Raw genomic sequence first — 288,358 nt, 5'->3', positions numbered from 1 at the left:
GGAGCACATGCACGGCGTCACACTGAGAAACATGAAAATAAGGACAGACATAATATAAGTCAATTACTGATGTTAGTGACAGGATCCTTTGGCTGCTGCCATGCTGAAAAAAACATGTCTAAGCAATACGTAACCCAAATCAAGGAAATGGTGAAAACTAGTAATTGCAGTGAGCCATAAATTAACTTCTGCTCAAGTCCAGGAGAAATCCTATTCTCTTATGACTCATGCACTTGTGCAACAAAGGGGGTAAAGCGATCCTTTATGGCGATACAACACATTACCGAGGATGGATGCCATGTAAAGCAGTAAAGTGCCACTCCCCACCAGTTACACTGGTGCAGGCATAATTATACCCATCATTACTGTGCTTTTAAAGATAATGAGATGATTTCAAAGTTAGGATTTTCCCAGTCATTGCAACATAACACACATATGGATGAATAAAAAAAGCCACTCATAGCCCCCTTTGTTATAGAGGGCTATGGACTGAGTGGGAAAGATGAGTTTCTACCTGGCATCAGTAAGATGAGCCACGCTGTGGAAGGAAATGAGGAGCAACAACTGTCAAAGTGATCAGGGGAGGGAAGTGGGGAATCATTTTTAATTTCCTGTTACTTTTATATTAGTGGAAAGTCTCAACATAGCTTTTATATTATCAAGTGTCAAGAAAAAACACCAACAAAAGCTAGCCGTGGGATATACTATGACAGAAACAACTGCTTTATTGTGACAAATAAAACCTCACAAAAACACAAGTAACCTTAAGCCGGTGTAGCATTCCCAATTCAATAATTTATGAGGCAATTTATGACATTGCTAGGACAGATGCAGTAAAAGTGAGAAATGTAAGTTGAAGCAAACTGCGTACGCGCTCACCTCTGGGGAGGAAAATTAATTTAGTGAGAACTGGCAACATTTCAGGCTTTAAATCCAAAAAAGTGTTAGGATAAGATAAAGAGTCTTCATAGTTTCAGGCAACACTCGTGAATTGCAATAAACTGCTGCACAACAGGTGTGAAAGTCTTTGTCCTTCAGTGCACGCGCGTGGAAAAGGCAGACTCGGCAACTGTAAGCTGATGTGAGCTGATGTGTGGTGACGTGAGTTGGCTTTCGATATAAAGTGCTGCTCTGGAAATGACCCAGATTTGTTCTGTCTTCGTCCCATGCTTTTGATTTTATCTTAGCATGGGCAGTCCTCGGACTTTGAAACAACACATGGCGGTCCTTTATGAACATTAAGCTGGGAACAGACCCAAGCTAAGTGTGCGATAGTGTGCTTGTGTTTGAGACAGGGAAAAGGAGAAAGCCAGGAATAATTTCAGATGGGAATGGCCTGATGGGACAACTTAGCATGAGGCCCTGGCAAGGGGAAACACATGCAGTGCCAGTGAGTGAACACATGTCCTCTGTTTTCCAATACAGTGACAAGTTTACTCCATTACAACTCTTCCCACTTTAATACAGCAATTGTCTGAGAGGATTAACTGGACATTCAGGGCACATGAATGTAGAACAGCCTTGAATACAACAATAGAAAGTCCTGTCATGTAACTACAATGGCAAAGACCACTGAAGGTCCTTAAACAAGATTCAGAACATTCAAATCGTTAGTAGCATCAGAATTATTAGGCTTGGAGCTCTGGGTGACATCTATTGAATGTTAAATTCCATTTTGACCCTAACAAGGGGAAAACGCATTGATTATACAGTATTATAGCTGGACAACAGCTTCTCAGACAGTGCTGCTCATAGGGTTTAAATTTCTGCAAGATTGGAGAGATTGCTGAGGCGTGTTTTCCTACAAGTCCTTCAAAATTCAGTCCCCGCACTGAGGAAATGTTGTGAGGCTAGCCAAAATATATACACTACATGTCTCCACAACTCTAAAACAACTAACACTTTTTTCACCCGATGACTTCAATTGCTTTTAAAGCTTACTTTAGTTTATTGTTCAACACACGGCAGGCCAGAAATATTTAGATTCCTATGATGTAGTCTGTGTAATGGAGGGGTGTCAAACAAAAGGCCCAGGGTCCAGAATCGGTCTGCTGAAAACTTAAATCCAGCCCACAGAACAGCTATAGAGAGTGCATAGATTTTTATTCTACGATTAAATGACAAATACTTTTTTTGTAACTATTAATGAGTTGACAGTAAATTAACAAAAGTCTGTTTATATTGAATTTTTATTGTAAATTACCAAAAAAACCTTTATATTTTATAACGACAGAACAGTCTGTGCAGTGGACTACCATACCTTTTTCAGTAATTTTACTCCTTGATCATGTAGATTCACTGTTCTGACCCATTTAAAATCACTTAAGATCAAAGTGGGCTGCATGTGGTCCACTGTTACGGCCCGACGCCTTGGAGGGAGTGAGACTGCCTTTTTGTTTATGCAAATCCAAGTGTGCTAGGACTCGTGGAGGATTGGCTGCTGGGAGTCCTGTGCCAGCCTTCTTTTATGCAGATCACAGTGTGCCAGACCTCACGGACGATTGGCTGCCTGGAGATCACATGGCCACTCCAAGACCAATTGACCGGCTGATTGTCTGCACCTGGGAGTATAAAAGGCTGAAGAGCCGTCACACTATGGGGAACTGCTGCTCTGAAGTGACATGCAGTGTCCTCCTCGTTGCCTCACACTTGAGCGTTGTTTGTTGAAACTGTTTGGTGTGTTGCTCTTTGTTTGCTAAACCAGCTGAACTTAGTTTCATTAGAGTTTTGTGATGCTGGCTTGCCTTAGTTAACCCCTAGCTTTTATTTTGTGTGCTGCCAGCTTGCCTTAGTTAACCTTTAGCTTTTACTCTTGACTGTTTTTTCTTTATGTAATAATTGTTTTCCCAGTGGTCTGTTGAACATCCCTGTCGGTTTTCTGTTCAAAGCTTGAAATTAAAACCTTTTTCTTTACTCAGTTTTGTGTTGGGGGCTTGTGTATGTTACTCCTTCCCTGACGCCTAGCAGAGGGGGTCGTAACATAAGTGGGGGCTTGTCCGGGATCCTCCTTTTCCCAATAAGGAGAATTCCCTTTTGTGAAAGAGAGAACGTGTGTTTTGCTCAATTTTGGTTTTCTTTTTTCTTCTTCTGCCCTCTTCCCTGTTTTGAGCGCCATGTCGGCTCTATTTTGTTTAGAGGATTTTTTAAAAGCTCCATCTGTTGTGCTCCTTGAGAGCTGCCGCAAATGCGAATTGCTGCAAATTGTAGAACACCTTAAGCTACAGCTCTCTAAAACACTCCGTAAGAGTGACCTGAAAAAGTGGGTAGTAGACGAGTTGGTGGAGGCTGGTCTAATGCAAGTCCCTGATCTGCCTGAAGTGCCTGTGGTCTCTGGTGAGCCTAGTCAAACTTCCTCATTTGAGGGGGACCATAAAGATGGTACGGGTCATGACAGTGTGGGAGATGAGCGGGGGAAGACGCCGCGCACGCTCCCTCGCTATGATCCCCTTTCCTCTGGAAGTTCAGAAGCACGGGACGGGGCCCGGCTAAAGGTGCGCTTGGCACGGCTCCAGTTGGAGGCCGAGGAGAAGGCTCAAGCCAGGCGAGCTCAATTAGAGCTTGAGATCAGAAAGCTGGAAATAGAGGCAGATAAAACAGTGAGGCTGCGTGAGCTGGAGCTGGAGTCTCAGCCACGAGCCTCATCTGTCTCCGCTGATGGTCCAGGTTCTGCCCCCGTGTCTACTACTCCTTATGACATTAGTAAGTGCATTTCTTTAGTGCCTGCTTTTAAAGAGGCTGAGGTGGATTCTTATTTTGCAGCATTTGAGCGCATTGCTGGTGCTTTGCGGTGGCCTAGTGAGATCTGGCCCCTTTTATTACAGTGTAAACTGACTGGAAAAGCCCAAGAGGTGGTAGCTGCGCTTCTCTTAAAAGACAGTTTGGAGTATTCTTGTGTTAAATCAGCTGTGTTGCAAGCATATGAATTGGTTCCAGAAGCATACAGGCAGAAATTTCGGCTACAGAGGAAACTTCCCTCCCAAACGTATGTGGAGTTTGCCAGGGAAAAAGGTATCCTCTTTGACAAGTGGTGCTCTGCGTCAAAAGCCAGTGATTATGATTCATTGTGTGAATTGATGTTGCTGGAAGACTTTAAAAAGTGTCTTCCAGAGAGTATAGTGTTATACCTGAATGAGCAGAAAGTAACCACTTTAGCAACTGCAGGAGTTCTCGCAGACGAGTATGTGCTCACCCATAAGTCCTCTTTTCTGGTTAAAGAGAAGTCACAGTTTAGTGCTGCGCAGCAGGCTCGCACTGTTAAACCCTTAGGCTTTAAAGAGAGTCGAGAGTGTTTCTACTGTCATAAACCGGGACATGTCATTGCGGACTGTTTGGCCCTGAAACGCAAAAAAGTGAATTCTCAGCAACCCAAAGTTGTTGCCTTTGTGAAAGCAGCGTTCCATCCTGAGGTGCTTGATTGTGGTGGTAAGGTGCCAGACCCTTGTTTTAATCCATTTATCTTTGATGGTTTTGTATCCCTAACTGATAAATCCACTGATCTAAAATCGGTGCGCATACTGAGAGACACTGGAGGGTCTCAGACCTTAATCCTTTCTAGTGCTCTACCTTTCTCAGCAGACAGTGCATCTGGATTTAATGTTGTGCTGCGTGGAATAGAGATGGGTTATGCTCCCTGACCCGTTTACCAGGTCTATATCAAATCAGAACTTGTTACGGGATTTTTCCCCGTCACAGTCTGTCCGACCTTACCAATAGAGGGGGTGGCCATGTTGCTAGGAAATGATATTGTGGGCGGATTAGTGCGTCCTAGTCTGGAGGTGCTGGATAAGCCCCTCAGTTGTGATGCCCCAGAGATTTCTGTGACCCCAAAGCTGTACCCAGCTTGTGTGGTTACTCGTGCCCAAGCCCGTAAAGATGGTGACGTTACCCTCGCTGATTCTGTGTTGATGTCCTCATTTTCTGAGGAGGGTGCCGTGTTACCTGACAACAACAATGTTTTGTCTTCCCCAGACTTGGTAAACCCTGAGGAGCCTAGTCCATCTGTAAAAGAAATACCACTGCTTTTAACCAGAGAAAATCTGTCGGCGGCCCAGTTGGCTGATGAATCGTTGCAGCGATGTTTTAAGCATGTGGTAAGTGCTGAGCAAGCTAAGAATGAGCAACAAGCCTATTTCATAGAACAAGGTGTGCTAGTGCGTCAATGGTTTCCATTGGGGGCTAGGAGTGTGGACTGGAGTAAGGTTAAGCAGATTGTCATACCCACGCTGTATTGGTCAAAGATCCTGGCGCTTGCTCATGAAAGCCAGTGGTCGGGACATTTAGGCATCACAAAAACGTATCAGTTACTATTAAAACACTTCTTCTGGCCTGGCATGAAATGTGATGTGGCAGCTTTCTGCCGTAGTTGCCATGTGTGTCAACTTGCGGGTAAACCAAATCAGGTTATACCCCCTGCACCATTATGTCCCATCCCAGTAATCGATCAACCATTTGATCACGTCATAGTAGACTGCGTAGGTCCACTACCAAGAACAAAGTCGGGAAACCAATATTTACTCACCATAATGTGTGCTGCTACACATTTCCCTGAGGCTATTCCACTGCACAAAATTACAGCAAGGTCGGTTGTGAGAGCCCTTACTAAGTTTTTTTCTACATTTGGCCTGCCTAAAGTCATTCAAACAGATCAAGGTTCTAACTTTCAGTCTAAATTATTCGAGCAAGTAGCTAAAAGCCTACAAATCAAACAGGTTGTGTCCTCTGCCTATCACCCAGAATCCCAAGGAGCTTTAGAGCGGTGGCATCAAACCTTAAAAGCCATGCTCCGCAAGTATTGCTTAGAGGCCAAAGTGGATTGGGATGAAGGGATTCCCTTTGTGTTGTTTGCTGCTCGCGAAGCCGTCCAAGAGTCACTTGGGTTCAGTCCCTCTGAACTAGTGTTTGGCCACACGCCTCGTGGCCCGCTTAAAGGAATAAAAGAGGAACTCTTGATCCAGGAAGGGAGCCCTAGAGTGGGAGTGGCCAAGTATGTGCAGGATTTCCATGAGCGTTTGAGTCAAGCTAATGCTCTGGCTAGGCAGCACCTCACTGTTTCACAAGGAAAAATGAAACACACTTATGATAAGGCTGCTGTCAAACGACAATTCCAGACAGGAGATGAAGTACTTGTTTTCTTGCCTGTCCCTGGATCATCTCTTTCTGCTAAGTATGAGGGGCCTTATGAGGTACGCGAACGAGTAGGAGAAACTGATTACATAATCAGCACGCCGAATCGAAGTTGCAAAACCCGTGTTTGCCATATAAACATGTTAAAGTTATACCACTCCCAACCCCAACCAAAACCCACTGGGAGCTGTGCTCCTGTGGCCGTCTTCAGTCACTCAGAGGTAGAAAGCACAGACGAGGCTGATGGTTTAAAACTGAACTACTCTAGTTGTTCTAAGCCCCGCTTGCCTAACTCTGAAGTGTTAAAATCATTCCGGAGTCAGCTTGATCACCTGTCTTCCGAGCAACAAGAAGACGTAGCTAATTTGGTCCATGAGTACCCCTGTTTATTTGGTGATGTGCCAACACGGACTAGCATGCTAAAACATGACATTGATGTTCAAAATGCAAAGCCCATCAAACAACACCCTTATTGCATAAATCCCATCAAACGTTTGTTGATGAAGCAAGAATCTGAGTACCTGCTACAACATGGTTTGGCAGAGCCCAGTCAGAGCCCCTGGAGCTCACCATGCTTGCTAGAAGCGAAACCAGATGGTTCACCTCGTTTTATCACTGACTTCCGCAAAGTAAACGCCGTTACTGTCCCTGACTCTTACCCCCTCCCTAGAATTGAGGATTGCGTGGACAGTATTGGAATGGCCCAATATGTGACTAAATTAGACCTTCTCAAAGGCTATTGGCAAGTCCCCTTAACCAAGCGTGCTTCTACTATTTCAGCTTTTGTAACGCCTGACACCTTTTTGCAGTACACTGTCATGGCATTTGGGATGTGTAATGCACCCGCGACCTTCCAGAGATTAGTGAATAAGGTCCTCTATGGCCTTCCCAACTGTAGTGCTTACCTAGATGATCTGGTAATATACACTAAAACATGGTCGGACCATTTGTACACTCTGCGCCAAGTATTCCACCGTTTAGCTCAGGCTTCCTTAACCCTCAATCTAGCTAAATGTGAATTTGCTAAGGCCACAGTGACGTACTTGGGCAGAGAGGTGGGAAGTGGGCAGGTGCGACCTCTTAACGCCAAGGTTGCAGTGATTATGGAGTATCCCTGGAGTTGCGCCGATTCCTGGGAATGGTGGGTTATTACAGGAACTTCTGCAAAAACGTCTCCTCCATAGTCCAGCCGTTGACCAACCTGCTAAGCCCCAAGGTTGATCTTGTGGTCTGACAAGTGTCAGGATGCCTTTGAAAGTGCAAAAGCCCTCCTATGCCACACTCCCGTGCTAACTGCACCTGCCTTGACGCGTCCATTCAAATTAGAGGTTGATGCCAGTGCTGTTGGGGCTGGGGCAGTACTGTTGCAAGAAGACTTGCAGGGATTGGACCACCCCATTTGTTACTTCTCCCGCAAGTTTAACAAGCATCAGGTAAATTACTCCGTCATTGAAAAGGAGACATTGGCCCTGTTGCTAGCTCTTCAGCACTTCCATGTGTACTTGGGGTCTGGCACATTACCCATTGTAGTGTACACTGATCATAATCCACTTGTATTTCTTGCCTGAATGTTTAACCACAATCAAAGACTCATGCGATGGGCCTTGCTGCTACAAGAGTACAATTTGGAGATTCGGCATATCAAAGGATCAGAAAATGTACTAGCTGATGGCCTCTCCCGGTTGTGAGTATGACTTGTTTTGTTGTCTGTCACGAATATGGAAATCTGTATATACAAAACGTGGTCTTGTATTTTAAGGGGAGGGGTGTTACGGCCCGAGGCCTTGGAGGGAGTGAGACTGCCTTTTTGTTTATGCAAATCCAAGTGTGCTAGGACTCGTGGAGGATTGGCTGCTGGGAGTCCTGTGCCAACCTTCTTTTATGCAGATCACAGTGTGCCAGACCTCATGGACGATTGGCTGCCTGGAGATCCCATGGCCACTCCAAGACCAATTGACTGGCTGATTGTCTGCACCTGGGAGTATAAAAGGCTGAAGATCCTTCACACTATGGGGAACTGCTGCTCTGAAGTGACATGCAGTGTCCTCCTCGTTGCCTCACACTTGAACGTTGTTTGTTGAAACTGTTTGGTGTGTTGCTCTTTGTTTGCTAAACCAGCTGAACTTAGTTTCATTAGAGTTTTGTGATGCTGGCTTGCCTTAGTTAACCCCTAGCTTTTATTTTGTGTGCTGCCAGCTTGCCTTAGTTAACCTTTAGCTTTTACTCTTGACTGTTTTTTCTTTATGTAATAATTGTTTTCCCAGTGGTCTGTTGAACATCCCTGTCGGTTTTCTGTTCAAAGCTTGAAATTAAAACCTTTTTCTTTACTCAGTTTTGTGTTGGGGGCTTGTGTATGTTACTCCTTCCCTGACGCCTAGCAGAGGGGGTCGTAACATAAGTGGGGGCTTGTCCGGGATCCTCCTTTTCCCAATAAGGAGAATTCCCTTTTGTGAAAGAGAGAACGTGTGTTTTGCTCAATTTTGGTTTTCTTTTTTCTTCTTCTGCCCTCTTCCCTGTTTTGAGCGCCATGTCGGCTCTATTTTGTTTAGAGGATTTTTTAAAAGCTCCATCTGTTGTGCTCCTTGAGAGCTGCCGCAAATGCGAATTGCTGCAAATTGTAGAACACCTTAAGCTACAGCTCTCTAAAACACTCCGTAAGAGTGACCTGAAAAAGCGGGTAGTAGACGAGTTGGTGGAGGCTGGTCTAATGCAAGTCCCTGATCTGCCTGAAGTGCCTGTGGTCTCTGGTGAGCCTAGTCAAACTTCCTCATTTGAGGGGGACCATAAAGATGGTACGGGTCATGACAGTGTGGGAGATGAGCGGGGGAAGACGCCGCGCACGCTCCCTCGCTATGATCCCCTTTCCTCTGGAAGTTCAGAAGCACGGGACGGGGCCCGGCTAAAGGTGCGCTTGGCACGGCTCCAGTTGGAGGCCGAGGAGAAGGCTCAAGCCAGGCGAGCTCAATTAGAGCTTGAGATCAGAAAGCTGGAAATAGAGGCAGATAAAACAGTGAGGCTGCGTGAGCTGGAGCTGGAGTCTCAGCCACGAGCCTCATCTGTCTCCGCTGATGGTCCAGGTTCTGCCCCCGTGTCTACTACTCCTTATGACATTAGTAAGTGCATTTCTTTAGTGCCTGCTTTTAAAGAGGCTGAGGTGGATTCTTATTTTGCAGCATTTGAGCGCATTGCTGGTGCTTTGCGGTGGCCTAGTGAGATCTGGCCCCTTTTATTACAGTGTAAACTGACTGGAAAAGCCCAAGAGGTGGTAGCTGCGCTTCTCTTAAAAGACAGTTTGGAGTATTCTTGTGTTAAATCAGCTGTGTTGCAAGCATATGAATTGGTTCCAGAAGCATACAGGCAGAAATTTCGGCTACAGAGGAAACTTCCCTCCCAAACGTATGTGGAGTTTGCCAGGGAAAAAGGTATCCTCTTTGACAAGTGGTGCTCTGCGTCAAAAGCCAGTGATTATGATTCATTGTGTGAATTGATGTTGCTGGAAGACTTTAAAAAGTGTCTTCCAGAGAGTATAGTGTTATACCTGAATGAGCAGAAAGTAACCACTTTAGCAACTGCAGGAGTTCTCGCAGACGAGTATGTGCTCACCCATAAGTCCTCTTTTCTGGTTAAAGAGAAGTCACAGTTTAGTGCTGCGCAGCAGGCTCGCACTGTTAAACCCTTAGGCTTTAAAGAGAGTCGAGAGTGTTTCTACTGTCATAAACCGGGACATGTCATTGCGGACTGTTTGGCCCTGAAACGCAAAAAAGTGAATTCTCAGCAACCCAAAGTTGTTGCCTTTGTGAAAGCAGCGTTCCATCCTGAGGTGCTTGATTGTGGTGGTAAGGTGCCAGACCCTTGTTTTAATCCATTTATCTTTGATGGTTTTGTATCCCTAACTGATAAATCCACTGATCTAAAATCGGTGCGCATACTGAGAGACACTGGAGGGTCTCAGACCTTAATCCTTTCTAGTGCTCTACCTTTCTCAGCAGACAGTGCATCTGGATTTAATGTTGTGCTGCGTGGAATAGAGATGGGTTATGCTCCCTGACCCGTTTACCAGGTCTATATCAAATCAGAACTTGTTACGGGATTTTTCCCCGTCACAGTCTGTCCGACCTTACCAATAGAGGGGGTGGCCATGTTGCTAGGAAATGATATTGTGGGCGGATTAGTGCGTCCTAGTCTGGAGGTGCTGGATAAGCCCCTCAGTTGTGATGCCCCAGAGATTTCTGTGACCCCAAAGCTGTACCCAGCTTGTGTGGTTACTCGTGCCCAAGCCCGTAAAGATGGTGACGTTACCCTCGCTGATTCTGTGTTGATGTCCTCATTTTCTGAGGAGGGTGCCGTGTTACCTGACAACAACAATGTTTTGTCTTCCCCAGACTTGGTAAACCCTGAGGAGCCTAGTCCATCTGTAAAGAAATACCACTGCTTTTAACCAGAGAAAATCTGTCGGCGGCCCAGTTGGCTGATGAATCGTTGCAGCGATGTTTTAAGCATGTGGTAAGTGCTGAGCAAGCTAAGAATGAGCAACAAGCCTATTTCATAGAACAAGGTGTGCTAGTGCGTCAATGGTTTCCATTGGGGGCTAGGAGTGTGGACTGGAGTAAGGTTAAGCAGATTGTCATACCCACGCTGTATTGGTCAAAGATCCTGGCGCTTGCTCATGAAAGCCAGTGGTCGGGACATTTAGGCATCACAAAAACGTATCAGTTACTATTAAAACACTTCTTCTGGCCTGGCATGAAATGTGATGTGGCAGCTTTCTGCCGTAGTTGCCATGTGTGTCAACTTGCGGGTAAACCAAATCAGGTTATACCCCCTGCACCATTATGTCCCATCCCAGTAATCGATCAACCATTTGATCACGTCATAGTAGACTGCGTAGGTCCACTACCAAGAACAAAGTCGGGAAACCAATATTTACTCACCATAATGTGTGCTGCTACACATTTCCCTGAGGCTATTCCACTGCACAAAATTACAGCAAGGTCGGTTGTGAGAGCCCTTACTAAGTTTTTTTCTACATTTGGCCTGCCTAAAGTCATTCAAACAGATCAAGGTTCTAACTTTCAGTCTAAATTATTCGAGCAAGTAGCTAAAAGCCTACAAATCAAACAGGTTGTGTCCTCTGCCTATCACCCAGAATCCCAAGGAGCTTTAGAGCGGTGGCATCAAACCTTAAAAGCCATGCTCCGCAAGTATTGCTTAGAGGCCAAAGTGGATTGGGATGAAGGGATTCCCTTTGTGTTGTTTGCTGCTCGCGAAGCCGTCCAAGAGTCACTTGGGTTCAGTCCCTCTGAACTAGTGTTTGGCCACACGCCTCGTGGCCCGCTTAAAGGAATAAAAGAGGAACTCTTGATCCAGGAAGGGAGCCCTAGAGTGGGAGTGGCCAAGTATGTGCAGGATTTCCATGAGCGTTTGAGTCAAGCTAATGCTCTGGCTAGGCAGCACCTCACTGTTTCACAAGGAAAAATGAAACACACTTATGATAAGGCTGCTGTCAAACGACAATTCCAGACAGGAGATGAAGTACTTGTTTTCTTGCCTGTCCCTGGATCATCTCTTTCTGCTAAGTATGAGGGGCCTTATGAGGTACGCGAACGAGTAGGAGAAACTGATTACATAATCAGCACGCCGAATCGAAGTTGCAAAACCCGTGTTTGCCATATAAACATGTTAAAGTTATACCACTCCCAACCCCAACCAAAACCCACTGGGAGCTGTGCTCCTGTGGCCGTCTTCAGTCACTCAGAGGTAGAAAGCACAGACGAGGCTGATGGTTTAAAACTGAACTACTCTAGTTGTTCTAAGCCCCGCTTGCCTAACTCTGAAGTGTTAAAATCATTCCGGAGTCAGCTTGATCACCTGTCTTCCGAGCAACAAGAAGACGTAGCTAATTTGGTCCATGAGTACCCCTGTTTATTTGGTGATGTGCCAACACGGACTAGCATGCTAAAACATGACATTGATGTTCAAAATGCAAAGCCCATCAAACAACACCCTTATTGCATAAATCCCATCAAACGTTTGTTGATGAAGCAAGAATCTGAGTACCTGCTACAACATGGTTTGGCAGAGCCCAGTCAGAGCCCCTGGAGCTCACCATGCTTGCTAGAAGCGAAACCAGATGGTTCACCTCGTTTTATCACTGACTTCCGCAAAGTAAACGCCGTTACTGTCCCTGACTCTTACCCCCTCCCTAGAATTGAGGATTGCGTGGACAGTATTGGAATGGCCCAATATGTGACTAAATTAGACCTTCTCAAAGGCTATTGGCAAGTCCCCTTAACCAAGCGTGCTTCTACTATTTCAGCTTTTGTAACGCCCTGACACCTTTTTGCAGTACACTGTCATGGCATTTGGGATGTGTAATGCACCCGCGACCTTCCAGAGATTAGTGAATAAGGTCCTCTATGGCCTTCCCAACTGTAGTGCTTACCTAGATGATCTGGTAATATACACTAAAACATGGTCGGACCATTTGTACACTCTGCGCCAAGTATTCCACCGTTTAGCTCAGGCTTCCTTAACCCTCAATCTAGCTAAATGTGAATTTGCTAAGGCCACAGTGACGTACTTGGGCAGAGAGGTGGGAAGTGGGCAGGTGCGACCTCTTAACGCCAAGGTTGCAGTGATTATGGAGTATCCCTGGAGTTGCGCCGATTCCTGGGAATGGTGGGTTATTACAGGAACTTCTGCAAAAACGTCTCCTCCATAGTCCAGCCGTTGACCAACCTGCTAAGCCCCAAGGTTGATCTTGTGGTCTGACAAGTGTCAGGATGCCTTTGAAAGTGCAAAAGCCCTCCTATGCCACACTCCCGTGCTAACTGCACCTGCCTTGACGCGTCCATTCAAATTAGAGGTTGATGCCAGTGCTGTTGGGGCTGGGGCAGTACTGTTGCAAGAAGACTTGCAGGGATTGGACCACCCCATTTGTTACTTCTCCCGCAAGTTTAACAAGCATCAGGTAAATTACTCCGTCATTGAAAAGGAGACATTGGCCCTGTTGCTAGCTCTTCAGCACTTCCATGTGTACTTGGGGTCTGGCACATTACCCATTGTAGTGTACACTGATCATAATCCACTTGTATTTCTTGCCTGAATGTTTAACCACAATCAAAGACTCATGCGATGGGCCTTGCTGCTACAAGAGTACAATTTGGAGATTCGGCATATCAAAGGATCAGAAAATGTACTAGCTGATGGCCTCTCCCGGTTGTGAGTATGACTTGTTTTGTTGTCTGTCACGAATATGGAAATCTGTATATACAAAACGTGGTCTTGTATTTTAAGGGGAGGGGTGTTACGGCCCGAGGCCTTGGAGGGAGTGAGACTGCCTTTTTGTTTATGCAAATCCAAGTGTGCTATGACTCGTGGAGGATTGGCTGCTGGGAGTCCTGTGCCAACCTTCTTTTATGCAGATCACAGTGTGCCAGACCTCATGGACGATTGGCTGCCTGGAGATCCCATGGCCACTCCAAGACCAATTGACTGGCTGATTGTCTGCACCTGGGAGTATAAAAGGCTGAAGATCCTTCACACTATGGGGAACTGCTGCTCTGAAGTGACATGCAGTGTCCTCCTCGTTGCCTCACACTTGAACGTTGTTTGTTGAAACTGTTTGGTGTGTTGCTCTTTGTTTGCTAAACCAGCTGAACTTAGTTTCATTAGAGTTTTGTGATGCTGGCTTGCCTTAGTTAACCCCTAGCTTTTATTTTGTGTGCTGCCAGCTTGCCTTAGTTAACCTTTAGCTTTTACTCTTGACTGTTTTTTCTTTATGTAATAATTGTTTTCCCAGTGGTCTGTTGAACATCCCTGTCGGTTTTCTGTTCAAAGCTTGAAATTAAACCTTTTTCTTTACTCAGTTTTGTGTTGGGGCTTGTGTATGTTACTCCTTCCCTGACGCCTAGCAGAGGGGGTCGTAACATAAGTGGGGGCTTGTCCGGGATCCTCCTTTTCCCAATAAGGAGAATTCCCTTTTGTGAAAGAGAGAACGTGTGTTTTGCTCAATTTTGGTTTTCTTTTTTCTTCTTCTGCCCTCTTCCCTGTTTTGAGCGCCATGTCGGCTCTATTTTGTTTAGAGGATTTTTTAAAAGCTCCATCTGTTGTGCTCCTTGAGAGCTGCCGCAAATGCGAATTGCTGCAAATTGTAGAACACCTTAAGCTACAGCTCTCTAAAACACTCCGTAAGAGTGACCTGAAAAAGCGGGTAGTAGACGAGTTGGTGGAGGCTGGTCTAATGCAAGTCCCTGATCTGCCTGAAGTGCCTGTGGTCTCTGGTGAGCCTAGTCAAACTTCCTCATTTGAGGGGGACCATAAAGATGGTACGGGTCATGACAGTGTGGGAGATGAGCGGGGGAAGACGCCGCGCACGCTCCCTCGCTATGATCCCCTTTCCTCTGGAAGTTCAGAAGCACGGGACGGGGCCCGGCTAAAGGTGCGCTTGGCACGGCTCCAGTTGGAGGCCGAGGAGAAGGCTCAAGCCAGGCGAGCTCAATTAGAGCTTGAGATCAGAAAGCTGGAAATTAGAGGCAGATAAAACAGTGAGGCTGCGTGAGCTGGAGCTGGAGTCTCAGCCACGAGCCTCATCTGTCTCCGCTGATGGTCCAGGTTCTGCCCCCGTGTCTACTACTCCTTATGACATTAGTAAGTGCATTTCTTTAGTGCCTGCTTTTAAAGAGGCTGAGGTGGATTCTTATTTTGCAGCATTTGAGCGCATTGCTGGTGCTTTGCGGTGGCCTAGTGAGATCTGGCCCCTTTTATTACAGTGTAAACTGACTGGAAAAGCCCAAGAGGTGGTAGCTGCGCTTCTCTTAAAAGACAGTTTGGAGTATTCTTGTGTTAAATCAGCTGTGTTGCAAGCATATGAATTGGTTCCAGAAGCATACAGGCAGAAATTTCGGCTACAGAGGAAACTTCCCTCCCAAACGTATGTGGAGTTTGCCAGGGAAAAAGGTATCCTCTTTGACAAGTGGTGCTCTGCGTCAAAAGCCAGTGATTATGATTCATTGTGTGAATTGATGTTGCTGGAAGACTTTAAAAAGTGTCTTCCAGAGAGTATAGTGTTATACCTGAATGAGCAGAAAGTAACCACTTTAGCAACTGCAGGAGTTCTCGCAGACGAGTATGTGCTCACCCATAAGTCCTCTTTTCTGGTTAAAGAGAAGTCACAGTTTAGTGCTGCGCAGCAGGCTCGCACTGTTAAACCCTTAGGCTTTAAAGAGAGTCGAGAGTGTTTCTACTGTCATAAACCGGGACATGTCATTGCGGACTGTTTGGCCCTGAAACGCAAAAAAGTGAATTCTCAGCAACCCAAAGTTGTTGCCTTTGTGAAAGCAGCGTTCCATCCTGAGGTGCTTGATTGTGGTGGTAAGGTGCCAGACCCTTGTTTTAATCCATTTATCTTTGATGGTTTTGTATCCCTAACTGATAAATCCACTGATCTAAAATCGGTGCGCATACTGAGAGACACTGGAGGGTCTCAGACCTTAATCCTTTCTAGTGCTCTACCTTTCTCAGCAGACAGTGCATCTGGATTTAATGTTGTGCTGCGTGGAATAGAGATGGGTTATGCTCCCTGACCCGTTTACCAGGTCTATATCAAATCAGAACTTGTTACGGGATTTTTCCCCGTCACAGTCTGTCCGACCTTACCAATAGAGGGGGTGGCCATGTTGCTAGGAAATGATATTGTGGGCGGATTAGTGCGTCCTAGTCTGGAGGTGCTGGATAAGCCCCTCAGTTGTGATGCCCCAGAGATTTCTGTGACCCCAAAGCTGTACCCAGCTTGTGTGGTTACTCGTGCCCAAGCCCGTAAAGATGGTGACGTTACCCTCGCTGATTCTGTGTTGATGTCCTCATTTTCTGAGGAGGGTGCCGTGTTACCTGACAACAACAATGTTTTGTCTTCCCCAGACTTGGTAAACCCTGAGGAGCCTAGTCCATCTGTAAAAGAAATACCACTGCTTTTAACCAGAGAAAATCTGTCGGCGGCCCAGTTGGCTGATGAATCGTTGCAGCGATGTTTTAAGCATGTGGTAAGTGCTGAGCAAGCTAAGAATGAGCAACAAGCCTATTTCATAGAACAAGGTGTGCTAGTGCGTCAATGGTTTCCATTGGGGGCTAGGAGTGTGGACTGGAGTAAGGTTAAGCAGATTGTCATACCCACGCTGTATTGGTCAAAGATCCTGGCGCTTGCTCATGAAAGCCAGTGGTCGGGACATTTAGGCATCACAAAAACGTATCAGTTACTATTAAAACACTTCTTCTGGCCTGGCATGAAATGTGATGTGGCAGCTTTCTGCCGTAGTTGCCATGTGTGTCAACTTGCGGGTAAACCAAATCAGGTTATACCCCCTGCACCATTATGTCCCATCCCAGTAATCGATCAACCATTTGATCACGTCATAGTAGACTGCGTAGGTCCACTACCAAGAACAAAGTCGGGAAACCAATATTTACTCACCATAATGTGTGCTGCTACACATTTCCCTGAGGCTATTCCACTGCACAAAATTACAGCAAGGTCGGTTGTGAGAGCCCTTACTAAGTTTTTTTCTACATTTGGCCTGCCTAAAGTCATTCAAACAGATCAAGGTTCTAACTTTCAGTCTAAATTATTCGAGCAAGTAGCTAAAAGCCTACAAATCAAACAGGTTGTGTCCTCTGCCTATCACCCAGAATCCCAAGGAGCTTTAGAGCGGTGGCATCAAACCTTAAAAGCCATGCTCCGCAAGTATTGCTTAGAGGCCAAAGTGGATTGGGATGAAGGGATTCCCTTTGTGTTGTTTGCTGCTCGCGAAGCCGTCCAAGAGTCACTTGGGTTCAGTCCCTCTGAAACTAGTGTTTGGCCACACGCCTCGTGGCCCGCTTAAAGGAATAAAAGAGGAACTCTTGATCCAGGAAGGGAGCCCTAGAGTGGGAGTGGCCAAGTATGTGCAGGATTTCCATGAGCGTTTGAGTCAAGCTAATGCTCTGGCTAGGCAGCACCTCACTGTTTCACAAGGAAAAATGAAACACACTTATGATAAGGCTGCTGTCAAACGACAATTCCAGACAGGAGATGAAGTACTTGTTTTCTTGCCTGTCCCTGGATCATCTCTTTCTGCTAAGTATGAGGGGCCTTATGAGGTACGCGAACGAGTAGGAGAAACTGATTACATAATCAGCACGCCGAATCGAAGTTGCAAAACCCGTGTTTGCCATATAAACATGTTAAAGTTATACCACTCCCAACCCCAACCAAAACCCACTGGGAGCTGTGCTCCTGTGGCCGTCTTCAGTCACTCAGAGGTAGAAAGCACAGACGAGGCTGATGGTTTAAAACTGAACTACTCTAGTTGTTCTAAGCCCCGCTTGCCTAACTCTGAAGTGTTAAAATCATTCCGGAGTCAGCTTGATCACCTGTCTTCCGAGCAACAAGAAGACGTAGCTAATTTGGTCCATGAGTACCCCTGTTTATTTGGTGATGTGCCAACACGGACTAGCATGCTAAAACATGACATTGATGTTCAAAATGCAAAGCCCATCAAACAACACCCTTATTGCATAAATCCCATCAAACGTTTGTTGATGAAGCAAGAATCTGAGTACCTGCTACAACATGGTTTGGCAGAGCCCAGTCAGAGCCCCTGGAGCTCACCATGCTTGCTAGAAGCGAAACCAGATGGTTCACCTCGTTTTATCACTGACTTCCGCAAAGTAAACGCCGTTACTGTCCCTGACTCTTACCCCCTCCCTAGAATTGAGGATTGCGTGGACAGTATTGGAATGGCCCAATATGTGACTAAATTAGACCTTCTCAAAGGCTATTGGCAAGTCCCCTTAACCAAGCGTGCTTCTACTATTTCAGCTTTTGTAACGCCTGACACCTTTTTGCAGTACACTGTCATGGCATTTGGGATGTGTAATGCACCCGCGACCTTCCAGAGATTAGTGAATAAGGTCCTCTATGGCCTTCCCAACTGTAGTGCTTACCTAGATGATCTGGTAATATACACTAAAACATGGTCGGACCATTTGTACACTCTGCGCCAAGTATTCCACCGTTTAGCTCAGGCTTCCTTAACCCTCAATCTAGCTAAATGTGAATTTGCTAAGGCCACAGTGACGTACTTGGGCAGAGAGGTGGGAAGTGGGCAGGTGCGACCTCTTAACGCCAAGGTTGCAGTGATTATGGAGTATCCCTGGAGTTGCGCCGATTCCTGGGAATGGTGGGTTATTACAGGAACTTCTGCAAAAACGTCTCCTCCATAGTCCAGCCGTTGACCAACCTGCTAAGCCCCAAGGTTGATCTTGTGGTCTGACAAGTGTCAGGATGCCTTTGAAAGTGCAAAAGCCCTCCTATGCCACACTCCCGTGCTAACTGCACCTGCCTTGACGCGTCCATTCAAATTAGAGGTTGATGCCAGTGCTGTTGGGGCTGGGGCAGTACTGTTGCAAGAAGACTTGCAGGGATTGGACCACCCCATTTGTTACTTCTCCCGCAAGTTTAACAAGCATCAGGTAAATTACTCCGTCATTGAAAAGGAGACATTGGCCCTGTTGCTAGCTCTTCAGCACTTCCATGTGTACTTGGGGTCTGGCACATTACCCATTGTAGTGTACACTGATCATAATCCACTTGTATTTCTTGCCTGAATGTTTAACCACAATCAAAGACTCATGCGATGGGCCTTGCTGCTACAAGAGTACAATTTGGAGATTCGGCATATCAAAGGATCAGAAAATGTACTAGCTGATGGCCTCTCCCGGTTGTGAGTATGACTTGTTTTGTTGTCTGTCACGAATATGGAAATCTGTATATACAAAACGTGGTCTTGTATTTTAAGGGGAGGGGTGTTACGGCCCGAGGCCTTGGAGGGAGTGAGACTGCCTTTTTGTTTATGCAAATCCAAGTGTGCTAGGACTCGTGGAGGATTGGCTGCTGGGAGTCCTGTGCCAACCTTCTTTTATGCAGATCACAGTGTGCCAGACCTCATGGACGATTGGCTGCCTGGAGATCCCATGGCCACTCCAAGACCAATTGACTGGCTGATTGTCTGCACCTGGGAGTATAAAAGGCTGAAGATCCTTCACACTATGGGGAACTGCTGCTCTGAAGTGACATGCAGTGTCCTCCTCGTTGCCTCACACTTGAACGTTGTTTGTTGAAACTGTTTGGTGTGTTGCTCTTTGTTTGCTAAACCAGCTGAACTTAGTTTCATTAGAGTTTTGTGATGCTGGCTTGCCTTAGTTAACCCCTAGCTTTTATTTTGTGTGCTGCCAGCTTGCCTTAGTTAACCTTTAGCTTTTACTCTTGACTGTTTTTTCTTTATGTAATAATTGTTTTCCCAGTGGTCTGTTGAACATCCCTGTCGGTTTTCTGTTCAAAGCTTGAAATTAAAACCTTTTTCTTTACTCAGTTTTGTGTTGGGGGCTTGTGTATGTTACTCCTTCCCTGACGCCTAGCAGAGGGGGTCGTAACATAAGTGGGGGCTTGTCCGGGATCCTCCTTTTCCCAATAAGGAGAATTCCCTTTTGTGAAAGAGAGAACGTGTGTTTTGCTCAATTTTGGTTTTCTTTTTTCTTCTTCTGCCCTCTTCCCTGTTTTGAGCGCCATGTCGGCTCTATTTTGTTTAGAGGATTTTTTAAAAGCTCCATCTGTTGTGCTCCTTGAGAGCTGCCGCAAATGCGAATTGCTGCAAATTGTAGAACACCTTAAGCTACAGCTCTCTAAAACACTCCGTAAGAGTGACCTGAAAAAGCGGGTAGTAGACGAGTTGGTGGAGGCTGGTCTAATGCAAGTCCCTGATCTGCCTGAAGTGCCTGTGGTCTCTGGTGAGCCTAGTCAAACTTCCTCATTTGAGGGGGACCATAAAGATGGTACGGGTCATGACAGTGTGGGAGATGAGCGGGGGAAGACGCCGCGCACGCTCCCTCGCTATGATCCCCTTTCCTCTGGAAGTTCAGAAGCACGGGACGGGGCCCGGCTAAAGGTGCGCTTGGCACGGCTCCAGTTGGAGGCCGAGGAGAAGGCTCAAGCCAGGCGAGCTCAATTAGAGCTTGAGATCAGAAAGCTGGAAATTAGAGGCAGATAAAACAGTGAGGCTGCGTGAGCTGGAGCTGGAGTCTCAGCCACGAGCCTCATCTGTCTCCGCTGATGGTCCAGGTTCTGCCCCCGTGTCTACTACTCCTTATGACATTAGTAAGTGCATTTCTTTAGTGCCTGCTTTTAAAGAGGCTGAGGTGGATTCTTATTTTGCAGCATTTGAGCGCATTGCTGGTGCTTTGCGGTGGCCTAGTGAGATCTGGCCCCTTTTATTACAGTGTAAACTGACTGGAAAAGCCCAAGAGGTGGTAGCTGCGCTTCTCTTAAAAGACAGTTTGGAGTATTCTTGTGTTAAATCAGCTGTGTTGCAAGAATATGAATTGGTTCCAGAAGCATACAGGCAGAAATTTCGGCTACAGAGGAAACTTCCCTCCCAAACGTATGTGGAGTTTGCCAGGGAAAAAGGTATCCTCTTTGACAAGTGGTGCTCTGCGTCAAAAGCCAGTGATTATGATTCATTGTGTGAATTGATGTTGCTGGAAGACTTTAAAAAGTGTCTTCCAGAGAGTATAGTGTTATACCTGAATGAGCAGAAAGTAACCACTTTAGCAACTGCAGGAGTTCTCGCAGACGAGTATGTGCTCACCCATAAGTCCTCTTTTCTGGTTAAAGAGAAGTCACAGTTTAGTGCTGCGCAGCAGGCTCGCACTGTTAAACCCTTAGGCTTTAAAGAGAGTCGAGAGTGTTTCTACTGTCATAAACCGGGACATGTCATTGCGGACTGTTTGGCCCTGAAACGCAAAAAAGTGAATTCTCAGCAACCCAAAGTTGTTGCCTTTGTGAAAGCAGCGTTCCATCCTGAGGTGCTTGATTGTGGTGGTAAGGTGCCAGACCCTTGTTTTAATCCATTTATCTTTGATGGTTTTGTATCCCTAACTGATAAATCCACTGATCTAAAATCGGTGCGCATACTGAGAGACACTGGAGGGTCTCAGACCTTAATCCTTTCTAGTGCTCTACCTTTCTCAGCAGACAGTGCATCTGGATTTAATGTTGTGCTGCGTGGAATAGAGATGGGTTATGCTCCCTGACCCGTTTACCAGGTCTATATCAAATCAGAACTTGTTACGGGATTTTTCCCCGTCACAGTCTGTCCGACCTTACCAATAGAGGGGGTGGCCATGTTGCTAGGAAATGATATTGTGGGCGGATTAGTGCGTCCTAGTCTGGAGGTGCTGGATAAGCCCCTCAGTTGTGATGCCCCAGAGATTTCTGTGACCCCAAAGCTGTACCCAGCTTGTGTGGTTACTCGTGCCCAAGCCCGTAAAGATGGTGACGTTACCCTCGCTGATTCTGTGTTGATGTCCTCATTTTCTGAGGAGGGTGCCGTGTTACCTGACAACAACAATGTTTTGTCTTCCCCAGACTTGGTAAACCCTGAGGAGCCTAGTCCATCTGTAAAAGAAATACCACTGCTTTTAACCAGAGAAAATCTGTCGGCGGCCCAGTTGGCTGATGAATCGTTGCAGCGATGTTTTAAGCATGTGGTAAGTGCTGAGCAAGCTAAGAATGAGCAACAAGCCTATTTCATAGAACAAGGTGTGCTAGTGCGTCAATGGTTTCCATTGGGGGCTAGGAGTGTGGACTGGAGTAAGGTTAAGCAGATTGTCATACCCACGCTGTATTGGTCAAAGATCCTGGCGCTTGCTCATGAAAGCCAGTGGTCGGGACATTTAGGCATCACAAAAACGTATCAGTTACTATTAAAACACTTCTTCTGGCCTGGCATGAAATGTGATGTGGCAGCTTTCTGCCGTAGTTGCCATGTGTGTCAACTTGCGGGTAAACCAAATCAGGTTATACCCCCTGCACCATTATGTCCCATCCCAGTAATCGATCAACCATTTGATCACGTCATAGTAGACTGCGTAGGTCCACTACCAAGAACAAAGTCGGGAAACCAATATTTACTCACCATAATGTGTGCTGCTACACATTTCCCTGAGGCTATTCCACTGCACAAAATTACAGCAAGGTCGGTTGTGAGAGCCCTTACTAAGTTTTTTTCTACATTTGGCCTGCCTAAAGTCATTCAAACAGATCAAGGTTCTAACTTTCAGTCTAAATTATTCGAGCAAGTAGCTAAAAGCCTACAAATCAAACAGGTTGTGTCCTCTGCCTATCACCCAGAATCCCAAGGAGCTTTAGAGCGGTGGCATCAAACCTTAAAAGCCATGCTCCGCAAGTATTGCTTAGAGGCCAAAGTGGATTGGGATGAAGGGATTCCCTTTGTGTTGTTTGCTGCTCGCGAAGCCGTCCAAGAGTCACTTGGGTTCAGTCCCTCTGAACTAGTGTTTGGCCACACGCCTCGTGGCCCGCTTAAAGGAATAAAAGAGGAACTCTTGATCCAGGAAGGGAGCCCTAGAGTGGGAGTGGCCAAGTATGTGCAGGATTTCCATGAGCGTTTGAGTCAAGCTAATGCTCTGGCTAGGCAGCACCTCACTGTTTCACAAGGAAAAATGAAACACACTTATGATAAGGCTGCTGTCAAACGACAATTCCAGACAGGAGATGAAGTACTTGTTTTCTTGCCTGTCCCTGGATCATCTCTTTCTGCTAAGTATGAGGGGCCTTATGAGGTACGCGAACGAGTAGGAGAAACTGATTACATAATCAGCACGCCGAATCGAAGTTGCAAAACCCGTGTTTGCCATATAAACATGTTAAAGTTATACCACTCCCAACCCCAACCAAAACCCACTGGGAGCTGTGCTCCTGTGGCCGTCTTCAGTCACTCAGAGGTAGAAAGCACAGACGAGGCTGATGGTTTAAAACTGAACTACTCTAGTTGTTCTAAGCCCCGCTTGCCTAACTCTGAAGTGTTAAAATCATTCCGGAGTCAGCTTGATCACCTGTCTTCCGAGCAACAAGAAGACGTAGCTAATTTGGTCCATGAGTACCCCTGTTTATTTGGTGATGTGCCAACACGGACTAGCATGCTAAAACATGACATTGATGTTCAAAATGCAAAGCCCATCAAACAACACCCTTATTGCATAAATCCCATCAAACGTTTGTTGATGAAGCAAGAATCTGAGTACCTGCTACAACATGGTTTGGCAGAGCCCAGTCAGAGCCCCTGGAGCTCACCATGCTTGCTAGAAGCGAAACCAGATGGTTCACCTCGTTTTATCACTGACTTCCGCAAAGTAAACGCCGTTACTGTCCCTGACTCTTACCCCCTCCCTAGAATTGAGGATTGCGTGGACAGTATTGGAATGGCCCAATATGTGACTAAATTAGACCTTCTCAAAGGCTATTGGCAAGTCCCCTTAACCAAGCGTGCTTCTACTATTTCAGCTTTTGTAACGCCTGACACCTTTTTGCAGTACACTGTCATGGCATTTGGGATGTGTAATGCACCCGCGACCTTCCAGAGATTAGTGAATAAGGTCCTCTATGGCCTTCCCAACTGTAGTGCTTACCTAGATGATCTGGTAATATACACTAAAACATGGTCGGACCATTTGTACACTCTGCGCCAAGTATTCCACCGTTTAGCTCAGGCTTCCTTAACCCTCAATCTAGCTAAATGTGAATTTGCTAAGGCCACAGTGACGTACTTGGGCAGAGAGGTGGGAAGTGGGCAGGTGCGACCTCTTAACGCCAAGGTTGCAGTGATTATGGAGTATCCCTGGAGTTGCGCCGATTCCTGGGAATGGTGGGTTATTACAGGAACTTCTGCAAAAACGTCTCCTCCATAGTCCAGCCGTTGACCAACCTGCTAAGCCCCAAGGTTGATCTTGTGGTCTGACAAGTGTCAGGATGCCTTTGAAAGTGCAAAAGCCCTCCTATGCCACACTCCCGTGCTAACTGCACCTGCCTTGACGCGTCCATTCAAATTAGAGGTTGATGCCAGTGCTGTTGGGGCTGGGGCAGTACTGTTGCAAGAAGACTTGCAGGGATTGGACCACCCCATTTGTTACTTCTCCCGCAAGTTTAACAAGCATCAGGTAAATTACTCCGTCATTGAAAAGGAGACATTGGCCCTGTTGCTAGCTCTTCAGCACTTCCATGTGTACTTGGGGTCTGGCACATTACCCATTGTAGTGTACACTGATCATAATCCACTTGTATTTCTTGCCTGAATGTTTAACCACAATCAAAGACTCATGCGATGGGCCTTGCTGCTACAAGAGTACAATTTGGAGATTCGGCATATCAAAGGATCAGAAAATGTACTAGCTGATGGCCTCTCCCGGTTGTGAGTATGACTTGTTTTGTTGTCTGTCACGAATATGGAAATCTGTATATACAAAACGTGGTCTTGTATTTTAAGGGGAGGGGTGTTACGGCCCGAGGCCTTGGAGGGAGTGAGACTGCCTTTTTGTTTATGCAAATCCAAGTGTGCTAGGACTCGTGGAGGATTGGCTGCTGGGAGTCCTGTGCCAACCTTCTTTTATGCAGATCACAGTGTGCCAGACCTCATGGACGATTGGCTGCCTGGAGATCCCATGGCCACTCCAAGACCAATTGACTGGCTGATTGTCTGCACCTGGGAGTATAAAAGGCTGAAGATCCTTCACACTATGGGGAACTGCTGCTCTGAAGTGACATGCAGTGTCCTCCTCGTTGCCTCACACTTGAACGTTGTTTGTTGAAACTGTTTGGTGTGTTGCTCTTTGTTTGCTAAACCAGCTGAACTTAGTTTCATTAGAGTTTTGTGATGCTGGCTTGCCTTAGTTAACCCCTAGCTTTTATTTTGTGTGCTGCCAGCTTGCCTTAGTTAACCTTTAGCTTTTACTCTTGACTGTTTTTTCTTTATGTAATAATTGTTTTCCCAGTGGTCTGTTGAACATCCCTGTCGGTTTTCTGTTCAAAGCTTGAAATTAAAACCTTTTTCTTTACTCAGTTTTGTGTTGGGGGCTTGTGTATGTTACTCCTTCCCTGACGCCTAGCAGAGGGGGTCGTAACATAAGTGGGGGCTTGTCCGGGATCCTCCTTTTCCCAATAAGGAGAATTCCCTTTTGTGAAAGAGAGAACGTGTGTTTTGCTCAATTTTGGTTTTCTTTTTTCTTCTTCTGCCCTCTTCCCTGTTTTGAGCGCCATGTCGGCTCTATTTTGTTTAGAGGATTTTTTAAAAGCTCCATCTGTTGTGCTCCTTGAGAGCTGCCGCAAATGCGAATTGCTGCAAATTGTAGAACACCTTAAGCTACAGCTCTCTAAAACACTCCGTAAGAGTGACCTGAAAAAGCGGGTAGTAGACGAGTTGGTGGAGGCTGGTCTAATGCAAGTCCCTGATCTGCCTGAAGTGCCTGTGGTCTCTGGTGAGCCTAGTCAAACTTCCTCATTTGAGGGGGACCATAAAGATGGTACGGGTCATGACAGTGTGGGAGATGAGCGGGGGAAGACGCCGCGCACGCTCCCTCGCTATGATCCCCTTTCCTCTGGAAGTTCAGAAGCACGGGACGGGGCCCGGCTAAAGGTGCGCTTGGCACGGCTCCAGTTGGAGGCCGAGGAGAAGGCTCAAGCCAGGCGAGCTCAATTAGAGCTTGAGATCAGAAAGCTGGAAATAGAGGCAGATAAAACAGTGAGGCTGCGTGAGCTGGAGCTGGAGTCTCAGCCACGAGCCTCATCTGTCTCCGCTGATGGTCCAGGTTCTGCCCCCGTGTCTACTACTCCTTATGACATTAGTAAGTGCATTTCTTTAGTGCCTGCTTTTAAAGAGGCTGAGGTGGATTCTTATTTTGCAGCATTTGAGCGCATTGCTGGTGCTTTGCGGTGGCCTAGTGAGATCTGGCCCCTTTTATTACAGTGTAAACTGACTGGAAAAGCCCAAGAGGTGGTAGCTGCGCTTCTCTTAAAAGACAGTTTGGAGTATTCTTGTGTTAAATCAGCTGTGTTGCAAGCATATGAATTGGTTCCAGAAGCATACAGGCAGAAATTTCGGCTACAGAGGAAACTTCCCTCCCAAACGTATGTGGAGTTTGCCAGGGAAAAAGGTATCCTCTTTGACAAGTGGTGCTCTGCGTCAAAAGCCAGTGATTATGATTCATTGTGTGAATTGATGTTGCTGGAAGACTTTAAAAAGTGTCTTCCAGAGAGTATAGTGTTATACCTGAATGAGCAGAAAGTAACCACTTTAGCAACTGCAGGAGTTCTCGCAGACGAGTATGTGCTCACCCATAAGTCCTCTTTTCTGGTTAAAGAGAAGTCACAGTTTAGTGCTGCGCAGCAGGCTCGCACTGTTAAACCCTTAGGCTTTAAAGAGAGTCGAGAGTGTTTCTACTGTCATAAACCGGGACATGTCATTGCGGACTGTTTGGCCCTGAAACGCAAAAAAGTGAATTCTCAGCAACCCAAAGTTGTTGCCTTTGTGAAAGCAGCGTTCCATCCTGAGGTGCTTGATTGTGGTGGTAAGGTGCCAGACCCTTGTTTTAATCCATTTATCTTTGATGGTTTTGTATCCCTAACTGATAAATCCACTGATCTAAAATCGGTGCGCATACTGAGAGACACTGGAGGGTCTCAGACCTTAATCCTTTCTAGTGCTCTACCTTTCTCAGCAGACAGTGCATCTGGATTTAATGTTGTGCTGCGTGGAATAGAGATGGGTTATGCTCCCTGACCCGTTTACCAGGTCTATATCAAATCAGAACTTGTTACGGGATTTTTCCCCGTCACAGTCTGTCCGACCTTACCAATAGAGGGGGTGGCCATGTTGCTAGGAAATGATATTGTGGGCGGATTAGTGCGTCCTAGTCTGGAGGTGCTGGATAAGCCCCTCAGTTGTGATGCCCCAGAGATTTCTGTGACCCCAAAGCTGTACCCTGCTTGTGTGGTTACTCGTGCCCAAGCCCGTAAAGATGGTGACGTTACCCTCGCTGATTCTGTGTTGATGTCCTCATTTTCTGAGGAGGGTGCCGTGTTACCTGACAACAACAATGTTTTGTCTTCCCCAGACTTGGTAAACCCTGAGGAGCCTAGTCCATCTGTAAAAGAAATACCACTGCTTTTAACCAGAGAAAATCTGTCGGCGGCCCAGTTGGCTGATGAATCGTTGCAGCGATGTTTTAAGCATGTGGTAAGTGCTGAGCAAGCTAAGAATGAGCAACAAGCCTATTTCATAGAACAAGGTGTGCTAGTGCGTCAATGGTTTCCATTGGGGGCTAGGAGTGTGGACTGGAGTAAGGTTAAGCAGATTGTCATACCCACGCTGTATTGGTCAAAGATCCTGGCGCTTGCTCATGAAAGCCAGTGGTCGGGACATTTAGGCATCACAAAAACGTATCAGTTACTATTAAAACACTTCTTCTGGCCTGGCATGAAATGTGATGTGGCAGCTTTCTGCCGTAGTTGCCATGTGTGTCAACTTGCGGGTAAACCAAATCAGGTTATACCCCCTGCACCATTATGTCCCATCCCAGTAATCGATCAACCATTTGATCACGTCATAGTAGACTGCGTAGGTCCACTACCAAGAACAAAGTCGGGAAACCAATATTTACTCACCATAATGTGTGCTGCTACACATTTCCCTGAGGCTATTCCACTGCACAAAATTACAGCAAGGTCGGTTGTGAGAGCCCTTACTAAGTTTTTTTCTACATTTGGCCTGCCTAAAGTCATTCAAACAGATCAAGGTTCTAACTTTCAGTCTAAATTATTCGAGCAAGTAGCTAAAAGCCTACAAATCAAACAGGTTGTGTCCTCTGCCTATCACCCAGAATCCCAAGGAGCTTTAGAGCGGTGGCATCAAACCTTAAAAGCCATGCTCCGCAAGTATTGCTTAGAGGCCAAAGTGGATTGGGATGAAGGGATTCCCTTTGTGTTGTTTGCTGCTCGCGAAGCCGTCCAAGAGTCACTTGGGTTCAGTCCCTCTGAACTAGTGTTTGGCCACACGCCTCGTGGCCCGCTTAAAGGAATAAAAGAGGAACTCTTGATCCAGGAAGGGAGCCCTAGAGTGGGAGTGGCCAAGTATGTGCAGGATTTCCATGAGCGTTTGAGTCAAGCTAATGCTCTGGCTAGGCAGCACCTCACTGTTTCACAAGGAAAAATGAAACACACTTATGATAAGGCTGCTGTCAAACGACAATTCCAGACAGGAGATGAAGTACTTGTTTTCTTGCCTGTCCCTGGATCATCTCTTTCTGCTAAGTATGAGGGGCCTTATGAGGTACGCGAACGAGTAGGAGAAACTGATTACATAATCAGCACGCCGAATCGAAGTTGCAAAACCCGTGTTTGCCATATAAACATGTTAAAGTTATACCACTCCCAACCCCAACCAAAACCCACTGGGAGCTGTGCTCCTGTGGCCGTCTTCAGTCACTCAGAGGTAGAAAGCACAGACGAGGCTGATGGTTTAAAACTGAACTACTCTAGTTGTTCTAAGCCCCGCTTGCCTAACTCTGAAGTGTTAAAATCATTCCGGAGTCAGCTTGATCACCTGTCTTCCGAGCAACAAGAAGACGTAGCTAATTTGGTCCATGAGTACCCCTGTTTATTTGGTGATGTGCCAACACGGACTACCATGCTAAAACATGACATTGATGTTCAAAATGCAAAGCCCATCAAACAACACCCTTATTGCATAAATCCCATCAAACGTTTGTTGATGAAGCAAGAATCTGAGTACCTGCTACAACATGGTTTGGCAGAGCCCAGTCAGAGCCCCTGGAGCTCACCATGCTTGCTAGAAGCGAAACCAGATGGTTCACCTCGTTTTATCACTGACTTCCGCAAAGTAAACGCCGTTACTGTCCCTGACTCTTACCCCCTCCCTAGAATTGAGGATTGCGTGGACAGTATTGGAATGGCCCAATATGTGACTAAATTAGACCTTCTCAAAGGCTATTGGCAAGTCCCCTTAACCAAGCGTGCTTCTACTATTTCAGCTTTTGTAACGCCTGACACCTTTTTGCAGTACACTGTCATGGCATTTGGGATGTGTAATGCACCCGCGACCTTCCAGAGATTAGTGAATAAGGTCCTCTATGGCCTTCCCAACTGTAGTGCTTACCTAGATGATCTGGTAATATACACTAAAACATGGTCGGACCATTTGTACACTCTGCGCCAAGTATTCCACCGTTTAGCTCAGGCTTCCTTAACCCTCAATCTAGCTAAATGTGAATTTGCTAAGGCCACAGTGACGTACTTGGGCAGAGAGGTGGGAAGTGGGCAGGTGCGACCTCTTAACGCCAAGGTTGCAGTGATTATGGAGTATCCCTGGAGTTGCGCCGATTCCTGGGAATGGTGGGTTATTACAGGAACTTCTGCAAAAACGTCTCCTCCATAGTCCAGCCGTTGACCAACCTGCTAAGCCCCAAGGTTGATTTCCTGTGGTCTGACAAGTGTCAGGATGCCTTTGAAAGTGCAAAAGCCCTCCTATGCCACACTCCCGTGCTAACTGCACCTGCCTTGACGCGTCCATTCAAATTAGAGGTTGATGCCAGTGCTGTTGGGGCTGGGGCAGTACTGTTGCAAGAAGACTTGCAGGGATTGGACCACCCCATTTGTTACTTCTCCCGCAAGTTTAACAAGCATCAGGTAAATTACTCCGTCATTGAAAAGGAGACATTGGCCCTGTTGCTAGCTCTTCAGCACTTCCATGTGTACTTGGGGTCTGGCACATTACCCATTGTAGTGTACACTGATCATAATCCACTTGTATTTCTTGCCTGAATGTTTAACCACAATCAAAGACTCATGCGATGGGCCTTGCTGCTACAAGAGTACAATTTGGAGATTCGGCATATCAAAGGATCAGAAAATGTACTAGCTGATGGCCTCTCCCGGTTGTGAGTATGACTTGTTTTGTTGTCTGTCACGAATATGGAAATCTGTATATACAAAACGTGGTCTTGTATTTTAAGGGGAGGGGTGTTACGGCCCGAGGCCTTGGAGGGAGTGAGACTGCCTTTTTGTTTATGCAAATCCAAGTGTGCTAGGACTCGTGGAGGATTGGCTGCTGGGAGTCCTGTGCCAACCTTCTTTTATGCAGATCACAGTGTGCCAGACCTCATGGACGATTGGCTGCCTGGAGATCCCATGGCCACTCCAAGACCAATTGACTGGCTGATTGTCTGCACCTGGGAGTATAAAAGGCTGAAGATCCTTCACACTATGGGGAACTGCTGCTCTGAAGTGACATGCAGTGTCCTCCTCGTTGCCTCACACTTGAACGTTGTTTGTTGAAACTGTTTGGTGTGTTGCTCTTTGTTTGCTAAACCAGCTGAACTTAGTTTCATTAGAGTTTTGTGATGCTGGCTTGCCTTAGTTAACCCCTAGCTTTTATTTTGTGTGCTGCCAGCTTGCCTTAGTTAACCTTTAGCTTTTACTCTTGACTGTTTTTTCTTTATGTAATAATTGTTTTCCCAGTGGTCTGTTGAACATCCCTGTCGGTTTTCTGTTCAAAGCTTGAAATTAAAACCTTTTTCTTTACTCAGTTTTGTGTTGGGGGCTTGTGTATGTTACTCCTTCCCTGACGCCTAGCAGAGGGGGTCGTAACATCCACGATGTAAAATACGTTTTGAGCTTCCTGGGCTAATGGTTGATGGTTGAAAAGTTGAAGGGCTTAATGAAATATACACATTTCTTTTTCTTCTGGGAATAAAAAGTATCCAAAATCCACAAATTTAACCTTTTCCCTTTTTATTTATTTATTTTTTTTGTACATGTATCAACAAGTGAAAACTTCTCTCAGACACAATCAAAAGACTTTTTTCCATTAGGTTTTCTTCTATTTGTTTCAAACCTGACGTGTAAATGTCTTTGCTTATATAGGACATTGAATGCTTTATATTTGATCTTCTCTGGTCCTTGAACAGCACATTCTGACTGTGCCAGTTTTCTTACTATTAAAGAGCTGACATAGTCTAAGGGCAAGTGACTCACGCTTACATCAACCTTTTAATATCCTGCTTCAGCATGTTGAACCGTAGTTCACTTTGTTCTCTTGTCTCTGTCTTTTCTGGCCCTAAAATCTTATGCAATGTACAAGGAAAGTATGATCAGACAAAGTATTTGCCAAGGTCAGTGTGGTGACATGAAGCAATAAATCATCCTAATTTCCCTGCATGTGTTTTAAGTGAAATCCTTTAGTTGTTTGATTTTTTTCTTTTTTTTTGCCTTTTTGCTGTAACTTTTATTACAGTAAAATCAAAATAAAAAAGCACTGTGGTTTACCAGATTTACTGTTTTAATTTAATCTAGCAACATATTTTTGTTGTTGTTTTTTTTAATCAAAAGCAGATGGCTGTTTTTGGTGAAATATATACAAACACACTTTGTTAGGTACATGTGTTCAACTGCTCATTAAAGCAAATATCAAACCAGCCAATCACATGGCAACAGCTCATTGCCTTTAGACATTTAAAGATGGTCAAGATGACCTGCTTGAAGTTCAAACTGAGCGTCGGAAAGGGGAGCAGATTTTGAACGTGGCATAGCTCTTTCTGTGAGTGGTCAGAGTATTTAAGAATCTGCTGATCTTCCCACACAACCATCTCTAGAATTGACAGAGAATAGTCCAAAAGTCTGTCCCCTTCTGGCTGCCTCTGCCTCAATTTTATCCCGCAACTTAGACATTCACATTACTCACACTCTCATTACACATACATATAGGATCTTGGGGGTGGGCACGCTACACGGAATCCCAATTACCATCAGGGTGTACACCTCACCCCCGGCGTCGTTGCCCACCTCTTAATTTTAAATACACGTAGACATTGAGGGCTAGCAGGAGGGACTATGCGCTTACCTGCTGCTCTCTGGCAGGTAGCTCCATGCCCTCCTGGGTTTTAAATGCACCTTAGAACACACATACATCAACACTACAATGAGCGGGTGGAGGGAGGTTAGGAGTCTTCTCTCACCCTCGTTCTCTGCTTTCTGCTGGAGCAGGGGGGCTAGGAGGAGGAGTTGGCCGTCCGACTGGGATCCGGAATGTGGGGCCTCCCTGCTGCTGCGGAGTCGGGGCGGTCTGCTTCTCCCCACCGCAGGGAAAAGGGTAACACAACCTGGGTCTGGGTGCAGTTCCCCCCTCCAGGGGCAAGGGTACCTAGACCCGGTTCGTAGAGTACGCTTGGGGAGTGTGATTGTGTGTACAGCGTCTCTTTATGTCTGTCTCCACGTTGGTTGAGTGTGGAGTAAGTGCATATGAGAGCATGAGGGTGGGAATGGATGTTTGTATCTGTGTGTGCCTGTATGTCTGTGTCTATATGTCAGGTTGGGTATCAGATGCCACCTCTCTGAGGACAGCTCCGGCCCTCCAAGGTTTGGAGGCCTATCTCCCCCCACCACTTCCCCTGCCGGGGGCGGACTCCCTCAGACATCGGTGCGTTGGTGGTTCTTTGTGTCCGGGGGTGGGCGTCCGGGTACACACCGGCTCACTCCTTGGCGGCTGCTTATCGGGGCCTGGAGCCTGGGGCTCGCTTGGGCCACTTCGGAGGTGGGGTGCCCCCGGCCTCTCGGCCTGGGGCTCGGTCACTCAGGCACAGCTGGCTGCCGGCGGAGCTCACGGGCACGTCACTGCAGCCCCCCCTGGCTTCTGCTCCGTGGCTGCTGGGTGACCCCTCATCTGGGACTCTCCTCAGCTCTTTCTGGGACGGTGGCACGGCTGCCCCTCTGTTGGTCTTCCTTGGTCTCTTGTGTTCTGGGGGCCTCTGGATGTCTGGAGTTTTGATCTCCTCCATACCTGCTTCATGCCCTGGAGGACGGGGCAGCGGCCCCCCACACCCTCTAGCAGATCATTACATGAGGGAACCTTTTAAGAAAACAAGCGCGTCCATGCTCACAGGTGTACACACGGGTGATCACACACACAAACTACACCCTTTTTGGCTCCTACCTCAATGCACACTGTGCTGTCGATCTTACGTGCTGCACAATAATGTTTAATATTTAGTATTTACTGTCATATTCCCATATATCATTGTGATGTGGTTTATTGTATTACTCTTGTTTTCTTCTGCTTGTTTTCTTTTTTCTTTCTCAACAGGTGATCCAGGTGATCGATATATGTATTTTTTATTTTTTTTAATTTTTTTATTTTTTCCTGCTTATTCTGTTGGTTTTTGTTTTTTGCCCTTCTCCCCCGTCCCTCTTCTCAACTGTTTTTCTTTCCCTCTTTCTTTCTCCCTTTTCTTTCCCCCAGTCAAGTCTGTCCCGTATTCAGCAAGTGAAAATAAAATAAAGAATAAAAGGTGAATCAAATGGACCATTACGGCAAAGCTGGGATGGTCAATTTGGTAAAGAAAATCCGTTGGGCATCTTTCTTCGCCTTTAGACAATAATTCTGATGGCAAAAGAGCCAAACGGGACAGGCAAAAAAAAAAAAAAAAAAAAAAAAAAAAAAAAAAAGAGAATAGTCCAAAAGGCAAAATATTAAATGAAAATGACAGAGATTAGAGGAAAATGGCCAACCTGCTTCTAGCTGATAGGAAGTCAAAGAACCAACCAAGGTATGCAGAAGAGCATCTCTGAATGCACAACATAGCAAACCTTGAAGCAGATGGGGTACCGCAGCAGTGCTGCTCATGTCAGCTAAGAACAGGAAACTGAGGGTACAGTTTGCACAGGGTCACCAAACTTGGACAGACGACTGGAAAAATATTCATGAGTCCCTGCATGGATCCATCTCGCCTTGTATCAGTGTTTCAGGCTGGAGGGAGTGGCTTAAAGGTTTAAAACATAGGTGGCAAACACAAGGTCTGGGGCCAGCCTGGCAAAGACTCCAATCAAGTCTATTGAACAGCTTTGAAAAGGAGCTTTTGGAAAGGAGTGAGGGAGTCCATACATTTGAAACCTTTAGCTGTATTTTCACAGGTTTTACAGCTTTTCCTATAGAATTTAGAGTATAGCGCAAAGTAAAAGAGACAGACTTTTTGATTTAAATTTGTCATTGACACGAATGACTCCCATGAACGTTTCCGAGGTGATGAAGTGTCAGTGTTGTGGAGCTCTGAAAAATCAGATAGAGTCTACACATTGGCTTTTTCTTAAATATTTTACTGAATTAGTAGGACAAAAAAAACAAAAAAAACAACAACTTAATTTTACAAAGGAATGTGGTGATTTTAAAAAGCTGCAAATTCATTTGAAATATGCTGGGATGTTTTGGCTTTCAGACAGCCTTTGTGACCCACACAAAGGATGCAAAAGAGAACTGCAAGTGGAGGTTTTAGTGTTCCTGTTTTTTTGTCTAAAACAAGTGGACCAGAACTTGACTGGAGATTCATACAACTGCCTGAGGCTGTTGGAACCCTTTACCTTTCACCAGACCAACTTTCAGCTCTCTGCTCTGTGAAATCACTGCCGAGCCCTCCTCCTACAAATGTAATTGCTTTCATCCTTCACCCAAATACAGTTGAATGGCTGTTTAGTTACTCTGTGATATAATCAAGATTATAAAGGAGCTTTATAAATGAATTCCACTGACTAATATTACTACCACTACCAGTAGTAATAATGATAACAATAAAGGTTTATTCATATTAAAAAATATTTTGTAAATGAGAATTGTTGTCCAAGTCTACAATTGAGAATAGTTTTAAATTTTAAAGTCTTACATTTCATCCTCCTGTATGCCTTTAGTCATTCTTAAATCTAGACAGAATTAAAACTACCAGCATTCAGTATGTATTTAAAACAGTTTATGCCTGTATCACATTATAAATGCCCGAGGAATGGGTAAAAGTAAGTTGTGGAATCACAATGTCCTGGCCCAGTCTTATTTAACCATAAATCATTGATACTGTCTAATATTATTTCATGGTTTGATATTCTTTTAAGATTTATATCGCTGATAGCCTTGGCTGTATTGTGCAGTTCAATGGATGATTGCGCTGGAGGGATTGTCGGCTGTAAATGTATTTGGCAATAGTTATTGGTTACTTTCCGACTCCTTTAATCGCAATGATGACTACTGCCTAAGAGAAAAGTGCTAAAATGATGGAATGACACCCATGCATGCATGAATGTATCCCCATGGGCTTTCCAAATGCACATATTCCATTTGCATTAAAAAATACTTGTTGCTTATTAGACATTATGGAAATCATTGATTGTCTTTTTGGCTCCAAAATCTCAACTGAAAACATGTGTGCACAGTAATTACTTGGTAAACATTTTCCCCATTTTCTGGCATGACCTAATATGTCAGGTCTGTCTGGATAAGTGCCACTGAGTGGAAAACCTCAATAGGCGGCAAGAATAGAAAATATATAATGTGAAAAATCTATTTCTTATGTAAATGGGTGTTTTGGCAGTGTTTGTTGCATGCATCAGTTGCATTCCTATAGTTTCCACCCAAAGGGGAATGTGTCCTGTTTAGGATTTAGGGGGGAATTATATCACAATTGTTATTATGAATTATTGTTCTTCACACACACACACACACACACACACGCACACACACACACACACACACACACACACACACACACACACACACACACACACACACAAAGTAATGATAATTTGGTAGTAAAATCCATATTGGCATGAATACAGAGACTATACTTTCTTGTGTTTATTGCCTCCAGAGTTCTGGATTATAGGATTGCAGTGAGGTGAAATCAGGACTTTTTGGATTTCTATACTCAGAAACTCATGCTTGTCATCTGTTTTTTGTAGATGGCAAACAAAGGTTACTGCAGAGTGCAATCATTAAGACACCTCATGTAGTGCTCTTGTGGGGTTTAAAAATGAATTATGAGTTGTGATGATGCAAATGATAGAGCCGTATATTGCATTTGAAATAAGATATACAGCGTTGATTTGAAAAGCACAATACTTACCACACACATATGTATGGAAGGGGCGAGTCCTTGGTGTCAGAGATGATAGAAACCCTCAGGTTCCCATCACTCTTTTTCACTTCTTGCACTCCTTCTTTTGAACCCACTGACACCCAATTAGCATTCCAGCTCCTTTTCTCTCTGATTGTTGCCAAACATAAGTCACAGGTTTGCGTTGAGAGGGGAATGGCTCAGTCATGACTGGGAACCTGCTGGTTCAGGGCAATGACATTATACTTATCCCTCTGGTTTAAATTTGCACTTTAACTGACTGGTTAATCTGATGACCCTGGGTTATTTTACACAGAGGGCCTGTGAGACTGTTAGGCGATGATGGCCTCTTGACTAAGGATAAAAGGAAACATTCATTATCAAAAAAACAATAGAAAATGTCAACTAAAAAACCACTAAGAAACAACAAAATGAACATTTCAAGAAAGCAATGAGAGCACTAAATGCACCATTTAAAAAGCAAAGAGATTCTGGGCTATGTACATATGTGGCTCACATTATTCTGTGTTTGGTCGTGCACTCTGCAACACAAATAAGTCAGAACATTTTGTATTGATGACACAGCTCTATTTGCAAAGTAAATAAACCCAGAACTCTCCACATATGCTTTATTTCTGCTGTCCTATAACCACAATGGCCAGAAACTTCATGACCGATGTTACATTACCAGCAACAAAACCTTTCAGACATAGATGGAGTGATTTCTAGCACATGCATGTTTGCTTGTAAAGTTAAGTAAATGTTTGACATTTTAGAGCGTGCACCTTCATGACACCATTTTCACCCATATGGTAACACTTGAGCCAGCAGCTGGTTCTCCTAGTTTAGCATAAAGATGGTAGCTGTGGGAAAACAGCTGTCCTGGCTCTTTCAAACGATGATGTCTATCCAACCATTTTAGAGTGGTTTTTAAAAAATGTACAGCACTGTTCGTAAGTCTTAAGCCACCCCACGTCTCTTTATGTTTTATTAGAAAAATGGAGGTGGTGGTCCAACGTGGCTTGGGCCTCCTCCATGTGTGTGTGGGGCGGTGTCTCTGCCATGTGCTGGGCAGCTTTTGGATGCCTGTGGGCCTGGGGTCATGTTCTTGTTTCGTGCCAAGGTGACAGGCCTCTGGCAGGGTCAGCTTACAGTTCCCTTGGGTTCTCTGGGACTCTTGCCTTTTGGGATCAGCCTTTCCTGGTAGGATAGTTGCAGAGTTGTTGCCGAGATGTGAGGCCTCAGGCCTTTGGTACTCTTGGGGGCTGTGAACGCCCGGATCTCAGGCTATAGTGGGGGGATTATTGTACCTTCCTACCTGCATTATTAATTACATTTTATGACAAAGACATAGATACTCATGCTCACTCACGCGAACACACAATGAGAAGATCGTTGATTTGTGTATTTGTGCACTTTCATATTTTTCTGTTCCAGGTGCTGTATGTCTTTTTCCTTTTTCTTTTTTTCCTTACTTCCTAACAGTTGGTGAAACATTGTGCTTTTTCATTTGTGCTCTATCCTTTTACTATATTTTCCCTATTTTTTCCTCACCTGTCAGCTTACACTTTGGTTTTACTACACATATATTGTAAAAACTGAAATAAGAGTAATGGGAATTAATAAATACACAGATAAACAAAACATACGAACAAGAGACGTCTAGAGAAAATTTATAGAGCTCGAAGCAAAATATGTTTGGCACCACATCACATTCAGAGAGTAATTCTGATTGCAAAAGCTGCAAGACAAGACAGGTTTAAAAAGGAAGAGAAAAAGATAGATGGGAAATAGGAGCAGTGATTTATTAAAACAGGTAAAGACACATGGAAATATCAGTCTGAAATTTAGCCCCAAACCATGGCAGAGTCTCGACTGTGTTTAGATGATGGTGGTAGACGCGCAGTGTTGTACCTTTCAGCCACTGTTCCATTGACAAAAGGCTTTTACTGCATACCCTGAAGGGTATCTGGCCCTTCAGCTGATACATACTGACGGATGGATCAACTGAAGGAGCAGATGCATCTCTCTGATCATGTGTCAGGTCTCTACAGGGTGTTTTCCTATTACTTAAGGCCTGACTTTCAGGTACTGTTTATCTGCTGTTGGCAATTTTTCAGGCCTGCCACATCTCCTTTGTCATCCACTTATCCAAATTCATCTTTTTTTTTATTAGAGGCTCACTGCACACCTTATGCTAATCTCTCTGATTGTTGCCAAACATAAATCACAGGATTTTGGTTGAGAGGGGAATGGCTCAGTCACGATAGTGAACCTGCTGGTTCAGGGCAATGACATTATACTTATCCCTCTGGTTTAAATTTGCACTTTAACTGACTGGTTAGTGTGATGTCCCTGGATTATTTTACGCAGAGGGCCTGTGAGACTGTTAGGCGATGATGGCCTCTTGACTAAGGATAAAAGGAAACATTCATTATCAAAAAAACAATAGAAAATGTCAACTAAAAAAACACTAAGAAACAACAAAATGAACATTTCAAGAAAGCAATGAGAGCACTAAATGCACCATTTAAAAAGCAAAGAGATTCTGGGCTATGTACATATGTGGCTCACATTACTCTGTGTTTGGTCGTGCACTCTGCAACACAAATAAGTCAGAACATTTTTATTGATGACACAGCTCTATTTGCAAAGTAAATAAACCCAGAACTCTCCACATATGCTTTATTCCTGCTGTCCTAAAACCTCAATGGTTATAGGTATAACCTCACCTTATGCCAATATATGCCAAGTCTTCAGACAATAGCTCTTTGGAAATCAGCTGCAAATGTCAAAATACCATTTTATGCCTGACAAACTGTGTTATCTTTGACATTTATTTTAGATTTTGATTTTCTGTTTTTTTTACCCTTATTTTTTATGCATATTAAACAAATGGAACATAATATGTTAGTATGCTTTACAGTTATAGAGCCAGGCATCATGTTTTTCCTGTTTTATGGCAGTTTAAGTCAGGAGAGTGATGTGAGAGTGGTATCAGGCTTTCCTAAAAGGCTAAAGTCATTTTCCCCAAATGATCTCATGTTCTTTAAAAATGCAAATGACCTGAAAAGATAACACTTAGAAGAACATAACAGCAAAGGTTTGAGAAATGTCCTGGTGACTGCTGACCAGAGATGGGCAGTAATGCGTTACTGTAATCTGATTACTTTTTTAAAGTAACGAGTAAAGTAAGGAATTACTATCGCAAAAACTGTAATTAGATTACCGTTACTTTCCTGTAGGAACGCTGCGTTACTGCGTTACTAAAACCGTGATTTTTTTGTGAGAATGTCTCATGGCAATGACGTAAGCGAGTGCGACGTTCGTGACAACAGCTGTGTGCAGATCAGCAATGGATAATATATCGAGTGCGGGAGAGAGTATGAGGGTGCAGCATGTTTTTCCAGGGTCCACATTACAAGTGACCAATCACCTTCTTGTGACGTCATACTTTTGCGACTTCGAAAAATACCCGCCTTAGTATATGTAGAACATATACTAGAAGGAACAGAATTTATTTCATTTGACAGACTAGTTACACAATATGGGATCAACAAGAAAAGATTTTTAGAATATCAACAAATTAAATCCATAATAAAAAAGAAATTTAAACTGGGTCAAGTTGAACTACAAACACCACCAAGTGTGGTTCAATTTTTTACTCTTAAAACCCCCAAATTACTATCCAAAATGTACAGAATGCTTTCTAAAACAGATGAATCAATATCACTTCCTATTGCAAAATGGGAAGCGGATTTATCAGTTAACTTAGACCAAAACTTCTGGTCTCAGATTTGCTTAAAAACCTTTCATCTAATCAGAAATCCCAGTCTTCAATTAATTCAATACAAAATACTACATAGAGTGCACTATACAGGTCATCGGATGTTCAAGATGGGCTTTGCATCTACCAACAACTGCTCACACTGCCAAACCAATTCACCGGACAATTATATCCACGCTCTTTGGTTCTGTCCACCAGTTCAGAAGTTTTGGCGCGAGATATGTGAAGACTTATCAAAGTGTCTGAAATGTAACATTCCAACTTCCCCCTTAGTGTGTTTGTTGGGCAGCTTAGATAATGTCACTTCAGAAAAGAATATAGCCCATATGGTTTTCACTGCCCTATGCATAGCCAAGAAAACAGTCCTCATGAACTGGAAAAATAAAAACAATCTTAATTCTAACCAATATAGAAATTATCTATTAGATTACATTAGTCTTGATACAGCCTCTGCCACCACATCAGATCAATTGCTCTGGACTCCTTTGATCACCTCCATCACCTAGTGGGGGTGGGGGGTCATATTTTGGTCTCGCCTTCACTGTTGTGATTGGTGTGGGGGTAGGGTCGGGCTTAGGGCGTCAGGCGGTTCCCCGGGAGCATCTTCCTTGGGGGGCTCAACCCGGGGTAGCGGTCATGGCCAATTAGGGGCTCTGTTGGCTCTTAGGTGACGGCTTCCTCGTGGCTACGTGCAGCGGGGCTAGGGGAGGGTCTGTGCTGACGGACGGGGGTTACTGACCTGGTAGCCTGGCTGCCCCTGGGTGGGTCCGGGACGGGCGTGAGGTTCTGGGGGCGCTCCGGCTCTGGCCTGGGGCCCTGGCCGGGCCTCGGGGGCCTGGGTCCTGGTTGGTGTGTTGCCGGGGTTGTGGGCCGGTGGGTATATGGGGGCCCGCCACTGGCGCAGGGTGCCGCCGGTGCGCCGAGCCACCTGGGGGGCTCTTCAACTGGTGGGGGGGGGGTTGTCACATCTTGCAGGAGCTTTCCTCTCTCAGGAACTCTCTCTGCAAGAGGGGGAGATACAGGAGAGGTGGAGGAAGATCTCAGCCTGGGCGTCTATTGTCTTATGTAGTCTGGAAGATGAGTGGATGATGGGGTGGGTGTAGTTTTCTCTGTTGTGGGGTTGGGTGGACTGCCCCGGGCTCTGTGGGGCCGGGCGGCGCCGCTGCACTGGTCCCCGGTTCGGATGGGCCTGGGCCCCCCTTCCCTGGCGGGTCGCGGAGTATGGGGGTGCCTACTGGGGTCAGCGGGGGAGCTGGCCCCAGGGAGGGGTCACTTGCCCCTCCCTTCCTTCCCTCCCCATCTCCAGCTGCCTCCCTCTTCCCGCTCCACCACAACCACCCACACATGCAGGGCCTTGGAGTAGGGGTGTGTCACCAGGGTGCAGAGGAGGTAACCCCCCCCCCCCCTCTGTCCCCTTCTGGCTGCCTCTGCCTCAATTTTATCCCGCAACTTAGACATTCACATTACTCACACTCTCATTACACATACATATAGGATCTTGGGGGTGGGCACGCTACACGGAATCCCAATTACCATCAGGGTGTACACCTCACCCCCGGCGTCGTTGCCCACCTCTCAATTTTAAATACACGTAGACATTGAGGGCTAGCAGGAGGGACTATGCGCTTACCTGCTGCTCTCTGGCAGGTAGCTCCATGCCCTCCTGGGTTTTAAATGCACCTTAGAACACACATACATCAACACTACAATGAGCGGGTGGAGGGAGGTTAGGAGTCTTCTCTCACCCTCGTTCTCTGCTTCCTGCTGGAGCAGGGGGGCTAGGAGGAGGAGTTGGCCGTCCGACTGGGATCCGGAATGTGGGGCCTCCCTGCTGCTGCGGAGTCGGGGCGGTCTGCTTCTCCCCACCGCAGGGAAAAGGGTAACACAACCTGGGTCTGGGTGCAGTTCCCCCCTCCAGGGGCAAGGGTACCTAGACCCGGTTCGTAGAGTACGCTTGGGGAGTGTGATTGTGTGTACAGCGTCTCTTTATGTCTGTCTCCACGTTGGTTGAGTGTGGAGTAAGTGCATATGAGAGCATGAGGGTGGGAATGGATGTTTGTATCTGTGTGTGCCTGTATGTCTGTGTCTATATGTCAGGTTGGGTATCAGATGCCACCTCTCTGAGGACAGCTCAGGCCCTCCAAGGTTTGGAGGCCTATCTCCCCCCACCACTTCCCCTGCCGGGGGCGGACTCCCTCAGACATCGGTGCGTTGGTGGTTCTTTGTGTCCGGGGGTGGGCGTCCGGGTACACACCGGCTCACTCCTTGGCGGCTGCTTATCGGGGCCTGGAGCCTGGGGCTCGCTTGGGCCACCTCGGAGGTGGGGTGCCCCCGGCCTCTCGGCCTGGGGCTCGGTCACTCAGGCACAGCTGGCTGCCGGCGGAGCTCACGGGCACGTCACTGCAGCCCCCCCTGGCTTCTGCTCCGTGGCTGCTGGGTGACCCCTCATCTGGGACTCTCCTCAGCTCTTTCTGGGACAGTGGCGCGGCTGCCCCTCTGTTGGTCTTCCTTGGTCTCTTGTGTTCTGGGGGCCTCTGGATGTCTGGAGTTTTGATCTCCTCCATACCTGCTTCATGCCCTGGAGGACGGGGCAGTGGCCCCCCACACCCTCTAGCAGATCATTACATGAGGGAACCTTTTAAGAAAACAAGCGCGTCCATGCTCACAGGTGTACACACGGGTGATCACACACACAAACTACACCCTTTTTGGCTCCTACCTCAATGCACACTGTGCTGTCGATCTTACGTGCTGCACAATAATGTTTAATATTTAGTAGTTACTGTCATATTCCCATATATCATTGTGATGTGGTTTATTGTATTACTCTCGTTTTCTTCTGCTTGTTTTCTTTTTTCTTTCTCAACAGGTGATCCAGGTGATCGATATATGTATTTATTTTTTTATTTATTTATTTTTTTTCTTCTGCTTATTCTGTTGGTTTTTGTTTTTTGCCCTTCTCCCCCGTCCCTCTTCTCAACTGTCTTTCTTTCCCTCTTTCTTTCTCCCTTTTCTTTCCCCCAGTCAAATCTGTCCCGTATTCAGCAAGTGAAAATAAAATAAAGAATAAAAGGTGAATCAAATGGACCATTACGGCAAAGCTGGGATGGTCAATTTGGTAAAGAAAAACCGTTGGGCATCTTTCTTCGCCTTTAGACAATAATTCTGATGGCAAAAGAGCCAAACGGGACAGGCAAAAAAAAAAAAAAAAAAAAGAACTGTGATCACTGGAATTTATTATTATTTAATAATAATAATTGTATTAATAATATAATAACATCCATGAGGAGAAACCACTTGTTCAGTGACCTGTAAACCACAGAGCTCCCTTTTCTGTCAGTTTGTTCAGTGTGTTGTTGTCAGCAGCTCCCCCAGCAGATTCTCCACAACGAACTGATAGAAAAACTTCTCCAGTATCTGCTGCGCATGTTAAAGGATTTCAGTTTCTTTGGGAAAGTTCCAGTTCAGCCTGGCCTCAGAGTGCAGAGGTGGCAAAAGTACCTAAGGAGAAATACACAGACGTGATTCAACTTCTTTACTGAAGATTACTTAAGATTAAAAATGATGACATGTCATCTTTAAATCTGCAGTTTATCAAGTGTCACGAGCAGTCCTCACCTTTAATACAACCTCTCTTGTTCCTCTCATGTCTTTTCTTACATTTTTCTCCATCTATGAATGAAATTTGCTCTCTTTCGTTTCCCTCCCTGGAAATCCAACATCTGGACCGTTAACAACACACTTTGACAAACTGCACATGAACAGTTTGTGTGTTTGCTGATGTTTGTTGAGCTGATAGATAGAAATGTCAAACATAACAAACATTACACCCTCATTCCTCTTCTGTAGCGCTAGCTACAAGCTGCCTCCAACATAGCTGCACTTGTTCCGTCCACTTTAACCACTGAGTATAAACACCAGACGATACCGCTGAGCCTAAAGTAACTAGCCTGTTTTGAAAATGTAAGGAGTAGAAAGTACAAATATTTGTGTTAAAATGCAGGGAGTAACAGTGAAAGGCTGTCAAAAAATAACTAGTAAGTAAGTACCAGTAAGGTACCTGAAAATACCTGAGAAGTATTTGTACTTTGTTACTTCCTGCCTCAGTCAATGTGGATGTCCAGGTACTTTTACTCCTCCACCACATTAATATTATGTCTCAGCACAGACACAGTGTACGTGTCCTCTTCCCTCTGAGGTTCCCTCACAGTTCCTCTGGTTTTATTCACATTCAGATGATTTCTCTCAGGCCACTTCACAAAGAACTCCACTAGTGTTCTGTCGTCCCCCTGGATATCAATTATGATCAGGTGCAGTGTGACGTGGGTGGTAGGATAAGGTGGGAGGCTGGGCATGTGGACCCCCAGTATCGCAGAATAGTTTTTGGGAGCTGGAGCACTACTGACTAGATATAGTTTGTCTCACCTCCACAGGTACCAAGGGAACAAAAGTCTGGCAGATGGGACTCTGGATTTGTCCTTTTCTGGACTATCCAATGGTGTTAGGTGCTGAGGGGCTGCTTCTGTCCTACACACAGGATGACAGACTGCAACATCTGATCTGAGGCTGTATGCTTTGGACACTTGGGTAAAGAGAGCTCCCTGTTGGCAAGACAGGTTTAGATGAAGGTCACCCTGAGATGCTAAAGGCTCTGGACACTGCCTTGGTTGACAAGCCTTTAATGACACGTGGAGGTCTGACACAGCGTCTGTGGACTGGCAAACCAGGATGGTGATTCCCATTTTCAAAAAGGGGGACCAGAGAGTGAGCTCCAGTTGTCACGGTCATACATTGCTCATGCTGTTGGAGAAGGTTTGTTCCAGGAAAGGAGGTCAGTTGTTGAAACTTGGACCCAGGTGCAGCAAAGCAGCTTCTGTCCTGGTTGGTTCGTTTGGCTTCAGCAGAATGTGACCTTCACTGGAGTGGTTTGCAGCTGAGCCTGAGTGTTTCTTCCTGTTAAAAGGGAGTTTTTCCTTCCCACTGTCGCCAAAGTGCCTGATCACAGGGGTCATATGATTGTTGGGGTTTTCTCTTTTCTCTCTGTATTGTTACAGGGTCTTTATCTTACATTATAAAGCCCCTTGAATAAAATTGAATTGATTAAATTATGTCGACTACAGCCTATTTAACAATATAAGCAAAGGTCTTGCACATTAAAAACAACCTAAAACAAACAAACAAACAAACAAACATCACGTTTTTGGCAGATTGTCCCTTCTCTGCACTGCACTTGCAGGAGAGCAGCATGACTCCTAACACTGTGGATGCTTTTTTCTTTTTTTAAACTAAACCTGACGTGAGTGTTTATTGAAGCACAGTCTGACAGTTTGTCTGTTACCACATATAAGGTAAAGTCCACAAACTTGTCAGACTCGCACACCTTTTAATTAATGTGATGGCAGTTAAGTGTGGCACACATACACCACACCACCTCCCTCCACAGGCAGTGTGCTCTGGAAACCATGTGACCAATAAGAAAAGGAAAACAAAAACACACAGCTTACAGGTGTGACATCTGTTAGGTTAACGATGAAGAGCCTGTATTAGCTGTTAAGCTATTCCTCCCTGTGCAGACAGGAATCATAATTTCCCCATAAAAGTTTATTTTGAATGTTTGCATTTGTTCACACCACAAATAATATGGTTCTAATTTTAAGCTATGGAGGCTTTAAAAAGTTTGCGTTTGGCGTTGCACACTGATGATGGAAACATCACTCAACACTTCATCACAGTAACAATGTAGCAAAATGAACGTTCTCAGATACTAATGTTACCTAAAACTACACAGTGTGAATGACTACTGCATTCTATAAGAAAAGAAAAAAAAAAAAGAAAAAAAAAAAAAAAAAAAAGAAGAGAAAAAAAAAAAAAAAAAAGAAAAAGAAAAATACCCGCCTTCAAAAACAAATGTTCTTCGAGAAACCGCCTTTTGCCGATCCAGCAATTTGAATTCCACTCAAGATACTTTTCTTTAATAAACTGTAAGCATTATACATATATTTTCCTAAATGTACACCTAAATGTACAGGTGAATATAGCTGTCATAAAAATGTTGTCAGGCAAAATTGCAGTAGCTTCCTTGATCATTTTACAAACATAAGTGAATGGAATTTGAACTAAAAGGCCTAGACTAATGGCTGTGTGCTGAATCTATGAATCGAAATATCACCTGGAAACATAATTAACTGGTCCATAGCTGTGAAACTGGACATGAGTTCTTGATTCTATGGAGATTAACAGTAATCCAGAAATTTACAAATTTGTCCTGGGCCATCATGTAAATGTTGTCCCTGGAACATCGTATTAATGTTTCCCTGGGACATCGTGTAAATGTTGTCCCTGGAACATCGTGTTAATGTTGTCCCTGGGCCATTGTGTAAATGTTGTCCCTGGAACATCATGTTAATGTTGTCCCTGGGCCATTGTGTAAGGGACAGGGACAACAATTACACAATGTCCCAGGGACAACATTAACCCTTTAAGACCTACCATAGAACCAAGTGTGCCAGAGCTTATATTTTTACATGCTGTAGTGTATTTTTGGGAGCATTTCAAGTTGCTATACATCAATACAACCATTATAGCCCAGATTTTAATAATATGTATGCATTAAGTGCATAGTAATTACATAAATTGCAAAAAAGTGCAATAAACTACAAAAAAAATGAAAATCGTTTTTGCTTTTTTAACATATATTTCTAGTTAGAGAAATTTAAGAGGCTTATCCCTCAAAACTGTAATTACAAAAAACTTTCACAAAATAGTTTCCTACCACAGGAAATTTATTTTGAGTGTCTTCATAGTTTTATTTTTGAAATACACCAATTTTTATATACTGCAGGAAAAACGAAAATAAATATTATACTGCAAATTTGCAAAAAAGCAGCATATGCATAAAAATAAACTATTTCCAGCAGTGCAATATGAGTCCTAAGCATCCCAGAAACGACACTGAAAGTCATAAAGTCAAAGATAACTTTAAAAAAAAAACAGTATAGGCTCATGAGGCCCTGATGGTAAAAAAAAAAGACAACATTTCCGCGAAAATGACATCACTTCCGGTTTCGGGCAGGTAATGGCGGACATGCAAAAGTTCGCGCTGACGTCTATTCCAACGTAGGAAGTGTTATGAACAGCTGATCGGATCGGCAAAGCCTGTTTCTGGAATATTATGTTTTTGTTGAATATTATGTTTTTGTTGCTGCAAGCGCTTTTTATGCAGTTTTTGCAATGCTATATGTGGAAGGAAACTGTGACCTAGGACAAGCTGATGGCATAAGATGTAAGTACAACTCCTCCGGTTTCATATGCAAAAAATATTATTGCGCTAGCTTACTTGGTTGCAGAGCTACCGGGATTTAAAAATAGTTAAGCAAAACAGAGTGTGCCCGCTTCGACCGGCTTTAAAGGGTTAACACGATGTTCCAGGGAAACATTAACATGATGGCCCAGGACAAATTTGTAAATTTCTGGATTACTGTTAATCTCCATAGAATCAAGAATTTATGTCCAGTTTCACAGCTATGGACCAGTTAATTATGTTTCCAGGTGATATTTCAATTCATAGATTCAGCACACAACCATTAGTCTAGGCCTTTTAGTTCAAATTCTATTCACTTATGTTTGTAAAATGATCAGGGAAGCTACTGCAATTTTGCCTGACCCAACCCCCGGGCCATGAAACACCAAAAAAGTTGGGGAACGCTGGTCTAGAGAACACTGGTTAGCTAATGCTGTCGTCAAGTAGCCTATCACTAGCAAACAAACAGCAAGCCAAGTGAGGAACATATGTATAATGCTTACCGTTTAAAAAGTATCCTAAAAGGACTTCAAATTCGGCGGACAGGCGGCGGTTTCTCGCGAGTGAAGCGGAGCGCTGGATTGACAGACAGAGGTGGGCACAAGTGAAGAAAATTTGTTTTAAGGTGGGTATTTCGAAGTCGCAGAAGTATGACGTCACAAGAAGGTCACTTGCGATGTTGAACCTGGAACAACATTTATTATGATGATGTGGGAACAACGCCAACACGAGGATATCAGATCGTCCGCGGCACACCTGCACCAGGGCAAACCTCCGCCTACCACACTCCTGCTTTACAGGTGAAAATAGAGCAAAAGGACCGCTAGTCTTTGACTTTATTTATTTTCTGCTGTGTTTTACTTGCCTCTATTTGAAAGACTGAGTGTAAACACAACAAATATTTTATTTTATATGCTGGAATGTGCAGAAAATAGGTTTAAATGTTAAACTAATTTATTCAAGTCAGAGAATGGCGCATACAATTGAATTTTTACTTGATGCATAAAGTTAAAAGATTAAAACTGATAAAACAAGTTAAAAAAAAGAGACTTTTCCATTTGATTACATTTTGTATGATGGATTATGCAGAAAAAGTAGAATTGGGCTGAAAGATCTATCGCTTTATCACCTATTCAGGTTGTAAATCGTGTTTTTAAAAAGTAACTAAGTAACTAAGTAATTAATTACTTTTGAAAATCAGTAAAGTAACAAAATTACGTTTTTGGGGAAGTAATCAGTAATTAGTTACTGATTACTTTTTTCAAGTAACTTGACCAACACTGCTGCTGACTGCTTGAACAAACTACCAAAAGGCAAACAATCAAACAATCAGCTGCTATTATGTTGGCTAATAAGCCTCCATAACTAATAATCTATGACTGTTTATTTTATTGTTACATTTTTAATGTAATTTATCAACACAGTCATGCAATGTTGACACTGCCTTTAACTAAATCCTCCAAACTATGTAAACATCAAGATTTGATTGATTTAAGAGTTATTCATTTTTTCCACAGAGGCATTTTTTTTATGGATATTTTTATCATTTTGTGTTGTATGAAATGTAGAAATCAGTGATTTACTTAAAACCTAAGTAAATTATTCAGTAAGATGATATCTAAGAACATATCAGACCACTGTACTTGCTTTGGTTGATCTCCTTGGTTCTCCTTTCTACTTCAGTATTCAGTGTGACTAAGTAATAATGCTAAGCAGGCCCAGTAACTGAAGTCTAGTCTGGACTAGTATGTTCTGGCCTTGTGCTATTGCCCCATGTACCTTCAAATAATAAACAGCTGTGGTTACTTAAACATTTTTTTTATTCTGTCTGGATTGGATTCAAGATCTGATTACAATCTGATTACCTTGTGGCTATGTAATCTTTCTTGGCATTTCTTTGATCAGCTCCCTGAATTCTCTGTTATCTGTTTTTTTTTATTTAATGCAGTAATTACCCTTATTTATACGTTGTCCTCAAACAGCAAAGGACCAGTTCAGCTTAGAAGCTGCTATTTTTCCTGAAATAGGAGGAGGATTTCAATGATTAAATTATGATTTGATATTAATTGGATGCCCAGAAAAAGAGAGCAGAGCAGGGCAGAGGGCCTGTGCTGAGAGAGCCAGCAACAAATCTGGTGAAGTCATGTATATGGCACACATTTTCTGGACTCTTTTTGATTATTTTATGAAAACATTTAAACCATCCCTCCTAAACTTGACAGAAATCTATTCATTGTAACAACCCACCTTCCAGGCTTCATGCTCTTTGTTTTCTTTTGGCAGCAGCCTTGATCATTAGAGAAATGAAGGTAAGAGTTGGGAGTGATTAAGGTTACAAAAGTCTGTTCCTCTGGTCTACTCTCTCTCTGGGAAGTTGTACTTATAGTTTCCTTGGTTTGTTGGTTTTCTTTGTTTTGATGACTTTGTCTAATTCTCTTACATACATTCACAATCGCCCACGCATGCCTCGATGCATTACATTCCACAACTTGCTGTAAGTTTTGAGAAACTAATTAAATAAAGTCACTGGAAAAAAATAAACCTTTTGTTTGGACTTTCTTTTGTTTCCAGGCTAAGCCAAGTTTGTAACATCATCCACAACTGTGTCCAATGGGAACCGTCAGGAAAAGGCACGAGGGATGCTGGAAGCAACTGCTTGACAGATTCTCAAGAAAGTGCAACAAAAACCTGGAAATGAGTGCTTGAGCAACTATGATGTTTTATAGTTTAAGAAGGAGTTTTGCAACGATGCCCCAATGGATACATTTTTAGAATTTTTATAAAATTTACATGATGTCATTAGGGTGTTTGATTTTCACTGGAAACATGTTGTGAGTGGGTTCAGAGCTTTGTAATGGATTCCACATTAAATCTTACTTTAAAACATGACCAGTGCTGGATTTTGTAATACTGGAACACATCTGGAAAACAAATGTGGTAAACATGATGGCTGCAACTCGGTGCATTTAGGAGTGTAGATATGGTGAAGATTACCTGCTGAAGTTCAAGCCATGCATCAGAATGGGGAAGAAAGGTGATATAACTGACTTTGACCATGCCATAAAACTCACTAGACACTGCTGGTCTACTGAAATGTTTCCACGACCAGCTCTAGAGTTTACAAAACTATCCAAAAAAGAGCAACTATCCAGGGAGTGGTGGTTTCCTGAGCCCGAATACCTTGTTGGTGTCAGAGGTCAACCAAGGTATACAAAAGAGTATCTCTAAATGTAATGTGTGTTCGTCCTTGTAGGGAAATTACTCCTGTGCATTTAACCCATTCACCTAGTGAAGCAGTGGGCAGCCAATGCAGCGCCCGGGGAGCAGTGTGTAGGATACCTTGCTCAGGAGAACCTCAGGGTAGCCGTTCCGTGGAGTCGAACCCACGACCTTCCGATTGTGGAACAACCACTCTACCTACTGATGTGTGAATATGCAAATGTAAAACTTACAGCAGCAGAAGACTGCATCAGATGCCATACCTCCCAACTAAGAAAAGCAATCCTAGACTACAATTTGCAAAAATATGAATAATTTTTGTTTGTTACAATATTGCTCTGATGACTTTTGATTCATGCTGCAACAGTCAGATGGTGGGGTCAGAATTTAACATAAATAACACGAAAGCATGGCTTAATCCTGCCTTGTATCCACAGTTCAGGATATTTACTTTTTTCACATTTTAGGCCCCCTAGTACCAATGTTCTGATGGCTACTTCCAGCAGGACAAAGTGCAATGTGATAAAGCTCAAATAATCTCAGAGCTATTTAAGCTATTGTGTTTACTGACAAAATGATGCATGCAGGCACACGCAAATTCTACCAGTAACATAACCTCCTTGACAGAGGTGAAAAAGAAAAGCCTGAAAGTAATAAACTAGGTACTTTAAACAACCAAATTCACATATAAAATTAAACAGAGGGATGATACTTAAGACTCTGACGTGCCATGACCTGCACTGCTGGCTTTCAGAAGGTGGAGACTACAGTGAACCTGTTTTGTCTTTTCTACCTAACACAGACTTGTCAGTTTCTCCTTTTCACCTACTGACAATTAATCTGATGTTTTTGTTTACAGTTAAATTATTTTTTTTCTCATAACCACCACTGATGTTTGAAGTTTGATGCACTTTTAATGCATTTTTATAGCCAGCAGTGTACACAAGATTTTATCTGCACTGACAGGAACATGTCACAACATGACACCTGTCAAATCTCCAGGTACATGTGACATGAATCTGTGTGGTATGCCATGAATCTGTCTATTTAAATTGCTGAGAAGAAAAAAAGAATTCACTTTTCTTTTTTTTCTTAGATATGAGGTAACTGCAGCTGAATGCCAGCATCTCCAGACAGAAATCAATCAAAGCAGCTGTACTTTTCAGACAGTTTGTGCTGAGAAGTGTTGGGGTCGTTACTCAAAAAGTAATGTATTACACATTACCCGTTACTTAATTGCTTGCTGTAATTGCTTGCTGTAAAGTAATTTGTTACACTACTCATTACATTATTATTTTTTCTCTGTAAAATGACCTGAAATTGTCTCATAATTACCAGCTGACAATGTCCCACATACTGTACCAGCACAAATCCCTATCCCAATGAGGATGCACAGATGATCTTTCTTTTAAAGAAAGACAACAACACAAGGAAATTTGAAAACCCAGCCTACAGACACTTCAGTGCGATTGCCAGGATTCAAGCCTGACTTATCATCAGTGTGTTATCTGTTGAAGTTCAGGCTCTGGCTGCTGGTCTGATGTTGTATTCAGCTTTATCATCAGTCTGGATTTTTGGCTAGCTTTGTGTTGGCATGCTGTCTGTGCAGATGCTTGCAAAGAGCCTAAGTTCTGTTAGCAGTGGAATGTAATTGTTTCTGTCTGGGATGCTGTTTGCAATTTACTGTTGCAAAAAAAATAAATAAACAAAAGTAATATTCATATCATACACTCATCAAAAGCTGTACTGCCCCACCATTTTCCTTCTTCTGCATAAACTAAAATCAGCTGATTGTCGCCAGGAAGAAAAAACAAACAAATCCTTGTTTATTTGATTTTTTAATTTTTTTTTCTCTCAGCAATCAGATAACTGAAGAACCTTTGCAATACAAGTAACGCCATAATGAAAAATGTAATGTGAGTGCTGTAGTTGTGATATGTGTGTTATGCCCAACACTGGTGCTGAGTTTTTCCTTTAAAAACATTTGTGAATGTGTTACCTGTTTGCTATACTGGTTACTTTCTTAAGTGAACCCCAAACCCATAAACTCAGAAAAGCTTCATATTTAATTCGTTAGGAAAACATCTGTAAACATCTGCCAAACACAAGCTCTGCCACTTGCACTGATAAGGTAAAAATCAACACAAGTATTAAGTAAACTCGAGTTTAATGTGTTCTCATAGATATGCTTGATGATTAACATGTCGTATGCTGTGTTACTGGAGTTGCTTATTATTACAACAGCCTGCAAAGCCATTGTGACCTCAGACTTAGTGCAGCCTACTGCTAGGGTAGATTGACATATTTAAAAGAAGATTAACTCCACTGGTGTTTAATTAGCTAATGTGTGTGTGTGTGTGTGTGTGTGTGTGTGTGTGTGTGTGTGTGTGTGTGTAGGTGAGTGGGAGGTTGTGCAAACAGTCTGAAAACATAATTTAAGAATGAATAGACATGATCAGCCTTTGCTCATTACTAGAGTGTTATAACACACCGAGGATGGAACCAAGAATGGGAAACATATCTTGGCTGTAACATTAAAAGCTGTTTGACAGTTGTTCAGGTAATGATACTTCACAGATGACAGTGGGTGTGGGAGGAACATTTGAATTGAGGAGCTGGGGATGTAGTTAGAACTTAAACTGATCCAGAGTGGGATTTTATTGTGGGTGATCACAGAAGTACATGTGTACATGTGTAGATTATATTTCTCAGACAGACTGAGACTGACTCAGACTGCTCAGCAGGTCATCTGTCCAGCATTTGAAAAAAGGTGTCATGTTTTCAGGAAAGTAAAAAATATTATATCAGCTCACTCATTAAATTATAATTTTTATCTTCTTCAGAACAAGAAAAACAGTTGGACTGGAACACTTGCAGAAACTGATTGGATACTAACATTAATTATGAAGTTTTACCATTGCATGGTTGAATACTTGAATTGTACTAAAACATGTAAGAGGTGCAACCATATTAAACAGTATGATCAGATAATTAACATTTTAATTTAGTCCAGAGCTGTAATTCAATCCGGAGTCAAAGGCTTGATAGTCATAGCTGTCTTAAAGCTGTGTGCCTGTGAGGACTGCCTTTACATCTGTTCATTGACTAGACTGGTCATCTACCACTCCTTAAAGTTGCAGTCAGTTATTTATTCAATTTATTTAATAGATAAAAAAGAATATTGTAATCATAAAAATACATTGATTAGTGTGCAATTATTCCTTTCATCAGAGTAATGCATTCTCATAAAGATGAGGTCTATCTGATAACCCTGTGCTAATGTTGTTCCTCGATTATCATAACAATGTTGTTCCAGGATCAACATTATTACTGTAAAAGACAAAGGGAAAAAAACAAAACATTTTCTTTAATATAAACCTCTCTTCTGGAACAAATTGTCAGATTGTCGAATGTTTTCTTTATTCAGCTTTGAAATATGACAAATATGTTATCACGCTAGGTTTGCTGTTAGCCAAATTTAGGGTACTCATGTTGGTTTGCTTGTGATACTTGTTATTAGCATTAGCTAACTTCTGGCTAATACTTTGGTCAGTTGCAATGTTGATCCTGGACCGAAACTATTATGATGACATAGGAACAACAGCAACACGGCGATATCAGATTGTCCTAAAAATATATAGCAGAAGGTAGAGGTTTGTGGAAGCTGCCATGTTGCCCCATGATCCTGAACACATTGAATAGACAGACGTCACCCTTTACCTCCTCACTGCAAGCCTCATCTCCTGAATGGAAGTCAGGGCTTTAACACGCAACAGCCTACATAAATATGCTTATTTATTCCTGACATTGTCACCATTTCTTATTTCGAGCAGATCTGGACAATGAGACAACTCAACAATAAGAACAACAAGAATACACTTTTCCCCTTTTCAGCAGGAAGATATGAATCACTTAAAAAATAATAAAATTGCACAGGGCAGGTCTGGTGAGTGCATCCACCCTTCTCAGGAAAAATACGCTTGCACATCCTGTGAGAATTTCTTAACATTAGCTCCTGGAAATACGACGGAGTCTGTCAACACAGAAAAGGTGGGATGTGCAGTGGCTGTTGGCCAGCTGGCACCTCACCAAAATGATCCTGACAAAAGAAAAGAAAAAAAGAGAGAGATTAAACTGTTTTAGATAAGAGCATAAGCCTGCATGTAGCCAAAGTGCTCCTACACCAAAAGGGCTAAACCTAAACTTTGGCTAAGTTGTGAAAAAAAATGGTTGTAATAAAATACTTGGCTAATTTGACTGTGAAAAAGCAGCATTACTGTTTTTAAGGCATAATTACTGAATCTAGGCAGTCAGGGATTAGATTCTGCTGGTGACTGTTAAGGTAAATTATCTTTATAAACAAATGTTCTGCAAGCTACCATAAGGGAGATGAGTAGCAGAAGGCACTGAGACATGTGCACTTGTTCCTCATTTTATTTGTGGTCTCCGATGTGTGTGTGTGTGTGTGTGTGTGTCAGAAATAAGCTATCATAGGAGCCCTCTGGAGAAGCTTGAAGAATTATCAGCCAACTGTTTGCATTGCAACACCAATGACAATGAGAAGGATTAATGATAAATTCCTTACCTAAAAACCACTCAACAAAACTGTCAAGTAGTAGGGATGCTGGAAAAACTGAGAAAGGGATACAGAAGACAAACAACAGTGTGTGCCTCTGGATTCTGTCTGCATACAGAATCCAAGTTCAAACTTTAATAAGTTATAATAATAATGGATTGGATTTATATAGCGCTTTTCAAGGCACCCAAAACACTTTACAATGCACACTGGTGGAGGCAAGCTACGGTTGTAGCCACAGCTGCCCTGGGGCAGACTGACAGAAGCGAGGCTGCCATATCGCGCCATCGGCCCCTCTGGCCAACACCAGTAGGCGGTAGGGTAAAGTGTCTTGCCCAAGGACACAATGACCAGGACAGAGAGCCCGGGAATCGAACCGGCCACCTTCCGGTTATAGATACGCTTCCCAACCCCCTGAGCCACGGTCATCCATCAAGTTCATGCACTGATGGAGGCCAGCTCATTATGGAGCATGTTTGCAGATTAAAGATTTTGACTTGGAGGGTTCTGACCTGTTTTAAAGACAAGCGTTGACAACACAAACACATCAGTGCTATGAGGATAGGAAAAAACTGGTCTTTCAGTAATGCTGATGCAAGTTGTTTCAAGTTGAGTCAGAGTGGCTGAGCATTTCGTGGAAAAGATAACAGCGGCACTTCCACAGTCTGGCCCGTTTCAGGAAAAAACAGTCATGTGAGAGAGCAAATCCTCTTTAAAAACTACAATATGCAGTGTGCTGCCATGTAGACTGAGTTGGTATACGCTGAACCTTAAACCTTATAAGTGGTGCTATTAATGTTGAATGACAGTGTATGTATAAGGTATGCACATGTGTGCTTGAACACGTTTTAGCTAACCATATATGAGTTTAAAAAATGGGGTTGAGTAGCTTTCATTCGGTCTTCTGAACTCTATAAGCTTCTAAAAACAAACACTAGATCATGATTCACACACAAGTGTTGATGTGGATATGTGTGTGTGTTTGTGTATGTGTGTGTCTGTATGTGTGTGAATGGCTGGGCCTGGGTCTGGATTTTGCCAGTCTTTGGTCCCTGTGGGAGATGGCTGTGGAGGGTCGCAGGTTGTCCCTCCCTATAATATTAATATAAAGTATTAATTATGTAAAAACTAATTTAAAGTTAAGCAAGGTCGTCTAGGTTCGATCCCCACTGCTACTCCAGTCTGCCTGTTGAAGTGCAATGTACTGAACTCCAAGTTTTCCCTAATCTATGCGAGTGTGTGGGTGAGTGTTACACAAAGTCTTTAAGTATAGGAAAAAGCACTTGTATGAATGTGTGTGTGAATGAGACTTGTCTTTACTGCTCAGTGGTATAGAAGTGTCAGTCTGTTTAATGTTTACATGCGGTAAGCTAGTGTAGTGTAGATTATTGCAATTTCCTTCATACACTGTGGGTATAGCAGCCTGTCACAGCCACCATTCCCCTGTCACTCATTACCTCCACTGGGACAACGGGGTTCAGTGAGCTCCAGTCTATTGTATTCTCAGAGACACGCTTGATGGTTAACGTGTCATATTACATATTACTCAACTTAGGGCACCAGTCTATACTGTCTTGCAGCCTACTGTCAAAGACAAAAACAGACAAAAACATGTGAGTGAAGATTAACTGCAGTGGTGGTGTGTGTTTGTGTGTGTGGGAGGATGTGTGAACTGTCTGAAAAAATACTTTGAGAATGAATACACATGACTGGCTTGTGCCCATCCGATGCAGCATATGGAGTCTGTGTCTACAAGAGTGTTATAGCAATTTGAGGAAGCAGCCGAGACTCATTTAGAGTAGGAGACAGTTATCTTGGCTGTAATATTAAGAGGAGTTTGACATTTGTTCAAGTAATGATACTTCACAGATGACAGTAGTAGTGGAAGAAACATATGAGTTAAAGGCCTGGGGATGTAGTTATATTTTAAACTGGTAAAGTAGTAATAGCAACAAATTACAAGTATTTTGTATTTGTACGTTGTTGCAAATACTAATATTATTTTATTAATATATTAATCTAGGACAAGGTTAGGTTTGCACAAACATAGCTGGCATAAATGTCTTTTTTCAATGTCTTACTTTGAGTACATTCTAGAGCCTGTAGTTTATTAGGAAGTTACATTTGCACTTCAAATTTTAACACAAGATTCTTTTACTTTAGTAAAGATTCTCTGTGGTTTTGCTACTCTGATGGTGTTGATTCTGAAGCGAGGCACAATCAGGAGAGCAACCGGAGCTGAGTACAGGCCACGGGAAAGAGCTGGTCTGAAAGATATGGGGCTGCCAGTCAGTGAGAGCTTTGAATGTGAGAAGCAGGATTTGTATTGGATACATTGGGAAATGGATATCAAATGAACCTGGATGAGAATAGGTTATGATACAACCCAGTGTCATGGCAAACACACCGGTCCACCGTGTCCATTTCATGCTTGGCCTCTCCAAATCGTGAAATGTACAGTGGGGCAAAAAAGTATTTAGTCAGCCACCGATTGTGCAAGTTCCCCCACTTAAAATGATGACAGAGGTCAGTAATTTGCACCAGAGGTACACTTCAACTGTGAGAGACAGAATGTGAAAAAAAAATCCATGAATTCACATGGTAGGATTTGTAAAGAATTTATTCGTAAATCAGGGTGGAAAATAAGTATTTGGTCACCTCAAACAAGGAAAATCCCTGGCTCTCACAGACCTGTAACGTCTTCTGTAAGAAGCTTTTCTGTCCCCCACTCGTTACCTGTATGAATGGCACCTGTTTGACCTCATCATCTGTATAAAAGACACCTGTCCACAGCCTCAACCAGTCAGACTCCAAACTCCGCCATGGCCAAGACCAAAGAGCTTTCGAAGGACACCAGGAAAAGAATTGTAGACCTGCACCAGACTGGGAAGAGTGAATCTACAATAGGCAAGCAGCTTGGTGTGAAAAAATCAACTGTAGGAGCAATCATCAGAAAATGGAAGACATACAAGACCACTGATAATCTCCCTCGATCTGGGGCTCCACGCAAGATCTCATCCCGTGGGGTCAAAATGATCATGAGAACGGTGAGCAAAGATCCCAGAACCACACGGGGGGACCTGGTGAATGACCTGCAGAGAGCTGGGACCAAAGTAACAAAGGTCACCATCAGTAACACACTACAACGGCAGGGAATCAAATCCCGCAGTGCCAGACGTGTTTCGCTGCTGAAGCCAGTGCATGTCCAGGCCTGTCTGAAGTTTGCCAGAGAGCACATGGATGATACAGCAGAGGATTGGTAAACGTTTGACCTCTGTTATTGCCAACAAAGGTTATGTTACAAAGTATTGAGTTGTATTTTTGTTATTGACCAAATACTTATTTTCCACCCTGATTTACGAATAAATTCTTTACAAATCCTACCATGTGAATTCATGGATTTTTTTTTCACATTCTGTCTCTCACAGTTGAAGTGTACCTCTGGTGCAAATTACTGACCTCTGTCATCATTTTAAGTGGGGGAACTTGCACAATCGGTGGCTGACTAAATACTTTTTTGCCCCACTGTACATGCATGCAAAAGTTGCAGAAACAGCAGAGTTTTATTTATTATTTATTTATTTATTGTTTTATTTCAAGCCAATGTGAAAAATAACAACAGGAAAGCGTTGAAAAAGACATTACTAACACATTACACTACCAGTCAAAAATATGGACACACCATCTCATTTAATGGTTTATCTTTATTTGTACTACTTTCTACATTGCAAATAAGACATCAAATATATGAAGCAAGATGTATGGAATTATGTAGCAAACTCTTATATGTCTAATATTTTAGATTCCTTAAAGTACCCGCCCTTTGCTTTGTTGACAGCGCTGAAAACCCTTGGCCTTCTCTCAATGAGCTTCATGATGTAGTCACCTGTAATGGTTTTCACTTCACCGGTGTGCATTGTCAGGGGTCATCTGTGGAATTTCTGGCTTTCTTAATGGGGTTGGGACCATCAGTTGTGTTGTGCAGAAGCCTGGTTGGCACACAGCTGACAGCTGTATTTAACAGCTGCTAGAATTCATGTTTAGTTTTTTTTTTTTCAACAGCACAGTGACCCCAAACACACTTCCAGGCCGTGTAAGGGCTATTTGACCAAGAAGAAGAGTGATGGAGTGCTGCACTGTATGGCCTGGCCTCCACAGTCACCTGACCTAAACCCAGTCGAGATGGTTTGGAATGAGATGGATCGCAGTTTCCTATGATAAAGAACCCTGGGATGTACTTTATACATTTTTTGCTCACTATCCTGCCGGTAATGCATCCATGTTCATTTCAACTTTTGCCTCTCCAATGTGTGAACTGGTGGACCGGCGTGTCTATTACATGCTTTGCCGTGACACTGGGTTGTATAATACGGTGAGACATTACTGATGTGGGTGGTAAAGGAGTGAGTGCAGGATGACTCAACAACTTTTGACACTAAGGAAAGTGTTGACCTGACAACCATTTATAGAGACAACAAAAGCTGTAACTCAGTCCTGACCAAAAGACTTGAGTTACAACTGCTTTAAAATTACATGTGCCTGTGAGGACTGCTTTTATGTCCATTGAATGTCTGGACTGGTCTTCACAGAGCTTGGTGCACAGGCATGAGTTTCTTCTTTTGCTCGCATATTTAACACAAGTTCACACAAGAACCCATTATCTTTTGCCACCCAGCACTTATTCCAATTGTTGGCATTTGTATAGCATAAAAGAGCCGTAACACAAAGTCCCAGAACCAAAAGAATCCAAGAAGTAGCTGCTGGCAAGACAGATAGACAGAGAGATGCTCTGCAAAGCAAGACAAACAAATGTTTTGTCTGTTAATATTACTGTTATTTGCTAAAACAAAACCTGGATTGGAAGGAATACAAGTTTATTTGGCTGCTGTTCACACTCGAATGTCAAATTTTAAACCTTGACACCCACTTTGACTTGTACTTGTATTTGCAGACCTGTATTGAACTTGCACCCTGAGAAAACATCTATTCAGTAGTCGTAGCAAGTGAAACAAAAATCTGAGGAAGGCGATGCACATGGATGCTAAAGTATGCAAAAATAAAGAAAAGGATCTTTTCTCTTCTTCATATTATAAGGTCAGTGATGACTTTTGTCTTAAAATTTTTAAAAGGCCCTGGAGACTCGTGTCTGCGTGCTACATGCACAGTTATAGTCAGATAAGGTCAGTGATGACTTTTGTCTTCAAAACTACTGTCCCAATTTAAAGACCCATGTTTAACCCATTGCATCACTGTGCTTTACTCTACCTCCATCCTTTTTTAAAGCCAGAGCATGTTTCGTAATGTTTTCATAATGAAAAAGATATTTTTGCTTCCTACTGCAATAGTTGTGTTGGCCTTGGGTGGGCATGACTATGAGTTGACTGCTCTACTGCTTACTTCACGGCGTGACCTTGAACTCTTCAGTGTTTGTAAGTATTTATGAAAGAGACTCTCTCCAGTGTAAACAGTTGGATACAGAGATCTTTTAACAAGGTGTGACTGAACTCTTCTGTGTTCTGCACGAGGTTCTCATGGCTAAACACAGTCCTGGTTCATGTAAAGAATTTCTGACTATAACTGTGCATGTAGCACGCAGACACGAGTCTCCAGGGCCTTTTAAAAATTTTTAAATCACATTCAATACAAAATAATTAAAGAAATAAATAAACTGCATGATAATTTTTTTTCAGGAATAAATTGCAAAAAAAGGAAACATGATACAAATGTTAACTCTAATACGCAAATTAATATATATATATATTTTAAAATTTCATCTGAAGGTTCAAAAAAAAAATCTGGCAATTATTTTGTGGTTCAAGCTATCTATCCCAATCTTATATAACAAAGCAAGAAGCAATACATAATAAAACGTTGAAAAAGTTGAAAAGCTAGAGCTCTATTGAGTCTGAATTTTGTCTTCCTCTATACAGATAATCACATTAAATTCAACATAGTGGAATTTTACCAAGGAAATCAAAAGATCAAAGAGCAAACGTTATCTCTATGAGGAATTGGTGCACATAAGACACGTCCCTTCCTTTTTCCGTGTTTATTCTTTGTTTGCCAGAGAGCAGCAGCAACAGAGTTCAACATCCTCTATGAAGATTATGCAGTGAAACAATAACCCGCCCTTGAATGCTTCTTTCAATCGACTTCTGATGGATGTTTGTATGATTAACTTTTAACTTCTTGTTTTCTTACAAAAGACATGTTTTGTTTTCAATGGACGTTTTCTCCTAGAAACATTGTTTTTACAATCTTCACCGTGGCTGACATGAGACTGACAATTTCAGTCAATCAGTCTATTACTTTGGTCCAGACTAACATTTCCCCCAACTGCTGAATATCTTGCCCAGAGGGACAGAACTTTGTGCAGACATTCGTGTTACCAAAAGAATGTTTGCATGCTTATTAGCACTGACAGTCACTGACAGACTTAAAGATCTGCTAGTGCAGCACTGCAGGCTTTTTCTCCACATCCACAAAAGACCCATGTACAAACAATTTTTGGCTGCTGTCACTCAACTGACAAAGTAACTAGAATTGCTTTCAATCTGACTATGAGATACATTTTTCAGATAGATGTACAGCTAAATATATGAATATGAATGAATGAATTTCCTGTCCAGAAAGCTGCCAGTGACATTCTACTTGTTCACAATGAAAGACAAGGTTAGTGCTGGAAAAATAAACAGTACACGTGTGTCACATCTGCTGAGGTTGCTGAGGCACTGCCAAATCAGTGAGGATGGGAAAACAGGACAGAACCATAAAACATGAGTTTTTAAAATTATTTTTTCCAAATCAGCAGCTTAACTTTAGTCAGACCTGCTTCATTTTGGATCTTGATGAGAAGATTTCCTTGAGGAGCTCTGCATCTGAAATAATCTGTAAACCTATCAGTCAAGTACTAACTTGTACATTTAAGATAGTGAGTCGGAAAGCCAAAAGCATCACAGATGTGTCTTTTCAGCAAATTATCAGTATTTGTATCTAAACTGTAAATGAATTGGTTCATGTGTGACTGTGTGAGGTCTCTGTGTAAGCAAGCTAAATGTTCATACTGTTTAAGTTAGTGACTATATGATTAATCCCACCATTAGATGTTGACTGGATAGAGCAAGTTTGCTTTTACACTGCAGTTCAGTTGATGACCAACTGATCTGTTCTTATCTTATCTGATCTTATACTGTAACAAATGTCTATAAAAATTACATTATTTTACAGTAAGGAGGCTGTATTTCAAAAGTACAGTAATATTCTGTAAACATGAAAGCATCCTAACAGCTTGTTGCAGCTTCTTTGACCATTATATCAAATTTCAGACTTACAGATGCATTAAGGGATGCCCATCTGTGGCTGTTTATTAAATTAGCAAAATGAGGATGTTGTATTATGTTCTTATTTTCTCATTCAAAAATCTGATTGAGATAATCCATCCATCCATCCCTGGAGCTTATCCCTGCTACTGTAGGGTGAGAGGTGGTGTACACCCCGGGCAGTTTGCCAGTCTAATGCAGGGTTTGTCTGATTGAAATAATAAAGAAAAAAATAAAGTAAATAAAACAATGATCAACCTTTGAAAATCACGAGAGATTCATGAGAAATATATATAATTAAGAAAGATTTAAATAAAAATCAGTACAAAGAAATCACAGGTAGTTTCTTTGGTTAACTGCTTAACATTTTCCAAATGATGTTACAGTGGGGCAAAAAAGTATTTAGTCAGCCACCGATTGTGCAAGTTCCCCCACTTAAAAGGATGACAGAGGTCAGTAATTTGCACCAGAGGTACACTTCAACTGTGAGAGACAGAATGTGAAAAAAAAATCCATGAATTCACATGGTAGGATTTGTAAAGAATTTATTCGTAAATCAGGGTGGAAAATAAGTATTTGGTCAATAACAAAAATACAACTCAATACTTTGTAACATAACCTTTGTTGGCAATAACAGAGGTCAAACGTTTACTATAGGTCTTTACCAGGTTTGCACACACAGTAGCTGGTATTTTGGCCCATTCCTCCATGCAGATCTTCTCAAGAGCAGTGATGTTTTGGGGCTGTCGCCGAGCAACACGGACTTTCAACTCCCGCCACAGATTTTCTATGGGGTTGAGGTCTGGAGACTGGCTAGGCCACTCCAGGACTTTCAAATGCTTCTTACGGAGCCACTCCTTTGTTGCCCGGGCGGTGTGTTTTGGATCATTGTCATGTTGGAAGACCCAGCCTCGTTTCATCTTCAAAGTTCTCACTGATGGAAGGAGGTTTTGGCTCAAAATCTCACGATACTTGGCCCCATTCATTCTGTCCTTAACACGGATCAGTCGTCCTGTCCCCTTGGCAGAAAAACAGCCCCATAGCATGATGTTTCCACCCCCATGCTTCACAGTAGGTATGGTGTTCTTGGGATGCAACTCAGTATTCTTCTTCCTCCAAACACGACGAGTTGAGTTTATACCAAAAAGTTCTACTTTGGTTTCATCTGACCACATGACATTCTCCCAATCCTCTGCTGTATCATCCATGTGCTCTCTGGCAAACTTCAGACGGGCCTGGACATGCACTGGCTTCAGCAGTGGAACACGTCTGGCACTGCGGGATTTGATTCCCTGCCGTTGTAGTGTGTTACTGATGGTGACCTTTGTTACTTTGGTCCCAGCTCTCTGCAGGTCATTCACCAGGTCCCCCCGTGTGGTTCTGGGATCTTTGCTCACCGTTCTCATGATCATTTTGACCCCACGGGATGAGATCTTGCGTGGAGCCCCAGATCGAGGGAGATTATCAGTGGTCTTGTATATCTTCCATTTTCTGATGATTGCTCCCACAGTTGATTTTTTCACACCAAGCTGCTTGCCTATTGTAGATTCTCTCTTCCCAGTCTGGTGCAGGTCTACAATTCTTTTCCTGGTGTCCTTCGAAAGCTCTTTGGTCTTGGCCATGGCGGAGTTTGGAGTCTGACTGGTTGAGGCTGTGGACAGGTGTCTTTTATACAGATGATGAGGTCAAACAGGTGCCATTCATACAGGTAACGAGTGGGGGACAGAAAAGCTTCTTACAGAAGACGTTACAGGTCTGTGAGAGCCAGGGCTTTTCCTTGTTTGAGGTGACCAAATACTTATTTTCCACCCTGATTTACGAATAAATTCTTTACAAATCCTACCATGTGAATTCATGAATTTTTTTTTCACATTCTGTCTCTCACAGTTGAAGTGTACCTCTGGTGCAAATTACTGACCTCTGTCATCATTTTAAGTGGGGGAACTTGCACAATCGGTGGCTGACTAAATACTTTTTTGCCCCACTGTATAAACTTTATGTCCTCTTATCCTTACCGCAGTAAATCCTGTGACAATGTGTGATAATCATGTTTAAAGAGGCATTAACTATACTTTACGAGAAACTGGTATGTGTTTAGCTATGAGCAAAACTTTTTATTGGTCCCCATTGTTGACCTTATTTACAGCTTCCAGAAAATTTGGTGTAGGATATTCAGGCTTTGATATACAGAAACCACAACAAAAGTAATTTATCCTGATTTTGTCTTTGTTTGTTGTCTTTCCACTGGAACCAGCTAGCTTTCAAATGAAGTGCATCAGCCCCTGCTGGCAAATGCTTTACCATTCATGCATCCGTTTTTTGTTGTTTTTCTGGGATGTGGGAAGGGATGTGCTCAGGGTGGTGTGGCTTACGTCCATACCAAGGGCATAAATAACAAGTCGTCATCCCAAATATGTAGTGCATAGTAGTGAAAAGTATTACTAACACAAATACTGGTTGCAAACATTGGTTTTTATGTTGTGGATGTCTATATTAAATTAATTACAGTGTCAAATGTTTGTTTACATAGTTGGTGGCAGATGTCAGTTTATAGTTGGGGTGAGGTGGGAAATTCCTGCATTATTCCATAATGACACAGGCTCCTCTGGTGTGTTTAGCTTAAGTGCGACTGCGATGTAAAATTAAAAGAAGCGGCTAAAAGAAAACAAAGACAAATCAAAGGCAGCCGGCGGAGCTCGAGCCTGTAATAAGATTTGTATTTTGCCTCTGTGATCTTATCTTTTCTTTAATTTAGCTTGTTTGTTGTTTAGAAAAGGCAGAAAAATTAAAGGACAGCTTGATTTTGTGCATTAGTGTGGATTTATGCATATGACTGATAAACTAAGGCCTTATATGAACAAACAAACCCACCAAGATTGGTCTCACATTTTTTCCCTCCTCAAAAAAAATCCATCCATCACTAAAACATCCTTCTTGTGAGCAGGCTGGCACATGAGAGAGTCTTGCACTTCTGTTTGTTTTAAGATTTTCATCTGTCAGCTGCAGAATCCTGCCATACCCCACTGAGATCATTCTCATTTCCACCCCTAGGGAAACATGAACTTTGACAAAGGCTTACATTCAAATAGAGGCATGAAAAGTGTCACTGTAATGAGAGAGTCATTTGGCATGTCTATACATGCTCTCTAAGTAAAAAGAAAAAATGGAATGTATGCCATTTCTTGTCTATATGTATCCAAGTGGGGTACTTTAAAGGCCCATTAGGTCATTTTCCAGTCGTGCTTCACCTTCACCATGGCTTCTGCTTCATAAAACAGTTCAGCAATGGACAATTTCATAACTATTATTTGTTAGGTATATGCAAATAAATTTGTGCATCTTCAGCTCAAATCAGAATAAGAAGATATTGTTTTTTAAACCTTTCTTCTCATGTTTCTCTTACAGCAGCTACAGTTTCCACATGGTCACGATCCTCTCTGATACTGTGATGCCAACACCTGCTTACTCAGACTCAAGCTGTCATTTAAGATGCATAGCACTTCTGGCAGAGTTTGCCGTACTTTTGTTTAAATTAGCCTCTTAGTCATTCTGAATTTGTTATTTCTTTTGAATCATTTGACAGCTGATGAAGCCAAATCTACAAATAGATTATGTTCTAGTTTAAAGGGTGTGCTTGCTTTCCGTGAATAGCTGAGGAAAGAATCAAGAGGAACCACCTGGAAAAATAAGGAACGCAGACTCTAAAAGCTGATGGGAGCAGTTTCCTGTAATGTCAGCTCATTACTGTAGGGGGTAAGTTAAATACCAGCACTTTTCTTTTCTTTTCTTTTCTTTTCTTTTCTTTTCTTTTCTTTTCTTTTCTTTTCTTTAATAAACACCAAAAACATTTCACTCTGTCATTGTCATGGCTAAAATAAATGTGTCACATGTATAAATTTAAGTTCTTTCTTTTGCAACCCCAATAAAAAAAATGCTATAGGGGAGGTTCTGAATCACTGACCTCCATCAAGAAAGAAGGAATTCATTTTTGGACGGTTTTGTTTGTCATCTTTAACAGATGACTTACAAGCAAGTTCTTCATTTTAGTAAGCTGTGCTGAAACTGATTTTCTATGGGGACTTGAAAAAGCCTCTAAATCTCTAGAATAAAAAGGCATGGGGGAAAGAATGATATCAAATTTCACATGTGTACCAGTTGTCTTTGTAAGTGCCCTATCAAACTTTGCACGCTATGGGTGATGAGCCTTTGGCCTGGTTGCCTTAGTTGTGTTTATGATTGTGTGTTATGCAAGTGGAAAAGTCACATCAGACATATTCCCATTAATGCTTGACAGTTAACTCAAGTGCTGATGTTCAGGCAGATAAAAAAAACAACAACACCTCCCTGCGAGCCAGTGAAAGGAAATATTGTTCATAATAAAAGTGCTTTTGAGTTACTGGACATACCAACCTGCCTTCTGGACATCTATTGCATTTTATTTGAAGATATTTAATATAAAGTTTTCCAACAGTCCGACTTCAACAGACCAAACAGTCATCTAAGGGCTTAATTTTTCCATGTGGATACTGATAAGTTTTAATCAGGGCACAGGGCTGTGCTACAACATACCCTGGCCGCCTTTCCATTATCTGCATTCACTCACTCTAATATTGGATTAGGGTAAATGGTCATGCACAGAGCAGTAAAATAAACATTCTTATCATTTTTAAGGTGACAGCTGCACATTCAAGCTTTGACACTTTAAAGTGGATCCATTAAAACATACTATAACACAGCCTAATAAAGGAGAAGTGGAAAATGTGCTGCCCTTCGACCTGATTTCAGATGGAAGTAGAAGAAAATTGCTGGATTTATGGTTTTATCATTTGAGATTTTTATTGAGACGATTGTCATCAACTGTAGAACAATCTGCCTCATTCATAGCGCACAACACAATGTGACACAGTCAAAGGAGCTTGCAAAGAAAAGCGTCTGGACTTCTTTAAGTTACTTGAAGACGTTTCACCTCTCATCCGAGAGGCTTCTTCAGTTCTAAGGTCAAATGGTGGAGAGTCCCAGATATAACCCTAGTGGGAGTGTCCCCCCACAGAGGGACAAAAGGACCCCCTGATGATCCTCTAATTGCCTGAGCCAAGATGTGGAACTGGGTGTGCGTCCCAATCAGCCAGAGTTTCGGGTGAGTTCATTGAGAAACCTGGCCCCACCTTATCATGCGAATTCCTGAGGTCAGATGGCCCCGGGTGTGAGTGGGCGTTAAGGCGTCTGGGAAGGGATCTCAAAACTGGATTATAGATGGCAGAGAGTTGGTGTCGTAAACCACCGCCTCTGTTCAAAGATGGTCGCTCACAGTGGACATAGATGGCTTCTGGTTGGGGCCAGGTTTCTCAATGAACTCACCCGAAACTCTGGCTGATTGGGACGCACACCCAGTTCCACACCTTGGCTCAGGCAATTAGAGGATCATCAGGGGGTCCTTTTGTCCCTCTGTGGGGGGACACTCCCACTAGGGTTATATCTGGGACTCTCCACCATTTGACCTTAGAACTGAAGAAGCCTCTCGGATGAGAGGTGAAACGTCTTCAAGTAACTTAAAGAAGTCCAGACGCTTTTCTTTGCAAGCTCCTTTGACTACGATGACCTGGATGACTGAGAACCTTCACAGACACAATGTGACACACTTTACAGTCTCAGTTTATTTGTTTCTTACATGTTAATTTGTCATATTATAATAATATGTGAACATCTTTCACACTAACATGTTTCACCTATGATATTTAACACTGATTTATTTGTTGTGGTTTTCTTCTTTCATTATCTGTTTGAAGTACAAAATGCAATGTTTATAATGCACCTGGAAAAGCCAAAATCTTGCTTTGCAGTATAGGCCTCAGGCTGTAAATTTTATTATTAATGCCTTTCCAGTCAAAATACATTGAATAAACATAAACCTTTCAACCTTTGTGATGGAGCTCACTGTGTGCTTGTTGATATTCTAGCTCTTTCCCCTTTACCTCAATATGCATCCTGTATGAAATCCACAAGGCATCACAGAAGGACAGAAGACAGGATCCACCTGTTTATAAAGCATGAAGCTACAGTGCTGCATTTATCACGTTAGTGCTGTGCAGAATCAATTCAACAGCTTCTTGATTCTAAAGATCACGTCGGTGTTCAGTGGGTTATAGAAATATATTCTTTGTAAACCATTTGGTTATGAAGACTGCACAGATTTACTTCACAACAATGAAGCAGTAATGCAGCTGTTAGACAGCCAGTTTCTTAGCACTGCAAACATTTACCATAATGACTCTAGGAATCACTGTTTAAATAAAAATGATCTGTATAAAGCTTTAGAACACACTGATGACTGATGATCATCAAATACAACATCACAGTCATGTGTTATTCGGTCACAGTGAAGGAAAAATGCACAGCTGGATCATATGAACATTTGAGTGAAGATAAGACTGGAAATGGCTGATTTGAGCTATTTTAAAATGAGCTTTGTAAAACAATCTGCAACACTTCATGTTGAAATTTGTTCACAGGTTGAAATTCAGTTATTAAATACTGGCAACATTTTGTAAGGTACAGTGTGTGAAAGAGAATGAATTCACTGGAAAATAACCTAAATCAGTGGATCTGAAGGTGTTATAGGACCCACAATAGCAAACCGTGTCCACTTGAATGGCAAGACAGACCAAAAATAAATAAGGATCACAGATTTATCCCCTCCTTTTTTTTTTTTTTTTTTTTTTTTTTTTTTTTTCGCCTGTCCCATTTGGTTCTTTAGCCGTCAGAATTGTTGTCTGAAGACCAACAAGGATACCCAATGGATTTATTTTGCCAAATGGATCATCATGGCATTGCCGTATTGGTCCATTTGATCGACCTTTGTTTTTATTATTTATTTTATTTTCAGTTGTTACAGACGGGACAGACATGAGTGAGGGATAGGAAAGGGAGAAAGAAAGAGGAAGGAAAAGAAAAACAGAAGGGGAGAGGGACAGTGAGAAAGGGGGGAAGAAAAAATATCTCCGGGATCACCTGTTGAGAGAAAAAGAATAGAAAACAAGCAAAAAAAAAACAAAACAAAACAATGCAACATACTATACACAACACCATCGCATTAATCTAGCTAAGTGTAAACAGCAGTAAATACTAAATATTGAATGTTGTTGTGCAGCACGCAGGACAGACAGCGCACAATGTGCTTTGAAGTAGCAGCCAAGAAAGGTGTGATTTAAGTCTACGAATAGTGAACACCCATGTGCACACCTGTGTGGATCGGCGCGCTTGTATTCAAATGGTTTCCCCATGTAATGGTCTGCTAGAGGATGTAGAGAGCCATAGCCCCGTCCCCCAGGGCATGAAGCAGGCATGGAGGAGATCCAGGCCCCAGACATCCAGAGGCCCCAGAGTGCAAGAGCCCAAGGAGGACCACCGGAGGGGCATCCGTGCCACCTTCATGGGAAGGGCTGAGGATCCCCAGATGAGGGGTCACCCAGTAGCCACCGGGCAGAAGCTAGAGGGGGCTGCACCGGCGTGCCCGCCGGCTCTGCCGGCAGCCAGCTGTGCCAGAGTGAACCGAGCCGCAGGCACAGAGGCCGGAGGCCCGAGGGCCCCCCGCGCCCCGGAAGAGGCCTGACCGAGCAGCAGGCGCCAGGCCCCGCCAAGTAGTCACCGGGAGTGAGCTGGTACATACCTGAGCGCCCAGCCCCGGACACCAAGAACCACCAACGCACCGACCCCTGAGGGCATCAGTCACCGGCAGGGAGTGTGGTGAGGGGAGATAGGCCTCCACACTTTGGAGGGCCTTGGAGTTCCCAGAGAGGTGAAGTCTAAGACCCGACCTGACATATAGACACAGACAAACAGGCACACACAGACACAGACATGCATTCCCACCCTCATGCACACATATACAAACACTCAGCACTCACCCAACGCAGGAATAAACGTAAATGGACATGTACACACAATCACACTCCCCAAACATACTCTATATCCCGGGTCCAGGTATCCTCACCCCCAGAGATGGAAACGGCACCCAGACCCAAGAGATGTTACCCTTCCCTCCGGGGTGGAGGCAAGCAGACCGCCCCAGGCTCCGCAGCAGCAGGGAGGCCAATCGGACAGCCAGCATCTCTTCCCAGCCCCCCCGCCCCGATGGCTAGCAGAGAACAGGGGTGTGTTAAGACCCCATACCTCCCTCCTCCCGCTCAAGTGTAGTGTTGCTGCGTGTTGCTCTAAAGTGTATTTAAAACAAGGGAGAGCATGGTGCTGCTGCCAGAGAGCAGCAGGTGTTAGCACGGCCCCTCCCGAGAACCCTCAATGTCTACATGGATTTAAAATTGAGAGGTGGGCACCGGCGCCAGAGGCAGGTTTGAATACACAGACCGTCTACTGGACGCCGTTAACGTGCCCACCCTCAAGGCCCTATATATATATATATGTGTGTGTTATGAGAGTGTAAGTAATGTGGATGTCTAAGTTGTGAGATAAAATTGAGGCACAGGTGGCCAGAAGAGGACAGAGGGGGGGGGGAATGTCTCCCCTGCACCCTGGTGACACACCCGCACCCCAAAGCCCTACCTGTGTGGGTGGGTGTGGTGGAGCGTGAAGAGGGAGGCAGCCGGGGATGGGGAGGAAAAGAAGGGAGGGGAGGGTGTCCCTCCCTAGGGCCAGCTCCCCCGCTGACCCCAATATGCACCCCCGTCCTCTGGTATCCACCAAGGCAAGGGAGCCCAAGCCCATCCAGACCGGGGCCTACGGCAGCAACACCGCCAAGCCCCACAGGACCCGGGGCAGCCCACTCCACCCCACCGCAGAGGAAACTGTACCCACCCCAACATTCAATCATCTCCCAGACTACACAAGACACAGACACCCAGGTTAAGTTTATTCTCCACCTCTCCTATGTCTCTCCCCCACCTGCAGAGTGGACTCCTGCAAAGATGGAACAACCTCCCTGCCAGTTCAAGAGCCCCCCGGTTAGGCCGATGCACAAGAGGCCCCCTGCGCCAGGGCTGAGCCCCCGTGCACCCACCCGCCCACAACCTCGGCGACACACCGACGAGGACCGAAGCCCCCAAGGCCCAGCCAGAGCCCCAGCACGGAGGCGAAGCACCCCCGAACCCCAAACCCCCACGCCCGCCCCGGATCCACTCAGGGGCAGCCAGGCCACCAGGCCAGTAACCTACGTCCGCCAGCACAGACCATCCTCCAGCCCCGCTGCACGCGGCCACGAGGAGAACAACCTCTGAGAGCGACCAGAGCCACTAACCAGGTTATGAACACAACCCCCGGGTTAAGCCCTCCAGGGATAACGTCTCTAGGGGTCCTCCAGGTGCCCTAAGCCCATCCCAACCTCCACATCAACCACAATAGCCAAGGCGGGACCAAACCACGACCCCCCACCCCCGCTAGGTGATGGAGCCGATCAAAGGAGCCCAGAGGGATTGATCTAATGTGGTGGCAGAGGCTATATCGAGACTAATGTGATCTATTAGATAGTTTCTGTATTGGCTAGAATTAAGATTATTTTTATTTTTCCAGTTCATGAGGACCGTTTTCTTGGCGATGCATAGGGCAATAAAAACCATGTGGACTGTATTAATTTCTGTAGTGACATCATCCAAATTTCCCAACAAGCATACTAAAGGGGAGGTTGGAATTTTACATTTCAGACACTTTGATAAGTCCTCACATATCTCGTGCCAAAACTTCTGCACTGGTGGACAGAACCAAAGAGCGTGGATGTAACTGTCTGGTGTATTGCCTTGACAGTGTGAGCAGTTGTTGGCGGATGTAAAGCCCATCTTAAACATTCGATGACCTGTATAGTGCACTCTATGCAGTATTTTGTATTGTATTAATTGCAGATTGGGATTTTTAATCAATTTAAAGGTTTTTAAGCAAATCTGAGACCAGACGTTTTGGTCTAAGCTGACTGATAAATCTGCTTCCCACTTTGCAATAGGAAGGGATATTGATTCATCTATTTTAGAAAGTGTTCTGTATATTTTAGATAATAGTTTGGGGGATTTAAGAGTAAGAAATTGAACCACACTTGGTGGTGTTTGTAATTCAACTTGACTGAGGTTAAATTTCTTTTTTACTATGGATTTAATTTGTTGATATTCTAAAAATCTTTTCTTGTTGATCCCATATTGTGTAACTAGTCTGTCAAATGGAATAAATTCTGTTCCCTCTAATATATGTTCTAAGTATTTAATTCCTTTACAACTCCATTCTGGGAAATTAATCATATTTTTGTTTTGTAATATGTCAGGGTTATTCCAGATAGGTGTACGTTTGCATGGGATTAATGAAGACTCCGTTATTTTTAGAAACTCCCACCATGCTGACAGAGAAAAGCTGATGTTGATGCTTTTAAAGCATTCATGTCTTTTGATGTTTGAGCTAATAAATGGTAGGTCTGAAATCTCTAGATCATTGCATAGTGCCTGTTCAACATCTAGCCAGGGCTCATCTAAGAGGGTACATTTTAACCATTCTGAGATGAACTGAAGCCTGTTGGCTAAGAAGTATTGGTGAAAATTAGGCAGATCTAGTCCTCCTCTATCCTTGGTTCTTTGTAGCGTTTTTAAGCTGATGCGCGGGGGTTTATCTTTCCAAAGGAATTTAGAAATATGTGAATCCAGAGATCTGAACCAATCTTGTGATGGTTTGTTAGGGATCATTAAAAATAAGTAATTTATTTTTGGCAAGATCATCATTTTTATAGTGGCGACCCTTCCCATGAGTGATATGGGTAGAGATTTCCATCTAGTCAGATCGCCTTCTACTTTCTTTAGAAGTGGGATGTGGTTTAATTTAATTAAGTCTGAAAGCTTAGGAGAAACAATAATACCTAAATATTTAATATTTCCAGATTGTAGTGGGGCAGAAGATGAATTGTGGAAGGAGCAGTTAATGGGAAGAACTGTAGATTTTGGCCAGTTAATTGAATAGTCTGAAACTCTTGAAAACCAGTTTATTAGAGTAATTACCTCAGAGAGGTTGATTTGTGAGTTTTGCAGAAAAAGCAACACATCATCTGCATAGAGACTGATTTTATGTTCTACGTTATTACATTTTATGCCCTTAATTGTTGTAGCCTGTCTAAGTGCTGCTGCTAGAGGTTCGATAAAAATTGCAAAAAGTGAAGGGGAGAGTGGGCATCCCTGTCTGGTGCCCCTCAGGAGACAAAAGCTGGAGGATGTCTGGTCATTTGTTCTGATACGAGCTGTTGGGGAATTGTATAATATTCTTATCCAATTTATGAAAGAGTTTCCAAAACCAAATTTGTGTAAAGTTGCAAATAAAAATTTCCAGTTAACTCTGTCAAATGCTTTTTCTGCATCTAGAGATAATATTATGGTTTCAATGTTTTTATTGTATGAGTAGTCTATTAAATTAAGAAATCTACGAGTATTTGTTGAGGAGTGCCGACCTTTTATGAAACCAGTTTGGTCAGGATGAATTAAGAGGGGGGTTATTTTCTCTAATCTCTTTGAGAGAGCTTTGCAGATTATTTTAAGGTCTACATTTATAAGGGATATTGGACGATAACTTGAGGGAAATAAAGGGTCTTTTCCTGGTTTTAGCAGGAGACTAATGTTAGCAGAATTCATATTTGGTGGTAGTCTGCCATTTTTCTTGATTTCCTGCAACATTCCATGGAATACTGGTGCCAAAATTGTCCAGAATTCTTTGTAGAATTCTGCAGGAAAGCCGTCTGGACCTGGAGCTTTATTAATGGGCATACTTATCAGGGCTTCCTGGAGTTCACCTGGCGTCAGTGGCGAATCCAGTGCCTTTGCTTGACTGTCTAGTAATTTTGGAAGAGTTACGTTGTCAAGAAACAAATCAATTTCATTTTTAGACGGGTTTATTTGTGGTGAATATAAAGTTTCATAGAAATCCCTAAAAATCTTGTTTATTCTTCCAGGGTCATATATTGTGTTCCCTGATAAATCTTTAGTGGCACATATAGTTGTTTTTTCTTTATTTATTTTTAACTGGTTTGCTAGAAATCGACCTGGTTTGTTACTGTGTTCAAAATTCTGCAAGCGAAGTCTTTGTACAAGGAATTGTGTTTTTCTATTAATAATTTCATTTAATTCTAGTTTTGTTTTGCATATTTTGTTCATTATTTCTTGATCTTGGTGGAACGCGTAGGCTTCTTGTAAGGATTTGATGGTTTTTTCTAATTCCTGAATATTTTTGTTTTCTTCTTTCTTTTTGTGTGATGAGAAAGAAATTATTTTACCTCTCATCACAGCTTTTCCTGCTTCCCATAGAACAGAAGCAGATGTTCCGGGAGTGTCATTAAAGTCTAAATATGAAGTCCATTCCTTTTTAAAATATTTAATAAAGTCTTCATCTTTAAGTAGTGATGTGTTAAATCTCCAGTTTTTACTTGGCGTAGTATTATTCTTGTGTATTAGTGTTAAAGATACAGGAGCATGATCGCTGACAGCTATAGGGTGAATCTCAGTGTCTGAAATGTCACTCAGCAGTGAGCTGCTGACCAAAAAATAATCCAGACGAGAGTAGGAGTGATGAACATGTGAGAAGAAAGTATATTCCTTACTGTTGGGGTGAAGGGAGCGCCATGCATCGCAAAGGCCATAGTCGCTCATATACTGTTTGATTATATTTGTGGATTGCCAATTGCGCTGAGTTCCTGTTGTGTTGAGCCTATCCATTTCTTCATTTAGTCCAAGGTTGAGGTCGCCTCCAAGAATGAGTGTGCAATCAAGGTGTTCAGAGAGTGCACTAAAAAATCCGTGGAAGAATGAGGGTTCATCAACATTTGGACCATATATACTTACAATACATAGTTTTTTGTTCAATATTGATAGTTTAATAATTAGAAATCTACCCTCTGGATCCATAACTGTATCAAGTACTGTAAAATTAACATTTTTATGTATTAAAATTGCTACTCCTCTTTGTCTAGAATTATAACAAGCTGCAAACACATTAGGAAACTCAGGTGTTTTAAGTTCGTTTAAACCTGTAACAGGTCTGTGAGTTTCTTGTAATAAAACAACATCTGCCTGTAGTTTTTTAAGCTGGTTAAATATCTTTAACCTCTTTCCTCTGGTGCCAGCCCCATTTACATTCCATGTGACAAACCTCAGCATGCCCATAATTGTGTGTGTATGTCTAATGATGTAAGCTGGGTGTTCCGTTTAGACGGGTGGAGAAAATGTGGAAACATCACTTGTTTGTAAATAGAAAGAGAAAAAAGTGTGGTGATAGGCTCCATAAGTCTGACTATGTGTGTGACTATTCACTAATATGAACAAGCGTGGCTTGCGTATGTGTCCTGTAAGTCTGTGCTTGCTGTGAGGCTGTTGTAAATGTGCTGCCGTTGAGCGTGTGTGTTTGCGTGATCGTGGTGCGAATATATGGAGAAATAGAGGGTGTTGTTTGTAGGTGAGTGGGGAAGTAGGTGATCACAGCAGTGAAAGACAAGAGAAAGAAAGAAACCACATAAACTGTGAGCGACAACAAAAAAAAGAAAAGAAACGGAAACATTCCAATTAAAGTAATGACGGAGGGTGACGGTGTTATATCTGCTATGACATCATACTGATATTACTAGGTTCAACCCATGTTAAAGGAGAAAGTGTGAATGAATAAGAAAAGAGTGTAGCGGGTTCTTATCTGGAGTGCAGTCAATATAACCACGGTGTGGTGCCGGGGTCGCGGTAGAGCTGTCCGTCCACGTAGAGCCGGTCCACGGCGATGACAGCGCGGGAGCCTTTCTGCATGAAGCTACGTCGGACTGGGAACAGGACCTTGCGTCGTTCCAGGATCTCTTTGGGGAACTGGTCGTTCACGCTGAAGTCCGTTCCTTTCAGTTCCCTGCCGTGACTCTTCACCTGTTCCTTCTGTTTAAATTGACCAAATTTGGCCACAATAGGACGTGGTCTCCCGGTCCGCGACCTCACGCCCCCCAAGCGATGCACTCTGTCGAAGGCGATGTTCTTTACGGTGTCCTCCGGCAGCTTCAGGTGGATTTTAATGAAGCTTTTCACCGTTGCCTCCGCGTCCTCTCCGGTAGATTCTGGAATACCAGAAAAAACAAGATTGTCTCTCATGCTACGGGCTTGTAGATCGATAACGGACTCTTTTATTTTTTTATTTTCAGTGTTTAGCTGGGTCACGTTATCGGCGAGAGATTTGACCGACTCCCGTAGCGTGGCATTTTCAGCGGCAAGCGTTTCCACCTGCTGCTGGCTGAATTCCAGGGATTCTCTCAGAGATTTAAATTCCCGGTGTAGAATCTCCACCAGGGACAGCCTCGCATCGAAACTGGACAATCGCTTGTCGATTGACTCCAGGATATCTGCGATGTCTTTGCCGGCAGGCGATGTTGTGCCGGGGGAGTCTGCCGGACGACATCTCTTCGATGACGGCGTCTCGGTTTTGGCCGGGGAAGATGCACTCTGGGCCTTCTTCATTACTAAATCTTGGAAGCAGCGTTCGATGTATTCTTGGAGAGCGTCTAAACTCTCCCCGTTGTCCTCCAGGGTGTTAGAGATGATAAGACAGATGTTGTTAGTTATATGACAGTTGGTTAGTTTATTTGGCAGTACTGAAGCTTAAGGAAACTTTGTTAAACTCTACGCTACCATTCGCTTTGTTTTTTCCGCCAAATCTCCGGCGTCTGACGTCACCTACAACATGGGTCGCTTACCTTACCCGTCGCTTACCTTACCCGTCACTTCCGTCCCCCTTTCAAAGGGGGGACGGAAGTGACGTCCCCGGAAGTGACGTCCCCGGAAGTGACGTCATTATGAAAGGAGGAAATCCCCTCCTTTCATAATGGCTAATTTAAATTACTTTTACGTCTCTTTCTACCTTTTAACGTCACCATAACCACTGCACCGACATGCATTCATATTCCTCAGTCCTCTGGATTAAGATGGAGGGTCTGCTGTTTATTGACCAGTTGTTGTGGTGAATTTTAGATCAGACTTTAACATATCACCATTCTTTATCTACTCATGTATGCGTTTAACTCAGAGTGAACATAATCAGACTTAACCGAACTTGCTCTGATCAGACGTACTGAGAGTTGCCAGTCTCATAGTTAATCAACTAAGAGTTTATTTTTCATCTCAGAGTTTGTTGACTCTGCTTTCTGGAAAAGGGCTGTGAGTAGTGCTTATGAATGCAACATAACTCCTCCTCTTGCTCTCCAGGTAGAGCTTGATTGCAGCAACGGTTGCCAATTTTTTTGGTTTTATTTTGGCTTCATTTTGGTAGCAAGTTTGTTGGAAAAGGATTAATTCAGTTCTGACCAACTGTTAGACAGCACCTTAATTTCAGAGGTCAATCAGTGGTGACATAGCAATAAATCTGATTTTGTTTTTAGGGGAAGCAGAAATTCTGCATAGAATCTAGGGCTAAAAAGACAAAGATGTTAAAGATACTACTACTTTTCACTTCACTGGGAAGGGAAAATTAAGGGCAAAAGTCTTCGTGGGATTGGATCCTGCCATCCTTCACTGCCACATGCATTCCGAAGTCTGGTATCACCATTTGAGCCGAATAGGTGGCAGTGATACACTTTTATATTTGATGTCAGTAGAAGGAGGAGAAGGAGCAGCATCTTTTCAGTGACTTCTGTTGGATTCTGACCTTGGTGATTGTGGAGCAGATTTATTTCTGTTGGTCTATACAGCTGGACCCCAAATAGGTCTCCTCTCTTGCCATCTGTTTATTGTATTGTAGCTTGATTGTGTATTTTAATGTGTTAACCACACAAATATGCTGTATTCTGTCTGTTCACTTGGTCTCTGTAGAGTTCAGTGTGTTTTTAGTTTGTTTTTTTCTTTAGTAAAGTGGATTCTTTAGTAATGTCATCTTGTTGGAAGGTTAGGCACCTTTGGCGAGATCCTCTTCTCACACTTATGTGTGTGAGTGAAAGCACTGGGACGATATAACGGACATCACGTTAGTTTGTAGTGAGATGCACAATGAGTGCAGTGGTGAAACACATTTGGTGAGGAGCTCGTAGCAACCCCATGAACTTTTATGAGGTTTGGTTGGGGTGGTACTGTAACAATTTTAGCGTTATGATTTTTTTTTTTTTTTAGAAATACATAAAGAACTTCATTAACTTGTTTTTTTGATTTACTTATTTAATAAATTATTCAATTCTCTACCTTGCCAGTAATTACTGTGTGTGTAGTTGGTAATAAAGGTTCATTACAGTACTATTTCCTGGGGTGCAATTCCCCAGGTGGTGCCATTTGTCTCCTTTCTTATACTATATACAGTGGGGCAAAAAAGTATTTAGTCAGCCACCGATTGTGCAAGTTCCCCCACTTAAAATGATGACAGAGGTCAGTAATTTGCACCAGAGGTACACTTCAACTGTGAGAGACAGAATGTGAAAAAAAAATCCATGAATTCACATGGTAGGATTTGTAAAGAATTTATTCGTAAATCAGGGTGGAAAATAAGTATTTGGTCACCTCAAACAAGGAAAATCCCTGGCTCTCACAGACCTGTAACGTCTTCTGTAAGAAGCTTTTCTGTCCCCCACTCGTTACCTGTATGAATGGCACCTGTTTGACCTCATCATCTGTATAAAAGACACCTGTCCACAGCCTCAACCAGTCAGACTCCAAACTCCGCCATGGCCAAGACCAAAGAGCTTTCGAAGGACACCAGGAAAAGAATTGTAGACCTGCACCAGACTGGGAAGAGTGAATCTACAATAGGCAAGCAGCTTGGTGTGAAAAAATCAACTGTGGGAGCAATCATCAGAAAATGGAAGATATACAAGACCACTGATAATCTCCCCCGATCTGGGGCTCCACGCAAGATCTCGTCCCGTGGGGTCAAAATGATCATGAGAACGGTGAGCAAAGATCCCAGAACCACACGGGGGGACCTGGTGAATGACCTGCAGAGAGCTGGGACCAAAGTAACAAAGGTCACCATCAGTAACACACTACAACGGCAGGGAATCAAATCCCGCAGTGCCAGACGTGTTCCGCTGCTGAAGCCAGTGCATGTCCAGGCCCGTCTGAAGTTTGCTAGAGAGCACATGGATGATACAGCAGAGGATTGGGAGAATGTCATGTGGTCAGATGAAACCAAAGTAGAACTTTTTGGTATAAACTCAACTCGTCGTGTTTGGAGGAAGAAGAATACTGAGTTGCATCCCAAGAACACCATACCTACTGTGAAGCATGGGGGTGGAAACATCATGCTATGGGGCTGTTTTTCTGCCAAGGGGACAGGACGACTGATCCGTGTTAAGGACAGAATGAATGGGGCCAAGTATCGTGAGATTTTTGAGCCAAAACCTCCTTCCATCAGTGAGAACTTTGAAGATGAAACGAGGCTGGGTCTTCCAACATGACAATGATCCAAAACACACCGCCCGGGCAACAAAGGAGTGGCTCCGTAAGAAGCATTTGAAAGTCCTGGAGTGGCCTAGCCAGTCTCCAGACCTCAACCCCATAGAAAATCTGTGGCGGGAGTTGAAAGTCCGTGTTGCTCGGCGACAGCCCCAAAACATCACTGCTCTTGAGAAGATCTGCATGGAGGAATGGGCCAAAATACCAGCTACTGTGTGTGCAAACCTGGTAAAGACCTATAGTAAACGTTTGACCTCTGTTATTGCCAACAAAGGTTATGTTACAAAGTATTGAGTTGTATTTTTGTTATTGACCAAATACTTATTTTCCACCCTGATTTACGAATAAATTCTTTACAAATCCTACCATGTGAATTCATGGATTTTTTTTTCACATTCTGTCTCTCACAGTTGAAGTGTACCTCTGGTGCAAATTACTGACCTCTGTCATCATTTTAAGTGGGGGAACTTGCACAATCGGTGGCTGACTAAATACTTTTTTGCCCCACTGTATATATATATATTCCCCATGTTGAGTTTACTTTTGTAACAGAGATCTGCTGCGGCTGCTACCCTCCCCTGTGTGTTTCCAAAAAGTTTGGGATTCTGTTTGCTATTCTGCTGGACTTTATGCTGTTGAATTTTACCTTCCAAAAATAACAGCCCAATTTGAGATTACTTACCTGGTCTCCACGTGTCTCTATAAGGGTCATAAGTCAAACTCTGCTATTAAAGACATTCAACTTCATTTACGTGCTAAACATGTTCAGAAGCCTTAATTGGCTAATCTTCACAGGTGGGGGAGTAGCCATAGCCAACTTCAAAGGTTACTCTCTAGAAAAATCCTGCTTGGCTTAAATTTGCTAAACAGATAATACCAAACACATGGAGATAATTTAGAAGATGATGCGTTGTAAATGATTAATTGCACTGCGGTTTAGCAGACTAACCAGTTCATAGATAACAGGCATGCAAAAAACAAGGACTAAACTAAAATCAACACTTCAGATTCATTATGTCTTGACAGGGAAAGATATCAGACATAAACTTCCTTTTTGGACTGCACCCGCCCTCTCACATCATCTATAATTGACTGAGACAGGACTCTCTTCCAAACACTCTAAACCCAGGCACAATGTACATTCCAAATTCCTTTAATTTTTAATACGTTTATATTGTCTATTCTGTAAAATAGCGTGTCAGGCTACATTTCACTGTGTGTTATACTTGTATAACTATGCATGTGACAAATAAAGAACCTTGAACCTTGAACCTTGAAATGCCAACCAAAGGCAGTGATGGACAGTGCATTGGGGCAAATGCATACCTGCCTAGTCCCTTTTGCTCTATGAACTGCAAAGAAAACCACACTAAACAAGGCCTAGGCACCATCAGGTGCAACACTAGGTAAGCCAGAAAACTTTTAGAACCTGCACTTAGTCCCATTACTAGTGAGTAGAAGCATATTAATAGCATCTTAATGTATAGTCATATACAAGTGGGGGCTTCAGACAGCAGTAGTACAGAGATGTAATATTTCACTCGTGATGGCTTGATGAAATCTGATGAAACCTTGCAGCTTTCCACCCAACTGGCTCAAAAAAAGGTTCATTTATCGAGGCTTCATGTACACACAAATCGTTCTGCTGGTCAAAACAGTCTTAGCGGCAACGATGACAGTCACACGCGGTCATTTTCAGCAGTACTCAAAGTACAAAGTTGCCTAATATTCCAAATCCAACAACAGATACAGTGCCTGTCCAGCAAAAAAAACCCTTTCAGTTACTAAATCAATGCAGTAATTAATTTTAAATTCAAATTTAAACTCTCTCCGATTGCACAATAATATGAATGCGTGTGCATCCTGCCAGAAATATTTGGCACTTTGTTCTAAATATTTCTGAGGATTAATAATGTCATTAAATCCTGCTAGGTGTTAAGGTGCCTGGGTTGTCAACCCAGTGTTTTGTGTTTTTGGTTCTTTGATTTTGTTATTTCATTTTATTCTAGCTTTGCTTTATGGGTTATAGGATTATTCTTAGTTTAGGTTCTCTGGGTGGGTTTTGTTAGAGTTTTAGTGTTTACTGTCTGTAATCCATAGTTGCTGTCTCCCCTGTCTGCTATATCACCGTGTCCGGTCAGTGTCTGCCCTGGTCCCACGTCTCTGTTCCCTCTGTTGTAGTACCTGCCTGTGAGTCTGTGTCTGTAAGTTCAGTCTGTGTTATGTTTCCTGTTTTACTTTGAAGGTCCATGTCTTATGTTAATGTATCTGGTTTTGCTTCCCCTGTGTCGTTATGCCTGATTTGCCCCAGCTGTGTTTCCCTCCTGTTACTCATTCCCTGATTGCTCCCTCTGTGTATATAAGCCCTGTGTTTTCATCTGTCCATGTCGCGATCAGAGATGGGCAGACTTGTAACGCGTTACTGTAATCCGATTACTTTTTTCAAGTAACGAGTAAAGTAAGGGATTATTATTGCAAAAACGGTAATTAGATTACCATTACTTTCCCGTAGGAACTCTGCATTACTACGTTACTAAAACCGTGATTTTTTGCGAGAATGTCTCATGACAGTGACGTAAGCGAGTGCGACGTTCGTGACAACAGCTGTGTGCAGATCAACAATGGATAACATATCGAGTGCGGGAGAGAGTATGAGCGTGCAGTGTTTAAAGCGTGGAAGTACTGACCTTACTTTAATTTTGATTCCATAAAAAGTGACAAAAACATTAGTGTCCATTGTGCATGGGAAGAAAACTTCTTTTTACAGCGAAAAAAACCCCTAAACTTCCAAGTAAGCACCGATGTAATGGGAAACTCACAGAGAAACTCGCAGATTCTTCCACTGACCGCTGCGGCACCAGCCTGTTCTCACTTCCGAGGCGTAACATGCCGACGTTTTGTCACGTCCCGGGGCGTTCCTGAGGAACGCAAAAGGAGACCTTCGGCGTTCTTAAGGTACGCGGCGGGTTATGGCCGAAATCCAGAGCAATGACGCTCCCGCGGTAATAGACGTTCCAGCCCTGTATTCCAGCCCTAAACCTAAACTCATCCCTAGCCCTAACCATAACCTTTTTCCTGATCTTAACCAGGACTTTAATGATGTTAAATAGCGTGTTTCTAAGTGATTTGAAGAAAAAGAGCGAACATGTGTAGATTGAGTCCATACGGTTCTCATATTTCCTCATTTTTCGTCATTTAGGAACGTGGTGGGTAGCCGAAAACGTAATATGTTGACGATTTGTCACCTAGCGTAAAATGTTACAGTTTGGGAGTGAGAACGTGTTGGCAGCACACCTGCACCACGGTAAACCTCCGCCTACCCTACTCCTGCTTTACAGGTGAAAATAGAGCAAAAGGACCGCTAGTCTTTGACTTTATTTATTTTCTGCTGTGTTTTACTTGCATCTATTTGAAAGAGTGAGTGTTAACACACACACACACACACACAAAAAAAATATTTTATGTGCTGGAATGTGCAGAAAATAAGTTTAAATGTTAAACTAATTTATTCAAGTCAGAGAATGGCGCATATAATTAAATTTTTGCTTGATGCATAAAGTTAAAAGATTAAAACTAATAAAACAAGTTTTAAAAAGGGACTTTTCCATTTGATTACATTTTGTATGATGGATTATGTAGAAAAAGTAGAATTGGGCTGAAAGATCTATCGCTTTATCACCTATTCAGGTTGTTAATCGTGTTTTTAAAAAGTAACTAAGTAATTAATTACTTTTGAAAATAACTAATCAGTAAAGTAACGGGATTACTTTTTTGGGGAGGTAATCAGTAATTAGTTACTGATTACTTTTTTCAAGTAAGTTGACCAACACTGGTCGCGATCTACCCTTATCTTGCTGTGTGTTCTGTCTGTGTAAGTTTACCTTGGCGTCTCAGTTTTGTTACTTTTTTGGAGTTCAGCATTAAAGCTGTATTTAAGTTCACCTTATGTCTTCGAGTGTCTGCACTTTGGGTCCTTTTCCTGCCTGCACACAGCTGTTTCATAACAGAAGATCGTGACCAGAACATGGACCCCGCAAGCCTTTTCACTTCGGAGTCAGACGCTGAGATGGAAAGGCTGGTTAAATTGCTGGACCGCATATCCCAGTCCGACAGCCTACGGGCTATGTTTGTGGGACTGAGCACAGTGTTCGTTCGCCTGCCTTTTTCCTGGCGGCTATGTGGTCGGAGGATCAGGAGGAGGTCTCCATTTCTCCACCGGTTCCTCTTCCCTCATCCTGAAAGAAACAGCGCCCTCGTCACCACCACTCCTCTCCTCAGTCATCAGTCATCTGTTCTGCCACCGAGGGCCCAGATGGTCCAGCCGTCTGTTCCCGCTGGGGGTTCTGGAGAACCGCACCAGCCTTTGTTTGTCTCTGCTGGAGGGACCCAGGGGCCTGTCCAGCCATCTGTTCCTACTGGGGGTTCTGGGGTTCTGTTCCAGCTGTCTTCCGTCTCCGCTGGAGGGCCCGAGGGGCCTGTCCAGCCACCTGGTCCTGCTGGAAAGTCCGAGGGGCCCACCCGCCCGCACGGCGTCGCCTGCAGCGCCACCCTCGGCGGCTCCCACGCCGTCGCCTGCAGCGCCACCATCTGCGGCTCCCACGCCGTCGCCTGCAGCGCCACCACCGGCTCCTCCATCTTCGGCTCCCACGCCATTGCCTGCAGTGCCACCTCCTGTTTCGTCGCCTGCGGTTGCCATGCTGCCATCTGGTCCTGCTTCGTCTCTGCCTGAGGCCTTTGCACGGGCTGGTTCCGCTTTGTCTACACCGGAGGCCTCTGCACCATCTGGCCCTGCCTCCCCTCCTCCTGTCCGGCCTGCGCGTCCTCGTCCTGTCCGGCCACCTTCCAGGCCGTTGGCTGGACATACTCTGGTTCAAATATTTAGTGCTGTAAAAGGGACACTCCAAATCCAGCAACTGGTACATGTCCCGCAAATAAGTCTCCAACCTGCAGTATTTATTTAGTTATAGGTGGAAAAACTCCATGTGCTGACAGGTACAAGAGAATTAACAATTATCAGTGTTGAACCTTGTCTTAATGAGCGACTATGCAAACAGCGCTCTCTGTCCCCACAGAATACGATTTTGCAATCGGGAGTTTATTAGCAGCTGATACCTATTTTATACATTTTCTATATCGTTTTTGGGATTGTGCAATGAAAGTTTCATCATAATCACATGACCCCTCAACCCAAATGTAGAGTATAAACTATGTAACATTTATGGGAAAGAATCCTGATGATGAATACAAACTCTTTAATGAAACACAATTTGTTAAATATATTATGTCAACAGTAGTTGTACTGATAATGTTTGGATTGTATCATTTTAAAATGCAGTAAATTACCCGCTGTGAACCACCTGTATCTTTTTTACTCTTCCACACGCTGTACAGCTCTGATAAATTGCTGCAGTAAGAGATAGTTAAGAGAGCACAGACGGTCATTATTAGGATCACAGCAGATTCCCTTGTCACTAGTGATGGGTCGGTCATGAACTAGACTGCCCTTAGAGCCGGCTCTTTGAAGTGAACGATGGGAGCCGGCTCCTTATTGGGAGGCTATCCGCTCTCTATTTTTGGTAATTCCACGCAGGTGGAAACCCAAACAAAGCACACATTAAGAGGCTCTAATGCCTGGGTCTCAATTTTGTGGCCCATGTCACCCCTACTTGCGGCTCCCATAATGACGTGAAGAAATATTTAAAAAAATTATTATTCAAAAAATTATTTAATATAAAGATAATATGAGCAGAGTGTTACAGGCATAGCCCTAAAGAATGTAGCCTAATGGGCGGTGTAGTCGGTGGTGCAGGGACAATGGACTGCCATACCCGTTATGTGTCTGTGAGGGAGGGAGGAAGAAAAAGGAGAGTCGAAAAGTATGAGTTGTCACCAACCAGAAACGGGAGCTGGAAGCATGTAAATATAATAATAACCACTGCAGCCAAAAAGAGTGCCTGGTGAGCCCAGTCGTAAGCTATTAAGACTCGACTGTACATTGTGTTTGTGTTTTCCTCCAAAACAATAACTCAAGTCAAGGCAAGTCAAGTCATCTTTATTTATATAGCACATTAAAAACACATCAAGTGTCGGCCAAAGTGCTGAACAGAGGGATAATATAATAAAAAGAATTAAAATAGATAAAATGAAAACATTATAGAAACATTGTAAGACATCCATTTATGTTTGTAAAAAGTATATGTGTACATGCAAATATGCACATACATATACAAAAATGTACACATTCACACACAAGCACTCATACGTGAACATAAAATACATATATACATGTATACACATGCAAACATCATCCAATGAGATAAAAGACCAGAATAGTTAAAACAGAATAAAAGAGGTGTCAAAGAGATCCGAAAGCCTTGGAAAATAGGTAGGTCTTCAGATTTGATTTGAAGACTTCCAAGGATGAAGAGGATTTTATGAAAGGGCGAAGACTGTTCCAGAGTTTCGTGGCGGCAATGGAGAAAACCCTGTCACCTCCAGATTTGAACTGGGAGCGTGGAACTAATAACAGCATCTGACTGGAGGAGCGCAGAAATCTGAAATGTAACCTGGAGCCAAACCATGGAGAGCTTTAAAAACAAATAATAAAACCTTAAAATCAATTTAACTGGCAGCCAATGTAGAGATGCGAGTATCGGAGTAATACTCTCTCTCTTTCTGGTACCCGTCAGGACCCTTGCGGCTGCATTTTGAACAAGTTGCAGGCGGGACAGGCTTGACTGACAGATGCCTAAGTAGAGAGAGTTACAAGAGTCAAGACGTGATAATATGAAAGCATGGATAACAGTTCCAGGTCTTTAGATGACAGGATAGTTAAGAAATGTTCCTGCGCGAACAACTGAATTTATTTGCTTGTCCAGCTTGAGGGTAGAATCAAAAATGAAACCAAGATTTTTTACATGGTGATGTACATTAGCTGATAATGGGCCTAAATTGTTTCTTATAAGACTAATAGAGATTGACAGACCACGTGACTTTTGCGCATTGCATGCCGGGAACTCGTGGCAAAACAATCCAAGTACCGCATCAAATGCAAGCATTTGCAGCACCGCAAAACGTTCATTCTCCGGTTCCAATAAATTCTTGGTTTTTCTTTGCCCCCCAAAAAAGTTATGTACAAAACGAAGGAGAACAATGCCCGTCCGTACAAAGACAGACTTGATGAAAAGTCAAAGAAAAGATACGAGGAAAAAAATCAAAGGAGTGAAAGAGTTAGACCCTCACGAGCACACAGAGTGGACAAAATACGTGCTGCCCAACTTTCACCACGCTCATATTTATAATTATACGGTTCTTGGAGTGAGTGCATACACTCATGAAGTTTAGTAACTTCAGGTCACTGCAACAAGCCCAGGTACTGTTTACCGACGGACCTTGAAATGCACCGCGTAGAACGAAAGACCATCGTACGTATAATAAGTTTACCAGTTTCACAAATCGTCTTCATAAATACACATTCGTTAACTGTTTATTAATAGGACCTTTGAGCTCAACGGTAATTAATTAGTAGTGGAAATAATTTCTGGTTCATCACAGAAATGTAGCAGTGACAATAATATTGTATGCTGTAATCGTACTGGGCAATTAGTGATACAAAAAAACAGTTTTACCCTGTGAATAAAATTATATGTTTTTGTCAATGTACCATGGTAATAACAGAAGCGAAACACAATATTGTGTCAGGACAATTCACTATTTATGCACAATAAACAAAGGAGCATAGCGCAACAATTTCTGTTCAGCGCCAGACTTGCCTGTAACCTATATCACCAATTATGTTATGAAAAATGACGTATTAACTACTACAAAACACTGACCTTTGTGGAAATGCTTGGAGCAGACTAACGTGAGCTGGAGTGTTCTGGGGCGTTATATTTGGTCTGAATGGCTGCAATCCAGGCCACCCGTCGCCTCTTTGTTTCTTCGGAAACATGGCTCGAACAATTTCTCTTCAACGACGTAATCCAATAACAACCGATCTCTTTACCCGTCGGCTTCCCGTGGCTGTCATGCAGCTATTGCAGTTAATAATACAACAGCTTCTTGACATTTTTTGTGTTTCTTTTTATCACTGTATAACTGATTTCAATTGAAAGCCTGCGTGCGCTAGTACCTCTTGCCACGAGTTCCCAGAATTCTTTGCGGTTTTACCCCTGAATGACGTCACATTTTCAATCTCTATAGAGTGTTGCGGGAGTATGGGGTGTCTGGCCCATTGCTACGGGCCATTCGATCCCTATACAACCGTTGCAAGAGCTTGGTTCGCATTGCCGGCAATAAGTCGGACTCGTTCCCGGTGGGTGATGGGCTCCGCCAGGGCTGCCCTTTGTCACCGGTTCTGTTCATAATTTTTATGGACAGGATTTCTAGGCGCAGCCAAGTGGCGGAGGGCTTTCGCTTTGGTGGCCTCAGGATCTCATCTCTGATTTTTGCGGATGATGTGGTTCTGTTGGCTTCATCGGGTGAGGGCCTCCAGCTCGCACTGGAGCAGTTCGCAGCCGAGTGTGAAGCAGCGGGAATGAGGATCAGCACCTCCAAATCTGAGGCCATGGTTCTCAGCCGGAAAAGGGTGGAGTGCCCACTCCGGGTCGGGGATGAGGTCCTGCCCCAAGTGGAGGAGTTCAAGTATCTCGGGGTCTTGTTCGCGAGTGATGGGAGAAGGGAGCCGGAGGTCGACAGACGGATTGGGGCTGCAGCTGCAGTAATGCAGATGCTGCACCGGTCCGTCGTGGTGAAGAGGGAGCTGAGTGTAAAAGCGAAGCTCTCAATTTACCGGTCGATCTACGCCCCTACCCTCACCTATGGCCACGAGCTGTGGGTAGTGACCGAAAGGACGAGATCGCGGATACAAGCGGCGGAAATGAGCTTCCTCCGAAGGGTGGCTGGCATCTCCCTTAGAGATAGGGTGAGAAGTTCGGCCATCCGGGAGGGGCTCAGAGTAGAGCCGCTGCTTCTCCACATCGAAAGGAGCCAGCTGAGGTGGTTTGGGCATCTGGTAAGGATGCCCCCTGGGCGCCTCCTGGGTGAGGTGTTCCAGGCATGTCCCACCGGGAGGAGGCCCCGGGGCAGACCCAGGACACGCTGGAGAGATTATATCTCTCGGCTGGCCTGGGAACGCCTTGGTGTTCCCCCGGATGAGCTGGAGGAGGTGGCTGGGGAGAGGGAGGTCTGGGCCTCTTTGCTTAGGCTGCTGCCCCCGCGACCCGGCCCCGGATAAAGCGGATGAAGATGGATGGATGGATGGATGGAATATAGAGTCCTGCTTGCTGAAAAATATAATGTCGGTTTTGTCGTGATTTAGTTTGAGAAAGTTCAGAGACATCCAGCAATGTATGTCGCTAAGACTCTCTGAGACTTTCTGCAGTGTACTATTGGCAACTGTGTATCATCTGCATAAGAGTGATAGGAGATCTGGTGTTTCTGAAAAATGGAGCCTAATGGGAGCATGTATAAGAGAATAAGACAGGGTCCAGAATAAAGCCCTGAGGTATTCCACAAGTGAGTGTAGCTGGGGAAGAGTATTTGTTACCCAGCATCACAGAATATGCTCTGCTCTCCAGTTGAGAGGCAAAACATTTTAGAGCAGAGCCTTGAATGCCGACACGTCTTTAGATGGTTTAATAGGATTGTGTGGTCGACAGTGTCAAATGCTACACTCAGGTCTAAAAGAATTAAAACTGTACTTTTTCCATAGTCAGCAGCTAAAAGCACATCATTGAACACCTTCAGTAGAGCAGACTCTGTGCTGTGGCAGGCTCTGAAACCAGAAGGATATTTATCCAGAATATTATGTATATCTAAGAATGAGGATAATTGGTGGAGGACAACTTTCTCGAGAACGTTAGACAAAAATGGCAGCTTAGAGATTGGTCTAAAATTGACAAGAACTGACGGATCCAAACCTGTTTTTTTTTTAGAAGCAGCTGGACAACAGCTTGTTTAAACAAACGAGGAACAGTTCTATTTGAGATACTGCCATTTACAATAGCGAGGATGTTAGGGCCGACTGTCTTCAGCACATCTGAGAAATGGTGTAGGTAACACATCCAAGGGGCATGTAGTTGGTTTCATGTGCATTATTGTATCAGTAAGATGGGATAATGAAACTGGTTTAAATTTGGAGAAAAAGAATCAACATGTAGGTGGTTCAGAAGGGTCTTGGGATGGGAGCAGCTGCTCTGTGTCGCGAAATCGATCAATGTAGAGCAGTGAGACAAACCACGGAGGCCCCAGAAAAGTGCAATCAAACGATGAGTTTATTAACAGCCCGGAGAAAACATCAGCATATGTCTTCTGACAAAAATACATGTTGTGGATACTTATAAAGCAGTGGGGTACACGCCCCCCCATGGCGTCAATTACAGATTAAAATAGGTTCCAGACATTAGTCACAGTTAATCGTACATCTTGTACATCTTTAATAGCTATAAGCAGACATAGAACTTCTCTTTTCTATAACATCTTCCATACAAGGTAATAAACTTCAAGCCCTCAGGACCTCTGGGGCTAATTATAGACTCTGGTCATCTGTTGCCAAGTAGAGTAAAATATAGTAAGACACCAAATGAGTTAAAGCCTCAGGCCTGACACATTCCTAGATTATATGTGTTATATGTATTGTAAGCATGCATTGCAGTTATCCTTCTATGTTCTAGTTTCCCTCAGCATGTATCACCTGGACAGTCACGCCAGTGAAGCTTAAGACCCTTAATGAACCGAACATCAACTCGAAATAAGCACAAATATGCAATGTGTATGAAATACTTCTAACCGTACTTGTAATAAAAGTTAACATAATGGAAGGATCCTCAAATGGACATCTTCAATAAACAACTTTAATGCAATATCAATACTGTGAGAAATATTATTAGATGGAATAATGCTGTAAAGAATGTTATCGATGCAGTTATAATGATGCAGATTATATGGCAGAAATAAAAGAATTTCTATATCGCCACATCTGATATTATCAATTTTTTTTCAGTAAAGAACTTTTGAAACTCTTCAGATGTGTGTGAGGCAGCCTCAGATATGGCTGAAGTGGTGGGATGCAGGACGGAGTTGACTGTGTTGAATAGAACTTTAGGATTACCAGAATTCTTAGTAATGATCTTCGATAAATAGTTTGCTCTTTCTAGCTTGATGGTGTGCTCATAGTTATTTAAACAATCTCTAAACACTTGGTAAGAAACGTGGAGCTGATCTTTCTTCGATTTTTGTTCTGCTTTCCTGCATTCCTGCCTGACGACACGAGTGACCTTATTTAGCCAAGGCTGAGTTTTAAATTTTTGCCATCTACATTTTAGAGGAGCAACTGAGTCCATTATGTTGGTACAAGCACAATTAAAATATGCAAGAAGCTCATCAGGATTATTGCAATGAGGAGAACGTTCATCAAAGGTGGCTAAAGGAGATGCAGCGAAGGCAGCTGAGAATTGGGGAGCAGTTTTAGGTGTTATGAGACGTATAAGAGAGGGGGCCTGGGTTTGTTTGGAGGATGAGTGAGCAGTGGGAATATTAAACAAAATGAAATTATGATCAGATGGACACACATCAATCACCTCAACGCAGATCACTGAGAGCCCAGATGACAAGATGAGCTCAAGAGTGTGGCCCTGCTTATGTGTAGGGCCGTTGACAGACTGGGTCAGGATAAATGAGTCCAAGAGTTGTGAAAATTCCCTAACCAAAGGTTTGGAGGGGCAACACATATGGATATTTAAGTCACCAAGGATTAGAAGCCTTTCAGTGGTTGGCAGTGTCACAGATAGAAAATCAGAAAATTCCTGAATGAAGTCTTTGTTAAGGCGAGGAGGCTTATAAACTAGAGCACAGAGTACAGGAGAGGACAGATCCAGCATAAACAGTTGCAGTTCAAAACTAGTGTAGTCACTTCTGCATTTAAAGTGATCTCTGAAAACTGTTGCCAAGCCGCCTCCACGATGTGTTAAGGAAGTTACAGTTTTCAGGACTCAATTCCACAAAAGCAGCTAGATCATCAGTGGGTAGCCAAGGTTCTGTAATAAAAAGAAAGTCTAAGCCATGAGAGACAAACAGGTTATGAAAGTTTGTTCACCACGGACCTTGCATTGATTAATGCCAATTTAAGTGGTGAGGAATTCGAGACTGAATGTGTGACAGCACCAGATGGTACAAATTCCAGATGCTGAAAATTGGTGGTGTTGGCACCTCTGTTTTTCCCGTCCAGTCTAGTTGAGAGACGACGGGAAGCTGTCCAGATAGATGGTATTTGGTGAGAAAGTCAGTTTCCCACAGGAAGATTATATACATGCAGATTATGACGGCAGCCCCGGTGAATGTAGCATGGATGGCGAGCTATCCCCAAAGCAACACAGCGCGCATAAGTTTGGGGAGGTAGCCGAGTCCTTGTGTTAAGATGTAGCAGTTCCAATTTTGAGTAGTGCATTCCGTCATTTGCATAAAGGTACGAGCCTTTGATACGGCTATAAAAACACTGCATAGTCCAATAATAAAGCTGAGCAATGGTAGGCATATCAGGCGTATAGTTAAAAGAGGAATCATAGTTTCTCCATTTGTTCACACAGCCATGTTAAAACCACGTTAGCCAGCATGCCACAGCCACGAATTACAGCCCAGTGCCAGAAAAGTAGCTGTGATTACCTACCTGGCACTGTGCACACCATCGGCAGCTTGAGAAGGCAGATATTTGATGTGGTGACAGGCCAAACAGTAGTACATGCAGGGGGCAGCGAGGGCTACATTAGGCTGGTGAGTCAGGTCCCCAGGAGAGTCTATCACAGAAAAACAATAAAATCCAGGCTTTCCAGGGTCAAATAAAAAGCCGTGCTCAAAGGCTAAAACGCTCACCCGGAAACAACGGGGTCATTGGTGGTAGAAGACTGCCAAATCAATAAAGTTCTGTTGGAGCAGCCTTTCAACGCCTCTCTCTGTCTCTTGCTAGCAAAGTTGACCCAGACAGTGAAGCTAGTTTTCAGCTACGAGCCCGACACAAAACTCTACGTATTCGCCAGAGATCCCTTTACTATGATTTGGCGCCGTGGACCTCTCTGAGGTATCAAGAGAGTAAAAACAATTTTTTTTTTTTTTTTACTAGCAGTCATAAACTACCCATATGGAAAAGAAATAGTAAAAACTTATAAAAGACTTGCATAAAATGTGGCCTGCTTCATATAGTGAATCATATAAGGCTTATATGATTTACTCATGGAAGCGGCCACTTTCTCATTATTTTCATATATTGTTTTAATAAGTATCCAAAACAATCAAGTTTCATTTATATAATTTTTCAAGGGATCTTATATCTGTTTTCAGTCTTGTATCCTTTTCATATGAGTTTCACACAAGACAGATACAAACTTTATAAGATTTATATATCTTTTCCATATGGGTAATGTGTACACTTACAGCTGCATTTTTATTTTGTTAAATACAAACAAAATTATAGCAGAAGTGCTGTCACATGTCTGGCCAAAAGAGAGTAACAATTTGTTTATTTGGTACTTCAATGAAAAGCTTAATTTAAGAGTTTGCAGTTTTGTCTAGTTATACATTATTTGAAATTAAAAACACAAACAAACAAATAAAACAATACATTTTGGTGGGTGTTTTCTTGTTTGTTTGGTCTTTTCTTTTATACTACTTGAACACTACAGTGGCCCTACAGTGAGATGACAGTGCCAGCAGTGGCCCACAGCTCAATTAAATTTGAGACCGCTGCTCTAATGTAAGCGTCTTGTTAATGTTGGTGAAGTCAGTTACACAGTGGACCCTGGGCCAGCAGTGCACGGGCAGGAATGCATTTCTTACTTGGAAATTTGGAGACTACTTTACATTTAAAGAACAAATGGATGGGCAAACTCTGCCAGTAAACAAGCTGCTCTCAGCTGGAAGTAAGTTCTTTTTAAAAAACTAATGTTAGCCTCCTGCAGCTACCTTGTTTTAGTTGTGGTAGCTACCTGGGTTATGTGCCACTTCAGTATCTTCGATCTACTTTTGCTGTGGGATTTATTACTATTACTGAAGGCTGCATTACAACCTGCTAGCTGCAAATAATCATGTGCAGTTCTGAACACAGACAAAAAGAAAACATATCACTGATACAGAAATAGTTTCCTATACGAGATCTCTGCAAAAAGTGCAGCATTACCTAATGTCCACCCTACTGTTACTCATTTTATATTAAGATTTTAAAAATCTAGTTGGTATTGGTATGGCGAGTAGCCTTCAGTAATAGTAATATATCACACAGCAATAGTACATTCATGTAGTTGTAAAAAACATAGTAATATATTAAGCAATACAAAGTATTCAGAATACGTTACTCTCATTGAGTAACGTAACGGAATATGTTACCAAAATACATTTTGGGGCATGTATTCTGTAATCTGTAATGGAACACGTTTTAAAAGTAACCTTCCCAACACTGGGCATGTTTATAGTGGAAAGTAGATATACACCTGAAGGGTGGACTCTCACTGGCTGACTGTAAGCTGACAGTTGGCTGACCTCTGGCTGAAAGTGGCAATTTTGAGTGGCTGTATCTGTACACACATTGATAACCTATCATGGGTGATGTCCATCTTCTATACTGACACTACACTGTTATACTGTCTTTATACTAGAGTATGAAATTGGAATTCAGTGAATGAATCCAAGCATCATCTTAAATCAAATGAATCTCTTCTACACTTGATGTAACCTAACTCTGTCCATGGGCACCACAGACACTGTGCAACAGTCCAACACAGAGATTTACTGTGAATTCAACACATGAATGCAAACTAACCTGTTTATCCTGCACAAAACTACCCAATATTTGCAACATTTGAATAACACAAAGTTAGTAAAATAGTAAGTTAGTAAAATGATAGTACATAGTTTATCTAGACATATCATTTGCAAATACAATATGTGATTAAACATTTGTGATGACACTACACGCAAGCTTTTAATTTGAAGTTTATCACTGAGCAGTCCTTACCTTTAAATCTAACCTCTCCTCTTCCTCTCCTGTCCTGTCTGTCTACATCTTTCAGCATCTCCGAGTGAAGTTAATCTTGCACTCTTTTGTCAAAGGAGCTTGCAAAGAAAAGCGTCTGGACTTCTTTAAGTTGCTTGAAGACGTTTCACCTCTCATCCGAGAAGCTTCTTCAGTTCTAAGGTCAAATGGTGGAGAGTCCCAGATGGGACTGTCTGGGACTGGAGGTGGCAGTCTGGGACTCCCTACCATTTGACCTTCGAACTGAAGAAGCTTCTGGGATGAGAGGTGAAACATCTTCAAGTAACTTAAGGAAGTCCAGACGCTTTTCTTTGCAAGCTCCTTTGACTACGATGACCTGGATGACTGAGAACCTTCACAGACACTTGCACTCTTTTCTCTCCCTGTGAAATACAGCAGCTGGATGTTTAGCTATCACCACCAGTGCTGGTCAAGTTACTTGAAAATAGTTAATGATGACTTCCCGAAGAAAGTAATCCCATTACTTTACTGATTACACATTTTCAAAAATAATTAGTTACTTTATTACTTAGTTACTTTTGAAAAACATGATACATAACCTGAATACATAATAAAGTAATAGACCATTCAGCCCAATTATATTTTTTTGCATAATCCATCATATAAAATGGAATCAAATGAAAAAGTCTCTTTTTAAAAATTGTTTTCTTTTTTAATCCTTTAACTTTATACACATTGCGTCAAGCAAAAATTAAATTATATGCAACAGTCTTTGACTTGAAGAAATTTGTTTAACATTTAAACCTATTTTCTGTATATTCCAGCATACAAAAAAATATAAGTTTGTATGTTTACACTCGCTCTTTCAGATAGATGCAAGTAAAACACAGAATTTTTTTTTTTTTTTTTAAATCCCACGATTCAGCAGCACTTAGTCCTGTAGCTCTTAAATCTGTTTTCACCTTTAAAGCAGGAGTGGGGCAGGTGGAGGTTTGCCTGGTTTCGCAGCGGTCATGTCAGTGGGGGGGGGGGGGGGGGGGGGGGGGGGTCCAGGAGTTTCTCTGTGAATTTCACATTCCCGTGGCAGCGTGCTAGGTGCTTGCTCAGATTTGAAGTTTAATTTTCCGCTGTAGAAATAAGTTTTATTCCCACACAGAGTGTACAGCGGATGCTAATGTTTTTGTCACTTTTTACGGAATCAAACTCAAAGTAATGTAAGTACTTCCAAGCTTTAAATGCTGCATGGTCGTACTCTCTTCCTCATTTCATATTATCCATTGTTGATCTGCACACGTCTGTTGCTGCCAAGGATGTCCTACGCTTGTACGTCATTGTCATGAAACACTCTCACAAACAAAATCAGGGTTTAGTAACGCAGTAACGCAGTGTGCTTACGGGAAAGTAACAGTAATCTATTTACTTTTTTGCAATAGCAATCCCTTACTTTACTCGTTACTTAAAAAAAAAAAAATTAGATTACCCCTCTCTGGTCACCAAAATGTACGACAAGCTGCCAAAACTGTGTGTTTGCTGATGTTTATTGAACTGAAAGAAATGCTGAATTTGAAATTAGCTTCCACTTAAAAAACGCCACTCCCTTCCTGCCACCTCCTCTTCAGTAGCGCAAGCTAGATCCTAGTGATGGGTCGTTCGCGAACGAAATGGCTCTTAGAGCCGACTCTTTAAAGTGAACGACGCGAGCCGGCTCCTTATTGGGAGCCGTGAGGTTTTTTGTTTTTTTTTTCTTTCTCTCACCCTCTCTCTCGCCCTTTTTTCCGCTAAACTCCGCATGCGCGGCCTGTACTTTGCGCTGGGCAGAGGGGGGAGGGGCGTTAGTTACAACAGAGCCAGAGAGAACGAGAGCGAGGGACAACAACGTCACATTAGAAAGGTATAGTAATCATCCGCTATTTTCAGTTGCAGATGATAAAGGATTCAGAAATCATGCAGGCCCATATGACAGAGAATGTGCATCTTCTTTTTGTTTTAATATTTTAATTTATATTTAATTGTGTTGTGGTTTGCAGTGTTTTGTGTTGTTTCACGTTAAATTTGTTTAAAAGGAAAAAGCTGAAAATTTAAATAGTTAAAAGTTTAAAATGTAAATAGTTGTTTTTTGTATTATATGATTTATTTATTACATTTTATGTGGAGTGAATAAATAAAGTATATTTATGGTGGACCTTAGAGACAAAGCACGTACAAACTCCAAAACACGTACAAACTCCTAAGCATGTACAAACTCCAAAACGCGTAAAAACTCCAAAACACGTAAAAACTCAGAAGCGCGTACAAACTCCAAAACACGTAAAAACTCAGAAGCACGTACAAAGTCCAAAATGCGTAAAAACTCAGAAGCATGTACAAAGTCCAAAACACGTCCAAATGAAAACAGAAGTGCTCCAGGTTTCTAGGGCGCAGTGTTGAGCTTTTGTTACCTAGTGGCTACACAAGCCAGGAAGTATCAACAACCGGATTTGGTGTGTGGTAGTAACAGGTAAATGAACTTTTTTTTTTTTTAATTATTTGAATAAATATGAGTGCTTGTCTATAAATACACAAACAATACACACATGTTTTCAATTGTGTAATTTAAGTGATCTGGGTAGCTCTGTTTTGGAAGTTCAGTAAACGCTAGAAATGTGTTTTGGAGTTTGTACGTGCTTTTTGCAGTTTGTATATGCTTTAGAGTTTGTACGTGCTTTGTCTCTACGAGCCATATATAAACATATATAAATAAAACCACTTTTTTTACATTAGTAATTCCTTTTCTGCATAATTTTATGTTATTGTTAATGATTAAATAATTAAAGCAACAAAACAACCTGAAGAGCCGGTTCAGAGCCGAAAGAGCCGGCTCTTTTTAGTGAGCCGAGCCGAAAGAGCCGGATCTCTAAAAAGAGCCAGAAATCCCATCACTACTAGATCCTGCACCTAGTAAACTCAGGCAGATAACAGGGGAAAAGAGAAAGAAAGAAAATGAGAACAATAACTAGAATAAGGAAAACACAAGAAATACAACTTAAAAAGGAATTTTGCAACACTTGTAGATAATAAATAACCTGGAAGTTATTTATTCAAACCCCATATTTATTGATAAGACCACATATTAAAACTGAGAAATATAATGGGGATTTTCTTTAAAAATATCAGAACAGGAAAATGTTTACTGTTACTACACAGTGCAACTAGTGTGGCTAACATTATCATTAGCTTTTTATTATGTGACCTCCGGTCAGAGCTATGTTGACACTATAATGATGAAAGAGATCAGAAATATCTAAAAACTTATAACTCATTTATATAAATGAAACAGAAAACAAGTATGAAATGGTTGACCAGATACTGCCTTTAACATGCTAAATTAAAGATAACACTTGTGCTGAAATTGAGAAAAAACAACCAAATGCCTTATTTTTTCTATCATGCACTCATTAATGTGCAAGTCAGTGAATCTGCGGTCCTGTCTTCTACTCTCTGAACTCTTCTAAAAAGGGGAAAGTGGGCAGGAGGTCAATAATATTTACAGCTACCAACACTGAAGCCGCCTGTTTACACATGAACCAAAATCAAGGGTTATAAAACATGTATGTTACATTGAGCTGAAAGATACACTTTATTATTAACTTAACTGATCTCTGTAAAATAACTATAATAACTAATTGGATGATTGAACAAAAAAAAAAGATGATTACAAAATAAAATAGGAAAAGATTGAATTTAATTAGGAACCAAATAAAAACGTGACAAATAACATGAAGTCATAAAATTATGAAAAAATTAGAAAAATTTAATGAACATCCATAGCACCTCTATTATGTTATGTAAAATTATTCGTGATGCATGTAACTCATTGACAAGTGAAAGAACCTCTGAATCTGGAGTTTGAACTTCAGATTCAGAGAGTTAGGCAAACTAGACTAGATTTCAAGAACAGTCTTTCTGTGGGCAGGCTAGACAGCAGTTGGATCTCTCAACCCAAGGTAAGGAATTTCCTAAAACACTGTCCTTTAATGTTGGTGTCTATTTGGTTAAAAGGATCATGTAAATATTCCAGTGCTTGCAAGTGATGTATAGCTCTACATATTTGGCTGAAGAGCAAATATTTTTTCTTTACATTGTGGATACTTGATATAATTTATGAGATCACTGAGGTGATTATTTCTCTCTGATATTATAGGAGCCATGACATCCCATCATGTCTGTGGGATGCTTGCTTTCCTCAGTTTATTCCTCATTTCATTTACACCACATTGCGATGGAGGAAACATCCTGGTGTTTCCTATAGATGGCAGCCACTGGATCAATATGAAAATCTTGCTTGAAGAACTTCATGCTAGGGGACACAACCTCACTGTGATCAGGCAGTCTATCAGCTGGTACATCCCTGAAAAGTCTGATCTATACACATCCATTACAGTTGAAATGACTGTAAATGTTCAGCATTTTTTTTGGTGGGTGTCTACAGGAGCAGGTGGAGGTATGTGATTAGTGTATGTGATGAGTCCGAATATAAATACTCTGTTATTTATGAATTTTTTTTTATTTTTTCACTTTTCTCATCCATTTTTTAGGTGGAAAGAGAGGGGGCATCATTGATGACTGCCTTCATACTTACCAAGAAATTTTTTTCTTTAATTTCTTTTGCACATTCACTGTGGTATGATGCTTTGAAAAATATTTTTGATGATCAAAATATGGTCAAAAGATTAAGAGATTCCCAGTATGATCTGGTTCTAACTGATCCAGCTTTAGCCCCAGGGCTTATTCTAGCCAAATATCTCAAGCTTCCCTTAGTGCTCAACGTACGCTGGATCACCAGTGGAGAAGGCCACTTTGTGTTAGCTCCCTCACCACTCTCCTATATCCCAGTGGCAGGATCCGGCTTAACAGACAAAATGAATTTCATCCAGAGGATCAAGAACATTCTTTTCTATAGCATTATACTGTTCCAGCAGAAATTTTTGGTGGATCCAGTCTATGATGACCTGTGTGATAAGTATATTGAGGGTGGATGTGACGTCATCTCACTACTACAGGGAGCAGACATTTGGTTGTTCAGGTCAGATTTTGTGTTTGAGTTCCCTCGCCCCACTATGCCAAATGGTGTCTATATAGGAGGATTTCAGTGCAAACCAGCTCAGCCTCTGCCAGCAGAGCTGGAGGAGTTTGTTCAGAGTGCCGGGCAACATGGAGTGATCATCATGAGTATGGGAACTTATATCAATGCTTTGCCCAAAGAGGTTACAGAGGAAATCGCCGGTGTCTTTGCCAAGATGCCCCAGAAGGTAACAAAAAGTTAAAGATTCATACTTCCACTACTGCGTTTTGGATTGTTAACATATAGTATTTTAATTTGTCCATATCAGCCAATAGATACACTGTGAAAGATGCCATTGTTTGTGTATTGCCATTCAGAAACCACAGTTTCGCATTGCAGAGCATTTTGGAGCCAGAAGTGTATGTAAATTTATGAGAGGATGGAGTGGTATGTTATTAGTCAGGAAGGCTAAATTTATAGTCTGTAAGAGTCTACACAAAAAAAGATAGTATATTTAATGCTGGTACAGGCTACCAATATAATAAAATTAGAGTTACACTTAAAAAAAAAAATAACACAAGCAAAATTTAGGACAGATACCTTGGTTAGACTGTTAGTACAAATAAAGAAATAGAGAGTCACACTTAGCATAAAAATGCTCCAAAAGACAAAAATAGAATAAACACTAACAAGAGGTTCTTTTCTGTAACTTGAATTAGGTAAGGTGTCCCTCCCATAGAGTTCCTTTGACGTATATTGTTTTTGCATTAGGTTGTAAACATGCTTGCTTTTGATGTCTTGACGTTTTAACCACTGTAAGCAGCCTCAACATCAAAAGGAACAGCAAATTATAACACTTCAGTGATCCCATCATGTAACTCCTGGAAAAGTTACTTAAAACTCATTAACATTAAGATTTTAGTCTGAATTTGCATCTAAGTTAATTCTGTGTAGTTTTGCTAAGTGTTTTGTAAAGTCTCAGGGCTAATGGGGAAATCTTTTTTTTTGTTTTTTCTTACCAGGTGATCTGGAAGCATAAAGGAGACCGACCCTCTACACTGGGAAACAACACGCTAATAGTCGACTGGATGCCACAGAAAGATCTTCTGGGTCATCCACAGACCAAAGTCTTTGTAGCTCATGGAGGAACTAATGGTGTCCAGGAGGCCATTTACTATGGGGTCCCTGTGCTCGGCATACCCTTGTTCTTCGACCAGTATGACAACCTTCTACGACTGCAGGAGAGAGGAGCTGGAAAGATCATTCGGCTAGCTGATGTTAATGGCCACAGTTTTGAGCAAGGCCTTAAGGAAGTGATCCATCAAGAGAGCTACAGGCAGAACAGTCAAAGACTGTCACGTTTGCACAGAGATCAGCCAATAACGCCCATGGAGAAGGCCGTCTTCTGGGTAGAATATGTGATGCGCCACAAAGGGGCTCGTCACCTGCGTACAGAGGCTTATAAGATGCCCTGGTACTCTTACTACTCTTTAGATGTACTGTTCATATTACTGTCAGTGGTCACTGTGCTGTTCTATTCTATTTTGGTTCTTGTTAGATTTCTGTGCTGCCGGAGAAGAAGAAAAGCAAAAACTAAACAAAGCTAAAATATTTTCCATTTGGAAGATGACACACTATGTCTATTAGTTACTGTGGTTTAGTTTTAATGCAAAGAGTTACTTGTAGCACACTTGCTCCTCTCTATTGGCTATTTTGAGATTTCTGTATAGCTAAAGACCAAAACAATAAAAACTAAACACAACTGAGTTCTCTTTTAACAAATGTTTCAATGAGTTCTTTTCCATTCTAAATTAACATGTAAAAACAGACCTTTTTTTTAGTTTTCTATGAATTTTTAATTGGAAGATGGTGCTATGTCTGACCATTATTGTGGTGTTACAGCACACTTGCTAAAATGATTAAAATGGGTTTTATTAACAAAAACAAAACAAAACAACCCCATTACGTTTACATGTAACAGCAGATCGCTTGAACTTAAGATGGGGTTATTGCCACAGGCTAAACAAGGAAATGCCACCAGCAAAGGAGGAAAAATTTCACTTGCTGATTGGCAAGGCTGCACACTTGGGTGTATGACAGCTCTAGAGCAGAGCTTTCCCCCATATATATGTGTATATATTGCATACACATGGTATTAAGAAAAAAAAAGACTAACATTACAACAAATTATCAAGTCTGTGACATGCTTGGGATTAAAAAGAGCTAGAAATAATAGAATAATTTCAGAATGATGTGCATGCAAATGCTAAAAAAAACCCTCAAACATCTTGGTAAAGATCATTTTAAAAAAGGCTCAAATTTGCCACTGGAAACTCTTCGATACAGAAAGTTTTTTTTGGTTTGTTAGGAAGGAGAAAAGCAATGCCTAATTCAGACTGGCAAAAAGAAGAAAGTCACACATTTGGACATATTCATCGATTTTGACTGGTATTGCATGAATCAATGAAACACCAGAATTAGTAATGTTGTGGTTTGATATTCTTAGTTCTTCTGTTTTTAATGTAAAGTATGTTTGCGCTTTGAGCTTTAAAATTTCTGAAAATTATAATATTGTAATGTTGGTCTACCTGTACATACACATGAACTTTACCATTCACGGCACGACATCATTCAACGATGGACTGGATGCAACAGAAAGATGATCTGGGTCACCTACACACAAAAGGCCATTTACCACCTTGTTCTTTGACCAATATGTCAACCTTATAGCTTTGTAGGGGAAAGAAGCTGGAAAGGTCATACTCTTGGCTGATGTTGAAGGACATAGTTTGGAATAAGGCCTTCAGGAAGTGCTCCATCAATAGGAGAACTCATAAAAATGTTTTAATGAGTTCACATCTATTAACATGCAAACATAGATTTTATTTATAGAAGTCCAGAATTTATAGAATTTTAATTAGAAGATAACAAATTGTCTGTTAATCATTGTGATTTAGTAGTGATACAAAGTAAACTTCTGGTAAAAAAAAAAAAAAAATCAATTAGGTCTACAAAAACACTGATAACATTAGAAATTGTTTTTGTTTTTTTGTTTTTGATTTGGTCATTCCTGAGCTGTTTTTATGTACAACTAGAGTTCTTGTCTGGCTTTTTTGCATGCTTCATCACATGTCAAAATGAAATTTCGACATAAGTAAAAATTCTGTTGATATTGGAGTTTCTATGTTAGTTCTAGGGTTAGTGTAAGGTGATCTTTTTTCTATAAATTTTTAATTAGAAGATGACAAACCGTAAATTATTGTGGTTTAGTAGCTATGCAAGGGTTACTTTTAGCACACTTATAAATGATTCAATTTCAAGCAAAAAAATCCATTATGTGTAAAAAAAAAAAAAACTGTCTATTGCCTCAACCTGGACAGGAGGAACAGTCTAGACTAAAGAAGGAAATGCCACCAGCAAAGTGGGCAAATTTTGCTAGTGGACTTGCAGGGTTGCACCCTTAGGCGTGTGTGTGACAGCTCTGGAAGGGGGCTTACCCTAAGAGGTCTGCTGGACCAAGATTTAGGGCAAAATGTTTTAGATTAGGAAGTCTGTTTTGTTTTTAATTACATCATTGCTTGACTGGAGGGCCTATGTACACCTAACCATCAAATTTAATTGACAAAACCCATTTTAAAAAGATATTTTAATGTCATGTACTTGCATTTCTGTAACTACAATCTGAGAAACTCCAAGAAAATTCCAAGACTATTAAAATATGCAAAAAAAAAAAAGCAGATACTAAAGATACTTTATGTGAATCTTTAGTTTAGTGTTAAATGCATTGGTGCAATTATTTACTAAATGTTTGCTTTGAGGGTTTGTTCAGAACAAATTCATGTCAGATCATACTGAGGGCCCCACTTTCATCTTGTTCTTCTGGATGATCCGTTTATTTATGGTCATTTATTTCCTGTTTTACTTTGACAGTTTCCTTTTGAGTCTTGCACTGAGCAGAGTTTCCTCCCTGTGTGATTGGCTGTATCCCAATTCAGGGTCTGCAGCCTTAACTCTGTTCTCATACCTGGAGAACAGAGTGGCGGATTTGGAGCAGTATACCCGGATGAACGATGTCATCATCACTGGGCTTCGCATCAAACCCCGGTCATACGCCCGGGCGGTCGCCGCCGACAATGTAGGAGGGCCAGGAGAGGAAGATGTCAACTCCACGGAGCATCAAGTGGTTACCTTTCTACGGTCCAAAGGTGTGGAAGTGGATTATAACAACACTGAGGCTTGCCACCCTCTACCCCGAAAAAATGACAGTGACAAACCAGCCATCATTGTGAGATTTGCAAACAGAAAACACAAAACAGCACTGTTAAAACAAGGAAAGAAACTGGAAGGATCCGATGTCTTCATGAATGAACATCTGATAAAAAGAAATGCCATTGCCAGGAAAGCACGTTACTTGAAGAAACAGGGAAAAATTCAAAATACATGGACCACCAACTGCAAAGTATTCATTAAACTCAATGGAACACTGGAACAAGCCAAAGTGTTGGTCATCAGAAATATGGAAGAGCTGGACAAATACTGAGGTTCAACTTACTCTGGAGGTATGAATACACATGTGACGTGACACAACACAACACGGCACAGTCCAAAAGAACTTCATCTGCATCCGACTGTGACAAAGTGGCTGGGAGAGAAGTCATTTGCCATTTGTCACTTGTGTATGTTGTTATTCTGTGTTCTGTTATCCTATAGTCTTTCATAATGCTTTAATGTAAACACAGCCAGTAGCGGTTTTAGATACGGGCGACACGGGCGGTTGCCCGGGGCGGCATCGTGGTGGGGGCGGCATCGCGGCTCGTTCTCATGCTGCCCCGACATCATGCCAGCGCATATTGGGAATGGCATTGGTTTTCTACCGCCCATTTGCTGGGAGTAAGGGCGCCCTCCGTTTGCGAGGTGCGCCTGCTGCTTGCGGCACAGGGAGGAAAGGGCGGGGCAGCGGGGGATGCTCTGGCTGGCTGGAGCAGCAAAAATTACCAACTCGCAAAATAAAACAAATTACAAAGAAACCAACAAACACGAAAAGACCAGACATTATGATACAGACTTATCATTTGCACCGATGTTTTTTCAAAATTCTATACTCAAAAGTGAGCGCGAGAGCCCTCGGTGCGCCTGCTCGCTGCTGAAGTCAAAGTAAACTTTATTGTCATCTCCGCTACATACAGTCCAGTATATAGAGAGACGAGACGACGAGGCTCCAGTTACAACAGTGCAAGTAAACAAACAATATATATAAGAAGAGTAAGAAAATAAATATACACTTTAGGACCAGGGGTAAAGGGATCAATAACAATTTAAAATGTATATTTTATATTTTGTTGATCTAAAGTCTCACACACAACCCGTTTTTAAACTTCAAATGAGAAAAGAAGAGGAGGAGTGTAGCGACTTCCACAGTTGCAAGAGGCCGGGGACTGAGCCTGTCTATTTGCCTCTCAACTTTACGCAATAATGCGAGAGGTGGAATTGCTTGCTTGTTTATTAAAGTGCTTGAAAAGTTTACAGAGCAATGTGATCGGCTCGCGATTCAAACTCTTAAAACATCACAGGCTCTAATGCAACAAGGGGAAACTCGTTGTGCTGCGGTCAACAAAAACTACGGCTACCCAGCCCTCCTCTCTGTCAAAATCAAACCAGTGAAAGACAGACTGACAATGCCCTCTTAATGTCGCTGCTAGCACCCACGTGACTCCCGTTACACATCACCATAGCAACCAAACAAATGAAAACCGAGTGATCATTAAAATTCAATACATTTAATTATGACTCCTACAAGGAGAAACGAGCAAAAGATACAGGTAAGAAGATGTGTCATTGGATAATGGCAGGTCATGTATCCTAAAACATTAAGAATCAGGATACTTTCTTAATCCCTAAGGAAATTATTTGGGTTACAGTTCCTCCAAGAAGAAATGGTAAAAATAGTAACAGTAACAGACTAAACTCCAAACAATATATACAATAATATAATATTAATTAGTCAGTGTCAATTGTTGATTTGTCCTGTTCTCATTGTATGACGAATTATGATGTCTGTTTAGTAGCCGTTTGCATACAACGTTTGCATACAATGCATACTTCGTCTCTCTCTTCGTGTGTGTGAGGGGGGGGGGGGGGGGGGCGCCAGAGGGGGTGTTCGCCCAGGACGCCAAACAGGCTAGGACCGCTACTGAACACAGCACATGTAGCCTTGGCTCTACATACTATCCCGGGTCTGTTTGTGGTAGCATTGGTTATATTCATTTCATCTGTGCAAATGTACTTAAAGCTAAATGTCACTTCATCATTAATTGATTTGAATCTTTCATTTGTTTATGTAGTTTGGTTATACTTACCATTGTGTGTGTTCCTCTAGACAGGTCCTATGTGTAAAACAGGTATGTGGGAATGGCCGCCCCAGTACTTCCTGATTTTATAGGATATGATGTCACTGATCATGTCAATTGGGTGTAACCAAATGAAGGGGTGTTTCTTTTGTGTAAAATTGTTTATTTCATTTAAATAACCTCATGAGTCAGTAAGTGAAGAGATTGACTTTTCAAACTGTTAGTTGGGTGAATGAGTTTGTCAAGTGGAAAAATGATTTTATTCCTGTTTCTTTGGACTAGACTGTGTTATTTAGTCTACCCTGTTTTCCCAATGGTGGAGGTTAATGAGATCCAGATGTGAGTAGAATTCTATATAAAGCAGGTGAGATTTTGACTGAGAGGTTCTGATGTTTTTGTGAAATAATTGTTGAAAGGCGACGCCAGGAAATAAAGAATACTTAAAAGAAACTTGAACAGTCTGCAGATGCTGTCTTCCTATCACCTTCCATGCTGCTTATGTCACGCTACCTCACAAATGGTGGCAGCAGTGGCTCCAGGCCAATAGGTGATAACAATGCAGAAATCAACCAAGTCAAGCAAACCTCAAGGGCCAACAGATTTTCCCCCAGAGGAGGCCCAAGATGATGGCAACGTGCCAGAAGCCACGGGTGAGCACAGCACGGAAGCACAAAGTCTCTCAGAGCTCTCAACTTTATTAAAAGGCCTGATGCAACAGCATGCTGACCGTGAGGCAAAATGGGACCAGGACAGACAACACCAGGATGAACGGTGGCGTAGAATGCAACACCAGTTCAGCCAACTGCAACAGGAGGTCCAGTCGGAGCGCCGGGAGCATCAGATGCTGTTGGAAGGTGCAGTAGCTGATTCCGGCACGCCTCTGAGCCCCTCAGTGCGGCAAAAGGTGCAGCAACCTGTTCAACAGAGAGGAAACCCCCCTGAGTCTTCCACAGCACCACAGTCATCCAATCTGGGCAGAGTAAGCGGCTGGAAAGGCCCGAAGATGCAGCCCTATGGTGAGGATGAAGATATTGAACATTATTTAACCACTTTTGAGAGGATTGCAACAGGATGTCAGTGGCCACAAGAAGAATGGGCACTGCATCTGGCTCCACTTCTTAGTGGTAAAGCACGTGCGGCATATGTTGCTATGGACACTGAAGAGACAATGCACTATGATAAAGTAAAAACTGCCGTTCTTGAAAAATTTGAAATAAGTGCTGAGACTTACCGAATCAGATTCCGCAACATGACGGTGAAGGACGATGAGACACCCAAAGAGCTGCGAACGCGCCTTAAAGACCTATATGAAAAGTGGATGCTTCCAAAGGAGAAGACAAAGGACCAAATAGGAGATGTCATAGTGATGGAGCAGTTTCTCAGAGTTTCTTAACCCAGAGCTGAGGACCTGGGTGAAAGAGCCGCAACCCCACCACTTCAAAAGAAGCTGCAGAGATGGCAGAGGCTTTCTTGCAGCCGACGATCACAAAAAGGGTACATGGTAGGAAAACCCAGTTCAGCCCCTGTATTTGTGGGTAAGTTAGGGGGTGGGAATGGGTACAGAGCTAAAAGCCCTAAACAAAGTTTCCCAATCACTAGCAGTAGCCGTGCTAGAGAAGTAAAGCAGAGAGGCCCGTTGGTGTGTCATGCCTGTGGTCAAGCAGGTCACTTTAAGGCAGATTGCCCAGGTCAGCAAGTCAGTAAGACTTACATGTGTCTTTCACCACAGTGTTTTGACTTGCTAGAGGAAGAAACAGAGTCTCTAGTACCCTCCAGTGATCAGGAGCACACTATCTGTGTTTTCATTGAGGGAAAACCGTGTGTTGCCCTCTTGGATTCAGGCAGTAGCTGCACACTTGTCAGACAAGATTGTCTCCCTTAGCGACACCACATTTGTGGTAAAGTGAAAGTCTGGTGTGTTCACGGTGATAATGTTGATTATCCTATTGCCAACGTTTGCCTTCAAGTTAATGAAAAGGGAGTATGTACTTGCAGTTGGAGTAATGGATAAACTTCCCTACCAGATTGTGTTGGGCCGGGACATGCCAATTCTTGGGGAGTTATTAGCAAAGACAGAGAAGGACAGAGAAGAGAAGAATCTGCATGTTCCATGTGAAGGTCTGCTAGTAGTCACTAGGTCTGGTAATAAGCTTCTCATTCTGAGCTAGGTTTGAGTGAGTTGCCCTATGCAGACAGTGAAATTCCAGATATTGACAGACTCAGTAGGCCGCATATAAAGAAAAGTAAAATGCAGAGAAGACAGGAAAAAGTGAGGGAGACAGAAATTGTTGAGTCACTTCCTGAACCAGAGATTGATGAGCTCTTGGTTGTCCCGAGCAATATTGTCCAACTCCAAAGGGAGGACCCCTCTTTAGCACCCCTGTTTGCTAAGAGCACCCAAGAATCAGCTCAGATTACAGACAGAGTACGGGAAGTATTCATTGTTAAGAACGAACGACTATATTGTCGTAGCAAAGTTGGTGACCAGTTGGTTGTTCCCAAAAGCTTAAGGCCTGTAGTCTTGCAGTTGGCTCATTCAGTTCCTTGGGCAGGCCATTTAGGACATCTTAAAACCTTTCCAGAATGGTAACTCGTTTTTTTTTGGCCACAGCAATTTTCAGACCACTGTCCAGTTTTGCAAATCATGTCCACAGTGTCAGTTGACAGCCCCGAGTAGGAAAGGAGACAGAGCCCCACTCATTCCTATGCCTGTGATAGACATCCCCTTCTCTCGTGTTGCCATGGATATTGTTGGCCCATTGGAGAGAAGTAGTTCAGGGCATAGGTACATTCTAGTGATCTGTGATTATGCAACAAGGTATCCTGAAGCTTTCCCATTGAGAAGGGTCAAAGCCCACCAAATAGCTAATTGTCTGATACAGATGTTTTCAAGGGTGGGTATTCCCAAAGAAATCTTGACAGACCAAGGCTCAAACTTCACTTCCAACCTGTTGAAGGAAGTCTACAAACTTCTGGGAATACTGGAATCAAGCGAGCCCTTATCATCCACAAACTGATGGACTTGTTGAGAGGTTTAATAAAACCCTGAAATCAATGCTGAGGAGGTTCGTAAGAGAATCAGGAAAAGACTGGGACCAATGGCTTCCATTTTTGCTATTCGCCTATAGAGAGGTACCACAAGCATCAACTGGATTTTCTCCATTTCAGCTCTTGTATGGCCATAATGTCAGAGGGCCACTGGATGTACTTAGGGAAGCTTGGGAGGAAGCTAGCCCTGAAAAACAGTGCTCTTCCCTCTCTTATGTGTTGAAAATGAGGGACAAGCTTGAACAGTTTCAGGAACTGGCTCATTGTCACCTAGTAAGTGCCCAACAACGTCAAAAACAGAACTATGATAAGACTGCTCGCAGGAGGGCCTTTAAAGAAGGACAAAAAGTGTTGCTGCTTTTGCCAACCACTGAAAGCAGTCTCTTAGCCAAATGGCAGGGGCCATTTGTGATAAACAGGAGGGTTGGCCCTGTCACTTATGAGCTCAATATGCCAGAATCGTCTGTAAAAACACCAGGTGTTTCATGTCAACATGTTGAGGGAGTGGATTGAGAAGCCAGAGCAATCACTTCCGTTTGTAGGGCTCGTGTTGTACTGCAGGAAGAAGAGCCTCAAAGAGCAATTCTTCTCCACCAGTACTGTAGAAGAGCTATTTCCGGATTTTGAGCCATCTTATCACCAGAACTGCAGGAGGAGCTCGCGGCCAATAATGCCCACAGGAGCTTTTCAGCACAAAGCCAGGCTACACCCATCTTATTCAGCATGACATATGCCTGCGTTGTCCGAATCAACCACCCATCAGGGATACCACCTCCAGAGTTCCAGCAAAGCTAATGCCAGCATTGAAACAGGAGGTGGAAGAAATGCTTGCAACGGGGATTATAGAGCCATCTAGAGGTGAGTGGTGTAGCCCTGTGGTACTCGTCCCCGAGAAAAATGATGCAAGACAGAGATTTTGTGTTGACTTCTCAAAACTTAATGCTGTCTCTGTTTTTGATGCATATCCTATGCCAAGAGTGGATGAATTGATTGAGCGCTTGGGTAATGCTAAGTACCTCACAACACTCGACCTTTGTAAAGGTTATTGGCAAGTCCCCCTAACAGAGTCCACAAGGGATTTAACTACATTCAGGGTTCCCAGCGGACTTTATCGTTTCAGAACTATGCCTTTCGGACTACATGGAGCTCCAGCCACGTTCCAGAGGCTGGTGGACTTGGTTCTGAAAGGAGCTGATGGCTATGCAGCAGCGTATATTGACGACATTGTGGTATTCAGCGAGACATGGGAGGACCATGTGAAACATCTGGCTGATGTCCTGCAACGCATCAGAACAGCTGGACTAGTCATCAACCCTGGAAAGTGTCACATTGCACAGACCGAGGTGGAGTACCTGGGATACGTCATTGGGGGTGGGGTCATCCGCCCTCAGGTGAGTAAGGTCGAGAACCTTGCCTCTTGTCCTCCTCCCAACTACAAAGAAAAAGTTGAGATCCTTCCTGGGTTTAGCTGGCTGGTATTGTCGTTTCATCCCCAATTTCTCTACCAGATCAGCTATTCTTAGTGATTTAACTCGTAAATCATGCCCCAACAAAATTAAATGGACTCCAGAGTGTGAGGCTGCATTCATGGATTTGAAAAACTGTTTGTGTAATGAGCCTGTGTTGCAGTGTCCGGACTTTACGTGCCCATTTATTGTACAGACTGATGCTTCAGGAGTTGGGCTGGGAGCTGTGTTGCTGCAAGGTGACGGAGAGGACCAAAGACCTGTGCAGTACATAAGCCGTAAGCTCTTCCCCAGAGAAATGAAGTATTCCACAATTGAAAAAGAAGCTTTGGCAATAAAATGGGCTTTGGACACTCTGAAATACTATCTACTGGGAGGTGAATTTGTGCTTGAAACCGATCATTGAGCTTTGCAGTGGATGAGCAGAATGAGAGACACCAACGCAAGAATCACGAGGTGGTATCTTTCACTGCAGCCCTATTGTTTTAAGATTCAGTATAGAGCAGGGAAAAAGAATGTTGTGGCAGACATCCTTTCCCGTTCCTATGAAGAGTAACAGACTTAAGGGGGGGGGGGGGGGGGGGGGGGATGTGACAAAGTGGCTGGGAGAGAAGTCATTTGCCATTTGTCACTTGTGTATGTTGTTATTCTGTGTTCTGTTATCCTATAGTCTTTCATAATGCTTTAATGTAAACACAGCACATGTAGCCTTGGCTCTACATACTATCCCGGGTCTGTTTGTGGTAGCATTGGTTATATTCATTTCATCTGTGCAAATGAGCTAAATGTCACTTCATCATTAATTGATTTGAATCTTTCATTTGTTTATGTAGTTTGGTTATACTTACCATTGTGTGTGTTCCTCTGGACAGGTCCTATGTGTAAAACAGGTATGTGGGAATGGCCGCCCCAGTACTTCCTGATTTTATAGGATATGATGTCACTGATCATGTCAATTGGGTGTAACCAAATGAAGGGGTGTTTCTTTTGTGTAAAATTGTTTATTTCATTTAAATAACCTCATGAGTCAGTAAGTGAAGAGATTGACTTTTTCAAACTGTTTAGTTGGGTGAATGAGTTTGTTAAGTGGAAAAATGATTTTATTCCTGTTTCTTTGGACTAGACTGTGTTATTTAGTCTACCCTGTTTTCCCAATGGTGGAGGTTAATGAGATCCAGGTGTGAGTAGAATTCTATATAAAGCAGGTGAGATTTTGACTGAAAGGTTCTGATGTTTTTGTGAAATAATTGTTGAAAGGCGACACCAGGAAATAAAGAATACTTAAAAGAAACTTGAACAGTCTGCAGATGCTGTCTTCCTATCACCTTCCATGCTGCTTATGTCACGCTACTTCACACCGACAACAATATCAATATAACTCATTGGAATTCTCTTTATGATAATCTGGAACTGAAAACATTTCGATACACAGACCATAATGTTCTAGACTTAGAAAAGGATATAGACCCGGAAAATAACTTCTTCTACAACATCAACAGTAACTGCTGCTACTTTACTGATGAACAGTTTAAGCACACCATCAACACGGAAAATAAATTATCAATAATCCATTTTAATAGCAGAAGTCTGTATGCCAACTTCAACAATATAAAGGAATATCTAAATGAGTTGACAAATCCATTTGGAATTATTGCCATTTCTGAAACATGGATCAATGTGGAGAAAGGACTGGACTTTGGACTGGAGGGATATGAAGTGAATTTTGTAAATAGAAGGAACAAGAGTGGAGGGGGTAGCTGTGTATGTGGATAAAAACCTAAATTACAAGGTGGTAGAAAGCATGACAACTGTAATTGATAATTTATTAGAATGTATAACAATTGAAATTTATAAGGAAAAAGAGAAAAATGTAATAATTAGCTGTATATATAGAACACCTGGCTCTAGCATTCAAGTATTTAATGACTTCATAGAGGAAATGTTCTCTAAAACAAATCAAAAAGTCATGTTTATCTGTGGTGATTTTAATATTGACCTGTTGAATCCGAAAAAGCATAAAATGACTGACGAATTCCTAAACACTATGTACAGTTTGAGTTTACATCCTAAAATAACCAGGCCTAGCAGAATTACACCACATTGTGCCACCTTACTTGACAATATTTTCACTAACAATATGGAAAACAACATTGTGAGCGGATTATTAATTAATGACATCAGTGATCACCTACCAGTTTTTGCAGTTTATGACACTAATTATAAGAAAAATCAGCATGAAGAACAACTGAGATACAGACGTGTAAGGACAGAAGAAACTATGAATGCACTTAAGAATGATCTATTAAATCAGGACTGGGACAATGTGTACAAAGAAACTGATATTGATATTGCATATGGCATATTTTTAAGAATATTCATGGAATTGTACGATAAAAACTGTCCAACAATAAAATACAACAGAAAGCACAAATATTCAGATAGACCATGGATCACTAAGGGTTTACAAAATGCATGTAAAAAGAAAAATACACTCTATAGGGAATTCCTAAAACAACGAACAAAAGATGCTGAAAAATAAATATAAAAAATACAAAAATAAGTTGATCAATATTATACGTGTATGTAGAAAGGAGTATTGTAGTAAAATATTGAACAACAATAAACATAATATGAAGGGAATATGGGATGTTTTAAATGGTATCATTAAAAATAATTCTGGACAGCAAAGTTATCCTCAATACTTTATCGACAATGGCAATATTATGGAAAACACTGCTGATAAGGTCAACAGCTTTAATCATTATTTTGTAAATATTGAACCAAAACTGGCAGAACAAATTCCTGAGTCACTGCCATCAGTAGACTGTAGTGAAAACCTGATTGATAGGAACCCTAACTCAATGTTCCTCACATCAGTGGAGGAAAAAGACATAATTGACATTGTACACATGTGTAAATATAAAACATCAACTGATTGTAATGATATTGACATGAAAATCGTCAAGGTCATTGAAGGAATTGTAGGACCTCTAACATATATTTGCAACTTATCATTTCAGACGGGAAAAGTGCCAAACAAAATGAAAATAGCTAAAGTTGTGCCGCTGTATAAAACTGGGAATAGACACCACTTCACAAATTACAGGGCTGTTTCTTTACTCCCACAGTTCTCCAAAATCCTAGAAAACCTGTTTAATAAACGATTAGACAAATTCTTAGATAAATATAAATTACTCTCTGACAGTCAATATGGATTCAGATCAAAAAGATCAACATCTCTGGCATTAATCGAATCAATTGAGGAGATTACGAATGCTATAGATCAGAAACAGTATGCAGCTGGAGTATTTCTGGATCTCAAGAAAGCATTCGACACAATCAATCATGTCATATTAATTAATAAACTGGAACGGTACGGGATCAGGGGGGTTGTACTGCAATGGGTGAAAAATTATTTAAGTGACAGGAAACAATTTGTGAAGCTGGGTGTCCATTCCTCATCATGCTTGGACATTGCTTGTGGTGTTCCACAAAGTCTGTACTGGGTCCAAAATTATTTATTATTTATATAAATGATATTTGTAAGGCATCTGATATATTAAAATTAGTATTATTTGCAGATGACACAATATTTTTGTTCTGGGGGAATCTAAAGGAGCTGCTGGATACAATTACTTCAGAAATGTGCAAAATTAAAAAATGGTTTAACAGGAACAAACTATCGCTAAATCTAAGTAAAACTAAAATAATCTTATTTGGGAATTCCCTTAGAAATGCACAAGTGCAGATTCATATAGATGGTGTGGAAATTGAAAGAGTACTTCAACATAAATTTCTTGGTGTGATTATAGATGATAAATTAAACTGGAAGTCTCATATAAATCATATACATAACAAAATTTCAAGAAGCGTCTCAATCTTGAGTAAAGTAAAACACATTCTGGACCACAAATTACTCCACATTCTCTATTGTTCCCTGATTGCACCGTATTTGAATTACTATGCAGAGGTGTGGGGCAATACTTAGAAATGTTCGCTATCATCAATCTTTATATTACAAAAAAGGGCCATAAGGATAATCCATAAAACTGGTTACAGAGATCATACAAATCCACTATTCTTAAAATCAAAAATTCTAAAATTCACAGATCTTCATTTTCTCACTGCACAAATTATATATAAAGCAATAAATAACCTGCTTCCTGACAATATTCTAAAAATGTTTTCTGAAAGGGAACGGGGATACAATTTGAGGGGGGAATTACATTTAAAACATCCTCGTATCTGTACAACATTAAAAAGTTTTTGCATCTCTGTGTGTGGAGTGAATAGTAGCGGTTTTAGATACGGGCGACACGGGCAGTTGCCCGGGGCGGCATCGTGGTGGGGGGCGGCATCACGGGCATCGGTAAAAAAAAATAAATTGCTTGTACTCATGCTGCCCCGACATCATGCGAGCCCATATTGGGAATGGCATAGGCACCGATCGATTTTCTATCGCCCATGGGAGTAAGGGCGCCCTCCGTTTGCGAGGTGCGCCTGCTGCTTGCGGCACAGGGAGGAGAGGGCGGGGCGACGGGGGATTCTCTGGCTGGCTGGAGCAGCAAAAATTACCAACTCTCAAAATAAAACAAAAATAAAAACAAACAACAAACACGAAAACACCAGACATCATGATACAGACTTATTATTTGCACCGATGTTTTTTCAAAATTCTATACACGAAAAGTGAGCGTAAGAGCCCTCGGTGCGCCTGCTTGCTGCTGAAGTCAAAGTAAACTTTATTGTCATCTCCGCTACATACAGTCCAGTATATAGAGAGACGAGACGACGAGGCTCCAGTTACAGCAGTGCAAGAAAACAAACAATAAATATTTAAGAGTAAAAAAAATAAATATACACTTTAGGACTCGGGGTAAAGGGATCAATAACAATTTAAAATGTATATTTTGTTTATTTAAAGTCTCACACACAACCCGTTTTTAAAATTTAAAAAAAGAGAAAAGAAGAGGAGTGTAGCGACTTCCACAGTCGCTAGAGGCCGGGGATGGAGCCTGCCTATTTGCCTGACGCGCTGTCAACTTTACGCAGTAATGCCAGAGGTGGAATTGCTTGCTTGTTTATTAAAGTGCTTGAAAAGTTTACAGAGCAATGTGATCGGCTCGCGATTCAAACTCTTAAAACATCACAGGCTCTAATTCAACAAGGGGAAACTCGTTGTGCTGCGGTCAACAAAAACTATGCTACCCAGCCCTCCTCTCTGTCAAAATCAAACCAGTGAATGACAGACTGACAACGCCCTCTTAAAGTCACCGCTAGCACCCACGTGACTCCCGTTACACATCACCATAGCAACCAAACAAATAAAAACCCAGTGATCCTTAAAATTCAATACATTTAATTATGGCTCCTACAAGGAGGAACGAGCAAAAGACACAGGTAAGCAGATGTGTCATTGGATAATGGCAGGTCATGTATCCTAAAACATTAAGAATCAGAATACTTTCTTAATCCCTAAGGAAATTATGTGGGTTACAGTTCCTCCAAGAAGAAATGGTAAAAATAGTAACAGTAACAGACTAAACTCCAAACAATATATACAGTAATATAATATTAATTAGCCAGTGTCAATTGTTGATTTGTCCTGTTCTCATTGTATGACGAAGTATGATGTCTGTTTAGTAGCTGTTTGTATACTATGCATACTCTCTCCCTCTTCGTGTGTGTGTGGGGTGGGGGGGCGCCAGAGGGGGTGTTCGCCCAGGGCGCCTAACAGGCTAGGACCGCCACTGGTCTCTGCAGGTGACCACACACATGCATACAGACACATCCCAGTGCCAAGTGCAATCTTCCAATATAACAGTATAATTAGTACTTTGATCTATTGCATATAGTATTTTATTCTATTTTTTAATCTTATTCTATTCTATTGTTTTTCTCTCCTTACTTTTACTTGTCTTAACTTGTACTTTTTGCCGTAACCAAAATATTTTCCACATGTGGGACTAATGAAGGTTTATCTCATCTTATAACTTATGATAATAAATCACAATAGTCTAGCCTATAGGTAATACATATGTGATCTAATTTTTCTGCATCACTCTGAGACAGGATGCTTCTACATTTAGAGATGATGTGCAAATGCAAGAAAGCAGTCTTACATATTTGTGTAATATGTACATATGTAACCTTTACTGAAACCTGAGTGAAACTCTTTGAATGAGCCATTCCTCTGCAGATGATCAGTTAGCCATTTTAAAACTACTTTGAAGAGTATTTGAAATGAAAGGAAGGTTTGAGAAAGTTTGCAAGGTCAAGTGATGGCTTAAGTGATGACACATGTAAAAAAGCATGGATGCTCATGAGGATAAGAGTAAATAAAATAAGGAATGAGAACTTGACAAACACAGATGCTAAGAAGCTGGTGTGATCAATGGTACATGTGAACTGAGGCACGCAGCAGAGCAACTCCAAATGATTGTGAAAGCACCTGCTGTGCATGTGGGAATGACAGCCCTGATATAAGATGTGAGAGATCCACTGAGTACTACAGTGGAACAGTTAAGTCGGATATATAATCCTGGTTTTCATAATCCTTCCTACTACTGCTATGGTATGAATTGGCATAAGGACACCTGGGCAAAACTTTAAACATAGTGGTGGTACAGGTGGCTTGAGAAGGCCTTTTTTTGTATGTAAGTGCATGGTGGTCAGACACGAGGGATGTTTTGCTATTAGTGGTGGATATGCAATATTTAAGTAAAATATAACTTACTAAGGGGCAGAAAAAGAGATGAACTAGAATACTCTGCAATAGAAATATGGCTAGGGAAGTACCTTGTTCAAAAATTTTCAGAAGGAAGTACAGGAAAAATGTGTCGTTTAAAAGATTTAATTTGCTTCAGCAGCTGAAATTACAGGTTAAAGCGCTGGACCTCTGAGTGCAGCCATCTGTCTTCACAGAAAGGATGACCCTCATCGGGCTGTACAGGTTTTATACTGCGTCAATAAGAAATGATTATTATGCCAGTCTTCTTCCGGAACCCATCCTGACGTCTCCATTCGATGTCCTCTCCGTCTGCTCTTCGTCGACCTCCTATCTGCCCCTTTTTCCTGGAATCACAAAGACGGACACAAAAACACCTCACTGCCTACACTCAAAAAAGTCAACTAAGGCAGTTGTTTGATTAATTCAATAGACATTTGTATATTTAACATGAACATATTGAGTTTAGGTTTTTAAATCATTATCAGTTGTTGGTTTAACATAAAATAACAAAAAAGTTTAATGAACTAGATTTGCATTCTTCAGTTCAATTAAATGTAATTATTTTAAATCAACAACTCTAAAACCGATGCCTAGTGCGCATGCTCAAACTTGCCAGAAGTGAAGAGGCGGGAACGCGGAGAAAGTTATGTGTTCAGTGAACTGCTGTTTCCCTCTGCAGAATCTTCCACAATACAGGTAAGTAATAAATAACTGAAAATATCTTAGTCAAACGAAGTTGTTCCGTCCGTTAATTGTTTAACAATGTTTTTAATTCCAAATGTGTAAGTTGTCATTAGTAGTGATGGGATTTCCGGCTCTTTTTAGAGATCCGGCTCTTTCGGTTCGGCTCACTAAAAAGAGCCGGCTCTTTCGGCTCCGAACCGGCTCTTCAGGTTGTTTTGTTGCTTTAATTAATTTATTATTAACAATAATATTAAATTATGCACAAAAGGAATTACTAACGTAAAAAAAAGTGGTTTTATTTATATATGTTTATATATAAATATGCGGTGGCCCCTAGAGACAAAACACGTACAAACTCCAAAACACATTTCTAGCATGAACTGAACTTCCAAAGCAGAGCTACTAGATTACTTAAATTACACAATTGAAAGCATGTTTGTGTATTTATACACAGGCACTCATATATATTCAAATAATTTAAAAACAATGTTCATTTACCTGTTACTACCACACACCAAATCCGGTCGTTGGTACTTGCTGGCGTGTGTAGCCACTAGGTAACAAAAGCTCAACACTGCGCCTAGCATTCTGGAGCACTTCTGTTGACTTTTGTACGTGTTTTGAGTTTTTATGTGCTTCTGAGTTTGTACGTGTTTTTACATGTTTTGGAGTTTTTACGTGTTTTGGAGTTTGTAACGTGTTTTTTACGTGTTTTGGAGTTTGTACGTGCTTCAGAGTTCGTACGTGATTTGAAGTTTGTATGTGCTTTGTCTCTAGGGGCCACCGTAAATATACTTTTATTTATTCACTCCACATAAAATGTAATAAATAAACCATATAATACAAAAATCAACTATTCACATTTCAACTTTTAACTATTTAAATTTTCAGCTTTTTCCTTTTGCAAATTTAAAGTGAAACAACACAAAACCCTGCAAACCACAACACAATTAAATATAAATTAAAATATGAAAACAAAATAACATGCATATTCTCTGTCATATGGGCAGTAGCGGTTTTAGATACAGGCGACACGGGCGGTTGCCCGGGGCGGCATCGTGGTGGGGGGGCGGCATCACGGACATCGGCAAAAAATAAATAAATTGCTGGTACTCATGCTGCCCCGACATCAGCCAGCGCATACTGGGAATGGCAGAGGCACCGATCGGTTTTCTATCGCCCATTTGCTGGGAGTAAGGGCGCCCTCCGTTTGCGAGGTGCGCCTGCTGCTTGCGGCACAGGGAGGAGAGGGCGGGGCGGCGGGGGATTCTCTGGCTGGTTTGAGCAGCATCTAATAACCAACTCGCAAAATAAAACAAAATAAAAACAAACAACAAACACGAAAACACCAGACATCATGATACAGACTCATAATTTGAAATTTGAAATTCTATACAAGAAAAGTGAGCGCGAGAGCCCTCGGTGCGCCTGCTCGCTGCTGAAGTCAAAGTAAACTTTATTGTCATCTCCGCTACATACAGTCCAGTATATAGAGAGACGAGACGACGAGGCTCCAGTTACAGCAGTGAAAGTAAACAAACAATAAATATAAGAAGAGTAAGAAAATAAATATACACTTTAGGACTCGGGGTAAAGGGATCAATAACAATTTAAAATTTATAATTTACAGTTTGATGATTTAATGCAGGGGCGATTCTAGGATCAGAGCTTTGGGGGTGCTGAGCACCCAGAGAGCTGCCCATCCAGGCAAGGTAAACTTTTCTCATGCCTCCAGTTGTCCCGAGTTCTCTCTGACTGCCTCCTTGGTGCATTTAAACCCCTGTTCCTCCCTGTCCTCATCGTCTGTTGTCTTCATCTCCATTATCAGTCATCATAATTTTACCCTCTCTGTGCAAGTCTGCAAATTTCTTTATTAAATCATAAGTTTCTTAAATTCATCAAGTCTCTCTGTGCCTGGGTCCTCGTCACAAAACATGACATCACTGTTTTGTACATTTTAACACAATTTAATCCCACATTTTTGAAAGAATAGCAAAACACTTTTTTGAAAAGTCTGTAACAAAACCATCAAATCTGATCAAGGTTATTAAAATGCTGTCAAAGAAGAATGGATTGGAATAAAAAAAAAATACATATCCTAACCTTAATTACTGGGGAAAAATGATGAATGATGCTCATAGTGAGTAAAAAGTAAACTGTGTGCATTTTTTTGGACAGAGATTCACTTCTAAAGTGTATGTATAATACAATACAGATACATAAAAAATACAATCCAAAAATAGAAGAGTCCTTGAAATATACAAAATATTATTAGAAAATGGAGACACTTGGCCTTTGGTACAATGTATACAATGTATGAAAAGATCTTTACTGCAGATACTACTATGGCTCTGCAGATTTTTCTTTTCTTTTAACCTATGTCGCCTCACCTTGAGGTTGGTAAAATCTGTCTGTCACATTTTGGTGGTCAAGTCTCTCACGCATCTCTTTCTCAACTGACATCACAGCCAGGTGCTGGAGTCTGCTTTGACCCGTGGTCCTTCTCAGCCAGGTATGGAGCTGACTCAAGACACTAAAAGACCTTTCACAGCTACAGCTGCTAACTGGGTTTGTTAGGGCAACCTGAATAACAGTTTTCAGTTTGGGGAAGATCTGATTATACAGAAGATTGTACAGTGTTAACATATCTTGAATGGCACCAGCCTTACTCTTGAGCTTTATAAGGTCTTTGGCAACCGTGACTTCCTCTGACTGAAGCTCAATATGGTAATGCAGTGCCAGGGCTGACAACCCAGTTTGTTTTGCAGATTCTGTATAGCAGCTTTAATATAGGGAGAACACAACTTCCAGATTGTATGAGTTGTTTGTATTAGTTGTTTGTCTTTCTTTTTCTTTGCCAGTTTAACAGTTCCTGTTTTGCCTGTTAGTACTCCCTGTCTGTTTTCTTACCTGGTACTTCCTGATCTTGTACTTTGTCCTCATGTTCCCCTCTTTCCTCTCTCCCTCTTTGGACTGACAATCTGTACACACACACACACACACACACACACACACACACACACACACACACACACACACACACACACACACACAACAGGAGTTATAAGGTTAATGGGCATCCAGTCAGTTAGCTAGTTAGTACCTTGGGTTCAATATCGGCACATGCACATATGGCAAAATAACCAGTTTCTCTCATTACATTTCAAACAGGACAGTGGTAACAACAGCAGGCTACGGACAATGTTAAGTTTTAGATTTTAAATAGGCTGTATACATTTCAATGAGATCAACAGGGGAGTCAAATATCGCTAATTTTACTACAGAGCAAACATCGTCGGAAAACACGTTTTCAACTAGGGCTGCCACAAACAATTATTTTGATAGTCGACTAGCCACCGATTATTTTTGCAATTAGTCGACTAATCAGATCATCATCCATTGGATGTACAGCGTACAGCTTATTGCACCAGCAGCATCTGCTCTCATATAACTATCATTAGCTTACAGCTCTAAGTGTTTAAGGTCTGTGCTAACTAAAAATAAAGACAAGATGATAGTTTATTAAATTTGAATGAAATTTGCAGATTGTTTTGGTGAAGTTTAATAAAAACTCATTGTTATCTAAAATATAACAGGACACCGGAGTATATTCTCGAGCATCTCACACTTCTGATAATCAGTTGTCTGCTTGACGTTTATTCAGCTGTGTAAAAACTATAACTTTAATCTCAGCCTAACCGATTTACTCAGGAACAAATAAAATACTAAAAAAAGGTGGTCTCAGCCACCATCGCTCTGGCAGCAACAGCGCTAGAGCGAGTAGGAGAGAGCCAAGCTGGAACAAACCATTTTGGGAGGGGGGACTTTTGTTGTTAAAATGTTCCATCTCAATTAAGTACTGTATGCTTTTTACACTTTTAGTAGTGTGTCCCACAAACAGCAAATATTTTCAAAAAAAGTAAGACATCTTTGGGGGTGCTTTGATTCATTTTGGGGGTGCTGAAGCACCTCCAAAACTGGGCTAAAATCGCCCCTGGCTGAAGCACCTCCAAAACTGGGCTAAAATCGCCCCTGATTTAATGTCTCACACACAGCCCTTCGAAAGGGGAGGGGGGCTGGCTGCTTCCAAATAGAGGACATTTCGTTCATAATTTTGTAAATCCAAGCCCATTATGTATTCATGATTTGAATCCTGGGTTGTGTGAAATCTCAGAAATAAACCCTAGACAAAGTGAATCTGTGAACTAAGGTGTAGGTGTGTTAGGTTATGTTGTGGTGATCCTCGAGTTGGGGGATTTGTGTTCATACTGGAGTGCAAAATTAAAACCAAGATGGACAAGAAAAGTTCGAAGCCATCAGGTCCTCAGTTTAGAGAAAAGAGGAAGAGAAACGAGCAAAAGATGCAAGTAAGCAGATGTGTGATTGGATAATGGCAGGTCATCCTGAAACAATCAGAATCAGAATCAAAACACTTTTTTAATCCCTAAGGAAATTATGTGAATTACAGTTGCTCCAAGAAGAAATGGTAAAAATAGCAACAGTAACAGACTAAACTCCAAACAATACATTATGTTACAGATTTTAATATTAATTAGTCATTGTCAATTGTTGATTTGTCCTGTTCTCATTGTATGAGGAATTATGATGGCTGTTTGGTAGCTGTTTGCATACAATGCATCAATGCATACTCTCTCTCTCTTCATATGTGTGTGTCTGTTTGTTTCTCTTCTTCTTCTGTTCCGACAACAGTTTTATGTTAATGTATAATCCTAAATATGTTTTATGTGTGTGTGTGTGTGTGTGTGTGGGGGGGGGGGGGGGGGGGGGGCGCCAGAGGGAGTGTTCGCCCGGGGCGCCAAATGGGCTAGGACCGCCACTGCATATGGGCCCGCATGAATAAACTTTCTGAATCCTTTATCATCTGCAACTGAAAATAGTTGTGGATGATTACTATACCTTTCTAATGTGACGTTGTTGTCCCTGGCTTTCTTTCTCTCCCTCTGGCTCTGTTCCTGTGCTACTGAGTGTAACTACCGCCCCTCCCCCCTCTGCCCAGCGTAAAGCACAAGGCTCGCGTGCTGAGTGAAGCAGAAAAAAAGTGCGAGAGAGAGGCTGAGAGAAAGAAAAAAAACAAAAAAAAACACGTGACGGCTCGCGATAAGGAGCCGGCTCGCGCCGTTCACGTCAAAGAGCCGGCTCTAAGAGCCATTTCGTTCGCGAACGACCCATCACTAGTCATTAGACAGCGGGAGTGGAGCAAATACAGTGAAAATCAGATTTCTAATCTGCTCCGGCTATATTTATATTATTATTAGCATTTCCATCTCATTGTTTTTCAATTTTTTTGTTACCCGTTTTTGCAGTTAGTCTTATAGTGTTTTTAGCGGTTATTGATATGTTTAATTCAATATTTAACACGTTTGTAATTTACTTTCAAAGTAAATGAAGTTAGCTAAAGCTAGTATGGTTGTCTCATTGAACTTTTACCTAGCTCTGTTAGCATTCACTTTGATTTTAAATGACAGTTATTGCAAGACATGGTCTTTCTTCACTTTTTTTATTATCATTTGCATTTCTTCTTTCTTTCTCTCTCCTTTTTTTTAAGCATTCGGCCTCTCGCAGTAATGCAAGTTAAACTAGCGTGTGCGAGTTGCTATAGCAATCCTTAAGATGCAGATGGACAGCTGAATCTTGTCCTGTGGAGGTGGCTCTTCTGTGTTGTGCCATGCGCTTGTGAAGTGGCTGTTTGGTCTCTCCAATGTAGAGGTCTGGGCATTCCTCGCTGCACTGTACGGCATACACCACATTGTTAAGTCTGTGTTTTGGTGTTTTGTCTTTCGGGTGAACCAGTTTTTGTCTGAGTGTCTGACTGACCCAGCAACACACTCAGATCTCCAGAAGTCCATCTGCATCTTAAGGATAAAGGACACTCTTTCGAGGATGCCAATGTTCACATTCTGGACAGAGAGGACAGATGGTTTGAAAGAGGAGTGAAAGAAGCCATCTATGTCCACTGTGAGCGACCATCTTTGAACAGAGGCGGTGGTTTACGACACCAACTCTCTGCCATCTATAATCCAGTTTTGAGATCCCTTCCCAGACGCCTTAACGCCCACTCACACCCTGGGCCATCTGACCTCAGGAATTCGCATGATAAGGTGGGGCCAGGTTTCACAATGAACTCACCCGAAACTCTGGCGGATTGGGACCCACACCCAGTTCCACACCTTGGCTCAGGCGATTAGAGGATCATCAGGGGGTCCTTTTGTCCCTCTGTGGGGGGACACTCCCACCAGGTTTATATCTGGGACTCTCCACCATTTGACCTTAGAACTGAAGAAGCCTCTCGGATGAGAGGTGAAACGTCTTCAAGTAACTTAAAGAAGTCCAGACGCTTTTCTTTGCAAGCTCCTTTGACTTTTATTTGGAGATGAAGTTGTCAATTTTGTTTCGGCTTAACAAATGGTACATGCCAGGTTCTAACCTAAAGAATAATTATGCAAGTCAACTGATTACCCTAGCTTTAAGAAAAACAGCCTGGTTTTGGCTCATATTATCTCCTTCTCCTCTCCAGCATGACAACATCCATACCAGACGAGCATGCATCTTGAAGTCTTTGTGCATCTACCTAAACGAAGACTATGAGAAGTTAATAAAGGAGTACTTGGTGAGTCATTGTGACAGCATGTTGACTGTAACATTCTCATACAAATTGTGACGTTGCCTCAAATGCAAATCGTTAAAATTAAAATTTTGAGATTAGCAACAAGACACCTGGTATTGGGGAAAGGATGTCTTGAATACCAAACAGTATTAAGCGTTGCAATAAAGAATTTCTGGAATTTGGTATTGGAAGGAAAGAAATTCATGCATACCGTAGTTCAACTTGATACACAAACATACAATGCATTTACCATGCATCAAGACAATATTGCTTTTGAATCTGTACTTGGATTAAAACAAGTCCTGTTGTTTTTTCATTGCTATGGTCATCAGTATTTGTAAATAGAAACTTTGAGCTGTTTAGTACTAACACTTCTATACCTGTTTTACTTTAGCAGCTCAGTTAGCCTTTTCTCGAGTCCTGTCCCCCTAAGTTACTCTTGCTACGTCCGACAAACAAATGGTTTCCTCTGCGCACCAATGGGTACCCAAATGTGCGAGCAGACATGCTTCATAATGTTAGGTACATTTACCTGGGAGTGGAGCCATCCACACTGTTTAATCCATTCACGTTGTTTTTGACTTTGTGAATGGTAAGAACACAACTCCTCCAGACACAATCTCTCGGAGTATCGGTGGGCACACCGCTTCTCCATCTTGCTTGAGATTAATGTTTGTCGGACACAGTAACGGTTGCTATAATGTTTAATTGGACAATGGCCCTTTCGGGGGAGGGGCCGGTGAGAGGTCAATTATGCCACCTCTTTTGACATGAGAGGTGTATTTTATAATTTATGTATTGGAGTAATTACTAACAACTACTTTAGTGGTGTAATTTTCTGTTTATTACTTTGACTACTTGGATTTTATGAACAGCATAGAAACAGTTGTTTAAACAATCTCTTAAATTTTACTTTGTTGTCTTATATTTTTTCATGTAGGATACGGACAGCGAGGCAAAAAGCTGCATGGAGCAAACTGTGATGGGGGTGTACGTCATCCAGAAGGAGGGTGCTGAACCTGAAGATGACCCAGAGGACGTTGGTGTCCTGATTGAGGGTGTGGAGGCTAACACTGATTTGGGTAACATTGCACAAGCATGGGCTCTGTTGTTTGGACTCATATACTGTTTGAACCTGAGCTACCCACCAGAACTTAAATGCACCTTTGAAGTCCTCCAGAAGATACTTTTAAATCTTGATGGACAAAAGCTCTCTTCAAAAGCAGTTTCTGAAAAACAAGCTTATGGGGTGAGAGCACTTGAAAATGACTGATAGGTCTTGAATGGTTCATTGGTGCAATGGTGATTTCCAATATATAATGTTAATATTTGAGTTGTTTTCTTTCATTTAAAAAATTTTTTTTTTTTAGTTTTTGGATTCTCTCTGTTGGGCAATTCACCTTTTATACAGCACTGCAGATGATTTTTGTTTGTCCTTATATAGATGGCTCAAAATGGATCAGAAGTACTGTTCTGTTAATTATTTTTCATTTAATTTTGAGTTTGTAGTATAGGTACTAATTCACACATACCATAATGCTGTCATGTGTTGAATGAAGATATCACTGGAGTGCTTTAGTGCCTTTTTTCCTTTTTTCCCCTCCTTTGTAGAACAAAGTCAATATTTTACAGAAACTGCATTGAGGGGTTTTCCCAAAGAAATGTTCATTGTTGTTTTTAGCTGCACTGTTACTATGTTGTGTTTATGCGTCAAGGGCCTGTAAAATTTAAGACCACTGCCACCTGTTAAGTTCACTGTATTATTGTGTCCATTTTGCTTCATAGCATGTTTTAAAACACATTTCAAGAACTCTCATTTCAAGTAATTAATTGCATTTGAAAAAAAATTTGTCATCTGTCATTTAATTTGATGTTAAGTTTTCTGTTTCTATTTTAGTTTTACTTCCTAATTTTTTTTTTACCTATGGATTTTTTGTTGTTGTTGTATTGCCCCCAAATTATTTCTAATTTATTTTATTTTTTTCCAAATTCACACAATAGTAATTCTATTTTGTCACATGTTTTAGTGAGAGATGTATTTTTATCTTTTAAAATACAGTTGATATATTGAGCAAATTTTGCATCTGTTTTTAGTTGTGGAAGCTTTGGTTCCAACATTATTACCTATGTAAATAAGTATTCTAACGTTTTACTTTTTGAAGTGGCATAATGCTTGCAGGTGTACAAAAATGGTAAGCTTTTATATTGTCCACTAAATCCAGTTAATAAAGTTAATGTTATCATAATCTGATTGACTTTTTTCATCAACCCCCATATTGGGTTATTAAGCAAGACTTGCAGTAATTGCCTTGATTAACAAAGTAGTTGTTCGAACAACAAGATTTAATTGTGTTTTCCTAAACTTTAACTTGTGTAGAATGAATTAAAACAAATTTCACTCTACATACTTAAATCACTTCAAATCAAAGTATACTGTTGATCCAACGTAACCTGATTACATTAAACCACCAAATGCTAAATGTGTTGGTTTGACATGATCGAAAATGGTTTATTGTACTTGGTTAAATTGAGTGCAAAAAGGGTGCCATGATTAAATTGTGATTAAACAGATTTTTTTGAGTGTACACTCAAAAAATCTGTTGTTGGATGAACACAATTTAATCATGGCACCCTTTTTGCACTCAATTTAACCAAGTACAATAAACCATTTTCGATCATGTCAAACCAACACATTTAGCATTTGGTGGTTTAATGTAATCAGGTTACGTTGGATCAACATAGTGTCAGGGGTTGCTGAGTGGATGAGAAGGAGGACCCAAACGCTGGACTCACAGGTAGGTAGGTGAAGGTTGGTGTTTATTGCGATGGAGTGAATTTACAGAACAGAGGTAGGAAATGGCTGGACAACTGAATGAAGGACTGACTAACTGAATGAAGGACTGACTGACTGACTGAATGGCTGGCTGGCTGACTGAACAAACGACAACGTAACATCAATGACACGACAAGGGCTGAAGGGAAGAGAGGGCTTAAATACATGATTGACAATGACAACGATTGGAGACAGGTGAGTGAACAATTCAATTCAATTCAATTTTATTTATATAGCGCCAAATCACAACAAATGTCGCCTCAAGGCGCTTCATAGATACAGAGAAAAGCCCAACAATCATATGACCCCCTATGAGCAAGCACTTTGGCGACAGTGGGAAGGAAAAACTCCCTTTTAACAGGAAGAAACCTCCGGCAGAACCAGGCTCAGGGAGGGGCGGCCATCTGCTGCGACCGGTTGGGGTGAGAGAAGGAAGACAGGATAAAAGACATGCTGTGGAAGAGAGACAGAGATTAATAACAGATACGATTCAATACAGAGAGGTCTGTTAACACATAGTGAGTGAGAAAGGTGACTGGAAAGGAAAAACTCAATGCATCATGGGAATCCCCCGGCAGCCTACATCTATTGCAGCATAACTAAGGGAGGATTCAGGGTCACCTGGTCCAGCCCTAACTATATGCTTTAGCAAAAAGGAAAGTTTTAAGCCTAATCTTAAAAGTAGAGATAGTGTCTGTCTCCCGAATCCAAACTGGAAGCTGGTTCCACAGAAGAGGGGCCTGAAAACTGAAGGCTCTCCCTCCCATTCTACTTTTAAATACTCTAGGAACAACAAGTAGGCCTGCAGAGCGAGAGCGAAGTGCTCTAATAGGGTGATATGCTACTACAAGGTCATTAAGATAAGATGGGGCCTGATTATTTAAGACCTTGTATGTGAGGAGCAGGATTTTGAATTCAATTCTGGATTTAACAGGAAGCCAATGAAGGGAAGCCAAAACAGGAGAAATATGCTCTCTCTTTCTAGTCCCTGTCAGTACTCTTGCTGCAGCATTTTGGATTAACTGAAGGCTTTTCAGTGAGTTTTTTGGACATCCTGATAATAATGAATTGCAGTAGTCCAGCCTGGAAGTAATAAATGCATGAACTAGTTTTTCAGCGTCACTCTGAGACAGGATATTTCTAATTTTAGAGATGTTGCGCAAATGGAAGAACGCAGTCTTACATATTTGTTTAATATGTGCGTTGAAGGACATATCCTGGTCAAAAATGACTCCAAGGTTCCTCACAGTGTTACTGGAGGCCAAGGTAATGCCATCCAGAGTAAGAATCTGGTTAGATACCATATTTCTAAGCTTTTCAGCGCCGAGTACAATGACCTCAGTTTTATCTGAGTTAAGAAGCAGAAAGTTAGTGGCCATCCAAGTCTTTATGTCTTTAAGACATTCCTGCAGTTTAACTAATTGATGTGTGTTCTCTGGCTTCATGGACAGATAGAGCTGGGTGTCATCTGCATAGCAGTGAAAATGTATGCTATGTCTTCTAATGATGCTGCCTAGGGGAAGCATGTATAATGTAAACAGAATTGGTCCTAGCACTGAACCCTGTGGAACTCCATAATTAACCTCAGTGTGTGAAGAGGACTCTCCATTTACATGCACAAATTGGAGTCTATTAGATAGATATGATACAAACCACTGCAGTGCAATACCTGTAATACCTACAGCAAGTTCTAATCGCTCTAATAGGATATTATGGTCAACAGTATCGAATGCTGCACTAAGGTCAAGAAGGACAAGCACAGAGATGAGTCCACTGTCAGAGGCCATAAGAAGATCATTTGTAACCTTCACTAAAGCTGTTTCTGTGCTGTGATGAACTCTGAAACCTGACTGAAACTCTTCAAATAAACCATTCCTCTGCAGATGATCTGTTAGCTGTTTGACAACTACTCTTTCAAGGATTTTTGATATGAAAGGAAGGTTGGAGATTGGCCTATAATTAGCTAAGACTGCTGGGTCTAGAGATGACTTTTTGAGTAAAGGTTTAACTGCAGCCACCTTGAAGGCCTGTGGTACATAGCCGATTATTAGAGATAGGTTGATCATATATAAGATCGAAGAATTAATCAATGGCAGGACTTCTTTGAGCAGTTTTGTAGGAATGGGGTCTAAAAGACACGTTGATGGTTTGGAGGAAGTAATTATTGAAGTTAACTCAGAAAGATCAATTGGAGAAAAAGAGTCTAACTTAACATCAATGAAATTAAGAGTAGCTGTAGATAATATTACATCTGTGGGATGATTATTGGTAATTTTTTCTCTAATGATAAAAATTTTATTTGTGAAGAAGTTCATGAAGTCATCACTAGTTAACGTTAAAGGGATGGTTGGCTCAAAAGAGCTCTGACTTTTTGTCAGCCTGGCTACAGTGCTGAAGAGAAACCTGGGGTTGTTCTTATTTTCTTCAATCAGTGATGAGTAGTAAGCTGTTCTGGCTTTGCGGAGGGCTTTCTTATAAAGCAACAAACTATTTCTCCAGGCTAAATGATGATCTTCTAAATTTGTGACACGCCATTTCCTCTCCAGATTACGAGTCATCTGCTTTAGGGTACGTGTTTGAGAATTATACCACGGGGTCAGGTACTTCTGATTAGAGACCTTAGTTTTCACAGGAGCTACAGTATCCAGAGTCGTACGTAGTGAGGAGGTGAAATTATTAACAAGATAATCGACCTCTGTTGGGGTAGCGTTCAGATAGCTGCTCTGCTCTGTGTTGGTACAGGGCATTGACGATGATAACAGTGGCTGGATTATATTCTTAAACTTAGTTACAGCGCTTTCAGAAAGACATCTACTTTGATAAAGTCCACTCTCCACTGCTGCGTAATCAATTATTGTAAATGTAAATGTTATCAAGAAATGATCAGACAGGAGAGGGTTTTCAGGAAACACTGTTAAATGTTCAGTTTCTATGCCATATGTTAAAACAAGATCTAGAGTGTGATTAAAGTGGTGGGTGGGTTCTTTTACATTTTGAGAGAAACCAATTGAGTCTAACAACAGATTAAATGCCATGTTGAGGCTGTCATTTTTAGCATCAACATGGATGTTAAAATCACCCACAATAATTATTTTATCTGAGCTCAGAACTAAATTAGATATAAAGTCTGAGAAATCAGACAGAAACTCTGTGTAAGGCCCAGGTGGACGATAGATGATAACAAGTAAGACTGGTTTCTGAGTTTCACAGCTGGGGTGGACGAGGCTAAGCATCAGGCTTTCAAATGAATTAAAAGTCTGTCTTGGTCTTTCATTAATTAATAGACTGGTGTGAAAAATTGCTGCCACACCGCCCCCTCGACCTGTGCTTCGAGATTTCTGGTAGTTAGAATGACTCGGGGGTGTTGATTCATTTAAACTAACATATCATCCTGCTGCAACCAGGTTTCTGTAAGGCAGAGTAAATCAATTTGTTGATCAATTATTAAGTCATGTACTAACAGAGACTTGGAGGAGAGAGACCTAATATTTAATAATCCACATTTCACTGTTTTACTCTTTGGTTCAGATGTGGATACTGTATTGTTCTTTCTTTGTAAATGTTTAAGTTGTTTGTTGCTGGTTTTTAGTTTGTTTTTTGTCTTTTTGGAAGCAGACACAGTCTCTATGGAGATGGGTTTTTGGGGGGGTAGCAGGAGGAGAGAAGCTGCAGAGAGGCGTGTAAGACTGCAACTCTGCTTCCTGGTCCCAACTCTGGATAGTCATGTTTTGAGGGGTTTAATAAATTTGTCCATATTTCTAGAAATGAGAGCTGCTCCATCCAAAGTGGGATGGATGCCGTCTCTCCTAACAAGACCAGGTTTCCTCCAGAAGGTTTGCCAATTATCTATGAAGCCCACATCATTTCTGGGACACCACTCAGACAGCCAGCAATTTAAGGAGAACGTGCGGCTAAACATGTCACTCCTGGTCTGATTGGGGAGGGGACCAGAGAAAACTACAGAGTCCGACATTGTTTTGGCAAAGTTGCACACCGATTCAATATTGATTTTAGTGACCTCCGATTGGCGTAACCGGGTGTCATTACTGCCGACGTGAATTATGATTTTACTGAATTTACGTTTACCCTTAGCCAGCAGTTTTAAATTTCCTTCAATGTCGCCTGCTCTGGCCCCTGGAAGACAATTGACTATGGTTGCCGGTGTCTCTAGCTTCACATGTCTGAGAACAGAATCACCAATTACCAGAGTTTGACCCCCAGCGGGTGTGTCACCGAGTGGGGAAAAACGGTTAGACACATGAACGGGTTGGTGGTGTACCTGGGGCTTCTGTTTAGGACTACGCTTCCTCCTCACCGTTACCCAGCCATCTTTCCCCAGCTGCTTGGGGTCTGCCGGGGAACAGCTAGCGGGGCCTACGCTATCTTCGGCTGCACCAGCTACAGGGGCCTGGCTAGCTAAGGGTGAGAGCAGGGTGCAAAGCCGAGTCTCCAGATCAGTAATCCTGGCCTCCAGAGCTGCAAATATGCTACATTTGTTACAGATATCATTACTGCTAAAGGAGGCCGAGGAGTAACTAAACATCTGACACAATGAGCAAGAAAGTGCAGAAGGGACAGTGAAGTAGCCATGGTGCTAACGGGTCGGCTACGAGCTAAGCTAGCGAAACAGTACAGAGACAGTGAGTGAATACTTTGGCTATAAATTAGGTAGTGAGTACAGAGAAAGTGTGCTTCGGATGAAGCACGTGAAGATTATACTGTGAAAAAAGAATGTATTTAAAAGTTGTTAATTAAACTGCTAAGCAAATAAGCTACTCAGAAACACCACTGTGTTTGAGCAGGAACAGGAAGCGATACTATACCACAGAGCGAGCGAACACCAAATGACAGCGCCACCGACAGAACAGCTGAACATAATGAACTAATGATAAATGGGAAGAGGACTGAACATAATGCACACAGACTAAGGCTAACACAATAAAACAGGCAGTAGGTAAACAGTGAACATGAACTGAAAATACTGGGTCAACGACCCAGAAACCCTGACAGTCCCCCCCCCCCCCCCCCCCCCCCCAAAAGGCCGGCACCCGACGGCCAAAAGAAAGAAAAACCAGAACAGTGCGGGCGGAGGGGGCCCGGGACGGAGTCCAAAATAAAAACAGTTCAGGTGGGCGGCCACGAGGCCGGCGGCCGGGACGAGACAGTTCAGGTGGGCGGCCGCGAGGAAGACTGCGGCGGCCGCTGAGCTGGTCCGGTGGGCGGCGGCGGCCGCTGAGCTGGTCCGGTGGGCGGCGGCGAGGAAGACGGCGGCGGCCACTGAGATGGTCTGGTGGGCGGCGGCGAGGAAGACGGCGGCGGCCGCTGAGCAGGTCCGGAGGGCGGCCACCGCTGAGCAGGTCCGGTGGGCGGCCACGCCGGTGATGACGTCCAGAACGTGGCTGGGGCGACGGCACGGCAGCCGCAGGACCAGGCGAAGCAGAGGCTGATGCCGAGGCTGAGGCTGGCCCAGGCGAAGCGGAAGCTGAGGCTGGTCCAGGCGAAGCAGAAGCTGAGGCCGAGTCTGAGGCTGGACCAGGCGAAGCAGAAGCTGAAGCCGAGTCTGAGGCTGGACCAGATGACGGCACGGGAGCCGGGGGTGACGGAGCCACAGCTGGAGACAGGCAGGGCCAGCGGGTACGGAAGCCCCTGGCTGGAGAGCGGCTGGGCCAGCGGGCGCGGAAGCCCCTGGCTGGAGATCAGGAGAGCTCACAGCTGGCTCTGGGTGCTGTGGCTGCAGGTCCAGGAACTGAACAGGGTGGTGGATGAGTGACTGAACTGACTGGACTACAGAAGACTGGACAACAGACTGGAGGACGGGCGACCGGGAGGCAGGAAGCGACTGGACTGACTGGAGGACAGGGGGCGACTGAACTACAGGGGACTGGAGTGAAAGCTGAACAGCAGGTGAGGGAACTGACTGGAGTGGAAGCTGAACAGCAGGTGAGGGAACTGACTGGAGTGGAAGCTTAACAGCAGGTGAGGGAACTGACTGGAGTGGAAGCTGAACAGCAGGTGAGGGAACTGACTGGAGTGGAAGCTGAACAGCAGGTGAGGGAACTGACTGGAGTGGGGAAGCTAAGGGATGAACAGAGGTTGGCGATGCTAATGGCTGAGCTAATGACTGAGTTACTGAAGGGGACAAAACTGCGGCCTGCGCTAATAAAGCTGGTGCCTGAGCAGGGGACAGGTCAGCTAATCTAACTAGGGACAGTGCTAGGGCGTGGAAAGCTGAGTGAGGAGATAGACGGGGTGGCGAACTAGCAGGTGGACAAGTTAGGTATTCCGTGCCTCCAGAGTGTGAGGGCGCCGGCTGGGGAGCCTCAGCTGAGTCTCTAGGGGGGTCAGGTCGGATCCTGGCCGCCCTCAGCCTGGGCGCTGGGACAGGCATGGGAGGTGGCTGGACACCAGTCACCCCCACCCGAGAAACAGAAGCGGGTGTGGAGGTAGACTGGGTCGCAGCTGCCCTCCTCCTGGGAGCTGGCACTGGTGTGGGTGTAGACTGGGCCCTAGCCATCTGAGGTGGTGAAACGGCTGAAGGGGAAGGCCGAATCTGGGCCGCCGTGCTGGTGGGAAATGGCTGAGTAATGGGTGGAGATAGTGACTGGATGTGTGATACTTGCAGGTTTATTGGGGATTGGTCTGGTCTTTCTGCCACCACTATTTACAGTCTTTGGGGGAGCAGAGCAGAAAAAATTCTCCCAGTCTACATCGTTGTCTAGAAGGGAAACTCCCCATGAATCGGAGATGAGTTTATTATTGGTTTTAAGTGGAGAAGCAAATGAGGGTGGAAAACAGTCACTGGAACTCACCACCGGGTATTGCTGGAAATAGTCCATTTTATGGCGGCGTGTGCGCCGCTTTCTCCGGGAAGAGGAAGCGGGCGGGGTACACATCCGAGCCTCTGGCGCGGGAGCCTCTGTTGAGCCGAGGTGGGAGGCGGAGCTGCTGTGCCATGGCGAGGTTGAAGGTCCGGTGAATGAGGCAGGTGACGTGTGAGCGAGGAGCGGATCCGCGAGAGGGGGAGCCGCCGAAGCGCGGCGCGAAACGCCCACTCTCCGCGGCAGATGCTCCGGTGCATGGGAGGTAGCAGGTGGGTGAACGCGGCGTCTCCAAGGCCCACCCAGAGCCAAGCGAGTGCCCTCGAAGACATGCTCTCGCTCCGCGAAGAGCCGTTGTCTCTCCTTGAGCTTTTCCGCCCACAAAGAGAGCGCTGCCTCCTGCCGCTCAAAAAGGTCCGAGTCCGCTGGGTCCACAACGCGGGGTCGTGTCATAGTGTCAGGGGTTGCTGAGTGGATGAGAAGGAGGACCCAAACGCTGGACTCACAGGTAGGTAGGTGAAGGTTGGTGTTTATTGCGATGGAGTGAACAAACAGAACAGAGGTAGGAAATGGCTGGCTGGACGACTGACTGAATGAATGAAGGACTGACTGACTGACTGACTGACTGAATGGCTGGCTGGCTGACTGAACAAACGACAACGTAACATCAATGACACGACAAGGGCTGAAGGGAAGAGAGGGCTTAAATACATGATTGACAATGACAACGATTGGAGACAGGTGAGTGAACAGCTGAACATAATGAACTAATGATAAATGGGAAGAGGACTGAACATAATGCACACAGACTAAGGCTAACACAATAAAACAGGAAGTGGAACAGGCAGTAGGTAAACGGTGAACATGAACTGAAAATACTGGGTCAACGACCCAGAAACCCTGACACATAGTATACTTACTTTGATTTGAAGTGATTTATTTAAGTATGTAGAGTGAAATTTGTTTTAATTCATTCTACACAAGTTAAAAAGTTTAGGAAAACACAATTAAATCTTGTTGTTTGAACAACTACTTTGTTAATCAAGGCAATTACTGCAAGTCTTGCTTAATAAACCAATATGAGAGTTGATGATTTCACTCATTTCAATTGAATTATTTCAATTAGATTTGTTTACATTTGTTACACATTTAGAAACCCACTACTTTAGAAAAAAAGTCTGAAAGGAGAAAAACCTCAGGAAAGCAAAGAATCACGGGCCCAGAGTTAATTCATGTACATGGGCGAATCCTATGCAGGAAAGCGCGCCAGGCATTCACTCAGAGGTTATTATATACTGCCCTCTCACGTAACACTCATGGGTGGAGTTAGGAAAAAACAACTTCTTATCTGCTGCTTGCATACGAGGCTGCACAGAATGCAAGCTTGCAAGACGAAGAGGAACAAGTTGATTAACGATCTTGTAGTGGGTTAGAACAATACATGTGGGTGTTTGTCTAAACTTGAGCAACTTCCTCATGTGATCACTTTGCTCCAGCTAAAGAATTTGCTGACACGCTATGTACAGGCATTACTGTGCAATTCAAATAAAGCTAAACAATAAGGTAAAATCTTTTCACATTCCAGCCTGTGTTTAGCAATTTGAATTGTACGGCAAAACGCATATCATTTATCAGGACATAAATTCTTACTACATGTATTTTCAGTTAGTTTATCATAGAATGCATTTGCTGGTTTTTATGGGCAACTTAGACACTTGTATCATAGTCTACATCATAGTCATCAGTAAGTAACTACTTGTCTTTCACATTTTCAGTTACTACATAATTAGTTGCACTTCATCTTCATTTAACAAATAGGAAAAGAAGTCTTCATAATCTTCATCGGTTTGTGGTACATCTGCAGATGTTGTGAGTGATAAACTTATCATCTGTGAAATTACAGCCTTTAAACAAGGTATAACACAAGTAAAGAAAAGCAAAATAAAATAAAATATAATAAAGTAAAATAAAACCAGGAAAACTCCAACGCCGATCAACAGTCTCTTTAGAATCTGAAGCCATGTTTAAAGAATGTACATTATCTGGTATGTAGGTGCAGCACATGGTGTTGAATAAGACACACAATCCTCATTTCTCAGACAGGATCATGTCCAGTGCTACACGATATTGCATTACAGCAACTCAGAGAGCGTCCATTTCTTGGTTATGTCCCTCGTTGACCTTGCAGGATGCATTGAGGAACAAGCCGAATCTTTTTCCAGCATGTTTTCCAGTCCCTACCCATGGGAATAGGGCGTGGAGAACTTTCTGTCCTGTAATAGGAATACCTATGACTCTTCTACTGCAGAAAAAAAACCCTCTGTGGAAAGGGTGCTGGGTCCAGTTATCTTACTGCTGTTATAATTCCAGCAGTCTTCAGAGTGTCATTGTATGCACAGTACAGTGACACAGCATTAGGTGATGTTCATAGGAAACTGCTGTTATCACCACCATAGCTTCTGGTTCCTGTGCTTTTCACAGAATCATGATGTCATCCTCGGACTCCCCTGCGCTGTCGATGGAGCTTGGCACGCTCCCCTCATCCTTCAGGTGCCAGTCTGTTGTCCAAAATCTCCTCTGTTGGCCTCTGGAAATCCCCCTTGGCACAGCTCTCATTCCAACGCAGCTTCGTGGTCCTTGCTGCGGCTCCAAAGTCCAATCTCATGATGGGCCCCAACCAGCTCGACCTTTGACCTCAACCACCGCCTGGGCTGTCAGCTATGCCTGGAATGGTTCTTGCTTCTCACCGGGCCTCTGAAGATTTCTCAGGAGATGACTGCTGCACCTGTATTTCCTTGCTAGGAGGAAAAACTTCTATTTGGAGAGCATGTCAACAATCATCAAACCACATTCTTTAGTTCAGTGAACTTCACTTATAGGCCATCAAAGCCTCATCTGAACATGGATGCACCACTTGCATAGGTTTAATACCCGTTGAATGAACTGTTAATCACACAAATCGCTGCAAAAATCATATAAAATATAGTTTAATGTTAATTCATTGTTTCATGTTAATCCTGGGCCCCTCCTCTTGACGCATGGACACTCCCACGAGTCAACTCATCAAAACCAGATTCCTGTCTTAAAGAAAAAGGTTAGCTAGATCATGTCCCAGGCAACATCAGGGCATCTCCCCCTCTGGAGCAGCACCACCCCAGACCTATAATCCTGCAATAAAAGATTTTAGTGTGTTTGCACATTAAGTTTGCTTAAAAACTGGCTCCGCCAGGAGCCTGCATACACACCATCATGGCCTGAAAAACAAGATCTGGAAGTGAAATCAAAATAACCTTCACATTTTCCCTAAAACACAGTGTAACAGCATCACCACTCATAACCTATAAACACAGTTTCTTCACACATAAACCCAGAAATCTTGTAGTAGAAAAACATTAACTAGTTGTTCTGGTATAAATCACATGATCAAGTCACATGAAAAACTGTAATGCTGTAGAAAAGAAATATAAATGTTAGCGCTGCGCGGGTGTATACACTCTTTCTCACAGTAATCTCTGTGAGCAACACAAACCCATGAATAACACACCCCTGGTAGATTCACAGACACAGAAAGTGGCATTTAAAAGTTAAATCGGTATGCAACCTCAGATGTTGCTGTCATCTTTCTGCTCCTGTAAAAAGAAACACATAAATTCATCCACCCTTTTGGCCTGTCTAGGTGGAGGTTAACTTTGAGTCGTGGTCAAGTCTTGTCAGGTTTTATCAGTCAGTCAGTTTGTTTTTATTTCCATTTATTCATTCATTCATTCATTCATCCATTCTTTCTTTGCTGATAGTGGAAACTATCGCCGCATTTGATTTCCACCCTCAGCAAAATGACGTCATTTCAAAAGAAAAAGAAGAATTTTAGATCGGATTACCTCGCTGAATCCTTTTTAGGCAGGGACTCTCATTTTCTAATCGTCCCAGATAAGTGGCTTTCTCCTGAGCCCATTTTAATGTGGAGAAACTCACTTGTAACAATTTTCTTGACGACGTATCGTATAGCGCTTCTAATCGTGCAGATCTGCTGAGAGAGATTATCGAACAAAACTTTCAGTGCACTGTGAAAGTATCAAAATAAAAAAGGCCTTGTTACGTCATGACACAAGCTCCTCATCACAGGAGGGTAAATCATACCATTAGCATGGTTTATCATACTATCATACTAATTGGCAGGCTCAACTTCACAACAAAAGAAAAATCATCAGCTAGATTCACTCCGAACCAACCATCAGCTGCACAACACACAACATAAGCCTAATATGTTATTAGCTATGAGTTTAATCCCCAGATCTGTGCTTCTCACTCATTTAGGCCACACACACCCATTTTATTCAGTTTTCCTTTTTTCCTGTCATCATAAAACATGTGACATGTTGTCATGCACTTCACAAAAGAAGTTTATTCTGACGTATTCAGAGTTGTGTATCTAAGTACAGGATACACTCACACATCAAAACAGGAAACTCAGTGTTTTAGAGTCTCCACTCTAACAAACTCCAACACATCTCATTCACTCGTGCTAAGATTCAGTCACCTTTCCTCAATCTGAGAACGATCAACTAATTTGCATATCAGCTATTAACCCACTAAGATGACAGGACAACAGAAATGCATGTTCAAAATGTAATCACAAAAATAGAATTTCCCTCATACAGTAAATTACTTGTGCTGCATCAAACAAGCAGAAAACATCTCCCAATTTACTGTATTAACAACTAAATTTATTGTCTGATTACTGGTTGGTCAAACCAGAATCTTTTTTCCCACAAAAGTTAAACTGCTGTCCTGCAACCTAGAGAGTCAATTTTTTTTATTATTGGATAAATTCAGCATTTGATAACAAGTATCTGTTAAATTTACCCTATTTTAACACTGATAAGAGATAACAAGCTAATTTTCATTACATGGGTGTTTGTGTTATTAGGCAGGTTTAATACATGTCTGTGGAGCTGCATATCCAGCAGAGCATGTTGTTAAAGCTGCCTTTTTCTACACATTTCTCTGCTATTATTTAATCATTTGTAACTAATGTGTTATGAGTCCATTGAACTTTGCATCACACTAAGTGACTTGGACAAGATGGTAAACAGACTCACATGCTTAAGATGTTGTCTAATCTTCATGAGTTCTCTTGTATTTGGAAGTGTTAGTAAGGTTAATACAGTTTCTGTTTGTGTGTGTGTGTGTGATTTTGTATGTTTCTTTTTGCAGTGTTTCAGACTCCTTCACAATTTTCCCACTTAAGCAGTCAGTTTTGTTTTCCCCAGGTTTGCTAACCCAAATTTTGATTTCCCAGATTAAACAACAAAATTCCTGTGTTCTCACCACTCCTCTCACCTCTGTTGTCCTCTCCCACTTCAACAGTCCAATAGCAGGCAGTTCTCCTTCAGCTTTGTCCTGTGTTTCACTGTCTCTTCTTGCCATTTTCTCCAAAGGTGGCAAATGTCAAACTCCAACAGTCTCCTCAGTTCTTCTCAAACGTTCTTTTCACATGCACAGTGAATTTGCAGCTTGTTGGAAACACAGTGCCATTCATCCAATCATTCAGGATGATGGGTTTGCTCTTCTTCTCTGATGCTGTTTGTCCACACTGCTGCTGCTTGCTGGGACTCTTTGCCCAGGACTTTGCTGCTGTTTCTTTATCTGCCATGTCATTGCTCTTTGGAGCTGCATTCCTTGTCTTCAGGGAGGAGTGAGAGCTCGCTTGTGAGTTTGAGAGACACATGGTGCTGTAAATAAGTTAGCCAGAAACTTGGCCTGAATGTTTCTAATGATGTTAAACTATAACTTTCTTCCGACCGCTGCATGTGGAAAATTGATTCAGGTCTGCTTGTCCCCTGAAAGTGACAAACTAAAACATGTTCATTATTATTATCACTGCTTAACCAACACACACAACTCTCTCTCTCTCTGTTTTTGTGTACTGTCCTTTCTTAAAAGCAGAAAATGAGATTGTAGTTGCTCTTGGCTGAGCAACACAAAACCTTTTTCCTATGATTATTTTTCATCTACAATGTAAATTTTGTCTCTTTTCTACTCTTTTTTTTTTTTTTTTTTTAATAGCTGGTGACCTGCAGAATCACCGTTCTCACAATCAGAGGCAATTACTTTTACACAGCGCACAAAAACACTGTGACGTCAGACACATTAACACTCACTTTTTTCATCTGCGTAAATAAATCATTTGGCCAATGGCATGTGCTATCATGATCCATAAATATGATCACAAGTTTATTTAACTATTTTTCAACCCTCCAAAACAAATAAACAAAAACATGATGCTATGAACACTCTACACACATGAGTCAAGATGCAGGAAAACTGCTCACGGAAACTCTGCACACTCCAGTTATCACAGTTATCATAGTTCTATTTCCCTCTCTTTGAAGAGTTCTCAGCCAGCTCCTGATCTGATAATGTGTAGCTTGCTCAACAGCTCAGAAAAAAACAAAACGTAAACTCACACAGTGGTTGCGTGCTTTGCCCCACAGTGGCAAAGACTTGCACTTTCATATTCAATTCAGCTTCTCCGTCATGTAGTTTACAGCTATTTCATACAGGGTTCAGCATATTAGTATGAATACATTAAAGATAAGTTGTAATTTAATTTTGCCGTTCGTTTATTTTTCATTATTCAGTCGGGTCTGTTTCCAACCCTTTTTAAACTACTTTAAACTACTTTGATCTCCATGTATAAACACTAATTTGTCCGGCGCCTGGACATTTTTTCTCTAGTCACTGCTCGTCAGCAGTGAGTTTGGTGGGCTGATTCAATAAAAAGACAGTAACAAAGGAAGTAGTTCAGCAACTTAATGTGCTGTCAAAAAAGTTAACTTACTTCCGACACACAAACATTTATACACAGTCGCGCAGATCCTTACGGCGGATCACTCCTAAACCCTTACGGCGGGTGAGACCTTTAACGTGTTTTACTTTACAATCCTTTCGGCGGATTAGTCCTATGAACCCTTACAGTGGGTTAACCTTATTACACGTATTTTTTAAAATCCGTACAGTGGATTAGACTGTCAAACCCTTTCGGCGGGTGAAACCTATTTCTGTTTTACGCGAGTGTGATTGAGTGGATTCTTTTACCTTTCCAAGATCTCTCCATCTATGTTTGAGGTCTTTCACTGGATCCCAGCGTCGTGGACCACTGATAAGAACACCGGCCACTCCTTCCATGGAGGAGGGTGTCAAAAAACCTCGGTGCGGGGTCCCAATGACGACAGGATACAGCGTAGATCTCTGGTTTGGAGTCACAACAATTGAGTTGCTTTTTCCAAATCCGGCTCGAAGGACCAAGAAATGAAAGGAGAAAAACCTCAGGAAAGCAAAGAATCACGGGCCCAGAGTTAATTCATGTACATGGGCGAATCCTATGCAGGAAAGCGCGCCAGGCATTCACTCAGAGTTTATTATACACTGCCCTCTCACGTAACACTCATGGGTGGAGTACAAGTTAGGAAAAAACAACTTCTTATCTGCTGCTTGCATACGAGGCTGCACAGGATGCAAGCTTGCAAGACGAAGAGGAACAAGTTGATTAACGATCTTGTAGTGGGTTAGAACAATACATGTGGGTGTTTGTCTAAACTTGAGCAACTTCCTCATGTGATCACTTTGCTCCAGCTAAAGAATTTGCTGACACGCTATGTACAGGCATTACTGTGCAATTCAAATAAAGCTAAACAATAAGGTAAAATCTTTTCACAAAGTCACAATCAGATTATGGTAACATTAACTTTATTAACTGAATTTAGTGGACAATATAAAAGCTAGGGGTGCAACAATACACAAAATTCACGGTTCGGTTCGGTTCGATACTTTGGTGTCACGGTTCGATATTTTTTTGATACAAAAAAAATGTTCATGCCTTTTTATTTTGTCATTTATTAAAATTATAAATATATATTGTAACTCAAAAGTACAGTTTTTAAATTTAATGTTGCTGAAACAACAAAGTAATAAAAAAATAATAATCTATCTGATCGAGAAATCACTCATCTTTGGAAAAGAGAGTTTATTACTGACCTATCAGTCATTTTCAAGTGCTCTCACCCCATAAGCTTGTTTTTCAGAAACTGTGCCTTTGAAGAGAGCTTTTGTCCATCAAGATTTAAAAGTATCTTCTGGAGGACTTCAAAGGTGCATTTAAGTTCTGGTGGGTAGCTCAGGTTCAAACAGTATATGAGTCCAAACAACAGAGCCCATGCTTGTGCAATGTTACCCAAATCAGTGTTAGCCTCCACACCCTCAATCAGGACACCAACGTCCTCTGGGTCATCTTCAGGTTCAGCACCCTCCTTCTGGATGACGTACACCCCCATCACAGTTTGCTCCATGCAGCTTTTTGCCTCGCTGTCCGTATCCTACATGAAAAAATATAAGACAACAAAGTAAAATTTAAGAGATTGTTTAAACAACTGTTTCTATGCTGTTCATAAAATCCAAGTAGTCAAAGTAATAAACAGAAAATTACACCACTAAAGTAGTTGTTAGTAATTACTCCAATACATAAATTATAAAATACACCTCTCATGTCAAAAGAGGTGGCATAATTGACCTCTCACCGGCCCCTCCCCCGAAAGGGCCATTGTCCAATTAAACATTATAGCAACCGTTACTGTGTCCGACAAACATTAATCTCAAGCAAGATGGAGAAGCGGTGTGCCCACCGATACTCCGAGAGATTGTGTCTGGAGGAGTTGTGTTCTTTCCATTCACAAAGTCAAAAACAACGTGAATGGATTAAACAGTGTGGATGGCCCCACTCCCAGGTAAATGTGAGGACTCGGTGTTTTGTGTTTCTTTATATTCTTCTATATTCTTGTTTATTCTGCCTTGTCTTTTGTTTAGGTTTGCTATGTGTTAGTGTGTTTGTTTCATGCCTGCCTGTGTTCCCTCTGGCTGTATCCCAATTCAGGGTCTGCAGCCTTAAAGGCCGCATTTTAAGGCCGATTACATCACAGCGACGCGACGAAGGCTGTCCCAATCCAAAGGCTGCTCGAAATGCGGCCCTTAAATGCGTCCTTCATTTCCCTGAATTTTAAGGATGTGGCGGTGTAGACTTCGTGGCCCAACATATCCCAGAATGCATAGCACGGCAGTGGGTGTGGATAATTTTGCTGAAAAAAAACAGTGGATGAGGGGCACCGGAAGAGTAAACTTTAAGTAAGTACTGAATATTATGTCACTTATTTATGTGCAAATGTTTACTAACAAAGAACATTAAAACATTACTGTTGGCCACATGTCGGCAAAGTTATGTGACATAAGTGACGTTTGTACTAACTTGGTTTTAAAGCCTTTACTTTAAAATATACGCCGTTCGCTGACCTTAATCTTACAGAGAATGATCAAAGCTCATGTAGAAACAAACAAACAAATGAACAAAAGATTGTCTCCTTCGTTTCTGTCAAACAAAGCTGTATGAAAGGTTTCCAGCTGTTAGTATCATGGTTGCTAGGCAACCTGGGCAGCGCGAAGGAGGCTAGACCGTCCCATTTCTCATGGCCTTAATGGTCTTTGAGTACGCGGCCCTTGTGGACCGTTAAGGCTGCGTACTTTAAGGCTGCAGACCCTGAATTGGGATACAGCCTCTGTCTGTCCATGCTTCTCTGTGTCTGTTAGTTTCCTGTTTTATTCTGAAAGTTCATGTCTCATGTCAATGTGTTCAGTTTTACCTTTCTCCTGTCTCGTTAGCCAAATTTCTCCCAGCTGTGTCTCCCTCCTGTTGTCCATTTCCTAATTACTCCCCTGTGTATTTAAGCCCTGTGTTTTCTTGTGCTCCCTGTTGCGTCGTGCCCTCAACTTGCTGTGTGTTTGTAATGTCCAGTCCTCCAGCACCTCGGTTTGGAGTTTTGTTTTGCTTTTGTAAGTTTTATTTTGTGAATCATTCCTCCAGCAATAAAGCTGTGTTTTCAGTTTATTCCCGTCTCCCAGAGTCCTGCAATTTTGGGTCAACCACTTCTGCTTGCCACACAGCCAATCATGACACTACTCAATCCTAATACAAATATAAAAGGCAGTGTTTTTGTCCGCTAGAGTGGGATTTTCACGGCACATTCTGCACCACATCTGTGCGTTCATCATTTGTTTGAAGCCAGCTCACCTCCTACAACCACTTTTCTGAGAATACGCGCTTCTTTTGTGGTTTGGACTCCTTCTGACATTTCTTTGGAGGTGGAGGTAATTACTTAATTGCTTAAAGGAGCTTCTTGACATCTTTAAGAGTTCTAAACAAATGTCTGTCCTCCTCCAGAAAATCTTATGTATGCAAACACGCGTTGCAACTTCTTATCTTGTGGCGTTTTTTATTTTGACAGCGAATGCGCACCTGCGGACCACTTATGTGCAGCCCTGGTTATTTAGCTCATCATATTGCAGCCACAAAAATTCTTTTGTCCATGAAACCATAAAGCTGCACTTTCTTTTTGCCTTATAGTCTGATTTGTCATAATTTTTCTGTTTTGTGGTAAGCTTTTCTTTGGCTGTCACTTCTTCACCCTGACCTGTCTTATTTGGCTCAGCAGAACGAAAATATATATCCTGCTGCTTTTACACAGGCACTCACATAACGCTCAGCGATTCTCTGCGCGATCAACCTCTCACATGTTTAAGCTTGCTGCGGGAGATTTCACTTGTCATGTTTGCATGACAGCTAGTGATGTAAGCTAATGATTGATAAGACTATGTCAGAGAAATTGGTGCGCACATTATCCTCACTCACCAATCAGTGCTGTGGCTCTCTATACACAGGTAAGTAATAAATAACTGAAAATATCTTAGTCAAACGAAGTTGTTCCATGTTTTTAATTCCAAATGTGTAAGTTGTCATTAGCGCAGAGGGTTTTGCAGCATGCTTACACATTACACTTGATAATGGTTATAGATATTATATTATATATATAAATATAGCCGGAGTGGATTAGAAATCAGGTCTAATACCCGATTTTCACTGTATTTGCTCCACTCCCGCTGTCTACACTCTAAAAAATGCTTTGTTGGCTCAACTTAAAAAAATTGAGGTAACAACTTCCACTCAGCTTTTTAAGTTACAAATTTTGCATATTATTAAGTAAATCCAGCAAGTAATTTTTAGGTTTGGCTAATTCAACTGGTTCAATGAACCAACATGATTTACTTTGACCTGTGAAAGCATAATTAAGTTTAAGCAACCTAATATTAATTTAGAATTTCTGGTAATATTGGGTTGACAAATTACATTAGTTGAGTTAATCTAACTTACTTTTTTACATATATCCTACTCACAATTATCCATGCAATTATAGCCATTTAAATTATTCCAAATGATGAAACAGTTTATTGCATAACATTTTCGAAGTAATACACTTCTGTGTCATACAACATAAATCAAACATTACAGCAGCCCTTTAATTATAAATGAGTGGGCAAAAACAATAATGTATTTCAGTACAATTCCTCCACAAACAACCTCAGTAACAAAAGAAAATGTAGCATGTTTATTACCTGGACAAGGTGTGTTGAATCAGAAGCTAAAACATACCAATTCACTTTGTTTTTCTTACTCCACAATGGTGTCTACAACTTCTGATTAACTGAACACACCAGCCAATCAACAGTGTTTAGTTATTAATAGAAACAAGCAGAGCAGTGGGGCCTGATGACCGACTTTGAGAACCACTATAAAGATTTGTAAAGGTATATTAAATAAAGCGGCATATATATGTATATGTATATATATATATGTATATATATATATGTGTATATATGTATATATATGTGTGTATATATGTATATATATATATATGTGTGTATATATGTATATATATGCGTGTATATATGTATATATATATATATATATGTGTATATATATATATATATATATATATATATATATGTATATGTCTTCCAAATAACAATTATTTTAAATCACACCCTTCTAAAATACCTCAGAAAACTAACATTGCAACATAAGGCAATTTGTTTTTGCAAATCTGCTTATTATTAAACATTAACTTATTATTAAACATTAACTTTTTTCAGGGCAGCTGTGGCTACAACCGTAGCTTGCCTCCACCAGTGTGTGAATGTGAGAGTGAATGAATAATGGCACATTAAAGCGCTTAGGGTGCCTTGAAAAGCGCTATATAAATCCAATCCATTATTATAGGACTAGCGTTTTGCTAATTATTGATTTAATTTTTGTTTTTAACAAATAAACAATTTAATTTTTATAACTTGAATTAAATCTGTTACATACTGCCCTGCTTTCAATGCACCCTTTGCTAGCAGTAGGATAAGGTGAGTGAAAGTAAATGTAACCTAGATTTGGAGACTATTTCAAACAGTTTTTGTTGAGTTCTAAGGACTATAAAAGACTACAAAGACTTATCGAGGCTTTTGAGTTATTTTAAGTATAAAACCTTCTCTAAAACACTACAATGAAACACTGAAAAGATGAATCCAAAATTAAAAAAATAAATAAATAAATAAATCTACAGACTGTAGTTCAAAATTGGAAAAATTGTGTCATATCCAAATGTGTGAGAGAATTTTCTTTTTAATTATTTGAAGACCACTGTTGACATGCCACAATCCCACACTTCACATTATGCTTACAATTACAGAAGGTAACAAAAGCAAGTCTTGTGTGCACACACACAATTTTGTTTTTTCTTGCTAGGTCAACTAACTTTAACCTCAGGCATATTTCACATTTGAGCTTAAAATATCAATACATTTGATAGAAATACTTTTACTCACATAAATACTCTGGCATAAATCCACCACATTTCACTCTGTCAGTAATTAGTTATCTCACCCAAGACCGTTGAAACACAAATTTACTCTGACACCATGATAAAAATGCAGGCAGCTGCTGACTGGTTAATTTGAACATATACAGGTTCAAATTGAACATGCTCTGCTGTCTGCAAGGTCTATCTGCTAACCAAATGCACCCTGACAAGTGACAAATTTTAAGTATAAGTGGAAAAATTGACAATGTACTCTGTATTTACGAGGAACGTTTGCTAGCTAAAAGAAAGCTAGCTAACAACTTTAACTTTAGCAACTTTACTATGCTAAACTATGATTAAAACGATCAAATTTAAAGTGTACAAATATAACTTGTAATTAATATATTTTGAAATTCAATGCTTAGTTAACTCACCGAACACAGTCTAGGGCATAGGTGTCAAACTCTGGCCCGCGGGCCAAATTTGGCCCGCAGCCTAATTACATTTGGCCCGCAAAGCCATACCAAATTACTATTAGAGCTGGCCTACTGGTATTATACAGCTAATATATATATTGTTTAGTATTAAGCTTTGCTTGTTCCATATTCAGTTTTTCAGCAAAACGTGTTTGAGTCCATAAGAAAAGATTCATTCTTATATCTGGAGGAAGATTTTTTTTTCAATAAATATTAATGTTAGCCCACGACTTTGTTCCAGTTTTGAAATTTGGCCCACTGTGTATTTGAGTTTGACACCCCTGGTCTAGGGGAAACACACCTCTACTCCCACAAAGTGATAAGAATGCAGACAACTGCTACGCCTGTGATGATACGAACATATGCTACGGGGTTACCCTCTGCTGTATGCATGGTCTCATACACACCTATGGCTAACCAAAGTAACCACCAGAGTGACAGATTTAATTGACAGATTTCATTAACAACAGGAAAAAATACAAACGCTCTTTTATACTTTTATAGAGTAACAACTAGCATAACACAGAGTGTCAATTCACATCATGTAGCTGCCATTGTCAGAATAAACTTAAGCAGTAAATTCCTGTAACTAGTACATATTTATAAAAGACTATAAAACAAGAAACTTACCAGGTAGTGGTGCAAACCTCTGTTTTTTTCCGTTTCTTCTTTTTTTATGGCAGTTGTAATTATTTTTTTGTTATGGTCCAGTTATGGGCAGTTCAAACACCAAGGATGTTCAAACTCACTTTTACATGTTACACAAACTTAATATTTTCTGTTGTTGATTGATGACGAAAGTATTTTGCTCAATATACTCAAACATTTAAGTTAAGGAGGTGTTTATTAATTTCTGTGTTGCACTGACTTTTAACATTGATTAGTCAACTCACTGAAACGTGTACATGTAGACAACTTACTTTTTTAAGTAGAAAAATGCTTTTTTGTTAAGTTCTACCTACAAACACCATGAATATACGTCATCTCAATATTTCAGCCCAGTCATACCACTGGATGAAGCTTCTGACCCTCAAACACGGAACGCCAACTTACTATGAGCACACTGCACTGTATATATAAAAATAATAAAACAACTTTATTAAATCATTTTATAACACTAACGGAAGGAGGCATTACAATGATCTATAATCCTTTTTTTTTTTTTTTTTTTTTTAATTTATTTTTAAAAAGGGTCCTTACTCTTATAACTGCATGACATGTCAAGATGGTGAAAAATGACTTGGAGAAAAGTCTGCGCTGGATTTAACTCTAGTGTCAAGATACTCAGCTGAAATTTGCAATTGGGATGTACAGGGAGTAAGGAGGTATGTTACTGTTCTGCTGGAAAGGAATGATAATCCTGGAAAAGGATAACTTGTATAAAGACCACGTAGACATGCTGACCTCATGGTATGGAAATGGATTATGTAGGAATTTTACTAGCAATACTATAGTGGTCTGGCCCATTTAAGATTTAAATGCGCTGTGTGTAACTCATATCATTGGTAGCATGACAACACCTTGGAGTGTTTTTAAGTAGGCAAAAGGGGCGCAGGGACAAAATTGGGGCATTCTAAAACTTCTGACCAGATGTATGTATGTGTCTGACTGATCCACTCACTCCCTGCCTCCGCCCAGGCCATGCGACATATGGTCATCTGCTCAACCACAGAGCTAACACAGCACTCTAGGCTGCCTATTCTTGTGTTCGCTGAATATGTGTCTGTGGTCCAGTGTGCTGTTTTATGCAGCTTTGTATTTCTAAGGTATTCTTGGTTTGAGAAATGATCAGCTTTTATATTACCTTTTGTTGGGTAATTGAAATCCTTGTCTGCTTTACAGAAATGTGCTTTTTAAATTAGTGACTTACCACAAATACATTTTTTCCCCATCTGGGGTGAGGGGAGAAAGACATCAGGTAACTCATTTACATTATGTAGAGAGCAAGGATTCCTTTAGTTAAACTGCTGACGATAGGTAAGGAAAAGATTTGGATGGAATCTTGCTGCAGTATGTGTACTGTCGTTTGTCATACAAGTATATGAAATCATTCCAAGTTTGAACATATAAGACTACCTGTACTTGAATGTCAGGCAGCGAGAAGTGTGTTATGAGTAAGGGGATCACTATTTGCTTTGGTCTGTTACAGAAGCGATGCCGTCATTTTGTGCCTGTGGGATGCTCATTTTCCTCAGTCTTTTCCTGATTTCATTTACACCACATTGCAATGGAGGAAACATTCTTGTGGTTCCTGTAGATGGCAGCCACTGGGTCAATCTGAAAATCCTTCTCGAAGAACTTCATGCCAGGGGACACAACCTCACTGTGATCAGGCCGTCTACCAGCTGGTACATCTCTGAAAAGTCTGATCTTTACACATCCATTACAATTGAAATGGATGAAGATCTTGAGCATTTTTTAGATGGGTCCATACAGGCATACATCAGGGTATGTGACATCTTTGGCTCCATTTGATGGGGAAATTAAGTAATTTGTGTGTGATAAACATGTTTTAAACACTCTTTCCATTTTTAGATGCAACGAGAGCGAGCTTCACTGCTAAATTCCTTCAAATGTATAAAAAAATTCCTCTCTGTGCTTTTTCAATTTAATTCATTGTGGTCTGAGGTCATGAATCAAATCCTTGATGATCAAAATATGGTGAAAATATTAATAGCTTCCCAGTATGATCTGCTTCTAACTGATCCTGTCATGCCATCAGGGGCTGTTCTAGCCAAATATCTCAAACTCCCATTAGTACTTTTTGTACGCTGGATCCCTAGAGGGGAAGGCCACTTTGTGTTGACCCCTTCGCCACTCTCATATATCCCGGTGCCAGGATCTGGCTTAACAGACCAAATGAGCTTTATCCAGAGGATCAAAAATATATTTTTCTATATCTTTACCTTGTTCCAGCAGAACTTTATTTTTCTGCCAATCTATGATGACATGTGTAATAAGTATATTGAGGGTGGATGTGATGTCATCTCACTACTACAGCAAGCAGACATTTGGTTGTTCAGATCAGATTTTGTGTTTGAGTTCCCTCGCCCCACTATGCCAAACATAGTCTATATAGGAGGATTTCAGTGCAAACCAGCTCGGCCTCTGCCAGCAGAGCTGGAGGAGTTTCTTCAGAGTGCCGGGAAGCATGGAGTGATCATCATGAGTCTGGGAACTTATGTCAGTGCTTTGCCCAAAGAGATTGCAGATGAAATCGCCAGTGTCTTTGCCGAGATGCCCCAGAAGGTAAAAAATGCTGCAGGCTTTGTTTTGTCTCTTAATTGCACAGGTTAACACTATGCTTATGTAACAGAATGTTCTTCTTGTCAAGTTGCCTCTTCATGAAGAAAGATAAGTGCTCTTACTCAACATTGTGAGCTGAAATGTATTTTTTTGTTTTGTTTTTCTGTTCAGGTGATCTGGAAGCATAATGGAGACCGACCCTCTACACTGGGAAACAACACACTAATAGTGGACTGGATGCCACAGAAAGATCTTCTGGGTCATCCACAGACCAAAGTCTTTGTAGCTCATGGAGGAACTAATGGTGTCCAGGAGGCCATTTACTATGGGGTCCCTGTGCTCGGCATACCCTTGTTCTTCGACCAGTATGACAACCTTCTGCGACTGCAGGAGAGAGGAGCTGGAAAGATCATTCGGCTAGCTGATGTTAATGGCCACAGTTTTGAGCGAGGCCTTAAGGAAGTGATCCATCAAGAGAGCTACAGGCAGAACATTCAAAGACTGTCACGTTTGCACAGAGATCAGCCAATAACGCCCATGGAGAAGGCTGTCTTCTGGGTAGAATATGTGATGCGCCACAAAGGGGCTCGTCACCTGCGTACAGAGGCTTATAAGATGCCCTGGTACTCTTACTACTCTTTAGATGTACTGTTCATATTGCTGTCTGTGGTCACTGTGCTGCTTCTCTCTATTGTGGCTGTTTTCAGATTTCTGTGCTGCCAAAGACAAAGAAAGATAAAAACTAAACAAAGCTAAAATATTTTCCATTTGGAAGATGACATACTATCTCTATTAGTTACTGTGGTTTAGTTTTAATGCAAAGAGTTACTTGTAGCACACTTGTAAATGATTAAACCTCTTCTTCATAGCCAACAGGTTTGCTGGACCAACATTACAAACTGTTCAATGAAACTGTTCCATGTAGTAACTTTTTAGTTATATTCACAGGCAATAAAGTTAAAATAACAAACACCTAAACCTTTAGAAAGTGTGTTTGTTGATTCTGTTATTGCTTTGTTTCTTTAAAGCACAGCTGGGATTGTTTTTCTGGCTTTTTGCTTGGTGCATCACATATTAAAAATCATAATTTTTACAGTATTGGCAAAAATGTTGTTGCTATTGGAGGGTTTATGTACGCCTAACCATCACATTTAATTGACAAAACCCACTGTATAATGATATGTTATGTAACTACAACCTGAAGAAATCTTACATTTCCTATTTGTACAACCCTTGTCGTATGAAACGCATATAAATGGTTTCCTATAGACTTCCTATCTGTGGTGTGAACAATATCATTATTTCTTGTGAGCACAAAACCACTACATACTTACAAGAATATTAAAATATGCAATGAAGCCCTTTTATTTATCTTGAATTGCTATACTATATTAAATCAAATTAAGCTTTACTGTCAGTTTGCTCTGCATGCAACCATAGTGCAGGCAAAACGAAAGGGTGTTTCTCCAACACATACACACAAAAGAACATCATACAAAAACGCTTTCCCGTGAAAGTGCACGTGACACTAATAATAAATAATTAAAACTAAAACACTGCCAGACAGTCCTAGGTGCAGTTCTGTACATATCCTAATCAGCAATTCAGCATTCTAACAACTTGTGGGTAGAATGTGTTACTATTTTAATATTAATATATTTCATTATTCATATGCTTTTAATGTGTAATACTTTATTGAAAGAGAAAAGCTCAAAATGTTGCCATACATGCTCTCAAGCCACATCACAGTACATCCCATTGCTATTTTTTTTTTTTTACTACTCCACTACATTTTAAGTCCACTACATGTTGAAACAGTATATTATGCACTATTACTGAATTAAAGTGCCAGATGTAGTTCAATTGTTGGGCATTACCTGTATAACAGCTCCCAAACACCTTGCAGCTGAGGCTCTGTATACGTGTGTCAGCAGTGCATGTGTTGAACATGTTCCAATTGGACTCAGTTTCCTCGGAATTCTTTCAAAGTTTTCAAAAAGATCTCCCAGGAGAACTTCATTATACATTTGAGCATGTCCAGCCCATCCAGGGCTCATGGCTAGGTAGTGGTGAGTTGGACCAGGTGAAAAATTTAATGGGGATCATTGATATGTGATCTAACGTGTCCTGGGCTGCATGCATGTATCACCATGATTATTGTAAATGGACTGGTTCTTGTGTATTGTACTACTCCACCCCAGTACTCAAAGTGGTTTATAGAGCACTCACCCATTTATACAAGTGCTGATTTGAGCTTTGTTCAAACTGTAATTCTGAAAGAGATCAGACATTTCCAATTCAAAAAAGCTTTCTTCTTTTATATAAATGTCCATTTATTTTGGCATAAAAGACAATTATGAAATGGTTGATTAGATTCTGTCATGGTGTAGTGTATTTGACCATGGTTTTTGAGTTTGTTTGGATTTTTTCTTCCTTTGGAATTATGAGATGTTGATGTTTAGTTGTTGATCCTCTGAGTTTTACTTGCTCATGTTTCTAGGTTGTGGTTCTCGTTTGCTTTTGTGTCTATTCCTTTTGTGTGTCCAGTCCGTGTTCGGTCTTCAACGTCCCCTGTTGTCTCTCTAAAATGTGTTTTGTCTCCCCAGTCTGTCATGTGTCTCCACATCTGTTTATCACCTGTCCTAGTGTCAAGCTAATGTGTCTTTGTCTGAGTCTCAGTGTGCACATTACTTCTTGTTTTATTCCTTCGTCTCGTGTTTTGTGTTCAGTTTTGCTTCCCCTCTTGCTGGTTAATTGATCCAGTTCACCTGCACCTTTATTTCCCCAGCTGTGTCTTATTCCCCGATTACCTGATATGTATTTCCTTAGGTCTTTGTTGGCTTCAGCTACCTGGATTTGCTGCCTGATCAGAATAAAGGTTTGTTTGTGTTTATTCAAACCTATTTTGGGTCCAAATTCCCCTAAACAATGACAAGCTAGTACCTTGAACATGAAGAGTTAAATATAACAGCTGTGCTGAAATTGAGAAACTGACTAAATGTATTTTTTACTCATTAATGTGCATGTCAGTGGATGTAAAGCTCCTCTCTTCCACTCACTGAAGTGGCAGCCACACACACTGAAACTGCCTGTTTCGAGTCTATTTGGAATAAGGTAAGTGATTACAAACTAAAACATGAAATTAATTCAATTATGAAACAAAAGGTTGAAAAATGGCATATTAAGTGATAAAAATATGAAAAAGAATAAATGAATATTCATACCACCATGCCACCATTATGTTATATGTGATGGATGTAACTGCTTTATGAGTAAAAGGCGTATTGCTCACACAAGAATTGGGTAAGCCAGAATGTTTTCAAAGAACAGTCTATGGGCAAGCTAGACAGCTGTTGTCTCTTACGACCACAGGTAAGGAATTTCCTAAAACACTGTCCTTTAAGTTTGGTGACTATTTGGATAACAGGCTAATGGAAATCTTCCAGTGCTTGCAAGTATATAATGTGCAGTTTTACATGTTTGGTTAAAGAGCATAAACTGATTCTTTACATTGTGATTACTTGATATCATTTGAGGTCACTGGGGTCATTATTCCTCTTTCTGATATTATAGGAGCCATGACATCCCATCATGCCTGTGGGATGCTCGTTTTCCTCAGTGTATTCCTGATTCATATACAACACAATGCAATGGAGGAAGTATTCTTGTGGTTCCTTTAGATGGCAGTCATTGGCTCAATATGAAAATCTTGCTAGAAGAACTTCATGCTAGGGGACACAATCTCACTGTGATCAGGACCTCCAGGAGCTGGTACATCCCTGAAAAGTCTGATCTATACACATCCATTACAATTGAAATGGCTCTAGATTATGAGCAACTTTTAGATGTGTTCCTACAGGAGCAGATAAAGGTGTATAATCTATATATATTTTAATCCCTACTGATTCATGAGATAAGAGAAGTTCGTTACAACTTTTGTCATGCACTGTTTTGTAGGTGCAAAGAGAGGGAGGACCATTGTCTTTCTTCAAACTCACCAAGGGTAATATCTATGCTTTCTCGTGGCCATTCACTTTGGTATGATGCTATCAAACATATTTTTGATGATCAAAATATGCTCAAAAGATTAAGAGATTCCCAGCATGATCTGGCTCTAGCTGATCCAACTTTGGCCCCAGGGCTTATTCTAGCCAGATATCTCAAGCTTCCGTTAGTGCTCAACGTACGCTGGATCACCAATGGAGAAGGCCACTTTGTGTTAGCTCCCTCACCACTCTCCTATATCACAGTGCTAAGATCTGGCTTAACAGACAAAATGAATTTTTGTATAGATCCAGAGGATCAAGAACATTTTTTTTCCCACGCCATTTTATTATTTCAGCAGAAATTTGTGGTGGATCCAGTCTATGATGACATGTGTGATAAATATATTGAGGGTGGATGTGACGTCATCTCATTACTTCAGGAAGCAGACATTTGGCTGTTCAGGTGAGATTTTGTGTTTGAGTTCCCTCGCCCCACTATGCCAAATGTTGTCTATATAGGAGGATTTCAGTGCAAACCAGTAGTGATGGGATTTCCAGCTCTTTTTAGAGATCCGGCTCTTTCGGTTCGGCTCACTAAAAAGAGCCGGCTCTTTCGGCTCCGAACCGGCTCTTCAGGTTGTTTTGTTGCTTTAATTAATTTATTATTAACAATAATATTAAATTATGCACAAAAGGAATTACTAACGTAAAAAAAGTGGTTTTATTTATATATGTTTATATATAAATATATGCGGTGGCCCCTAGAGACAAAACACGTACAAACTCCAAAACACATTTCTAGCATGAACTGAACTTCCAAAGCAGAGCTACTAGATTACTTAAATTACACAATTGAAAGCATGTTTGTGTATTTATACACAGGTGTAGCAGATTTCAAATGGTCGACTGCGTTGTGACGACAGACACAGACTGGCTGGAAACTGGATTTATTTCTAAAAGACAAAGTGCAGCAGCAAAATCAGTGTCACACAGCAATAGCAGGCCTCTCCTCATTCCAGTGTGGAATCCATGCCGCTCTGCTTACAATATATAAAAGAAAATACAATCTATCAAAACAACAGCCACTTTAAAATCAAATATTATAATGGGATAAAACAGAGACAAATATGAAGCCACTAATAATAACTTCTAATATTTAAATCCCCACTAAGATGGATTAATTACACAATACATATTCAAACAACTTTAACTTTTCCCAACATGGCTGAAAATACTATTCAGTGTGCAGCCTCAGGTCATGAACTCATTATACACATAAAACAAAACCTATACATTTACACATACCTAAAAGACAAAGTGCAGCAGCAAAATCAGTGTCACACAGCAATAGCAGGCCTCTCCTCATTCCTGTGTAGCACAAGTAAGCAACACATAAACGGAAGGTGTAACAGATAAAACGCAGTTCCAATTACTATTTTCCTCGTTCAAAGCAATCAAAAACACTTTGGGAGCTTTTAGCCATAAGAACTAATACTTAGCAAAGACAACTACACCAAATTTAAACTATAATTTAGTACAGGGAGAAGAGCTGCAGAAAGTGTGCCTCACCAGTGTGGAATCCATGCCGCTCTGGCTAGGAAACCCCACACATTCAACACGTTTACAAGTGGCGTCACACTGATTAATGCCCCACTTCAACAGTGACACGTGGAACCTTAGCTTTACAAAAATTAAATTTACACAATAAAAAAAATAAACTATATACAATACAGTTTTGAGAATCTTCACACTCAGTATATTATATCTCAGCTACACAGGCACTCATATATATTCAAATAATTTAAAAACAATGTTCATTTACCTGTTACTACCACACACCATATCCGGTCGTTGGTACTTGCTGGCTTGTGTAGCCACTAGGTAACAAAAGCTCAACACTGCGACTAGCATTCTGGAGCACTTCTGTTGACTTTTGTACGTGTTTTGAGTTTTTATGTGCTTCTGAGTTTGTACGTGTTTTTACATGTTTTGGAGTTTTTACGTGTTTTGGAGTTTGTACGTGTTTTTACGTGTTTTGGAGTTTGTACGTGCTTCAGAGTTCGTACGTGATTTGAAGTTTGTATGTGCTTTGTCTCTAGGGGCCACCGTAAATATACTTTTATTTATTCACTCCACATAAAATGTAATAAATAAATCATATAATACAAAAATCAACTATTCACATTTCAACTTTTAACTATTTAAATTTTCAGCTTTTTCCTTTTGCAAATTTAAAGTGAAACAACACAAAACCCTGCAAACCACAACACAATTAAATATAAATTAAAATATGAAAACAAAAATAACATGCATATTCTCTGTCATATGGGCAGTAGCGGTTTTAGATACGGGCGACACGGGCGGTTGCCCGGGGCGGCATCGTGGTGGGGGGGCGGCATCACGGACATCGGCAAAAAATAAATAAATTGCTGGTACTCATGCTGCCCCGACATCAGCCAGCGCATACTGGGAATGGCAGAGGCACCGATCGGTTTTCTATCGCCCATTTGCTGGGAGTAAGGGCGCCCTCCGTTTGCGAGGTGCGCCTGCTGCTTGCGGCACAGGGAGGAGAGGGCGGGGCGGCGGGGGATTCTCTGGCTGGTTTGAGCAGCATCTAATAACCAACTCGCAAAATAAAACAAAATAAAAACAAAACAACAAACACGAAAACACCAGACATCATGATACAGACTCATAATTTGAAATTTGAAATTCTATACAAGAAAAGTGAGCGCGAGAGCCCTCGGTGCGCCTGCTCGCTGCTGAAGTCAAAGTAAACTTTATTGTCATCTCCGCTACATACAGTCCAGTATATAGAGAGACGAGACGACGAGGCTCCAGTTACAGCAGTGAAAGTAAACAAACAATAAATATAAGAAGAGTAAGAAAATAAATATACACTTTAGGACTCGGGGTAAAGGGATCAATAACAATTTAAAATTTATAATTTACAGTTTGATGATTTAATGCAGGGGCGATTCTAGGATCAGAGCTTTGGGGGTGCTGAGCACCCAGAGAGCTGCCCATCCAGGCAAGGTAAACTTTTCTCATGCCTCCAGTTGTCCCGAGTTCTCTCTGACTGCCTCCTTGGTGCATTTAAACCCCTGTTCCTCCCTGTCCTCATCGTCTGTTGTCTTCATCTCCATTATCAGTCATCATAATTTTACCCTCTCTGTGCAAGTCTGCAAATTTCTTTATTAAATCATAAGTTTCTTAAATTCATCAAGTCTCTCTGTGCCTGGGTCCTCGTCACAAAACATGACATCACTGTTTTGTACATTTTAACACAATTTAATCCCACATTTTTGAAAGAATAGCAAAACACTTTTTTGAAAAGTCTGTAACAAAACCATCAAATCTGATCAAGGTTATTAAAATGCTGTCAAAGAAGAATGGATTGGAATAAAAAAAAAATACATATCCTAACCTTAATTACTGGGGAAAAATGATGAATGATGCTCATAGTGAGTAAAAAGTAAACTGTGTGCATTTTTTGGACAGAGATTCACTTCTAAAGTGTATGTATAATACAATACAGATACATAAAAAATACAATCCAAAAATAGAAGAGTCCTTGAAATATACAAAATATTATTAGAAAATGGAGACACTTGGCCTTTGGTACAATGTATACAATGTATGAAAAGATCTTTACTGCAGATACTACTATGGCTCTGCAGATTTTTTCTTTTCTTTTAACCTATGTCGCCTCACCTTGAGGTTGGTAAATCTGTCTGTCACATTTTGGTGGTCAAGTCTCTCACGCATCTCTTTCTCAACTGACATCACAGCCAGGTGCTGGAGTCTGCTTTGACCCGTGGTCCTTCTCAGCCAGGTATGGAGCTGACTCAAGACACTAAAAGACCTTTCACAGCTACAGCTGCTAACTGGGTTTGTTAGGGCAACCTGAATAACAGTTTTCAGTTTGGGGAAGATCTGATTATACAGAAGATTGTACAATGTTAACATATCTTGAATGGCACCAGCCTTACTCTTGAGCTTTATAAGGTCTTTGGCAACCGTGACTTCCTCTGACTGAAGCTCAATATGGTAATGCAGTGCCAGGGCTGACAACCCAGTTTGTTTTGCAGATTCTGTATAGCAGCTTTAATATAGGGAGAACACAACTTCCAGATTGTATGAGTTGTTTGTATTAGTTGTTTGTCTTTCTTTTTCTTTGCCAGTTTAACAGTTCCTGTTTTGCCTGTTAGTACTCCCTGTCTGTTTTCTTACCTGGTACTTCCTGATCTTGTACTTTGTCCTCATGTTCCCCTCTTTCCTCTCTCCCTCTTTGGACTGACAATCTGTACACACACACACACACACACACACACACACAACAGGAGTTATAAGGTTAATGGGCATCCAGTCAGTTAGCTAGTTAGTACCTTGGGTTCAATATCGGCACATGCACATATGGCAAAATAACCAGTTTCTCTCATTACATTTCAAACAGGACAGTGGTAACAACAGCAGGCTACGGACAATGTTAAGTTTTAGATTTTAAATAGGCTGTATACATTTCAATGAGATCAACAGGGGAGTCAAATATCGCTAATTTTACTACAGAGCAAACATCGTCGGAAAACACGTTTTCAACTAGGGCTGCCACAAACAATTATTTTGATAGTCGACTAGCCACCGATTATTTTTGCAATTAGTCGACTAATCAGATCATCATCCATTGGATTTTAGCCCAAAACTGGGCTAAAATCGCCCCTGGCTGAAGCACCTCCAAAACTGGGCTAAAATCGCCCCTGATTTAATGTCTCACACACAGCCCTTCGAAAGGGGAGGGGGGCTGGCTGCTTCCAAATAGAGGACATTTCGTTCATAATTTTGTAAATCCAAGCCCATTATGTATTCATGATTTGAATCCTGGGTTGTGTGAAATCTCAGAAATAAACCCTAGACAAAGTGAATCTGTGAACTAAGGTGTAGGTGTGTTAGGTTATGTTGTGGTGATCCTCGAGTTGGGGGATTTGTGTTCATACTGGAGTGCAAAATTAAAACCAAGATGGACAAGAAAAGTTCGAAGCCATCAGGTCCTCAGTTTAGAAAAAAGAGAAAAGAGGAAGAGAAACGAGCAAAAGATGCAGGTAAGCAGATGTGTGATTGGATAATGGCAGGTCATCCTGAAACAATCAGAATCAGAATCAAAACACTTTTTTAATCCCTAAGGAAATTATGTGAATTACAGTTGCTCCAAGAAGAAATTGTAAAAATAACAACAGTAACAGACTAAACTCCAAACAATACATTATGTTACAGATTTTAATATTAATTAGTCATTGTCAATTGTTGATTTGTCCTGTTCTCATTGTATGAGGAATTATGATGGCTGTTTGGTAGCTGTTTGCATACAATGCATCAATGCATACTCTCTCTCTCTTCATATGTGTGTGTCTGTTTGTTTCTCTTCTTCTTCTGTTCCGACAACAGTTTTATGTTAATGTATAATCCTAAATATGTTTTATGTGTGTGTGTGTGTGTGGGGGGTGGGCGCCAGAGGGAGTGTTCGCCCGGGGCGCCAAATGGGCTAGGACCGCCACTGCATATGGGCCCGCATGAATAAACTTTCTGAATCCTTTATCATCTGCAACTGAAAATAGTTGTGGATGACTACTATACCTTTCTAATGTGACATTGTTGTCCCTGGCTTTCTTTCTCTCCCTCTGGCTCTGTTCCTGTGCTACTGAGTGTAACTACCGCCCCTCCCCCCTCTGCCCAGCGTAAAGCACAAGGCTCGCGTGCTGAGTGAAGCAGAAAAAAAGTGCGAGAGAGAGGCTGAGAGAAAGAAAAAAAAACAACAAAAAAACCACATGACGGCTCGCGATAAGGAGCCGGCTCGCGTCGTTCACGTCAAAGAGCCGGCTCTAAGAGCCATTTCGTTCGCGAACGACCCATCACTACAAACCAGCTCAGCCTCTGGAGCTGGAGGAGTTTATTCGGAGTGCTGGGCAACATGGAGTGATCATCATGAGTCTGGGAACGTTAATCAATGCTTTTCCCAAAGAGATTACGGAGGAAATCGCCGGTGTCTTTGCCAAGATGCCCCAAAGGGTAACAAAAAATTAAAGATTCATATTTCCACTACTGCGTTTTGGATTGTTAACATATAGTATCCCCCCCCCCCTCTATATCAGCCAAAAGACAAAGGTTTGTGCACAAACCATGGCTTCCTTAATTTTCATTTTGAAACCAATTTTAGCGTTATGGTGTGGGTTTTTTTTTTTTTTTTTTTTTTTTTTGAGCCAGAAGTTTCTTAAAACAGGAGCGAAATGGGAGCACACACAGCTTGGACAGGCTTTAGTACAGTTTAGAAATTCAATCCCCAAGTATGCAGTGAAAATCCAAATCTTAAAGTTCTTATCCACAGGAAAACAATTAAAATCTTGTAAGTTGTAATTCAGCAGGAAAACAAAAGAAATCCAAATCATCTTGGATTTATAATGATGCAAAAATAAGCAGAGAAAGCTGAATAATACATAACCAAGTTGATCGCTCTGGCATCTCTACTAAAACGTTGAACTAGGTTGATTCTTCTGTACTGCTCATATCACAGGAGACTAACTGTCATGGTCGGACGGTCCTTCCCGGGGGCGACCTGCCTGTGTGTGTTTCACTCTCTCTCTCTCTCCTCCTCCCCTACCCAGTGGCTGACACACCTGCACCTAATTTGCCACCCAGCTGTCACTGATCATCCTTTGTTGTGGGCTGAGGTATTTAACTGTGTGTCCAGATGGCAGTCGACGCTGGATTGTACTGGAAGCTTGGTAGTGAAGTGTTTTTTGACTTGTAGCTTAGCCTTAGCTGGCTAGCCCCCTCACTTGGTGTTTTTGCTCATTTGTAGGAAGAAAGGATACAGAGAACACACACTTGGATGTCACTTTGGGAACTCACCTGCACACCACTGGGAGTTTGGAGAAGATCACCGTTGGACTTTGCACTTCACTTTGTGTTTTGAAACTGTTTTTTGGGCACTGTAAATAAACACACTGTGTACGTTGCACCCAGAGCTCCGCGACTGAGTCTGCATCATTCCATTATCCGTGACACTAAAAGATGAATAAATGATCTCTTCTGCACAAAACTTTTATACCTGGTCCTCCTTTCTCCCCCCTCTCTTTCTGGGCGTCACATCTAGTGAGATGACATCTAGTCTCACCTGTTGTGATATCCAATCACTTGATGTAAGTAACTCCATCACATTTGAATATAATTTTCTTAACACTTAGTTTTTACTAATTTACTTCAACAGGATTTATCATGAGCTCAGTCTAACATGAGTATCATGACTCTTTATGATTCCATCTCTTTTTAACTCCCTGTAGGAATACGTTTTCTCTTCACAACTCTGTGTTCGTTAGTCACAATACACTCAAAGGTTTCTTTTTTAAATTATACATGTTAAAGTCAGAGATCCTCTTAGATTAGTGCCTCCTCAGTGTCTCTGTTACTCCCCCCTCCATTTCTTCTCTCTCTCACACACACACACTCGTGCGCACACATCTTTGCACAACCAAGCCACTCCAAATGCAATCTCAGTGAGAGGCCTGAAATTATAGTCATTGTTATATTTTATTTTTTGTTGTGTTGGTTACATGTATAACATTATAAACTATCAGCAAAATCACAAAAATTATGATTCCATCTTTAACAGTTACAAATACAATTTCTCTTATTTAAATTATGCATAATCATGGGCTGGTGACACATTTCACATGGACGTTGCATTCTCTGGACTAAAAAGAAGAGGGACCATCCAGCTTGTCTTCAGCTCTCACTTTATAAAGCCTGCATTTCTGATGGTATGAGGGTACAGATTGATGTTGATGGCCACAGTTTTGAGGAAGGCCTGCAAGAAATACTCCATCAAGAGAGCTACAGGCAGAAAATTTAACGAATGTCACGTTTGCACAGAGATCATCCAATAACAGCCATGGAGCAGGCTGTCTTCTAGGTAGAATATGTGATGCATCACAAAGGAGCTCATCACTTGCATGCAGACGCTCATAAGATGCCTGGTACTCTTACTAGTGTTTAGATGTAATACTCCTAATGCTGTCTGCAGTCACTGCTCTCCTCACTATTTTTGTTATTTTCAAATTTCTGTTTTGTAGAAAAGCAAGAAAGAAAAACAAGTAAACAAAGCTAAATGAGACCCCAAAAAAAACTTGTATTACCTTGTATTTTCATTAAAATACAAAACAGTCATTTAAAAAGTTACAAATACATATAAAAATACATTTTCTTAAGAACGTGATACTTTTTTTTTTTGCTACAAAAAAAAAAAATATATATATATATATATAAAAAACAAAGAAAAGTCAATTGGACCCACTTCTTAAGAAAATTGCTAAGTAAAACCTTGACATTTTAAACCATTGACAAAAAAATCTAATAATCTTTATAAGGGTCTATGTATACCTATCCATCATATTTGATCAGGAATGCCTTTTAAAATTATATTGAATGACTTATACTCATGTAAACACTCTACTGGAAGTTTTTTTTTTTTTTTTTACATTTTCATTAATTTATAAAATTTTTATTCAACATCAAAACTAATAGTGATGGGTCGTTCGCGAACGAAATGGCTCTTAGAGCCGGGTCTTTGAAGTGAACGAAGCGAGCCGGCTCCCAGTTTTTTTTTTTCTTTCTCTCACCCTCTCTCTCGCCCTTTTTTCAGCTAAACTCCGCACGCGCGGCCTGTACTTTGCGCTGGGCAGAGGGGGGAGGGGCGTTAGTTACACTAGCAGTAGCACAGGAACAGAGCCAGAGAGAAAGAGAGCGAGGGACAACAAAGTCACATTAGAAAGGTATAGTAATCATCCACTATTTTCAGTTGCAGATGATAAAGGATTCAGAAATCATGCAGGCCCATATGACAGAGAATGTGCATCTTCTTTTTGTTTTAATATTTTAATTTATATTTAATTGTGTTGTGGTTTGTAGTGTTTTGTGTTGTTTCACGTTACATTTGTTTAAAAGGAAAAAGCTGAAAATTTAAATAGTTAAAAATTTAAAATGTAAATAGTTGTTTTTTGTATTAGATGATTTATTTATTACATTTTATGTGGAGTGAATAAATAAAGTATATTTATGGTGGCCCTTAGAGACAAAGCATGTACAAACTCCAAAACACGTAAAAACTCCAAAACACGTAAAAACTCAGAAGCACGTACAAACTCCAAAACATGTAAAAACTCAGAAGCACGTACAAACTCAGAATCACGTACAGAAGACAACAGAAGTGCTCCAGGATGCTAGGGCGCAGTGTTGAGCTTTTGTTTCCTAGTGGCTACACAAGCCAAGAAGTATCAACAACCGGATTTGGTGTGTGGTAGTAACAGGAAAATGAACTTTTTTTAAAAAAAATTATTTGAATAAATATGAGTGCTTGTCTATAAATACACAAACAATACACACATGCTTTCAATTGTGTAATTTAAGTGATCTGGGTAGCTCTGTTTTGGAAGTTCAGTAAACGCTAGAAATGTGTTTTGGAGTTTGTACGTGCTTTTTGGAGTTTGTATATGCTTTAGAGTTTGTATGTGCTTTGTCTCTAGGGGCCATATATAAACATATATAAATAAAACCACTTTTTTAACATTAGTAACTCCTTTTCTGCATAATTTTATATTATTGTTAATGATTAAATAATTAAAGCAACAAAACAACCTGAAGAGCCGGTTCGGAGCCGAAAGAGCCGGCTCGTTTTAGTGAGCCGAGCAGAAAGAGCCGGATCTCTAAAAAGAGCCGGAAATCCCATCACTAAAAACTAATAAAAACAAATAAAACAAATCAGAGTTAGCCTAACAAACATCCAACTTATTGCACTCTTCACTTACAGAAGTCTTAATGAGACCTCTGGACTCTCCCATGGAGAAAAAAGCATTTAGCTATAGTGTGCTCTGTAGTTTCAAAATAAGGTGCAAAATAAGAGAATGCTGTTTGAGACAACTGCAAAGTATAGCAGATGTTAAGCGTTTACGCAAATAGAAAGGAAATTTACCCAATATTGCTTTTTCTATTAAAATGAAAATAAAAGAGGTCCCATCATTGAGTCTTGGGGCAAGAAACAGGAAAAAATCCAAAGAGAAGTAGCAGGCCTGTGCCCAAAGCTAAAAAATGCAGCTGGACAGCAGGACAGCTGAACAGCTCCGTATCAGGAGAGTTATGTTGGGGAGGGCCTGCCAGAAAGAACATTCACAGACTACAGGGGTGACCTGAAAATTCAATCTATCCTGTTATAGACAGGTTGTTGATGGACAAAAAGGTACTTTTCAACACAGGAAAATTCTGTACTGAGCGATATGTCAGTTGATGCTCTTCCTGGTACAACCCAAAAGGGGATTTGTGTCTCATCCTGGAAACATGAGTCATTTGATTGTTAGGCAAACGTGTAAGCCAAAACACTATAAAGTCACAAATCTTATCAATAAATACAAAAAAATAGATTTCAAATTTGAATAAAAAACCAAAAAATAGGGTGATTTTTTTTTTTTTAGAATATGCTACAATGTATCTGCTACAGTATTTTGAGAAAATACACTACCTCCTGCACAATATTATCCATGAAACCCCTTTTTTCTCCTGTTTAATAAAGTTACAGCGCCAACATGAGTTTCAGTGGTGATCCTTTTTAACATCATAGTGCTTCTCAAAATCGACCTTATTCTTTAGTTTATAATTCTTTGGAAACTTTAATTTTCCATTTTCTGCAGTCATTTTTAGTATCTGTAACATCTTAAACAATTAGATCACTGTGAACTGAAGCAACCAACATTTTATTTGAGAAATTTAAAATGACTATATCATTAATGCAAGCAGAGATGGGCAGTAACGCGTTACTTGTAACGCGTTACTTGTAACGCGTTACTGTAATCCGATTACTTTTTTCAAGTAACGAGTAAAGTAAGGGATTACTACTGCAAAAACGGTAATTAGATTACCGTTACTTTCCCGTAGGAACGCTGCGTTACTGCGTTACTAAAAACGTGATTTTTTTGCGAGAATGTCTCATGACAGTGACGTAAGCGAGTGCCACGTTGGTGACAACAGCTGTGTGCAGATCAACAATGGATAATATATCGAGTGCGGAGAGAGTATGAGCGTGCAGCGTTTAAAGCGTGGAAGTACTGACCTTACTTTGAGTTTGATTCCATAAAAAGTGACAAAAACATTAGTGTCCGTTGTGCGTGGGAAGAAAACTTCTTTTTACAGTGAAGAAAACCCCCCCTAAACTTCCAAGCAAGCACCGAGTGCGCAACGACGTAATGGGAAACTCACAGAGAAACTAGCGGATTCTTCCACTGACCGCTGTGCACACCTGCACCAGGGTAAACCTCCGCCCACCCACTCCTGCTTTACAGGTGAAAATAGAGCAAAAGGACCGCTAGTCTTTGATGTTATTTATTTTCTGCTGTGTTTTACTTGCATCTATTTGAAAGAGTGAGTGTAAACACAAAACATATTTTATTTTATGTGCTGGAATGTGCAGAAAATAGGTTTAAATATTGAACAAATTTCTTCCAGTCAGAGAATGTTGCATATAATTAAATTTTTGCTTGATGCATAAAGTTAAAAGATTTAAACTAATAAAACAAGTTTTAAAAAGAGACTTTTCCATTTGATTACATTTTGTATGATGGATTATGTAGAAAAAGTAGAATTGGGCTGAAGATCTATCGCTTTATCACCTATTCAGGTTGTAAATCGTGTTGTTAAAGAGTAACTAAGTAACTAAGTAACTAAGTAATTAATTACTTTTGAAAATAAGTAATCAGTAAAGTAACGGGATTACTTTTTGGGGGAAGTAATCAGTAATTAGTTACTGATTACTTTTTTCAAGTAACTTGACCAACACTGAATGCAAGTATGTCAATGTGTATGCATAAAAAAGGTAAACAAGGCATTTAAAACCCTGAAACTAAATGATCTCATGTTGCTGGTGAGAAAAGAAAGAAAAAAGACCAGCACACCAAACCCTGTACTGGTGTAGCACCTCTAGACCTCTATCACTCCTTATGTGTTTTACACAAAACCAGGAAGAAAATACAGAGAAGAAGTAAGCAGTATGGGAGGAGTCGTCACGTGTCAGTGTTAGTGGCTGATAAACCATAATACCCGTTCAGGCAGAAAGGGTTAACAGGGTTAAAGCAGTAGGTTTAAACAGATAATCTATCCAGATTTAAAGTCACTGCAACTCACAATAAGTTCCAGTAATTGTCAGTGAATTTACTTTCTTACAAATGCCAGACATGAATGTGCAATACAGATAACCGGACTAAAGTTAAGCTCTGGTAGGTTTCATTCTGTTTAAACGTTGCAGTTTTACTGTAGAAGTGTAGCAGCTGGATTTTACAAAGTAATTGTTATACACTGCAACTTGAGGAGGCAGGCAAAAACCGCCCTTAAATTACTGGTGAAAGTGTTTCTATAAAGAGCAAACGCATTAAACAAATAGTTTTTTTTAAGAAGCATTTAGAGATGTTCATGCTGTGTGTCATATCTTGCCTGCTAATATGGATCAGTGCCAGGGATGTCTTAAATTCCCTTGAATTTCAAAGTAATTCTGTTGCAATCAGTCAGCTTGCCTTATGTTTTAAACCTCATGAGCACATATGTCTCTCAAATAATTATCTCAACATAATTTAAAAAAAAATCCAAAATAAATCTTCTCACTGAGTCTGTTAAACAGTCATTGTTTTAATCTACATTTAAAATATCTTACATATGACAAACCACTCTCACTGTTCACCTGCCAAGCATCATTTTTATTCTGTATACGTCCTGAATCCAAAAGGGACTAGAAAGCGGCAGGTGTTAGGACCCAGCAGAGACATCAATAATAACTGCATTTTTTTCCTTCCTGAGGAAATTGAGATGGTTGTTTTTCTCTGGCATGTAAAACCAAAGCAGCAACAAGAGTGGGTTCACCAAGTGAAACGGTATTATGAAAATTAACCTCTTAAGCCCCAAGCCTAACTGATCTCCTGCCTTTTGCCCCCGTATCAGGGGGCGTTGGGGCTTAAGAAGTTAACTCACAAGTTTGCACTCTGTCTGGAAAATCTATCTGCAAATTGTAGAGGCACTAATGATTAGCTTACACAAAGCCATGTTTGGTGCAGCTATTATGAAGTATAATTTTAAAGCCCCCCCCCCCCCCCCCCCCTTCTTTGGATGTAACGAGCAGCCATTAAGGACCTGTAGCTGACGCACTACAATTTCAAAGTTTACTAACTTTACTGCAATCTACAGGCACAGCTCCGTGGACAGTCATGTAAGACACATAAAATAGTCCTTCAGAGTGATTACTGGGCATGTATTTTCTTATAAATATTAACATATTTAAAAGGTCTTGTGACAAATGATCAATAGGAGGCAGCTTTGATTGTTTCCCCTTTACTTCTTGATATTTGCTCTTTTTTTAGAAGCCTTAATTCTTATGAAAATAAGAAAACACAGTGTACATAAAATACATATTAAAATCTAATAATATTCTTGATGGTTACACAACTCATTTTTATGTATTAAGTACTTTTACTTGTGTCATTTACGCCACTGTACAATACCTGATTGTACTTTTCAAAGTAGTGTAGCTTGAAACATCAAGGTTTTAGTAAAGGTTCTAAATTCTTTCTTCGACTGATCCTAAGTGGATCGTAAGAGGAATGTCTGAGGCCTTTCAACTAGATTTAATGTTCAAATATGGCCAAATAACCTCTAGGTCAAATCCCTGAGGAAACTAAATACATTCCATAAGCGCATGATAGCTCATGTATTTATTATCAGTTTGTCAGTTTGTCTTTTTTGACACGTTAGTCTGCTATAAGCATTGTACTTATATAACAGCAACAGTCACAAAGCTACTCACAGTGAAACAGTATCAGTTGTCTGATATCACTAAATTAAATAATAAAAGTGACTTGTCACATGTCACAGGTAACTAATTTACCAGAGAAAGAACTGCTCTTGTATAACACTGGAGTTTGAACCCATATGTAAAGATTCCGTCAGATGCATTGGTAGTCCCTGGGCAAGCAGGACTACTGTTGCCTCTTTTTACTGTGGGTAAGTTAATTTCAGACACATTTTCCTTCTCCTGTTGACAGTTGTTGAAAGTTTCTACTGTTTACAAATGTATAAAATAATCTTGAATTGTACTGTATATATATTTAGTCAAACGTTTTAAGCTTTACTTGTCATATATATCTTATACGTGGTACGTTGACTGATATGACCCTTTCTCCTTCTGACATTATAGGAACCATGACTTCACATCATGGGTGGGGGTTGTTTGTTATACTCACTGTTTGCCTCATTTCACTAACACAACATTGCAATGGAGGAAACGTCCTAGTTTTCCCTATAGATGGCAGCCACTGGATCAATATGAAGATCCTTCTAGAAGAACTTCATGCCAGGGGACACAGTCTCACTGTGATCAGGGCCTCAAACACCTTCTATATCCCTGAGAAGTCTGATATTTACACATCCATTACAATTGATTTGGGTGAAGATGTAGACGAGTTCTTCGAGGTGTACCTTCAAGAGCATATGAGGGTATGTGACTATGGATTTACTGTATTTATTTAGGTGTGATGCATTGTGAGTCGGGCAGCGGTCAAAGGTGGAAGCTTTAGCAGTCCGATCCCAAGAGCTTTGAATTCCCCCCAAGATTTGTATTTCCTGCTCAGTGCCTCCACTTTCTAGTTTTCCCCAGTGGGTGAGAGGGTTGCTTCGCTGCACCTTCAGGTTAGGGAATGTTGCATGTGCTAACTCCATGCAGTAGCGGTTTTTGATACGGGCGACACGGGCGGTTGCCCGGGGCGGCGTCGTGGTGGGGGGCGGCATCACTCGCATGGGCAAAAAATTAAAAAAAAATTGCTCGTACCCATGCTGCCCCGATATCATGCCAGCGCATATTGGGAATGGCATAGGCACCGATCGGTTTTCTGCCGCCCATTTGCTGGGAGTAAGGGTGCCCTCCGTTTGCGAGGTGCGCCTGCTGCTTGCGGCACAGGGAGGAGAGAGCGGGGCGGCGGGGGATTCTCTGGCTGTTTGGAGCAGCATCTAATAACCAGCTCGCAAAATAAAACTAAATAACAACAAACTAACAAACACGAAAACACCAGACCTCATGATGTAGACTTATAATTTCCACCGATGTTTTTTCGAAATTCTGTATGCCAGAAGTGAGCGAGAGAGCCCTCGGTGCGCCTGCTCGCTGCTGAAGTCAAAGTAAACGTTATTGTCATCTCCGCTACATACAGTCCAGTTCATAGAGAGACGAGACGACGAGGCTCCAGTTACAGCAGTGCAAGTAAACAAACAATAAATATAAGAAGAGTAAGAAAATAAATATACACTTCAGGACTAGGGGTAAAGGGATCAATAACAATTTAAAATTCATAATTTACAGTTTGATGATTTTAAGTCTCACACACAAGCCATCGAAAGGGGAGGAGAGCCCTGCTGCTTCCAAGTAGACCACATTTCATTCATAATGTTGTAAATCCAAGCCCATTATGTATTCATGATTTGAATCCTGGGTTGTGCGAAATCCTCGAAATAAACCCCCAGACAAAGTGAACTAAGTTGTAGGTTTATTAGGTTATGTTGTGGTGATCCCTGAGTTGGGGGATGGGTGTTCCTACTGGAGTGTAAAATTAAAACCAATGGAAGATGGACAAGAAAAGTTCAAAGCCATCAGGTCCTCAGTTTAGAAAAAAGAGAAAAGAGGAAGAGAAACGAGCAAAAGATGCAGGTAAGCAGATGTGTGATTGGATAATGGCAGGTCATCCTGAAACAATCAGAATCAGAATACTTTATTAATCCCTAAGGAAATGATGTGGGTTACAGTTGCTCCAAGAAGAAATGGTAAAAAGGGAAAAAAGGGGCAGAGGGAGTGTTCGCCCAGGGCGCCAAACAGGCTAGGACCGCCACTGACTCCATGAGTGGCGGTGTGGCGGTATGTTGGGATCTTGTTCACAAGTGAGGGAAGGAAGGAGTGGAAAATTCTTTGTGTGAATAGCATAATATGCAAAATGCACTGTAAATAAACATCTACATGATCTGCACCACAGTTGTGTTTATAGTTTTATGAATGGTGAGTGATAAATATCAGAACTGAGGAACAATATTACCTCAATTCAGTGAGTTTTATGGTAAAGGAGATAATAAATAAAAGTGCTGAAGCACTCTCCCTTACTATGGCTGCCCTGCAGATACTTTGTGTGACTTCACTTAGGAACCTCCATAATGGAAAATGACCATTTGACTGGACCCTGTATCTCCTGCTGGATGAGGTGGTTGGGGAGAGGGATGTCAGTGGATTTCTGTTTAGACCGCTGCCCCAGACCTGAATAAGTGTCAGAAAATGGATGGATGTATTTATTTATGAATAACACGTTTTTTTTCTAACTATTTTTAGGCACAGAGAGAAGGGGCTTGCCTGCTGACTTTCCTCAAACTCACCAAGGATTTCCTTTTTATGATTCATAAGGCTCACGTGCTGATATCTGAGATGGCCAAACACATTTTGAATGATCAAAATATGCTCAAAAGATTAAGAGATTCCCAGTATGATCTGGTTCTAACTGATCCAGCCATGGCCCCAGGGGTCATTCTAGCCAAATATCTCAAGCTTCCCTTAGTGCTCAACGTACGCTGGATCACCAGTGGAGAAGGCCACTTTGTGTTAGCTCCCTCACCCCTCTCTTACATCCCGGTGCCAGGATCCGGCTTAACAGACAAAATGAATTTCATCCAGAGGATCAAAAACATATTATTCCATGGCATTACGCTGTTCCAGCAGAAATTTTTGGTGGGCCCAATCTATGATGACATGTGTGATAAATATATTGAGGGTGGATGTGACGTCATCTCATTACTTCAGGGAGCAGACATTTGGTTGTTCAGGTCAGATTTTGTGTTTGAGTTCCCTCGCCCCACTATGCCAAATGTTGTCTATATAGGAGGATTTCAGTGCAAACCAGCTCAGCCTCTGCCAGCAGAGCTGGAGGAGTTTGTTCAGAGTGCTGGGCAGCATGGAGTGATCATCATGAGTCTGGGAACCTTAGTTGATGCTTTGCCCAAAGAGATTACAGAGGAAATCGCCAGTGTGTTTGCCAAGATGCCTCAGAAGGTGAGAGAGCCCCTATAATTTACAATTTTAAAGCTGATACGTTACGTTCATTATAGGTGTTGCATTAATTTTCAATCAGCTAAATTATTGTAAATACAATTTATAATGTGAAAGTTGTAGGTACTTAATAGCGTTACAAATAACTGCCTAACTGAAGCAGAATAATGAAACAATTATAATCATGTAACAATATAATTTCACCTGTCTTTCTGTCTGACCCAGAGGTAGTGTAAATCTTTATAATTTAGGATAGACATAAAGCCTTTAGACTGAGAGGTAGGGAGAAAGAACCAAAGGTTTGTTTAACTTAAACATTTTTAATAACAAAAAGGGAGGAACAACTGAAAAAACATGGCAGTTGAAGAGGTAAGTAGGAGAGTTCGTTTAAGGGTAAATCCAAATAAGCACAAAGTCTAAAAAAACAACTAAGGACAAATCCAGCAGGTGAACTGTGCAGAGAGGACAGACAAACAAAGGAGTGGAAATGACATGTAAAGCAATACTTTAAAAATAAAACAGGAAAACCACACAAAGACTACTCACAAGTCAGTAAGTTCTTTCCAGAAACAAAAGCTTTTATCATTACTGTCTGTTTCAGGGGCACTTACATACTAATGGTCTTTATTTTTTTTGTTTTCTAACCAGGTGATATGGAGGCACAAAGGAGACCGTCCCTCTACACTGGGAAACAACACTTTAATGGTCGACTGGATGCCACAGAAAGATCTTCTGGGTCATCCACAGACCAAAGTCTTTGTAGCTCATGGAGGAACTAATGGTGTCCAGGAGGCCATTTACTATGGGGTCCCTGTGCTCGGCATACCCTTGTTCTTTGACCAGTATGACAACCTTCTGCGACTGCAGGAGAGAGGAGCTGGAAAGATCATCCACCTGTCTGATGTTAATGGCCACAATTTTGAGCAAGGCCTTAAGGAAGTGATCCATCAAGAGAGCTACAGGCAGAACATTCAACGAATGTCACGTTTGCACAGAGATCAGCCAATAACGCCCATGGAGAAGGCCGTCTTCTGGGTAGAATATGTGATGCGCCACAAAGGGGCTCGTCACCTGCGTACAGAGGCTTATAAGATGCCCTGGTACTCTTACTACTCTTTAGATGTACTGTTCATATTACTGTCTGTGGTCACTGTGCTGCTCTATTCTATTTTGGCTCTTGTTAGATTTCTGTGCTGCCGGAGAAGAAGAAAAGCAAAAACTAAACAAAGCTAATTTAGGCCATATTTGTTTAGAAATACTGTAGTCTACAGTGAGGTTGTTCCAAAGAACAGGATCACAATAACTGAAAGCTCTTCAGCAAACTGGGATGTTATTCTGGGAACAATTAAAATATCTGAACACGATGCCCTGAGAGTCCTGCAAATATGAAATAATTTAAGCTACTTGATATGAATGCAAGTAATGTAACACCTCTGTGTAACTTGTTGTCTAAGTATCAAAGACAGTTTATTGTTTCCTTTAGGACTCCTGTATTACATCAAATTGTGAAAACTGGCAAGTTGATTACATACCAAGAACACATGTAACTCATTCTGCCAGGATGCCGTAAAAGCCAATTTGTCATGGTCCTGGGTCGGTGACCCAGTGTTTTTGGTTGTGTACTTTTACTTTTGATAGTTTTTGTATTGTGATTGTTGTTTTGGGTTTCCTAGGGTTTAGTTGTGTTCCCTCTGTTTGGTGTCTTCCCTGCTTGTGTATCCCCTTAGTGTAGTAGGTCTCTGTGTTTAGTCTGCGTCTCTGAGTCTATGTCATTACGCGTATGTGTTTCCTGTTTTACTTTGAAGGTCTCTGTCTTATGTCAGTGTGTTCTCTTTACGTTTCCCCTGCCTCGTCAGCTGTGATGTCTTCCAGGTGTGTTCCCCTCCTGTTTCCCATCCCTTGATTCCTGGTGTGTGTATTTATAGTGTGCGTTACCTCGTCCTCGTTGCTGGTTCGTCTGCGTCTCTCCGTCCGTCTTTCTGTGTATTTCCCCGTACCTCCCTGCATCTTGGTTTCTGTTTAGTTCTGTTAGTTTTCCAGTTTAGGTTTTCTTAGTTTCATGTTTCACCCGCGTCATCCCTGTTGTATCCACAGCTGCTTAATAAACTCACTTGCACCAGAGCTGCCGCTTCCTGGGTCCTAACTAATTCACAATTTTTATGAAAGACCTGGAGAGCTGGTCTGCACTGTTTGTTATTCTTTTTATTTATCAATTCAACTTACATTATCCTCTTATTTAAAATCAATACCAGTGCAGAAAACCCCCTAAAAACCTGATGATGGAAAAAATCCATAATTTTAGAAAATAGTGTGTATTAAAACTAGTGCTGTCAGCGTTAATCTAACGCTGACAGCGCTAATTAAAACCATTACTGTTACCTAAACAGTTCAAAAACAGATGCCTTGAAATAATCAGCAGCTGGAAAAGAACTCTTTTTGATAAAGCATAAACTTATGTAGGGTTGATTTGAAAAGGTTGTCTTAGTAAAGCCAACTGCAAAGTAAATTACATTTTAATGATAATTATGTGACACACTACTCGAGGCTTCTAAGCATACTGATGAGGGAAATATACCAAAGTATGAAGGGGGGAAGTTGGAATCACATCACCAATGTAACATTCAAAAGTAATGCAAGAAAGATTGTGTTTATATTCATGCTGATAATATGTGTTTTGTCTTTTGTGGAGTCAGTTTTTCTTATTTGAATTGTACATTTGTAAATCAAATAAATAGAAGAAAATTACATTTACACGTTTTGTTATAATAACATTTTTATAGTACTTTTATACACTTTTATAGTAGTTAGGCAAATTAATTCACCTTTGGCATGTGACTTGTGTGTCTGTTAGTGATTTAGTTTATGACCACAGCTTTCTGAGAGTTGTAACATATTAGTTACATCAACGAGTAATTGACGTAACTCAAAGTCAGCTGAGGTATGAGAGAAAAGAAAGAAATAATCACAGATCTACCCAATGAAACTGTCATATAAAGGGATAGAGGGGATTTCCACTTTTTCTGATCAAATGAAAAACAAAACAAAACACAAATTAAGGCCTGTGTCAAGTTACATTTACTCACTAGCCAAATAGAAATACAGAAAAACGGAGCCCCCTAACCTACTGTGTAATCAAGAAGTAAAGACAAGGAATTTATGCAATTGTTTCTTCAGTATTTTAATGACATGGGGATACAGGCAGGGTGGTATGTTATGTCTCACAGTAAGGTCCTGGGTTCAAACCTGCTGCCTACCTGGCGCCCTTCTGTGTGCAGTTTCCATGCTACACCTACCCCAGTTTGGGGTCTCTCAGGGTGCACTGGCTTCTTCTCAAAGTATAAAGACATGCATGTTAGTGGGTGATTCTTTAGGTGTGAATGTGACTCCGGTTTGTATCCCACCTCTTGTCCTATTACAGGTGGGGGCAGACTTCGGCAAACCCTGAATTGGATAAGTGGAAGAAAATGGATGGATGGTGATACAGGCTAAACCAATAAATACAACTAAATAAAACAGTTGCAGATTACATAGTGTGCAACAATGGCAAATAAAGTTAATACCATTCTAATAAAATGAAAATGTGAAAAAAATGCTAATCTAGTTTTCTACAGACATATACAGGTAGAAATTGTGAGGCCTCCCTTTTCAGCAACCTCTGGATCTGAAAAACCTCCAGCTCGCACTGGAACGGTTCCTGAAAAACCAGGCCAACATGAAATGCCAAAAAAATTGTGGCCCCCCTTATTTGGATTTTTTTTTTCTTTTTATAACTCATCCATCTGGATACTGGAGTTAGGAATATGGCAGCTTTGATTGAAAGGTGTCCCATCAGAGGGCCTGTAGCTGATTAATGCCTCCTAGCCCTCACGACTGTAGACTGGAGTCACTGGAGTGAACCACTCCATCGTGTTTTTGCTGTTTGCTGTTGTAGTGAATGAAAGTCTGTTGCTTAGCATTATTGCACCCGTATTGTTCTTCTGCAAATACAGTGTCTACAATTTTCAAGATACCATGTTCTAATTTTATGCGACAGTAGATACCAATAAGAACTTGAGTTGATTTAATTTAGGTGAACATTGGGTCAAAGTCGGTTCGCATTTTTCCTTTATCCTCATTGTTAGCTGCCAAGGTTAAAGTTGACCTTGAAAAAAACTTCTAGAAACCATATAGAGTAATATATCTCATGAAAGGGGACAGAGAAAGCTGTACACACAAGTGTAATTTTTTTCAATACGAAGCCAGACAGTGTTACAATTACAGCACAAAGCTTTGCAAAATTGCATGCTGCATGAATATATCTTAAAATCTGATGTTGCAACGGCTTATAAAAGCCAATGATTTCAGGGAATTCTCCTCCAGTTGTATGTGTAAAGATAAAAAATGATTATGTAATGCTTCAAGGTCATAGGTCATAGGTTTGACATCCGGAAATTGTTATAAAAGCAGGTTGACGTCAGCATGTTGTCATAAAAACATCCTAAAACATCACAGTTTCAGTATAGCCCTTGCCCTTAGGGAGAGTTGCACTCTCTGAGTGCTCTTGTTTATGCTAAGGAAACTATTTTTGAAGTGATGACATAAATCAGCCTTCAACCTCTAATCCAAATTTGCCCACTTATGGGAAATGCTAATAATGAATGATTTCAAAACATCCAAAATCCATGGGTAATGTCTATTACCTCAATGTTTACATTTTATACAGTCCATGGTGGTTTTCCACATAATTTTGGCAAAAGAAACACGTCAGTTATTCCAGACACAATGAATAACACTTTTACAATGCGTGTGTTTTATGTTTTATGTGTGCTTATGGGAACAGCTCACATGCATACATAAAACAGGTTCTGTGCATGTCTCTGTATTGTCACTGCTATCAGCAACTGAGATAGACAGCACCTAACCTTCCTTCCTTCCTCTGTGGCCTCATAATACTCCCACAATCTGTTGCACTTTTCCTGCCCAACTCCCTTGTGATTCCTTGGAAAATTGTTCTTGTGAGCATGGCTGGTAATGGATGAGCTCACTGTGCATGTTCTGTGTTAGAGGTTAGTCAAGGCTTAGATGTAAGATCAAATAAACTTTTGCCACATTCTACACAGTAAAGGTAGATTTAAATGAGAAAATTGCCTAATTATGAGGAAGTTTTCAATTTATCTATATCAATATCCATCTAAATATATATATTTAACTATCTCTCTCTCTCAAAACAAAAAACAACAACAAACACGTCCATGCGAGTTTCAAGTTTCCGTTCCCTGTCTTGTCACTCAGCTCATACACAGAGAGAGCCTCTTTGGCTTGTGCTCTCAAAGGGCATCTCCAAGGCCTGACATCATCCTCTCCACAGTCACACCAATCACATTAATTTCACCCTCTATGGAGGAACTACTGGCCAGGAGCACAAATGGCTCCAGTGATTCTGCACAGCAAATTCTGCTTTACTTAAGTTGGAAGCTTGCACATGTTACTGTCTGTTGAGTCTTGGCAGTCATAGTTATCCTTCAGTGATATGGAATTCTCCCAGACAGACCACAGCATCCATTCTCCAAAATCTGCTGGATCATGTGGTTTAATACTCAGCAGCACCTGCAGTGTTTATGACTGGAAATGTTTCTCTACTCAGTGTTGTTTTCTTTAAATTATTATAGTTTAAATTCAATTTTTGTTTGAATTACAGTTCAATGTAAACTAAATAGAAATGTATAAAAAATGTTGAAGGTGGAAAGGGAAGATGATAATTATTTTTATGCATAAAGTATCATGGGGCTGGGTATTTCATTTTTGGCCTGATATTCTTGGGAACACGAAAAACATTTCTCTTTTAGATGCTTCGGAAGACTCAGTTTTTACTCTTCTATATTTATTTGCACCATGATAAATTTTCACAATCAAAAATATTCCTGATGATCTGTTTGCACAGTGTACAGTACAGATGTACTGTATGCATTTTATACTTATTAACTATTCACGTATAATATGGCAACCTTATACATATCCAATGTTATGATATTTCATATCTCCTCTACTGCCAATCTATGATGTTTATGCTATAAAAGTGAAGACATTATCTTTTGATGTTTTCTTAATTTAAAATTTTCAAGTTCTGGTTTGACTCCTCATTTGTTAAAGATACCACCTGTAAACACTTTACTTTAATGTAGCATATTAGTCTTTGTATGTAATATGCAACAGCAGAAAGAAATCACATAGTATGATTAGTAGCAGTGACATATTTGGAGTCATTTGTAAATGCTGGATGTCAAAGTACATTAATCTTAAAGTGAATCCTGGATGCCACTTTGCTGTTTGTCTCTGCAGACTATCCTTGAGTTCCATAAATTTTAGATCTGCAGCTATGGTCAGCTGGTTTTAATTTAGAGTTGGAGCATTAACAGCAGAGCTGTCTGGCATTGATGGGGAAGAGTGTACGGATCCTTTGGGTCAGAGCCCAGGAGATATAGCGCAGTTTCAGTACATAAAAATTTGGCCAGAATGTGTCTACATGATGGAAAAAAAATGTACAGGGATCAATGCAGGGAGCAGTGCATGTGGCACAATAGTAATAACGATGATATATCTTTGCTAATCAAGCAATTAAAAAAAAACATTTTGCAGCTGATTTATTAAGTATGATCAATTAACATAAGAACCAGATTTAAGAGCGCCTCATTAAATTATTAAATTACTATCAGTTCTACTACTTTCCAATAATTCAGGGTTGATTTTGTTTTTTGTTAATTTATTATGCTCCTTTGTGTATGCAAAGTTTGATCTTTCTCCATCTAACTTTCAATATTAAATGTGTTACAATGAATCTTAACAAATGCAATGAAAAATACTGGAGATATATTAATTTTGTACAACACTCAATAGGAAAAAAAAACTGTAGTTAAGATAGCTGGAGCTCAAAGTTCAATATTTCATTAATAATGTTATCTGTGTACTGTTATTTATATATATATATATATATATATATATATATATATATATATTATCCATCTATCTTCTTCTGCTTAGCCCAGACCTCCCTCTCCCCAACCACTTCCTCCAGCTTGTCCGGGGAAACATCAAGACATTCTCAAGCCAACCGAGAGATATAATCTATCCATGATGTCCTGGATCTAGGCTACGCCTAGAAATTCTGTCCATTAAAATTACAAACAGAATCGGTGACAAAGGGCAGCCCTTGCTGAGTCCATCACCCAGCGAACCCAATGAACGAGTCCGATATATTGCCGGCTATGTGGGCCAAGCTCTTTCAACGGTGGTATAACGATCGAATGGCCCGTAGCAATGGGCCAGACACCCCATACTCCCACCAAAGCACCTCCCACAGGACACTCTGAGGGACACAGCTGAATGCCTTCTCAAAGTCCACAAAAGACATGTAGACTGGTTGGGCAAACTCCCATGCACCCTCAAATATCCTTGCGAGGATAAAGAGCTGAGGTTCAACCAACGGAGAGACTCTCCTTTCCAGCACTCTGGCATAGACTTTCCCAGGGAGGCTGAGGAGTGTGATTTCCCTATAGTTGGAATACACCCTCCGGTTGCCTTCTTAAAGACGGGAGATAAGCGAGTCGCCCCCTCGTCCCCAGACTCTGCTTCCTCCACGGAAGACGTGGGGGTGGGATTAAGGAGTTTCTCAAAGTATTCCTTCCACCGCCCAACAATACTCCCAGTCGAAGTCACAGCACTCCACTCCACACAGTGCAGGTAGAACATCGTTTTCCCCTCCTGAGTCCTCTGATAGTTTGCCAGAATGGTAAATGGTAAATGGCCTGTATTTGTATAGCGCTTTTCTAGTCCCTAAGGACCCCAAGGCGCTTTACACATCCAGTCATCCACCCATTCACACACACATTAACACACTGATGATGGCAAGCTACATTGTAGCCACAGCCACCCGCACTGACAGAGGCATCTCTTCGAGGCAGTCTGAAAGTCTTTTTCCATGGCCTATCTGAACCTCTTCCACACTCGAGTTTTTGCTTCAGCCACTGCCCGATCTGTGTTCTGCTTGGCCTTGGGTTAACACCACGACAGGCACGAGCCACCTTGTGGACGCAGCAGCTTCAGCAATAGAGGTGACTCAATGTCCCAGGTCCCCCCCCCCCAGAATGCTGTTGAAACTCTTCCGAGGTGTGCGTTGAAGATCTTGCGGACCGGGGCCACTGCCAGGCTTTCCAAGCACACCCTTACCATATGTTTAGGTGGGCCAGGTCTGTTATCTAATAATAATAATAATAATAATAATAATAATAATAATAATAATAATAATAATAATAATAATAATAATAATGTGTCTCTGTTACTATCATAAGTAATTATCCTCATAATAACAATATTCAGTATTTTTCTGTGTCTGTGAATGAAAGAAGAGAACAAAAAACATGCTGAAAACAGAGTGAGCAAGTTTTATCAGGGCCTTGGGATGTTACGCAACCATTCCTTGTGCAAACTTTAACTTTTCAGAGGCAAGTTGCCACCAGTCATTTAAATTATATTACTAAAGAGCTACAGCATGGACAGAGGCTTCTTGCGTAATGGTGATTCTCAGAAGCAAAAGTAAACCAGGAAAACATGAGGTCAATCAGTGCATGTGCATGTGCTGCAGTTAAGACACTCCTTGGTTGAAATCCAAAAGTGAAATTGGTCCAAAATCTTGCTTTCAAAGTGTTTGGAATAATTTAGTCAGATAAAGATCGTAAGATATGACAGCAAAGTCATCACAGCTCAACAGGTAGCTGCCAGGGCTACTGTCAGATTTGCAGATGAAGCATGCTTCTTGAAGATGTTACCTGTACATTAGTAGACACAATCAGGACTAAGTACACAATAATAACTGTGTAAAACTTTTTTTTGTTTTGTTCATTTTAACCTGCATGTTATACTCATATTAACATATTAAAAATACACTGTAAGTTATAATACTTTGGATGATGTAATAATATACATGAGATATAATTGTGAACATTTCTCATTTATACCATTTAAAAAATAGTGAAAAAGTTATTCAGCCTACATTTGATTTCAGGTCTATGGACTCTTATGAAAATTAAACTTAGGTTTATAGACATCTGTCTGAGGAAGTGATTGCTCATCTGATTTAGTGTCAATACTCTTGAAAACCTTTTGATTGTTTTATGCTTTTTTAGGGGTTTTTTTCACCAGCAGTTTACTTTCAGTATATTCATATACAATATGTAGCTCTACAGACAGATTAGCCATGTTAGATAATGGAAAAGTAGATGAAAGGAATTTCTTTAGTCATAATCTGCATTGTATTCACACATTTATTGGTCACTTGTTTGTAAGGTACAAACATAGCATTGTAAAGTCTGATTGTGTATAGACATACACGAGTCAAGTTCCCAATCAAAAGTATGAAACATCTGTCAATCTATCGCAGTCATGATAGAAAAAACCCCATCGTGGCATTTTAAAATGATCATGCCATAATTTACAGAGGTACAGTAGAAGATCTACCGGTAAAACACTATTTAAAACAGAGCACCATATGACAAAAAACAACAAACAAAAAGAATATAAAACTCTTTCCAACTAATCTGTTTGCAAAGTGATATCAAAAAAACAAACAAACAACAATCCTCGTACAATATACCTCACCTTTCACCTTATTTTGTCCCACATTAAAAAACACTATTCCATACACACCAAAATTAGGGAAATAAAGAGTTTAATCGTATGGCTATTACACGAACTGTGCCTCAGATGGAATAACAAACAAACTTAATGGTTCTTTGGATTAAGAAATGGCTAAATTAATTTAATCTCAATCTGCGGTTTTTCAATACACCACTGCTCGACCAGGAGCGTTGGAGATGCATACAATCCTTGTGGTGAGCCCTAAGCGTTTATCTTTCTGCAAGATTCACTCCCTTGGCTTATGGTGACGCCTGACCAGCCTTGCCCGCCTCTTCATTCCAGCTGAAAAAGACGAAGCAGAGCGAACAAAATGTATTAAGAAGATAAAGGCTGTGAATGCATCAGCAAGTAATTATACTGTTACCTGGAACTTTCCTGGCAGCAGCAAATCTACCTCCTTCTGCGAATTTAAGAGATAATATGGTTAGTTTGTATATTAGAGATATACAGACAAGTATGTCACAAAATTAAAGTCAAAGCAATTACCTTTAATGATTCTGCTAATTCTCTCAGACTCCTCATCGATCAGACTTGGGTCTCCGTGAATCGTAGTTATCCTGGAAAAGTCTGGGCCTGAACGTTTGAAACAAAACCATTACATCTAAAATCCGAAATCATGTTCTGAGTCAAATCAGTTTTTAAAAAGGCTCCTTAATTACTTTCCCACCTTGAGGTATCCACTTGCACTGAATATAGATTTATAATCATGATCATTTTAAGGAACAAAGGAAATTAAACATTTGAAATAAACCTATTTGGTATAAAGTGTTTATGGGAGGACACATTACCCTCAATGATCTGAGGCTCGTTCGCCGTGGTGTGTCTGGCTCCACCTTCAGACCGGCAGCGGAGAAGGGTGTTGAAAGTCATTTAACGACTTAGCAACTGTACAAGTACTGACTGACAAATGGACAGACTGACAGGCACATACACCCCATAAAACACCTCCTCCGCCACCACCAACACAGAGTCAAGCACACATGGGTAAGCTTATGAACATACACATATTGCACACAGACACACAGTACCATTAGCCCAAGAAATAAGCTGCAAGACACCAGAAAAGCAGCTGAAAGATCACCTGCTATTGTACCCAAAAGACAATGGCCCAGTGGTCTGATAATATAATAATATAATTTGCACACTGCACAATTCTCACACATACATGTCACAACATAGAGGATGTGCAACCTCCCCTAAGAAACAACAACATCTATACTAGGATGGAATTGGATGTCTATCCAGCAGATGGATTGCAAAAATGAACCTATGTTCCTTGCATGCTTGCCAAAGATTGTCGTCATATTCTGTGCAATCCCATGAACCAGGCTGTTAAACAGGGCTTTCCGAGCAGTACATATCTGGCTGTCCCGGACACAAACAAACACACAAACAATAAAGAGCAGTTTGATGTATCCAGCCCGAAATGAGGACTAATTCATTTTTGGGTAAATCTTGCTCCAATCAACACTTGTCCATCTTTTGGGTACCTCAGTCATGAGCCTCACTGCTGAGTTAATTGCTAACTCCTCTCTCCTTTAGTGTTTTGCTTGTCTGTTTGATCTCTAGTTCCAACCTCAAATTATGATCCAGCCATCTAAGCCTTCATCAAACAACACCTCCCACCTGTCTGTTTAGTTTATTGATCATGTTGATTAGTCTGTTGAAGGATTTCCTTCTACCTCGACAAGACACTTTCAAAGTGTCTTGTCGAACCTTGCAGCTCAGTTCCTGTGATTTCTGTCAGGATTTAAGTTTGCCATTGTTCACCCCGTCGAACACAGTAGTCGTTGGATGCTTTCACAAATCTGAGAAACTGAGATGACAGGTTCAAGCAGCAATGGCGGCTTTGGCTGCCACTTAGCCAGCCAGAGAGAAATACAGTATACACCATACAGGAAGTGAGAGTAGTTACTGAAGATGAGGCATTCACAAAAGGATCAACTCAAGACAAAGAATGGTGCAAACCAGGAAAACAGTATCTGACTTAGTAGCTGATCACCACACAAAAATGTGATTAAAGGTGAAATTAAATCTGCATTAAATGAGAGTGACACACAGTGGCTAATATCATCATGCAGATCTGTTAGAAGGTGCATGAACGCTCTAAGAATAATGCTACTACAGTATTCAAATCAGTAAACATGCAAAGGAAACTCACCTGTGCTGCCATCTCCACCAACACTAGCACCTGTCATTCAAGGCAACATCATCAAATCTGTTCCAAAATCTTTGTTAGCTTCAAATTTGATCATCTATGATGGAAAATGAATGATATAAGCATTTTTGACAAAAAATACCATCAATAACTCTTGTAACTTTGGTAATGGAAGGCTGTCCCTCAATGACCCTGGTGACTTTGGTCTGTGTAGGGTTTCCTTCAACGACCCTGGTGACTTTGGTCTGTGTAGGGTTTCCTTCAACGACCCTGGTGACTTTGGTCTGTGTAGGGTTTCCTTCAATGACTCTGGTGACTTTGGTCTGTGTAGGGTTTCCTTCAACGACCCTGGTGACTTTGGTCTGTGTAGGGTTCCCTTTGATGACCCTGGTGACTTTGGAAACTTCAGGGTCGCCTTTGATGACCCTGGTGACTTTGGAAACTTTAGCGTCCCCTTCAATGACCCTGGTGACTTTGGAAACTTTAGCGTCCCGTTCTATGACTCTGGTGACTTCGGTAAGTGTAGGGTCCCCTTTGATGATCTCGGTAGTAATTGAAAAGTTCGTTTTGATGTCTTCGAAAAGTGAAGGGTCCCCTTCGATAACTCTTTTTATGGTAGTGATAGATGGTTCCACTGAAATAACCCTGGTAACATTGCGGATCACCGTTGACTCAGGAACTGTAGAGAGGGAAAGGTAATTTCAGCATCGGTCAAGAATGTAGGGAATAAGGGTGTAACTCCCTCAAATTCTTTATTATGGAGGAGTCTGAGGAGTCCAAGCAGATAAGAACATGCATTCAAACCAAGAAGATGGCATGAGCATGGTAAGTGATTGCAGCACTGAAAAAAAGGAGGCCTTAATCAATCCTGCACTTACACACTTTGTAACACTCACTTTTTTCTTTAGTTGGTTTAGAGTGCACATCTTTCAGTTTCAAAAACTACTGGTTTAAATTATAATAAATGAGATGTGAGCATCTGGCAAAATATCCCCATCTAACCCCAGAACCTTCCCCAAGAAACATTTGCCAAAAATATCACTTTTTGTCTGTCTATGTGTGTGTGTGTGTGTGTGTGTGTGTGACAGTATATGTACAAGAGCCAGCTGAAAGGTGAAAGATTTCCATTTTTATCAGAAGGCTGATCTTTGGCCTGAGGTTGCTTGATAAGTGCCCTTTTTAGTAATCAGAGCCAAGATCATGTCCAGTAGCGGGTTTTGATACAGGCAACACGGGTGGTTGCCCGGAGCGGCATCGTGGTGGGGGGCGGCATCACGGGCATCGGCAAAAAAAAAAAAAAAATGCTCGTACTCATGCTGCCCTGACATCATGCCAGCGCATGCTGGGGATGGCATAGGCACCGATCGGTTTTCTATTGCCCATTTGCTGGGAGTAAGGGCACCCTCGGTTTGCGAGGTGTGCCTGGAGCAGCATCTTATAACCAGCTCGCAAAATAAAACAAAATAAAAGCAAACTAACAAACACGAAAACACCAGACATTATGATACAGACTTATTATTTGCGCCGATGTTTTTTTGAAATTCTGTATGTGAGAAGTGAGCGCGAGAGCCCTCGGTGCGCCTGATAGTACAGTATATAGAGAGACGAGACGACGAGGCTCCAGTTACAGCAGTGCAAGTAAACAAACAATAAATATAAGAAGAGTAAGAAAATAAATATACACTTTAGGACTCGGGATAAAGGGATCAATAACAATTTAAAATTTATATTTTATAGTTTGATGATTTAAAGTCTCACACACAAGACGTCGAAAGGGGAGGAGAGCCCTGCTGCTTCCAAGTAGACCACATTTCATTCATAATGTTTTCAGTCCAAGCCCATTACGTGTTCAGGATTTGAATCCTGAGTTGTGCAAAATTGCAGAAATAAACCCTAGACAAAGTGAACTGAGGTGTAGGTTTATAAGGTTATGTTGTGGTGATCCTCGAGTTGGGGGATGGGTGTTCATACTGGAGTGCAAAATTAAAACCAAGATGGACAAGAAAAGTTGAAAGCCATCAGGTGCTCGGTTTAGAAAAAAGAGAAAAGAAGAGGAGGAGAAACAAGCAAAAGATGCAGGTAAGCAGATGTGTCATTGGATAATGGCAGGTGATCCTGAACCAATCAGAATCAGAATACTTTATTAACCCCTAAGGAAATTATGTGGGTTATGTGGGTTGCTCCAAGAAGAAATGGTAAAAATAGTAACAGTAACAGACTAAACTCCAAACAATACATTATGTTACAGATTTTAATATTAATTAGTCATTGTCAGTTGTTGATTTGTTCTGTTCTCATTATATGATGAATTATGATGGCTGTTTGGTAGCCGTTTGCAGACTATGCATACTCTCTCTCTCTTCATGTGTGTGTGTGTGTGTGTGTGTGTGTGTGTGTGTGTGTGTGTGTGTGTGTGTGTGTGTATGTTTCTCTGGTGAAATTCAGTATGTGATTTTATAAATACTTCAAGAATGATAAAGTATTTAGCTTACGTAGCTTAGTATGAGGAATAGTTAGGATTCCCAGATGAGTAATCACACATCGATTGTATAATCACTGTAAAGTTGTATTTTTAGATTTAGTTATTGTAGCCCTTAAATCTTATGAACATGGTTTCTTAAAAGATGAAATGAAAATCCTCTTGAGATCTGAAAAACCCTTTGTTTTCTGAACCCACCCAGCAAAGCAATGGCCTCTACATAAGTATTACCACAAAGGATCCAAGTAAAGACTGATTTTTCCTTCTTATATTCATTTGTTTGATTAAAAAACATACAAATATACTGACAAATAATATGTCTTGAGACCTACAATCCCTATCTAATATATGGGTAAGTGTGTCCAGACTTTTAACTGGTACGTACTTACTCCTCTGAGAAACCTCCTATGAGACATGAATTATTAATGTGGTTGCAAGACAGATTTCACTTTATGCATTTGTATTATTGAGCAAAGAATATGCATTTGTTTTAAAGGAATGTCTGTTATTTATGATCACTGCAGATTGTAAATCAAATAAGTGCAGATTCAAGTCCTTTGTGTAGTTAGCCGTAGGTCTTACCTTCAACAAAATGAGTAGTTCTTGTGATAGTCCTTTCTGTGAAGTAATAAAATTAGTTTTAGGTTCCTGCTCAGGCAAAAATATCTAAACATAATACAGTGATAGTGATATTATGGAAACTTACTGATGAAGGTGAGCGGGATGTCAGTGTAAGAAAATCCAGAGACAAACTAAAAAAAAAAAAGCATAACAGAATAAAAGCTTCAAAAGTCAACCGGTGAAACCTCTACACAAATACACAGACAGGGTTTCCCCTTCACTACCTTTATCTGAATGTACTTAATCAGCTTCCTCAGGAGGATCAGGAGGTCCTGACGGCCCACAGGAAGGTCTGTAAGTAATACGCGTCACATTTAATATATTAAACAAACAGAATGCAACCAGGCATACAGGTGAACACACAGCACATGTTCTTACCCCCTGGGTAAAGAACATTCTTCACTATATGGATCACACCATTTGTTGCCATCAAGTCACTGTCTGGCACATCCACAGAGTTGACATTGATAGAGCTGTCTACCTGGTAAAACCAAACACAATTAAACGTTACCTTCACACAAATTTAAGAATATTTAGGTCATTTAAGAAGAATGCAGTGTGAGAGCTGGGAATTCCATTTATTAACGTTACTAATATGCTACAATTGCCCAACGTGCAAAACTGAGGCAAATCACACTTTGAGCTGAGTTTGAAAAGTTTTTCTGCCCGTGGGCTGAATTTTAAACATTAATCTAAGAATGATTTCACAAGTTTCATTAGCTGATACATCTGAAATTAACGTTCTATGACATTCCCAGAAGGATTTAGAAACTCGTTGCTGGCTTTTTTTATTTAAAAAAAAAAAAAAAAACTCAAAAAGATGACATACAGATTTAACTTGCAGGTTCTTGCCCTGGAAGGTTTTGAGCAGATTGGTAACTCCTCCCTCTAATCCTCCATTGATGAAGGTACCATTACTGAAGTGGTACAGCAGGATGTTTCTCAGGAAAGTTAGATCACCTGTCGGTGTCAATACGAAGGAATTATAATTCATATTTTACACAATGTTAAACAATGTTTTTTTCTCATTTCTGCATCAAATAGTTCCCTATTAGATCAAGATACCTTGACAGCATTGCTGGGTTTTTCAAAAGATAAGTGGATATGTGCTCACTGCAGTGGGGTACTCACTTTTGAGCAGAGCCATGTCTTCCTTGCTGAGGTCGACAAAGGCATCGTCCGTTGGTGCAAAGACGGTGTAAGAGCCTTTCTGCTTTAACAGATCATACAGACCTGCTGTTTCCATTAACGACAGGAATTTCCTACATTCATTCAAATAACAGAAAGAAAAGAAGAAAATCAGGGATGCAGGAATAAAATAGGAACAACATTTAAGAGCAATGACAGTTTAAGTGTTTACAATAATCGGTTAGTGGAAATCAGGTGATTTTAATGATCCACTGGAAGTATATTTTTTTCACAGCCTTAGTGTTGTGGTTCAGACTTCAAATTTATCTTTCAGAAAAAGATGTTTTATTATGCACACAAGCAATGTGCGATCACTGTTTCCATCCCCACTACTGGAGATAAAAATCTCACTTGACTCAAAGAGAAATTATTTTCAGCAACAAGTATTTTAGAATGATACTTTGCTCTTACTTGAAACGTCCGTCAGAAATCAGGAGCTCATAGATAGTTTTCTCAGGTGGTTTGATTAGAGACCTCACAGAATGGAGCATCCCATTGCTCCCCTCCTTACTGCCACGCACCATACATGTGTTTTCTATGCACACGGCCTGTCAAAAAAGGAGCATTCATAAAGTTAAGCCACAGGTTTAAAATTCACTGTACAAATCTGGTAACTATTTGCTTGTGTGGAGGAGGGCTGTAAGCCTTTCTTTTTTGATTGTCATCAATCAGAATAAGACAATGTTTCTGTGGAGAAATTAAACCCAGCTGACTCTAATATGCTATCTAGTCGAGCAGAAACACACTTCATCTGCCAAAAGCTGTAGTAATTAGACGTTTTCCAGATTTTTAAAGTCAGCAACAATATACCACACACTTAGTAAGGCTCACATAAATCAGACTAAGTTACTACTTTCTGTGGTTTTTCTCTTTTTCTTTCAGATTTCACTTGGTTAACGTAACAATACACACACACACACACACACACACACAGAGAATTCTCACAGTGCGGTAAATGAAGACTCGTAGCAGTTTGCCAGCGATTGTTTCCAGCGTCTGTTCGTTGTAAAGCTCACTCAGTTTCATTTTTATCTTCAAGATGTGGTTTTCCAAAATGAGTCTCAGCATGTTTGTGTCCATTGACATCACTTCACCTGACAGAGAGAAATGTCAGAGATTTAAATAAGATGGATAGTTTTAGATCCTGATCAAATAAGGTAAAATGCCTTGCAATTTAAAAGTGTGGCATACGTTATAATATTTTTGGTTTGTAAAAGACAAAATATTATAACCACAAAAAAAGTGCTACTTTTCTATAGATAAGAACATGTTTCAACTCACTAGTGAAGGCACTGTTGAAAGGAGCTAGGAGGGTGTACTCTGTCTTTGGACCCAGGGATTCAGCTAAGCCCAGTTCAGACAACTTACTGCTGAAAGTGCTCTGGGAGGTTTCCAGTAATGATTTCACTTCCTTGGCTGACATGAAAAATACAAAAAAGATATGCCTGTGACCCATTAAAAGGAAGACGCCAAACGATTTAAACAACCTCAAAATGTGTTTGTACCTGAGTCTGGGATCAGCATCTGGTCTATCAGGTGGATGACGCCATTGGTCGCTACAATGTCCTTCTTCAGGACCATCTTGATGCCGTTCACAGTCAGACTGTCACCGTCACAGCCAATCTCTATGCTGCTGCCTTCTGCAGTCTCATACACAGATCCTACCATGATTGCTTCTGCACACTGGACACTCTTTAACAGGTGGTAGTTCACCAGGGCTGACAAGGTTGGTCAAAGTGTGAAAGAGGCAAAATGAATTACATTTAATTGAGTAATTAAATAAACATAAACACAAGTTGAACATAGGCTTGCAACTCAAATTACACGCTTAAAGTATCTAATTATTATGTGAAGCTTGTGCTGTGATGTGTTCTTCAGGAATTACAGGTACGCAGATGAATCAAACATCAATGTTCTCTGTGCTCATTATTTACATTTAGGCATGTATTTATGCCACTGCAGCCACAGCTGAGCCCGACTATCAGGCTAAGCCAACAAATTTAGCCTGCAAAAGCAATGCATTAGAAACACAAGCAAAATTTCAAATTAAGTCACCATTATTATGTAGGTCAAATTATTCATTGGCTCTAATATAATCTTTGGAAGCTGGTCTTATATCATTAGTCTAATAATTTATTGGAATTGTATTTTATTCCAAGAAGAAGCATGTCACTATAGAGACTGACTTCATGCCTGTATTCATGACTCAGCAAATAAGCAGATAAGCTGTTTTTGTATGGTTTTTGGATTTGTCAATCCAAAACAAGTTCAAAGTTCAAAGTCCACTTGATATCAATTTGTCTGCGGGCCTACTATGAGCTGTGTGAAGCTGCCGCACACGCTCATAGTGGCTCATAGTAGTAGTGGCCCTTTTTTAGCATATTTACCAGGCCACTGGAACAATGCCAATATGTGAAAATGTTAAAGTTGTACTTTATGCTCTCATTAAGGCATCACATTTTTACTGTACCTTTAACAACAGCCGGGTCTTCCATGATATTCTCCAAGTAGTCTGGGGTCATTTTGTCAAAGGCGTCATTAGTTGGAGCAAACAAGGTGTATTGGCCAGGCTCACCCAGCTTGTCCATCACATCGGAAGCTAATGCGATAGTCTGGGGAAAAAGACACGACGTAAACATTTTTCTAAGAATCAGATGCTATAATGAGTTGGATAAAAGTTACTGTTTGTTAATGGTGAACTGTACAACTGCAAACTTTTTTGAGAATAGTTTCATACACTAAAAGAGGAAAGGTCTTCATTGAGCTCCAAGTGATCCTTGATGGTGTTCCCCACGGCCTTGATTACCCGATCGATGACGTGCACCACACCATTTGTGGCCAGCTGGTTAGCATGGAGAATCCTGACACAGTTCACTGTAACAACCTTAGGAAGTAAATATTTTATGAAGATCAAACAATCAATGGCTTAATTGACTCTTATAGATATAATTGTAATAATTGTCTTGTCTACACCGTTCATAAACTGACCCCATTTGGGTAGTGGTTGAAGTGCAGTCCCTCTTCATTGTACATGGAACTGACAGTCATGCCATTCTTCATGTCTTTGGTGAGGACACGGTGGTTTACCATGTGGTAATGCAGAGCATTGTAGAGTTCAATGTTCACATTGTTCTCTAGTGCAGATCGTTGAGCCTTTAAAAATCACAGTGTTAGTTTCATCAAAGTATAACTGTGTTTGAGCAGACATTATTGTAAATGCATTTCTCTCTAAGGTTTTAAACACGGGTTTACTCACAGGGTCCAGCTCATCCCAGGCATCATTACTAGGCGCAAACAAGGTGAAGGCGCCTTTTCCCTCAATTTCTTTTCTCAGTTTAGAGACTTCAGCATATTGCTGTGTGGTTGTAGCCTTGACAAAGCCCAGTGTACCATACACATGGTCAATGGGAGCCACTGGTGGTGAGGTTGAGAGTTGTGAGAAACCAGAGGAAATATTCATATTGAATATATTGTAATTTTTAGTTGATTTTGAATGAATCTGTTGAGCCATCCACCTACCTGCAGTGCATCCTTTTGTACCCTCGAGTTTCATATAACCTGGACAGCATTCATATACAACCATCCTGCCAAAAAAATTAAAAGAGCAGTGAGTTATTCAATAAATAGATAATCATTAAAAACATAAATTAATTTAATCCAGATATAAAATGTCAAAAATAAATAATTTAATTGTTCAGGGTTGTGCATCTTTATCATATAAATTTCAAACAGAGCAAGAGTCTACATGACTCTAACACAAGGTGATGAACCGAAACAAAACTGTACCATCTCAACAAACTAAAATAAATGAGTCATTGAAAAAAAACCCTGTGCAGCTGTGAGATAATGAGGAGCCCTGGGAATGAGGGCATTGAAAACAACAAATGAGGAAGTAACTCTTGACACTGGCTCACCTGAACACCACATAGTAAACTTGTGAAAAAGTTTGACATGAATTAAACATAAAAAAAAAACAGTCAAAAAACCAACAAGTTAAGCAGACTGGAAAGGAGAAAAAAAAAACATTTACATGGTTTGTGTTTCCACAAGAAAAAGTCCCAACATGAGGTTAATTAAGAAAAATTTGGTGACTGGGAAGATCTCTAGTAACTTTTTTTCTGTCTTGAAAAGAAGAAAGAAAAAAAAATACAGGATCATGTGTAAGCACTATTATCAAAAAAACAGACTGTTAACTGTTACATTTTTATGGACAACTCTAAGTTACTCAGTTTCCTCTCTTCTGTGTGGTAGACTGCTATCAGACGTCTCACTTGTCAAGTCGAATCCTGTAGTCTGTAAATTTTCCAGAAAACATTCCTCACAGATTTTCATTCTTTAATTTCACTTCTAAAAAACAGACGGGGTGTCTTCATTTAAATTTTAGGTGGAAATAAAGGCTTATCAAAACTTGTAAAAGCATAACTCAAAGAAATGTGTCATGGACCTGGATCTGGTGACCCAGGGTTCATGAGCGTTTGTGGACTGTTTTTTTTTTTTTTTTATGGGTTTGTGTGGTACTTGTTTCCATCTTTTCCATGTTTGTGTGAATAGGCGTTTGTGTGTGTGTGTGTGTATCCGGAAGGCCGGTTTACAGGCACCATCAGGCCTGGTGAGTGTGGCCACACCCGAGGAGGATGATGGCACACACCTGCTGCTGATCAGCCTCGTCTGGGGGAGCTACTTAGAAGAATGGCTGAGCTTCCCGTGGATGCTGGATCGTTGCAAGACTTCCCGTCAGTTTCCCAGCAAGTCAGTTGAAAGGGTGAGTCTATCACAATTGTGGGCTTTCTAACGGCTGCCTCTGTGATTTCTCCAAGAGGATTGCAGAGACAAGAGGGCAGCGAGCGCGTTGTATGGAAGCACAAAGGGAGCAGAGACACAGAGCACCGACACTGGGGAATGCACATGGGGAGTGCGCACGGGGATTGATTGTCATGTTATTATTTACTGCACTGTAAATACACGCACTGTCTGCATCCAAGAGTCCTGTGTTTGGGTCCTCCTTTCCCCGTTCCATGACAAAATGCAAGATAAGCACCAGATAAGCTGTGCTCATAACAGGAGCTCAGCTGGCACTCTTTTGCATTGGCATGAATGAAAGAATGAGGTGTGAGAAGGCTAATATAATGAGACACAGGACAGTACTGTAGCTCTAATGTGAGAAGTTTTACTGAGAGCAAACAAACCATAGATGGTTTGATAGCATTTGATTAGGATTAGTTCCCAGTTAACGAACATTTTCTAAGACAAACTAGGAAGTGAATAACCTGTACTGGGGTTTAATTTGAAACACTTCCTGAGTTTTCAGCTCCGGAAATTGGTTTTGACTTTTTCTTTGAGCTCATTACACTTTCATTACATTTTGCAGACCTTGAGGTTTTCCTGCCTTTTTCTCATGGAAACATTGTGTTTCCACATGTTCACATTAGTTTTTCATGATTTACAGTAAACCAGTCTATCAATAGTTTGCTTTCTATTCAGGAATCACCAGTATTGATAAATTACGCCAAAGCAATACTTTTTAAAAAAAATAGCTTACTGCAAGTACACCAACCTCAACCATAGCTGCTAACTGCATAAAATGTAACATAAAAATGTAATTCTTACAAACAAACAAGCAAGTAACACAACCATAGTCAGTATGCAAGTAGATTCAAGTCCCCTCAACTGAAAACCTCATTCACACACACACAAGCACACATGTGCATGTACACACACACTTTCTATAAGTGTGTGTTTGATTCTGCTGAATGTGTTGAATTAGTCATCTTGTGCAAAGAGGCATGTTGCTTATAGAGCAATCCCTCTTTGCCTTGACACTAATTTCGGTAATATAAAATACATAAATACCCCTCCATGACTGGCTGTCAGGAAGGTATGAAGTCATTGCTCCCCAGCTACGCTCTGACAGGATAATAGATTCAACAGAGACCTGAAACAGAATTAGCCAGTGCACTGTAGCCAAGCCCCTGGTTGTATCACAGCATGAAACAACTCAATGTGGCTTCCAGATGAGCAGATGTACAAATATGGGGCTTTGGTGCATGCATGCACGCACGCACGCACGCACACACACACACACACACACACACACACTGTACTCATACAAAGACTTTAGGTGGGGTTTTCTGGCACCAGATAAAGACATTGGAGTGTGTTTTTTTAATCCTCTTTAATCACTAATGAACAGTCTCTGTTCCATCCTCATCCGTCTGGTCTTAATATTGTGTAGAAGGGCTTTTTTTGTATAGATTGGTGTAGACTCCCTCTAAATTAATACATCTTTAAGAATCTGACTTTTACAGTGGTTTATTATAAACTCCACTTAATTTTAATCACACATCTTGTGCTTCCTGCAAATTGTTTTCTTTAACAGAAAAACATTTCTTTCATCCAACAGCTCAATTCAAATGAAATCCTCAAAAGATCCTATGGTACCATTATATCAAGAGAAACATGAGCAAATCCCCAACTATGTTAGGTTAATAGTTAATACTTTTAGGTTGGTATAGTGACCTGAAACTACACATGCTTTTAACCAGCGGTGTAAGATCAAAGTTTAGTTTTGGAAATATGTTCAGGATGCTCAACAGCAACAAAACCATTTGAAAAAGATTAAACGTGAAAGTGTGTGACTGACCCACTAGCGTTGGAAAAGAACAAAACAACTAACCAAAACAAAACAGGGTATCTCTCTGGGTGATCCAATCTATCACCAGTGGTGCACTACAAAGTGAGACAGATAAGAGGAGAACATACTGAACACTTCCAGCTGTTTAGCAAAGTGCTTTCTGTGGGGAAAAACTTAGCAAAAACGTAGATTTTGCTGTTTGTAACACTACAAACCTTTTGCATGAACTAACAAATTAAGTTATAAACCAGAAAAAAGTTAAATGCATTGAAATTTATTTTTTTTGGCTAACAAAATCCTATTTTAGAAATTGTTTAATTTAAACATTTTAAATATGCCATATTCACATTACACAAAGATCTGACAAAATAATTTGTAAATAGCCTAATGGGACTTGGTAGTGATGTAACGATGAGGCCAAGCAATTGTGTTTCTTATCTTAGAAACCCCTACTAGCTTCTCGTAATCTACTGTCACATGTTTTGACCAGTAGTTCCTGGTTGTTTTCATGTCTACTGCTGTACTGTTTTGGGAGAAAATGACTCACCCCTGAGCTCACACCCCATTTTCAGCCTTATCGATACCGCAACAGGTGCTCCAGTTGACTGCATGACTGAAAACAGATGGGTGTATGTCTACATGTGTGTTCTTGTGTGTGCATGTGGGCTAACGACAGAGACTAAGTGTGTATGTTATTTTCTGCTGCTGCTGCACTTAAGTATACCAGAACAGCTCCAACTAAGCCTTACACTCCTTTAGGTGCGTTTCATGTAATACTTTATGAAATCATTCTGCAGGAAATAACCTAAATAAATAAATCCACCACAAGCACCCTAAAGTTGCTGGGTGATGAAGCTGGGTGTGGTTTGCACTTTTGATCAGACCAGTCTAATTCAGTGCAAATAATGATAAAAATATGCGCTAATTAGATCCATTCTGTCTTTCAGTAAACACTTACGTATTCTTGCCACAGATGCTGCGTTTGTACCAATTCCTGCATGTGCTGAAGTACTTCTTCTTGGTCCCCGTGACTTGCTGTAAAGCACACACATTGGGTCTGTAAGAGAGGAGAGGGTAAGGAACAGGATCAGGAGGAAGGTCAGGATATGGAACTGTACGAGCGTAGCAGGGGGAAGGAAGGCAACAAGCATAGACAAGTTGACAAAAAAGACCATGAGAAGATGTGGGGAGGTGTGTATGTATGAAATGGAAAAGAATGCATGGCAGAAAAAAGCGATTTACACATATCAAATATGCAATATTTATGTTAATAAGACATTATATGGACAAAAGTACTGGGTCACCAACAAATGAAGAGTACAGGAGCTGCTCACTCAGGGAAACCGATAAGCATGAAGCTCCTTGAGCACACTTTCTGTGCTGATGTTAATGTCAGAGGAAGTTTAGAGCTGTGCAGTCATCAGAGTGTTGGCAGCTTTTAAACACTAAGAGCTGCAGGACAGGAATCACATCAACTCTGCTACTTCATGGCTGAGTTGATGTGGTTCCTAATTGCTTCCACTTTTCACTTACAGTTCATTGTGGTATTTCTAGGATGGAAGAAACTTCATGAGCTGACTTGTTGCAATGCTGTCATCTTAACACGGTACCATACTTGGATTCAGTGAGTTCTTAACAACAACCTTTCCCATTCACAAATGTTTGTGAGGACAGGCTGTGTGAGTAGCTGCTTGATTTTATACCCCAAACACGTGAATTTAAAGATAAAGGGGTGTGGTCCAGTACTTTTGTCCATATGGTGTATTACGTAAAACCAAAATTTGATGCATGTGCATTTTTTGTCTGTTTTGTGGAGGGGTTTTTTTTCAAGTTAGCAGACATTTATTTCAGCAAGTAATAATGGTGCTTTATTAATCAAGCAGACAAAACACTAATGTACAGTATCTGCTACAGTAATGTGCGCCGCAAGTGTACTGTACTTACAGTAAGGTCAAAACCACCCAAGAGGCGGAACTAATTATTTGGTTCATTTTGGCATCAGTCTTAATCCAAAATATGATTTTAAAGAAGATTCATCTTATTCAATTTACATGTGAATTTTAAATTACATTAATTACATAATTAATAAATACACAATTAATAATATTTGGAATATTTCAATAAGAAATACACTAGAAAAACTTTAGAAAGGGTTATTTCTTACAGTATTTGGATTTCTCTGGACTTCAGTTGTTGATTTTTGCATGTTAAATATGTTGACGATCAAGCGGAATTTCCTATTTTTCATCAATATGACTGATCTGTTCATGAAACTGTAGTGCTCAGTAGGATTTAAAACCATATTAAATAATTGACGTGGTCTAACCTTTTACAAATGCTGCAGTTTATTGCCAGATCATACAATTTATGTTCTTACATCTGCAAACAAGGTGATAGGAAAAATACTAAGTCTACCTACCCTTGATCCCTGGCCCGTATGCGGCTATGGGTGACTATCTTGTCATAAGCTGAAAAAGCTGTGGTCTCCAGACTGCAGAAGGCCACCAACACTAAGGTCACCACCAGAAACCGATGCATCCTGTGAAGTTATCAGTCCTCAGTGCTGCAAGGGCTCAAACACACACTGCTCTTGTCTTTCAAGTGCACACATACACACACGCACACACAAGCAGAAGTCCCCAGAAACATACAGGATATATGGGAACACAAATGAGAGAGGGAGCTTTTATATGAACAAGCTTCTCTCTAACACACCCACTCCCTTTTTAGTTCTTCACTGTCTGTTCCATACCATTATATCCTTCTCCCACCCGCATACACCCTTCTATTCAGTTGAAATCCTTCCTCCACCAACTCTCCTCCTCCCTCATGTTCGTATGAATTTTGCAGGAATTTGCAGACCACCGTCACATCCCAGAGCACCAAGGGCACCCTGTACTTCAAACTTTACGTTGCTGTACAAGCCGCAGTGCCCGCCTGCCTCCAAACTGTGAATTGTGTTTAAAGTATACAAACCAGTGATGATTTGATCATTGTATGTAAAATATTAGAGGATTAGTTTTTTTCTGAGGCTAACACCCACAGAATTTGCACTGCAATAAAAAAAGATGCCAATAAAGATGCATAAAGAAAAGCAGATTTTAAGATACAGATCAAAACACTAGTTTGACAATAACACCTAAACACGGGCTCTAAGCATACCCCTGATCTCTCTTCATGAGACTTCTGGCAACAAATGTAAATAAAGTTGATATAAAATGCTATAAAATAGAGGTGTAAATCATGCATGAGGTATTTTACTTGACATGCTTGAAGGAAACCTGACACCTCCCCTGGGACCCCACCGTTCTCCCCTTTAACTTTTATCATATTGATTCATCGTTTCCATCAACGTCCCCTGAACTCCCTTTTGCGCTCCTCTTCTCCCATCATCCTCCCTGCTGTCATGTTCATCGTTATCAGCTCAACTTTTTCCCTTCAGCTGTCTCTGTCTCCCACATTGAAGCCAGATCTGATACAGCTTCAAAGAATAAATTAATCATGAATACAGGCTTTCCGGACATCCTCATGTACAGTCTTGACTTTTCGACAGGTGTGCTTCACACTTTACAGATGCAGGTCGAGACAACTCAGACAAGGCTGATTTATTGGACCAAGAGCCATTTCTTTCATTGCTGTTGTTTGAAAACAGATACGCCAAGAGTGCGTGTTTTATTCTTTTACAGTAAATATAGTAAAATAAGAGAGGGGGTTAAAGTTAGGGGTTAGGGGGTTAGGGTTTGGGATGAGAACTATGTTTTAAAAACAAAGGTTAAGACAGCTTTGCTTGAAACTGCAAATATGTACTCGCTCTTATGAACTCACACAACCTCTGTCTTTCCACCAGAAAGATGTTTCTAAAGTCTCCTGACTTTAGAAACATCTTTCTGTCTTTGAGTCCGCTGTTTTTGAAATTTCGCTGTAATTGTAACTGTATTTTAATATTAACAGGTTATCCTTTAAAATCCATAAATGGAGCTCAAGTGTATCTATAGCAGTTCTTTATACAGTAAGTATAGCGCTTGGATTTGTCACTCTACCTTCTTCAGGAATCACAGCAGGAAATTTGTGCTATGTATAACGTCTCCCCCTACTGGGAATTATTTGTCAGTACAGTCATATGTAAGGACAGGGACTTACATAAAACCTTTCACAAAGTCATACATTTTTATTAGTAAGTTTTGACTAGGTAGTAAATGTTCGACTTTGAGTGTTGCAGAGCAGGCCACAATTTACAAGGAGCCAGCACAGCCTTTAATCTAATAAATCTAACAGAACCCTGAGTGTGTGAACGTTTATAACCACTAGTAAGCTTTGCAGTTTGGTCCTTAGGTTGCTAGATCCTTGAACATATGTTGTTGTTTTTTTTGTGGCTTAGGTAAATTGCTCTTATTATATATATAGTTTTTTCTTATAATTAAATAAAATGGTCAAAATGTTACTATTAATTCTTTATCAATTATTTCCTTGAGAAAACAAATCACACTCAATTTTAAATGTAAAAGACATTTCAGGTTATTTAAGTCATATTTAAAAGTCACATCAGTGCTCTTAACCACGAGTATGCTACTGTATAAGACTTCAGCAGTAAAAACACGTAATTGTGAGTCATTTAAATATGCAATGTTAGGAGATATCTATTCATGTGTTTCTGTGTCTGTGACAGCCTGGTTCAATCAAGTTGGAAGATCTATCATAAGCCCAGGAGCATTTTATTACAGCCTTTTGATCCCACATGGAGCAGAATTTCATCAGCTGCTGAATATTTCATTTCCTTTTCACTTGCTCGGTCACTTGTTCACTGAAATTAGAAATTAGAGGCCAAGCAGCACAAATAGGAAAGCAACAGAAAGTTCAGAGAAAACAAAAAATATCCAGTCTGTGGGGCAGCTGATGAAATTTTAAATAATTTTATAGTTTTACAGAAATTGTAAAAGTTTTGAACTGTGTTTTTTTTTTATGCAGACAGTTTATACTATAGTTACTGTTAGATTGTAGAGCACAGGTTTTCTATTAATTACAGTGCTTAAACCCCATTTCTCCACTTTTTTGTACAAGTGTATAATCACTGTAATTCATGTTCACACCCATGATGTTCTTAGGAGCAGAAGAGATGTTAAAGTGGTGCAAAAATGTTGCCAAATTAGCCCTTGCAGTGTGTGGTTTTGGGAAACTGATTGTGAACTAATGGAAATAACATTTCACAACAACTGTTGCTGAGGCAAAAAGAAAAAAAAAAACATGAAAGGAGTTCTGTACAGTACTTTAGCTCACCTTATGTGACATCTGTTCCAGGAAGTCATGTGTTTTAACCACCAGTACATGACAATACAGCCGTAGTGTTTGGTCTGTTCACGCTGTTGACAGGGTGATAAACTTAATAAACTTAATCACATTAAGAATAACTACTACTACAGGCTTAGCTGGCAATGTACTGCCGAGGAGCTACCAGTTTTGAAAATTATTTCAGTGGATATAAGCACAAAAACATCTTAGATAGTATTTCACTTGGAAACTTTAAGTAAGACTATAACTTAACAGTTTAGCACTTTAGTTTAACAATATCTAAAGTTGTCTTGTTTTTGTGTGTGCCAGGAAACCACTTCAAATTTGATATTGATATCACAACCAAGTAAAAAGAGGCCCAGTAGTACTGATATCAGTACTTTCAACTTCTTTGTGTTTCACGACTTATGAGATGAATCATCACAAATTTGGAATTTCTGAAGACATTTTAATGGCCATTAAATCACTTTGATTTTTGTTTTCCAAAATAACGAGTTTACACAGCAAGTCACCCTTTTTACAACTTTTCATGTATTTTGAAACTAGGTTGTTGTTGTTTTTTTGGAGACCTGTAATGTAAATGTGTGTGTCTCTGAAGCGCCTCTCTTTAGGTTCATCTTCTGCAGATCGTTCGTTCAAATGTGCTATAGGCTATAAAACAGACGTGGCAGCCAACACAAAAAGTAGTATACGTTTGAAGTATATTTTTTCATTTACAAAAAACAAACAAACAATCAATTTAACAGAGTGGATTAGATACTGAAGGATAGAAACAACATATCAATCCTATCATGCTAGTACTGATCGATACAAATACCAGCATTGTTATTGATACTAATGATATTTGGATCAATGTGCTCACCCTTACAGAGAAAAGGCATGGTATTGCTAATACCAGTGATATCACAATAGTTTTATATGAATTTATACTAGTTTTTTATACTAGTATTATCACTGATGGTATGATATGGCAAAGCACTACTTGAAACCCACCTCTACTCTGCAAACAGTATATGGTGAGCTGAAGGCCCACATCCATTTCTCTGGTCCTGTGTCAGGTCTTTGCTAAATTTCTTAAGGAACTGATTTTCAGATAGTGTTCATCTGAATGTAGATAGTAAGGAGATACATGATATGCCCATTTTTTGGCTAATAGCTCTTTGAAAGTCACAGAAATACTACTTCATGGCTGCCAAACTATATTATCTTTGCCATTTGTCAAAAATACTCCACAAAAAATGACAAAAATTATGTGTTTAAAAAAAAAAAAAAAAGCCAGGCTGCTAGTAACAAAGTAACAAAGCCTAAAGACACGACACAGAATTGGTTCTCAGCTACAATGTTTGTTATCTGTAGACACAACACTGATTCATGCCTTGAGGTTGGTGCATTTTTTAAGCTTGATTGAACACTGAAAGCTCAGGGTAAAGCGGCTTAACGAAGAAAAGACATTCTTCTGAAAATAATCAAGCACAAAGGCCTGAAAACTAGTGAAAAAGCAGTCATTATCAGAAACAAAGACAAACTTTAAAAGACCTTAAGAAAACCTGGAGAACCACTGTTCCAAATCACTAAAATATACCAGAAAGTCAGGCATAGAGAAATGATTTTACAGAGTACTATAATTCCACATCTCTAGTAATTAATCTAGCTGCTCTGTTATGAGCCTCAAGAGTAAAATAGACCATTTGGTGATGCTTGGCTGACTCCTTCAAATAGAAAGGTATTGTGTGACCCATTTGTTATATACAGTTAACTTTTGACAGTATCAGTTATTGTGTTCATGCCTGTTTGGGATTTGCAATGAACAAAAGAGGAGACAGGAAATTAAGAGTGTATTTATATATTTATTCTTGATTTATGTTTCAGTTTCTATAATGCCATTCATTTGAACTAACATGACATCTTAAACTAACAGTTAAAAACAGCAGATCTGTTCAAAATAATGAGTTTATTCTTGAGTGACAAAACTTGAATAATACGTTGCTTTAAATAACTTATCGGCTGTGTTCATAATGTATATCTCAGATAGTTTGGCCACGCCCTACTTTACAGAGAATACTTGGGATGAACTGTCAGCGCTGAATTTACAGTCGGCCTCATCAGTGTGATGAGAATCATGATCCACAGTTCTTGCATAGAAAACTTTGACAGAATTGCTGTTGCAATGATCAGAGTTTGAGCGATCTTTGAAAAAACTGTATGCCATTTTAAAGTGTGTAAAGTGCAGAAACAGACAGAGTAAGGCAGAAAGTCACGTCTAAAACAGAACACATCTATTGCTCTAATAAGATACTGATGGGGAGAGTTAAACGTTTAAGGGTAGAGGGAAAAAAAAGAGGTAGAGAGAGACGGTTATATGGTAACCAACAGGACAATTTGAACTGAAATGCACATATCAGCTGGGAGAAAAAGCTTTTTTCTTTCAGGAAATCATTATTGTCCAATCACCATAGGGTCAAAAAATGAAATATAGTAATCCTTAAATGTGATTCCTCGTAATGCTTACACGGAGCTTCGAACAATGTTGCTGCATTTCCACTGCTAATATAACAGCGTTTAAAACAGTTAAACCAGAGGCCTCCCTGAGTCTCCAAAGTTCAAAGCTGATCATAAGTTTAGTAATAACTGGAAAAGTTCGACTCATGTTCACAATTCTCACTCGAGGCTCACGTTGATTGTCAGTCTCTCTGTCTTCAATCCAGCATTACTGGGCCTGTAGTTCTGATCACATCGCATCACATCTTAGGCATCGTCTTTGTATGAGCCAGACATACATTCATCAGCTTCTGAGTCAGTACAGGTTAAATCCTTGTCTCTTTCCTCGGTTTCTCTTTCTTCACACTGGTCCAAGCATTTTTTGCTGTTCGACTCCTCCTTAATTTCCTCGACTTCTTCCTTCTTTTTTGTTTCCAGGAGTTTCCTCTCACTCTTTTCTCCAGCGATATGTTCCTCTAAGTCTGAGTCCCCAGACTCCCCTGCTTCTTCTGACAAAGAGTACATCTCCCTCGAGCTTTCTGCTGTGCTTGATGAGGCTTCTTTGTTGCCCCTTTGGTGTTTCTGAAACAAACCAAAGTCAGATACATCTTTGGGGTTGCTTCTCCTCTGGCTTGACATTTCACCAGAGCTGTCATCAGAGACCAGGGACATGAATCCATTAGGTAGACCATTGGAGGCTTCAGGTGGCCTGGGTGCAGCTGTTGAACTGCCCAGCTTGAGGATGGATGTAGCGATTTTGAATCGATTAAATTTGCTTTTCATCTGGGTGCTCTGTGGGCAAGCAGAGACCTTGAGTGAGGAATTAGGGTATGCAAGGCTGGATTCCACTGAGCTGCCACTGGCCTTTGCCACATTTAAAGCTGACTTTCCTGTCTTCATCATTCCCATCACCTCATAACGGAAACTGGAGATATCTTGTTTCAGCTCCTAAAAAACAAAGAGCAGTTTGACTGTGAAATTTATAACTACTAGCTCCCACTGTTGGTATCAGTAAAACACTGAGCTGTATTGATTTAGCTAACAAAGCTAGCTAGCTTTGTAGCTAGTTAGCTAGCTAGTTAGCTAGCTAGAATTGACTCAAAAACAGTTATGAGACAATGCAACACTATGTCTCTAAATGCCTGTAGTCTAGACTATTAATTGATGTATTATTTATCTTTGTATGATCATGGTTATGTCTGTTAAACTAGGAAAAACAGGCACAATGTCTTTCAAATACCTTTTTGAACTACTATCTGGATTAGTCAGCACTTAAACCATCTCCTCATACATCCACATATATATTGTCTTATCATCATTATCTTGTCAGAAGATGACTGTTATTAGTTTGTCTGATGACTTCCAGGCATGTCCTTAAAGCATTTGCATTAACAGTCAACGCATTACATTAATGGAAAAAAAGATTAAATATAACTAAAATGCAAAAGAAAAATATGCAAACATGATGATAAATAACTCTCAAACATAATCATTTCATATTCATTCAAGAAGACTACCTTGAAGTTGTCTTCAGTCAAGCCTTCCTCTGTCTTGGCATCTCGAATCATGGCAGCCACATAACGTTTCACCAGGTTCCTCAGTACCTCCTACAACAATTTAAAAAAATCTTGAACACAAAAGATCTGAAACTTTATTCAATACAAACTTCAAATGAATGAGACAGGAAACAGACAAATGTGCTCCTCTACAATGAAAAGTGATTTAAATCCTACTGAGTTCAGTTGTTTGGCTGATTTTCTGAAACATCATAAAAGCTTTTTATGGAACGTCCGCTTCAGGGTGTCAGCCCTGCGTTGAACCTTCCCTGTGTGTATCCACCTCTCACCCTTTGACCCCCACCTCCCCTCCCCCCCCTTTTGCAAAAGTAATTAAGAAAATGAGCGGATGAAAACTGAGAGTTGGAAACCTAAAGAGGCCAATTTGTGTCTGCCGCACACACTTACACAGACAGTGGTGAGAGACTGTAATTATTTTCAGCTTGCTTTCAAAGAGACTGCACTTACCTGGTACTGATGGTTTATCCTCAGGTTCTCTGCGGCTCGCCTCTACACAGACATCAGATGCCAGAGGTTGGTTAGAGAAAGAGTGGGAGATGAGTTAAAAAAAAACAACCTAAAACATATTTTGTTTTTCTTCACAGTATCACACTTTTCTGTAAACTCTGCTATCTGTGAGGCTCGATATGTGTGTCTCCTTAGTGCTGCGCCACCAAACACAAAAAAGTTTCCCTCTAAAATTAGGCTGCAATAAAGTGAAAATTCTACTTTCTACAGAAACTAACACTTATTTCACTGGTTATTTCGTTTAGTGTCATACAAGACAAAACAGAGCAGCAAATCATGACTCTCTCTTATAAGTAAAGTTGCCTGATTATTTTTTAAATAAAATTCAGCTCAAGTCATGGAAATTCAGCTCTCAATCACTGCTATTACTCCAACAAAATGCCTAGTCATATCAGGAAGCACTCTGGAAGCCATTCCTATACAACTCCAGACTTCAACATTATGAGTTCAAACAACTTTGTTTGTATATAAGTACAAGTTACTCTCCACAGTAAAGCATATTTTACATCCATGGACTGAGAGGGTCCAAGAAAGATGTCCCTGCTCCAAAACTAAGACTTTCACCTTTGCCAGAAATTTGCAGCTGTTCACACGGATAAACCAAAGTTTTATGGTCAGGTGCAACAAACATTGAGCTTGTCACTGTGACCAAATAGGTCACAGTGACAAGAGGAACAAGTATGTCTGGAGGAGTAAAGGTGAGGCTTTCAAACCTAAGAACACTGTACCAGGCAAAAAGCGTGGTGACAGCATCATGCTCTGGGTCTGTTTTGCTACTAGTGGTACTGGTAATTGTACAAAGTGGGTGGAACAATGAAGGTGGAGAACCTCCAAATTTTACAATTTCACGTAAAATCAGCAACTAGAATGTTGAAACTTGTACTTACGTCTTCCAACCAGACAATGATCCCAAACACACATCAACTGGTTTTGGAGTTGATAAAACCTTGAATGGCCTTTGTAAAGTCATAAACCTCTAACCACAACTTATTTACAAACTATGAATTAGTATAACTGAATTTCTCAGTTATAAGTTAAAAAGATAACAGCAATAAAATCTTTCAGCTTATTATTCCTCATGTTCATTGTTCAAACCAACCAACCCCCCCCCCTCCCCCACCCTTCTCTCTCTCTCTCTCTCTGTATGTGAAAACCATACAAACACATTTGACACCAGCCTTACCCCAAGGGTACCAATGGTGTCAGGGCGCTTGGAGCTTGTCCTCCACACCTGCTTCTTGATCCAGCACATGAGGTACCAGAATGATTTGGGGCTGGGGATGATGTTGAAAGGAGCTGGCAGAGTACCCCCTTCTTCAAAATAACTCATCCACAGTTTTGTCCTTGCAAATTTCCACTCAATGTCTGCATGGTCCTGAAATCAGATTGAGGTATATTTGATAAGAATGAATGTCTTGGTTGAACTGTTACACTTACATGACTGTTTGCAGTGTTTTTGATTAGTGCTCACAGCAATGTGCTGGTAGGAGTTGTTCATCATGGCTATGAGCATGTTGAGGAGCACCACCAATGAAATGATGTTGTAGGCCCCGAACATGTTGGCACCGACAAATTCAGTGAACTGGTGGTCAGCATCCACATTGGTCACATACAGGCTGATCAAACCAAAGATAGACCAGAAAAGAGACTGCAGGGTCTCAAATAATCTGCAAGAGAACATATGCGATGTAAGCCAAATATGCTAAACAGTACAGATACATGCAGTAAATAAAATGTGTCCTTGCTAGTTGAAAATGTATTCAGTTGCAGGATGGTTTTTAAAAAAAACTGAAGGAACCTCTTCACCTAGTGTTAATGAGATTCTGCTAATACACCAGCTTTTCTTAGCAACTGAAAATTTGACTGAGTTCCCACATTTTGTAACAAGTAACAGCGATATACACGAACGCACAGCTCTCTGATTCTTTGACACTCTCTCTCACACACAAGATCACACATTCACACTACTCGAGCAAGCAAAACAGGATTCATACAAACTCACGTGGAGAAAGCGTTATTCTGATGCACACATCGGATGCCCTTACACTTTCCTTTCTCATCTGAAGCCTTAGTGTCATAGTAAAAGTACAGCTGGTTCAGGCCATTAGCAAAGGCGAGCAGAACCTGAAAAGAAATGCAGCGTGTGGGCAAAATTATGTAACTTCATTCACTTCTTCTGTCACATATAACTTACTGTTCCACTTCTTGTCTTTGTTCTGCTCGTGCGCAAACATTTACCAGGCAGTAGATGAAGAGGAACTTCAGGATGTCGAGCAACATTCGCCCCAGAGAAATCTGCAGTGGCCCCAGGTGAGAGTTGGCCGTGAACAGCGAAATGAGACGCAGGGAACTGAAAATGTTTGCAATGGCAAACACTGCTTCAGCAACTAGTGTTGGGTGCCACATTTCCCACTGGTTTCTGGGTTTACTTCCGCTGTACTGGATGAGCAAAAAAAAGAAAAAGAAAAGATAACTTGAGCATACAGAAAGGTCACAGCCTGTCTATTGTCAACACTAGTGGTTACCTTAGTGTAGGCTACAATCTTCAGGGAGATAGTGGCCAAGTACAGAGAGTTCATGACAAAGTCCATCAGGTTCCACCAGTCATGAACATAGTCTTGAAAACCACCATCCCACATTTGCTTGATCTCTGCCCAGATGAATCCTAGAAATTAGATTATAGAAAAAGAGAGCACTTGTCCAGTATTAGCATTTTATATGATTGCATATTATTTAAAAAAATTGAGGACTGTAAAGATAAAAAGACTCCTTATGTTCTCTTCAGTCTGCAGCTACTGTAGCGCCCCTGACTCAGGCTGGCTATTTTATTGACATGCCCTTTGAGGAGATGTGAGCTACTGTACATTAGCAAACAAACATTCCTACCAAATTTCATTATCACAGTTTACAATGTTCCCATGTTGACATTTTACAGGCTGGCACAAACACATGATGAAAGAGAGCTAAGGCTGCGGTAAATGCCATTCAATTTTGTATTTGATTATAAACCAAAGCACTGAACAGCTTAGGCAAAAAAATCAAAAAAGCATTTTTACAATTCTACTTGACGGACACCGTCAGTCTCATGATATTTCAATGGATGCAACTGCCATTATTTTATCTGGATAAATAGAGGATGGAAGTCCCACTGAGATTATAAATCTCCCTTTCAATGGACACATGGTATTTAACTCAAAACTAAAGAAAAGTAAGTTAACCTCATGGCAGTGCAGGAAAAGAAAAAAAAACAATCAGGAATAATAATACATTATGCCTGAACTACAAACAGTTGATCAAAAAGCTACTTTCAGCTACTTCCTTATTCAAAAGTGGTCCCCACAGTGGGCATCTCTGCATGTTTGACTTGGCATATTTTTTTATGCTGGACACTCTTTCTGATACAACCTCCATTGGATTTGTTGACTGTTGTTGAAGAGATTATTTTGGACCAAAGGTGATGGAAGGACTAAAGTCAATGCCTAAAGTCTTGTTGGTAGCATGGCTAAAAAGTAAATAGTAAAAATTGTGGAGGGCAGAAAAGCATGTCAACAAGAAGCACTTAGTCACTGAGCTCAAAATCTGCTGGGATGCCCGAGGCAAGATGAAAAGATAACACTTTTTATAGGCTTAATGTTCATTCAGCACTTTGATCCAGTTCTACTTTGTGTAGTATTTGGAGTCGATCAGCAACTAAATAAAAATCACTTGTTCCCATTAACAATTGTAAAGTTTGGAAGTTTGGAAAGTTTGGATTTGACTTTTCCATAGAAACATCAGCTGAGGTGTATGGTTGTCATAGTAAGAGTAATTTAAACCAGCGGTCCCCAACCCCCGGGCCTCGGACCGGTACCGGTCCGTGAGTCGTTTGGTACCGGGCCGCAAGAGTTGAGGCTCAGGTGTGAAATGTATGGTTTTCAGGGTTTTAATCGGTTTTGAGCGTTATTTTGTTATCGTTTTTATTGTTAATTCGGTTTTCCTAGGTCTTTTCACATGTGCTATGAATAAATCTTCTTTTTTCGGTACCGGTACTAGTTTTATTTTGTTGTATTTATCCGCGACACCTTAAAGGCCGGTCCGTGAAAATATTGTTGGGCATAAACCGGTCCGTGGTGCAAAAAAGGTTGGAGACCGCTGATTTAAACCCAATATTTAAAGATTTAGTGACATTAACTGACCACAAATAAGCTCTCTACTTTTTTACCTTCAGCAATCCACCAGTACATTCACCATCAGTACACTATCAAACAGTATAATCATCCTAATGCAGAGTACAAAACCACTCTACTCACCCAGCACCCAGGGCAGGATCATCCACTCCACAGCGGTCGGTGGAGGGCCCTGCCTGTCCTGCCTGTCCTGCTCCGTGATAACAATGTGCTGGGAGGCGAGGAGCAGCAGGAACAGAAAGGTCAGGTAGGACGCCGTGTGGCAGATGAACTTGATGAAGGGCTTGCGGATGAAGAGGCCATAGCGACTCTTGGGAGCGATGAGGTAGCAGAGAGCAAACACAGGGTAGAGGAGACCTATGAAGACACAGGTGACAAACTTTCCCGCCCAGTGACGCCGCCTCCAGCCGGGGAACTCATCATACCAGCGTGATGCCAAAAGCTGCTGACAGTTGGGCTGAGCTACAAACTTAAAGGGGGAATATAAGAAGGGAGGGGGAGAGGTTTAACTGTTTCATCTATGCTGTTTGAGTTTTTTGTTTTTAAATGGCTCAAAATACCTTTTTTACATTAGCTGTGTATAGCAGGCATATAGGCCTGCTTGGAAAACTCATCCTCAGCCTAAGACTATTTAAAGATTTTACATCGACCATCATGCCCTTGTGTCAGTATCCTGGAATTAGTACCTGCAGCAGGCTTCAGTTAATGGAATACAAAAGACTGAGTAGGATGTGTTGGTGGTGTAGAAAATTGAAGGGTTATCATGTACACACATGAGTATTTTAGATTCAAAACATATTGGCTGTCTTACAGAAACAAAGATGGCTCTAAGCAGGCAGGTGGGCCAGCGCAAATATTTCTACATGTTTAAAAAAGAATGATTGCATATTTTTCTGAGATTTTCTTAAAGCCCTGGTCTGAATATGATTGGAACTTAATTTAAAGATAAATACCTAACATGACTGTGAATGCATGTGTGTGAGCAGAAATAAAATGTTCAGTAACGCTAAAATAGCGATGCACCAGAAAAGCAGATTAGCTTCAGTGCTTCTCGCCTGAGTGTAGGCATACCCGGTTAAAGCAAAACAAATTCTGCTACAAATGAGGGTTACATCATGAGCATGCATGCATATGCAAGCAAATTATGCAGGAGCACACAATGCTGAGAAAAATCCTGATGAGCCTCCATATCAGTATATCAAGTGTTGACCAGCACCGGCGGGTGCCAATTCACCAACTCTGCAGCCTCGTTTCCATGGGAACCACAGATCCTTATCTGTGTTGGGGTCTGAAGCAGAATGGCTCATATTTCCATACTTCAACTACAGTCTTACCTGAAAATGTGAGAGGAAATGCAGAGCAGAAGGACAGGAAGGGCTGAATTTTATGGATGAGAGAAGAAGAAGAAGAAGTGGTATACTTGTTTTTTCTTTTCTTTTTTTATCCAAATTTGAGAGCGGGAAAAAGAGAAAGGGAAGACTGAATGAATGTGTGTGTGAGTGTGATAGACAACGACACTGTATTTGAAGAATAAAGAGAAGAAAAAGTGCCAACTTTTTCTTTTCAGATGATTTCTTTGAGCACAGGCTCAAAGCAGTGGACCCATGGGTGCAGACTGAAGTAAAAAAGAAATAGTAATAACGATAAAAATAGAAAGTCTTAAATTCTACTAGAGCTATAAATATAATTTACCACTATTTAAAAAACGCTTTTGTCACTTATTCATCAAACCTGCGTCATTTCAGGTCTTTAAAGTTTTGAGTGTTCCATTTATAAACAGAGGAATTTATTTTTAACTTGCATCTTTAATTAAACATCAGAACCTTAATCCTGATTAAGAACTGTAAACACTATTTCCTTGGGCTTCTTGACATGTTGCGATAATCAGCACGATACATTAAACACTGGCAGTGATGGTGAGGCAGGAAATTATGCTAATTAACATGATATATAGGAAATCAATGTGAGTATTTACTCAACACGTGGGCTGAAATTAGAAAGTAATAAATGCCTGAGTTAAATTAAATTGTCTGGTATAAACTAAAAGACTGCGTTCTAAGTAAGATGTTGCTGGCTATTTTATTTAAGAGCCAGGTTAAAAGAACAGGTTTTATTCTCTACAGAAAATCTCTCTGGCTGTACCTTTGATTGCTCTTAAATAAAAAAAAGTTTGCCTTTCTATTGAAATATTGTAGAGCCATTTCTCATCTGTCGCAGTCACTTACCAAAGCCAGCAGCAGTAAAGTGACATATTTGCCTTAAGTGGCTTTTTTGCACAGCTCAAACCATCTCAAGTCCAGTTTGAAAAATGTCTCCCAGCAAACTGTCTATCACCAAGTCTAAAATGCCAGGAAAGTGCCTGTAACTGTGTGGGAGCTGTTAGTGCTTTCTAGCTCGGCAAAGACATGTTCCCCTGCAGCTCTACCGACTTAAAAGGACTGCTGAAAGTTTTCTTTGTCGCTTTCACAGACACATGGTGACAAGCAAACAGCATTCAGATGAGTGTAGAGTTTTTGCTTTGCTAAAAACTGAAATACAGGTTATATGAAATCCATTGTTTTGCTCCACTACTCTCTCAGAGCTGCAAGGGTAATTACATATCTAAAAATGCAAACGTCTAATATCTGTCATTACAGTTAAAATGTGTGTATTATGGAAGATTTGAGTTTATAGAAGATTTTGGTGCACACTACAGTTACCTATCCATCATCTATGCAATACTGTGCAAAAGTCTTGAGCATTTCTTTATAATTTGCTGCTAAGTGGCTTTGAGTTCATGAGAAATCTTTGGCTCCTTTTTCAGTGCAGGCTTTGTACCTGACCACCTTCAAAGGAATATTTTGTTTGTTAAGCAACTTAACACTGACCTATGAATCATTCAGGAATAAAAAAAAAAAAAAGAAACTCATGATATTAAATAGTATATTGTGTAAACATAAGAGACAATTTAGCAAAGAAACAAATTTAAGTTGTATTTTTCACACTTTGTTACTAACAGTCTGTCAAAAACACATCACAACACAAAGATAAAACAGTCTGTAAAGTATAGTATTTTTCACCAACAAGATGCCAAAGAGATATTGTGTGCAGTGTGTCCTTAAAAAACGTCAAGAACCTGGGAAAATTAAAGACAAAAGAAGAAGTGGGAGGTCTAAAAATCTATTATTAGTATTATCTATTACTATTATCTATCTAATAGATCTATTATCTATTAGTAAAGACCTGACAGAAAACCCAAGAGATCCATCTGGCCCCTCTGTTGATCCTACTACTGCAAACTTGTTAAACCTACATATGTGAGATACAATTATTGCTTCCCTTTATTTCTGAGTTTTACAAAGGCTGAACTTTTGGTCACAGCAAACTGACTTGTTAAATCAGATTCTTGCTCTTGGATCAGCTGAGCACAAATGGATTTCTCCCTACACAACACTTAATCCTCTTGGTGCAATTTAATTTCTACTTAATGGGGACATTAAGATCGCTTGAAAATCTGAATTGCAGTTTTTATGAGATATCACAAGGGGGCAACATCAAACTACTGCATGTAAAATTGATGGGTTCCCCTCTGTGCCTCAGACAATTTTAAATATTAAAGAGACAGTCTGTTTACGTTTGTACTGTGATTTTTCAGTCTACTCACCTCACCTACATTTATACCAAGAATATCTGTATAAAATGTAAGTAATCAACATTTGAACGCTCCAGGGAGAGAAGATAATCTGCTCTTTAATGTTTATGTGTTACTGATCACATTTATCTGATTTGACCTCCTGCTGCATCAAAGCGCTGCCTGCTCTGTGAGTTCAGCTCTTTAGACAGAAAGCCTATGGAGATTTCTCTTCAAACTGTTATAAATGGCCTTTTTAAACCCTGGGAGCACATCAGCGCACAGAGCCAAAAACACACACAGATGCGAGGATAAATGCACAAATGTAAACAAGCCTATTTGCACTTTACACAAATGAGAAACGTCCTTCATTTTGTTCAGCCGAGGGTCAAAAACAGATTTTTAATGACTCACATTCATAAACAGAAAGCACTATTTTTAAAAAAAAGTCTTCCGTGCAGACTGAGTGTCGTGATTATTGTGAGAGTTTGAAATACTGGTTTCTGATCTGAAAATCTTTTAAAAGCACTGACCAGAGATCGCACCACAGACAATGAATACTCTAACTGCTCTCTGCATGAACAAACAAGCTTTTCCAGCTCCAGTAAGTGTCCATTTAACCCTCAACACTTCACTGGGGGCAAAACTTTACGGATCATCTCTCGCAAACAAAAGGCATTTCCTATTAAGAACTCTGCTTATCTGTGTGTGTGCGCGCGCATAAATGTGCACTATACACATGTGATTTTCTGTTCTCAGGAGGCGGCAGATGAAAATGTTTTTAATGGCCAATTCATGTCATGTTTCTGTTTTCCAAACGAATGAGAAGTTTATTGAAGAAAAATCTCCCCAAATGAGGTTACAGTTCATTAAATATTGTCTTGCGCCTTAAATTCATATAAAATCCTGTTTCATGTCTTTGCGAGATGACTCTGCCTCTTCTACACAACAAAAAGCACTACCTACATAACTGCTGCATATACTCCTCAATCAAACAAGAAATCAGGCATAAAACAGGGTCCAAAATGAGTTAAAAATCAAACAAAACACCTTACTGCTCAGTTTTTCCACATGATAGTTTTTTTTATCATAGCAAAATGAAAAGAAATCTGTCAGCTCTGCTCTTTGGGCTAAAGTTGTAAGAAATAAATGTCTAAAATTACAGAAGAAAAGCTGATAGCTCATTCCCCAGACTGTCCTGTAATTATAAAAAATAAAACGTCTTTTTTTTCTGTGAATCCATTGTAAATAAAGAAATTTCTCTAGTAGATAGGAACATTTAATCATTTATCTGTTGCTAAATTACTTTGATGTAGCATGAATGACTGTGGGGGTGGTCTTTATTAGCTGGAAAACCTGTAAAATGTATGAAAAGGCAGTTAAAAGTCCAGAATTAATGCGACGCTTCACATTTTCCAAGGCCACCCAGTCGGCCAAATTGGAGTCTTTGGTGGGTCAATTTCGTGGCTTATGTTTGACACCCCTGTTCCAAGAGAACAAAAAAGTAAGAGTGAAAGTAGTAAATTTACTGAAATAGAAACTTTTCAGGCAGTTTTACAACAATAAGACTGCAAAGAGACAGCAAGAAACTTCTTAATCAAATTACCACATGCTATAATAATTTCTCACAGACTGAGCATTTCCAGCAGAATGACTTCATCTTGAAGGGATTCTTAACAAGTCCAGGTGGCGGGGACATTTATCATTTGAAAAGGGCGACTGGGTGGATTGTTACTCTCATCCTTGACACTCGGCTCTCCATCAAAATGCTGGAGCTGCTATAGATAGGCGATCCAAGAGAAGGGCACGTTGGGACTCGATAATTAAAACACTGCTGGGATGAGGAGACGCTAGGAGGCACAGTTGCGGCAAAAGCAGCGCGAGGCTTGTTTGTTTACAGTGTGTGCAGAGAAAGATTTACTGGCAACAGCAGAGGGGTTCGGTAAGATGACAGGGAACTGTCCATCATCATGTCCACCTGTGCACTCGCACGGCCCCAAACTGTCCTTCTGTGACTCAACATGCTCATCCGCCAGCCTGTTTGTTGATGCGCAACAACTGCATGGATGAAGGAGGAAAGAGCAGTGTCATAAAATGAGACTCCCCCAAAAGTGCATCATCTCTGACAGCCACGCAGGGCTCCCAGCTAAAGACAGCTGAATGAATTATTAGTCGCTCCTGGGAGGGATGCGTCTGCTTCTTCATCATTTCCTACCTCACCTTCATATGCAGCGTAACAATTCTGTTGTATAAAATCGATTTAACCCCTTCTTCTTGCTTTTAGCCATCCCATAACTTAGCAAGTCACTGAAAAATCTCCTACATTCACCATCCCGACACTGGAAAGCGTGCTCGGCTTTTGCATTAGCCTTTGGGTGTTACGGTAGCTTTTAACACAAACAGGAACATTCATAACGACATGGACCTAACCGAAGGGGAGTGCCGCATTAATTAGAGACGAATGCTGAAGTTTGAGCAGATGCAAAAATCCACAGATACACTTTACAAGAATTAAATCAACTTATTTGCATTTTTATTGTTTATGGCTCTACCCACCGGGGAAGGTTTTACATCCCAGTGGAAATAAAAGGATGAAATCAGCAGACCAGAAAACCGAATATTGTTTTGGAGTTACCACGTTTGGACCATTTCCACCACAATTATTTACATCAATTTGAATTGCAATGCAGCTCCTACAACGCTGCTAAATAAAAGATCCCAATTTACTCCCTAGGAAATTCAAATCTGGACTGTGAATGCAAGTGTTTATATGGCATGTTTACAACTCCTTCAAAAGCAGTTGCTCTGTATTAAACTTTCCAGATCATACAGGGAATACATGTAATTAACTTTATGCAACAGTTCATTGCCTTTTCCTTTACTTAAAACCGACCCTAACTCAAACCTAAACAATGGACATGCATGGTGAGCTAAATTTCTGACATGTTTTTTTAAGGGTATTAGTAAACATCCTCAGTCTACAGCTACAATACAAACATGGATTTATTTATTAGATATTTGCCTTGCAACTGTAATACTCTGGTTATTTAATCCGGGAATCTTCATTCCCATTTGTTATCTGTGTGAGCTGCCAAGGGGAAAACAGTTAAAAACCTTTGCACCTCATGTCATTAAACCCAATGCTAATCTAACATAATTACAGCACTTCTCATCAGCTCACAGTGACACAGACGAGACCACGTTGGCTTGGTTCAGCAAAACTCTCACATTTGGCAGGTTGACATTTTATTACAAAAATCTAAAAAACAAAAACAGCTATACAGTGGATCATGAAGAAAACACTGTTAAGCAATGTGACAGAAGGAAAAATAATACTAGTGGAAAACCCACATGATTTCCTATTTTACACAGTTTGGAAGGCTACAGCTGTAATATTACAGTCTTATCTGACTCTCATTGGCCTTAAGGTAAAAGAGGGCACACTTGACTGAGATGCAGTGTTTGTGTGTGTGTGTGTGTGTGTGTGTGTGTGTGTGTGTGTGTGCGTGTGTGTGTGTGTGTGTGTGTGTGCAAAAGATCATTTTGTTGATATCTAACAGGATGACATTCTCTGCTTCCTTCCCCTTCCTGCAGCCCCGGCAATAAAGAAACAAACAAGGAACCCATCTCATTGCCCATCTGGAATTTTACACATTACCATATGTCTGTGTATTAATGGTATAAATTAAACGTATGAAGGCCTGCCATATATCAAAATATGACACTCATGTCATACACCCACTTCTGTATTAGTATTTATTCAGAAGCTGAATATTACTATACTATTTCCTGCTCCCTTATTTCCAACGGGTTGCCACAGCAGACAGATTATTACAAAAGATGCTCTTCCTGATGCAACCCTCTGAATTATCTGGGCTGGGACCGGCACAGCAAGTTCGCCAGCTTGTGTCTCCTCCTGGTCTCAAACTGAGGCTCTTTCATGTTTAAGGTGAATGTGTTACCCACTACAGCATGGAGCCACATTACACATGCAATACAATGCAACCATTGCTGGATAATAATTTTACTTTGCACATACCTCTTTTTGGTGGTATTTGATAGCTAGCTTGAGTCTTGCCAGATCATTAGCGCCCTCCTCTTCCAATAAGCTGATATCATCTTTATAGTTGAGGATCATCTCCAGCTCTCTGGAGCTCCTTGTTTGATCCAGGAGGTCTTTTGCAAACTGCTTACACTGCTGGGACAGCTCTTCATACTCAGATTTAAACTCATTCTCCACCTGGAAGCAATAGATGGAGTGGATTTAAAACAAACACTGTAGTGCTGAAGAGCAGGAGTACGTAAAATGTGAGTAAATATGTCAGGAAGAGCCTTGGGGATGTCAAACTCATTTTATATCATGGGACACATACAGCTGATTTTGATCTTAAGTGGGCCAAACCAGCGAACCTCCCCTTTCTGTCAATGTAAACTCGTCTAACTTTGTGTTTAATCCCATTACTAAAAGAAAAAGGAGTGCAAGTTTAGCAGTACGTCTCAGTTTATCTACATAAAACTAATAGAGCTGTAGTAAATGAAAGAAATCTGTCTGCACAAATAAATACGTTTTTTAAATTACAGAAAAAGTTTCTTGTAGTTCACTGCCTGGACATGCTTCACATTCACTGAAAATGTCATTTTTGCTCCTGTGGACCCTTTGTAAAAAAAATAAATACATTTCTATATTAAATAGAGAAAAAAAACAGGAACTTTCATGTGTTTAATGGTTATTGTTTATCTATTACTTAATAGTAATAGATAACTTTCTGCATCAGGAAATTTCTTACATCTTGCTTATACACTTTTTATGGATCACCTCTATTAGCTATGTTCTCTTGGAGGAAAACAGTTGACCTATCAAATAAAATGTCTGTAAATCATAGAGCACATACATAGATAACAGCATTTTATTATATTTTAGCTGGAGATATCAATAACCTTTTTTCAAATCCTTATTAAATATTAGATTCAACATAAGGGATTTATTTGAATTCTTATCTAATAAATTGAAAGGTCATATTTTTTGTTACACAGTCATATTATATAAGGTTTAAAAGGTTAATTAATATACATACTGTTGGTATTTCAGCTCCTCAGAATCAAATCTTACTAAATGATGCTCAAGCTCCACTATTAGCTGCCTCTCTTGCCCTCACCTTGCTGAGCTCCTGCAGCTCCCAGCTGAGCCTGAATGCGGTTAGGAAGGGGTCTTCGCTGGAGAGCGCAATTAGTGAAGGACTCGACAGTGCTTTGTAGATGTTGAGTCGTGAGCGCGAGTGCCGCAGGCTGTCCACATCCGAACTAGACACACACTCCACACAGTTGCAGCGCACCTGCAACATCAAACAAAACGTGGACGCATGGACACATTTTAATGAGGCTTCTCTGTTTTTAGCAATGGCTCATCTTCCAGTCTTGCAAATCAGCTGCTGTTCTGGGATGTCAAGATATGATACTCAGACCTTCAAGGGACAACCTAACCTGTAGATGTATGTGCACATTTACATTTTATAAAAATACACCACCATATTAGATTTTAAATTAAACAAAGTGCATACTTTCAGCTATAATTCAAGGGGTTTACCAATAGGATCACAGTAATAGTTCAGGAATTACAGCCATCTTTTTACACAGTGCCCCATTTTCAGATGCTTTGTCTTTACTACCGAAAGGCATGCTCTGCTGGGTAAATATCATGCAAATGACTTTGAAGAATCTCCCATTTATTTCTCTTGAGAAATACTTGTTTTGCGATTGTAGCACCCTTCGGGTCATTACCCATTTGCACTGTAAAGCATCATCCCATCAGTTTTGCAGCAATTGGCTGAATCTGAGCAGAGAGCAAAGCTCTGTACACTTCATCACAATTCATCCTGTTACTTCTATCAGCAGTCATATCATCAATAAACACTAGTAAACTGGCTCCACTGGCAGCCATACATGGTCATGTCATAAAAATGACTGCACCATGTTTGACAGATGATGTGGTCTGCTTCGGTTTAGGACCTGCTTCTCTCCTTCTTTATTCTCCTGTCTTCCCATCATTCTGGCACAAGTTAATCGTAACTTTATCTCCCTTACTGTGCAGGCTTTCTTAAATTCTTTAGGAGAGGCTGTCTAACCTGGACTTGTGTTTTTTAACATAGACAGTGGTTTGCACCTTGTCTTAGAAACTCTCTATTTATCTCTGTCTTGATTGTTGACAGTGATTCTTCTGCCTCCTTAAGAGTATTTCTGACTTGGTTTGATGTTTTGAATTTGTTTTTCTTAACCATAATTCTCACTAATGCTGTCTTTTGGTGTTGTTAAGCTGGTCAGTGAACTCTTTCTTTTTAAGAATGTAACAGAGTGTTTATTTGGCCACACCAGCTAAAGTTTTACGATGTTTCTAATAGGTTTCTTTTGTGTTTTTGGGTTAATGATAGCCTCTTTCGCTCACATCAAGATCTCTGTGGACCGCATAGTGAGAATTCAAATTAAAACCTAATAAATTTAAGTTAATCTTGTAATCGAATCCATATATTTTATCTACTTACGTTTTCATGGAATAACCAGGAAACAGGCATCACTTGGTTATAAAACTGTTTATTACCCCAATGACTTCTGAGCCTCTGGAAATGGCTTTAATTAACTTTTATGAAACCCTGCACTTCAAGCACATATTAGATGTTTGTTTTAGAATCCACTGTGGTGGTATACAGAAGAACAAATCCATAATTTGTGTCTTTGAACCCACACTTTTATATGTGTAACTATGGTATCTTGCATAGAGATATTAGAGACAAATGGTTCACTCACCTCATGTGGCTGTGGCATAGACACACCTTTCTGCACCAGAAGCTTGATAATTTCATAGTTGTTGGTGTGTGCAGCAAGAATGATAGGAGTGATGTCAGGGGTGAAGTCAGAGAACTGCTTGTCCAGTAAGATCGGTGGAACCTTTGCAGGGAGATGAGAGAATGACAGCACATGTGAACAAAGCTGTCAAAAAAATACAATAGGCGCTGACCTGCACAGTACCTGGGGCTTTTAGCTCCTGGAGGTAAAGATAGTTGAAATCCAAACAAGAAATTGTCCCCTTGGAAAAAGACAAAATGCCTTCCATATAAGGCTTTTGTAAGGGGCACCAGCAACAGCAAAGCGAGATGCATCAGCGTTTAACACATTTCAGAGGGAATTATGCTCAGAGAGAAACTCATTCTACCTATCCCTCTTATCGCCCACTCCAGCTAAGTCCTTTTTCAATTCCCATATCATTCAAGAGGGGGGATACAGGTGCAGGCAGCAGAGGAGTAAGCTGTGCCTTTTTAATTATTTTAATTGAAGGCCTGTTATCTGATTCTGTGGTGAGGGAGAATGGGAGAAGAGAGAGAAGACAGCTCAAGAATGATTGGAGGGTAAACATGGAATAGGTAAGGACCTGCTTAGCAACTCAAGGCAGAATAATGGCAGAGGTGAAACATCTTCAAGCAACTTAAAGAAGTCCAGACGCTTTTCTTTGCAAGCTCCTTTGACTACAATGACCTGGATGACTGAGAACCTTCACAGACACCTTACAATCATAGTTAATTATATACTATGGGTGTTTTTCCATTAAAACAGCAAAGGGCACTGTATGATAGTCTAACAAAACTCCTCATTTAAATCATGCCCTATAGATATATCTGCATTTTTCCCATTAGTTCTGATGTATTTCGATCTGACTGTGCTAATACTGACATACACTCAGTTGCCACTTTATTGGAAGCACCTTGCTTGTACTTGCTTGTATCTTTGTGGCACAGACCCAACAAGGTGCTGGAAACATTTCTCAGAGATCTTGGTCTATATTGGCAGCTGCTGCAGATTTGTCACCTGCACCTGCACAAAGTCCGGTTCTGCCATATCCCAAAGGTGCTCTGTTGGATTGTAATCTGGTGACAGCGGAGAACAGCGAGTATTTCGAGCACAGAGAGCTCACTGTCACATCCAGGAAACAACTTTGAGATGATTTGCGTTTTACGACCAAGTGTGTTAACACTGATGTCATAACGCAATGGATATGGTCAGCAACAAAACTCAGGTAAGCTGTTGTGTTTAAACAATGCTCAGGTGGCATAAAGTGTGCCGAGAGAATATACCCCTCCCACACATTTATACCACCACCACTAACTAAGCCAGGTTGGATCCATGCTTTGATGTCTTTTGCACCAAATTCTGCCTCTATCTGGGTTTAACATTCTATCAAATGTTAAAAAAGACATTTTCACCCATAGAAAAACAATTTTCTTTTTTCAGGCCATTCTCTTTAAACCCTAGAGATGGCAGTGTGGGAAAATCCCAGTAGATTATCGCTTGAAATACCAGCCAGTGTGGCACAAACGACAATGCCATATTCAAAGTCACTTAGATCATTTTTTCCCCATTCTGATGCTCTATTTGGACTTCAGCAGCCTGCATTGACCATGTCTATATGCCTAAATGCACGGGGCTGCTGCCATGTAGGTGGCTGATTACATATTCATGTTTAAAAACAGCTGAACACCTATATTTTAAAAATATATATTTCTATCAAAAATACGCACACAAAAAAGAAAGTAAAAAAAGACCTAGACTCTTTATTATTTGCAAAGCTAAATAAAGCTATTAAATCCTAAAAGACCAACTATAGGCATGACAGTATAAGTCACAGTTAAGACATGATCTGAGATGTTTTAAAAATATTTCACTTGCAAGAAGCCAATTATAAGCAGAAGCAGAAATAGTAAGCCTTTGTCACCACTGCTCACTGAGGAACAAAGCATGAAGAATTGTTCTCCAGGGGTTTTGGTTCATTTTCTCCAAAATGTTTCATCATTCATATAGCATCCAAAAATCATTATATCACACAGGGACACTAATTACTTGGGTAGCTTACTCTCAGAGCAGTCACAGTGCAGCAGCAACTCTAAAGCGTGGCACAGAGCCATGTCTAAGAGTCGCCACATTTCGCAGAGGTGGGTGATCTAATAAGCTACAGTATATACATTCTGTTCTCCATGTGGGAAGAGGTGGGACATCAAATAATCTACATCAAACAGCCTTGGCCTGTGCCCAAGCAAACTGATATATGTGAAACTATGGTAATTGTGGAGAAAGGAAAATAAAAAGCCCACTCTTCTGAGTAACACATATTTGTTACTCATAGGGAATCCACCATAAGCATACTGATTAAAAATACAACAATGGCATCTGCAGCAGCAGAGTGTGCGGTTACTTTTGTTTTTACCGTGCTCTATTTTGAGCCTCCCTGCTGGTTTTCTACTGTCACCCGACATCATCACAAATGTTTAGATAGAACTGGTGTAAAAATGGGACGCCGGGCGGTTTTTGAATTACACTGTGGAAAATAAGCTCAAGTCTCAGATTCAAGCGAGCATGAATGCATTTACTCCGCATCATGCTCTGTGTTATGTAGGAAGGAGAAGGATTTCCTTCCATAAGCGCTCTTATATGGAAAGGCTGATGAAAAAAGACAAAGATGTAAAAAAATAAAATAAAATAAAAACAAAACTCAAAACCACCCGAAGGTCATGCAACTGAGAAGCTGTGTGAAATCCATTGTTTGCCATTGACAGATGCATATCTGCTCTCAGAGGATAATACATGGAGCTATTTAAAAAGCTGATATCCATGCGGTCCTCAGCGGAAAACAAATAAGCCAAAACACTTGTGAGATTATTACAAACATGTCATTCAGACGGCTTAAAATAGAGAGACAAATATACACAATTCCAGCCAAGCGCAAAATGAATCTTGGTATTAATAAATCTCAGAGAAGACACTGGCAACAGATAGGATGTGCTTTTTCCAAAGAGTTTTTTAATATAATCAATGAGCTTCTATTGGAGTGATATGGTGGCACTAGAGTGATCTGTTTTCACAGCCTACTCAGTGGATGGGAAAAAGCACCATCTTACCTTTGTAAGATGGTGCTTTTTCATTTTTTGCATTAAGATAAAGTGTTCCACCTGATTAATGTCACAGCTGAGCGGTTCAGACTGGAAATTTCATCCATTTGACAAACAATCCCAATCTCTCTCTTTGAGCTCACGCTGCCTTTTCCTGCTTATTATTTTCCCCCTTCCTTCCATTTTTCAACTTTCGTTCAACTTAATTTTAACTTGAGCTTACTTCATTTATTAAAACTCTTATTGGAACAGGTTGAGAACAGGAGGAACATCTCTCCATCATTACTGCTCACAGGGAGAGGAAAAGAAGGACGTATGTGTGCATGTGAAAGCACACAGAGCAGTAAGTCAACGGAAACTAAAGCTCGACACATTTTGTTCCTGTCCATTACTATAAGTGGGGTGAATAGCGGTCCACAAACTAATGTGAAACCTTCCTAGAGTAAATAAGAGCAAACTTAAATTAAACAGTGTATTTTCTCTGAGTGAACATGCTCATTAAACCTCTCTCTCTGTAAGACTCCTTTTCCAAAACACAGAAGGCTTATGAAGCAGCTTTTTGGAGTGTCAGCTTTTGTTGTTGCCAGCAATACTGGGTCAGTTAATCTGGATGGTCTAAAAAGCTCCAGGCAACTGCGTTCAGTTTATAAGCTATACAGTGAGTAGCAGTACTTTACTGGGACTGGCAATCACACTTTATCATTCAGTCACGATGGTCCCTGAGCTGCTGGATGTTGTTTTTAGATTTAAAACTAAAGTATCCAGAAATCCTTTACTGCCATTGGGTAGAAATTCAATAATAACCTTATATGTACCTATATGTAGTGTAATTCAAGCAGTTGGAGAGGAAGCTACTTCTGCACATACTCTTTGCTCCACCAATATTATTTAGAAACTCTTGAGTGTGGTGGGAGACTCTAGCCAATCACAGGGTTTTCAGAGAAAGCGCTTTCCTGATGGCTGTACTATGTATGCAAATCCATACAGACTTTCTTCCAAATAGTGCAGGAAAGGTTAACAACCTTGTATTTAAAATAACTGCACACAACGTGGAACAAGGAAGATAGACTTAAATTATCATTCATAATGATCATCCATCTACCGTATTTTTTGGACTATAAAGCGCACTTAAAATCCTTAAATTTTCTCAAAAATTGACAGCGTGCCTTACGTATGAATTCTGGTTGCGCTTACTGACCTCGAACTCATTTTATGTGGTACACGGCGCTCAAAAATCTGCCAAAAATGTTTTGGTATGATTTTGGTAAGCTACGAAGCCACACTGATGGATTGACGGCGCATTACGGCTACTGTAGTCAGGAGCCTTGCGGAGTAATCTGGGTCCAAACTCCGCTTCCAGTCCCAAAGTCAAACGAACACTGCGGCATCACTGAGAGTTAAAAACTGTCTAAATTCTTTCATCTTTAATAAAATGATCAATGTTGCTGCTTTACCCGTTTGTTAAATTAAGTTTAACATCCAGGCATCCATGAAAACAGAACTTAAATTTAACGGAGTTAGATGTAAGCAGGAAGTTAGCTCGCTAGTTTCCACCTAAACATGATATAAGCATGTTCTGACTGAGAGATTTCTGGAAAAAAAAACAAAAAACGTACAGCTCTGCTATCACTTTCAATGAAGACAGAAAACTAAACAGCAGTGACTTTTGTAGGGTTACTAAAGTGGGACTAGCTGGTATATAATGATGTGCTATGTGATCGCTAGCAACACAGCTATGTTAGCGTAACATAAACACAGTGAAGCTGGAGGATGATCGCTAACTTTTTACCACTCGATAAGTTAGTGTGAGGGTTCCTGATGGTTAGGGACAAATGCAATCGCATGGCAGGATGCTGTAAACAGACCAAACTTCAGTTAGGAGAACAACTGAGATAATCTATCCAAAATATGAGGTTAGTCATTATTATACTGCAACAACATGGGAATAGAGCAGGTGCGAGAGACTTCAACATGAATCAATGGTACAGAAGTGGAGGAAGCTAGAAGAATGAGTTGAGTAAAGTTTGACTTATCTGACTGTTTTGCTTCACTTAATGCACCTTATAATCCAGTGCGCCTTATGGTCTGAAAAATACGGTACCATACTGAAAACAGGACCGCTAACTTAGTCAGTTTGCATGTGTGTCAGTGATATTAGAATACAACCCCGTTTAGGACCATTATTTGTCTTATTGCTCTACCATGCTGTGCTTAGGAATGATGTCTTGCCAGTAGCAAGACTCTGATTTACCTTTGAACATCTCTATTTGACACTGAAAGAAAACTTTTCAAAATTCTGTGTTTGCAGGAAGTTTCCCTCTTTTATCTAACCATATTCATAGTGACTGGATAGGTTTTGTTGATGAAGGTTAAATGTTTGAATTGAATGTTGCAAATATTTAAGCCTTCTGCGAACGACATCCAAACAATCAGGCACAGATGTGTCTAATTCAATTTAATGTTGATGCATCTCACAGCTTCTGCTGAGCACACGTATCAAATGTGCTCTTTTAGTGGGAGGGCCTGAGGGTGGAGAGAGTAGAGGGCAAAGGGAGGATGAGAGCTGCACCTGTATATTCCGGCTCTTTTTGCCATTTGCAGCTTTAAGGTGGGAATACTTTGGAAGTAATGCTCTAAACATAAAGAGTAAAGGATTTTTTAAAAAATGTTAAATCATTCATTAATGCGGGCATTCGATTAATTCAGCTTACGATAAATGATAAAGGCGGTGCATTTATTAAATGGTACACTGTACTAGCCAGGAGAATGTTATTATGTTGGCTACAAATGAAACTGGCACAGGTCCTGGCACACAAATGGATTAAACACTGCACTTAAAAACAGCAAAAAAAACCAAAAAAAACCCCAAAATTAAAAAATGCAATTAACTACTAAAAGGACAGAAACATAAAACAATTCGTTGGAAAAGCAAAAAAATAAATAAATAAAATGCTAATAACTTGGAGAGAAAATAAATGTCAACTATTGTTTCCCTGCTAGCATGTCTCCAACCTGGACAGCCGAGAACAGTCTCAGCCGAGAACAGTCTCAGCAGAGAGGCGCTTGCGGCTCTAGTAAATTTATGTTAATATGCAACTTTTTCCACTTTCCTCTGTCCCTTCCTCACCTGCATGCCACCACTCGGCTTCTTGTGATTTAGCAGCAGCTCCACAGCTCCCACCACTTCCTTGCGAATTGCATGCAGCAGGGCGTCGCCAACATACACGTTGAAGCTCAGCAAGAGTTCGATGATTTCCAGGTTCTCGTTCTCAATGGCAATCAGCAGAGCTGTGCGGCCGAGAGGGTCGATGCAGTTGATGTTGATCTTGAAGTAGATCTCAGCCTCCTGCCAAAATAAAGTGATTGAAAGCCAGAGTTTGTTTCAAGACCTACTCTGGGACTCTGGGGTTCATTGATTATGGAGGAAGACACACAGGGAATGAACATTTTTGAAAGGAACTGTAAACTCTTCGCACCTTTTGTAACTGAACAAGCTACTAAAAGTTTGTAGTTTTTCCTCAGAATCTGGAGGAGTGGAGTGGGAGTGAGTTTACCAGATCTCTGTAGCTCACTTCTCTTTTGTATCTGCATTTGAAGCTAGCAGCACAAGACTAAGCTCGCCACTACTGCTGGCATAACACAACTCAATATCCAGTTGAACTGTTGGCAGTCACGTTGAATTGTGGGGAATGTAGGAATAAGAGTACCCCATGTTTCTGCTGCATTGATTTTACCCTTTATACTTTTCTTTTTTAACTTACTGTTTTGTAAGTAGCTTTCTGTCATTAGCTGCCTACACAATATTTGAAGAAATATCACAACAAAAAGTAAGTTGTAAGAATGGGCATATAACATTTTTAAATAGAGATTTTTGTTTTCAGAACAGATTTAAAGCAAATGACTTTCTCCAAGTTTATGAAAACAATAATCTTTTTAAATGTTAAAGAAAGGAAAAAAAGACATCAGATTATGCAGATGTCCCTTCTTAATCTCTATATGGACAAGCCAAGCGGGCAAACTATCACAAGTTTTTATTGTGGATTGTGATGTCATTTGTCACTATATTGCTAGATGACATGTCCTGATATATTACAATTTTCAGCCTCTCCGTTGCTACGGGACTACAAAGCAGCTGCTCCCTGCCAACACTTTGTCTCTGCTACTGGTTTCTATAAAGAGCCTGCGTATTATTTGAAATGCATAGCAATTATTATGATTTTGCATCCTGCCCATGAATCTTCCAATCTCTTCCACGTCAATCAAATTACATTAACGCTTTAATATTGAGCCATTCCCTCATCCATAATTTTGAGCTTGATGCATCTGCATTAATTCGTCCCTTTATCAGTCAGTTTCTCCATTCCTCCACCCAAACACACACACCTCAAGCGCTTGCTTGACACTCGCATAGTCCCCTTTCTCGACGGCTCCAAGGTAGGCTTTCTCTAAAGGTGACAGCTCCGACTCGGCCCGCACAATTCTCAACGGGATTCGGTCCCGGTATGAGGAGCTGTCAGTCCGCCGGTAGTAGAGCTGTGACATCTCTCTAAGCTTCAGCTGACCAGCACCCTGTTAACACTGCTACAGCTGCTGCTGGGCTGCTGGGGTTCACACTAGAGAGGATAGAGACAAAGCTGTAGAATAAGCTTGTTGTTGGTTTTTGCATAACAAGTAGGACAAGAAGGAAAAGAGAGGACAGCAGATACACATGCAGAGCAGAAAGGGCTGTAATACTGAGATGAAGCTACAATAGTAGTTGACCCCTCTCCATTTATTACATGCGCTACATGATCTAATTAAGAACTGCCTGTTTATAAGTGTTTTCCTACAAACTGTGCAAGAATTACGGTTGAATAAAAGTTTAAATGTAATATAAGTAATGAGAGTGAACAGCCTAGACAGATGTCGAGCTCAACACATGATAAATCATTTAAATATTATGGTTTTATTTGGAAATAAAGATAAAAAATGCTTTTTATTGTTCTTGTAGCATTTAGTAAGTTTCAAGCGCTCAGAATCTAACGTCAGGCAATGTTTACATGCTGGCAAAAATCAAGGATAAAAATGTTTAAGTTGTGAGGTAGGAAAGAAATCAAAAACGCCTCTACTGCATTGTTTTCCTCTGGTGTCCTGTTAGAGAGCTCTAAACTAAAGCAGAAAGATCAAGCGTAGACATGACAGCGGCTGCTCCTGCTGAACATGTTTCACAAACAGCCATCACGATACACAGCACACACTGCAGGAAAATACTTTGCAGCTGCACTGGATGGTACGATTCATTAAATCTCAAGTTTCTAACTGCTTTATGTAATGTGCTTAATCATTACTAGTTGACCGACACGTTGCATCTTCTCAAATAATATGCACTTTGTTTTATTTCCTCTGGCAACAGTCCCTGGGTTCTTCACAATCTAAAACATCTCTAAATATATTGTAACATTGAAATACTGAATGTAGATAAAAAGATGAGATAATATTGTTTAAATCGTGTGAAAAGCAGCATTAGTACAATGCTTCTGTCACAAACCCATTTTAAAATTCAAAACTGGAGCAACCATAATAATGACTGAAAACTAGCATCTGTGCGGATGTGTCGACTGTCACCTCTGAACATATTTCCAAAATATTCTGACAGCCCTCAGAGAATTTAAAACCAAAATGAGCAAAGCAGACAAGAACACAGAAAGTGCCGGAGATGAGGGCGAAATATAAACCAGGTGAGTCAAAAACAACATTAAGTGGAAAACGCTGCACAGTAGTAAACATAACAAAAAACAAGAGGTTGAAGCAGTTAGTGCCTAAAGGCTCCCCTCTCTCTCTTCCCACCGTCTCAGGACAACTCATTACTGCATCTATCTGAAAAATAATGAGCCTAATTAGTTTATGAGAACAAGCCGAAATGCAGCGATTTCTTTAATAAATATGAGTAAAAATATTCATGCTGTGCCCATAGTCCCACATCCTAAAATAGCACATTTAAAGGCACAGTTCAAAACTTTTGATGCTATCATTATTGGCTCTTTTACTGATATGAGAACATGGTAGGTTTGGATATAGTTTGTTTCCCCTGTGTTTCCTGTCGTTCTGAGTTAATCTGCTTCAAGTGGTCAAGTCCTTCTTTCATAATCATCAGTGTGATATCAAACTTCTAGCATTACCCACAGTTAAAAGGATGATAAGGGTACTTTGTAAAACACTGTAACAAAGATTTAATTTAAATAAACAAGCTGTGTGATTGGTTATGCTTTCAGTTTTAGGTGTGAGAACTTGTCTTTTTTTCAGTCTGCTGTTAAGAATTCAGATGTTGAACATGATTGATCATCTATAGGAGCAGAGAATGTCTAAGATTGATTAAAAGTCTTAAAAGTGGATAATATTAAAGGAAAACAATATTTTCCTTTGATCCTGTCTGGACCTGCATTTTGATGGCAGCATTTCATACCTCATCTGAGATCCTTAGTTTGATTTGACAGAGACCAGTTTACCTGTATGAGTAATTGCATGCAACTGTCAACATAAGGAGTCTGTTTAGCAGAAAACTAAACTCTGCTTTCAGTACAACAAGTGGTTTATGATAAAAACAAGTAGCAAAGCACAAGCCAAACAAAACAATGTGTATCTGTGTTTAAAAAAACAAAATTATAATTTAATTTTGCTCAAAAACAACACAGTAAGTTACATCATCAGTGTTCTCTGTGACCTAACTATATTGGTTTTCATTTGTTTGCTAAAATACTATAATGTTTTAGACAAGAGTGTGTTTTAGTGTTTATCTGACACACAGATTAGATCAGGCTACATATTGCAGTGTGAGGGTTATGTTATATTTTCTGGTGCTTGCTTGAACCTGCGACAGAAGACCTGCCTCAAAAGACAGCCGCTATTAAGGGAAGCTGCCAGCCAAGCAGAAACACTACAAAAGGTACGGCCTGTTGATAGCTCTGTGTGCAAATACTGAAACGCACACGCAGGGGCCCACGCTCAGTAGCGCACGAGCCAATACACACAACCACGCACGCACACGCGCGCGCACATACAGAGGTAGCCTTTCTGTGCACTGGCTCTCTTTCCCTAATGAGTTTGGCGAATTCAATGCATTATTTGGAAATGGGAAATCTCAGCTGTTTGATTACACGGTGCAGCAGCGCACCAACACCACGGCAGGGAATCTTTTATTCTGAAAGTTGTAGTTCTCAAGCAGCATCGAATGGATTTCCAACAGACCATGCAGCATATTTAAAGCCCACTGCGCTTACAGTACGAGTGAAAACAATCATTAAACTGCCACGGTTTTAATTTTTTATCAGAAATCTTCCGAGGGTAACATGCCTTACTCTTGTCTGCTGAAGAGCCTTATATAGTCAAAGATCAGTAGTAGTACACAGAAGCAAATGACAAACCTTTGGGATGATGGACATTGGAACTTCGCTCAGGGAGCTCAGTGGTCTTCCTGTGGAAAACAGCATGAAAATAATTCGCCTCAACTTCTTGGAATTTGTATCCCCATAAATGTAGAAACAGCAGTGTGAAAATCCCGCTTGTTAGTGTTAGAGATGTCAGCGCGTCTTTTTCCTGTTGTTTTTTTTTTTTTTTTTTAGTGAAGTACGCATTCTTCCTTCTCGTTTTTTGGAGACTTCTTAGCACTCCTCCCGAGAATCCACATTTGGTCAGGTTTAATCACGATTTCCATTCCGTCTTTTAAGGAGGGGGTGCGGGAAAAAACGCAGACCGGCTCACACCGCATTAAACTCACCGCGCAACAAATCCTGGAGACGAAAATAGGCAACAACAACCAAGTTCCCTCGGTGGATTACACCTGCTTTTTCAACGCCTCCAGTTTTCCCCAGGATGTACATCCACCAGTGTTCTTATCCACCTGTTGGAGGTGATTGAGCGAAAAGCAGCGCCTCCGGAAATAAACGTAGAGCAGCCAGATGCCTGGCAGGCGGTCTGCGGAATAATGCTGCTGCAGACGGGTTGTGCGCACTTGGAGACGCATCGAACACAGTGGCACTGCAAGAAGAAAGGGAGAAAAAAAAAAAATCTTAGCAAGCAAGTCAGCCAGGCGTTTAGTCTCACTTCCACTGAATGAAAGTTACACTTTACAAACTACATGATTCCACCTTCACATTCAGCTGCTTATCCAATGAGTTGTGGGAATTTGATTAGCACCAGAAGCCAGGAAAATTCACTAAAAATCACATAAATATCAATCCGATTAGTTATTTTTGATTAAAGGCGTTTAAAACTGACACACAATTCGGAATTCAACTCAAATTGATGTGGAGAAAAGAGACATATGTAGAATATTCACCAGACTCACTTACTATTTGAATGTTTAAGAATTGGAATGACTAGAAGAACTCTTTGAGATTTATCACCTAATGAGGCTTAAACCAGGTTCACTGTGTTTTACTGATTTGTTTATGTCAGTTATACTATGGATGCCTATAGGAAGAGAATTGACTGAGGCAGCTCACATCCCTTCTGTCTTAATTATCAGTGACCTGGACAAACTTCAGCTCCTTGGATTTGGCACTAAACCAGGCCTTCTTCAAACACAGTTCCTCTCTCCCTCCCTGATCTACACATTTGGCTGTGTTGTAAATTCTTCTTAAAAGTGTGTAGGGGAGACCGGGGGTAGTTGTAACGTGGGTCAGTTGTAACACTTCCAATTTCTCCAATCAGGGCTAAGTTTCAAATGATGTGACTCATCCTGTGCATGCCCAACTCAGTTCTGCTATCACATGTGAAAAATCAGCACATTTTGTCAAACACAGACAATTTAACACACAAAAAAGTAATTTGTATGCCAAAAAGTAAGTTGTTCTACTTTATTTCAATTTCTAATAGCATTATCTGCTTTGCAGTTAAACTCATCAAACTTAAATTGTGTTAGTTGTATGTCTATGGGGATATATTCTGTGTAGGTCTTTAGTGCTAATGTTTTAGCCGTTGGCTATAATGTTAGCTAGTTCATGGCTATAGGAGTCTGTGTCAGTTGTAACAATAATGCAGATGTTACAACTTACCACACTATTACTTTAACTTATATTAAACAAGTTGGGGCAACGACATCAGCAGAGAGAGGTTCACTGGTCGCTTTTGTATATGCGGTTAATGCCATTGGCAACACAATTCCTCCACTGCTTGTGTTCCCACACATACATTATGCAGACCACTGTGTCAGAGATGGACCAGTAGGAAGTATTGGTAATGGAAATAAATCAGGATGGGTGCAAGAAACAGATTTCCTCATCTTTCTGAAGCACTTTGCAAACCACACCAAGGTAAGCCGTGATAAAAAGTAATGGAATTGCGATGCTGGTGAACAACTACATTTTTTCAGCTTCATTGTTATGTTCAAAATTGGTGCAAGAGTTGCAGGTTATAATGCCCACTGAGCCAATGAGGCCAAACTCAAGGAAGACCAACCAGTTGTAACTGTAACAAAATATGTTACAACTAACCCAGACTATGGGGTTAATTGTAATATTTCACTCTTTGTGTTTGAGACCATACCATGCAATGGGTAATTGTGCTGCAGAGAAAATAGCTGCACTATTTAATAGCAGAGACATGTAAATACTTTGCATTACATTTTCAATCCACTACCTTAAAAGAGCTCCAAGCTACAGACAGAAATGTGAAAAATGTTACAACTATCCCCGGTCTCCCCTAATGTTGTTGAAAGTTTAGTCATGTTCAAAGAGTCTCCCGGCCAGACTCGGTCTTTGTGTTTTGCTGTGTGAGAGTTTATGTTGGCAGAAAATGCATTTAAACTGCAGGTCCGGTCACAATGAAATGTCACCGGGGACACTCATTTGGCTACAGAGAGCGTTTGATTATTCACTGTTTGCTGCTGCCAGGACGGATACACTGGATCCACACATTGTTTTGACTGGATACAAGAAAGATATATGGGCTTTGACCGCTTATCCATCTTCCTTTGTACTCTGCTCTTGCTCATTCACAGCTAGTCAATGTAATCATTCAGAAATACTGGACGGTATATTCACTGTAACAACACACAGTGGATTACCAGTAATAGCTTGATAGGGTCTTTGTTTCATGCATGCTTACAAATACATGTCAACTTAGTCTTCAAAGAAAAAAAAAGAAAGAATCTCCCCTTCTCTATTTGCACTTTCGGCATCCTCTTGAGAAATTTCTTAATTAAAATTAATTTAATGCGTCATGTCTCTGCTGCTAATTTCTTTGATGTACTCTGTGGAGTCAGATTAAATGACTATACCCGTGAGGCTGCAGGGTTCCCTGCTCTCACCCTGAATCCCACATGTAGGCTACTTTAAAGCAACTCTCTGTCTCCCTCGACTCAGCCTTTTTTAAAAAAAAATCTGGTTCATTCATAATTGTTACGATCTATCACCAGAACAAGGAACGCTTGCTTTTAAAGCATGATCACCTGCAGTTTTACAGACCAATGAATTTGAATTAGTCACCTGAAAGTGATTTAGGAACATACATCCAAAGCAGCTGAGTGCTGATCCAGAAAAGAAGGTAGTTAATTGAATTACACATTCAAAATCAACGTGGAATATTTTATTTTTACTGCTCAATCAAAGACATGGAAGACATTGGAATCTGCTATAGTAGAAATACTCTTAGACATAACATTTGTGTATTTGAACAAGCATTTTTTTAAGAAGGTGTGAAGCAGATTTGGTTGTGTGTAGAGCACGTTAAAATACTTCTCCTACACAGCATTTGTGTGGCCGACTGGTCAGAAAACATGAAATGTTTTTGATTCTAAAAATAGCCCTGAGGCCAATTCTGCTCCCATAAAAGGCCTTTTAAAGGTGATTGATTGGAACAGACTTTTAAACAACATGTAATGCAATGTGGAGAGGGGTAGAAAACCAGCAGAAGATTCCTCCTGCCTCTTAAATTTTTAAGTTTTAAGCTGCCTAGTGACACCATAGACATTTTGCTGTAATGAAGGCAACACTTCTTACGCTGGTTGATTGAATTTTGCCTCAAGGCGAAACACAGTATGGCTTCAGTAGCAGAGGGATTCAAAATCAGGGGGCTTCTTTTCTGTTTTTGTTCAAGAGATGCTTGCTAATGGTGAATTACCCTCATCAGAAATGCGGTGTTGCTTTACTTGTTAATACAAACGCTCGAGCATACTGAAGAGTGGGCACAGAGCTGTTGGTTTGAACTGCTCTGCTGCTGCAGCACATTTTGTGCTTTTGGTGTGTGTGTTTTTTGTCCTACTAGAGTTTTGCAGTAACTTATCACAATGAAAACTTGGCCATTTATGAATAAGCAGGACTGTAGTACAGTTGAGACGGTTCAATTTTTCTGGTCACGGTGAGAGATTAGGCAGGAGAATGTGTGGCAGGTAGTTTCTGTAGCTACAAAGCAAACAGGCACCGTCTTTGTCTGTGAAATGTAACATGGCTCCTGTTCCAGTATGAGCATCCAGTTGGCAGTGACAGCTCCCTTTGCAGCATCCCCTCTGTCCGTCTGTCTCCTCCCCCTCTTTCTTGTTCATATCACTCCCTCACACTCTCACACAGCCGCAGGTTAGACCCATGTTTCCTCTTCACCTCCACTGCCGGCCTCATCCTAAGTGTCACCCTTTAGCTGAGTCGAACCTTACTGCATAGCGTCTGCTTTTGTTCAACACAAGGCTACATAAAGTAACTTAAAGGTTTTCATAACCCCTCTTTTCCTCTGCTTGCATAGGTGGGAGTTGAGCTATATTTTGTATCAGTTGCTCAGGGAGTTCCCTGAGGTAAGAGTGGCCATCCAAGCTGTTTGAATCATCATTACTCTCATGCTCTCTGAGAGGTTACTGGGTAATTAAAATTGATCTGTCTCAGTTGTCCCTGGAGATGCGTCGAGGCCGAGCCCCCCCACCCTGGATCCCCAACACGCAGAGTTCATATTTGTTACAGTCAGCAAAAATTATAGAAAAGAAGAAGATTGTCTCAGCAACACACAGTGAAGGATTGTAATTTGCTTTTTTATTTCCTCATATTGGCGAGGCACTGTCGTAGGTGGAAAACTACAATGGATTTTATTTCCTATCCCTTCATTTTTGCATAAGATAAATGAGTCGCCTTAAAAATCCTCTTATATAAAACTAATCTGCTCTGCAGAATAAATTTTATCCAAGTAATTCCTGCTTGGATTGTGCTTTTCTAAAATCATGTCATCTCATCTACTAAAAGAATTGATCTTATTTTTTTCAGGGGCACTGTATAAAGAAAGCCTGGTGAATGACTGTCCTCACAGCTCAGGGTTCATGCGCCAAAAACACTGCAAAGAAGGAAGCTTGCCTTACTTAATTTTCTTAATTGTCTTACAAAATTTTAATGGCTAAATATCACATGATAGACTAAGTTTATTTGTAAACTAGAAAGTACTTTTGGCTGCTCTTTTATTTCCTAAAGGGTTGCCTCAGCGGATGCATCTGCATGCTCGATTTGGCACTGATTTTACACTGGATGTCCTTCCTGATGTGACCCTCCAATTTATCCCAGCTTGTGACCCCCCCTCTGGCTGAGTTTGTGCCTCCCCGTAGTTTTGAATCAACTTTAACTAAATGCATAATATGCTTTTGTTTTTTGGTTAGATTGTTGAGAGCTTAAACCTGTAAGTGGAGATTGGTGTGCATTTGTTGGTAGAGAATAAGATTAAAATGGAGTTTGTCATTAGTTTCATGTGCAAACACACCTCTATTAAATATGAAGCAATCATGCACATATCCCCAGAGTAATGGTATTGTCTTCTTATATACAAATACAGTGCAATTAGTACAAATTTCAGGGACTTTTGAGAGCTGTTTCCTGTGTAATATCAACACGCTGCAGTTATTTCTTAGAGGTTCCACTATACCAGTGATGCCAAGGATAAGTAAACAGTTCTTCCTAAGAAATCATGGCTTGCTGCAGCAGAAATGCCTCTCACTGCTCAGATATCACTCTCCAGACCCCAGAGAGAATAAACAGATTGTTTCGGAATACACACATGTCATCTCTAAGTACATCCTGCGCTACTGTACACTGTTCACTAACCTCGACTCTTGAAAGAGCAGGTTTGACTCAGCTGCAGTGATCTGTCAAGGACATAGCAGTTACCCGCAGTTATTTTAGGCTTATGTAACTATATCTGTAATACTACTCCCCCCACCCATTTAATTTTGCACAAAATGTTTCCAGAGGCCTGTGTGATATCTTTTTGATTTGTTTGATATTTTTTATAGTGCTTTCTATAAAAGCACAACTGAAAAGTGCTGTTTAAAGTTTCTTTAGAGGACTGAACCATGACAGTTAAGGGGTATTTAGAGGGTCTGATAACAGAAACCATTCAAAGTCACATTTTACCTCTGAGTCCTTTAAAGGCAATTAAAAGAGCCCCTCACTGGCTGCTCTTTCGGTTTTGCCGTAACCATGCTATTATCACTCAAACAGAAGTGGTTGCCCTGGAAATCTCAATAGTTTTCAAAACAACATAATACATTTAAACTGTATTACCATGTTCCCTATTATCTGTCACCTTCAGCCCTACTTTTGAGTGGCACGGCTGCTGCTAAATTGAATGTCTGCTTTTAAAGGCAATAGAAAAGGGGTTGTAATTTAACATTGCTGAAACTTGCTTTTGCACAAATTAATCCATCACTTTCCCAGCTGACAGGGGGAAATGAAAAGAAAAACTTAGGCTGAATAATAAAACAGCAGGCTTTGTTCTGAAGAAATGTACTGGCATACCTTAACACATTTAAATGCAGGAAAGTGGATCCCTTCACCTCTAACACATTTTTTTAAAGATTCATATATAGCCTGGATGTTTATGAGTTTCCTGTGGGTTTTGACAAGCAGCTTGCAGCATACCTTCTTATCTAACACCATTTTGTGAAGTAATTTGCAATCGCTTCTATAAATAGGAAGCAATCTTTGTCCAATGAGTTGTCCACTCAGGTTGAAAGCAGTTTTTGACCCCTGAGGCAGCTTATTGTTGTTGCTGGAGGAGTTATTTTGGTGGACCTTACTGTCTATATATGTTGGAGCTTAGGAGACTCTATAAAAGAGACCTTTTTTTCCTCAAAATTCAATACTGACTTTCTCTTAAAGGTAGAGAGAAAGGGAGAGACCTTCAAATTGTGTTTGCATTTGGGACACTTTTCTTGAAAATGTTGAAAAAATGATTGATGCATCTGAGTATTCTGGTTTATTTTCCATGGGCTTAATAGTTCTTTCTTTATTATTCATCATATATTGCTGTATTTCTACCATTACCAAATGATTTAGAGTAATAGTAGCATTGCGAAGGAGGGTTATACCAGTAAATAAGAATAAAATGGTTAGTTCAACTAGAATTTATCTCAGGCTTTGTTTAATCAAGCACTGTAATAAGCCTGTCAGGTCACCGAGGTGCAGCTCCTTAGTGGCTAAAAGCTTTGACTCAGAGGAAGCAGCTGATTGAAAGATTGTAAAAATCACAAACTTCCTACTTTTTAAGAATACTTTTGCATAATTTTGTTTAGAAACTGAACACCCAAGGAATTTTTATCACACTATGGCACACTATTAGGTTGAAATGATTCAGATCTCTATCAGCTTTATTAACTGTGATGGTGGCAAACAAGGACAGCTGCTTTATAAAACTAATCCAACATTATGTAGAAACAGAGTCCATGATTGAGGAGCTAATGGACTAACACCGTGTTTTGTTATTTTTAATTTGGATGATGGATAATAATTGCTTGCATTTCCAATTAAATATCCAACTGAAAGAATCATTCTGGACAGAAAGACAACTCAATGTTGGGTTTTCTCTATCCCGCTATAGCAATAAAGAACAAAGGCAGAAAACTCAATATAGTCTAAATTCAGACCCACATTTAATTATTAGCATCCAACCAAATACAATTCAGCCTTCTGAAAGCTTAAGCAGACACCAAGAAGTAAAGAAATTTCATGTCAGAAGACTTAAAGCCAAATTTGCTTTAAACTTTCTTTTCTCTTAAATAAGTTCGCCTGACTCTGTCTCTATGAAAAGAGAATCAGACATTTCACTAATTGATAATTCTGAACTCGGGGTCCTCATTACTATCAGTGTGATATTTGGGTCTTGCTTCCTGACTGTCAGATAAATGATCTTATAATCCGAATGTTAGTTTATAAAAGTACATTTATGATTTTACTAGCCCTCTGTGATTGTTTTAGCTCTGCTCAGAAACAGGTATGTCTGGAATAAACTCCCGGAAATAAATTTAATTTGTAGAAAATTATTCATACTTTCATAGTGTTTTTGTAATGATCTGTCCTTAGTTTTACATTTAGTTTTCTGAATGTTTACCGACAAAGACAGATGGTTCTGTATACCATCTGTCTTTGTCTCATTTGTGTCTGTGTGAGATTGTTCTTCTTCTCTTTTAAAGTTTATTTGCTGTTTATTTCAAAGTTTGGTTCCTCGTGTGGTTTTCTGTGTTGTTATATCCCTCCTTTGTTCTTTTCCCTGCCCTCATTAGTGTTTGTGTACCATATTACCCTTCTCTCCCTGCTGTGAATACAGTCTGTGTCTATGTTTGTCAGGTCGTCACTGCAACTCCCTCTTCTTTCTAATCTAATCTGGTTGATTTTGCCCTTGGATTTTCGTTTTTCATGTTTTTGGCCAGTGGTCTTCCTGCCTTCCTGTCTGCAGTGCCATCTGTTGATCACACGAGTTTTGCATATAAAGGCCTGGATTTCATTGCAGAATATTTTGACTCCTTTGGTAATGAAGCTTGTCTCCAATAAAAATGTTATTTTTATTACATTTATCTTCTTGTATTTCATTTTAAGATTACTAAATTTTGTCTTTGCCTTTATTATCTTCGTGATTTTAATGTCTCGTGTAAAGTACTTCCATGACCTTGTTATTCAAAGGTGCTATACAAATAAATTTGCTTTACCGTTGTGTGAAAACTAACAGCATTTAAAATGCAGAGATCAAATCTACTGTGTGTATGTTGCAGTAGATTAGATGCCCTTCAGTATTATAGCATTAAGCTTAGAACCTGGTTTGCATAATGCCTGACTCCATCACTTGTACTGTGTCTGCTGTTGATAATTCCGCAATGGCTCCTATTACTTAACACACACTATTACTCATTACTCACTTTTACTCATTGCAAGGGTTAGCCGAGTGCAGTAAGTTTATTGTAAAGTTTATTGTAAAGGAAGGTCTCACAAAATGTTATTTTGTGAGACCTTCTCCTTTTTCTTTTAGTCTGAAAGCATTTCATTTCAGAAGTGCACTTCACACTGTACCAATGTTGGGAATATTGTAAAATAATTTGAAATTGTACGCCTCCGCCATTGATTTCTGCATGAGGCGTAAAAAGATGATTTAAAAAACTAATTTGTATCGCTAAAGGCAGAAATGTTTGCTCATGTCCTAAACTTCTGTTATAGTCGTGTTCATATCAGTGCTGCAGTGTCAGCATCCAAACAAATTCAGCATCCTGGATTCTGTGACTGCAAAAGCAGTGTGATCCAAACCACTGATGTGATAGGCATTAGTGAAGCTGTTTGCTTTTTAAACCACTTTTCTCCCGACTTGATAATGATGTTTTGTACTAAATGTAACAACATGTAGAGAACAGTTTATCAGGGTTTTAAGTCATTAACACAATATTAACAAGTTATTTTATGTTTTTTATGGTAAAGGTTTCCATAACCTGTTCAGGGGTATGAGTGTTATGGTAATTTTGGGCTTCTGATGATTTCTCTGAACTGGTTTTTTTACCAAAGTGGAATGATTTTACTGCAGAAAAATGTAATAATGAATACGCAAATTGTCAATAGGGGTGAGGTCAGGGCTTTGGGAGGCCATTCAAGATCTTTTCCAAAACCATTTTTCATGTGTGTTTGGAATTATTGACCTATTGGAAAACCCATCTATGTCTGGGCTTTAACCGTCTACTTGCTGATTTGAGATTAGGTTGAAGAATTTGAAGATAGTGCTCTTTAGTCATTATTCCATCCACTTTGTGCAATGTACCAGTATCAGTGGGCACCAAGACAGTCCCAGAGCATGATGCTACCATCGCCGTTCTTGACAGTTGGTACAGTGGTCTTATGTTTGAGAACCTCACCTTTATTTCTCCAAAGATTACTCTTTTTATTAAGGGCAAAGAGGTCAATCTTTGTCTCATCTGACCAGAAACCATTTCTCCAGAAGGCATTTTGCTTGTCAGGCGAGCTTGAAGGTGTCCATTTGGCTTCTTTCTTGGTCGTCACTCTCTCAGTCCGTGGTAATGAAAAACTCCTTCAGTGTGGACAGTGATGCTGGTGTTCCACTAGCTTCCAGTTCATGGAAGGGTTGAGCCTTAGTGGTTTTCTTGAACATCCTAACCAATTTCCTTTCATATGAGGGTGACTGTTTGGCTCCCCTTCCAAACCTGTGGAGTGGTGGCACGCCCAAATAACTTATGTACAGTTTTTTGAATTAATGATCTTCTGATCTCCAGTTGTTTAGAAATGGCTGCAAAAGACATTCCCAACTTCCAAATCTTCTTAAACTTCGTTGGATTTCCTACTTGTTCTGAGTGTTGGTCAAAAATTCTGTCAAAAAATATGTAAGGACAAACTTCCAGTTATAATCAGTGATGAATCACTAATGCAAATTTGTCTATCAAGTTAAAAGACATTCAAGAGTCTTCAGGACAACTTGAGTGTATGTCTTTGAGCCTGCATGTACACTTTTGACCCTGTGTGTATTAGACAAAATCCAAATAAATTCAAACTTCAAATCATAAAAATACTAAAATTACCATAATAAATTACCATGATGAGTAGGGATAAGAATCGAGAACAGGTTCTTGTAGAGAACCAGTTCCCGATTGTTCATTTTTGTGGGGAATTGTCAGTCTGGCTGCTCATCGATCCCACTTGCACTACATTCAGCTGGTGCATCGGTGGAGGGAAATAATGGCACAGTCTGCAACCTGGACAGGGAAATTTCTTTTATTTTTCTTGTCTGTTGCCTAAACAGGACCATTAAATCACTACACACAATTAAATGTCAGATACATTTAATTTAAGTCTGTTCATTAATCTTTGAAGAGTAGTCTTGTATTGCTTTAGAAACATGGAATTGCTTAAACACAGCAGTAAATTTGTTGGGTTTTTTGTCTAACTGAAATGCTTTGGTTTATGTTTCCATTGCACTGATTTCCAACGAGTGGCCAGTGAACTATAAAGTACCCAATCATTCTATGCGAGAGGCATGTGGCTTCTCTTAAATGATGTTTTGACATTATTTTCTTTAAAATAGCACTGCCGCTACAGGTGCGTTTTCTATTTCCTTCTTCTATTGATTTCCTCTCTCACCTCAAGCACAAGCAAATCAGTGGGTTTGGAAGCCTGGAATCATTTGCCTGTATCAGTCTTTAAAAAGGTGGGCACACAGCAGATTTTCTTCCCAGCACGACACAAAGTCAAAGAAAAAATGAACTAAAGGGGAAAAAAGCATCACTTGTGAGATCTGAGGTCTGTAATTGAGAACCATGTAGGGATTTCATGCAAAAAGAAAAAAAAATCTTTGCAAAAGAAAATCTTTGCAAATTCTTTTAAAACATCTCAAAGTAACTCTTGTCACTTCAGTTGTTTTGAGATTTGGATCACACGTCCATAAAAATGTAACAGAGGGACATAGAAAATGTTAAAGCGAGGGGAGGAATAACCGACACAGCTCCGGTTGCTAAGGCTATCGTCCCTCGAGATGCAACTTAGTCCGTCTATGTGTGCGTGTGTGTGTATGTCTGTGCAGCTGCGAGTGTTTTGTATGTGTATGTCTGTGCAGCTGTGAGTTTGTGCACATATGTATGCCTTAAGCATTAGTGTGTGTATGTGTTTGATTTGCTGACAGATCCTCTCACTTCAGAGAATTAATGTGTGAGACTCTATGCCCCAAGGCGGCTGGTGGAGAGCCAGGTGTTACCTCCTGTCTCGCTTCCTCTATCAAGGGCTATGACCAGATGAGGAGTCCAAAGGCCTTTTTTGTGTTTTTTTTTTGGTTTTTTTTTGCAGCAAGCACTACAGAATGATGTCCTGGAGCTATTCAGACAGCCAAACAGAGATGACAAAGAAAGGACAGAAAGAGGACAGAGTAGAGTAAACTAGATCTGTCTTGTTCTGTCTTCACTTGTGTTGTACACCAGCTTCTCATGAGTGTTCAGTGCAGAGTGTTTGGCTTTTGTGTGTCTGACAGACGTGCTGTGTTCAAATGTTCACCTTACTCCAAGTAACAATGCAGCTATTGATTTCTCTGATTGTCCTCTTCCCACCTTCCTTTCAGGCTGACGCAAAGCTGTTTTCGCACTTCCTTCAATGTTCTACTCACTCATTACCGAATTCAACCCTGAAGATAAACAAAGCACCAATTTGCCCATATGAAAACAGATTAATTTAACTGCGCTGTTTTGTTTAAGCTGTTAAATAAATTGTCTTACTGTCCAGTTTTTAGTCAAGTCAGTGTAGTCAGTCAGTGTAGTTGTGTCAAGACCCATTTAGTTCAAGTAGGTTTGTTTTTCTATCTATAGTTTTTTGTATTTGGCAGTAAGTATCTGTCCTGGACTTCCCTTTGCAAACGTAGAAAACCTAAGGTGGGAACAGGAGCCAGAACAAAGGAGACAATGACAACAGAAACGTTATTGATTAAATCAGAAAGCATGATGCAGAGGAGCTAGGGGGAGGTGTGTTTGCAAAGTGGCTTGCAGGAGGTGTATACAGCCTGAAGCATCTGAAATAGCCTACCCTAGGTTGCATGAGTGATGTGTACTGGTAATGAGATTAGCTAATTTCATGGGATTGCTGGCTGAAGGAACCAGCATGGTTGAACATCCTGTAGGTAGTTTCAAAAAGTATATGGAACAACCAGTCACTGGGTCTATTCTTGTCTGTGTTGTTCTCGGCTCGCCTTCAAACTGCCACTGAGAAAATCATGGAGAACTCTTACCATACAAAGAGCTTCCTTATAGTAATATGAAACCAAGTGTTTTATTTAAACAGAATTCTACCCTGGCATATCGGATTAACTGTCAGGCTACTTGGACTTTGCTTTTGTGAAGGTTGCAAGCAAGCACATCTGTATTGTATACCTATAATTCTCCATTGTGCATAGCCAAGTACCCAAGCCAATCTGCTATCGCTAGGTCGGAAAATAAAAGCCAACATGTACTGATCTTAAACCACATTCTTTTACTGACCAACAGGCTGCACAAAGAAGCTTCTTTAGTGCAGCCCATGTTTATTTTAATCTAAATGATTAAGCAGGGTATGATATAGAGTATGGCTACTTGTCCTGACAAGTTGCTACCAAATGGTCATATAGTGTCATTTGTTACTCGATGTACCACTCTCGCTGATGTGTATGCTTTTGGGTTTACAAAGAGGTTACTTTTGGATTTTAAACGCCAGTCTAGTATCATGAACTCACATGTAAATAGTCTTTTAATGTTTTATCACTTTTTTTTTTTTTTTTCATGCCTCTTAATCTCTGAATTATTTTAAGGGATAACCATTCAGCATTAGATTTTCCAATGATTATTCATGTAGGTTTATCATTTTAAGTGAAAATTGCATGCTATTTTCACTCAAATCATACTCTACATGGATGCTGAATATTTAATGACTTTTTAAATTTCAGATTATAAACAGGTGCGAAGTAAACTTGGAGAAGGTAAACTTTTATTCTGCTGTTTTGCTGAGCTCGTTGTTTGCAGTGTTTTTGCAGATGCTTCACTTGTTCTATAAAAGATGAAGTCATTAAAGACATTTTTGTGCTGGAGTCAGCAGCCGCCACTGCTGTAAGTTAGAAGGGCCTATGTCTGACAAAAACAGGGAAACTAACCAGTTTGACAAAACTACTTAATATGTTGAGCTTTTTAAACATTGCACATCTGTAAAAGTGCAATTAACAGTGTTTACACTAAATGCTTTAGCTGCCCTAAAGCTGCTTTTACAGCTCTTTGTTTATCTGACTGCTTTACACAACAAGCATTCAGGGTTTAGTTTGCTGTTGAGATATTCATTTAACTTTTAACTTTTAACTATCTCTTGTTTGTGTGTGGGGGATTTACGGACTGCCAACCAAACAAATCCTAGGTTACTGTGACTTTTTTTCCAGATGCAGTTTCTTTTGTTTTTATAAACAGCGTTTGTGTCGGTGACAAAATGTTCTCATAGTAGATGTCACGCAAAGCTTCTGCAGCAGATTGTTGAGAAGGGGCTTACGAAAGCTCTCTTCAAGAGGCAAAACCAGTGCCCTACTTGCAGGAGCACAGAGTGGCTTTGAATTCTTGTTCTTCTAATATTAGATTCCAAAATATTTCATTTTTTTTTAGGCAGAGCTGTAATTGGACAAATGTGAAATATTCATGTGTGTTAAGTTCAAAGTTAAGACGTAACTTGGTTACTTGTTTTAATTAAGCGTTCTTTTCTTTCTCTTTTTTCAAATTTTCCTGGCAGACACAAAACATCTGATAGACATCAAATTGGACTCAACTTTCAGAAAATTAAATGGGAAAAACAAAAAATACATTTTGTTTGATAAAATTATGTAAATTTGAAAATAATGAGTAAGTACAGGCAATTATAAGTGTTTGGCAAACCCAACACAGAAACCCAACTTTGCTATTGGAAAGATGGAATTCTTGCTACTTTAAAACTAAGTAGCTTAATTTCAAAATGATTGTCATATGTGTTAAAATAAACAACACTTTGCAAATGTATCAAATAGCAGTGTTGCTGGAACAGAGCTGAACAACAACAACACAGGATAAAGAAGGACATATGTCATGGTCACGTGAATATGCCAAGTTGCTGTAGTGACATAACATCTGCAATAATCATTCATCTAAATCTGTCTCTGTGACACTTTTGACATAGATGCAGTTGTGCAGGGTAAGACTGCAATCTTTTTAGACAACAATATAGGAAAGATTTGTGCTTTTTGTAGAGTAACCAACAGTTTGTCCACCAGTACTGCTTTACCGGTGTATGCCTCCTTTTCTCCTTGATGGCCAGTGTTGGGCAGTAATATATTACTAAGTAAAAATTAATTACATGATCTCTTGAACTATTTTAGGAATAAAAAGAGTGAGTGATTACAAATTTAAATTAAAGGACCTGTTTTGGCTAATATATGCCGTGAACAGAACCTGGTTTTATGAGTTCTTTATGTCAAACATGTGTGTGAAGTTACATAAAATTCTTCTGAGGCTCAATAATTAGTAACGTGGCTTTTTTGTAATTATTTAAGTCATTGCCATTGCAATAAGTGACATAATTAGGGCTCTAGTGCTAATCGTCTAGCTGACAGCTGGTCAATTGCTCTTCCTTGAACATCTTACTGAGTGGACTCCCACTGGTGTCACTTTCATTACGACAAAAGCCAAGCTTCACTATCTTTCCAGGATTATTCCATAGCACAGGGAGGAGTAGACTACCTAAAGAGTGCTCCCGCCTTTGAAACAACCCAACTTATGAGAGAGTGCTTGGTCTAACTCATTTAACATTGATGATTGTTTACTCAGTCGGCTTCAGAATAATTACCACTCTCTCATAGAAGTTTGATTGCCACTTGTATATTTCATACTTGACTCTTTCAGAAAAAAAGCTGTTTGCACAACACAGCTCAATAACCAACAACGAAGCTTATCCTCTAAAAACGGAGGGTTTACCTTTTCGTTTTCTTCGTGTTAACACTTGAGGCTTTGAGTATAAATATGTGAGCACATGAATATTTCATTAAGTCTGGCCTTTATACACCCAACAACAACTTTCATGGCTTCAGAGGACACAGCTGAGAGTTTGCTGAAACACTGTTTATACTGTGAAACATCACGTAGTTCTGAACAAGTAAAGTGCATACTACCTGGCCTGAGGTACAACACACCAAAATGAAGTGTGTGTTGTTACATGAACTGTTGAATATAATAATTAAAGTCTGAGCTTCAGAAAATTAATTCAAATAAAATTAATTGTTGTATTCTTAGCAGGAATTAGCTTTTGAAGTAAAGATTAAAGACGTTTGAAGTAACAGTTGCTAGTTACATCACAGGAAATTACAGAAATTTTATTTTTTGCACATTATTCCTACAACAAGTGAAGTGGAAATATACCCAAGCTTTTTTTTTTGTTGATAATCCAACAAGGCTTGATCAGATCTATTTTAAATCGATTCTAATAGTTCTTTTCAGGTCTACTCTAAATAGACATGATCCATTTTTTCCACTTTTCTTTTGTGTTATTCCTCCAGTCTAAAGAAAAACCAGAGTCAAGTTATTAACTTAACTGTTTCATTATAAAATTGTTAGACCCCAAATAAAAAATGACTGAATCCTTCAAAAATACTGTTAGTGCTCAAGAGAAATATCAGAAGTGAAATGATAGTGAAAATACCACAAATTTGCTCTTCGGTGACAAAGAGGGCATGCGTTGTGGATCCATACACTTCAGGTGCTAAACGCAAGATGCAAGAGTGGTTAAAACTTGTGCATCTGCTTATCTTTTACTAGAAATCAATTTGGTGCTGCGCTTTTCAGACATGTGCAGAGAGGATGTACATGCACTCGCAAGGATGCGCAAATGCACGATGTCCTTAACTGTAGGGTTGACTCTGGGGAAAACTAGCCAGTTAAAACTACACCTCAAACATCCTTATTAAACAGCTTTGAAAAAGCTTATCTGGGAAGTGAAGTTTGAGCAGTTCTAGTTCTCATTCTTAGGGTGTGCTGACATTTCTGTCTTTTTCGTTTTTTCCGTTTCATTCAGACAAACAAGGCTGTCAGCAGAATGCATTTATTCTTTTGTGGCAGGTAATCTTGAGATACCAACCATCTCCACTATAAATTGATTGGTTGAAAAGCAAGGATGACCAAGATTTTCTTTGCTTGACTGCACTCCCACAATTAAAATGTTACATAAGCATTTTTTATTTATATATGCATGCTGCTTCTTTGTCATTTGAAGTACTCTGATTATGGATTGGGGTGTGTCCATCTCACACAGCATCACCAGTCATACATCCCAATGCTCTATGAGCCTCTTAGTAATTACCCTTATCGACCTCCCCAGATGTATGAGAGTCATGGGTTATCAGCCAGGGACTCCAATCACAATGCAAATAAAGGTAAGTTGAGCAGGATGATGCAAGTCATGTCTCATGTTTTATTCCTTCCTCTTGGTCCCTTAGGTGGAAAAAAAATGGGGGGCAAAACAGACATATTCAATTATTAGCACAAACGGCATTGATTGTGTCCTTCCCTTGCAGAGCTTTTAAGAAAAACCACTGGGAAAAGGAAGACAGCGTCTACTTCAAACATAATGCCTGTAGGAACGATTTCTGTTTAACAACACATTATAATAGCAAGGGCTTTGCCATTTAATCAAACAGTCATTGGCTCCGATATTTTCTCTAATGCTTCACTGAACATGCATTTTAATTATTTTTCAGATAGTGACAAATTGCACACATGTTATGAACAGCACAATCAAACACACTGTGTGTGTCACACATGATATACAAAGAACATAAATGTGTTTTTAATGAGGTTCCTGTCATCCTGTAAGGGCTGCTCACAAATGATTGATGGACTTGAGAAACTGTGGTTTGATTGTGACTGCATGCTACAGATGTGTGCATCTGTGTGAGTAAAGCTGGAGCCAGATGAGAGGAGTAGAGTGCAGAAAGGATTGAAGGGAGATAAAATGCACCTGACTGGAATTGTGCTTCAGGGTTCAAATCTCAGCTCTGTTATTGCTGTATGGCATAAAATGGCTTAAGGTGATCGAGTACAAACCGCCCCCTTCAGTTAAATGCTTCTGATAGGGCCAATCCAAATGATGGATTTCTCCAGTAGGCACAAAATAGTGCAAACAGATTATAGAGGTTAACACTTGAAATGTGGTGCTGACAGAGGTTGCTTCAACATTTATAGTCATAGGTTCTCTTTTAGCAGTATGAATTATGCAACAAAGACAACCGGCCTAGGTTGACTATAAATAGCCCTTTGTTTAAAAGTCAATCATTCTTCACTTATAAATGAACACGCCTGCCATTGTTTGTCATTTGTCGATCACTGTGATAATGCATTTAATGTGCAGGACAGATTTATAGCTCTGCTTATAGATATACAGCTGTCTTCTGCAGAGAACTTAGCAGTCCCTCATTCTTTCTTTTATATTTGGTGGAGGTTTTGCTGGAAATGCAACAGTACACTAAAATAGGACTAAATACATAAAGATAATTTAGCTGACTCAAAACATCGGTGTAATTCACGATTTATTTATTTTTAATTGAGAACAAGGGAAAATACAGCACCATTAACCTTTTTGGTGGTGTAGTACATTATTTATGTAACCTTTAAATCATTCATGTTGGCAGCACAGGGTCTACATTTCACACATGTTTATGGGATTGTGTTTGAGGTTAAGTGCTTTGCTTGGCAGCTCCAGTAATAACTGGTGATGGAGGGGAGGGGGCTGTTAGCCAACAAGAGCATGCACTATTTCTGGTAAGATGGAAGGAATTGCAGAAAAAACTTGTCAATCAAGGTTAAGGTATCAGCAAAAACAACACTCTTGTATCACGACCTCCTTTGCTTATTTTCACATCACCTAACATTTAAGAGTAGGTGCCCTCACATTAGGGAAAATATTTTAAATAAAACATTCATTAACAGATTCATTAACACGTTTATGAAGTCAGTGTTGAGCAGTAACTATTTTGAGCTAAGAATATTACTCCTTTCCTTAAGTCCACCTCAACTAAAACAAACTGTGTGCTTCTCTCCTGATTTTATGAGGCTTGAGGTACAGCAAAATACTCATGTAACAGTCTTCCTCACATATCATCTTGCCTTGTGGGTAGTTGCTCTTGCCGTGTAATTGCTTAGGACGGGTACAAACGGCTGCAAAATGTTTGAAATATGTAATCTAGCACCTTGGGAGGAGAGAGCTTTCTAAAGCCTCTCAAAGGACACCATCACCATGGAAATGACCAGTCTCTGAAAATAACAGAAATTATCATTGCACAGTAATTACGGATGTAGAAACATGCACTACAAAATGTATTTGTCATTGTGGGCTTTTTTTCTTCTTGGGAAAGCTGTGCTTGTATAAATGGCAGGTCCAAAGAAGATAACATTCATTTGAATTGTGGATGTATGTTGTTAAAATGTAAATCACAAAGTACCTACGACAATAAAACAAAATGAAAGGATGAGATGACCTATTATTTGATTCTTGGATATGTTGTTAATTATGGGTACATATTGTATACTTATCCCATCATTAGTAACGAAGCAATGTCCACATCTGGTTTAAGTCATTTCTATAGCAGTTAGTGATTTTCTTTGCTTTTTTCATTTCTGAAAGAAATGCTCGCTCTGAGTGCATGGTGCTGGATTTCGTCATCATGAATACATTTGTGCAGTCAGCGAAAAAAATCCTCTGACCTGATGGAAATGTAGAGTGTCATCTGTATACAAATTCACATTGTTATAATTCAATCTTGTGATTGTTTGTGATTTATGTGGGACTCCTCCCACCAGAGGATCGCTGTGGGGTTTTTCCTCTTCTCTGTCTCAGGTGTGGACACCTGGGTGCGTCTTACTGGAGTCCAGTGCCTGCTGGGTCGTTGGGTGGAATTCATTCCTGTTTTTGGGATTGGATAATTGGTTGATCACCCCCAGTGTGACAACCACCTGGCCCCTCTCTCCTAGCCTCCACCACCCAACAGACAGCCTGTGTTTTCCAATTGTTTAGGCAATGTCAGGAACAGACTATGACAGAGGAAAGTACCATATTATTATTAGTATTACATGATTTGATTACTTTTGACATAGTTTCATCTTATCTTTGTTTTCATCAATTGTTGTGTTTTACTTTTTGCAGTGTAGTATTTTAAAAGTATAGACAATTCCACAGTCAGGCCGGGGTCTTTCTGTGTGGAGTTTGCATGTTCTCCCCGTGTTTGCGTGGGTTCCCTCCGGGTACTCCGGCTTCCTCCCACAGTCCAAAGACATGCAGTTTGTGGGGATAGGTTAATTGGTTAATCCAAATTGCCCATAGTTGTGAATGCGGGAGTGAATGTGAGTGTGAATGGTTGTCTGTCTCTGTGTGTTAGCCCTGCGACAGACTGGCGACCTGTTCAGGGTGTACCCCTCCTCTCGCCCTGTAACAGCTGGGATAAGCTCCAGCGCCCCCCACGACCCTGGAAAGGATAAGCGGAAGCAAATGGATGGATGGATGGACTCCTTATATGTTTTGGTACATGCCATTTAATAGTCACTGTTCAATATATTTATTTCTACATTTTTTATTTCTATAGGTAACTACATTCTCAGAGGGTTCAGTCAAAATCTACCCATTTCTTCCTGTTATTCCAGTATTTATTTTTTGTGCAGCTAACAGGATTCCCTGCAGAGGTCTTTGCTCACAGATTGTAGAGGTAGATTTACCTGTTGCTGTGAGGCAGTAAATAGAAAGTATGTTTCACAAACCTAAAAGGATTGCCTGCTGCTACTCAACCCAAGCTGGGAAGGGGGATATTGAGAGTAAATGCTTATTACCAAACAAATGGATCCTCTGCTCCTCGGGCAATGTGAAAAGGTTAACTTAATACTGGTTATCCTTTTATAACTCCATATGCAAGCTGACATAGTCCCTGCAATCAAGCATTTACAAGGACAAAATCTTGATATTATTCACCAGTTTAAATGGAAAAGATTAAGTAAAATGCAAACACTACTACTAATAATAATAATGATAATAACTGCAATTGAAATGGATTTTATGGAAGTAATTTTTCTTTACATGGTAACATATGACGTTGATAACATAAACTTTCACCTGTCCTAAAATCAGGAGTTTATCATGATGGTCAATAATGGCAACTGAAATTATGGTGATGGAAAAATGGGCAATTAAAATCTTATTATTGTTCTCAGAAGCTGAAATGAACTGGAACTGGCTGCAGTGCTTCTCCGAAACTGCTATTAACTCTGGGTTAATGGTCATGCCCGCTGAAAATGAGGGAAATGGCTGAAGAGGGGACAAAGGAAAATAACAGTGAAAAGACAGCAGCTGAGTGAGGTCAGACTAAATGTCTACAAGGGTCTAATTTCATCAGCTTCAACGGGGAAAGAACTATTAAGCCTCTGGGGCTTGGTCAGTGAATGTCACTGCATTTAGCTTCATATCCACACATACACTTTTTAATACACTTCTTTTCTTATACAGACTGTGAACCTCTGGGTCTCTAAAGGGCAAAGTGTATACATTTTACAGACACAAACAGTAAGCAGAGACAGTACAGTGAGCGTGGTTATGATGATGAATACCATTTATAGATAAATCTTCTGTTTACTGTGCTCTCTAAACACATCTCTATTTCCATTTTCTTTTACACGCATCCTTTTGCATCTTTCAGCACATTACCAACACTGCTGTCCTTGCTTCCTCAGGGGACTGAACATGTTGGAGTGCTTGGCATCCTTAATAAACCATATGGGCTCTGATGTACTAAAAGTGGCAACTTTGAAAAATGTCATTTGAATTAATGTCCATTGAATCAATAGAGCTAAATGAGGTAACACACTGGCAATTGAATTCAAAGTATTGCAATAGTTGCGGTATTGTGAATTGGGCGTAGGTGGCAGGGGTTGGATGGAAGGTGGAGGTCTATTAAATTACTGCTTGTGAAAATTAAACCTTTCTGCCATGCAGCTTCACATTACAAAATTTTACCTGAGAAAACTCAAGCTGACCTTTATTATGAGGGCTTTTAGTCAGAGGCCAGAGGATTGTGGTTTATCTTGCTAATAGCCAATTTTGTGCTATTTCTCAGCACCAGCCGTGTTTGTCAGTGTTGGAGACCAAAAAGAAAAAAAAATGAGTTGCAATCATCGGGGGCTTATTCTGCACTTCACATGAAATGTGGAGTAGTGCATTTGTTTCTTGTGGTGTTCCTAAGCCACTCAAAGCATTGCATCCGTTGGTCTTAGAATGTAAGAAAGGGATCTGACTGACAAACCAACATCTTAAAACATACCATGACTTTAAAGGGAAATGCAATGAACAAAATTAATATTTTCTTATATTAAAAAAATAGAACAAAACAAAAAGAAATTGATGCTGTGAATGAGACAATAAATGTTTAGAGGTAACTTCTCATAGACGTCTATACAAGTGGATTTCTTTGTACAACTAGTAGTCAGCCACTGCTGCTGAGAAAATGTGCAGGTTTAAGCTACCTTCACATTTGCTTCACTTGTCAGACCTAAGTGCAATATCTTGTTTTATACAGTCTATATTGGGCTTAGAAGACACCACTACTGTTCATCAGAAAGAGTCATTTTCTGTACTTTTTGACAGCAGATCAGGTTGAAACATTGCAGGGAGTAAGGAAAAAGGGGAGGAGCAGCAACGGTGAGCTGAGCTGTTAGATGAGGAGCTGCAGGTGACAGTGTGCAGACTTCCAACTTCAAAGTGAGGTAACAAACCCCTTCCACTGTGCACCGCTCTCTGTAGACTATTAAAAGATCAGATCACACTAACTCCCTGAATGATGTAACTATTCCCATTAATTCCTTTAAAATGACATTTTTTTTTGTTTCGATATCCCCAGAATTCTGTGGCATGTGTTATTAACCAACAAGGAATTAAGCTATTTGATAAAATGGGCTTTAGTTAATAGAATGTTTATCTGGGTAATAGTTTGTGGTAATATTATTATTTTTGCAAAAGCTGTAATATAGAGATAAAGGAAGAAGCAATAGATTGAGAGAGATTCAACTGTTTATTGTCTGGTTTAATTAAAATGACTGTATACAAGGTTGCTTATATATTAAAACAGCATATCTTATCACAGGCAATTAGAATACCACACAAGTCCTTTTCTGTAAGGCTTATTTTCTGCATAGATACATACACAAAGAGCAAATATTGGAGCTCTGTTGGTTCTGAAAGTCTGAAAGCATTTCAATCAAAGGGAAGAAAAAAACAGCACAGGAAGTGACCATCAAGGACAAAAAACAACTAAAATGCAGACACAGAAAAGCAGCATTTTACCTGAGACATGAGCACCAGTATAAAAATTTAACAGTGCAGGACTATTTAATCATTATTTCCGTTTCTAAATAGATGTTAATGGATTCTACTGTTTGATTGTTTCTTGGAATGAGAATTGCCTGTTTATGCTTCTAGTCATTAAGCAACCATCTTTGATTCGTGATGGAGTTTGACAGCAAAAATAATAAGTGCATTTCACAATGTTATCAATGTCCATTACTCAACATATGCTGTTACACTAAATGCGCATGCACATTTTCTGTTAGTTGTGAAAATACATTATTGCAGAGGCTCTGGAGCATTGTTTATAATCTACAATATTCTAGTAATGTTTCCATTGTAAATTTAGTAGATTAATTGTAGACACTGTGCAGGGTTTCTTTGTGTTCTGGTTGTTTGACTTGTGAAGGAAATGGAAAAGTTTAATTAGTTTAGCTCCCATTAAGTCTGCCTCATGTTATTTGTTTTACTTGTCAGATAATCGGACCAGTACCATATAGAGGAAGTTGGAAATGTTTACAAAAAAGGTTCATTCTGTTCATCTGGTCATAGCGTTTTCAGTGGGAGAAACGTTTCGTCACTGTTACGTGCCAAGAGGTGTGGCTTTGCTTTTGTGTTCTATTTATCTTTCAGGTGTCAAGCCTCCACCTATTGGCCAGTTCGAAGTTGATTGGCACGTGTCCATTGGCTGGTCTGGGCCCAGTTGGCCAATCACACGCCGAGGATTATTACAAATGAGCAGCTCCCTGGCCAGCTGGTGGCTGCTGGCTTCTGCTATGACAAACATTTGCCAACAGGCTTCTTTGTATTATTGTGTGGTGGGAGGCTGGACAGGTAAGCTGGGGTACCCTATACACTGATTGCAGGCGTTAAACTGTTAGACACACTAGGTTATGCGGTTGATGCCACTTTTGTATGTTTTCACTGACCTTTTGTCAAGCAGCTAGGTAGGCCTTTTGTTTTGCATTTTTGTTTTAGTTAGGCCCTGGGAGCTCTCAACCTCTTCTTGTTTTATTACTTCCTTTGATTTGGCTCAACCGCCCAGTCCTCCTCCCCCACCTTTTTTCTTATAGATTCCAATAAATCCTGCCTGATTCTTAACTGTCCTGTTGTCATCCTTCTTCATTGATTGTGGTTGTCCGGTGTTGCTGTCTCCTTCCTGCCTTTGCCACCACCATGGTGGTGGTGGTGGGGGGGGGACGTAACAGTCACTCATCCAAGTGACTTCTTCACTCTCAGCTGACTGCAGAAAAGGAAAAGACCATCTCTGTATCAAGGAGGATACCTAAGGGTACATCTTTCCTCATCTGACAATGCTGTTATTGCAGCCATTCCCCAACTCTCTGTGAATGGTACTCATGGCCATTGATCAGAGACTGAAGAATTCACTTGGATGAGTGACGAAATTTTTCTTCCACTAAAAACGCAACATTCAGATGAACAGAATCAACCTTTTGGGATCTACTTACCTGGATGATTGAGCATGCATCAAGACACTTTGAAAAAAAAAATTCTGTCTCATGTTGTGTTGGCTTATTTTCTCCCACTACACTATTTTACATGTGTGTTGGCAGTTGTGTTGCCAATAAGGTTACATCATTCAGGGAGTTAGTGTGATAAGTTATTTTAGTATTTTGGATCCTGAATGTCATCAGCACACTTTACAGGCAGTAGGTGGAGTTAATAACTGGTACTAACAGCTCAATCGCACTACAGTAAAACTAGGATGAAAACCTCTTAGAGACTAGATGGTTACCAAGTGACCGATTGCAAGCAGCTGCGATGACTTCACTGGTCACCTGTTGGGAGGCAATCTGTCTTGTAACAATCGAGGTCCTACTCAGACTGTTTGCTGTCACACTCAAACAGATCAGCAAAATATGGCAAATAACTGTCATCCAATTTATAACATTGCTAACATGTTGCAATCAGTCTGAGTCAGTCTGCACCAGTGAGCACAACTTGTCTGTGATAAATGTCTTTGCAATAGGGGACTCAATTGAACTTGTATTCTAGTTATATTCCTTCCTTCCTTCTTCAAATTAACGATTTCATAGGCAACAACAATGCAGCTTCATTACTGCAATTACAGTAATTTGGTCACGCAGTCACATGCAGTCTCCAACGAATGTCTTTCCTAGTGCGACTGCACCGTTAATGTGTTGGTTACTCATTTTTCTCTGGAACTAGTCTCCAAGCCTTGTGTAATGTAATGATACAACAACATTAGCTGACTCAGAGTAATACTTACATCTAATTGCCAAGGCCGTGTTCAAAGTGCCTTTAAATGCCTTGTGTGTCAGTAAAGTCAGACCGCATTGTCATTATGGTGCAGCAATCTGCTTCATCATAATAACAATGAATCACTGTCGCTTTGGGTTGTTCTCAGTATTAAAGCTTGACTGAAGACTAGATGAGTAAGAACGTGTATTTTTATCCGTCTTGACAAAATACGTATACATTTAACAGCAGTTTATCAGTGTCCGAACGGCTACAGTCTTCTCTGAGATTAGAAATCAATAGTTCATCTGACGGAGCACATGGTGGTGAGTCTACAGAGCAGCTAGTGGTACCACACAGCATTCGCCTCTGTCTTCAGGCTCATATTAGTGATTTAGTAGGTAGGCTTTGCTTTCTAACTCCTTCTAAAGGGGAGAAATTGCTATCAGGTCATGGAGTCATTTATTTTTAAGAGTAATCCATCATAGTAACTACATTTCTTTTCTTTTTTTTTCTGCGAATACTTCTGGAACCCTGTCATTTATCATCCTTGGGGACTTGTGCGACTTTCCAAAGGTTTCTGATAAAGCTATGACAGTTTCCATCCAGTAGCCTTCTCGATAATGAGAACCTCAAATGAAACACAAAAAATGGTGTTGTTCAGTTCTGTATTGGAGACATTGCAGCACCAAGATTCAATGGTTCTTTGAAGATATTTGGGAACAAAGTGAATATGGAGTCAAAGACGTATGCCTGTGAAGTACAGAGAATATTTCATTAATTCAAAGTAAAGGTCTGTCTTTTCATGCACCAAAGACAAGCTGGTGTTTTAGCATATGGGTAAACTACAAAAGAAAAGACTTGAGGAAAATAGAAGGAGATAAAAAGATAAAACCGCAGTGCTAGAAGATTTTTAACAGCGTTCTGAATCTGTTTTTTGGAATTACTAATAAGGGTATACTCTAAGATGGACACAGCTGAAATCCCCTCCTGTGTTTTCTAACATAATTACGGCATTATAGATGACTTGCTGTGAGTAACTTGAGCCAAACCATTTGGAAAATACATCCCCATGGTTTGAAAAATAAAACCCTCTTGAGGAAGAAATGCTTTGAATTAGATTTGCTCTCCATTTGGGTGCACCATCTTTTAACTCAACACCACCGAGGCCTGTAGTTTAAAGCAGCCAGAAATCAATGTTACCATTAAATGTTTACAAGCCATCATTAGATTCTTTCGTGTTTTATGTTTGGTTGTGATAGAGCATTAGTTTAAGGATATCCATGAAAAATAACTCCACTTGCTCTAATCACATTTTGTTGCTCTGGTCTTATTTCTCATGAATATATATTGCTTTAGGAACCTTTGACACTAAAAGGTCTGTCTAATCAAATGTTTTACATTTATCAGATATATGTACTCCAATTATAACATTGTTATGCACTGCAACAGTTGGTTTAGCTATACAGTAATTGCCTCGAATAAATTTGGGTCTACACCTTCAAGGGAACAAACACAGCTAAGATAACCTAAGCTAACCTAAGATAACAGTACAGGCACTGCAATGTCAGGTGTCGAGAAGCTACCAGATTTAATTGGTTTGCCGCCTGTAGAAATGACAATGGACCTTTGCTTGCTCTGTAAGAACAAGCTTTAAAAGTAATACTGTTCTAGGGATAAATGTTAAATTATATAAGTGAAATTCTGTGTTCTGTTTTCTCTCTCTTTTTTTTTTTTTTAAATAAATGAGAACAAAGCTGTTTTTATTCCACTTTGACTGACACTATATATCAATACAGAGCATGGAATCAAAGGATCAATGAATGAATTGAATATTTCTTTGTACGAATGTAATATCCTTTCCCACATCAAACAAAAACAAGCACACACAACCGCTTTTCTGGCTCTGTAAGACTGAACGCATTGGCACACAAGTGCTCACTGATTGTGGGCAAATAATTAGCATATTCACTATTGTAGTTTAGCATGCTAATTCCTCATTTGCATGCTAATAAACGACACAGCTGATGCTGGAAGCAGTCCAGAAGCCGAAGTGTGCGTCAAAGGAAAATATCAACACCAGATGATTCATCCTTTGGGGATCCTAAATGTCACAAAACTTCAAAGGGAAGAAAAAAATGGGAGATTTCAATCTGGAGCAAAATACCAAACTTACTCTTAGTTTGACTCTCAACATTACTTATTCTCGTGCTGCTAAAAATGCCTAGTTCTATAGTTCAGTTCAAAATCACTGAATGCCCAGAGGAGATCAAGAAATGTGCAGATGTCTTTTAAAATCTATGATATATGAAGAAGGAAGCTATTTGAACTGATGGAAATACATTAGGTTAAGAGATTGTAGATGCGCTTTGTGCTACGCTGACGAGTAGACATCAAAGAGGCTTTCTACCAGACATTTATGCAGATGAGTATCCTGATCCAAGCTATCTGAAAATAAGTATTGTAAGTACTTATACACATCACTGTATTTCCAAGCAGTTAAATGCTATCTGTTATGTCAGTATTTGAATGAACTGATACACTATTGTGTAAAAGCAAGTGTGAAGAAGTCACGTTAGTGACATTTAAAAAAAAAAGGGGGGGGTCTGTTTGTTTTTTGTTTTTATTAAACGTCAACTGAGCTCAGTGAAAGACTGATTTTGTTTGGTGTTTTATTCATGACGGAGTAGTTTTGAAAATGTCTTGTACTAATACATATTCAGCCAGTGACATTTCACAGATGATGCCGGGCACCAAAAATTCCATCATATTATGTGGCTGAGTCCAAAACAATGTGGCGAAACAAATGATTCCTCAGTCAGAGCTGTAGATAATCCAATATAGAAAGCTTTGCATACAACAACAGCAATCTGTGTACTATATCAAGTGAAAATAACATCAGTTTCAAAAAAGGAAAGGTTGAGATATGCCTTACAAACAGTTTTTGTCATAATTTTCTCTTAAAGGGAGGTATAGAAGTATAACGCTGAAAGAGCTAAGTGAGTTGATTTGACCTATGTCACATTTATTTGGAAGCCACTGAGGTGACAAATAACTCTAAGCACCCACTGCCGTTTCCTAGTGCTCTGTGTGTCCACTTGACCTCATTAAGAATATGCTTCACACAGTAACAGCTTTAGTCTTCATGGGACTTTTTCGTGCCTCAATTTCCGACTGCATTACTGTCTGCCCGAGGCAGAAAGGTTCTGACACCCTTATTATCACAATTAATGGGCAATATTCAGCAAACTGAATAGGTCTCTGATGATAACCAAAAACACACATCATTTAAACTCACCTCTCAAAGAGGGAGTGTGCTCAGAGTAGAAGACGAATGGGATGAGACATTCGAACACTCCCATAAAAAAGGAAATAAACAATCTGAACAAACGTAAATGTCAGCATCATTAAGCCATGCACTCTTTTCAGTTCAGATATTTTGTATCATTTGAGGACAGATGATGGATAAAATTATGCCTGGTGGAGCGGAGCGTGAACATCACTGCAGTAATCAGTGCATATTGCTTTTTTATCTGTCAGACCTAAAGTTAGAGAAGGTCAAAAGCAAGTTTTATACATTTTGCTGAGAGCACGTAGGGGCCAAGAGCCTTGTTGTCTTTGTGTTTATATGTCATTCTGATATTTTGTTTTTCATGCACTATTTATAGCTTTTTTAAGGATTTTAAAAATCAGGTGCACGTGCTTCAGTCATGTGTTGGATCCATGTGCTTTTAAAGCTCTGCACACTGAAGTGCCCTATTTGCACAGATGAGGGGATAAGAACAGGAACCAGGGAGCTTGATAGACTGCCCAATTCATGTATCATCATCATCACCTTTAGATAGTCAAAACACATTACTTAATCACCCTGAGAAAGTGCTGACTCACGGGATATGTAACCGTTCCAGTGGGTGAGTAGATGTGGTCTGATGTGGTTTTACAGCACATGACCTCTTCACTGCCTGCAACCTACACTCTCTTTTATGTTGAAGCAGTTTCAGAACATGGGCAAACATGTTTCTTTTGCATATTGTTTTTGTTTTAAAATGTAATATCATGTCAAATGCTCTTCTAAAATTCTCACATTTTGCACAATTTTTTACATTTGATCTGTTGGCACTATTGTTTTTTTATTAGCAATTGATTTTAACCAGCGGCAAAGTTTAATATTAAGTCCTGTCCTGTGTTAAATATTAGTTTAATATTTAACACAGGACAGGGTTACTGTCTTGCTAAAGGAAGTGTGCAACAGTACTGGTGATAGCCTTGGTATCAGGGTTACATTCACAGGAACCACAACACCCAGGCTTTCTCACCTTTGGATTAATGGTAATTAGATCATGCAATTTTTTTCAGTCGTGGTTGATTGCTATAGTTGCTTTACTATGCTCTTCCCCCAAGCAAAGCTACAGTATACTGACAAAAATTTTCTAGGCTGAGGATCTAGTTTTATCTTTATTATTTTAAAAATGACTGTTATAGTTTATAGCACAATACCTTCTATCCATCAATGAAGCAGTTTCACACAAAAAATATCCAAAGTTTGCATCAGTGACCTGTCCATTTTATCAAGTGCTACTTAACTCTTTCACGCTGTTATACTATCACATAATATCATGTCCTCTTTCATCTAAAACATGTAGACACAGCAGCCATGATGATTCAAATATATATTACTGAAAGTGAACATGGAATTTATTATAAATGTAGATGTCATAACCAACAGGGCACAGGACTCCGGAGATTCAGTTAGTGTATTTACAGTGCACGTGAAAAGGGTAACTATTTACAAAATCTTCAAGCAAGGATAATTTCACAGTCTTTATTTACATAGTCCTTGGGAAGGTAAATCTGTTAGTGAATCCAGAGCTTCCGATCGCACACGACCCAGGAACAGTATCTCCTCCACAGTTTCCTCAGGCCTGGCAGGGAAAAACACCAGAGCTTATGCACAGAGGAGATGACAGGTTAGTATTCTTTGGGGCAACAACAGGAAAGCAGACTTACAGCTCTGCAATGATCTCAGTAACATAGTTATTTCAACATTCAGGCAAACACTGAACATATAATCCCAGCATAAGTAGCAGCCACCTGATCAGCAGATGACAAACAGGTGAGGTTGATTGCTTCAGGTGTGCCCAGGAGGAGGACGGAGATCTCGAAAGGACCCCGCCCCTGCAAGGTAAGGCGTGGTTCTCTCCAAAATGGAGAGAGAAAGAAAGAAAGGGAAGAGGCCTACAGGAGGACTGGAGGACTATTACAGTTTATAACCATTAACAGCATTAAACACTGCGTTCACTGCTATAACATTAAAAAAAAAACTTCATAACTGCACACTTGCAAATCAGTATGTCCATTCAAAGCTGTGTAGGGAACCTTGAGTGTTTGGGATCTGCACTCATGTTTTCAACACTCACTGAAATGGTAGCTCAGATGTCTTTATAATCCTATGACCACGCCCACATATTCTCTTTTGATCTCTGTTATCAACTCAGTTAGTTTCATCTCAGTTAGCTTAGAAAAAATAACTTCTCATTTGTTCAGTTTTAGATTATTTAGCTACATTGCAGGTGCAGATTTCATGATTCTCTCAAGGCTCTCTCTCACCTCTGCATGACTTCTGTGTCTTTCGTGCATCATATCCGATCACTCTAATGGCCGCTTCACGTAGACTGTTATGTGCTCCACTGACCGTTAGGTTGAGTGAATGGCCTGCAATTTCTGGACTCTGTGCTCTAACTGCACTTGTAATAGTTTGCACAAACTCATAGTTTAATATATGGACTGTCATGTTTCATGGTTATGAAAATTTACACCGTGCCATTGTTGCCACATGTGTGAAGGCTCCTCGTCTGGTGTTCCTGCACTTCAGCATATTTTGCTTGACATGGCAACAAACCATTCGTGCATGGCACAAGCCATGGGACATAATGGGTTTCAGAGTTCAGTGGTGCTATCGGTGTATTGAATATGAAAGGCCCTTTCTGGTTTTCTTTCTTTACACTTTCAAAATTCCCCCAAGACCCTTCAAACACCAGCAGGTGTCTGTCTCTGCAGAAGCTTGGGCAAATGTGCTTGGAACAGAGACCGTTCCTGTCACAGTGTCAAGGCCTCCTTGAAATCTGTCATCACTGTCACATAAAAAATACACACAGACATGGTAAGTACAATTTCACAGTATCCAAAAACATTTTTGACCCACATTGGTGGATCTAAAATGCATTTGAAAAGATATGACCCAGAACAGCCCGCAGGAAAATTTGTAGTACATGTAGTGTACCAAATTTCAGGCTAAAAGAATGACATTTAGGGAATTTTTACTGCTGTCAAATATAAAAAAATGTCAAATTTGACTCGAACAATATGTAAGGATTAATGAGATGTGCTCTGTTGACAGTATCCCATTCCATTTACAGAAGCTTCTATCTAAATCTCACAAACAAAAGAAGCAATTTGGCTTAAATTAATTTAAAATGATTTGCTTAATTAATTAAAAGACTTAAAAGAGTCCTGTAAAAACCTTTCTTTGTTGCATCTCTGTATATACTATACGATATACTGTTCCCAGATTTGTGCTTTAACATGAAAAAATATCGAGGACGTACCTCTCTAATGGTGCCTGTCTTTTTTAAAAGCTTCTCCCGCCTGAGGTATTGTCATGAGTCTGCAAAACTATCTTTCAGTTTTCTCCATTTCCATCCTATTCTCCTTTATCTCCTGGGGTGGCCACTGAACATAGGAAACATTATTCATCCTCAGACAACGAGCCAAAACTTGTCTCCATGGTTACCAGGTGTGAAGCGGATAATGCCAATAGCTGTCTTGTGCTTAATCTCTAAGCTGTCTTAATTGTGTCATTTCTATCCCTCTGTCTATCTCTTCCTGCCTCCAACGACCTGAACAGGATTCACGGCTGACACGGTCACAACGAAATCTGACCTCTCTATAACTGAAGCCGTATATACTGGCTGTATTGTGACCTGTTAAGGGATGAGGTCCATTAAATAGGGCCAAAAATAGTAAATGAGCTCTGTTCAAAACCTATACTGCCCCTTCCTTTTGTACTTTAACTAATATTGTATACATTAATTGCAACTCCATTGTGCACACACAGAAAGGCCAATATACACATTCCCTGATCTCTGGTTTCTCTTAAGTAGTTATTAGTATTCCCAGATGCTAAATTACTTTATATTAGTGTTCATTATTTTTTATATATCAGAGCTTTGCATGCATTGGAAAAGGCACAAACTCAGCCACCACAAGTAAACAAAACAGGGCTGAAAAAAAGCATGTCAGACCTAGGGCATAGGGATTAAGCTGCTGTACGTTGTTGCAGAAACTGCAATCTGGTTCTTCAAATCAGATTACATTTGGAAATGTATTGAGGCAGAAATGGTGGCACTGCACAAACAAGCAGAGTGAAGAATTGAAGGAAGCTGTTGATAACCTTAACCCTCTCAGGCTCAAATTAAGTTTTAGTTGCTAATGCACAACCACGTCCTGCAGTGGTACTTCTGAGTAAAAAAAACTCATAAAATATGTATGTGGGATAATCAAGTTGTTAGTTTTTAACTGTTGCAAATCGGCAACGCCTGCCTCGAGAGGGTTAAAACAGTTGAAAACCATTAAGATAACTGCATATTAACAAAGCAAAAGATGCAAGAAAACACAGTAGTCTCAAATGTAAGGGTGGGCGTTATAGGCTCACCCATGCATTTCTCAGGACTGTGATACTAATAATAGTATCACAGTCCTGAGAAATGCATATCACCATCAAAAAAAAATTCCCAAAAGACAGTAAAATATCATGAATCATTCAGACCTTTTTATTTACTTCATTGTGCTAATGTGTGTTTTCAACATTATTCAGTTTGAGTCATTTTTAGAATTAAATTGGATCTGTTGTGGGGATGCTATTCTGCTGTGATTTGTTGTTTTCCTGCACAGCTATGGTGGGTTATTTCACTTTTAGGCAACTTACAGAGCTCTGGTTTCACCACAGCTACATGTAAATGAATCGGTAATAGAGCTGGCTGAGTTATTTTGTTGAATGTTTAAAACTGCTTTGCTGCTAATGGCCACTCTAATTTACTGAAAAATGAGAAAATTTACAGATAAATATGGTTCAGCTCCGTTACATTTTTAAAGCTTGAAATGATATGAATTCGATTTAATTATGTGATGCATTAACTGGAAATATTTGTTCCCATTCTATCGATAATATATATGAGAAAACATTGAGTATGACCATTTGTCCTGTTCCTACAGGACAATAATGACAAATTCATCATCAAGCAAATACACAGCCAGGCACTTAAATACTAGCTTTTCACCCTAACAGTTGGAAACTTGCTAATAATGTCACTTAACAAGTGTTACAGAATCACACAGAAGGTTCATTGTTCTAGACGTGACATATAAAATTAGATCATTATAACTCCCCATTAAGTATAAAAAAAAAACTTCTTGTCTTTAAAGAGCATTAAAGTTAATAACCTTATCAAAATCTGAAGTTTAACAGAGCCTACCTCATGTCACAAAGCAAAACACAAAAAAATGTGTCATCATTAAGCATGTATCATTGTTTTTATTCACCACAGCTTTCAGTAATTGCATTCAGAAAGCTTTTTGAACCAGTGGGCAAAAGTTTAGAGGATTGGTATGAAGGTAGAAATACCTTCATATCTTCAACATAATTAAACCATATGATAGCTAAAACATGGTGGGTTTGAGAGAAATGCATTTGAATGTGTCAGGATTGTGCCTATGTCATTGTACAGTTTCACTGTACTAGTGTACACTGTGCACTGTACTAACTACCAGAAATCTCGAAGCACAGGTCGAGGGGGCGGTGGGGCAGCAATTTTTCACACCAGTCTATTAATTAATGAAAGACCAAGACAGACTTTTAATTCATTTGAAAGCCTGATGCTTAACATTGTCCACCCCAGCTGTGAAACTCAGAAACCAGTCTTGTTATCATCTATCGTCCACCTGGGCCTTACACAGAGTTTCTGTCTGATTTCTCAGACTTTATATCTAATTTAGTTCTGAGCTCAGATAAAATAATTATTGTGGGTGATTTTAACATCCATGTAGATGCTAAAAATGACAGCCTCAACATGGCATTTAATCTGTTGTTAGACTCAATTGGTTTCTCTCAAAATGTAAAAGAACCCACCCACCACTTTAATCACACTCTAGATCTTGTTTTAACATATGGCATAGAAACTGAACATTTAACAGTGTTTCCTGAAAACCCTCTCCTGTCTGATCATTTCTTGATAACATTTACATTTACAATAATTGATTACGCAGCAGTGGAGAGTGGACTTTATCAAAGTAGATGTCTTTCTGAAAGCGCTGTAACTAAGTTTAAGAATATAATCCAGCCACTGTTATCATCGTCAATGCCCTGCACCAACACAGAGCAGAGCAGCTATCTGAACGCTACCCCAACAGAGGTCGATTATCTTGTTAATAATTTCACCTCCTCACTACGTACGACTCTGGATACTGTAGCTCCAGTGGAAACTAAGGTCTCTAATCAGAAGTACCTGACCCCGTGGTATAATTCTCAAACACGTACCCTAAAGCAGATGACTCGTAATCTGGAGAGGAAATGGCGTGCCACAAATTTAGAGGATCATCATTTAGCCTGGAGAAATAGTTTGTTGCTTTATAAGAAAGCCCTCCGCAAAGCCAGAACAGCTTACTACTCATCACTGATTGAAGAAAATAAGAACAACCCCAGGTTTCTCTTCAGCACTGTAGCCAGGCTGACAAAAAGTCAGAGCTCTTTTGAGCCAACCATCCCTTTAATGTTAACTAGTGATGACTTCATGAACTTCTTCACAAATAAAATTTTTATCATTAGAGAAAAAATTACCAATAATCATCCCACAGATGTAATATTATCTACAGCTACTCTTAGTTCCATTGATGTTAAGTTAGACTCTTTTTTTCCAATCGATCTTTCTGAGTTAACTTCAATAATTACTTCCTCCAAACCATCAACGTGTCTTTTAGACCCCATTCCTACAAAACTGCTCAAAGAAGTCCTGCCATTGGTTAATTCTTCGATCTTATATATGATCAACCTATCTCTAATAATCGGCTATGTACCACAGGCCTTCAAGGTGGCTGCAGTTAAACCTTTACTCAAAAAGTCATCTCTAGACCCAGCAGTCTTAGCTAATTATAGGCCAATCTCCAACCTTCCTTTCATATCAAAAATCCTTGAAAGAGTAGTTGTCAAACAGCTAACAGATCATCTGCAGAGGAATGGTTTATTTGAAGAGTTTCAGTCAGGTTTCAGAGTTCATCACAGCACAGAAACAGCTTTATTGAAGGTTACAAATGATCTTCTTATGGCCTCTGACAGTGGACTCATCTCTGTGCTTGTCCTTCTTGACCTTAGTGCAGCATTCGATACTGTTGACCATAATATCCTATTAGAGCGATTAGAACATGCTGTAGGTATTACAGGTATTGCACTGCAGTGGTTTGTATCATATCTATCTAATAGACTCCAATTTGTGCATGTAAATGGAGAGTCCTCTTCACACACTGAGGTTAATTATGGAGTTCCACAGGGTTCGGTGCTAGGACCAATTCTGTTTACATTATACATGCTTCCCCTAGGTAGCATCATTAGAAGACATAGCATACATTTTCACTGCTATGCAGATGACACCCAGCTCTATCTGTCCATGAAGCCAGATAACACACACCAATTAGTTAAACTGCAGGAATGTCTTAAAGACATAAAGACTTGGATGGCCACTAACTTTCTGCTTCTTAACTCAGATAAAACTGAGGTCATTGTACTTGGCGCTGAAAAGCTTAGAAATATGGTATCTAACCAGATTCTTACTCTGGATGGCATTACCTTGGCCTCCAGTAACACTGTGAGGAACCTTGGAGTCATTTTTGACCAGGATATGTCCTTCAACGCACATATTAAACAAATATGTAAGACTGCGTTCTTCCATTTGCGCAACATCTCTAAAATTAGAAATATCCTGTCTCAGAGTGACGCTGAAAAACTAGTTCATGCATTTATTACTTCCAGGCTAGACTACTGCAATTCATTATTATCAGGATGTCCAAAAAACTCACTGAAAAGCCTTCAGTTAATCCAAAATGCTGCAGCAAGAGTACTGACAGGGACTAGAAAGAGAGAGCATATTTCTCCTGTTTTGGCTTCCCTTCATTGGCTTCCTGTTAAATCCAGAATTGAATTCAAAATCCTGCTCCTCACATACAAGGTCTTAAATAATCAGGCCCCATCTTATCTTAATGACCTTGTAGTACCATATCACCCTATTAGAGCACTTCGCTCTCGCTCTGCAGGCCTACTTGTTGTTCCTAGAGTATTTAAAAGTAGAATGGGAGGGAGAGCCTTCAGTTTTCAGGCCCCTCTTCTGTGGAACCAGCTTCCAGTTTGGATTCAGGAGACAGACACTATCTCTACTTTTAAGATTAGGCTTAAAACCTTCCTTTTTGCTAAAGCATATAGTTAGGGCTGGACCAGGTGACCCTGAATCCTCCCTTAGTTATGCTGCAATAGATGTAGGCTGCCGGGGGATTCCCATGATGCATTGAGTTTTTCCTTTCCAGTCACCTTTCTCACTCACTATGTATTAACTGACCTCTCTGTATTGAATCGTATCTGTTATTAATCTCTGTCTCTCTTCCACAGCATGTCTTTATCCTGTCTTCCTTCTCTCACCCCAACCGGTCGCAGCAGATGGCCGCCCCTCCCTGAGCCTGGTTCTGCCGGAGGTTTCTTCCTGTTAAAAGGGAGTTTTTCCTTTCCACTGTCGCCAAAGTGCTTGCTCATAGGGGGTCATATGATTGTTGGGCTTTTCTCTGTATCTATGAAGCGCCTTGAGGCGACATTTGTTGTGATTTAGCGCTATATAAATAAAATTGAATTGAAATTGAATAGTGTGTATTTTAAAGAGAATAATCTTGAAACCAAACCCTGAATGAACAAAAGTACCCCAAACTAACATATGGCATCTAAAGTTAAATTACTCACAGGAGATATGGCATTTATTTCCCTTTCTACACTTGAATAGGAGAACGATTTCTTAGGATGACAAATGGTCAATTTATATAACAGCCAAACAGATGCAGTGGTTAACAGCAGTGACAGCTTTGCTACAAGAATAACACCTCCACAGGCACTACACGGTGCTGGCAACCTCCATTATTGACACTTTATGTAATAAGTGTATTATATACACACACAAGCTGGTGTATAACATTTGCTAAACATATATTCATAAACCTCCAACTAATTCGAATAAATATGATTTTTTTTTCCCTTTAATGGAAATATGTTGATTTCCAGAGAAACTGTCAGAAACAGGCACTGATAAGCTTTTGAACAAAAAGCCATGAAAATAGTCCCGACCTCCACGGCAGTTTGTGTCACAAGTCGTGATGAGCAGGTAGGCTCATCAAGCACAAATCATAGGCTGCTGGACTGTCAACACTGTGTGTGCTTCCAGCCAAATTGGAGACACACGTCAGTTGCTGTATAAAACCTACAGGTAATTGTCTCTGAAAGCACACATTTACATTTAAAAGTCGTTTGAAATGCTGCTTTTCTTAGTGCGCATAAGTGTGTGTGTGTGTGTGTGTCTGTGTGTGTGTGTGTGTGTGTGTGTAGGTGTGTGTGTGTGTGTGTGCGTGAGAGAAAGAGAGAGAGTCTGACATATCCTGAGTTAGTCCTTTACACTTCAGTATAGCGCCTGCAGTTTCTCAGGCCAGTCATCCATTAAGACTGTGATTGCCGAAGGAGGCCCAGGGTACACTCTGTACCGACACCCTGGTGCCAAAAACAGCAGGCTGATCTCCACTAGCTTCACAGCTTTGGTTTTCGCTCGCACCATCTCTCTGTTTTTAAAAATGTTAAGTTTAAGCACAAATAGCGAATCTTTTTTTCCCCTTTCATTAAACTGTGCCTTGGCATGCAATAACGCGAAACAAGGCCAAAGCATGAAAACTGATTTGTGTTAAAAATGTTTCAGAAATTCATGCTTATCAGCAACTACACATGTGAGCTCTACAAGAAGCCTGACTCTTTAATTAAGAAGAATTTTTTTTTTTTTTGCTCAAATGTAACTTTTGCTGAACAAGTTACATTTGAGCAACTTTTATCCAGCATTTTATGAATATCCTTCTTTCTTTCTTTTTAATAAATGAAATTGCAGTGGTTGGTTGCTATCCAAAAACAATCAATTTAATAGTATTAAAAAAAACTACATACATCAAGTGACTTTCAGGTTACAATAATTCCTATTACATTGGGAATTATGCTGGAATAATAAAAGCATTGATCTAACTTCACTGGTTTACTTGCACTCTTTTAGAGTACCACTATCAGGCTGACTATGTGACTGTACTCCAAAAAAAGGCCTATGTATATTTCTCCTCTTCTTCCCCAGCTCCCAAATAATTAGTCTGCACTCTAAAAATAAAGTCCTGATGTGAAGATATATATAGAGATACAGAGAAATGAGTAAAAAGGTCATCAGGCAACTTTTTAAAGATCAGACTAGGTGTGGAACAGTTTATAATTAGATGCACTTTATGTGTTTTGTGTAATTTTAGTAACACTTTGCACCACAGCGTTTGATGATGCTCAACCCTGCCTTTCATCTCTGTTTCATCCTCAGTATTAACTGGAGCAGAGCGGAAGCTGCTTTCATATGTTTCTAATTTTATCTTTTGAATTCAAATTCATTGTAGCAACACTCTGACTGTCATTCATAATGCTCACTTCACAATACAGCAAATAACCTGCTGGAAGACAAGACATAATGGCTAACATCACAGCCTCTGTGACAGGGCTTCAATTTAAGCCTTTTCTCAATTGAAAATCTGTAGCTGTGTCAGATGTTAAGCGCTGTCAAATATTACATTTGATGACAAGCTCTGATAAGCTCCTGTTCCTCCCTCTATCTGTGTGGCACAAAAAAACATCTTATTGTAATTCAAATGCACTGAATGTACATCAAAGTGGCTTCTACTGGTTTTTATGAACATATTAGCGAGCAGCATGGCATCGCAGCACATATGGAAAGAGAAGGCGACAGGAAATACAGCAATAAAAATAAACAGGGACTAAACACTTGGCATATAAATTTTTTTTTTATTCAATATGGGTGCCTATTTCATCAGCATGGCCGTGTAATAACGCTGTGGCAGTTTTACAGCCAAGTGCAACAGGCGGTCAGCTGAACAGGATGACATCCATGAAATTCATTACGAGCGTGACAGCACGATGAAAATAATTCCCCAAGCTAATGAGTGGTAGGGAAGCAAGTGTTTGAGCGATCTGGACTGTGAAACAGGACATGGGCCATCTGCAATGACTGACTGGTGTTTACATGGCAGGAGATGCAAAGACGTTAGTGCCAGACGGGCTAAACACAGATACTAAGCCACGAGATGAAGTCCCCAATCCAACATCACCAAACTGGACTGAAATCAGTCTGAGCGCATGGCTTCAACAGTGCAGGTTTGTATTGGTGAGGCATTAAATTATTTCAGACTTGTAGAAATGTTTTTAAAAAGCTGTTGGAGTTTAATTATACAGTAAACATACAGAGGCTGCAAACGGTGTTGAGTTTAGTAATGATCCGCTCATTATGTGTGTTACTGTTTGGATAACTAAAGTCTCCCAATAATTTTAGCCCTTTAAAATTTAATAAGCTGCCAGTTCTTATAAAAATTATGTAAACTTGTCTTAGAAAAACTTAGAAAAACTAAGTACATTTCACTTAAGGTACCCAAGTTAGGGCAACTTGTTCATTATGAGGACACAAACGTACTTAGAATAATTGCTTTTTTTAAACTGCTGGCAACTTTTAGGTTTTTCAGTGAACGAGCAAGAGAAAGGTCAGGCATAGTCTTACTCTTAAATTCCACCAACATCCTGCAGAGAAGATTGTCCCTTTCTTTTGCTTCTAAAACATCTTGTGTGGTTAAAAATGAATTAACTAAGCATATTTGATAGCTTAAGTTACATCGATTAGTGTCGCCAGACAGCCTGTTAGTTTCCAGTGATTAGAAGATGCTGTCCTGAGCTGAAAAAGCTCCCTGTAGCAAAACAAACGATATGCACTAAGTAGGTTAGTATTGATTTCACATGGGCTGTCCCCACATAGATAAATCTGGCCCATTGTAGAGGGAATGAGGGGGAAGGAGAAAAAGTTCAAACTTTAGAACTACAATAAGTCTGTTTTCTGTGACATAAACTAAAGTGAGGCTGTGTAGGCAGTTGAACCCCCTGGGCTTCCAAAATGCAGTGTATAGTACAGAAATTTTTATAGCCTGGTTTCAATATGCTTACAAACCTTCTTAGAGATGCCTTTCATGTACATCCCAGACAAATTATGTTATGTTGTTTTCTGGCAGAAACGCTGATTTTCTTCTTATAAATATAGAGGCTTTGGCTATGTCTGGAAATATATGTTTGTGGTGACAGCAGAAGGGAAATGAGCTGTAATCATACTAATTAGAGCTTTAGGCCTCGTCCTCTGTAGGCAGCCACAGCTTATACATGCACACATGCAAACATAAATAAATAAATACACATTATTTATAGGAATTATGTACACTCACCAAATTCAACAAGATGTTAGAGACATTCCTCAGAGATTTTGGTCTTTACCGCTGCAGATTTGTCACATGTGCATCCATGACTACTACATCCCAAAGGTGACTGTGGAGGGGATTTGAGTACGAAGTCGTGTTTGTGAAACCAGTTTGAGATGATTTCAACTTTGTGACGTGGTGTTTCATCCTGTTGGAAGCAGCCATCAGATGATGGGTACGCAACACTCAGGTATCTTGTCTCATTTAAATGATGATGATTTGATACCAAGGGCTCAAAATGTCTGTAAAGAAATATCCCCCACACCAGTACATTACTACCATCAACCTGAACTGTTTGTACAAGGCAGGATCGATCTGTGTTTTCATGATGTTTATGCAAAATTCTGACCCTATATCCAAATGTCACAGCGAAATTGAGGCTTTTCAGACCGAATCAGATCTCCTGTTGCTGTACCTGCTTCAGCATTAGACACGCTTTGCATTCAGAGCATCGAGGTTCAGCATGCCTTGGTTGTGATTGGTGGTTATTTAAGTGAATTTTCTCCTCCTATAAGCTCAAAGCAGTCTGGCCATTCCTCTCTGACCTCCTGCATTAACAGGGCATTTTCACCCAGAGGACTGCTCACTTTTATTTGTGCTTTTCTCTATAAAACCTACAGATGATTGTGTGGGAAAATCCCAATAGATCCACAGACCAGCTCATCCTGCACCATTAACCATGCCAAGTTCAAAGTCACTTAAATCTTCCTCATTTTGAAACTCGATTTGAACTTCATCAAATCGAGTAGGTTGTCTTGATCATGTGCTTAATACATTAAGTTGCTGCAGCATGATTGGGTGATTAGATACTTGTGTTAATGAGCAGCTGAACAGTGGGGAATAACCACTAGCACTTATAAGCTCCATGAATGTTTACTTTCGGAGAGCTTAAACGGATGGTAAAGGCAGTGATGAGCCCATTAGTTATTACCGTTTCTCAAACCTTCTGTGGTGTCTGCCAGAGTCATGTAATGGTCTTATATGACCACAATTGTTTGTGCTTTCGATTTTAGGATGAGAGTGTGAGGAGGGCAAAGCCACCAATAAAACCACTTTACTGCCACTTCACTGTGACGAGAGGCTGCTTTAACTGTCAGCAGCTTCATTCAGTTACTACTTTTGAGGAAGGACATGCGGAACAGAGAGACAGTAACAAAGAATTGAATCCAGAACAGTGAAGATGAAAAGAGACAGAGGAGAAGAGAGGTGCTAAATCTGGACAGCAGGGATTTTTTTAATAAAAAAGATATATGACAAAAAGAGAGAAAAAGAAAGGGGAAAGTAAAACAATACCAAACGATGGAAAATAAAATTAAAAATTATGAGAATATTTTTACTTTTAAACGGTTTGTCTACAAAAACACTCTATGTGAGTCACTTATGATTAAAGACATTACTGCACAATTTTCATATGACTATGAAGATTTGTCACATGGAAAGAATAATATATGCTACAGTACAGTATTAAATTATCATATTAGACAAACTGAAAAACAATATAAAGCAAAAACAAAGACTGTACACAGCAAATTCAAAAGTGTTAAATGTTTTGGTGTTAGTAGTCTTAGAGTTAATTTTACTCTAAGTAGAGTCACATGCTTTTAATGTAACTCTGAGGTGTAAAATGATAGTAGTTAAAATCGAGTGTTAAAAATGAGTGTTTCTATTTCAAATCTGGAGGTGTTACAATGGAAACATTAACTCTTGACCTCTTAACTCTGAACTCCTAGAGGGGCTATGACACTAATAGAGTAAATTCACAGACTCCGCCCCCAGCACGGCTCCGATCGAAGCTGAAGTGAAGCCGTTTCAGAACATTTTGCTCTACATATTTGAGTTGTTTGCCATGCTTGGTAAGTCATTTTTTCAAAGATTGTTTCAATTATTATTATTAGCTTTTACTTCTGTGGCTCTTTGGAGTTGAGACAAAGCTGTGTGAAAGGCATTAGCCATGTTGCTCGCTGATAGCACCGCTTGCTGTTTTAGCTAGCTGAAAGGTATTGTTTTCGGCAAATACCACAGCCTTGAAAAAAAGCTTGCATGTGAATTTTCGGTTAAATTTTTTGGTCAAATACACCTAAAACAATGTCTAGAATGTGAAATGTTGATATAATGGTGCTACTTGAAGCCTGAAAACGATCTCCCATAAAAAACGAGCAAACAGCAGTAGCAGACGTCCCGACTGAGTTCTACGTTAGCACTTAGATCCCTCCAGAGTTTTGTGCACACGGTTTAGGTAAAAATGAAAAAGGTTGAGGTTTTACATTTAGTTCAGTATTACCTGTTGTCTGTGTCCTTATCTTTTGGGAAAATACTTTACACAAGTAATGTCTCAAAAAGGATTCCTTTTTTTTTTTTTTTTACTGTGCTGCAATTGATTTGTGCCATTAATTAGTGTCAACTAATTTTTATTCAATCTCCACATAGGATATGCTTGTGAAGATGGAATATGGGGGAGAGCAGAAGTGCGTTGAAGTTCCACAAAGTGATGAATGAAGGACATGCATATTGTATTTTGTATTTATTGAAATAAGTGATGAGAATGCTGTTATTTGCATTTACCAGCTCACCTATGTCAGACCTTTTGATAAACAAAATTCTAATGAAAGTGAGAACATGTACACTGTTACATCTTTCAGAAAATATTTTGAAATTGTGGTGCACAGTTCAGAATAAATGTTTTTCAAAAACCATTGCGTCTTTTTAGTAAATGTTTATTTCCAAAAGAAATTTCTAGAAGTTCAGAACAGTAAAATTCCCGCTTTTTAGAATTAATTAGAAGATAACTCTTACGTAGTTAAACTAAAATACTCTTTGAGAGTTAATATATAAACTCTTAACACCAAGTGTTAAATTATCAACTCCAGAGAGATTTGGTGTTTAACACTAAATCAGAGTTAACATACCAACTCTCCAAAAAGAGTTAAATTAACACTCTCTGGTGTGGACCCATATAGACACTTTAAAAGTGTTGAAATCAAATCTGACAGTGTTAATTTGGACATGCTGGATTTGCTGTGTAGGCAGCCTGAGAATAATTCATTTTCCCTTTGTTTGTGATTTAACATGCTTTTTTTTGCTAGTCAGCAAATGCAAATTTTTGTGCACCAGTTAAATAAATAAATCATATAACTAAAGAGAGAAGACATAAATAAAACCAATGTAGATGTTAAATGTGACACAAATTTAAATAGTAAACAAAATTTAAAAACAGTGACCGTGCCGTGTACAACACATGCGTTTGGGAAATGCACTGAGTCCATTTTTGGCAAAAATATCACAGTAGGTTCATGCTGGCATGCAGTTTTATTTGAAAATTATCTCTGTTCTCTACATCTTGAGACTTTTCTTTTTCACAGATCAAATAACGGTCATTTCTTAAGGACTTTTGCATATGCCGCATGCCCCCACATCTGCTGTTACTAAGTTTAAACAATGCAAAGCAACTATGCAAAATAAATTGTATCTTTTTGAATATGAAAACAAGTCAAATCTGTTCATATCACAGAGTCTATGTGGCGTACACATGCATTGTGGAAACACATACTTCGATGAAGCAGAAATAGAGTGTGCTGCTAATTATCTCTGACGTGTCGGTTTGTTACAGGGATGTGTTGATTTGCCACAAGGACCAAACACCCACGTATCACACAACTTTCTTTCTTTTTTTTGGCCTTCTGTTTTTTCCTTCTCCAGTCCTGTAAAACTTATCTTCAGTTTTAACTATAAAGGCTTCAAACTGTACACCATCAATCAACACCTTATTTTTAAGTATTCACGCATCCTTTCCACACTGGAGCGCCGCCTAGCAACATCTGATTCATTGTGAATGGAGCGTGTAATTAAAACGGAAGCTTGTCTGCTCCTGGCTGTCGCTCTTTGCTGCACTCTCATCTCAACATCCCTTTGACACGCATTTACTGGCCTGCTACCTTAACACCCGTCTGTCAGTAGTGATGATATGCTGTTAACTGCATGCACTTTGCATGAGAAGTGGGGGTCATGCATAGAAGTTGGATTACATTTTTTTTTAAAGATTGGACTGTCAACCAGTTAGGGGAATATATTACATCACTAATGTAAACTGATATTTTCAAACAAAATCTGAAAAACTTTTTTTTTTCCTGCCATCAGCTGCTTTCCACCGTCTAAATCCACAGCACATGCAGGCAACTAAATTATTCTGTTATGCATTATTAGGTTTTGGTAATCGTGTGCATATGTGTGCGTGTGTGTGAGAGAGAGAGAAAGAGGCAGAGAGTTATGTTTTATGATATACATTTGGCCACTCACTTGCATCAGTGATTCATTTTGTTTGCACTCAGTGTACCACCAGGATAATGTCTTATCTCCTAAAAAGGATCTGGGAAATGCATTTACGACAGCAAGGTTAAATAGATCTATCAATAACATTAATAGTGGTTAGAGGCTGGGGCAGGGTGGCACATCAGTGTTCTGCACTCTATACAAACAGGTTGTCATGTATGTTACTGTACAGTGTTCTCTTGAGAAACATCCGAATATATATCATGAAAGCAGCTTTGGTGCTTTGCTCGCTCCCATGTTAACACAGCACAGGCAAATTATTCCCCAGCTCAAATTTAATTACCACTCAGTATGCTGGGGATTATGCAAAGTAAGTAAACATTAAAAGAATGACATTGGGGCTGTCCCCTGAGGTATAGTCGCCGTAGCTGTCACATATAATTATTCATTATTGCTTTTCGCGTGAGGGGCAATCTTATCAAACGTGTGACCATGTAACCGCGCCGAAAATGATCATGAATTTTCCATCCTGGCATAAAAAGGTGTTGTTAGGCAGGATGTTATCAGAGGATACATGTTTTAGTGCAAAGTCAAGCAGCTAATACAAATGCATGAAGAATGCAGGGGGAAGAGAACACTGACATTGAGACAACTGTGAGGAGATGAAGTAAACTTCAGGAAGCCATTCAGAACATCAGAATAATAATATGGGCTAAATTCTTTTAGCTAACATCTGTGCAAAATTTTATTTTTTTTAACACTGAAAATTATTCATGGACACACTTCAAATATGTTGAACAGCATTAGGACCAGAGAGGAAGCTTTCAGTGTCCTTAAAGTTTAGATCTACTGTGCTTAAACTGTTGAGACTGGAGCCATGTCTTCTGCAACAAGCGCTTCTTAAAAGTTACTTTAGCAGAAATGTTTTTAATTTAGATTTATATCTGTATTCATTTCTTTGACTTTCCAATATCCCACTGATATACTAACATGATTAGACACTGCTGCAAATGACACACAGTGAGCAACTAATGGTTACCTAATACAGAGCAGAAATACAATGAACCTATGAATCAAGCTGCACAGCCATGACAAAAAGGGAGATGCACATAAATCCCAATTAAAGCACTCCCTATTTTAAATCAAAGAAAAAGCTTACATAACCACAATGTGCGCAGTCAGATCAGTCGTGTAAATTGGTGCATGAGTGGTGTATGTGATGTCATTCAGGAACCGAAACAAACAACTAATGTCTTTCGTAGAGCACTGGCACACTAGGCTCAGGTGTTGCCAGTGTTGCCTTACAGGAAAAAAAACCACACCGCCTCTCCAGTGCCTGCAGAGAAGAAGTGCCACACAGGCAGAATGAAAGAGGGGTGGGGTGAAGTGAATCATCTAAGAGTTCTTCATGTTTGAAGCTGGGGTATTTTGTGTTTATTTCAATAACCTGGAATGAGTTTAGGTGTTTGGGTTTTTTGCCAAGACCCACTGATCCTGTCAGTGATTAACGGGAAATGAGAATTGTATTACTTTTTTATCCTATTTGGACTGCCTTTGTTTTCTTTCTATTAGTTTTAGATATTTGTGCAACGCAAATCTTAGCCGATGTGTTACCCTCCTGAACTGATGACCCTTTGTCATGCTCAGCCTATATTGTTCATTTAAAAAAAATTAATACAAAACAACAGATAAAAGATAAGTCTCCAGTTTTTCTGATAAAATCAACAGTGAGTGAGGTAAAAAGAATAATAAAATAAAGCATGAGCCTTTCTGATCAGATCAAAATATCTGATGTTTAGCTTCTGCACTGGCATTGTGCAGCGAGTAGAAATACAACACAGAAAAGCATAACACTGCTGAAACAGGCATAGCACAGAACAATCAAACACTTTGGAGCATTACTTTGTGGGTGTTGCAGAGTACTGTGCGCAGCAGAATTTCCTATATATAAATAGATAGCTGTGTGAGCCAGAGTTCTTCAGCAGCAACTATAGACACTATTTCATTTACCATTACCATTACTCATGTTGCTTTATTTCTCCGTGATGTCTATGCCCTTTTCATGGGGACGTCCAATTATGTCAATATTTCTGCCAATCCAATGAAAATTTATACAAACTGTTAAGCAGTGACCTTTTGGAACTAAACTAATATATGCTGCATGCATACAGGAATGTGCATTAGGCACATACATTTGGGCATATGTTTACATGCATAAGGAGGAGTATTCATGTAGATAACTGTTATATTTCTGCTGGTAATGCTGGCATTTTCTCCCTCTGTCCATGAGATTTGCCTTTTTTATGCTCTTTCAGTGGAAGCTACACAATGCACTGAATCCTATTGCCGGGTTATGCATTTTGAACACACCCTCAGACTTTCTGCAAGAAGAAGATGATGGGCAACTGTCATGTTCTTCAAAGCAAATATTTCCTCTTTGCCACATTGACAGAGGCACTCCATGAAATGTGTCTTTCTGTATGGAACTCATTCATTATACATTTCTACTTATGATCAAAGAGAATGAGCTCAAGACAGGAACTTCAATGTGACTAGTTCATTAAAACTGCCCCGAATATGCTGAATTAAGTCTCTGTCTCTTTTTTGGGGGGGCTGTCAATTACTGAAAACTGCATTCAGTGTATATTCATTATACGTCATCAGTACAAATGTCCTGCACAAAAGATTCTGCAAAAAAACTTGAACCTTTGATCCACACAGTGGGGCGAATTAAGTGACCAGCATGCTCTGAGTGCCATTTAGCTCTTATTGTATAATCATCTTTGGCCTCATTGAGGGAAGGTTCACTGCAATACAGAGTTGTTCTGGGTGTCCATTTCTATTCTATGATGACATACTTCAGTGCTGATAGTAGTGGTCTCTTCCACAATGACAATGCCACCATCACAAGAGGTCACTGAATTGTTCGAAAAACACAGAATTATAGTCTGTGTTCTTCACAGTCACTGGATCTCAACCAATTTACAAGCCTATGGGAGATGGAAGATTAACATACTAGGCACAGCTCTGCACCGCCATTATTAAAACACCAAGTTAAGGAAGATCATTTGGAAGAATTGTGTTTTTCCCTCCAGCATAGACTTGTAAAAGTCAATGCCAAGGAGCTCTGAAGCTATTTTGGCAACTCGTGCTTTATGTGGGGTTTTCCTTTTTGGGTATCCTCGTGTTGTTTCTCATTTCCTCACACGCCACACTCCTCTATATTCCACGATACATTACTATGAAAGTTTTAATCCTTTGTAAGGTTTTTTCTTTTTAGTAAAGTTCTTTTTTTCCCTACATTTTCCTGTGAAAATCTCATTACTGAATCCCGGAGGTGTTTGCCTGAGTGTCTGCACTGGAACTCTGAGTCACCGAGTCTGTTACCATCTTTTTTGCTGGATGTCATTTCACTGCTTACAGTGTATCACCTACTTTTTCTTACTACTGTACCAGTAGTGCCAGGAAAGAGGCTAAGAAAAGAAAAGAAAAGAAAAGAAAAGAAAAGAAAAGAAAAGAAAAGAAAAGAAAAGAAAAGAAAAGAAAAGAAAAGAAAGGAAAGGAAAGGAAAGGAAAAGAAAAGAAAAGGTTATTTACTGCTAACAACCACCTTTTGCTTTAACCACACTGAAGATACGTTAAGTCACTCCTTTCTTTTAGCATATTTTGCATGTCAAATCAGTAATTGTAGTCTTTGCCTTCACTTTGGATGTGAATGTGGATTTATTTTGTTAGACTCATTAGGAACTTTACTAATTCAGAGCAACAGGTCGGAAAGTGACTTAAGATGAAGGCTGGTTTACATTAATCTTAAAGTGCTATGTGCTACTATTTTATATTTGTATGTTATTTTGACAATAGAAACTGTTATATTATTGGGAATAAAATTCAAAAGTATTATCGGGCTGTATTTTAATGTCACAAAAAGAAGTAGGAAATAAGGTGTAAGCCACATTTACCATACATTGTGTTAGTGGTTCTGACACAAAACATATATTGAGATTTTGCCATTGTAGTGGGGACATTTTCATCAAAAATAAAAGCAATCCAGAGGTTCTGCTGGAATGCATGAAGATTCTTAGATTCACTCTTACAGCCAAACAGTTCCTCTGCTTCGCTCATAGCTTTTACACTTTAGAGACAGATTTAGTGGAAGCAGCTCTGCCTTCCTGGCAGCTGGCTGCATTGGGACATGAAGCCGTTTTCTTTGTTTGAGGCTCTGCCAAACCAACCACTAGGCAGGCATTATGACAGTGGTGCAGATAAGTAACAGAAGAAAGGGCAGGACTACATATGAAACAATTGAGCAACAGTGTTTTCTGTGGGAGACGGTCATTCTAACTGGTAGAGACTGTTCATAGTTTGGAAAGCTTTTTTTTAATCTACCAAAGCTATATCAAATTGTTAAAATTGGGGGGAGAAAATCCCCAAAGCACAGTGGGAAGGTGTACAGAGTATGACAAACCTCAGATATCTGTAAATGTTAAATTATATACATGCAACAAACTAATTAAAATTAAAGGTCTATTGATTAACTCTCTATCTACTATATCTTCCCCTATCTATTTTCACAAAAAGAAGCACCACTGGGATGTTCCTGGTGGTTGGTGTCGATTTATCTGTGTCCAGGTTGGGCTTAGGCTGGTGTCTCATCATCCTGTCTTACAGAGACTGAAAATATACAACATACTGCAATATAGATACACAGCACAAGTCAGAACACTGAGCTACCTGTAGGTTCTAGTACTGGCTGCCATTAAAACAAACGTGAAGGAAATCTGGATTTAATAATTTTCTTTTTAATTCTTAAATTCTTCCAAACAACATCATGTCAAGTAGAAAATTTCCAATGTGAATGAGGGTTATGTTTGTTTAACGTCAAGAACCTGGATTGAGTTGAATAACAGTGCTGAAAGATGTCAGTGCGCCTCACAGAAGTAACTGCGTCTTGTTTATAGCCTTTACGGTAAATGTTAGCTATTTGCTATGAATGCCTGTCCGTTAATAGGACATAAAATGGATTATGTTTGAATAATAATACGCAATTTAACTGAAAAAAATTAGTCATTCATGAAAAAAAATCTTAGCTAACTATTAAACTTTAAAATAGGTACATTTACTTCTCAAACTTGGCACCAGATGGATGACGTGTACGTGAGGGTCCTTCTGACTTCCGGGTTTGTATAAACAGATATCAAGCGGAGTCGCCTCGCCCATAAAGATGTGAGTTTTTGGACTTTCGTGAAATTTTGACATGGACATATTTTACATGCATTCACGTGTATCCGTCTGTTAACAACTGTAATGGTGTGTTCTTCATTAGGTCTAAAGTAACGTTTAAAATCACCCTGACGTCGGACCCCCGGCTACCATACAAAGTGTGAGTACACTGACAGCTCAGCAGTCACCGCTTTAATATATCAGCCAGCTACATTTTCAACTTTATTTAACGTTTAGTTAGCATTTCACGGCTACTGCAGATATTTTGTGTTTGTAGTTTTTTATTAAGCAACGTAACACGTGGGCAATGAGTGAACATCTGCTAGTGCAGATGCTGACACTGTAATCACAATCGGCTTCCGTTTTCTGTAGTGTGGCTTCACAGCATTTTATGAGGTCTGTTATGAATTAACCTGACCATCTTTACGTCGTGATCAATGGAAATGGCACTCATTAAAGTAATTTGTATAATATATGTGAATCCTGACAAACAGCCAGAGTCAAAAATATTATTAAATTTTAAACTTTTAACTGTATTTCTATAAGTTTTACAGCTTTTCCTATTAATGACCGCCATTCGTACTACATCAAAGCAGTTAAGTAATAGGTAAATGATTAAATGACAGAAAAGTTTCTGGTTTTCCAGTATTTACAATGAGTCTATAGTTTTAAAAAAGATCTGAATTAATACAAACTGAATAAAAGTTGGCTGTTTGGGGCCCCACATTTTAAAATGGCATTGATGTCCCTGCTATATGCAGGATAAAAAGACATCAGAACATGGACAGGAAGAGCAGAAACAGGAATCATAGCAGCCAATGGTAAATGTAAAGCAGACCTTTTAACATTAAGCCCTCAGACAGACTGTTATGGTTGTGGTGTTTGACTTTGCACAGTGTGCTTTTTATAATCCAAGTCTTTGTCATAGTCAAGCACAGGCATGTTTAAAAAAATACTCTGCTTAGAATGCTAATTCAGAGTATGACAAAGTCTTTTTTTTTTTAACTAGAAAAAGTAAGTTTAGTGAATCTATTTTTTTTTAAGTATTATTAGTATACGTTTCATAATTTTGATGATATTGTTGAATATTCAATAGCTTTTGATACAGAGTTTAAAATTTTAAAGTATTTTAAGTATTCAAATCTAGGTTTTCAATATTTTTTCTAATACTCTGGTTCTTCTGTTTGAGCAACACTTTGGCATATTAAACAGATCCATTTGCATTTCTGGTTGAACTTCAGGTTTCTGACAAATTACCTGAAATCCTTCATGGATTTTATGCAGAAATCATAGTTGAATCAATTTTTGCTGGGAAGAGATGCTGGCTGTCCGATTGGCCTCCCTGCTGCTGCGGAGCCTGGGGCGGTCTGCTTGCCTCCACTCCGGAAGGAAGGATAACATCTCTTGGGTCTGGGTGCTGTTTCCCCCTCTGGGGGCGAGGATACCTGGACCCGGGGTATAGAGTATGTTTGAGGAGTGTGATTGGACTATGGCTCTCTACATCCTCTTGCAGACCATTACATGGGGAAACCATTTGAATACAAGCGCGCCGATCCACACAGGTGTGCACACGGGTGTTCACTGTTCATAGACTTAAATCACACCTTTCTTGGCTGCTACTTCAAAGCACATTGTGCGCAACATTCAATATTTAGTATTTACTGCTGTTTACACTTAGCTAGATTAATGCGATGGTGTTGTTTAGTATGTTGCTTTGTTTTGGTTTTTTTTGCTTGTTTTCTATTCTTTTTCTCTCAACAGGTGATCCCGGAGATATTTTTTCCCCCCCTTTCTCACTGTCCCTCTCCCCTTCTGTTTTTCTTTTCCTTCCTCTTTCTTTCTCCCTTTCCTATCCCTCACTCATGTCTGTCCCGTCTGTAACAACTGAAAATAAAATAAAATAAATAATAAAAACAAAGTTAGATCAAATGGACCAATACGGCAATGCCATGATGATCCATTTGGCAAAATAAATCCATTGGGTATTCTTGTTGGTCTTCAGACAACAATTCTGACGGCTAAAGAACCGAATGGGACAGGCAAAAAAAAAAAAAAAAAAAAGAATCAATTTTTGCCATTTCTGCAGCTGATTTGTTTTATCTTTGTTTGTTTTCAGGGTTTTTTTTTAGTGCAATATAAAGTGGTAGAATGAACACTAAACGACCAGAAAAAATCTTGTTCAGGTCTTATTTAAATAGATTATTAAATAGCTTATTATGAATGTATTCCCATGAATGAAACAAGGGAATAAAATGGAGCTGAATAGCTTTGTAGCACCTTGATCTAATGAGTAATTAGATCATTTTTAAATTAGATCATTAGATCATTTTATTTTTTAAAGGTAAGCACTGCTTAGCAGGGGAAATTTTATAGTCTGGAAATTTAAATCTTACATGTACTGTTCTAATTTATTTCTAATTATTTTTGAAATGAGATATTGGAGATATAAATAATGTTTTGCTGAATCAATGCTTTTATGAAATAGCTTGCAAAACTAAAAACGTGTATTAAATTTATGCTATTCAAAGGTTGCATAAAATACCAGGCAGTTTAGTGCAGGGTAAACTGATTAGTTTGCAATATTGAGATAGAATTTAGAATGATGCAATGTGTTGGGCTGGTTGCTTCCTGAGTACTGTTACTAGGTTACATCAAGGGTAGCAAAATTCATATTTAAGGGGATTCACTTGCTGGATTTTACCTACCTATTAGCTTTGTGTCTAGGAGTTAGCAATCAGCCATATAACTAGAGCAGAACATAGAGTAGCAGCACAGGTCATTTGATCAAAGTGTATACACAAAGAAAAATCTACTGGAGCTCACAAACAAATCATTATGTGACTTAATTCTAAGTCATTCTTATCCCCATGCTGCACTCCCCCTGCCAAATCTCACTTTAACCCCTAAATAAAACCATTTTTTTCTACATGAATAAAATTTTTTACATTTTTTTTATTTAACTAAAACTAAAAGTAACTAAAATGTAAGCCATGATTGGTCCACGTGTAGTTAATTTAAGCAGTGTGTGCCACCTTACATAAATGATGTCTCACTGTTTTCTCCCTTTTAGATTAACAAAAGGTATAATGGCTTTCTTTTTTACATACTGGATTATGTCATCTGGTTTTGTGTATATGGGCATAACATTCCTGCTATCACATTGTCTCAAAGCACTTAAATTGTTGAGCTTTTGTTGACCTTTTATGGACTAATTTGACATTAGTAGCAAAACAATGTGTGCTAACTTCTTAAAAAACATAAAATCAAAACATCTTAAATCTTAAAATTATGTTCTATGACAATCATTTTTTAAGCAGCACCAAATGACATCCCTATATTTTAACTATATTATTACAAAGCAAAGTTTGAAAGCAAGATTAGAAATTATATAAATTAAAGATTGTCCATTCTGGTTGGAAACCCAGCTAAACCCTACTATTAAGCTGCAAAAAGTTGATTAATATATAAGTTGAATTTTCTTTGATGGTCAGTCTAGTGAAAAAATATACAAATAGTGAAGCTAAGAATTAAAAAAATCCCAAATGTCTTAATTTAAGGTTTTACACAAGGTTTTTAAGAGATGTGCCCTTTGTAGAATTGAGGTTTAAACAAGATGCAGTTGCAGAGTGTTTTGTTTTCATGGTATTTTTGTCACATAATGCATGGTCATAATTTCCAACAAAGGTTCAAATGAGTAGGTTCAAATAATTAGATGTAAAATACTGGAGACTGTTGTTACTTTAACCTGTTGACAGAGCGTCTTTTCTTTAATGAGGTCAGAGAAAACCTTGCTGGAGCTAATAATGGGCTTGAGCAGAGGGATGGTGATGATAATGAGGTATCGCATTAGCCCTGTCAGACATTCAAAAAAAGGTTACCACTGGCTCTCAGTTAACACACTGAGGTCATCTTCATAATCTCCCTGGTTTTCACTCTCACAAATAGGCTGAAGATTCAGCTTAAGCTTAGCTTCTTTCTCTTTTTACTGCAGTGCTGACTACATCCATTGATTTTCACCTTCCTAGAGCTCACCTCCACTGCATTACCTTACTTGGCAATTGCATTTCTGGCCTTGATTTTTTTTTTTTTTTACATTTTTATTTATTTAAAAAAAAACCTCTCACATCTGTTTAAAGAGTCTGGTGGTTTTTGGGTTGCCCTTGGGAGATCTCTGGTCCCCACTGAGCACTGCTCTGCAGAATTCATTTGAGAAGCATCCATCTGACAGTGTTGTGTGTCTAACTCTTTATGCACTCTTAAGGACCAGCCCTGGCCAGTATGTTGAGGTGTGAACTTTAACTGGGCCAGTGCAACTCATGTATTCTTTTCTTTTTAGCCTTTGTGTTGTAGATTTGCTACTGTTCTTGGGATCATTCTCCTGATGCATGACCCAAGTTGAGCCGAGCTTTAGATGTCAGACAGTTGGCCTCACAATTGGCTCTAGATCAGCCAATTGGCAAGTTCTCTGTATTTTTGTATACAAAATACGGTTGGTTCAATGACTGCAAGGTGTCCAGGTCCAGTGTCTGTAAACCACCTCTGTACTCACAGTTGGTATGAGGTGTTTGTGCTGAAATGCTGTGTTTGGTTTTTGCCCAACGTGGTGCTGTGCATTATGGGCAACATCTCCACTTTGGTCTTAACTAAAGGACATTGTTCCAGAAGGTTTGGTGTTTGTTTAGATACAACTTTGCAAACCTTCGCTGCCATGTTCTTTCTAGAGAGAAGAGCCTTTGTCCTGGAAACACAAGTTGGTTACTTTTTGTGCACTTGTTTTGTATTTTTCCCACCATATTGTCAGTAATGTTAACATTTAACATGTTAGTTTAGGCCTGTAGAGTCTCCGATGTTGCTCTTATATTTTTGGCAAGTTCTCTGAGCTTTGCATGGTCTGAGTTTGTGGGGATGTCCACTCCTGGGAAGATTGTGGTAGCACACACCTTGTGCTTTTATAGAGCTGCTCACATTTGATAAGTTTTGATTTGTAGCACCTGGTTGCTCTTTACCCTCTTAATTCCTATGCTAGCAGTAAGGATGTAGTTAGTTCTTCACTAGACTACATAGATCTGTGTAAACCTTCTTCTTCACAAGACTGTAAAATAGTAGGCATTTTATAAAATAAAAATATTATTTTAGAGCATTTTTAAAATCCCTTTTAATATGTCTGTTGCAGACTAAGTGTCCCAGAGAGCACACCATTCACAGCGGTTTTGAAGTTTGCAGCTGAGGAGGTAAGCTCTTTCTCCTTGTTCTTTGTGCAAGACTACGGTGGAATAATTGCATTGCGCAGTAATGCTGTTCAGCTTAATACAGATCTATGGTACATGTGAAAATATATGTCAGCTAATTTACAAACAGTTTTATATTTGATGGTTTTGACTGTGACATACCCTTGCAACATTTATTCAACATTCATCTATTTATAGTTACAAAATTCTAGTATAAACAATTGTACTTTTTAATAGACTAAAATGAAGTCTTGTTGCAGTAAGTGTTTCAGTCACTGGATGTGTTTTTCAGCCACGTTTTTCAGTCTGACACAACGGGTTCACTTATATTTTAATCAATAGAGCCGTCTGCTGTCACAAAGCCTCTCTTTAGCCTTTGAAGTGTATTTTCTTCCCCTTTTCTGTGCATAAACACACAGCAGTACTGCGGCTTAAATCATCCTAATGAATGAGTAAAGCTGCGGCTGCAGATGTGCTCCTTTTCAGTGTGTTGACAGGGTATTAATCTCATTCTGTTACAAACCAGGAAACTAATGAAACGTAATTTTCACATTGTGATCCCCAAATTTGCATGCAATGAACATACGTGCTGCTAGAAGTTAATTTACTGTGAGGAGAATACAGTTATGGTTAAGTAGAACTACAAAGATTTCACCATTGATTTCCCACAAATGTTAGCCTTTGAATTACTTAACCATGGGAGTAGTTTCCTTGAGTGGCTTCATATTGCTGCCTTGTTGCTCTTACTCATCAAGGACTGTGTATTCTACTTCGACTACAAATTGTACATTTCTGCTAAGAGTGAATAAAAGTAGGAAGAAACTTTTTTCAAGCGCTCAATTTTATATGAATAAAATTGAATTTGAAGGAATGAGTGGAATTATACTGCTGGTATTTTGTAGTAAGTTCACTTTCATTTATTTATTAATCAACACAGATTTTGCTTTTGTGTTAGTAGCTTTATATTTTACATTTTCTTTATTATGGTTCAACTGGCAGAATAAAATGATTGTATTTTCTTTAAGATATAATGTTAAATATTTTATCATAAACCAGCCAACCAGGCGGGTGGTTTGAACTCATTTATATGCTATATTTAATCCTTTAGGAGTTTTTTTCTTTTCTTTTCTTTCTGCCACAAAAACAAAGCTCATCACCTCCCATTTGTCTCTGATCAAACTGTTTCATGTGTGCTGCTTGTGCTACACAAGCCAGTAGTTTGGTGAGCAGCACTTTGCTAACCTTATCTCCCTGGAGACAGACTGCTTCCTCCACCCGTTTGCAGCAAATCCCCACCAGCCCACATCCTCTTCTGCCGAACACTGAAGTAGGACATGTATTGTAACCGTGCTGAGTGATTTTCTTCCAGAAATTCAAGCGTGGCTATCTTTCCCACAGGCCCTCTCTAAAGTGTTTATTTGAATGTGTGCGTGTTTGTGTGTGCTCAGGTGCATTTTTGTGTGAAACCGCAAAACACTTGTGTGTCTGACAAGCGTGAAAGTTGGGAGACAAAGGACAAAAACAAAAGAGTTTTTTGTTTTTGCTTGTTTTACTCACTATGGTAGTGAAGACATCATGTAGTAGCTCTCACTTCTATTTTGAAATTGTTACCCAATAAAGTCAGAGAACGGCAGCGCGCTGATTCAGTAGATGAAGCTGTCTTTCATGGTAGTTTTAGTTTCACACTTTGTCTTCAGGCCAAGTGAAATATGGGAGCAACATGTCCCTGATTATTTAACTAGAATGGATTAGTGCTGCTGAAATGTCAAATGGTAACTTCTGTTGAGAAATTCACTTTTAATGTTAACATTGGTATCTGCTTCAATTTCTCTTCCAGTTTAAAGTGCCGTCAGCAACCAGTGCAATAATAACAAATGGTGAGTACACAGAATTATTTATTTATTTATTTATTTATTTGATGTTCCAAGTGAACTCGAGTTATTAGGAATCATTTTATGGTTACAGAGAGTCTCGTGCTTTTACAAGCCAAGTGTTTTGACAGGCAGGTTTGAAATCAACAAAAAGCTGGAAGGATGTGTGGAAGATGCATCAAAGTGAAGGCGTGCTTGCTGTGATCTTTGAACTACAGAGCGAGTCTGGAAATAAGCTGATGCTTGAAGTACTGTCAAGTCACATATAATGATATATTGATCACCAAAAGCAAGCAAACATAGCGTAATGGGAATATCTCATCAAACATACATTTAGACATGTGGTCATGGTCAAGACTGGACCTGCTGAAGTTCAAAATAAGGATCAGAATTTGGGTGCGGGGTGTCTCTGGGTGAAAAAGATTTCTACTAGCTGATAGGAAACCAAAAGTAACTCAAATAATCTCTTGTTAGAACCAAGATATGCAGAAGAGCATCTCTGAAAGCGTGACAAGTTGATCCTTAAGAGGAGCAGAAGGCCACACTGGGTGTTACTCCTACCAGCTGTGAAAAAAAAGCTGAGCAGTTCACACAAGCTCAACAAAATTGTACGGACGAATGACACCTGATCTTACAATTTTGGATTTCTTGTTGTTGGCTTTTTCATTGTACTCCAGCAATCGAACAGCAGATTGCTGGTGACGTCGTTTTCTTCTGCTCTGTTCTGACAGTGTTAGACTAGTGAACTTAATTGTATTTTAAATCACAGAAAGATTACTTTCTTGGGGACATATTGTGTTGACAGATAACATAAAGATAAGGTTTGTGTTAAAATGACTGAAGTGGTGATACGTTCAAAGATAAGTTTTAAATTTATCAAAAGAAAAATGGCTCGTCTGTCATTGTTCCAGATCTTTGCTGTCAGTTTTGCTGCTGAGTGAACTGTTATTACAAATGAACCAGTTATTGAATACATTTTATTTCTTATTTCTTTGCTTGTCTTTTGGATAACAGTTTTTTTCTTGTATTTTCTGTATTTTCTGTTTACATTCTCATTTTAATGTTTGCTTTGCAGATGGAATAGGAATCAACCCGGCTCAGACTGCAGGTGATTTCATATGTTCTTATGTATGTTTTTCTTTTCTTTTTTTAAGTATTAGAAATACTTTGATCCTCAAGGTGATTTAAGGTCACATGTTCTCCATCTGTTGTATTAATATGCAAATGACCTCTGGGCTTTCTTTTAAGCTTGTTGACACTTGTCAGACTGCTTTTGTCAAATCATAAATAGCCTAAGCAATTAATACAGTCCTTGAACAAAGTATGAATCATTAGGCTTTATATCTCGAACGTGTTCAAATCTCAGTGACATTGGCCTGAAGGTCAGCGGTCGTTTTCTGAAAACCTTGCAAATGCAATAACTTGAGAACAAGGCAAGATAGGATTTTGAAATTGAAACCATAGGTGCATCTACTGGGAGCCTGGGGGCTACCACTGGTCACCACCAGTATTTCTGCTAATACTCAATGGGATGTCACTGTGCGTGGTTCCACAAAGAGAGCAAGAAAATACAAGGTAATTCTTACTGGAGGTAACATTACAACTTGATCTACGATCAGTCATTTCTAATTAAATTTGGGTCATTTAAGCCTGTTTTAACATTTTGGTTTAATTTTCCTTTATAATTAATTATTTAATTTTGGAAATATTTGTATAGAAAGAGCTTTTAAGAGAAAAAGATGGATATTTGTCAAAACAGGGACACTTAACTCACTTTTTTTTTTTAAATCCCTGAACATTTTGCATCATTGGTG

The 288,358-nt window shown here is 40.4% G+C and overlaps 9 protein-coding genes, 6 long non-coding RNA genes and 2 pseudogenes across 21 annotated transcripts in view; 11 read left to right on the top strand and 6 right to left on the bottom strand.

The window, feature by feature from the left end:
• Positions 1 to 3,113: 3,113 nt before the first annotated feature.
• On the top strand, positions 3,114 to 4,634 carry LOC146509964 (uncharacterized). Its single transcript, XM_085174075.1, has one exon. It carries the CDS (start codon positions 3,114 to 3,116, stop codon positions 4,632 to 4,634), a length of 1,521 nt encoding a protein of 506 aa, XP_085030201.1.
• Positions 4,635 to 7,359: 2,725 nt separating this feature from the next.
• LOC146509963 (uncharacterized) lies at positions 7,360 to 10,536 on the top strand. The gene has a single exon (XM_085174074.1). The coding sequence runs from the start codon at positions 8,651 to 8,653 to the stop codon at positions 10,169 to 10,171; it is 1,521 nt and encodes a 506-aa protein (XP_085030200.1). The 5' UTR covers positions 7,360 to 8,650; the 3' UTR covers positions 10,172 to 10,536.
• Positions 10,537 to 23,971: 13,435 nt separating this feature from the next.
• Positions 23,972 to 26,978, top strand: LOC146509962 (uncharacterized). Its single transcript, XM_085175281.1, has one exon. The coding sequence runs from the start codon at positions 25,263 to 25,265 to the stop codon at positions 26,781 to 26,783; it is 1,521 nt and encodes a 506-aa protein (XP_085031407.1). The 5' UTR covers positions 23,972 to 25,262; the 3' UTR covers positions 26,784 to 26,978.
• A 19,799-nt stretch (positions 26,979 to 46,777) lies between these two features.
• Positions 46,778 to 166,390, bottom strand: LOC146509953 (uncharacterized). The gene is made up of 2 exons (XR_014876424.1): positions 165,995 to 166,390; positions 46,778 to 47,901 (listed from the first exon to the last, which is right to left on the bottom strand). It is a non-coding gene; the product is annotated as an uncharacterized LOC146509953 (long non-coding RNA).
• LOC146509961 (UDP-glucuronosyltransferase 2C1-like) lies at positions 98,344 to 102,129 on the top strand (annotated as a pseudogene). Its single transcript, XR_014876418.1, has 4 exons — positions 98,344 to 98,473; positions 98,671 to 98,970; positions 99,065 to 99,778; positions 100,554 to 102,129. The product of XR_014876418.1 is annotated as a UDP-glucuronosyltransferase 2C1-like (transcript).
• Positions 106,510 to 112,315, bottom strand: LOC146509960 (uncharacterized). Its single transcript, XM_085174469.1, has 3 exons — positions 111,237 to 112,315; positions 107,110 to 107,199; positions 106,510 to 106,889 (listed from the first exon to the last, which is right to left on the bottom strand). Exons 1-3 carry the CDS (start codon positions 111,341 to 111,343, stop codon positions 106,673 to 106,675), a joined length of 414 nt encoding a protein of 137 aa, XP_085030595.1. The 5' UTR covers positions 111,344 to 112,315; the 3' UTR covers positions 106,510 to 106,672.
• LOC146509956 (uncharacterized) lies at positions 117,123 to 145,791 on the bottom strand. Its single transcript, XR_014876420.1, has 3 exons — positions 145,579 to 145,791; positions 142,120 to 142,457; positions 117,123 to 117,466 (listed from the first exon to the last, which is right to left on the bottom strand). It is a non-coding gene; the product is annotated as an uncharacterized LOC146509956 (long non-coding RNA).
• LOC146509959 (uncharacterized) lies at positions 118,841 to 120,790 on the top strand. Its single transcript, XR_014876422.1, has 2 exons — positions 118,841 to 119,518; positions 120,275 to 120,790. It is a non-coding gene; the product is annotated as an uncharacterized LOC146509959 (long non-coding RNA).
• On the top strand, positions 124,192 to 125,487 carry LOC146509958 (uncharacterized). The gene is made up of 2 exons (XR_014876421.1): positions 124,192 to 124,434; positions 125,372 to 125,487. It is a non-coding gene; the product is annotated as an uncharacterized LOC146509958 (long non-coding RNA).
• LOC146509957 (uncharacterized) lies at positions 135,647 to 142,095 on the bottom strand. The gene is made up of 2 exons (XR_014876423.1): positions 138,475 to 142,095; positions 135,647 to 138,425 (listed from the first exon to the last, which is right to left on the bottom strand). It is a non-coding gene; the product is annotated as an uncharacterized LOC146509957 (long non-coding RNA).
• On the top strand, positions 144,496 to 151,778 carry LOC146509955 (UDP-glucuronosyltransferase 2C1-like). Its single transcript, XM_085174465.1, has 4 exons — positions 144,496 to 144,846; positions 149,436 to 149,734; positions 149,822 to 150,535; positions 150,704 to 151,778. The coding sequence occupies exons 1-4, from the start codon at positions 144,765 to 144,767 to the stop codon at positions 151,286 to 151,288; spliced, it is 1,680 nt and encodes a 559-aa protein (XP_085030591.1). The 5' UTR covers positions 144,496 to 144,764; the 3' UTR covers positions 151,289 to 151,778.
• On the top strand, positions 154,430 to 158,877 carry LOC146509954 (UDP-glucuronosyltransferase 1-2-like; annotated as a pseudogene). The gene is made up of 2 exons (XR_014876419.1): positions 154,430 to 155,400; positions 156,297 to 158,877. The product of XR_014876419.1 is annotated as a UDP-glucuronosyltransferase 1-2-like (transcript).
• An 8-nt stretch (positions 166,391 to 166,398) lies between the features above and the next one.
• ugt5d1 (UDP glucuronosyltransferase 5 family, polypeptide D1) lies at positions 166,399 to 174,419 on the top strand. 2 transcript variants are annotated; one of them, XM_085174468.1, is made up of 4 exons: positions 166,399 to 168,597; positions 168,791 to 169,089; positions 170,960 to 171,673; positions 172,319 to 174,418. In XM_085174468.1, the coding sequence occupies exons 2-4, from the start codon at positions 168,796 to 168,798 to the stop codon at positions 172,901 to 172,903; spliced, it is 1,593 nt and encodes a 530-aa protein (XP_085030594.1). In that variant the 5' UTR covers positions 166,399 to 168,597; positions 168,791 to 168,795; the 3' UTR covers positions 172,904 to 174,418. The 2 variants fall into 2 exon arrangements, with proteins under 2 accessions (XP_085030594.1, XP_085030592.1); XM_085174466.1 differs by lacking the exon at positions 166,399 to 168,597 and having other exon boundaries at positions 168,622 to 169,089; positions 172,319 to 174,419.
• Positions 174,420 to 180,948: 6,529 nt separating this feature from the next.
• postna (periostin, osteoblast specific factor a) lies at positions 180,949 to 197,203 on the bottom strand. 2 transcript variants are annotated; one of them, XM_085174927.1, is made up of 23 exons: positions 196,836 to 197,203; positions 195,375 to 195,473; positions 191,305 to 191,369; positions 191,042 to 191,199; positions 190,774 to 190,938; positions 190,523 to 190,669; positions 190,256 to 190,397; positions 189,291 to 189,503; positions 189,067 to 189,201; positions 188,731 to 188,879; positions 188,197 to 188,333; positions 187,729 to 187,859; positions 187,427 to 187,557; positions 186,976 to 187,078; positions 186,822 to 186,889; positions 186,683 to 186,728; positions 186,559 to 186,594; positions 183,640 to 184,176; positions 183,501 to 183,530; positions 182,128 to 182,172; positions 181,826 to 181,912; positions 181,704 to 181,739; positions 180,949 to 181,621 (listed from the first exon to the last, which is right to left on the bottom strand). In XM_085174927.1, exons 1-23 carry the CDS (start codon positions 196,952 to 196,954, stop codon positions 181,566 to 181,568), a joined length of 2,835 nt encoding a protein of 944 aa, XP_085031053.1. In that variant the 5' UTR covers positions 196,955 to 197,203; the 3' UTR covers positions 180,949 to 181,565. The 2 variants fall into 2 exon arrangements, with proteins under 2 accessions (XP_085031053.1, XP_085031054.1); XM_085174928.1 differs by lacking the exon at positions 182,128 to 182,172.
• Positions 197,204 to 201,536: 4,333 nt separating this feature from the next.
• Positions 201,537 to 230,049, bottom strand: trpc4a (transient receptor potential cation channel, subfamily C, member 4a). 2 transcript variants are annotated; one of them, XM_085174926.1, is made up of 16 exons: positions 229,723 to 230,049; positions 229,370 to 229,419; positions 226,353 to 226,582; positions 225,097 to 225,315; positions 218,839 to 218,979; positions 217,197 to 217,373; positions 216,080 to 216,280; positions 208,554 to 208,899; positions 206,790 to 206,929; positions 206,503 to 206,703; positions 206,267 to 206,388; positions 205,736 to 205,931; positions 205,448 to 205,639; positions 204,205 to 204,246; positions 203,698 to 203,787; positions 201,537 to 203,128 (listed from the first exon to the last, which is right to left on the bottom strand). In XM_085174926.1, the coding sequence occupies exons 3-16, from the start codon at positions 226,509 to 226,511 to the stop codon at positions 202,448 to 202,450; spliced, it is 2,907 nt and encodes a 968-aa protein (XP_085031052.1). In that variant the 5' UTR covers positions 226,512 to 226,582; positions 229,370 to 229,419; positions 229,723 to 230,049; the 3' UTR covers positions 201,537 to 202,447. The 2 variants fall into 2 exon arrangements, with proteins under 2 accessions (XP_085031052.1, XP_085031051.1); XM_085174925.1 differs by having other exon boundaries at positions 229,370 to 230,049.
• Positions 223,098 to 224,074, top strand: LOC146509950 (uncharacterized). The gene is made up of 2 exons (XR_014876478.1): positions 223,098 to 223,923; positions 223,958 to 224,074. It is a non-coding gene; the product is annotated as an uncharacterized LOC146509950 (long non-coding RNA).
• A 49,275-nt stretch (positions 230,050 to 279,324) lies between the features above and the next one.
• Positions 279,325 to 288,358, top strand: part of ufm1 (ubiquitin-fold modifier 1) — a 12,158-nt gene continuing 3,124 nt past the window's right edge. The window contains exons 1-5 of one of the 2 annotated variants that reach the window (XM_085174457.1): positions 279,325 to 279,448; positions 279,549 to 279,605; positions 284,619 to 284,676; positions 286,511 to 286,550; positions 287,620 to 287,672. In XM_085174457.1, the coding sequence (XP_085030583.1) occupies positions 279,447 to 279,448; positions 279,549 to 279,605; positions 284,619 to 284,676; positions 286,511 to 286,550; positions 287,620 to 287,672 (210 nt within the window). In that variant the 5' untranslated portion in view covers positions 279,325 to 279,446. The remainder of the gene's footprint in view (positions 279,449 to 279,548; positions 279,606 to 284,618; positions 284,677 to 286,510; positions 286,551 to 287,619; positions 287,673 to 288,358) is intronic. The other variant, XM_085174456.1, reaches the window with a different exon arrangement.

The sequence above is a fragment of the Neolamprologus multifasciatus genome, chromosome 10 (genome assembly GCF_963576455.1).
Source record: "Neolamprologus multifasciatus chromosome 10, fNeoMul1.2, whole genome shotgun sequence".
Lineage (NCBI taxonomy): Eukaryota > Metazoa > Chordata > Actinopteri > Cichliformes > Cichlidae > Neolamprologus > Neolamprologus multifasciatus.
Note: the sequence above shows the minus strand (reverse complement) of the source record. Positions and strands in the feature narration are given on the sequence as shown.

What these genes read in the sequence shown, in the direction of transcription:
- LOC146509964 (XM_085174075.1), top strand. Translation starts at nt 3,114, where the DNA reads ATGTCGGCTCTATTTTGTTTAGAGGATTTTTTAAAAGCTCCATCTGTT.
- LOC146509963 (XM_085174074.1), top strand. Translation starts at nt 8,651, where the DNA reads ATGTCGGCTCTATTTTGTTTAGAGGATTTTTTAAAAGCTCCATCTGTT.
- LOC146509962 (XM_085175281.1), top strand. Translation starts at nt 25,263, where the DNA reads ATGTCGGCTCTATTTTGTTTAGAGGATTTTTTAAAAGCTCCATCTGTT.
- LOC146509960 (XM_085174469.1), bottom strand. Translation starts at nt 111,343, where the DNA reads ATGATCAGTGACATCATATCCTATAAAATCAGGAAGTACTGGGGCGGC. An exon ending in AGGAACACACACAATGGTAA is followed by an intron (nt 107,200 to 111,236) that starts GTATAACCAAAC and finishes CTCCTTTGGAAG; the next exon opens with CATCCACTTTTCATATAGGT. An exon ending in ATGTTGCGGAATCTGATTCG is followed by an intron (nt 106,890 to 107,109) that starts GTAAGTCTCAGC and finishes TCCTCACCATAG; the next exon opens with GGCTGCATCTTCGGGCCTTT.
- LOC146509955 (XM_085174465.1), top strand. Translation starts at nt 144,765, where the DNA reads ATGATTGATAAGACTATGTCAGAGAAATTGGTGCGCACATTATCCTCA. An exon ending in CTGTGGCTCTCTATACACAG is followed by an intron (nt 144,847 to 149,435) that starts GTAAGTAATAAA and finishes GGTCTGTTACAG; the next exon opens with AAGCGATGCCGTCATTTTGT. An exon ending in TTGCCGAGATGCCCCAGAAG is followed by an intron (nt 150,536 to 150,703) that starts GTAAAAAATGCT and finishes TTTTCTGTTCAG; the next exon opens with GTGATCTGGAAGCATAATGG.
- ugt5d1 (XM_085174466.1), top strand. Translation starts at nt 168,763, where the DNA reads ATGACCCTTTCTCCTTCTGACATTATAGGAACCATGACTTCACATCAT. An exon ending in ACCTTCAAGAGCATATGAGG is followed by an intron (nt 169,090 to 170,959) that starts GTATGTGACTAT and finishes AACTATTTTTAG; the next exon opens with GCACAGAGAGAAGGGGCTTG. An exon ending in TTGCCAAGATGCCTCAGAAG is followed by an intron (nt 171,674 to 172,318) that starts GTGAGAGAGCCC and finishes TTTTCTAACCAG; the next exon opens with GTGATATGGAGGCACAAAGG.
- postna (XM_085174927.1), bottom strand. Translation starts at nt 196,954, where the DNA reads ATGCATCGGTTTCTGGTGGTGACCTTAGTGTTGGTGGCCTTCTGCAGT. An exon ending in TCAACCACTACCCAAATGGG is followed by an intron (nt 190,670 to 190,773) that starts GTCAGTTTATGA and finishes TTACTTCCTAAG; the next exon opens with GTTGTTACAGTGAACTGTGT. An exon ending in TGCTGCCAGGAAAGTTCCAG is followed by an intron (nt 181,622 to 181,703) that starts GTAACAGTATAA and finishes CGTCTTTTTCAG; the next exon opens with CTGGAATGAAGAGGCGGGCA.
- trpc4a (XM_085174925.1), bottom strand. Translation starts at nt 226,511, where the DNA reads ATGTCACAGCTCTACTACCGGCGGACTGACAGCTCCTCATACCGGGAC. An exon ending in CTATGCCACAGCCACATGAG is followed by an intron (nt 217,374 to 218,838) that starts GTGAGTGAACCA and finishes TTGATGTTGCAG; the next exon opens with GTGCGCTGCAACTGTGTGGA. An exon ending in CAGAATAACGCTTTCTCCAC is followed by an intron (nt 205,932 to 206,266) that starts GTGAGTTTGTAT and finishes GTTCTCTTGCAG; the next exon opens with ATTATTTGAGACCCTGCAGT.